General features: G+C 48.4%; 9 protein-coding genes and 2 long non-coding RNA genes across 22 annotated transcripts in view; 4 read left to right on the forward strand and 7 right to left on the reverse strand.

The window, feature by feature from the left end:
• Positions 1 to 1,496: 1,496 nt before the first annotated feature.
• On the reverse strand, positions 1,497 to 46,325 carry LDLRAP1 (low density lipoprotein receptor adaptor protein 1). Of its 3 annotated transcripts, XM_026098218.2 has the most exons (17): positions 46,179 to 46,325; positions 44,165 to 44,286; positions 41,035 to 41,202; positions 39,743 to 39,939; positions 36,658 to 36,780; positions 36,474 to 36,551; positions 34,777 to 34,964; positions 34,238 to 34,390; positions 29,454 to 29,644; positions 18,334 to 18,476; positions 16,788 to 16,900; positions 13,673 to 13,787; positions 10,411 to 10,483; positions 9,627 to 9,710; positions 7,470 to 7,600; positions 5,194 to 5,228; positions 1,497 to 3,596 (listed from the first exon to the last, which is right to left on the reverse strand). In XM_026098218.2, the coding sequence occupies exons 10-17, from the start codon at positions 18,427 to 18,429 to the stop codon at positions 3,452 to 3,454; spliced, it is 792 nt and encodes a 263-aa protein (XP_025954003.2). In that variant the 5' UTR covers positions 18,430 to 18,476; positions 29,454 to 29,644; positions 34,238 to 34,390; positions 34,777 to 34,964; positions 36,474 to 36,551; positions 36,658 to 36,780; positions 39,743 to 39,939; positions 41,035 to 41,202; positions 44,165 to 44,286; positions 46,179 to 46,325; the 3' UTR covers positions 1,497 to 3,451. The 3 variants fall into 3 exon arrangements, with proteins under 3 accessions (XP_025954003.2, XP_064381143.1, XP_064381144.1); XM_064525073.1 differs by lacking the exons at positions 29,454 to 29,644; positions 34,238 to 34,390; positions 34,777 to 34,964; ... (4 more) ...; positions 44,165 to 44,286; positions 46,179 to 46,325 and adding an exon at positions 25,165 to 25,409; XM_064525074.1 differs by lacking the exons at positions 29,454 to 29,644; positions 34,238 to 34,390; positions 34,777 to 34,964; ... (4 more) ...; positions 44,165 to 44,286; positions 46,179 to 46,325 and adding an exon at positions 25,165 to 25,408 and having other exon boundaries at positions 7,470 to 7,597.
• Positions 46,326 to 60,892: 14,567 nt separating this feature from the next.
• Positions 60,893 to 91,852, reverse strand: MACO1 (macoilin 1). The gene is made up of 11 exons (XM_064525075.1): positions 91,530 to 91,852; positions 81,771 to 81,912; positions 80,931 to 81,057; positions 78,827 to 78,950; positions 76,368 to 76,546; positions 75,394 to 75,892; positions 66,248 to 66,406; positions 65,848 to 66,027; positions 64,920 to 65,040; positions 63,245 to 63,419; positions 60,893 to 62,088 (listed from the first exon to the last, which is right to left on the reverse strand). The coding sequence occupies exons 1-11, from the start codon at positions 91,607 to 91,609 to the stop codon at positions 61,886 to 61,888; spliced, it is 1,989 nt and encodes a 662-aa protein (XP_064381145.1). The 5' UTR covers positions 91,610 to 91,852; the 3' UTR covers positions 60,893 to 61,885.
• Positions 91,853 to 92,182: 330 nt separating this feature from the next.
• LOC112982059 (RH-like protein) lies at positions 92,183 to 107,802 on the forward strand. 3 transcript variants are annotated; one of them, XM_026098153.2, is made up of 10 exons: positions 92,183 to 92,318; positions 97,540 to 97,726; positions 97,970 to 98,120; positions 98,784 to 98,925; positions 102,749 to 102,912; positions 103,231 to 103,368; positions 103,606 to 103,736; positions 104,568 to 104,647; positions 105,807 to 105,880; positions 106,360 to 107,802. In XM_026098153.2, exons 2-10 carry the CDS (start codon positions 97,560 to 97,562, stop codon positions 106,384 to 106,386), a joined length of 1,074 nt encoding a protein of 357 aa, XP_025953938.2. In that variant the 5' UTR covers positions 92,183 to 92,318; positions 97,540 to 97,559; the 3' UTR covers positions 106,387 to 107,802. The 3 variants fall into 3 exon arrangements, with proteins under 3 accessions (XP_025953938.2, XP_064381146.1, XP_025953937.2); XM_064525076.1 differs by lacking the exon at positions 92,183 to 92,318 and adding an exon at positions 95,168 to 95,417 and having other exon boundaries at positions 102,749 to 102,849; XM_026098152.2 differs by lacking the exon at positions 92,183 to 92,318 and adding an exon at positions 95,171 to 95,417.
• Positions 107,794 to 112,903, reverse strand: TMEM50A (transmembrane protein 50A). The gene is made up of 7 exons (XM_026098154.2): positions 112,704 to 112,903; positions 112,237 to 112,348; positions 111,638 to 111,750; positions 111,163 to 111,230; positions 110,944 to 111,036; positions 109,453 to 109,513; positions 107,794 to 109,175 (listed from the first exon to the last, which is right to left on the reverse strand). Exons 2-7 carry the CDS (start codon positions 112,327 to 112,329, stop codon positions 109,130 to 109,132), a joined length of 474 nt encoding a protein of 157 aa, XP_025953939.1. The 5' UTR covers positions 112,330 to 112,348; positions 112,704 to 112,903; the 3' UTR covers positions 107,794 to 109,129.
• A 140-nt stretch (positions 112,904 to 113,043) lies between these two features.
• Positions 113,044 to 118,321, forward strand: RSRP1 (arginine and serine rich protein 1). The gene is made up of 6 exons (XM_026098155.2): positions 113,044 to 113,305; positions 113,568 to 113,623; positions 114,877 to 115,506; positions 115,864 to 116,018; positions 117,204 to 117,287; positions 117,798 to 118,321. Exons 1-6 carry the CDS (start codon positions 113,217 to 113,219, stop codon positions 117,978 to 117,980), a joined length of 1,197 nt encoding a protein of 398 aa, XP_025953940.2. The 5' UTR covers positions 113,044 to 113,216; the 3' UTR covers positions 117,981 to 118,321.
• A 1,041-nt stretch (positions 118,322 to 119,362) lies between these two features.
• SYF2 (SYF2 pre-mRNA splicing factor) lies at positions 119,363 to 122,621 on the reverse strand. Of its 2 annotated transcripts, XM_026098156.2 has the most exons (7): positions 122,540 to 122,621; positions 122,329 to 122,439; positions 121,703 to 121,828; positions 121,360 to 121,477; positions 121,171 to 121,261; positions 120,442 to 120,540; positions 119,363 to 119,776 (listed from the first exon to the last, which is right to left on the reverse strand). In XM_026098156.2, exons 1-7 carry the CDS (start codon positions 122,576 to 122,578, stop codon positions 119,611 to 119,613), a joined length of 750 nt encoding a protein of 249 aa, XP_025953941.1. In that variant the 5' UTR covers positions 122,579 to 122,621; the 3' UTR covers positions 119,363 to 119,610. The 2 variants fall into 2 exon arrangements, with proteins under 2 accessions (XP_025953941.1, XP_064381147.1); XM_064525077.1 differs by lacking the exon at positions 122,329 to 122,439.
• Positions 122,564 to 123,692, forward strand: LOC135330685 (uncharacterized). The gene is made up of 2 exons (XR_010392680.1): positions 122,564 to 123,173; positions 123,295 to 123,692. It is a non-coding gene; the product is annotated as an uncharacterized LOC135330685 (long non-coding RNA).
• A 30,788-nt stretch (positions 123,693 to 154,480) lies between these two features.
• On the forward strand, positions 154,481 to 185,774 carry RUNX3 (RUNX family transcription factor 3). Its single transcript, XM_064525078.1, has 5 exons — positions 154,481 to 154,789; positions 155,800 to 155,956; positions 159,217 to 159,321; positions 170,170 to 170,334; positions 182,339 to 185,774. The coding sequence occupies exons 1-5, from the start codon at positions 154,529 to 154,531 to the stop codon at positions 182,860 to 182,862; spliced, it is 1,212 nt and encodes a 403-aa protein (XP_064381148.1). The 5' UTR covers positions 154,481 to 154,528; the 3' UTR covers positions 182,863 to 185,774.
• Positions 185,775 to 189,587: 3,813 nt separating this feature from the next.
• Positions 189,588 to 191,270, reverse strand: LOC135330686 (uncharacterized). Its single transcript, XR_010392681.1, has 2 exons — positions 189,984 to 191,270; positions 189,588 to 189,844 (listed from the first exon to the last, which is right to left on the reverse strand). It is a non-coding gene; the product is annotated as an uncharacterized LOC135330686 (long non-coding RNA).
• A 14,579-nt stretch (positions 191,271 to 205,849) lies between these two features.
• CLIC4 (chloride intracellular channel 4) lies at positions 205,850 to 240,155 on the reverse strand. The gene is made up of 6 exons (XM_064525110.1): positions 239,965 to 240,155; positions 221,619 to 221,728; positions 215,778 to 215,903; positions 214,262 to 214,368; positions 210,869 to 211,050; positions 205,850 to 210,090 (listed from the first exon to the last, which is right to left on the reverse strand). The coding sequence occupies exons 1-6, from the start codon at positions 240,034 to 240,036 to the stop codon at positions 209,926 to 209,928; spliced, it is 762 nt and encodes a 253-aa protein (XP_064381180.1). The 5' UTR covers positions 240,037 to 240,155; the 3' UTR covers positions 205,850 to 209,925.
• A 13,885-nt stretch (positions 240,156 to 254,040) lies between these two features.
• The window catches only part of SRRM1 (serine and arginine repetitive matrix 1), a 19,285-nt gene continuing 8,310 nt past the window's right edge, over positions 254,041 to 265,015 (reverse strand). For 2 of the 7 annotated variants that reach the window (XM_026098141.2, XM_064525081.1), the window contains 12 exons: positions 264,565 to 264,768; positions 263,929 to 264,048; positions 262,146 to 262,417; positions 261,904 to 261,984; positions 261,451 to 261,537; positions 260,598 to 260,742; positions 259,901 to 259,942; positions 257,812 to 257,916; positions 257,013 to 257,474; positions 256,178 to 256,364; positions 255,229 to 255,423; positions 254,041 to 255,022 (listed from right to left, as the gene is read on the reverse strand). In XM_026098141.2, the coding sequence (XP_025953926.2) occupies positions 254,918 to 255,022; positions 255,229 to 255,423; positions 256,178 to 256,364; positions 257,013 to 257,474; positions 257,812 to 257,916; positions 259,901 to 259,942; positions 260,598 to 260,742; positions 261,451 to 261,537; positions 261,904 to 261,984; positions 262,146 to 262,417; positions 263,929 to 264,048; positions 264,565 to 264,768 (2,005 nt within the window). In that variant the 3' untranslated portion in view covers positions 254,041 to 254,917. The remainder of the gene's footprint in view (positions 255,023 to 255,228; positions 255,424 to 256,177; positions 256,365 to 257,012; positions 257,475 to 257,811; positions 257,917 to 259,900; positions 259,943 to 260,597; positions 260,743 to 261,450; positions 261,538 to 261,903; positions 261,985 to 262,145; positions 262,418 to 263,928; positions 264,049 to 264,564; positions 264,769 to 265,015) is intronic. The other 5 variants (XM_064525079.1, XM_064525080.1, XM_026098143.2 and 2 more) reach the window with 5 other exon arrangements.

A 265,015-nucleotide genomic window follows, 5' to 3' on the forward strand; every position in this document is an offset into this window, starting at 1 on the left:
ACTGCTCCGAGGTCGCTGTGCCCGGCTGGAAGACAGCAGGGAGCAGGAAGCCGAGCAGAGAATATCATAAAGGTTATCAACCTTTTAACTGCTACCGTCTTCTAAGAAACAGAAGCGTTTAGATGTTCAAATGCTTCTTAACGTTCAGAGCCAGAAGCTGAGCCCCAGCAATGAATCCTCTGGCCCCAGTTAAAGGCGGAGTTCAGCCTGTGTTACACAGCTCAAGGAGGGAGCGTGAAAGCTGTTTGGTCCCCGCGGCCAGCCCGTCTAGCAGGGACCTGCTTTTTCATGGCACAGCTGGGTATCAATCTATGGAACAAGGCAGCAGTGCAAAAATATCCCTGCAAGTATCCCCTCCAAGCCAGCTCCCACCACAATAAGCCCCTTCCTTAAGCCCTTTCCTTCCCTAGAACCACACTGGGATCAGAAACAGATGCCGAAAGTTTCTAAACTGGCACTTAAAGAAAGGTCGTGTCAATACCGAGAGATCAATTTGTTCCTCGGCACCTCCATCAGTTATGCATGAAAGCACAGCCTGTCGGTACTCAGTACTCGTAATCTGAGACATCACCGTAGACAGGAAAAGGCAATTTAAACAGAAAAATGAACTTTTATGGAATTTTTTTTGTTAGTGTGACACTGCTGAAGGAGAGGCATCTCTGCAAAGTCCCATTGCTCTGCCGGCAGCCCAGCTCCGATACGCGCAGAGGGAGCACGGCAGCACTCACAGGTTAAATCTGTTTGTCAGCATCCCCAAATGAATTTCTACCTTTGCTTCCAGAGAAGCGTTAGCAGCACGATTTGACAGTCGCTGCAGGAGCCCAATCTCCAAAGCTTGCGGTGAGCAAAGACAGGAATTGGAGGGGGAGGCAGAACACGCAGAGAGGTGCAAGGTTCTCCGCGCTGCTTTTATTTAAAAAGCAACTGTACAAATTAAATTCCCCCCAAGGGAGAAGTACTTTGCACAGTGACTCAGAAACTCTATCAATTAAGAGATTTTGTTTTTTCATGTTACCAGCTCCACGTTTACCTGCAGATGAGACCTAACCACCGACTTCCCCTTTTCGTCTTTTGTCAGCATCCCTACCTGAAGTCTGATTCAGCTAAGCACGGGCTCAAGCGGGGACAGATTTACTGGAAGAGGCTGCAGACCGTCACTCCTGACCCCATTAGCACTGCCCCCCATGCAGCTCACGTGAGAAGGCAGCTGCTGCACATCCCTCCGCTACATCCCGCGTGGCTACATCTGGCCCTGCTAAGTGCTTACTGCAGGCAGCACCACTGAGCGTTGTCTAATTCCAGCCATCATTTTTCCACATGGATAGCCCTGGAAACAGGCTTCCGACAGACACTTACCTCCCCCTCTCCGGTTGTTGTTTCCAGTCGCTTACTGGCTACACATCAAGGGAGACAGAGAACACCAGTTAGAAACACAGTGGAAAGGCTTCTACATATTAAAACCACCATGGTAAAAATAAAGTCCCCCAACAAAGATGTTCCAAAAATGGTAGAACTTTTATTTTCCTCAATACAGATATTCTTTACAGCATAAGGTTTTCTTAAAAAAAAACTATGTACATACATATATAGCATTGTGCATTTCAGTATATATTCCTAGCTTCTCTAGAAAAGAAGATCAATGTACAGAGAAATCCTCACAGTCCATTCCTGCAGCACAAGTTCTTTCTTAGAAAGATCACCGCTCCCCAAGGAGCCAGAACAAGGTGCTTATTACAACCACTTCTACGTCATTTAGGCGTTCTTTATGCAATAGGTTCACGTCTCTGGTGTGTGCCTAAGTAGCATGGACAAACTTTGAGTAATTCCTTCAATTGCAAGAGACTGATGCTGCACATGAGATCAAATAAGTCGTGGGCCCAGTAGTTTAGAGATGTAAAATTGCTTTAAACACAATTTTGCAGGATAAACGGCGCACACATTTTATTAGGAGACATGATGAGTCAGCTTCACAAGTCCTCAATACCTTACCACAATAACACTTAGAAAAAAAAAATCAAATCTAAGTTAGAGCCACTCAGCTGTTTCCTAATAAATTCTTACAGCTGACAAAGAGGTTTCTTTTTTTTTTTTATTTTTGCACACAGTTTTAAAAGAGTTATAAAGAGCTATCTGGGGAATGAATTAGTGTTTCAAAACCAAGTTACAAATCTATAAAACAGATTAGTATACTTCACATAAGGCCACAAGCACTGCAAACTGTCAGTGCGACTATTTAGGATCATTAAACTTAATCTTTTAATTAGCATAAGCTTTATACCTCCATTACTTATTTTCAGTTCCAGGAGTATAGGAAGAGAGCTTTCTACGCCTCACAGGAGATGGGGCTATCGGGAAGAAGAGTACCAGACCACCACCGAACAGGGGACGTTTTGCTAATTGAACATACAGGTATTGGTCTTGCCTAATCTGATTCCGTTTGAGTCTATTGAGTGGGCAACCACCAAATGGTTTTGAGACAGTAAAAAGGCATGCACAGCCAAATCCACTTAGCAGAGCTAAGAACACAGATCTATTGTGCTAGGGGATTCGCCCAACCTGCAACTTTCAACATGCTTTAGGAAATCAAATTGTTACTCCCTGGTGCTTTTGCTACTAAAGCCGGCAATGCAACCGAGCCTTAGTATTTTGAGTCGTAGCACAAACAGTGCACGCGAGTAGTCAGTTTTGAAACAGACCTGCAGCATTGCCGTTTTTTTTGGGTAAATAGCTTCTGAAGAGAAGTTACAGACACTGCTTACCTTGACATTTCAGACCATTGCTTTCAGTTCAAGTTTTAAAGTGCAAAACTTCATAGAGTCTTTGGGTAAAAAATGTCAGTTGCCATATGAAGCTGGCAAAGAAAAGGCCAGAACACATATGGATGACTGACAACTGTGAGAGTATCACAGACATTCACAACAAAAGCAAGATCTCTGCTGCCGCTTTCATTTTAACACTGTTAGCAGCGGCTGCAAATCTCCTCCTCTCAGCCTAGGCAGGTGATGTGTTGTTCAAGAAACAGTGAATTAGTAACAGTTGTGCTTGCAATCGCAATTGCATCTGCAGACCTTTGTCTAGAAATATATATACACAGAGACTTTGGTGTTGCATAGTCTTTTTCAGAGAGAAACAGGCACTGCTGAAGGTTCTTCCACTGGTATATTGCCATCTAATACTGTAGATGCTCTACACACCTTCCAATAATATATGTAAACTGTAATGGCTACGAATAAATATGTTTGAGAGCATCTCATAGTTTAGATAAGAGCAAGGTAAAAAAAAATCTGCATTAGATTTCTAAAGCTTTGGTCTAAACTGTGCTGTAATATCATCTGACTTGGTGAAGACCCCCCTCAGAAGAGTTCCTTGTGTACAGCACCCAGAACAGCATTAATTCAGTCCATAAACTTTTAGTGGTTATTCTATGGTGAACTGTTAGATGCATCTGACCTCAAAACATGAACAGATCATCTTTCTCGCCTGTATTTGAATCTATTTTGTTCCAGTCTACAGGTGAGAGCATTTCTGCACTCTGGATGTCTTGAGCCGTCAGTCCTGTGTCAAGAACATGAGGGTTTGTCCTCGACTGAGCAAGTCTAAGAGAGGAGAAAAAAGATAAAGTAAGAATAGGTCCATGCAGTTATAGCCTGGATGCTCGATGCATCGGCAACACAGAATCCTAGCTGCAGTTCCCCACTCCAAAGTCCTCCGCTGGAAAGAAGTAATTCAATAAGCGGAGGGGCTGCAACATAGCATTTGCAGCTCTTGAGTTTGTAGCAGCTTTTCTGCTAATATATCATAACATTTCCCCTACAGACATCCAGGGAATTTGCAGCCTGGACATCCTGTACATTACCGGTGCCTTTTTCCTCCGCCAAACTGTTGTTGATGGGAGCATCAGGAGCTGGGATGTTACCTCAGGGTAAGGCTCCGCTGACCAAAGGAGCAGCCTCACTGAAATGACTCAGTTTTCACTGTGTTGTTTCTGAAGACTGAGTGAGGGCAGAAATGCAGTGCCCACTGCAGCCACCTTGGCAGCTCTCAGCAGCACTCCTGCCTTCTGGGACCCCAGCCTAAACATTTAACTCTTTGGATTAAATCGCCTGTGTTAAGGCGCCTGAGGCAGGACTCAGATGATGTTTAAATAGTCCCTAGGATCAGCTTTAAAGGGTCTTCATCTTGGGACATTCTAGACGTTTCACAAGCCCCAATTTTTTGTTGTATTATTAAATACCTCTGTGAAAATTCAACATTGCCACATCAATTCTCCCAGGCCCAAAGGTTAACACAAGTATTTGGTGCTTCATACAATGGAGGCATGATGTAGAATGAGCCTCAGATTAAACTAGCTGCACATATACTTTTTAATAAAAAAGAAAAATGACCAGCAATGATTCTATCAGGAACACTTCTAAAAGCATCCTTCTTGGCGGATGTGCAGTCCAAATACTGAGTCACCAAAAGGCTAAGGGTGAACCAACAGTTCAGCATCCAGCAATGCAAAACAAAAGACCACAACCAACAATATCTGCGTAATTAAGTAGGACAAGGAAGAGAGGTGAGGAAAATAGATGACATTAAGACATAAATTCAAGCAGTCCCTTTATCAAACGTGACTTGAGACAGGGCTACCATGGAAGTGGAAGCTGTAAATCATTCTCAAGACACAAACAAGACATGAGGGTTCATTTCCTTAGGGCTGAGCATGCAGTTTTTCGTTCTGCTTTAAACTCAGACTAAGGTCAGCTGTCCACACTGAAGTGACGGTGCTGGGTTAAGCCCTTGCTACCTCCCCAGCTCAGTTAGTCCAAACCTCAGGGAGGAGCGAGGAAGGGTAAAGTCCCCAGTGCAGCAAGCTGGGCCCAGCGTCCCTGCTGCTAGCACGGGGGCTGGAAACAGGCAGCCTCAAACCGTCCATTCAAGCAGGAGCAGACACGCAGGCTGCTTGGGGAATTAAATTCCCTATCACATACAACCTCTCTCTATCCTTAAAAGGTTGTCAAAATATTTGACTTATCAGCCAGCCTCAAAGCCTATCTTTCAATTAGCAGCTGAGGCACCGATGGGGCAGCTGCCTAGGTCAGATCACAGTGGCTGATTAGATTAGAAGCATTATTAAAAACCAGTCACTAGTCAAGTTTCCTGGGCTGGTCCCCATTGGCATGAACTTGTAAAGAGAGTTATTAGAATTACCTTGAAAATGCTTCGTCGAGACCATCATCCATTTCCTTTGTTAAAGAGATAAAAAGAGAGAGAGGTAGTTGCTAAGCGAATGCACAAAAGTGTATTTAGAGATCTGGCTCCGCACTTGAGCACGACAGACAAAAAATATATATATTGACTTCCAAGTGCCCAAAGCAACACTCGTATCAGCAATCTGCCTCCTTAGGCAGGTTTTATCTCACTCTCTACACAAGCTACAGGATAAGAGATGTCCGGGTGGCTCCAAGCCTCCTCCGAGCAGAACCAGAGCTCAGGTCGGGGGATGCCACGCTCACCTCGCAGGCCAGGAGAGGCGGCAGCAGTGGGGCACGGGCTTGGCCCCTTCCCACAGCCTCCAAACGAGGTTAGTGCTGCCCCACCACCTGCATGGGCTGGATCCGGCCCATCAGCCGCGCTGACCCCGGGTCTCTTTGCACCACGGGCAGGGCTGAGCCCCATAGCACAGCCGCTGTGGGAACTTACTCCTTACTACCCACCTTCCTGAGAGGGGAAAGCTCTTCTCCCACTCATCAGCGTTAATGTGGCATGCCAGGAAGGCGGGAAACACCAGGCAACACTGCAGCCTGGCACCCCCAGCCTGTTTTTACAGGGAGCTCTTGCCACATCCTGTGCCTTTACACCTGTAAGGACGGTTGCTGGCAAAGAAGATTTAACCTCGGGGCTTGGAAACAACACAAGGACAAAGACCCACTGGAGACCTCAGAAAAGCTCTGTGTTTTGCCTAGTCCCTCTGAAGGAGCCAATGCCCCAGCTTGAAAATTGCCACCTTGTTCCAAGTTCACACAGAGCTTGCTCCAAAACATTCACACGCCGAGCTCCCTGACAGCCCCAAACTGCTCTTTGCTCGATGCAAAACAGAAGATGTAGCTCTGACTGAAAGCATCTGGTCGCTCTTTATGCAGAGACACATTTTGGGCAGAGCTGAAAGCGAGCAGCAGACAGCTACCTAGGGCTGAGCAAGGCAAGCCACTGCCCTTGGCTTTTCAAGCATCCACCACACGACTGGTGCACACCACAGGTTTTCTAAGATGAGGGACCTGAATACAGCTCAGCAAGATGCTCTGGGCATCCCCTGGGGGCCTTCTGGGATCAGGAACCTGGAAGGCAATACTCGGAGCAGCACCAGGAAAGGATGGACCTAGGCTGCTTGAAAGTAACTCCTGGATCCTTTCTCTCTGATTTGTTCTGTGAAATTTTCCCTTGGAAAGCATCTGAGTTACTAGGGAGAAAGGCTTTCCATACAGGAAAATGGGCTTTCAGAGGGCTTTGCTATGGACACTTCAGCAGGGCTCCTGAAATCTTGTGATGCATTTAAAGACTTGGTTTAATATGTAAAATATGAAAACTCTGCAAGAGGGGAGCTACCAGAGATTGTTGATAAGCCTTCAGGATTTGATATGACATACAGTTGATTTTCAGGTTTAACCCAAAAAGCCTCAGGCTCAGACCTGGCAGACTCAAGAAACAGGATCCAGGCAAAGGCCTTTATCATTCAGTTCTCCAAAATTTAGCAGACAGCTTGTTTCCAGAGAGGGAATGTGGCAGGGACAGTGCTCCAGGTCAGGTGGGGTTCAAAGATCAGCCCTGGTCCTGTTGGTGATGGGAGTGCTTTTATATACAGCAGGCTTTGGTATGGATGCACACCCAGACACATGATCTGGGTCATTATTTTTCTATTAGTGGTCCATGAAACAATTAAGTGAGATGACTCGGGACATTCTGGAGAAGCCATCCATGCTCACACAAGCAAGACACAGCCACAAACAAGAACAAGGGAAAATAAGAGTAATAATGAACATAAATTTAACCTGGTTTTAGTGAACAGTAAACAAAAGCCATCAACATAATGAATTTTTCCCCTGAATAGAGCAGTTAGGTGGTCTCTCAATTAAGTGACAAACCACTGAGAAATGATGTTTGAGAATAAGTAATATTCAATTATCTGACAGCAGCATTTCTCAGACTGGCTTGCAGTCTCTTTCATTTATTTACAGAGCCTAAAAAGGGCACTAGGAACTCAAACACTAATCAATCATTTCTAGTAGGACACCGAAACCCAGCTTGCTCAGGCATCCCTGAAACCCTCCACGAACAGCTCGGCAGCCCGAGAGCTCCCAGAGGGTTTTGTCCAAGGGAAAAGCCCAGAGAGGAGACTGGTGCACACAGGGAAAGGAAGCAGCAGCGCCGGCCGGAGAGCGTCGCTCCCCGCTGCTCGGCAGGCGCCGCGGTGCCCAGGGCACACTTACCCACACTACGTTGTTATTTACAGAGGAGCTGGGCCCAAACATGCTGTTATCTAAATGCGTGGAGTTTGCACTGACGGTCGGGGGCAATTTGGCATGATCTTCTAAATCCAGCAAGTTTCCTGTGGCCACTGCTGTGAACAGAGCAGAGAGAGAATTAGGCAGGGGAGGGGAAAAACAGAGCCAACACAGAAACAATCTTTTTGGCAGCAACTGCTTCCCCTCGAGGGGGAAGCCAGGAGTAGCACCAAATTCTTTCAGCACAGCCCCAAATCTCAGCGTGAAGGAGGCACATTCATCCCAGCTGGGGCTGTGGTTTCAGCCCAAATAATTCAAGATGCTCTAGTTAGGCACCCAAGACCCCCTTGACAGGTATGAAGGGGAGGATGAGCCAGTTTGTGCCTTCATCAGCCATAGAGGGAGGCTCCTGGCTGCCTGCTGATGTTCAGGATGAGTCAGGATCACCCTGGACAAACAGAGACAAAGCATCCCCAGGTGCTTTATGGCCCAGGACTGGGAGGAAAACAGTAACCACAGGGTGGGAAGAGACCCAGGGCCAATATCCTGAACTCAGCCCTGGTCTCCTCACTACCACGTCTCAAGCTCTTCATGCAGCATGTGCAGAGCTGTCACAGGAGTCGCTATCCCAGCACGAAAATCAAGGCCTAACCCAGAGAGCTGGGATCTGTGGAGAGACCCCACGGCTTTGCACAAGCATCTGCTGTTTTAAACGGAGAGTTTGGGCTATATTTAAAAAGCAGGATGAGCACAGCCAGCGCTTTACTTTCCACAATATTCACTATTCAGTATTGTTGTAGCAAGTAGTTGTTGTTCAGTGCAGCATCTTATGAAGGTGCATCGTTATTTTATAGGAACAAGGGGAAGTCCTGCCTTGGGTGAAGAGCAGGTTGTAGCTTGGCGGTTGTCGGTAATGTTACTTGGATGGCTCTGCTATGACTAAAGCCGTTTGCTCTCGAGCCCAGCAGCCTCGACAGGGTGTCAGCCCTCTACTACACTACCAGCACTTTGCCCGGAGAGACCAGGACGCCTCAGGGGACATCTTAGTCACAACGGGACCACAGGCTGTCCTGTTTCAGAGATGCCTTAAATCACACCCACCATCCTGTATCAAGAGCAGGTGCAGAAATGCCCCGACTGTGAAGCATCGGTCTGGGGCCAGGCAGACGCTAGAGCACATTTCCTGCCTCTGTGGCAGCCCTGGGACTCAGCAGGGCATTTATCCCAATCTGCCACCACTTGCAACAGATTCCTTCAGTCCTGGGCCTTCAGGTGAAGAAATGAGACATGCCAGCCTGGAAGGAAGCCCAGTTTAATGCTCTTTTCCTCAGTGCCAAATCCTCTTATCTCTGTGGCCAGCATGGAAGAGAGATTAGCCTTTTGTCTCACTTCTCCCTGGCTATGCATCTTGCATTTCAGAGGCAGCAGAGGACCCATGGCCACGCACTGAATTATGAGGGTTTTCACCATTTAATTGTTTTGTTTTCACATGCCTCTCCTTTCTTAGAGGAGCCATAGGCAGAGCGGCACCTGGATGTCTTCTCTTTCAAACAACAGGGCAGAAGGTCTTTCGGGTTCAACACCAACCCAAAATCAAGCTTGGGATGTGAGGGTCTGGGGGTCCATACTAAGCTCATAAGGACATTATGGCCAATTTGCCTCAGGCAGAAGCAAACAGATTGGAGGCAGAAGGCAGCTGTGGGCGAGGGGGTGTGTGTCTCTCCATCAGACAGATTAAAAACAGCAAATACTGACAGGACTGAAGTTCATGGTGCAGCTCTCATCACATAATCACTGCTGGCTGCTCCTGACGCAAACACGTGCTGAGCAGGCACCAGGCAGACCCGCGGGGCTCTGAGAGGCACTTTCCTACCCAAACTTTCCTTCTTGATGAAGCTAAAGAGATATTTAAGGGCTTGGCTGTGGCGAGGCAGAAGAACCTGGCAGGCAGCCACCCTGTCCCAGGAGGTCTGCGTACAGCAGACATCTCTGCTATTACAAAACTGTTTGTTCTTCACTGATCTTCAGAGCCCTCCCAGGACACTCTCCAATTCAGGGAAAAACCGTGCAGGCATCAGGCTGTTCCTCATCAACTCAGACTCCCCCAGAGCCAAAAGCAAAGCTCTCCCATCAGCGACTCACGTGCTTCGGGGCAGGCAGGAGCTTTAGAGTTTGGGCCACTCGCACCTTCTCCTTCCAAGATGGACCTTTCCCGCTTCTCTTTCTCTGCAGAAGAAGGAAATCCCATCACTGCCTGCCGAGCACTTCCCTCCAAGCCTTTTGCTCATGAAAGCATGAGACACAGCCCTGCTGCAACATGTTCCATCCTCTGGCCATTCCTCCCCCATCTGCAGAAGGAATGAACCTGGCACGGCCAATTTGCAGCTCCAGACCGCAGGGACCTCCCTGGTTTCATGCAAGGACCTTTGGAAGGTGCCTTAGTTTATATCTGGACCTAAAGTAGCCTGGAATCAAAATGGCACCAAGCCTCCTTCTCTCAACCCTTTATGGTTAGGGTGAGTCCCCCAAGGGGCAGGGATGCGGCAAGGACGGCTAGGACAGGCCATCGGGTCTGTCCTGCCCAAATGCACCCAAAGCTCTGCATGCGTATTATCATCTTGTGGATGATGAAAGCAAAAATACAGACACTGGCAGAGGTCTGAAACATCACAGATCAGCACTAGGTCCTCCAAACCCCACTTGTGAGAAAACAGTACAGCCAAAATCCAGCTGGATTTATGAGGATGTCTAGAGAAATTTGGAAGATGCCTTAAATTATGCCAGAGGTCGGACCAGCCTTAACAGCAGCCTGGAAATTTGAAGGGTGACGCAGTGCAGAGGGAGGAAAAAAAGACACTTGAAAGCTGGATAAAGCCCAAATCATCCCTTCAACCTCCATGTGAAGAGCAGAAAGAAGAAAACTCACCTTCCTTGGACGCTTGCCAGAACTCAAATGCTATTTTGAACGCCTGAGCTACCGTTAGGGTGACTGCTTGGGCCTGGAAAGACAGTAGTTAGGCAGCACATTAATAGACAGGTCCTCGTGTAGATTTAAATCATTTGGAGGTTTTGCTTTGCTGATACATGTTAAGCTGCATCCAACTAGTCCTCTGCTCTGCGCGTTCCCCCACCGCTCGGCTGGAAAAGTGTAATCAGATATTGATGGAAGCAGGGACCTGCTGCTCCATGTCGGACACGCAGCCCGGAGCAGACACGTCTCGGAGGTGCAACGGGAAGGTGCAGGAGGCAGGGAAGCAGCGGTCACAGGCGTCCCACTGACACCCGGGCAAACAAGGGCCCCTTCTCATCCCCGTGCCCACGCAGCTCTACGCACGGGCCACACGGGCCTAATTCGAGCAAGCGCCAGCACTGCACAACCCAGCACCTGAACCTGCCAACCTGTCCTTGTGACTCCACACGGCTTGTGGCTCACCAGCCGCAGGACCAGCCCGAGCAGCACCCGCAGCGGCATGCGCCTGACGCAGAGCACCGCGAGCTCCTGCCTGGGCTTTCCCTTGCCCCCCCCAGGAACGAGGGGCAACATCTCAAAGTGAATCAGCATCTCTGCAAGCCCTAACGCCCCTCGCCAACCTGCGAGGACCGTGCATGCATGCGCGTCACCATGGCCAGGGACACCTCTGAGAGCAGGACAGAGACCTTTCGGTCAGGGCTTCAAGCCCTGGCTGGCCGGCAGCGCGTCACGCCAGAGCCCAGGGTGTGGGGAATGCCCCAGAGCAGGGACAAGCCCCTGGGGTCTCCCTCTGATGCCCCTGAGCTAAGCTGGGACCGTGCTGGCTTAGACCAGCATCTTGGTTTTACTTTGCAACAGCCTTGAGCGAGGAGCACGTGCCATCAGGGCCACGGCTCAGGAGCAGGGACGCTTCCGCCCTCGGTCCCTCCATTTCTTCCCAAGCCAAGAGCTTGAGTAGCATTAAAAAAAAACCTTAAATAGCCAGAGTTGCTCAAGATGTATAAATAGTGATATAAATGCCAGATTCATTAGAAGGAGGCCAAGCTTACTAGCGGTTTGAAGTGCAAGGAGATAAAAAGCAATGCTTTGCAAGGCTGATGCGCTGTAGAAGCCTTGAGGCTTCAGTTTGTTTTACAAAGTTGCAAGCCAAACAAACCCAGATCCCAGCGCCTGCAAACCCCCCCCCCATCCCCATATATTTCAGAGGATGGGGGTATAAGGCGGAAGCACTAACGGAGAATATTCTCCTCCTAAGAGCCGACACTCTTACGTGGGAGGGGGAGAGGAGACACAGCAAACCTATCTGCGCCAATTAAGCCTCACAAAGTAGGAGAGCTCATTTGAATGTCGGAGCTATTTACATCTTTGATGGAAGTGCAAATGCTTTATGGCAAAAACTTAAATATGGTAATTAAGTATGAAACTCCTCACAGCTGTTTACAATTTAAGCTGTCACATCTGAATCAAGTTTAATAGACCCAGCTACCGTTGAGAATTACCCATGAACTAAAAATATGGACTAATTATATGCCAGTGACTGGTAGCTATACATACATGCAGGGACCCTGCCCACGGAAGGGACAGTCCGTGGTCTGGAAGCAGGGCATCGCTTTACCTTTTATCAGCATGACATTCATGCATTTTATAGACAGACAAAGAAAAAAATTCTAGTTTTTGCCACAAAAGGCCTTGGAGAACTTTATTTGGAGGGAGACGTACTGAGCTGATGTACCACTGAGATAATTCTTTTAGCGCCGGAGAGATTTAAATTTTAATTTGCAGAGTGAGGCTTATCTTCACAGCGCAAGGATGGGAGCGTGCGCTGCAAAAAGGAGAGACAACTTGTAGCTTCCATTATTCTCTCCCCACAAAAAATAAGAGCCGGGAGAAGGACAGAATATTAACAGAGCTGCAGTCGCCCTGCTCTGGGCACGAACAGCAGCGCTGGCCGGCCCGACCGGGGGCAGCTCAGAGGGAGGCAGGAGTCACCACGCGGGGCTGGACCGAAGCCACCGGCTTGGGAACGGCTCTTGTAGCCTCTCGGGTGGTCGATTATCCACTTAGGAAGGAAGAAAACAGATCCTGGAGATCCCGTTCTTCATCTAGGCCACCCAACAGGCAACGCGGGTCCCTCCAGGGGAAGGATTTCTGGGGTGGGAGGGGTCTGACCTGTCCTTCCCCTCCCCTAAATCCCTTCTTCCAACTTGTTCTTACGGGGAGGGACCTCAGCGCCAGCCCCAGCGCTCTGCTCCGCTCAGGCGAGAGACCCAAGGGCTCTCCTGGCAGCTGATGCCCAGTGACCCACTTCTCTCCTGTGCCAGCTCTGAAATGCTGGGCGTCTGCCCATCCCGACCAGCGCGGAGCGTTCCCTCCGCGAGATGCACTGCGTCAGCATGAAAAAACCCACCAGTGGGTTCGAAGCAAGAGCCAGAGATTATTTTACGTACACACATCTCTGCTCCGCGCCCTGATCCTCGGCGCACAGCGAGGCCCTGCGCCTGTGCTGCGCGTCGCACGGCGCACCGTTGCTTGCAGAGGACGCTGCCACTTCTGCAAAGATGCAGTTAAAAATTGCAACAGAGAAAAATGGAGCAAAGCCAGTGTGAGAAGGGAGGTAAGCCCAGAATCGCAGACTAAACGCCTCCCATCAGCAAGGCAGTCCCAGGGCACCTCAGCACCGGCCTCGCTGGAGACCCCCTCGCCTGCCGGAGCCTCTCCACGCGCCGGGTTCGGACCGCGTCGCAGACAGTGCAGCCGGGCTCCGGTAGCCTCTGGAAGTGGCCACCACGCAACGAAAGAGTCCCAGCTCCCGGGATTTCAGCAAGGCGGGAGGATTTCAGGTGCAGGTGAAGGGACATGTGCTCTCACCACCGACCCAGGCCTCGGGGACAGAAAGGCTTTTACCTGTCACTGAGAGATGACTCCAGCCCAGACTTACACCCGCTCTCTGTGCCTGGTCCATGGCAGTGCTGGATCTCTCTGGAGAGCGATCGCCAGCCACTGGACAGCATTACGCACAATTAACCTGCAGGCAGGTCGTTAAGCTACGCCGGCACGCAGCAGCACCCCTGGGGGTGCTCTCCAGCGGCCGTTAGCTGGGGCAGGACCCCCATCACCGTAAGTACAGGCAAAGCTCTTATTTCATCGCAGCTCTGGCCCAGCCCCTGTCTGCCTCCTCCTCCTAAAGCTGCATCCCAACCTCTTCCTCTGGACTGACCATTTTCCGTTTGGTACAGAGGAAGGCATGGCACTCCAGGTTCTCATTGAGCTGGTTCTGGGCAATGTAGGCAAACACTTTATCGTGGATCTTGTCTGCCGTGCAGTAGGATATCCTGAAAGACAGAACGAAACGTCTTGTCCGGGGCACTGCACACAAGGGACATCAACCAACCCCTCAGATCTACTAGCAAACTCCTACATCAAGGCTTCGAGCACCACGGCCAAGCAGGGAAGACAGAGGAGCACAAGAGCATCACCAAGCTTTGACACAACTCCTTCCTAAAGCCAAGAGCGGAGGAGTCAGTGCCGCTGGCGTGAGCATAAGAGAGGCCCAGAGCACGTTCTGGCCGGACGACTGGCCTGGCCTTAGCAAGCCTCGGTGCTGCCACCGAGCAGCCAGCCGCAGCACAAGGCCATGGTGTGAATGATGTGTATCATGCACAGAGGCAAGACAGAAGAGAAAATCTTCTGTCTTGTGGGAAAGGGACAGGTTAGAGAAGGTGAGTAAAGACTCTGCAACATGCCAGGCTGGGACTACGTCTAAAAGATGCTCTGCCTTCAGAAGAGAGACTCCGGAAGATTATCCTTGGAGGAATAGCTTGCAATGAGAGAGAAGGACTTGTTCTGAGACTACAAATTAATCTTGAAGCTCCCTTGTGCTTTCTCAAACCAGGGAAGGAAATTGATGTAGGAGTGCCCAAGAAGAGCTGTCAAAAAGGCTGAAATTCAGGCTCCAAGATCCGCAGTAGCAGATGCAGCATCCCTGACTGCGCAGGACGCAGGGGAGCTCAGCCTCCCTCGGAGGAGCAGCCCCTGCGAGGGCTCCCATCCTCCAGCTGCTGGGCAGGCAGGGCTTACTTCGAAATGCTACACAAGGCTTTGGAAAAGCAACAGGCCAACCTGTCTGGAGACCACCAGGCTGTGGATGAATGCTCAGCTCCCTCCTGCGGGGTGGCGGGTCCCTCAGCATTGGCCGTTGCCGCCTGCCCTCTCCCCGGAGTCCGTCGCGCCGGAGCCGCGAGACGGAGTGCTCTCGTCTGAAGCCGGCGAGCAGCCCAGCCGGGAGCAGCCCCGGAGGTTTAGCGCAACACGGCAGACACTAGCAGCAAGCTAAGCCTCTTCTCCGGGAACGCGACAGAGCAAAGAGGTGTTAAGGAGAGAGAAGGCTGGAGGAAAAAGTGGGACACTTTGGTGAAAGTTTTCCCATTGCCCCCCATTGCCCATTCAGCTCATGCTTTCGCTACCCAGGAGACCTCCCAGCGAGGGGAGAGGAACGTCCCAGTTCCCAGCAGATGTTAGGACTTAAAAAGCCACATTCAAAATTTATTTACACTGCATTAGTTTCTTCTTGTGTGTGAGGACGCCTCTGCTCAGTGGCCTATATTTTGTCTTACAGAGCTGTGCCGTGCTCTGGATTAAAGCAGCACTTAAAAGTTTACTCCTTTCTCCCATTTGTTCTCAAAGTAGCAAGGCTAGTCTTTTAATAATTGTGACAAAGCTGCAAAAGGTCATCTGCACAGACGCATGGCAGGCTTCCAGCCACCCCCAGTGCTCAGCTCAATATACGATGGCCATTAATTTTCAGGGAAAGTATAATTCACACCCGCCTCTGAAGTGAACCAGTTTTAGAACCAAGCGGCCTCTGCACACGCAGAGACAGTGAGCAACATGTCCAGTGATGGAGGCTGCATTTTAAACACAGCCACCCCGTCCTGCCGCCCGCCCGAGCACCTGATTCGGGACTGATTATCCAGTGATTAAAAAAGCCAAACAAAAGACGTTGGAGGTTTCAGGGTAAATCTCCCAAAACACCACTTGTGAAGCATGTTCACGGAGCAGGGTAAGGACCGACGCGCGGGGAGAGGAGCCCCTCCACACGCACGACCCCAGCTCTCACTAAAAGCATCTGCATTTCCAGAGAGCTGCATCAGTCCCTGTGTTAACAGCCTGTTTAAGATGTACTGACTCCAGTCACCTGAATCGAGGGGATGCTTGTGTACGAGCATTGACTGGGAGGGACAGCTTTACAGCCTACAATTAAAACGTCCAGGCAGAATTTAAGGCAGCATCTAAACACCTGGAGCCCAAGGCTCTGCTTGCACCAGGCTTTCCACAAGCACAGCAGGAGCGATTTCACCATGATCACGCCCACGTTCCCAGCTTCTGCACCAAGGTCTGCACTGTAACAGCAGTTTTATCTCCTAGGGAGGGTGGGAACCTCAGCTCTGGTGGCTTTAAGTATCTGCTTAAGCAATTTAAACTGGAAGAAAGTGAGTAGGTTAGTAGTCCTGTTAGAGAGAGAGCGCCCCGAACCCAGAGCTCCCCATCTTGTGTTTAGTGAAGGCAGATGGTGCGGCAGGGTAAGGACAGAAAGCAAAGCATGTTCAAGGTAAGGGGAGAAGGGATGTAGAACATGGCAACGCCAGATCTGAGCTTAGCTCTGCTCCTCCAGGCCTGTATCTGCCTCCAACGGGATATTTTTTGAAAGACATACTTGCAAAAGCTACAGTAGCGGACATGGGATAAACCATCCCTGCCTTCCCCTCCCCACACTAGTGTGAGGTCTCAGCAGGGTCTAAGCCCTGCTCTTTGTTAGAGCTGCTTAAACACATCAGAGGTGAAGAGCACAGCATGGAGCAGCTGGCTAGGGGAGGGCAGCCCGGCCTCCAGCACTCACATCCTCACCGCTTCGGAGGTACCCTTTCTCTTGCCTTTTTCCTGTTTTTTTAGCAGTTCTATTGCCATGAATACACGTCATGGTAAGGCCAGTGCGTGGCCGCAGAGCCTTTGAGGATCAGCAGTCTGCACACACAACACATCTGGACTCATCGTGTCTTTCCTTTTCCTCCCACACACTTACTGTACCAGACACACATTTTCCTTTGGCTGGTCATGGCATTTAGCAACCACCCTCCTTCCCTCATCTTTGCTCTACTTTAAGACATGATAGCCAAAAAGCTGTCGGCTCAAGCCTGAGTAAAGATCAGAGATGGCCACACAGCCTGCCCAGGCGAAGGGCTCTGAACCCAGTCGAAATCGGCCCATCACCTTGAACAGAAGCAGATGAGGAAGGTGCAGGGTACGTACACACTGCAGCGCATCCCATAACATACCTGTATATGGAGATGTTTTCTATCAGTTCGTTGGTTCCACTATCATTTAACACGATCCCCCTGGGAGAGACTTTCAGAGTAACTTTCTGCAACTTCTTTCCACTTGCTTTAGCCTTTGGAAGGAAAAGAGGGAGGAGGAAAATTAAAGGCTTTTAACACTGTTACATCCAAAGCAGCAGAGCAGATCAGTTACTCTAGATATATGCTACCTAATAGACATATTAATAGCGCTCATTAGTACCAGACTGAATTTACTACCAGGTGTGATAAGGCACTTGTTAAAACTTTACCTTCCCCGAAGCAGTGATTTATGCTGGCATTAGCAAGATAAGGACGTGCAACACGTAGGTAATTCACGTCTAGCACCTCCACCAAGAGGATGTCGCCGTGGCAATCAGCCCAAGGAAGAGGCTGGTCTGGCCAGGCTGTGCACGGCCCTCGGTGCTTGGTGAAACACTGCCGAGTTTTGTCTTTAGGACCGGAGGGAATTCACCCAGCAAAAGAGGCAGCAGTTCTGCAGCAGACAGTCCCCGACAGCAGACAGTTCTGCAGAATCCCCCCTCTCTAGTTTTTCAGCCTCTGGCACAAGTCCATTAAAAGCTGGAACAGCTACTTGAAGACTGTAGATCTGGATCCTCAGTCCTCCTCTCCCGGACCTCACTTGAACAGCGTCCAGCTCGGCCGACGGTCAGTCCTGCCCCTCCGAGGCTGGCATCTATTTCAAGGCTCCGCTCTCGGTCGTTCAGAGCGGACGTGAAGGGCTCTGCCAGCGGCTCCTGCTTCGTGCAAGCCGCTCCCCTCCCCACAACCCAGCACGTGCCAGGAAAGGTTCCTCTATTACCCAGTGCAGTTCGCCACCCCATTGAGTTTTATGACGGTTAACTGTACAATTGGGTCTCTGCCTCATTCAGTTTTATAAGGGCTTAAAGAAGCATTAATTTTACTTGCAGAGCCCGGCGAACAAGGGCTCCTCCTCCACTGTGTCGGAGGACGGCTGCCCATCGGTCCCTCTTGCACCAGAGGTTACGGCCGGGCTGGTGTCTATATTGGCTGGGAACTGAACTGTCCTAATCACTTCTCCTCTTAACCCTCCAAATACTAGGCAGAAAAAAGCCCGAAACACATGCCAGGGCACAAGCCCAGGGCTCGGCCATGTGCTGGCAGCACTCAAAACGCTGCCACTGTCCTGCAAGTGGAGAGGCGGCCAAGGGGGAGGCTGATTTCACCGGGTCAGATGCTGCTTCCAGGGTCACACCGTTTTATCAAGTGGAGCCAGAGCTCAGACGTGCAGTATCAGCTTTCTGCAGCCTGACCCGTCGGATGGGCTAGGGCCAGACGCTGCGGCGGGGCCCTGCTCACCTCTGAAAGGGCCAGAGCTGCACTCCTCGTGCCCTTGCCCTCGGACTGCAGACAGAGCATTTCCTCCAGACCCACAGCTTTAAAAATCGTCACTGCCAACAGACTTGTTTGAACAGGACAAGGCACGCTCTACTCTGCGAGGTGCCCCTGGATGCTCCGGGACAAGCAGCCCAGCACGGATACTCACCGTGGCCACGATCCTTTTGACAGCAGCGGCAGAGAGCTCTTCTCCCTTGGGCTGCTCCACCAGCGTCATGCCCATGTACTTGAGCCTGAAGAGCATCCCCTCCAGCAGCGTCTCGCGGGTATCGGTCCAGTTCTCCGGGAGCTCTAAAGAGGCAATGAAGAGACTCTTGGATTCTCAAACGCACAAGGATTTCCCCTTCAAGCCCCCAGAAAGCGTCTCCACACACAGTTTGAGTAATGCTCCATCACAGAGCCACATGTTCACTGGCAGGGAGATCCAGAGGCCACAGTGTCAAGGGAGGGTTTAGAGCATGACCAGGGAGCTACTTTAGCTGCCTCCTGCTCCACCAGCTGCCAGGACCAGGATTTGGCAGGGGAGAGATGCAGGACACGCTAAGGTACCGGCTCGCAGCGCAGCAGCCACGCCAGGCTACCAGCCCACGTGCGGGTTCGTGGGTACCAGGAAGGCACCACAGCCTCCGCCGAGCCCGGCTCCGATGTGCCGCGGGCCCTTCCTCTACGGGAGCCAACGCATTTCAAGCTCCCTCCCACACTGGCCTGTCACCGCCACGTCTAAGAAAAGCCTTCAGAGGAGTCTGCGAGGGAGGGGAGGACCTGTCCTTCGGGCCCAAGACCCGATGCCCGTCTTCACCCTCCTGTTGTGCAGGGGGGCTAGAGCATCCCAACCCGCAGCCCTCCCGCAACGCTGTGGCATCCGCTTGCTTTGACCGTCCCTTCTCTCTCCGCCCCACCAAGCCCACGCTCCCAGGCAGGATGCTCCTGTCCCGGGAGCTTCTACCACCTCCGAGTGATCTGGGCCGGCAGGCACCAAGCTGCAGGCTCCAAAGCCGAGCATCTTCCTGCAAAACCACAGCCGCTCTCGGAGAGCAGCATCCCAGGAGGGACAGGGCTCGGGGACGCTGGCAGAGCGCGACTGCAGCCCATGGGGCTCAGCGCAGGGAGAAGAGCCTGTCGGCAAGCCCCAGTGACTGTCTTGTGGCAACGGTGAGGAGACGTAAGCCATAAACTTCAGCACCGCTGCCCGCGCTGGGCGTGGGTGCTGGGAGGCAAACGGCGAAGGCAAACACGGCGCCGGCTAAAGTCTAAGCGATGGAAACCAGGTGGGAGCGGTCTGTCCTGCGAGACAAGTGTTTACACGAGGGCCGGGGTAGCCAGGGCCGCGTATCAGGGAATGCCTCTGGGAAAGAGCTTTGGAGATAACGTGCTGCAAACGGAGCTGTGCGGTCTCCCGGGGGAAGAGCTGTCCGGCTGCAGCAGGGGAGGCAGCAAGGCTGTGCGGAAAACTGGTTACAGCAGCGATGCCGACCCGGGAGACCCCCTCATCCACGTCGCCCTCTGCCCGGTCCGTGTCGGAGGAACAAGCTACAGACCTCAGAGACGCGCTGGCAGGAAGCAACGTGGTGGAAGGTCCCTGTTCACCAAAGCTGTCATGAATTCCTCGGGGAGCCGGATTTGGGAGCGTGCTGGATGCTAGACAGTGTCAGCAGATAAGGCAGTGAACTTCACACAGTTCACAGGGTAGAGCCACGTGGCTGCGGGATTCAGAGGGGAAACAGCAGCTCCTTGCACCATCCCACACAGCCAAAACAAGCTGGGTGGCAAGCGATGAAGGAAGCCAAAAGCACCGCTATTTTATAGTGCCAGGATCTACGCTCGCATCCCACGGAGATGAGCAGCAAAGGGCAGAAACAAACCCTCCCAAGAGAGGCAGGCAGAAACGAGCCCCACGTGTGCAGAGCCAGATCAGACCCTCCTGGAGCACCTTCACCGCCACGAGCTCAGGTCCTCTCCCCCCGCATTACGGGTCTCTGCAAACAGCTGAGGTTTCACCCAAATCTGCCCGCTCGCTCGCTTTGGGCTTTGCATCCAACACCCCAGCAGGCCACAACAGGCTGCCTGGAGAGAGGGAAACCACCCGGCAGGTCCCCCCGGGTGCGAGGAGACCTCACTTTGGGAAGGGGAGCTTGGCGAGGGAAGGGAGCGATGCCACCAGCGCAGCCGCAGCAGATCCTTCCAGGAGCAGCAGGGCCTCCCCTAACTCCTGCTCAGCCCGCGAACGCCGCAGCCTGGCCCAGACCCCGTGGAGCCCGGCGAGCCGCAGACCTGACCTCCGGAAGCGCTTTGCCAAGCGGCACGCCGGCTCCGCCGCTCTGCCCATCTGCTCCGGTCTCGGGGAGAGCGGCCCCGGGGCTGCCGCAGGCGTCGCTGGGCCCAGCAGCCCCGGGGGGGCCGTGAGCCGATCCGCAAACCCAGCAGGGCACGCGGAAAGGAGCGTGAGCGGAGCCGCTCCGCTCGCGGAGGACAGCTTGCAGCGCGGCGGGAGCGCGGAGGCGCGAGTGCACTCGCAGGCCCTGCTCTGCCTCGCGAAACCCAGCGGCAATGCCATATGGCTCCGGCGGCCCGGATGCCGCGGAGACACGCCGGAGCAGCCCCAGGGCGCCGGGAGCACAGGGACCAGCGCTTGGCATCCGGCTCCTCGCCTCGTCCGTCTACCAGACTGCGCAGGGCTGCTGCGGTCAGGCGCTCCCCGGGAGCACTCCGCTTACTGGAGCGGCACCTGGGACTGCGTGGGAAACTGGGTTTGCAGTTACCAGCGGGACTCGCAGCCGTCGGCCAGTCCGGTTGCTTCACGGGGCCTTTGGGGTGCTGGCACTTCAGCTCGGCACGGACCCACCGCTGCGGGAAGCTCCCCCGGCCGACACGACGGGAGGAAAAGAGCTTCGTGCTTGGCCAGCCCGAGCATTGAGAGCAGCCGGCGCTGCCGCAAGGTGCAAATACGCAGAAAAAGGCTGCGCGGACGACTCGTTCCCACAGCTCAGCAGCCGACCAAGGGCACACAAGATGCTTCACTTAACTTGCACTCTGCCTGGAAACAAATAGTGCCAACCAGACCTCGGTTTTCTCAAAAGTCAAGGGCGCCGTTGATGTCCTCCCACCCCTTCGCAGCCTGAGCCAGGCGAGTGGGCCGGGGTGGAGGGACGGGCACACGCTACGGCCGGGCGATTCCTGCTGTGGCAGCCCGGCACGGCGCTCCCCGTGCTCCCGCAGCGCTTCCTGCCCTCGAAACCTCCTCCACACATTCGAGGCAGCGCAGATAAGAGAAGCGAGCACCAGCACCCCTCTCACCGCCACCCACTTCCCCCTCTGCGGCTTTGCAGAGCGACTCCAGCTCACGCCCTGCGCGGAGACGGCGGCGAGTCGGGCGCCATTGGGGCAGCGCGCGGCCCCGGGACGGGGGGACGCACCCCTGGCCGACGCTCCGCTCCCTCTGCTCCTCGCCAAGCACAGCCCCGCTGCACTGAGGATTTTGGCCAGCCCCTGCCGACGGCATGTTTTTCTCTCGGGCGGCCTCCGTGCTTGGGCTGCCGACCACACCACCGGCGAGCTAAAGGCAAAACCTCCCTCCACATCCTCCAGCTGCCGCCTTTACACCAAGGCGAGGATGCTCGCTCGGCACAACCGACAGCTCGACGGCTCCTTATCTTCGGACGCAACATGTGCACCGTCCCCAGGAGATTCAGGACGATTCCCCAGGCTTGCAGAGACAGGCCGGACCTCGCTGCGCCGCACCGGCCAGCTGGGAACCGCTCGCGGGACTCTGCCCGCACACGGCGCTGCACCACGCAGTCCCGCAGCGGCGGCCGGAGGGAGCAGGGCAGCCCCAAAGCAGCCCCCCAAAGCGGGAGCGGGCGTCCACACACGTGCCCAGGGCCGAGAGGAGGTGGGGAGCCTTGCTGGGGAGAGGGAGCCTTTGGGCGCGCGGTGCTCAGCACCAGCACAACGTCCGGGTGCTGGCGGCTCCGGTCGGCGGCTCGGCCCAGGCACAGGCAGCTCATGCTGGGCTGGGGCGGAAACACGGGCGGTTTCAGTTCAGCCACTGAAGTGCTTTCAGAAAGGAAGAAGCATTGGAGGCCACGAAGAGGCAAGTGCCAGGGCTCCCCAAGCTGCACGTGAGCAAGCCCAGCAGCCGGCAGCACCCTGGGGTGCCGAGTGCCCAGGACGCCTTCCTTGCACTCGCGCCTCAGGGCCGGCTCAGGCTTTGCCACAGCCCCGCCACCGAAGCTCAGCGCCTGGGCCGAGGACCCTGAGCACCCCGGGGCTGAGCAGCGTCTCTGCTCGCGGCACCCCAGCTCAGCCGGGGCAGGGCGAGGATGACAGCTTGCCACCGAAGGTGAGGGGCAGGAAACCGCAGGTCTGTTCGGCGCGGAGCCTTCGGGCTCGAAACGCGTAAACAGGGGCAGGGAGCTGAGCACCGACACTCCTCCACACATCCTGTTCTGCGCGGTTTATCTCCACCTTATCCACCTGCAGTTAAGGTACGCACCCGCGCTCCGGCTTCGCCTCGGCTCAGCGCGCTTAGGCGGCTTAGGCACCGCGGCTGCAAGGCCAGCAGGTCGATCCTGGGCAGAGTGGTCACACGCGGCCTTTCGCAAGGCAGGTGCTGTCCCGGCGGACAGGCCGGCTCCGCGCCCAGACCCGCCGGCGGCAGCGACGCTCCCGCGCCTTGGCAGCCTGCTCGCGATGCTGAGCGGCGGCGGGCTCACGAGGGTTTCCAGCCCAAAATCAGGAGCGGCTTTGCTTTCTCGTTACCAAGCGGCACGTGTCCCACATGGCCACTTTCTGAAGGCGCTTCGCCAAGTCCCAGCCCGGCACCAGCATCCGTGGTGATGCAGCCCCAGCGCTGCCCTCCAGCGCTCCGGGATTTCAGAGCCCGCCGCTACTGCCCTCCTAATCCTTACAAAAAGGCACAAAGATCCGGGGTAAATCTCATCAGGAGATTAGTAAAATCAAGAAGTTTGATCCTGCCTCTGGGCAGTGAGGTCTCCGGCATGGGCGCTTTCTACAGCAGCTGCCACCCGGTACCTACCCTTGTGCGAGCTGCCAGCGCCCGCGGAGCCGTCACATCCCCTGAGCAACCCCGCGGCTCTTGGAGCACCCCAACGCCTGCACCGGCCCCCACCCTGTCCGCAACGGGCAGCTCGCGCCAACGGCACCGTTTTGGGCCTCCGTTTCCCCGCTGCCCTTCAAGTCTCAGGGCAAAGCCGCGCGGGGAGGACAGCACGAGCCGGGGATGGGAGCAGAGCGCCGCGCTGCCGCTCGCCAGCCCCGCGGGAAGCGGCAGCTCTCCGGGAACGCCGAGGCCGGACCCTGCTTCCCGCAGGCAGGGCCAAGTGCAGGCGAGGGAGACGACAGAGCAGCACCGAGGCGTGGGTCCGTCCCGGGGAGCCAGAACCAGCCCAGAGACACAGAGCAGAGCCGGGGGCACTGGGGACAGAGGGGAGGGACGAGGCGAGAGCTACTGGGGGTGAAATCACGTTTCTCCCACCTCTCACAAGCGACGGGGTGGAAGGTACCAGGGAACCGTTTCCACTGCAAATTACAGTAATTTTCCAAAGCCCCTAAGGAATGTAATAACAGGTTTGACAGGAGCACCCGATTTAGATGCAAACCCTCTCAGGCATGGAAAGAATTGCACCGTACCCTGCGCACGGCGCTGAGAAAGTTGCGTGCGTCTGGGCCAACTAATAAGAGGAAAATCGCAGACAACCGCGGATGGGACTGTCTGGACACAGCGTGGACACAGGGCGGGGAAGCAGGCTGCAATTCTGCACCCAGACACGACCTCTCCTGCGAGTCCCGTGTCCTTGGTGATGCGGAGCAAAAGCCAGCGCAGGCTCTCGCTCCCCTGCAGCCGGGCTTCTCCCGGACCACGGCAAGAAAACGCTTGGCGAGAGCCGAGCGCGGAGCGGCTCGTCACCCCGGCGGGCGCACACGCGCCGTCACGTGCTAGAGCAAGCAGTGGAAGGAGGCCAGAAAACGCCTGCCAGGCGGTCTGCACTCCATCCCGCTCGCAGTACCTGGCTCCCGTGGATTCTCCCTGCTGCCCGAGAGGCCAGAAAGAAAGGGAAAGCGGAGACCGGGGCAGGAACGCGCCTCGGGCCGGCAAAGCGGGGAGAAAGAGCCGGGCGGCTGCAGAGGGGCTGCTTTGAGGATGGAGATGGAGGGCGTCCAGCAAGCCCCGATCCCCTCTCCCCGCCGCGGGGGGCTTTCCAAAGCGCCCCAGCCCCACGGCAGCGCTTTGCCCCGCAGCATCAGCCGGCGGCACCTCGGCGGGTGAATGGAGGCGGTTTGGCTCCTGCAGCCGCAGCGACCCTGGGGGACCCCCATCTCCCCACGCTGACACCTGCCCCTTCCCGGGGGGCAAACCCACATTGCGGGGGGCGCAGCACGAGCGGCCCCCCCAGGCCCGGCGGGGCAGGAGCCTCCTCCACCCTGCGGCCACGGTGCAGGGGGGAAAGGGGGACCGGGGGGGGAAGGAATAGGGGGTGCAACGGGGGGGAACATGGGGTAAAGCAGGGGAGAGGGGGCTGCAGAAAGAGGGAAAAAGGCATAAAGTAGGGAACGACATGGGGGTGCAAGGGGGGTAAAGCAAAAAGAGGGTGCAAGGGGGGTAAAGCAAAAAAGAGGGTGCGAGGGGGGAGAAAAAGAGGTGCAAGGGGGGAAGTAGATGGAGTAAAGCAGGGAACAAAAAGTGGCTGCAAGAAGGATATTTCAGAGGTGCGAGGGGGGGACTAGGTGGAGTAAAGCAGGGGGCAAAAAGTGGCTGAAAGAGGAAGAAAATGTAATCGGAAGAGGGGACTGAAAAGGGGGGTAAAGCCGTGGAGAAAAACGGGGTGCGGGGGGGGGGGCAAAAGGAGGAGGCAAGAGGGAGGAAAGAGGGGTTAAAGCCGGGAAAAAAGGGTCTGAAGCGGGGGGGGGGAGGGGGCTGAGGCCGAGGCCAAGGGGGGAACAAGGGGCGGCGGAGCCTCACTCTTGTGGCGGCCGCCGGCCCAGGACGGCTTGGCGACGCTGGGGCTCCGCAGCAGGGCGCGGCCCGCCGACTTCAGCGCGTCCATCCCGCCGCCGCCGCCGCCGCCGCTCCGGGCCCGGCGCGGCCCCCCCAACTCCGCAAACTTTCCTGCCGGCGCTGCGCCGCCCTCGGCGAGGGATGATCGCGTGTGGGAAGGGGGAGGCGATAGCTATGTAAATCCCGCCGCTCAGGGCCGTGACGTCCCGCCGCCGCCGCCGCCCTGCACGCTCCCGGCCCGGGACTCGAACCCGCGGCGCTCCGGGCGGCCCGGCCCGGCGCCCCCCCTGCGCGGGGCTCGAACCCGGGTCCCCAAGGCCGGGCGCCCCCCCCCTGCGCGGGGCTCGAACCCGGGTCCCCCCGGCCGGGCGCCTCCTTGCGCGGGGCTCGAACCCGGGTCCCCCGGCCCCAGCGGGGAGGCAGAGGCCGGGGCTGGCCGGCCCTGGGGGCCGCACTCCTGCCCCGGGGGGGGAGTGTGGGTCACCTGGGGAACCCCGGGGAGCTGCAGGTCCCCCCAGAGATGCAGGGACCCCCAGTCACCCCAGAGAGCCATCAGAGATCGAGGGACCGCGGGTCGCCCTGGAGGTCCACCAGAGACCTGGGGATCCTTGGAGAGCTGCAGGTCTCCTTAGGGATCCCCTGGAGATCCAGGGATCCCCTGGAGATCCCCCCGGCAAACGCCGGCAGCAGGAGCGCCAGGGTGAGCTCGCCAAGGGCCGGGCTGCAGCCCCCCTCCCGGCGCGGGGGCTCCCACCTCTCCGACCAAGGACCCGCGACTCCCTACGAATTTCCAGCAGAAAACCCTTCCCGCGGCTCCACCACGACAACCTGAAAGATTCACGCAAGTAGCCTCAAAAGCACTTCGGCATACTCAGACATGGGAAGCTGCATTTTTCCCTTAGAAGTGTTTCGTTATGGCCTCCAAGCTGGGACGAGAAAAATGTTATATGATATTTTAATAGGGCATTTAATAACGGGACGTACACCCATTAGTCCAAGCATGTGCTGTCCCTTCGTGTCACCCTAGCTGCCAGCAAGCTTTTAATTCAGCTGGAACATAATTGTGTGAAAGATTAAGGCCTCAAAGCCTTTTTGAAATTAAAGGGATAATAACGAGGAGGTTAAACCCCATATTCAGGATTTGTAGAATAATGCCTTAGAAAGCCTATTATTCACAGAAACATTTTTGTGTAATTGAAAATTCCTTTTTAGTTAAATTTTAACATTCCTCTCATGTTTGTAAGTTGGAGCACTGAGCTAACGTGCAAGAGTCAACAAGCCGAACTGCCAAGCAGCCAGAGCGACGGCAGCTATTCCCCCTCCGCAGAACGAGCACAACGCAAGAAGTGAGCAGGCAGCACAGATGGCGGAAAGGCTAGAGAGAACCTCTCCCTTTCAAATGCCCAGCGTAAAATAGGAAGGCACCGAGGATACACGTCCCTCCGTTTACTGCTGGGTTTTAATCTGAGCTTGCACCTGTAAAACCGAAGCCCATGACCCGAACTTGAAACAAGAAACTTCCCCCGACTGCTAACCAGACTGGCGCAGCTCTCGAAGGAAGCGGGTAAACAACAGCCTGCAGATACCGAAAAGCTTGAAAACTCCTTGTGTCAGGAACAAATTTTAAGCATATGCATAGATCCATCTCTGCACAGCAACTCACTTAAGCATCTGTGCTTATTTTTAAGCATATGCTTACACCTAATTGAAGTCCAGGGTTTTAAGCACACGCTTAAATGTTTCACTAAATCATCGATGAAGCTCAGCTCCCCCCCAACAGCCTGCATTTCACTGGAGGGCTTCCTGCTTGCCAACATCTGATGAGCTAAGGCAGACACCTTTGCAATTAATTCATTGATAAAATAGCCTGCGAAAGCTGCACAGCAGCTATTTGATGCGCCAGTGATTTATTTTCCTATTTCTGTGTTTTGCACCAGCATTGACTAAATATATCGCCATGCTTGGGTTAGCTGGGGCAGCAGTTGCTGCACTTGCACGCTGCTTCCTTCCCATCGCCTCCTCGGTAGCGATTTCACAAGCTGGTTCCTGGTCATTATCCCACCAGGGCAGGCTCCGGCTCGCACGTGCTGCCTTATCGCTGCGATCCTCCCCTGCTAGGGCGGCTCCTGCGTGTCACTGACCTTCCCAGCTCCTTCCCAGGTGCGCGTCCCTGGGCGCAGCGGGTTTGGCGGTTCGGCCGCACAGGCCTCTTTCTCTGGCTGCTGCTGCAAAGAGCACAAGCGCCAGCTGCGGCATCTTCCCCTGCTGATTTTTCCCCAATGAACTCCCAACATCAGTGTCGCTTTTCCCCTCACTTTGCTGACTGCGCCGTCTCGGGCGTGTGCGTCTGCGTGGGAGTAGCCGAACGTGTTTCTTAAGTGCCACAGCAGTTGGAGAGCAAAAGACCGTGACAGCATGACAGCAGCCTGAGACAGAGTAGTAATCAAATCAAGGTCTCTAGCGTGGCTGTGCCATCCAAGCCAGCCTCCCTGAAAGTCATAATTTGGGTTTAAAATATCCCTGTAATGGTGAGAAATTACTAGTGTCATCTCCCCCCAGAAAGGCAGAGCCTCCGGCATCTGAAGATTGCAGCCCCATGCTGATCTACCTGCTAAGGCGCTGAGCAGCCCAGGCAAGGGGAGCTGCAGGCAGACGGGTCCCGCAGGCCAGGGAAGCGAAGTCAAACCTATTTATTTATGTCTGAGTGCCGAGGATATCGCAGCAGTGTTTTTTGGAAGACTTCCTGCTTTCTCGCTAGCTGCAAGCGCGGTGTGGCTGACCTCCCCAACCCCTGCCGTGCTCTGCTGATCACCACCCATCCATCTCCTCATTAATTGTCTTCACTCCTGACGAGCCACTAGCTCTTTCTGCCTGTACTTTTTCAAGGTTATTTTCAGCTCTGCAGAGTCACCAAAATACACAAGTTTGTGCCTACGGTATTGCAGCAATGGGGCTGTTCTTCTCCGACATTCCTAATACCGTCTCTTCCGTCCAGAAAATACACAGGAATTGTGGCCAGTGCCACCTCTCCGAGGCTCCATTATTCTTGCCCACCATGGTGTTTGCATCCATGAATTGCAGGGAAACAAATGCAGCTTTTCACCAGTGAAACAATTGCATTGTCTTGTAGTGATGATGCATTTTCCAGGCTGGAGGGGCCAGGGTTGAGTGAGCCATCCCAAATTTCTTTGGAACAGTCTTTGAGACGCACACACACAGCCCCAGACATAAGTTCATTGACAGTAATTGAACATCTAACCTTGCGGTAAAGTGTATTTGCTCCCTACCCTTATTAATCAAGTCAGCAAACCCATTCCTTTTTCACCACAGCCAGGGACAGCGCATGCTCCCGAGGTTTTATCCATTCCTTCTATTGTCTTAATACTTATAGCAAAGTGCATTTACAGAAGTTAGCATATCCGAGGCTGGTTAAAAGGTGATCACTAATGGAAATCTGAGCTCCTTCCACCCTCTCAAATCCTTCTGAGGTTTGCCTCGTAATAAATTGGCGCATTTGCTGAGAAGGCCTGCATCTAACAGTCTATGTGATAAAAGACCAGTTGCTGACATTTGCTACTGTTTTCACTTCCTTTGACATTTCATTAAGGAGCAAATAACACCGGCAACTACAAATTTGCTCTCATTGACGTTTGTTGGCCATAATGTTGCGGGCTACCCTGATTAAGTGAGTAGCTAGCAAGGGAGATGTGTCCCATTTCCAGGATGACAAAGCCGGTGCTAGTCCTCCTCCAGCCTTGCGGAAAAGCCTGAGCCGCTCACCTCTCCACCTCCACCGTTCAGAAAAAACAGCCTGGCCAGAAAGTCTCCCCGCTGCTGCGTGCGGAGAGCCAGCAAGGCAGGTTAGTGCCATGGCAGGTCTGCGTTCAGTTTACATCACCCTGCTCCCTCGGGTTTCACAGATTACAGTCCTGCCAGAAGGATTACACCCAACGATACTGACCCTTAAATAGCACTTTTCATGCGATGATCTTAAGTGCTTTACTAGGGTAGAAAAACTTGGCCTCATTGTACCCTGCTGCTGTGGGGCTGAGCTGTAACTAACCCAGACCTCGGGGTGACATTTTATTCTATCAGTAACATTTCTAATTTATAGGAGTGCTTAAGATTTAAATTAATCCAATCATTACCACTTTGTTAATGAGTCAATTAACATGCTTTGAGATCTGTGGAGAAAGGGCATTATAAAAATACACAGTATAAATATTACAAAGCCAAACAATATCTGACTGTACCAGCATCCAGTCTGGAGCAACTGTTGATTGCAGCGATTGTATTTGCCCCGTTTGGTCACTATGTGACCAGTCACTTCCTTCAGCTGCAGCAGTTGTGCTTCCACCGAGGACCATCTCAAGCATCACCGTGCACCTCTTTGACTGCAAGGCACCGAGGATCCGCCCTGGTCACTCCAGAAAGCGGCGTCAGGCTGAAGATTTAAAACAAAAGCTGACATGAAAAACACTCATTTTGGTAACAGCTGAATTGAGAGCTGCAGCACTGGACAGATGGGCTGGAGGACGGCACACACAGCCCAGCTTGGGGGCAGAGCCCATCTCAGGACGCGGGACCTGGAGAGCTGGTCACATCCCTGCCCACAGCTGGGTCTTGCCTGCCTGGGGCCATGTGTCTATTTGGATATTTTGCCAGCTCTCAGTAAGGTTTTTAAGCGCACCTGAGAAGCTGTTCCTAGCCTGCAGCCACATCCCAGCCAGAAACAACAGCCCCCTCTCCCTGAGTGAGAGATATCTGATCTCCCCCGCCGGGACCCCGGCCGGCTGTGCTGCTCCTCGCCCCAAAACAGCACCCGCAAGCACAGCGGGAGCAAAGCCACAGCCAGCTTCACCTTCCCGCACGGATCCTGCGGCATGGAGGGGAGCAGCCCCCACAACAGCAACTTAACACACCAACTACCATCCCCAGCACTAGCAAGGTCCTCACATGCTTTCCCCAAACATTATGACCGGGATATTCTTTTTTTTGCTGCCTCTTTAGTATCATGTTTCCAAGCTATTCTCACATCTCTGTAGCCTGGTTGCTTTTGCCTGGATCACAGATAAAACAAGGCAGACAGCTGATCACACTCAGCTGCCAGTGCTGATGGAAAGAAGGCCCAGGGCAATACCTAGCAGCAACTTAATTGCAATCAAGGCCTGTCAGCCTCGTCAACATGCCTGATCAGCTGCAGCTGATGGGCCAGGGCCCAAACGCAGTGCATGTGCAGCAGGGGAGCTGAAGCGGTTTCTGAGAAGGCTGCAAAGAGATGGGGACTGTCAGTGCTGTCAAGGCACACAGACCATCTGCACGCATCCTGCTTCCAGCGGTGCTCGCTGCCGGCCGCTACGGAGGACAGCTCAGGAAATCTCCTAATCCCTAGTAATTAGAGGCTGGCTTAAACCTTGAAGCATAAGACTGAATGTCTCTTCCCAAAATTGCATATATTAATTAGCCCAGTTCTGTACACTCTCGGGCACCAAGAAGTAGAGCTCACTCCTTTTTGGAGTCACTTTTTAGAGTTTTTTGAGCCACTCTCTGTGGCTGGTGCTGGCATGTGTACACAATTCTCCTAAAATCTGAGACTGTCGGAGCTCTCGTGCCTTGCCCTGGCAGCAAATTAACCTGTAAACAAGGCAGGAGCTCATTAGGAGAGCAACCTCCCTCCCTGTTGTGCTCGTGGTGGAGGCAGCAGCAGATGCCTTGTACGCTCTGCTACTGAAACACGTTCCCCTTCTTGCGAGGGGAAAAATAGGCTCCCCAATCAAGGAGGAAGTTGAGCTGGGGAATTGAGAAATTCCTGAGCTCAGCAGGAAGGGTGATGGATGGAAAATCCACATCAGTGCTGCTGTTGTCCAGGGAAATTGTTCTATTGCTTGTTCTAAGTGTGTATTTGTTTGTGGTTTGTTTCCCTGCAGACTCGCTTTTCTTCCCAGAACCGCAGCAGAGCGAAATGCCTGTTTGCATACCCAATGCACCCTCTCCTCCTTCCTTCAGGTGGCACGATACTGCTGTGGCTTTTGGCCCGTACTACAGAAAACAAGTTTGCCATCGGACACTGGGAAGCAATCCGAGCCCTGGTGGGCAGCGGCCTGGGGAGCAGATATTTTGGGGCCCTTTTGAGCTACGTCTAGTGGATGGCCGGGAGCAGCCTCAGGAGAGGCGCAGGTGGCCCTTTCCCATCCCAGGTTGCTGCATCTGCAGGGTCACATCTGCTCCTGTGCTCTGCAGCCCCCCGGGCAGTTTCCCACTTGAGCTCCCTGTTTCCCGGCCCACGAGCCAGGGAGCAGACGCGGCAGCTGAAGCGTCATGGGATGGAGCAGCATCGCTGTAACTCTTCCTCCATGTGCGCAGAGCATCAGCGCGGCGGACGCAAGGGGCCGCCGGCTCCCAGTGCCCCTGCAGCCCATCTGACTGCTGCAGATGTTGACATCTGCTGCAAAAATCTTAGCTGGCATGAAGTGGTCAGAGATTTTGGCTCAAAAACCTGCAGAGCGGCAGCAGCACCCGTAGCAACCGCAGCAGGATTTGGCTCACTCCTGCTGTCTGGAAGCCGGGTGTCTAGCCTGAGCTAATTATCCAGTCTCCCTGTGTAGCTAAGGGAGAGAGTGCCGTCTCCAGAGGCTGGACCAGCTCCCAGGGGAGATGAACGGTCCTCTGGAGGGGCCCAATCTTTTCCCGTGGACCACGGACCGAGGCTGGGCCCTGAGCTCAAATGAGATCTCGCTTGCAGAGGGCCGAAGCAACAAGGCGCACGCCAGCTCTGCCTGTAAGTCCTGCACGAAACTGGGGAGCCAGCTCCGAATGTTTTCTATTTTCCGTGGGTTGCTTGACCAAAGTGATTTGCCAAATGCAAATCTAATTCATGAATAGTTTAGTTCCCGGGGATATGTCTTATTTCATGGTGAATTTATTATTCACTGAAGATTGCTCTGCTTTAATGCAGGCAGAGAGGAAAAGTTATCCCTTGTACTACTTCTCCAGTGGCTTCACTGGGTTCAAAGCTTTTAGCAGGATAAAACCACTGGGTACAAATTCTCCTGGCATATGCTGAGGACACAGCTGAGAGAGAAAGTTAGCTGATATTGATTTTAATTAAAGTTTCCCAGTGTAAAGACAGTGGGACCAGGCCCTCTTTGAGGAATTTAGTCACTTATTTATGTTAATTATATTTTACGTCACAAAACAATACAGTCCTGGTCTTAGGCTTGTGTTAGACTGGATTAGTTTTAGTGACAGTGCAAGAGCTCTCGGATTGACACTGGTATGACTTAGTTATATAATATATCAAAGATAAAAATACATCAGGCATAAAATATCAACTGTTAGAGGAAATAACCCGAGCGCCCACACATTTAATGCCTTCCGAAGAACTGGGGAGAGAAATCGCATTACTGTAATGCACAGAGTTCTGGGGCATCTTTTATCAGAGGATATCAAAGCACTTTACAAATCATTACTTATTTAAGCCTTGTCGCATGCTGGTCACAAAAGAGGACAATGTTGGAAGCAGGGCATGAACCCAGGAGGCATCAACAGAGACAACGAAATATTTAAACTAAAGAGTTTTCTAGCAGGAAATGCTGTTTCACCAGAATTGAAACATCTTGCAGGAGCACGTTGATTTCAATAAAGTTTCTGATAGAACAATTTCAAAGCAATTCCACATCAAAATGGGATCTTGTGCAGGGAATATTTGGGAGAGGTGCTGGCATTTTTATTCCAATACTAGCTTTACTGTGTCATGTGCATATTCCATTTAATAGTTGTGGCTGACCTTAGCTAAATGTTTCTTTTCAGTCTGCATGTTTCTGAACCTGATCATTCGGAGGATTTAATTCTGTGACTGGGGGGAGGGTGCTGTGAATTTTCAACCTGATGTGAGAAAATAGATGTATTTTGCAATATCAGAATGCATCGCCTGTTTTAGTAGATGCTCTTTCCTAAAACCGCCTCAAAGACTCCTGATTAACCCTCTCTGAGTCTCCGTATCCAGAGTGCGAAAGGTTAGTTGCTCAAATGAAGACTCCAGAGTCTAATTCAAACAGTAAAAACTGATCTTCTGTTTCCAGTATCCAGCATCTTAAACTGCTGTTTTGGAGGGCCTTAACCAATATTCAGACTTGTTCAAAGATAAGTGGATCAGGCACTTCACAGAGGAAGAGGGGAGAAGGGATGGTACACAAAATGCAGTGGGGTTTTCCCAGAAATCAGGCCCCATCCGTCAAGATTAGTTTGTGCCCACTGTCAAATCTAAACCATGCCGCATGCTTCTCATCCTGGGAGTGCTTCTACTTCTCCTTCCCCGATGTATTTGTGGCTCCTATTTGCAGGGAATGTGGTTTGATTCTCTCTTCCTCTGCCAAACAAAAAGCACAGCGCTCCCATCAGCCCTGCCTGAGCTGGGAACAGGGCTGCGGGGGGGTTTCTAAGCATCAGGTGATTTGTATTCAGTCCATGAGAGTTTTGCTAGATTAAAGACTGCAGAACGTGACTCAGGCTCTCACAGGCATGTGGCAGTGGATTAAAATTGGGTGGTTGGAGCTGCCACCGCACCCAGCCATCTGCCCTGTCCCTCTGATGGGGACTGCTGCTGCCACCGAGACTGTCTGAACCCCTCGTGCAAAAGCTCCTGGACTGCCATAAATGAGGTGTCCCTGCCTCCGGGTGGCAATGCCCATTTGCAGGACGGGGCGGCAGGCCAGTGGCACCTCACAGCCCTTCGTTCGTCTGATTTTAATCCACCGCCGCACATCTGTCAGGGACCTCAATAAATCAGCAGCATAAATAATCAGCGTGGTCCGCTGGAAGGGAAAGCGATGCTGTGCTGATTTACAGCAGCTGGAAGTGTCTCTGTTCTGCGAGCCTTGGTGCTATCAGGTGATGAAAACTCACTGCAATCAGCAGTGAAGCTGATTATCACCTTGCCAGGGAAACAGCCTTTGTAATTGCTTAATTAGAGTCGAAAATGGTCAGGTGGAGACACGGGATGGGAGACACAGGATCTATTTCTGTCTCTGTCCCTTACCTGCAAGGTGATCTTGCTCAAGTCACTTGAACTGTTTGTTTTGCTGCTGCTTGTTGAGCCTGCAAATACGAACATGCTGATAACAGTTCAGGCTGAGCCGAAACATCAATCCTTTTCCCAAATTCAGTTCAGGTTCACACAGGTTTTCAGTAACTTTTGAGAGGAGAAAAGAAAAAAAGAGACAACAGTCATTTCAGAATGTTTTTTTCCTTAAGGCTATTTAAGCTTTTTAACCTTTTAAAATTATTCACCAGTATCAAAGCAAAAAACTTTTTGAGACAACTCTTTGAACTGCCCTGCTTCAATAAAACATCAAAATGAACCATCCTAGCATTAAAATCCCCCCCACTCTTTCCAGCTGAAACTTTCCCCCCAGTTTGACCCCAGCACTGAGGTATGGTGACAGGTAGATTGTGGGTTGCTGAGATTTTGGGCTGCCCCTGCTCTAACCCCGCGAAGCTGCGTGACGCTGTTCGGGTCACGCCTCCTGGGACTGACTAATCGTGAGGGTTTGGCACCCTGATAACGCGGCCACGTACCTCGGGGCGGTGAATACACCCTGCAACGCACCGTGTTGATACAGTATTAGAAACTCGGGGCAGGACCCAGGGTTCAAAGCACGCTCCGTGCCCGCCAGAGTGGAATTGCAGGCCTGGCAGAGTACGAGGGATGTCACAATATTACTAGTCATTTCCTCCCGTGTTTAGAAAGAGTTGAATATAATGAGCTGAAAAGTAGTGACGAAGTTGTGTCTCAGTAATGGTTTATATACATGCCCACGCACATGTACCACCCATATATACAACACTGCATCCAGCGCCCTTCCCTTTCAGAAGCAGATCTTCCTCTTGCTCAGAAGAGGATTTCTTAGGAAAGAGCTGGTGAAATACATTCCTTGATTTTTACATATTTACTTTTAAAAGGATTTCACCCTCCCCCCCGTTTCTCAGAGCACATTCCTGGAAGAGTTTCCATTCCCCTCGTCTCACATCTTTGCTGGTGTGGCAGCCCTGAGCAACGTTTCACTGCCAGGTTATAGCCGACCCGGATAAGGGGTTTATAATGCAAATGCCAAAGGAGTTAATTGGAACTGTGTAGAAAGCCATGACTGCCTGGTGCAATATTAGCGCCCAGCTCAACTCAGTGTGTTCTCAATTATAACCATTTTTAAGCTTTTCCTTAAGAAAAGTCTGCATTGCCTTTTGTTTCTGCCCAGCGATACTGTCTCTGTCCTCTGGCCGGTTATGTTACTGCATTTAAGACGCTGTTTCCCTCTCTCCGAGGTTTTGCAGGGCCTTTCTTCCCCAGCTGCTTCCCCTGACAGCCGCTTCAATACCATCAGCACTCCACCGTCAGACTTTGCTATTGATGGTGTTGCTTTCAGTTCGGGTTGTACCAGAACATCAAATTTAATGTGCAGTGAGGAACAAAATCATCGAGGCAGTGTGGACATAAAACAACAGATGGGCAGTGCCTCGCTGCTCTGGCTGTGAAGATTTTGAAGCTAATAATAATTGTAAACATCTCTTTTCATCTTGTTTAATCCTTATAATCTCCTTACTCTCCAGTCCAGATTGTTGTTTTCCTGTGTGCTGAGATCGTTCCCTGCAGCCAGGACGTCTCTGTCGGACCTGTACGCACCGCACACTGCTTTTGGTGAGGTGTTCCCAACCACCCAGGCGTAGGCTTCCTTAGGAATTACTACCCTAACAAAATGTCCTCCATCCTTCCCAGGAAGAAAGGACAGGCAGGGTTGCAACAGTTTGAAAGATGCCGACAAGTTAAAAATAAAAAAAGAAACGAGCACTTCATGATGAGTACATCAGAAAAACAGAGCGCAGGGGTCACATTTTATTCCCGGTTTGGCGCTGGATGTGCCTGGTAACTTTTGGAGTGACCGGTTCTTATGAGCCTTGGTGTTTTACACGTGGCCCCTAGGGTTATGTTATCAAATTACAAGTCTTCATCTACATTAAAGAATGAGATTTCTAGATTTTTGTGGTTGAAAATATGCTGAATAGAAGTTAAAAAATCCAGAAAGCAAGGACAGAAACCTGACTTTTTCTTTTTCTTTTTTTTTTTTTTTTAATCTTTAGACTCAGGGGAGGAGCTGACTCTGGGTTTTTGAGCTTTTAATAGTAATACTGGAATCTGATCACGTGGGTGGTGAGCTTGGCCCTCCAAAGGCTGAGTGCTCGGGTCTCATCTGACCGCAAAGGGAACAGCAGGCACTAACCGTTCAGAGAAGTCAGGTCCTCTGTGAATCCTCTTCTGGAAAATAGCCTTGGCCTTTGCTGGCTTCTCATTTTTTTCACTGTTGCAAAACAAAATCATTTTCTGATTTTAAAATGCTTTGAGATGCCTGTGTTAGATGTGCAGACCTCAGCAGTGATAATGAGACAAATTCTCCCTTTTCTCACCCTGAAGCGGACTTGGCAATTGAATGAAGTGCCACAGACCCAGCCGGCAGCAAATTTAACCATTCTGCATCGGGAGTGCAGCATTAAGGGGACCAGGAGCTTGATCAAAAGATGCTCTTCAACCTAGGAGACAAAGGGATCATATCAAGTGACTGGAAGACGAAGCCAAACAAATTTGACTCAGGATAAGTTGTTATTTTCTTGTTTTTTTTCCTAAGAATTAATCTAATTGGCCACTGGAACAATTTACATTGGATCCTCTATCAGTAGAAAAAAAATAAGCTAAGCCTGCATGTCTGCTGAAAGGGGGAATTAATCCAGACAAGTCCTGTGGCTTGTACTACTCAGGAATTCAGTCTGACCATCCCAACCCTCCCTTCTGACCTTTTGTTTGCTAAACTGGCTGCACACTGGGTTTCAGATTATTTCATGCCAGGTGCATCTGATAAACCAGTTTGTTCCGAGTCCAACTTCCTTCTCCTGCGGCCGCCGGTCTCCCGGCCATATGGCAGAGCTACACATCCACCCTTGCCCCTGAATCACTCCTCCAAAGGCTGCTGCTGTCTGCGTTGCCTTTACATCCCATGCCTTGGTCAGCGTTGATCCATATTCCAGCCAGACGCTGAACGTCATTCTGCTCTTGTTTATATTGGATCAGTTATATTTCTGTGAAAACCTATTTACTTTGAACCCTGCTAAAAGGTATGAGGAACCAGAATACGGGTATTGATAATTTCATGTTAACAACTTAAAAGAAGAAAGATAATTGTCTCTGAGCAAAGACAGAAGATGTTAGAATAATGATCTCCCCAGGGCAGGGATTATCATGTTTTTCAGGAGCATCTTTGGCACAAGGGAGGGGTCCCAGTTCTGGCTGGCCTGATAAAAGCTGCTCCACTGTAAATGATAAAGCCAGACTCTGGGCCTTCCTCTCCAGCTCAACAGGCATTTTACTGACCCCAAAGGAAGCTGGACTGGGCTCTCGGAGGAACAAGTCCCAGCTGCTGCTTTTAGCTCTACCACGGCACTAAAGACAGCACTATCCTGAGCACACCTGCAGAGTCCCATCCCGGGGCAGGCCCCAGCTCCCTGCGGACCTGGCGGATCCGTCACCCCGGATGGGGCCTGGAGACCTCGGCCCCGACACCCCCTCGGGCCCTGCCTCTCCCCAGGAGGGGCCTTCCCGGGCTCTCCCGCAGGGAAGGGAGGATCTGTCACACTCTAAGCTGTTTGGGGCAGCGAATGCATGCGTTAAGCCCTGCTGCTATTTATGGTGCTGTCTCTAGGACAGATAATAATAACATCATCTGACAAGTGTGTGACCACCCCAACAGCAAATGTGGGTTTTGATTTGCAGCTTTAATTTGAGGCTGGCTGGTTCCAAATGCTGGCTCTTTGCATTATGGTATGCTAAGGCTGCCTGACTCAGTTCGGGGATGCAGCAAGGCATGTGAGAGCGGAGATGGACGAACGTGCGCTCTAGGGCCCTCCCCAGCCCTGCTCCCCATCTCCCGGCACACCAGGTCCCTTCTGCTGCCTTTCTTCCAGGAACTCCCCACTGCAACCTCTGTCCCACTGCGTGGGCTGCACAGCTCCTGAGCCACCAAAAGCAGATTATTTCTGCTGTACCATACACAAAAGCTAGCTGTATATTTATAAAACTTCATTACTGTTGCTACAAGCACTGGATTCCCCTTTCCACCCCTCCCATTCCCCCCAGTCCCAGTTTTTCCACCACATCTGAGCAGAAAAATAAGAGAACAAAGGAAGGTTACCTGGAAAAAAAAAAAAAAGGCAAGAGCCAAGGTGAGGCAGGAAGATGGCAGTCCCATAGCAACAAGAGGTTTTAATTATTCAGATGTAAATTGAGATGCAGTGTAAAAGTAAGAACTATATTCAGCAGGGTGCTAGGAGAGGTGCGCAGCTAGGATTCAGCTAGCAGAGGTGCACAGCTCTTCAGCAGCGTGTCTGGCTAAGAGGGCCCCAGTCAGAGAGGAGAGAAGAAGGGATGCAGGAGCTGAGCCCTGGTTCTCTTCTCTCTGTCCATCAGCCTTAGGTTGCAGGGGTGCATGGGTCATCGGCCACTCTCCAGCCCAGAAGATGTGTGACTACATAAGGTGTTTTGTTTTTTTTTTTAATTAGAGAGCAGAACTGAATGGTTGGGCTGTCCCTGCAGAAGAAGAGACAACATGTCACCTAGCTCAGGAACACACAAAATACCTGCACATCAGGTCCTCAGAGATCAAAAGATTGCTCTGAGGAAAGAAGTGTGTAGTCCTATCTGTACCTGGATGTCCCCACCAGTAACTTCTGAATCCACCAGCCAGCTTCACCCTTACTTGGCAGAGGCAGAGAGGTCCCAGAGATATTCCGTTCCCACAATTTTCATGCATCTCATTAGTATCCCCCACTGAATGGGGGTGAATTCACACTGCAATCATGTGAATTCACCTCTTCTTAGACACTAGAGAGTCATCAAGGCACAGGTCTGTAGGGAACCAGTCCTTGCATCTGTAGAACGACCTGGTGCCTTCAATGACACATTCGCTGTTCTATTTATTACCTCTGTGTCATCAAGCTTCTGCCCACAGTGCATTTTCAGGACCTTTTTCCCTATGACATGGCTGCTTTGTCTTGTAAGGAATGTTCAGACTCTCATCTCAGGATGAACTTAAACAGAGAGCAGAGAAAGGTGTGCATTGAACAGACTGACTGCACAGGGGCAGGTTAGGGAGTGCTCAATAACCCTGGTGACAACGGAGGGAGAGAGGCAGCTGGAGGAGGAACCATCATCAGCAGTGCGGCTGGAGCAGGAGGAGGACATGGACATCTGCCCGCAGTGACAGTGGCAAAAGTGCCAGGCCTGAGCCATACCAAAGTGTTCCCAAGCAGTGGGTAACCCCCAAAGCAGCGCAGCCATGCTGGGAGATTTCCCAGCTGATCCTGGGGAAGAGGTACAGGGGCCTGCTGGCAGGTACCCTGCAGGCTTTAGCAGGCTTTACCCAGACCGAGAGAGCTCCTTTCTCCAAGTCTATCACTCAGGTACCTTTTGCTGGTGTTGCATAAAAATCAAAGCAAGGCTCACCATCTCCGGGAGAAATGTCCTCAGTGTTCCCAGAGGAACCCGGTGTTCTGCAGCGGGTGACAAGAGTGCTTGAACTCCCTCTCTCTGAAGGCCTGCGTCGTTTTATTGTTTCTGAATGTGGCACTTCCATTTGTCGGGAGCTGCAAGTTAGGCAGTGCGGCTCCCTCCAGGCTGTCAAAACCCCCCGACCTGCCTGCCTGTTTGGGAAGATATCATAAAATATTGATTATTCTCAGCACACTTCTGTCCTCCAGACATTTAGCAGCTCGCTTCCCACAGCCAACAGCAAAACAACAGCAAAGCAAAAACCTCTGCTCCTGAGCAAATCCTTGCTGGGTGAATGGAAGTGCAGAGACAGGTAGCTCGATGAATGCAAGAACAGGAAGGCCTTTGAAACACACAGGTCCAGGTGTTTTAATTTTAATGAGGAAAGAAATACAGCAACTGAGAAGCTTGCATAGGCACTGGGCAGCTGATGAGGGGAGGATGCAGTATTCGCAGAGCAGCAAAATACCTCATCAGTTTGAAAACAGGACCAGATAAAGTGCTGCTAACCCGGTGCATTAACCCCTGTCTACACATTCTTTGCAGTAATACTGCTTGCATCAATTCTCTAATTGCTGGTTTGTGTGTACAGCAAGGGACGCACAGAGCTGGGCCATGTGTGCTGCAGGCTCTGACAGCTCAGCATTAGCTCCAGCTGCAAGAGGCCTTTTCTCTTTAAGCAGTCTGCATCCAACAGTAAGAGAAAGAATCTGTAAAGCCCTTTTCCTGCCAGAGCCAGCCCAAAATGAAAGCATTGGAGCTGGCTTTAATGGGTTTATCCAGCCGCTGATAGCCAGCATAAGGGCAGTTTCTTGGAGAGGTGCCTCTCCAGCCTTTTTTGCCACATCAAGAGTGACCGTGTTCCTGTCTGGCTCCTTTCCTCACAGGTTCCCCGGAGTATCTGACAACCACTCATGTAGACAGTAAAACTGAAGTGACTTGTCCTGGCCTGCCAGCCACTGGCTGAGAAAGTGTCTCTTGAATTGCATATCCTGCTCTAACCCTTGGGCATTTTTACCTTCCCAGCTGCTTTTCATAGATTTGCCCTCAGTTACATGTAAATCGGCCAGGAAGTCAGTCTAAACCTTTCAGAGAAGCCGAGCTTTTCTGAAAAAGGAGCTGGCTGAACGGTATCATGGCTGGCATGAGCCATGGCACTGCAGATGAAGGGGATCCTTTTGCCTAGCCAGCCCTCACCCTTGCCTGAGCCGTCTCTGCAGCCGGGTGTGTGGCACTCCCTGACTCACCGGTCCTGATGCAGGCTCTCCTCTTCCACACCCAGCCGTTGCGTTACTGGTGAACAGCTATGGCCAAGCAATTTGTATTCCCCAGGAAATTCCAGCGCATCCCAATGAAGGTAGAGGAGAAAGTAAGTATCACTGCAAAACAGTCTCAGGAAAAAGAGCTCAAAGCACCTGCAAACAAGACAACAACACATTGCTGTTTCCTTTCTCAGCTCCGCAAACTGCTATGTAAGAAGTGCCTTCTTTATTTGGAAATGCTACTATAAAATGGGTCCCAAAGGTGTTTTGAAAGCTTGTGGCTTGGCTACAAGCAGAAGCATCAACAGAAGTCGCTGGGAATCCCAGACAGATAGAAAACGTGTTTATTTCTGCAGTTTTTTACGTGCTCTCTGCGTTAATCTTGTAAGAAGTGGCAGTGAGACAAGAGGAGAGCACGTTCAGTGGGGGCTGGGTAAATCCACAGTGTGGTGTTTCTTCCTGCTCCAGTCCCATTTCTCTGCTGTGCAGCTTTTCATCTGTAGATTATCTGCTGCTGCTGCCAAAAGGGAAACCCAAAATTCATGGCCAAGAGGACAAGTGGCAGCAGCAGAGAACTTGTTTCGCATCTGACTCTGGGAAGCAGCTGTGCCAGGCTCTGGGCTTATCTCCCTGTTGCTTTGGAGACTCACACTCCTGTGCTGCGTGGAGGAGTCAGGAGAGCCATCCCGGCAGAGGTGTACGAGGTGCTTAGAGCCTAGCCATCTTCCAGAGTGTGCTGACGGTCAGTGCTAAAAGCAGGACCAGGGCATGAACCAGAAGCACAGTCCAGGGTGAGCAGGAATGGGAGAGGAAAATGGGGGCAGCTCCTGAAAGGGGCACTGGCAGGGAGAAGGGCTTGTTCAGGCCATTTTTAACAGCCAGTTCAGGAATCAGCTGTGGTTTTAGCAGCTGGTTCTACCTAACTGGACAGAACCACCCCCTGCACATCTCCTCCCACTTTGAAAAGTCCTTTAAGCTCCTCTGGAAACATCCCTCTCAGTCACTTTGGAGATTTAGCATGCAACCTTCAGGAAAGAGGGACTGCAAGCCAGCAAAGAGATAGAGACCAAACTGTAGCCCTTAATACCATCACAGGTTTCTATCCATCTGCAGTGCTACGGGTATCCTGCAGAAGGTGTTTGGAGACACAGCATCTGCTCCAAAAGGCTCCCAAGCTAATCCTTAGGTGTGATCATGACTAATAAATGATAAAGTGATGAAGAGAAGATGGTAGAAAGATGACGAAAGACCAAAGGAGACAGCAGTAACCCTGCTGTGTTGCTCAGCTCTGATGTAAGCTCATTTTGACAATTCAATTATAATGTGATGCTAATTACTGAGTTGATGGTATTGAGCATCAAGGCAGAAGGGCACTACAGGAAAGGGATATTGATAGAGGAGGGTGGCAGCAATAGCACTTCTCGTCCAGAGAGATGCCAAACTGCATCAAGGGAACGCTGAAAAGGAGGCAGCTCAGAGGTGGAGTGCAGCGGGGAACGGTAACATTAGATGACAGCTCAAAGGGAATGATAATGAATGTGATAGTCATTTGAAACAGAGGCTGATCTTGTACAGGCAAAATGCAATTAGCCAGGAGAGTATTTCAGATCTGGGCTTGGCATGGATGTCTTTCCACTATCAGATCTTTAAAAGCCTGCAGCTGGTCATTTGCTCTTCTCCTCCCCAGTCTGGTTCCATCCAACTCCTGAATGAACACAGTCACCACACAAAGGTCAGGAACCAAACCTGGTCTCTGATGAGCTAAAAAAGAACCAATAGACTTGTCCCTAATCAGGTGAAAGCCACTGAAGGGTTAAAGTCACTCTGCTGTGTATCAAGTCCCATTGCTTCCTACAATACCCAGAACGGTGCCTTCCCTGAAAACAGGGTCACCAACACACTCAATTTGTCTAATTCCATACTTAAGAGATGGCTTCTGAATCAAAGATGTCCTATTACGCACAAAGCAGCTTAAATTGTCCCTTAGATTTAAATACAGCCTGTTGCATAAAACATCTTTTTATCAATTTCACTTAGGGCTGACAAGCGCTCCCCCATGCACATCCTTTTAATAACGTCAGTGCGTTTCACAGAGCCCTTAAGTGCATTCCTTTGGGAAGCAAATACCCTTAAGGGCAGCTTTTGTCATTGTTCGTTTTCTCCAGTTGCTGAAGAGGGATTGCGCAGAGAAGTGCTCAGGCGCTTATTGCATCATGTCTCATTTCTGGAACACCACTCCGAGTTCAGTTTCCAGGAAGTGGGAGGAGGGTGCCAGTCGAGAAGAAACATCCTTAGCTACTGTGTAGGGCATAAGAAGGCATATACATCTCTTCTACTCCAGCCCACTGTCAGCCCAGTATGAAATTCATGTCTGGTCAGTGTCTGATATTAGCAAGCAGAATTTAGAGTATTGCCATGGTGAATAAAAACACGCAGAAAGCAGTGTGATTGGTGATGCCCCCAGCCCCTGAGAAAGCATGGAGAAGCAGGAAGGATTGATCTGTCAGTGCAAAAACAAAGGGGAAGTGCAGAAAACCAAGGAACTCAGGTGGCCTGGATCTATCACACATGGATTACCTGATATCTAATAGCACAACTGTTTTACTTGCAGCCTTTTCCCTCCCTGGGAGCATGGATTATGATCCCTCCTACTCAGCTGCGGACCTTTGCTAAGCTCATGGGACTCAAACACTTCTGAGATCTCTGTACGTTTGACAAATCTGCTTGTCAGCAGGTTCGGAAGTTAGGTGGTCATTGTAAAAATATGATCACCTTAGCCTTGTGTCCTTAGGAAATGAGGATAAAACTCTCGGGACCAGTGAGCCTGCCTAACTAGTTGTTACAGTTGCCCATCCTTGGCAGAAGGATACCAAATTCCCATACCCTGCACTGCAGCTGCTTTGGCTCTGCTAATGCTGTGTTACTTATAAGACATCAAGTGATGTGCATTTTCCCAGAGCTAGAGGAGAGAACTGCACAGAGTTCTGAGGTAGGTTGAGGAATCATTTGAGAATCAGTTGATTGTAGCACTTTAGCTCTTCAAGAGAAATCAAAGGGAGGAATAATACTGATTTTATCAAGTCCTATAGGGAAAACTAGATGGAAGGAGTGTTACCTCACAGTTAGAGTGCTGGTCTGGGATTCAGGAAACTTTGGTTATATTTTGGCCTCTGCAGACTGGCTCGATGGATGGATAAGGGGTCAAAATGTCAGTCCTTCTCATTTTAGCTTCTGCATCTGCCAAATGGAGAGAACAAGACAAATGAACTAATGAAGAATGCTGCATAGGAGAGAGGTTATGTGGTTAATTAATAATGGGAAGAGTTTAAGGTACAGATTTTCATGACATTTTCTCTCAAGCCATAGCACTCTCCTCACTGCATACTCGGATGCTGGGTCAGAAGCACACCCAAAATCTCACACTGCCAGCAGCTCAGCGTCAGAGCCGGTTTCCTATGCAGATCTTCCTTCCTTGCACCAAACCCAGCCTGGCTTTGTGAGCAGACTTGATCACAGCATTACAGGCACTGATAGCAACTGAGGACCAGACAGAAGAGGCATCGCCCACTCAGGCTATTAAAAACTACTTGCTGCTGGCACGGCAAACTTGTATGGCATCTGGACATTGAGTTGGACTTACTTCTCAGCAGCTGCTGTATGTTAAGGTTGGAGACAGAAGTGATAGGAAATACAGGAACTTTTTTTAAACTCAAATGAATGGAGGCACTTTTTTTAACCGATTATTTTTAAAAAACTATCAAAAATGTACCAGAAAATCTGTATTGCCTGCTGTTCAGTTAAATGGCTCCAGTCTTGTCATTAGCTGCTAAAACTTGGTTTATTAAAAAAAAAATGTGCATCTGTAGAACAATTGCTTTCATATTAACGCCTGCAGGCTCCCTTGCCAGGGAGCTGTGTGCTCCATCAATTTTTGACCATCTGTGCCCCCTTTGATGCTTTGTTTTTTTTTCCTCTCCCTTTCCTGAGCTTCAGCAAGCCTGACATTTGCTCTTTAGGATTAGGAGGTTGCTGTCTCCATCACCCTGGGAGAAGGGTCTTCACTCCAGAGCCTCCAAGCCCAACTGCCAGAACTACCTTGGCATTAAAACTGCTTGTGAAGAGATGCTGGGAGCTTTTGAGTCTCACTGCAGTCAATGGGACGTAAGGATGCTTTACACCTCTGTTGGATGAGGTTGTATGTAACCATAGCTGCCTTCCTCCTTCTTTGTTCCTGGTGAGGAGCCCTGGGAAAAGCAAAGAGTGAGGCATCTCCCACCTTGGGAACAGGACTAGCACTAACCTGGTTATCAGATTTGGAGGAGAAGCAGATATAGAGTGTGAAGAGATTCTGGGGATGAAAGTGGAGTGGGAGGAGGAGGAGGAAGTTTTGGGGTCTGAGAGAAGGTGAAAAGGAGGATGATCAAGGGCCAGTCTGTGGAGCTGGTGCCAAGCCAGGTTTCAGATAACTCTCTCCAGAGGCCCATAGCCATTTTAGGTATCAGACATCTGTCTATTCCCTTTAGAAGCAGATTCATATGATCACTGTTCCATGAATATCCCCTCCCTCACGTACAGTCTGGTGTGATCTTGCTGTCTCATCACGGTGTATTTGCCAGGTAGAGCTCAGACAAACTAAGAACACTGCTAGACTCAGTCAGTGAAGCCCACTTACAAAGTCCTCCGGCCAAAGACTCCATGAAACTATCCTGTTCACCTGCCAGTCACAAAATACATTCACAGCCAAAGTCCAGCGAGCAGTGTCCCAGCTCTCTTCTGGATAGGGACTGGGGCTCGGCAGGGGAGTCAGGCCAGCTTTGAGAAATCAATTTTTCATTCTCTTTTCCTTTATGAACAGAATTTCAAAGTCTCTGTCAGTCTTTCTCTGTTTTCTGCCACAGCCAGTGCTGCCTGCCTTTCTCCTCCTTAAATCAGCACCCCTGTTGATCACTCCAGAGGTGCGGAGTCAACACAGCAGGAGCATAAGACAGATTGGGGTTAGCACCAGCTATAGTGGCTAAGTGGACTGACGGATGCTTTTAATAACTGTGAATGCTATTCTTAGTGCTGATAATTTAGCAGTTATCATAAGATACAGAGGGAATTAAAATGAACCCAAGGAGAGTACTTACTTTTCATCTATGCCTGCCTGCTGCCCGCTGGCTTGGCTCTGGCTCACACGATTACTGCAGAGAGATATCACTGCCGTTCAGTGGAAGAATCAAAATCCACAATTGCTTGATTTAACAGGTGGAATATTGCAATCTTCCTTCTGCAATGGTCATCAAAGGTCACTGAAAAACATTGCAAGATGTTGTATTTGATTTACATTTTGGCCTAGAATAAAACCTCCTCATCTCAGAAGCAAATGACACAAAACTTGTGCTGAGCTACATTATGCCATTAGTGGTTAAAATGCATTTTTGAGTAACTTAATTTGAAAATGAATTATTTTTTTCAAACAAATTTTCTGCTGTGGGTTGCAGTGCTCCTTTTTATTTCAAGAGAGATTTTAAAGCTTATCATGAACAGTGGAGCAACCACCAGGTCTGGGTGAAAAACACAGGAACACATTTCCCTTCATGCAAGCGTGAACTGCCTGAGAGCCATTGCCCACCTCCCAGACCATGACTGTAAGTCAACCTAGAGAAACTTGCTGTGTTCAGTGCCAGCAATTGGGGGTCTCCATGGAAATCCAGTAAGTCAGCAGAAATCCTCACACTGAAAAGTTTCAGTGAGTGGAGAAACTGGGTCTTAGGAATCTATGAAATTTTAACCTTTTTCCACACGTTTTGAACAGCACAGATCCAGTAAATTATTTCTACTCGTCTCCTGAACATTGCAGAAATATCCATAAAGCCCTTGTCTTGTCTAGGTGGCTAGCAGTGTCGGTTTTTAAGCATGCATGGAACTATAGCAAAGATAACCCAAAAAGTGAGGGCCACAAAAATCAAGAAATTAAGCAACTGCAAGAGAACAAATATGAAGTGAGAGACTAATTGCAGGATCAAAACAGAGGAAATGCAACTCTGAAGGCAGAAAGAGTTTGCTTACAGGACAAGTGCAGCCAGAATAGGAGAAACTGTCTGTCTGCTATTAACCCCTGTAAGAGCGCAGGACACTTGCTTGTAGATTATCACATTTCAGTGCTTCAGTAAATCCATCAGCTGATGCCCATCAACGGTGCCACAGTAAGTGCCTGAGTTCACACAGACCCATTTGCAAGATAACAGGACACAGATTGCAGTGAAAGAGGATCAAGCTATCACTCAGGAGGTGCAGAACCCATCTGCAGCCGGTTAAGGTGGCTCGGCTGACAGATGGTACCACACAACCAGTGAAATGCAATTGCCTTCAAGTATGTGCTTGTAGTCTGCAGATGTGACTATCTGAGGGCAGGCAAGCCAAGACTTAGCTACACTAGATTATTCTTTTAGATTTACCTGTGCTAGCTAACATGCAGTAAAACTACAAGTTCCTAGGGCAAATCAGGCAACAAAAGGTTTATTAAAATGAGGTGGGTTAAAAGGTCACCTCTTTTCTTCATGGAAATAACTGAAAGGGGCAGGGAGGAACCAGCTTCCAGGCATTTACTATTGTATTTTTCACTGCTCTACAATCATTTGAATTTTTGCATTCATTAAATCAGCATTGTTAATTCTTAAGATTACTGCTTGCCTCATTTCCTCTCTCATGCAAGATCCCAATTTATTCCGTTCAAATCCTCGGAGATGCCTTCCTGTGTCCCTGTTCTAACCCCTTTTAATGTTTAACTCTTCTCCCGATACACCTCAAACCTCCCAAGAAGCAGGGGTCACAAGACTTGCCTCCCACCCTATAAATCGCCAGCCCTTATATCTCTGGATGGGGAAGGAACAACCAATTGCCTCAGTCTCCAGCCTGCTCTTTCCTTGGCCTCCTGGGTTAGCTTCACCACCTGCAGTCCCCTGGTGCTCTGCTTAAGCACGAGGCTGATCTCTCAGCTGTGGTAAGAGAGAGTCAAGTTTTGCACAGACTCTGAAATGCAGCCCCGTTTCCCATCCACCGGGGTATCTTGCCATTGTTTATTCTAAAGAGAAGGGAAATTGCATTTGGAGCATTGAAAGCATCTTAAAAACGAGGTGACATTGTCACTGCCGGTGCTTCCATGGCAACCTGCGTTTGTTTCTCAGAGCTGTTTCATAATAATTAATACACCACTTTCATTCACGCGGCCTATGTTCAGAGCGCAGGGAACAGCCCCCACTGGGATTTTCCTGGGTCACATGAAATATTTACACCAAAGAATCAGAAAAACTAACTTTGCTGGTCTGTTCTAGCCACTGGGACAAAGCAGTGACACAGCAGACATCAGACCACCCCTCTGCTAGCCCAGCTAGCAAGGCACATTTGCCAACAGCAACTGGGCAGAGCTTGTAATGACATCCCTCCCACGCAACAACAGGGCAGCCGGGGAAGCCACAGTCCCGTTGATCACACCACGATGGAACAAGGCAGGGCTCGTTACGTGGTCACAGCAACAAACCCCTGGAGTCCAAGACTTGTACAGGGCACCGGCAAACGCGAGCTGCCCTACCTTGCCGTGCTGTGCTGGACAAGCATGCCACACACAGCCAGCAGACAGGTGGTTTGGGGAAGCACAGCAGCAAAATCCTTATGCACAGAGTAACTTGCATATCTTGCATGCTTTCCCTTCCTCCCTGCTGCAGGCCCTGGGGGAACGCTCAGTTTATCGTGGGAGGGTGCAGAGGAGAAGCAGATCAAAGATGCGATTGCCTATCGCAGCAACAATAAAGACAAAGCTGTGAGCAGAGCCTGCAGCTGTACTGCCTCTGGGCTACGGTCCTGCCAGGTCTCGCATGCTAGGAAGCAGAGTCTCAGCCTGCAGGACTTGGATAGGGATTACCAAGGATAACTCAGGTGCTGCAAGCTGTGGCTAGAAAAGATTGGATACGTACCGCTTCATAGTCTTAGCCCCAGCACAAAGCCAAGGGGGCAATCTGCTCCAGAAGCTTCAACCTTTCAGGGGAGACATAAAACCAGATGGTTGGACCCAATATAGCTATCAAATATCTAATGGCACTTTTCACAAGGGGAGGAGGGTGAGCCTCAGGGTCCTGGCTGAATTCCAGGTTAGATAATTGCATTCTGCCAACCTTCATTCTCTCTGCAGCTTCAATTGGATACAGGATTTGGAGGCTTTTCTCCGCCAAGATGTTTTTCTGGCCTTTTTTCCTGCTAACTAGACTCTTACAAAAATAAAAACAGCACCACCCCCTCTCCCCATACCCTGCCCTGAAGCCTGGCCTGCACCCCACCATCATCAGCCTAGGAAGAAAAATCTTCTCCAAAAGCTCAGAAATGCACTTCACATGGGAAGTCGCTCACATCTGAAGGCTGGGTCCTGCTGCGGCACTTGTCCACATCCTTCCATAAACAAGAGGCTCTGCTCTAGACAGCTTACAAATGCTGACCTATTTCACAGCTAAAATATTGAGCCCCTTCACCAGGCACTGTAAAGATCCACAAGTGATCCACAAATGACAGACACTTCCCAAAGAGCCCAGCATTACAGATGGGCAAGTCAAGAAGTCTGCTCTCCCTTGTTGACCTTTCTTCTGCTGAGCGAAATGTTCAAAGAGGGGACATTAAGTGATCAACAACTAGTGTAAATTAAGGTAGTGAGAGGGAGAGAAAGACAACCTCCTGGAGCTGTGCCTTGGAATTATTTAAACAGGCTTGAGAGGCTTGATTGCAGGAGTAACTGAATAGGCACAGATATAGGCTGCTTCGCCCTGAGCTTGCTGTAGTCACAGCTATGAGGAAGAACTAGAGTCTACTGTCTACTGTTACAGCTACTAGAGTCAAACTGTTATTCACTGATAATGCTGTTGTAACTGAAACATTCCCACGTCCCTATGAATTATAGCAAAAAGAAGGTTGATAAATCTCAATTAGCTGAATATACAAGACCCCCTGAAGTCCCAGACAGTCTCTGCTTGTTTTCTAGCTGCTGTGGCTCCTTGTTTTCTAGTTGCTGTGACTCCTGTTGTCAGAATCTGTTGAGAAATTTCTGGCTATATTTAACTATGATGGGAGCACGTGCAGCTTAGATTCTGCTCAATTCGCTTTCATTGGCTACTTCGAAGCTGCAAAGCAAGTGGCCAGAATCCCAAGGGAGTTGTTCCTTTGAGCCTGCCTACGAATATCAAAGAGGTTAAATGAAGACATCCCAAAAATCTGCAACAAATTGCACAGATAGTCTATTAAGTGCAAGATCCTTCCTAGCCCAAAAAGTTAATTTTTTTTTCCCATTCTCCCCTGACTAAAGATCTCTCCCAATCCTTTATCAGATTGATATGCCCTCTTCTAGTGTCACAAGTCAAGAGAAATATCTCAGAAATCCTCATCCCCTTCCTCCTGGGGAACAGTGTTTTCATGACAAGCACTTCCAAGGCCTTTGTCAGTTCTGAATGGTAAGGTAACGTCTTTTACTTCTTCATGTCAGCAACTGCCCTTTCCGAGTCCGGTTTTACACACCGTCTGTCTTGTTTAGTATAGAGAAGGTTCATATGTCGTGTCCCTTATTCACTTGAGTTGTAGCCACACCAAAAAAGCATTTGGCTTCTTCCATTTTTTTTTCTTTTTTTGTCTGGTCACCTCTGGCAGACATTCATATCTTCATGTTTCCTCTCTTCCTTTTGCAAAACCTACTAGTTTCATCCCTCTGATGAAGCAATGAATGAGGAAGTGTCTACAGGGACTTGCAACATTATTAATGCCTAAAACCCAGTAGCTAAATGCAATGCTTTACTCAAAGAGGATTTTGTTTTGTTTTAAATTGTAAAGTTAAACATCCGTTCTCCTAACAACTACAGAACTTGGCAGCACTGTAGCAATGCCCCTCCTACGAGGCTTTCAAGGGTTTTTCCCTCAAGGTTGCACATTATCATCCTCATCTTAAATAGGAAAAAGTTCAAAGCACAGACAGGTTAAGTGATTTGCCTGAAACCACAAAGGAAGCGAGTGCTAGGGTCAGGAAAAACTGAGGTCTATTCCCACCCTTAGCACTATCAATCACCATTTCAGGAAAATCAAAACGTTAAGCCAGGTTCTTGATGTCCTTTCCAATTAACTTTCAGTAGAGGAAAACAGTCAAAGCACAGGACTGAGAATTGAAACATCATCACAGACTTTGACTACCCTGCGGTTAACTTGCCCATACTGGATCAGATCAGAAAGGCTCAACAGCATGCCCTAGACCCCAAATAAACAGAGAAGCTAGTTCTTCAGCTGAAGTAATGGATGCCCATCCTTTTCAGGAAAGACTCCTGCTGGTGCCCTATAATTCAATTACACTTGAATACCCTATATGGGCAACTGCACACACAGCTTTTGAGATGTCACTCGCCACCCCAGTAGCACAGCAGGCTTAGCATCTGTACACGGATTACTGCAAGGTGCTTCTGACTGCAAGTCATTTCAGCACAAATCATGGGTTTAAAAACACAGCACCCACTCATTTCCTTCCCAGGTCTGCAGTGCGTTAGATCGAGGCCTCAGGAAGCTGTGTGCGTTGTAGCCCCTCAGGGACACTACTACAAAACACCCTCAGTGCTGACATTCACTTTCAGGTAGGAATATACAGTAAGGCTGCCCACGCCTCATCCTAAGAAGCACAGTAACAGATGTATCGCTCCCACCTAATTAAAAAGGGTGACCTTTTGGGTAGCAGCTGTCCTGAGGCAAAACAGCTCTTCCTCCAGGCTCATTGTTCAGGATGGTCAGGTGGAGCGTGGTAGAGAGCGCCAGTGCATATCATGAAGAGAAGGTAATTGTGCTTTCACCTGCTATTAGAGACACAGGTTTTCTACTCAGGCTTGCAGATGACCTTCTCCAATCAAACATTAACTTTGCAGCAAACAATCATTAGGGAGCATTTGCAGGCTTTAATAATTAATGCTTTTATTAATCCACTGACTCCACTTCAAGCAACAGGTCTCTCCAAAATTAATTCTGTTGCCATTTAGAGGAGAAAGAAATGAATGCCATTTCAAGGCAGAGAAGGAAGGAGGGATTTAGATCCCACTGCTCTTTCTAAAGGTACTGGATCTGCTCCTAGAACTGTAATTAGGTAACTTATTAACAGAACTGCCAAACATAGGGCTAAGCAATTTTTAAAGCCTGGGTTTTGAGAAATAGAATTACTAGCAGCCATACAATCCAAAATCCAATCAAGAAAAATCACAAACTTTCAGTGGGCTGAAACTCCGTCAGCTATTTATTAGCTGCAAAAAGCAAGGGAGACAAAAAGGTCCACCTACATAAACTAACTCCTTTAGAATGATCTGTTTCTTTAGAGAGAGGAACGATGAGCATATTGAAATGTGCATCTTCAGTGCTGTACTGCATAGAAAGCCCAGCTAGGAAGGAGTATCTTCAACCTGTCAAGCATGATATCTCAGCTCAGTGATTGCCTTGGCTTGTGGGACTTTGAAGCAGTGTTGTGAGCCCCAGGAATTTTCAAGCTCAAAACCAAGAGCAACAGGGACCCCAAAGCATGACATTGCCCAGTTGGCAGCATTGATTTTTAATCCCTGCCCAACAGCAGTTTTAAGTGCTATCAGAACAAATAGTTGCTGTTTCACAAGCTCACCAGAGAGTCAATCAACAGCAGAAGACGACTGCTTTAACTCTCCCTTCTGGGAGTTAGGGAAGGGCAATAAGTTTTTAGCAGCCTCTGATCACCAGCATCATGTGTGATTCCCTCTTCCTCTCCCAGAGGATGCCTATGAGCAGACCCTGATCTCCCAGTAAGAGCTGGTTCAGAATCAGGTCAGTCAAGGCCCTTAGCAGCATCTCCTAGACCACAGGGCTAGAGTATAGCAGCATTTCCTGGGAAATGGCTAATCAAAGTTTCACTCCTTTGCTCTTTAGGGAGGTGGCTGACTTAGCAAGCAACAGCTCACACCGAGACCTGCGTTTCCTGATACCTAGTCGTCTTTCAAAGGGCTTGGGAGCCCACAGAAGAAGCAGCTGCTAACTTACCTCCTGCGTCCTCACCTCTGCCCATTTCTAATTGTTGGCCCTGCCTGTCATCATGTAGACCGCCCTGTTACTCCAATTAATATGATTTTCAAGTCACTTGTTTCTCCCACAAGTCTTTTAACTCTTCCCTACACTTCTCCTACCTGTAGAATGTCCTCCATGAGTCTGCAGGTCTCTCAGCATTTAAATCCCTGGCACATTTCTTCCATGAGGCCTGAAGGAAACCCTCCAGTGAAAAGGAGGCTGAAGGATCCTCTTATCAGAAATGGAATCAATGGATTACTTCTAAAGCCTGAAATAGCAGCCTAATAATTTCTGGATGTTGTTGGATAGTGCTGAAGTGTGTTAAAGAATGCAGATTAATAAAATTTCCATCAGATATACAAGCTGGAAGAACTCAACAGTATTTCTTACCTTTATTTTTCTTGTGTCCTTGGTTTACCAGCTATTAAAGAACAGGACAGACACACTATAGGAACAACTGGAATACAAAAACAATTGCAAAGCAAACTGTTAGCTATGGGGAGAAGGGAGTCAATAGAGCTGCTTAATGCAAGTTAAACTACTATTAAATATGCCAAACTGAAAAAATAAACAAGTGATGAGAAGTCTCCTGTTTAATCCTTCACCCTCCTGTATCTTCCCATTATCTCTTCAGATTAATTTCTGTGGGGCAAGAAGCTGCCTTATTATTTCTTTGTAAGAAAAACTTTGTGCATCAAGTCACAGTGACAGGGCTAGGAGCAGAACATAGTCTCGCTCAGGGCTTTGCAAAGCTCTGCTTGAACCACTGGATAATGCTTCCTCTTGAGTGGTTTAGAGCATGTGGGATAATTGAACAGACTCCCTCTGCAGTGACTAACTGTTGCCTTTGTGTTTGAATACTTGAAGAGCATTTTGACTTTCTAAGTATTGCTGCCATTTAGAAACACAGCATGAGAATCAGACGGTTAATGTATTACTTCATGACATAAAATGTAGTAAAACTCATGGTTTCAATTCCTCCAGCTTCTCCCCTATCAATACCTAAGTGGGGATCCTGCTGTTTCTCCATTGCGTTACTACATTTCCTTCCTTTTTTCTTTTGCTATGGTAAATCAGAAACAAATTAAAAAAAAAAGAGGGACCAGAAGGCATCAGATTCTTTTGTTAATAATATGCATATATTTAAGTTTTTCTTCTATTGCTACTAAAATTTTGTGGCTGTGGGCAAGACAAGACAAAGGAGGAAGCCAAGTATTTTCTATCTCACAGAGAAATTCCTACCTATAAACTATTGAATACACCTCTGTATCACTGTATGTTGGAATCCAGTGAAGTCCCCCTCAGTAACATTGAGCATTTTAATAATGCTTTAAACATTTGAAGTAAAAACAAATATGGAGTGATCTTTAAAATATTTCCCTGAGTAGCCAAAAAACAAAAACAGAATCTGCATTCCTGTGGATATGGGTCTCTTGATTAGCTTTAAAGTCTTAAGAAGATGTGACCTCTACAAAGAATTCTTCCTACAGCGTCTAATGGTCTTCCCCTCCTCTACTGAACTGCCTATTTTCACAATGCTTGTAGGAACTTCTGTATCTTTAGTAATACTGATTATCTGCCAAATTTAATTGAAACTGGCCAATTGTTTGAAAAATTAAGATGATGCACACAGACAGATGCATAGCAATTTACTGATATTTCCATATGAAGCCCAGGTAAAAGAGAATAGGAAACAAACTTTCAAATTTCTGTGTTAGATATGCAAAATAAAGCCAGATCCCTCTACTGAATCTCCATATTTCTAGAGCATATATAAGGCACCATTGCTGGCACCCCAAAAAAACAAGTTAAAAAGAGTATAATATATATAATTTTTTAAATGTAATGGCAAAACATAGGTGAACAATGCTCAACTGAATTCAGCAAATTCAAAAATTTGTTAAAAGGTGTCCTTGCTAAATATTAAAGGGACCATTTACACCTGGTAAGACAGCTATCCACTGATGGAACACGTCTGAAGGTCTCACTTTGCTGCAAGTGGCTTTGGAAAACTGCTAATGATATGTAAAGATATCATTGTGAATGGGCAGGTCCCTTTTTATACTCACACTGATATACTGACTTCTTGGAGCTGAAGACAGGAGTCTTTAGAACTAACAGCAGTTTAAGCCTGAATCTCTAGATCTTATTCAAATTCCCAGCTCTGCCAAGGACCTGTTGTGTGAATTTCAGCAAGTTAAAGATCTTTTCCAAAGAGCTCAGTGCTTATTTTAGTGCCCAGATGGAAGCTAAGATCCTCTGCAAATCCTGCCACAGCAGAGTGGTCTTCGAGGTGGTGGAGGAGGGGGGAAGAAAACCCAGCATATCTGCAACTTGTTACCCAAGCTGTAAAATGGGAGTGCTACTGTCTGTCTTGTTTGATTGCTTTCTCCCTCTTTTACCAAGGCCACTCAGCCTCTGCGTACACTTTGGGGCAAACAGGCCTCCTCATTCCATGTGTACATACTACTCTTAGCAGAAAAGCTCTGATTGTGGCCCAGAATTGTAAATACTGCTTATAGATTACTAATGCAAATAATAAAAGGGAAGTTTAAAAATAATTTCTAGTAGAAATAGACAGTGTCTGTCTGACACTGTAGGTCTATGTTGTGGAAAGTTTCCTGTATTTACATCAAAATTCAACCAAGGATTTATATTGCTTCAGTTTCTGCAGCAGAAAAGCAGAAAACATGGAGAAAAAAGGAAAACAAATTCTTTTTTTCTGATTGTTTGAATCTTGAAGTCTTGTAGGGAGGGAATGCTTATGCATTAATTATACTTCTGTTATCACAGAAATCAACGCATTTCTCAGCTGCCTGGGCTTCCCATGATGAATTTCATATTCTTTCACATAACGGAGACTGAGAAATAACATTCAGATGCCTGTTGAAAAAAAAAATCTTCCCCCCCCCCGTATTTTAGTCACTGAGTAATGTTCATGATTTGCTCTTTAATCAGGGCCTGGCCTACTTCAGGTATTCTGGGCCCTCTTGTGGTTATTTTAGAGAGGGAACAAGGTACATTTCCTTTCAGCAAGTTTCATTTTTAGAAAACTCACAAGACATTGTTCTATCAAATCTTGAGCAAATATTTTCATAATCATTGAAAACTACTATGAACCACAACATTTAGTTTCAGATCCAGATGTACTTGGGATTATTCAGGGTATCCGGATTTTTTAGTTTAAGCTACACTCCAGTTAAAGCCTTACTCCACTTAGTTTTTTTTTTTTTAATTCTCATCAGAACAGTTCAGTATCTTACAGGATGGCATATAATTAGGTTTCTTTGCAGATGAGGAAACTGAAAGAGAGTTTAAAACACCTGGCTGGAGAAACTACTCAAAGCCAGAAATAAAGTCTCCACCACCCTGATTACCAACAACCCTGTGTTAGCATTTCCGATCACCTGTTTGCCTTCTTTTTAAAAAACAGATTAAACTGTCTAGTTTTAAATGGCTATTTCCTCCTTACAATATATAACATGCATAGATTTAACAGTATCAAAAAATTTAGAAACAGAATTAACAATATCCTTTCTTCTCTGTTTAGATTAGAGATCAAAGCAGATGATGCCAAGCAATATATTGTTGTCAGAGAACATCTTTCTTTCTCCGGGATGCAGAGGAATAGCATTTAAGGTCTAAGAACTACCCACAGTCACTGCATGTTCAATGCATGTATCAGCACTTCCTACAGACAAAAAAGGTGGTAGAAATGTATTCCCGTGAGTAATGAATGCATCCTACACAGTCATTCTGGTTTGCTTTTTGATATATGTGATTAAAGGCGGACTTCAAGCACAGATCTTCTCAAGATAAAAATTACTTACAATTATTCTATATAGCATTTAATTCTTATGGAGAAAACTTAAGAAAAAAGAACCAAAAGCCATTTAAAAAAAGGACATTACAGATAAGCAGATGTTTTGTAAATGACAGTGTACCTGAAGAGGTTACAAAAAGTAGAAAGACTGACTAAAAAGATAATTGGGAGACCAAATTGTTAAGTCAAGGTTAATGAAAGTTAGGATATAGTAGTAAATGTGTCAGGAAACAGACCTGATTAAGTGAGAAATTACAAAGATTGTAAAATGCTAGTTATTTCAGTTTTCTAACAATCCTTTGGTTTTAGTGGAGTCTTAACTTGTCTTTAAACTGCTTGTTATGCATTTTCTGTCAGAATAAGACTTTGTCTCCAAAATGAAATGGCATGAAAGCAAAGGATAAGAAAATTCACCTGAAGCTGATGCTTTCTATATGATCAGGGTACTGCATTATGACCATATTTGTTAGATAAAGGAAACTGTTAAGCTAATGCTTTGGGGTAGAGCAAGAAAACCTGCATTCCGCAGAAAAACTTCAGTATTCCTGGAGCACTTCCAAAAACATAAAGAGAGCAGAATACACTTTTGCTAACTGCAGCTATTATTTTATTATAATTGAACCATTATTGTTCATACTAGCTAAATTTTGATGGGAAATAATTTCGTGTTAACTATGTAAGACATACAGTTTAAAGATTTTCATTGTAAGCAATAAAAAGGAGTATTTTCTGAACCTGACAACATGCTCTGAAACAGCATAATTACCACTCATAGGGATTATAGGTAAATGAGCCACTTACACTTGAACTTGATTGAAATTGATTCTCTCTCTGCCTATTCCCCATCATTAGAAATTATTTACTTGAATGCTTGTGTAGTATTATTTTAGCGCATCATATAAGCTGATTCAGTTAAGATACTGAGGCATCTCAGGCTTCATTTTTGCAGTCTATTACATATTAACTTGCTGAAGGTCTACTTCTGACCTTGCCTCCAGAATTTGTAATACAAATAAAGGAGGTGTCTAGTATTAAGGTAGATACATCCCCACAATATACTAAATCCTGTGCGACAAACTGAAACTTCTGTAAATTAAGCTTATGATTACAACTAGTAAGTTTAAAAACAAAACAAAAAACCCCAACAACTTACTGCTGCAGATGATCAAGTTGCTGCGCTATAGTGGTGCTCAGGGCTGGCAGTACACAAACCTGCTGGCATGAGGTCAAATGCAGACTGGTTACTTTTGATAATGATCTCTTTCCACTCTCAGATGCTAATCGTGGAAACAGTCTTATTCTCAATAGCAGACACTATGGGTAAAGGAATCCAGGGTTAAACTTGTTTTACAGTGTTTTCTACCAAATGTTATTGGGATGAGTCTGATTTTTATTTTGAAGTGCAAAAATTTCTTGTGCTGCATGCAAACGCCACCAGTAACAGCAGATTCAGAGTAGCTAGCTCCTAGGCACAAACATGGCAGGACGAGGAAATGCTGAAAAGCACATATCTTTTGGCCTAAGAGTAACTTTGGCTAGTAACTCTGGTGTGCGATTCCAACGCACTTAACTCAGAGCTAGGGTAAGCAAGCAAATTCCAAGACTGCTTTAGCAATTAGGGGAAAAAAAGGGGGGAGGGAGGGAATCCTCCAAAAGAGCCAAAAGTTTGTTCTTCTCATTAAATACTTTGGAGGAAATAGCTACTTTAAGGTAGATGGAAGTTCACCTGCTTTCCTATAGTGAAGTTTTGCATCTCCAGCTTCATTTCCAGCTGGCTGTAGAGGACATTTCAGTCAAAACAGCAATTTTTACCTTCTATAAATTTTTTGACGAAGCAAGATTGAATTCAATATATGCAATTAAGCCTTCCTTTCCCTCACCATGAAATACATTGGGGGGGGGGGGGGTCTTCGAAAAGCTAGTTCACCTTAGCCCAGTTACAGAATGGAATTTATGAACAAAAGAGCATTTCTCTAAATATTAAAAGTAAAATTACATACTGCTATCTGCTCTATTGAAAATTTTAATGAGGATAAATCCTGAGGTGCTCAAAAACATTACATATAAGTCTTGTCTTCTCATTACCTGTTTTTCCTAGACTTATGTTGGCTGGAGAAAGTTTTGGATACTTCGGTTTTTCTTTAGCAGGTCTCTCCACAGTACTTATTCATCACGTGACATTTCTGAATTGACTACAGAAAAATCAAAATACTCTACGTAAACCATCTGCGGTCTTGTGTTTTAAGTTCCTCCTATATTAAGCTTGCAAATACAATTTACAATGAGTCAATATTTCCCATTTCATACATTTAGATATTTTAAGATCAAATAGTTGGCTGGCATAAGTTATGAATGCTTAAGTTATCTCATTCCACTTGCATCACTTATCCTGCATAGTGGACTGGTGCCTGCAAACAGTTTCACCTTTTCTAAACAAACATTTCAGCTAAGGGGGGGGGGTAACTAGAGAACACAACTGCTGCTGTGCTGCAATGTGTGATTTGTTAAAATTGCAAACTTATCCATGCTATATTTTCAAACTTTCCTTTTGTTATAGAGCAATTGAGGCTGGAATTTCTTGGCACTGAAACATTTTACCTGGAGGCCTAACTGCTGAGGGTCCAAGTAGAAGTAGGAGTAGAAGTAGGCAGAGAAGAACGTCCAGGTTAGGACCAGCTATGGCAGTAGCCAAAGCCAGATGCACAAGACAGCTCACTTATCCTGAAGACGACAAATACAGGTGCAGAATTGACAACAAAAATATTTTACAGAAGCAGCTGGAGGGGCTAGGAGAACTAAGCAGACGTGTTGAAAACTAGGGACAAGTAGTTCTTTCCTTTTGTCTAGGCAAAGATAATGCTAAAATCCCCACACTGTCCATCTTGGCTTTACCTCTGCAGTAAGGAGAAGGGCTGGAAAGGAACAAAGGAGCAGAGGCCAAACTTAAAGATGTACTGTTGCGATTCTCAAGAAATTATACTTTTCTTTTCTTTTTTTTTTTTTTTTTTTAAGCCCACAGATGGGGTAACTTGCTAAGTTTGTACACTGAATAGGAGAAGCATCTGTTCTTCCTTCTGTTTCACAAAAGTGAAGCTCTGCTGCAAAAGGGAAGACTTACCTGGAATAACAGAGAGAATACATGCACAAAGATAACAAGTTTTTTAAGATGCTCTTTAAACAAAATGTATTCCTTATACCAGGCTAAATCAGGTCAGTTAAAAAGGCAATTTTTTTTTTAATCTGCAAGAAAATGTTTATTCTTTGTAAACCCCACAGAAAAAAGAATGCAGCCAAGACCAAGTATTTAACGAAAATGGTGCCAAAGTAGGCAGCAAAATGGGGGAACCTCAACACAAAAAGTCAGTGACAATATTTCATGTTTTGCACAAAGATGAAAAACCTATGACATTTCTGAATAACACTTTTATGGTGACAGTTACACAAGATGATTCAAAAATGCAAATGACAGCAACATGCACACCTGGCTAAAGCTAGAAGTTTTATCCCAAAAGAATGTCTGTGATTAAAATGATGAATCTTTAATACTTCTATTTTACTGATTTGCGTGTCCTACTTCATTTTTTTCAAATGAGGCATACATGCCAATTAACATGAAACTTAATTTTTTTTTCTTTTAAGAACCTTGTCTTTTCAGAGTCCACTGCATGTTTGCAAAATCATGTTGGGTTTTAATTTTGCTAGTTTTCAATACAATTTTGCATCCCACCCCTTCAATCCCCACCCCCCCCCCAAAAAAATCTTAAACACTTCAGAAGTTGCCAGTGCAAACACTTTCTATCAATGTATAATATACATTTTAACTTAAACCTTTGTGCAATTTGAGTTTCTTTTAAAAACTCTTTAAAAACTCCTTGGCACGACAGCTGAAAAATATTCAGCTCCATTTAAATTGTCAAACACAAGGTGATATAAAGTGTAATCACAGTTGAATAAAATAAAAAACCCAGAACTGCAGCTTTTATTAGCCAGCTTTACAGTCTCTTGTATACAGTACATTGCACAGTTCCGCCTTCACAATAACGCTTCCTGTATTAATATTGTGCCTTCCACGATGCAGTATAATCAAGGCAAGTTACAGAACACTGCTGAGTTTATATCAAAATAAACATAAGATGTAACCTTGGTTTATAATGAACATCCAAATTACCATGTACAATTTGCAGTAGACTCTGTAATGAGCTTGATATATAAGCTAGATGACAGTGAAGGGGGAAAAATAGTTTAAACTATCAAGTTTCCTCTTGAAATGTCTTTTCCCAAGGCACTGTGAACAAGACTGTTAGCAATTCTCAATGACTAAAAACACCAATGGGAATATAAATATTTCACACAACAACCACCGTCACATCATCATCTATTCTCTTACTTATTCTTTCCCTTAAACAATGCCCCTGAAATTTGTTTGGTCCTTTGAGGGGTAACCAAATTATCTTCTGCAACATCACATATTTGTATTTAATACATCTATAAATCAAAGCTTTGTTAGATTATTTAACCCTTTCATTCTAAAAACTAAAAGTTTTTCCTCACTATTTCTTAACAACTCAGATTTGCAAATTCAATTCGATTAAAAAAAACAAAAAAAAAAAAAAAAAAAGAAAGGGTTCAAAATCAATCAAAGCCCTGTATTTTTCAAGAGGAAACCATGCAAGAGTACATAAAAAGGCAAAATTGGCTACTTGAAAACCAAGAATTGTTTTTAATGCATTGGCCAAGGAAAATAAATTGCAAAGTTCTGTGAGGTTTTCTAAAAATTTACAAGAAAAACTGATGGGAAGTTCTAGTCAATCCAGATGCTCTTTTTTCCTGTTTTAAATGACAACGAATACAGTCTCACACAATACAATTTCATCTTGACTGTAAGAGACACTCCTGTGTGATGCCTTCAGCATGACAAAATTACTGGGCAAAAAAAATTGGCATTCATTTCTTCAAGGGCTGATAAACAGAGGCATTGGGATCAAGTCCAGAAGGGCTGGTCTCCACAAATTTGGAAGAGTAATGTGGGGAAACAGGACTCAGAGTGCTGGTGGCTGCAGTGTATGTTATGCTGGGCATTACTGCCATAACTTCTGCTATCTTCTGTTTTAGGTCCTTGATTTCCTGATCTTTTTGAATGATTTGCCCTGAAACAGCAAATAGCATCACTTAAAACCAGTGGCATGTTTTCACCCTCCACCAATTGCCCAGCGATAAGAACTGTTGAAGTGAAACACCCAGAAGAGTTTCAGCTTTCTAAGATACCAGTAACAGCGCAATCCACACAACTTCCCATTTATGTTGATGAACTGTGTTTAATTACCTCTAGTTACCAACTAAACATATCATTTCTATTAGATTTTGCACTGTTTGAATTCACAGCTGCACTGTACCAAAAGATTATTTTTACAGCTCAATTTTTTTCTGCACTTTTCAGTTCGTATTTTACAGGCACCTTGCAGGAGCACAAGTGTTTGCTTATTAAATGTGTTACTTATTTTTAAAGCTGTCCTACACTCTTTGGTTTTCTAAATCCCCTTTGTGCACACTTACAAAATCATTATAATAATCTATGAAACTAAGCAAAGAGAAACCCCAATAAAATCACAAAAAAATAAGAATTCTCTCTCTAATCAAAGCTTCCTACAAACATCCACAAGGAAGTTAAATAGATACTAAGTCAAAAAGTTAATTTTGCTTCATGGTTTGCACAGCTGAACAAAGAACAGTCTGGGCATGATTTTATCCTGGCTTAATGCTCCCTCTGGTGGCTGCAACAGCAGCTCGACAGGGACAGCAGCATCAGCTCCTCACTTCACCAATGTGAGGTTTAAAACAAGGTTTTTTTGAGGGGGAGGGTGTTTGTTTTTTGGGTTTTTTTTTTTTTAAACATTTTTAATTACTTCAGGGGTATCACAATGCTATTACGATTAAGACTCAAGGACAGGGACTTTAAATATGGCAACCGTTATTATATACTCTCTTTCTTTTAAAAAAGCTCTCCAGCTTTAGGGTAACGGCTTGTAAAAATGCAGATCATCATCATGAATTCGGTTAAATATCAAGACGTGGGTATACTGTCTTCAGATGAATAGCTTGGGGAAATCAGGCTGATCTGCTGAAGTGTTTAGACTCACATTCACAAAGGCATAAAGGACAAAAAATCCCACTGAAACCTGAGATGCTTTGGTGAGTTGAGGCTGTAACCCACTGCCAAGTATGTTAAAAGGCAGGGTATTCTTTATGTCATATTTCCACCGTTTCAGTCAGTACTACCAGTTGAATTAAACTATCACACGTTACCTTGGGCAATCTCAAGCTGCCGTTTTGCATCTCCTAATGCAGAGAACAGATCCAGCTTGATTCTTGTCTCTGCACTCAGGCTATTCTCTAAGTGCTGTGTTTTATCTTGCATGGCTGAAAGTGCTGACATTAACACCTCCGTATCCTTCTCATTTTCCTTGTACTTCCGCAGCTCCTGTAGGAATAATTAGGACAAATGTTATTCACATAGACTTTACACATGAGATACACTGAGAAGTCTTTCCCTTTCCCCACAGCACGCCACTGGGCCTGGTATTAATGCTGTAAAATTAAAATGATGGTTAATTAAGGACACTGTAATATTACCGCCAGTAATTATACATGACCATCATACAAGTGATTAAAGCCATATTGTACAAAGTATAATTACAGTGCAGTGAGCAAATATATTTGCTCTGCTTCTCAGCTATCACTGGTATCACTGGAGACCCTCCTTCTAGAGATCTTCCTCATCACTTCCAAGTGCCACCTAAGAAGCTGTACAGTGCTCATTTGGAAGCATAGAGGACCCAGCTCTGGAACACCAAAACACTTCCCACAAGCAAAATGGCTATAGTGGGGACTAAACCGTCCAGTGAAAGATGAAAGTGATACAATATAAACACTGCATTTTAAGCTATTACGATTGTTTGATGAGAGAGATTTCTTTGTCCCTGAATACTTCCCACACTGAATCTGATTGTGCTGCAAATCTAGAAACGTAAAACAGAAAAGGAGGGGGTGAATATTTTGTACACAGAAGACACAGTCACATTGTGGTTGGGATGTATGCATTATCATTTCAGCTGACTAAGAAAAGGAGAAATACTATAACAAAATAGTTCTATAGTTTTAAATCAAGAAACAATATAATTGTGGGGGGAAATACTTACACCTATTACAAAAATAGCTTCGCTAACAGTTTAAAGATTATAATAAAAAAAGCTTGATTATGGATGACTGTAGTTATATTGAAAGGTACACATTCTCAGTGGATAAACTGAACTAGGTTTTCATGGATTTGGTAAACGCAGGAATGGTAAGGTTGCATATGTTATTTGAAAACAAGTTCACAGTAACAAAACGTAAGACTTGAGAAATATATGTATTCTCAAAGTTAAGGAACTAACATGCAAACTCTCAGTTGACAGTCTGAGTACATCTTTAGGAATAGACACTTCAAAGGAATGAAGTCAACTTTAACTCACACATTTACGCTTTTAAGGTTAAACACACCAGACAGTGCGCCTATGACAAATCTACCACACTGTACTTTCAATATTCAAGCACTTTCACCAAAAAAATACATCTGGCCAGTGAGTAAAACATTGAGAAAGCAATCTGAGTTCTTAGCTGTGAAATTTATAAGGATGCAGACTGGTGACAAGCTCCTTACATAAGGAAAAAAGGTAATTGAGGGGATTATGTTCTCCTCAGTTTATCCAGACCATTATTTTAGAAAAAAAATCAGTAATCATTAAATAATTAAGTGGTGGGGAGCTGAAACTATTAACCTCTCTCATACCCACATTCTTACAAAGCCTGATGTAAGACAAACATCTGAACAGCCCAATTCTTGAAGGCGTTGATTGCCTCTTATGTAGATCCACCAATTTCAGAGGGTTGAAAGCACTCATTGTGATGCCAATCCAAGCCCTTGGTGCTTTTTCATTACCTGCACTTTCATTTCTAGTTCTCGCATCTGATCTTCTTTCAGCTTTATGTCAATTGTTAGCTTCTTGCACTCTGTCTCCAGCTCTCGGATGCGATTCCGTAAAGTTTCAGTACATTCTCCTCTGCAAAAGAGATATTAAAAGAAAAGGTGATTTAAGAATGAGGCTGTCAATCCTGAACTGTTTATATCATGAAAATTAATATAAATATTGAAGGATAAAGGAGGAAGCTAACTTTGCTCTTTTCAGCAAAAGAACTTACCTTGTGGCAACAATACCAAAAGCTGCAAAAAGTTACCCAATACAATGCCTCAGTATTAGGAAATTTGGAATATTTATGAAATACGGAGAACAGAAAAGCAGAAATAATTATCTTTAGACATTTGAAGCACTGCAGATTAAAGCCATCTACATTCATGCTGTGCTTTCATCTTGAAAGGCTTTCCAACTATACACCTACAGTACTGCTGAAACACTACTGTGCTGAGCACTGGTAGTTGGTGGTTAGAGCAGAATACTTTTGAGATGTGAGGTAAAGACAGTATTTTGGCCAAGGTCACTGTACAAAACCTTGATTCAGAGCTCCCCTGAAAGGGGACATGCCTCTCTAACGGAAGTACCCATGCATGGTACAGCATCTCTGTGCTCGTACAATCAATAAACAGCTGATAACATAGAACACAGTCATCTCCCTGTAAGCTTAATGTATACGAGCACTGAGACTCCACTTCATGGAAAGATATCTCCCATTGCTCAGACACAAATATACCTGCATAAACTAAGGTTCCATACTGCAACACATATCATATACAGACTACTCCTTTATTCAGAGAAAGGAGAAAAAAGAAAAAAAAAAAAAAACAGAATGAGTCTTAGTGGCAACAGCTACATTTCAGGAGTGGAGCTTGTTTTTGGAGTAGAATCAAGTACCTTGTAGCAGCAAATGCAACAGCACGTGCAGCAGTTGCTTCTTCCAATTTCTTTCTTTTCTTTTCTTCCATTAATTGTTTTTCTACGAAGGCTCGTGCTTCTTGCTCCGCCTTTAGTTTCTTCTCCAACTGGCTGATCATTTGTTTGTCTTTTTGTTTCATTTGTACAGCATTGTGCAATCTGGAAAGTAACAGGTACGGGTTTTAACAGAGGACTTAACCATTTAAAAAAATAAAACAAAACAAATTAAATAGACTGCTGTCACTGTACTGGCCCCAAACGGGTCTGGCTGGATCTGCAGGCACATGCCTCAAACTTTGTAGAGTCTTGACACAGTATTTCCCTTTACCAAACTACAGTTGTTACTAACCGATTTACACAGTTTTGTAGAAATACATACTTGTTCTGAAGCAGTTCATTTTCTTGCCGGAGCTGTCCTATTTCAGACCGAATTCCCCGTTCTGTGTTAGTCAGAGAACTGATCTGACTACGTAGCTCCTGTTCGATCTGCCTGCTTGCTTGCAGGTCAGCCTTTAACTTTTTAATATCTTGTTCCAATCTAAGAAAGAAGAAGCATTTTAAAAGACAATTTCAACTATATTTCCCAATTATCCAAAGGTTCAACATTTTTCTATAAAAATAAGTACAGAATAAACATCATACCATCTGCTCTTTTAATATTTATAATCTCTGTCTAGCCTTGCCCTCTTTCACATACCACACTGGCACTCCCTATTTTATGTGATTTAACTTTTCGGCAAGGATCTGCTATTCTATTCTTCTATAAACCATTGGCGCCATAGGTGTGCCATGAATGACAGTAAGTGTCTGCTTTAACGATGTTCCGCACAGCCCACTGTCAAGACACAAGTCATAGGCTGTCAGGCATAGAGTATTATTCTGATGTTTATTTTGAAGGAAAGCAAACACAAACTATAAATATATAGCTATATATGTATAGCTATACAATGCTCTACACTCTCCCACGGGCATTTTGTTTTCCTCTAAGAACTGCAGAGTTGTAACACAAATCCTATGGCATTATATTTTTCCCTCTTCAAGCAGAAATGAAACAGGTAAGCCGGAGAAGTTGCAAACACTGACAGATGCACATATGAACCAATTTTACCTTTCCCAACAAATTCAGAGTTTAATTTGTTAGTAATAGGTAAGCTATGGTGCACACTGCTGCATTCTCACCTAAATTTTTTTTTTCTTGACGTATATGATCTGCATGTGGAATGAACAGTGCCCGTTAAGTCATTCACAGTTGATGAGTCAGGAAATTTAGCTTTAATCTCTCCTAAACAGAGACCATCTGCTATCCACTTAATTATAGCCTTAAAAAGTTCTTGAAGACTCAGGCAAGCTTATTAATTAAAACATTTTCAAACAAAATTGATCAAGTAAAACACAAGTTTCTAAAGAGAGACATGCAGCTCATCTTCATTTTTCCCCATATTTTCAAAATAAGATTAACGGTTCTTAGAATAAAAAAACATCATAGGTGAATAAGTCAATCGCCTTTTATAAGCATTGTGTTATATACTCATTTATATGAAAGCAAATATGACTCTCAGTTATTCACAAGCAATTCTCGTTTGCTCAATCAGTTATTGATTTACCAGTTCTGAAGTGCTCAAAAAGTAGTTAAAGATGTTTCTTTATTTCCTAAAAGTCCATATAAAATTAACAAAAGCTGAACATCAAGATTTGGGGGAAAATAGTCACAAAAGCCAAAAAGAAAACCAAAACTTATTGATAATTACTACTGCAGATTAAAGAAAATAGTTATTCGTCCTCATAATGAGGCACTTAACTCTTCTGGACTTAAGTGCAGGAAAGCCTCAACCTAAAACGCTAGTATGAAATGTAGTGACACAAAGCATGAGAACATTGAGTGAATGAATGAATCAAGAGGTTAAATGTGGAATCATGAAACACAGTCATGTATGGATTCATGTATGTTCTACTGTATTTCATAAAAGCACGTCCACAACAGAAGCTGGAACTGAGCCAAAGGGGTCTACTGGGTAAATTCACAGCGAGGACCAGCCCACAGGGAGTGTGGTCTACCACATACTCGTACTAGTGCAATTCGAATGCTCAGACCCCACTTTCTACAGCTGTATGAAACTGTCTTCCTAGTTATATTTGAACTGCTCTATTGGTAAGATGCATTCATTTTAATATAGTACAAAGTGTGGCCAAATGTATATATAAAAGTGCCATTTAATTCTTGTACCTAGCAGACAAATAACAGTACTAAGCAAATACACATTTCATATTGAGGACTGCAAGTCATTTCGACACCTTGTACGCTTTCTGAGGAAGAGAAGAATTTGCAAACCTAACCAAAGGTCATCCAACCATGTAACTGTTGCATTCGAACCAGAAACGGAAAAGACACCAGCAGGCATTACTAGGTACGTTCTTCTCACCGTGCTCAGTGACAGAGCTGAACAGCGGCTAGGTGACGATATAACAGTTCAATTTCATTTTCCAGTAAACAGTAACCAAATATTTTGGAAAAAGCAAACTTATTAATCAAAGAATGAAAGATGCTTAGTAAGCATTAGCAGACGACTGTATGCTAAAAGTTGACTGGTCTCAATGTCATTTTTCATAAATCTTAAGAATGGCTGGTGGGATAATGTAAAGAAAGAGACTGTACACCTAATAAGTGACATACACTTTACATTGACAAGTATACATAAATAATTTCAATATACCTCTCCACAATGAAGTGATAACTGTGAAAATAAGACAGCTTTAAGCAGCAGAACAGTCTTCTCTCTATAACTGAGACTATGCCAAGCTTGTTCCAGTAAGAGATACCATGCTTTATTTGGGGTATTTATTAATTCAAAAAAAGAGAAGCTCTGATCAGGTAAAGCCCAAACAAATCAGAGGTGCTGGCACAAGACAAGGTGAATTAGCATTTTTGGCAACGGAGCATTGACATTAGTTCCAGCTTCTTAACCCATCTGGTTCGTGGCATTCCTGCTGCTTTCAACGAAAGCTCTGTACCAGCAGTGCTCACGGGACTGGTTCAGACGGCGCTGGGAGAAAGCTGAAGCCCGTGTGATCCACAGAGTGTACATGAATGTGAGCAGAAGGAGGGAATAAGCCACAACAAAGAAAGGATGCTTACTTTCCCAACCAGGAGGAAATATTTGAGGCTGTGAGCTGCAACCTTCCTTTATACTTGACAGAGGTAAAAGTGTCCAACCAGGGCTGTGCACATGAAGTTTGTGAGAAGCAGAGGTATTACAAACTTATGACACACAACTCAAACAGATCCTGCCTGAACACAGAGCCAAAGCCTCAGGGAGGTCCTCACCACGGCTCGGTGTTTCAGGAGGCTGTCCTTTTCAGCACTTTTTTTCTTTAATAGCTACAGATTTAAGGATCCTAACTTTTAAAGCATGCTCCAAGCCTAAAATATTCTTCCTTTTACTCTGAAGGGCCACAGGGGATCTGGAGTAATACCTGCAGGAAAACGAGAGCTATTTGCCAAAATCAAAGTCAAGATTAAACTTTAAAAAATTGATCAAACTCTGGGTGCTTCAGCTGTCCATGAAAGATCAGTAAGCCTTCCTACCCACACTGCCAAAGCACATCCAAGCAGACTATGTACCAACAGAATATACCTGTTCAAGCAGATGATGCTGTTAGCCTGCAGCCCCTTAAAGTTACCACACACTGCAGTGAGGAGCTCCCTGTTCTTAGAAACTGCTTCTCTGCAAGTGCAAACAAACCCAGCAAAGACACAAACATGACTACTGACCCTCCAATAAGTCTAAAGAACCTAACAAATGTTCAGTCGTGCCAGTCCCAAAACCTTCCTATATAAATATGCAAGTAGCAAAGGTCCAATGGACAATGCAAAAATCTTGCACCAGCAGCGTGATTTAGAATTAGATTAGATTACAAACTCCAATCCTTACCCAGGACATGAAGTGTTCTGTATGTCATATTCACTTATTTAAGGCTAGAATCTTAGTGATGGACACTAAGTCACATTAAAAATAGCGTGTGTGAAGTGGTAACCACACACCCTTTGTAACCATTATGTAAAGTGGAACTAGATACCCTTTGTATCCATTAAAGCAAAGACTCCAGTTTACCAGCCACCACAGCCGAGCTCATGGTAGGTTCAGGTAGTGACGACCCAACGTGTTCCATGTGCAATCTTTTGATTAGAGCAATACTTCTGCATACGAAAACCTTACACACATGTGAATTGTTCAGATCACCATGTAGTTAAGAGTTTTGTAATGAAAGTTAGGAACTTGAAAAAGCTGTGGAGAATATTCTTTTATGAAACAAATCACTCCCGTCAGTACCGATGATCTAACCTAAAGATAAACAGTCCAAAGATACAGTTACATATTTGAAACGTGATCAAACTACATACGGTGCACGGTCAGCTACTGTAGTGCAACTCCAAAAGGGCCAGAACAGAATTAATACAGAGAAAAAATAATCTCTTTCAAGTCAGCAGCAGACAAAACCATAGGAAGTTTATCTATTGATAAATTGATGAGCTTGTTCAGAAATTATTTTTAAAGTAACATTTTACCACATTTCAATTACTCCTTTTCATTATGCTGTAGTCTCTGCTACAGCTTTAAATACCACAGCAGAAGTTTTCTGCAAATAAATACTCCTTACTACCTAAAATAAGTTGGGAAGCTAGCAATCTGAAGGAGAAATGTTCACTCTTAGTACATTAATGGTACCGCAGAAGATAGAAATAATTAGTGTCAGATGGGCAGGAGTTTACATTAAAATCTTGCAATCTCTCTGCAGGTAACATCAAGTTTTAGGAAAGCAAAAGTAAGATGTGGTAGGCTATCCCTTGTTCCACAGATATTTTCCTTATTCCAATCGCCGGAAGAAATCAAAGCTATCTGTGAGAATAATTAGTACATAAGACAGCTTGTTTCAACACCTCATGTGCCAAAAGGCAAGATTTCTGTGGATACAAATAGTGTTGCCAAGCTGCACTGCCAGCTTTTTTTTTTTTTTTCTGAAAGGGTACAAATAGCTAGAAGAAGGACATGATTATTACTAGATAATACATAATACAAAAAAGACAAATTCTGCTGTGATTACAGCTTGGGCTTGTTTTATACAACAGGTCCCTAAAACATGAACAAAACCTGCTGCATTTCAGAACTGACAGTGAAACAATAACAAGGAGTCAGCTTGCTCTGGTAGCTATCGGTAAGCGATATTAAAACATACCAAATTTATGACTCCAGTGGCCCAATTATGTAATGTTGGGAAATCAGCAGTTCGTACAACAGCTGAGATGCAATGATTAAGTGCTTGACAAACAGAGCCGAATTCGCATCCATCCGACGTAGCTACTAGCTCCACTTGTAGGAACAAACTAACCAAAAACCCAAGGCAAACAGATTACTTTCAAGGCTGATCAGCAGGGACAGGGCCTCTTGCATCCCCTCTCCTCTAGCTATCAAGATGGCAGAAACATAACATTGACTGAAATACCTAGAAATGGGGATCAGTAACTTCCTCTCCAGAAAACTAAACACACAAGGATAGTTTAAAACAGTAAAGACTGTCAAAATGTGTTTCACAGGCAGTGTTTTCCTTTCATCTCAGAAAAGCTAAATATTTAAAGATGCGTCTGAAATACTACCTAAACACACATGCACTAACCATTTACCAGGCAGAACAAGAAGAAGAAAAAAATCCTTGCTTCAATTAAGTTTATATTTTGTTTATAAAACATTACTCTTAAATTACATAGCAGTACCCTTTTAGGCATAATGTGTTACATCAACTATTTAAGCAAAAAAGTTAACAAGCACATAAGACTGCCCTGTTCTCAAAAAAAACTCAACCTTTATTGTCTCAAATAACCACTGTTAATCCTTAGTCCCTAGCAGTCATAAGGCATACTTTACATTTAATACTGGTTAGTCAGCTCAGGGAAATCATTTGTGAACACAAAAGGAAAGCAGCTTGGCTTTGACATCCTACAGTGAATCTGCTGGACAAGAAGTTATAAAAAGCATCTTTATTTGGAAGCTGAGCAGATCAGATCTGGAAGAGACACGCGTATGCAGGACTTCACACTGCCCTTTTCAGAGCGCGGCCTCAACGCAGACTAGAAGTTTAATAATGGGGATGAGTAATGCCACTGGAAGTAGAGAAGACAATGAGCAAATGTTTTGCAACCCAGGGACAGCATAAATGACAAGTGAAAAAAAGTAAATATGAAGTTTAAATGCATTCCATCCCATGCAGTTTGTCAGATAAGTTTATGCTTTCCAAAACAGCTGTTTTGGTGTGCATATTTAGAAACATATCTATTGGTGTAGGAGTAATGTATTCAGTCAGAACAGAAGCAAGATTTCGGGAATGATTTCACTTATCTACATTTATAAGAAACGGTGTGAGCACCAACACACGGGAAGTTAGTGTTTTAAGTGCCCATGGCCTGCCTGCGCGGGCAAATCAGTGCACAATAAGCAGCTACAGGGATTTTACAGCACAAGAGCCACATCACACCCACACACCACATAGAAACTCGCAACAAACGAGAGTGAGGTGGCTTAATTCACTTTCAGAGCAGAGTAAGGCTATGTTGCATAAAGGCACTCTTGGAGTACATTAGCCATCTATCCAGAGAATTAGAGTAGCCAGAAATCTGTAAGGGCACATCCTAGTTTACTGTATGTTCATCTCTGTATTAGAAACTTCCCAACTGTGCAATTACAGTGACCACCTGATCCAAGCTCTGAGGAACAGGGCTTCCTACATCCGAGGAAGAGCAGATGGAAATCTCAGTGTATAGATTAAAACCTAAAACCCACAAGGTTTAAATCCGATTGCCTATTGTAGCTATGTGGAACAAAATTCTTGGTCTGGCAGGTCATCCTATGAAGTGCTTCCCTCCTCTTTTCTGAGGACTTACGAACAACCCAATGTTCAACTGCAGAACTGCAACAACAGCAAACTGATCCGTTCTCTTCTTCAGCAAGCAAATAAGCCATCCAAACAGAACAGAGATGCCCACCTGAAACTAGTAACATACAAATAAAGCAGTCCTGTATGAGATTATTCAGATGCAGCTTTGCTGAAGACAGGGACATCTGCACTCTATTAATCTAGACTGAATGTGGTTCACAGATTAGATTAACTAGCTGGTCCTTATTTGCTTCATGGAAGTCTTCTACAAACATTAGGTATCAATTAGCCTGGATATTTAATTGCCAGAGGCATGTCAGAGGAGAAAATAATGTTTTTATTGAAGTAATTGTACTCACACAGCACAAATCCTCAGAGACAGACCAGATTCAAAAGTCCAATTATCAAAAGGTACAGCAAGGAAAGTGAGCCTGATCTGCCAATTAAGTTAGCCAACAAGGATTTGCTGAAACATGATAACAAGCATTCGGTACATGAGAAAAACGGAGACAGATGCCAGGAGTGGTAAGAAAGCGCTTAATTGTGCAACAGCTCTGTTCTAGACATATCTCTATCCCCATTTTGAACAGTTACACACTATTTTCTTACAAGTACTTGTTTTGGTAACAAATGACAACAATGTATGTCTCAGGACTCATGTTTAGGATACAAAGTGTTTGCAGCAGGTGCTGTCCTTAAAAGACTAAAAACTGCCATAAAGACATTCTTAAAAAGGAGAAAGCTATAAAGTTAGTATGTGGTGGGATAAGGTATCCCTTTATACAGGCTGAATTCTAACCCTGGCCTATTTTTGCCTTTTTTTTGGGGGGGTGGGGGGAAATTTGTTGCGATGAACTGAACCCCAGATGTCCCTGCAAACTGATGTTCCTGCACATGCAGTAAAAGCATGTTTCTTTGACTCATCTGTATCAATTTCAAAACAGAGTTTGCTACACTTGAAACAACTGTAACTGTGGTCATCTAACCCCCCCCCTTTTTTTCTCCAAAACATTTTTTTTCTCAGTATATTTCAATTTCAAAACTGCAGACCCCCAGTCACTATTAGTTTGCAGAGAACTTCCTGCTCAGTATTAATAATTTGGAAGTAAGAGTCAGTATTAGATAAGTAAGGTATTTTTATCCTTATGATAGTAACTCCCTTAGGACTGTTATCTGACTAAAAAAATAAGGTAAAACGTGAATGACAGGAAAACACCTGCAATGATTACTCTATTCTGATGAGCCTCATGCTCTGAAACAATTTTACCTAATTACCCAAGAACTATGATGGGAAAAGCAATCCCCTGGAATGACATTGGAATGGGTAACTATATGTATTAAAAAAACACAACCACAAACAAAAAACAAACAAGCAAACAAATCGCCATCACTACCCCAAAAATTTCAGTTTTGCTGTTAGCTGGTATGATAGTGTAGAAAACAGAATTTTCAGAGATGATAGCGTTCCATTTCCCACGCACACCTCCAGCAATGTCCTGAAGTACTCTTCAGAAAATGCTATTGTCATACTACACCGGGGATACAATTGCTATCTATAAATAGACATCAGAAGATGGGGCAAAGACGTCAGAGAGGAAAGATATTTAAGTCTCCGTTGAGCCAAAAAGAAATGAGCAAGTACTTGCGAATAAAAGTCAAAAATTAAAACCTGTTAAAACCATCTGAATGGCAGGGCCAAGAAGCTAGCTGATTTTAACTAGAGCTTGAAAAACCAATAAAGATTATGCAAGACTGTGCCTAGAATAGCAGGAGACCTGGCACGGCGACTATGAACAACTCCTCTCATGCTAGATTCTCCTGAAGAATGATTTCATCCTTTGGGCACCTACAGGAAACACTCCAGTCCATTTGCTACAAGTTTGCAGTGTCCATCCTGTATCTATTGCGAGAGTGCTGTAAGTACTTAGCTGCTTTTCATAAATACATCTGTATTTAACGTTCAGATAAGCACATGTAAAGATGTGACCTTTCTAATCTTGATAGTTCACAAGGCAGCTAAATTAAATCCCTATGACCTGTACTTAAACTAACAAGACAGCAGGTGTGCAGGCAGGAGTCTGAACTTATCCTTCTGATTAAGGAGTTACGTAGCAGCTGATACCTTGCATCCATTTTTGTAAAGTGAGGATTAAAATAAAAAACAAACATTTCAGAGACATGAAAATAAACAAACAAAACCCATCAAGCTCTACTGAATTCCATGGAGTTGTAAAGGCCACCCAAACGAACAGCTTGTCAAGAACACATTCACTGAGCTCAGCAGCAATAGCGCTCAATACTTTTCTCACGTCTTCTATCAAATAGTCGTCAAAGTTATTTATTATGCCTCACAACACCCCTGTGAGGTAGGTAAGTATTGTACTCTGAGGTAGAAAGTAAGCAACTTGCTCAAGGTTGCATAGCAAACCAGAGGCAAAAAAAATCAGGAATAGAACCCGAAAGACCCAGCTGCTAGTTATCTTATCCCACCACTAGACCATTCTGTTTTCTTCATGGGATCACAAGCTACATTTTTCTAAGAAAAAAACTGATGTAACGAAATCAAGAGAGGCAGTCACACAATGCTCATATCACACTTACCTTACCAGTGCATCTGGTTTGCTTAGCTGGTTATTAGGAATACAATTTTCCATTAAGTCCTTATGTGTGCTTGGGCTCTTGCTAGCGCATTTCTGTTTTTTCTCATTTTTAGTAGATGAGGAAGGGATGCTCCCGTTAGTTGCACTGTGACTGCGAGGCGAGGAGTTCACAACTCCACTGACATTTTTGTAATTTTTGGATGAGGCAGTGCATGAGTCCTCTTTTAAGAGGTTTTCTGTACTTCCTACAAGATCATTATTTAATCTTTTACTATTGATATGGTTTTCCATGTATTCAATTTCTTGTATTTTAGAGTCTACAGGTTGCAAAATATTGTTATTTATTCCAAGGTTGTGTTTCTTCGCATCCTTGTCCTTTTCTTTCCCTTTTTCTCTATATTCTAGCTCCGGCAATGTTGCAGATAATTTTTTATTGGCTGGAATGCCTCCATTGTGCTGCAAAAGTATTGAGGAATCCATATCAGATAATCCTTTGGCTGCTGCAATACCAAAAATAGAAAATACTTAGTTTATTAAAATTAATTAATACTGTGACATACAAAGAAGAATCACTAAGTATGCATTGATCATTTCTGCAGAAAACAATAATTATTAGAGTCTATCTTAATGTAGGAAAAAAAAAATCAGAAGTCACATGGTATTTTAAGATCAGTTTTCTCATTACAGGCAGGACACAGTAACCAAGGGATTTAGTAATAAATATGTCTTTACAGAGCACTAACTGACTAGATTAATGCAGTTGCTAATGAGAAGACTAAACAGAAAAGGCAATTCATTTCTACTGTCATATTAACCATGGCCAAAATAAAATTATTTTCAGCTCCTCTGTCCCTGAGCTCACAATACTTTAGCCAAAACAGCACTGACTAGTAAAGCTCTTCCTTAGCAGGCTTTTTTTTTTTTTTTTTTAATTGCAGATGACTGCGAACACATTAAGTAATAAGGAAAACTTGCCTTCCTCTGCTTCCCTCTCTTGTCTTTGTAGCATCTGCTGTTCTGGGGGCAGAGCTTGCTGGAGAAGCTGCATGTAGAATTCATTCTCTTTCTGCACTTCTTTTTGTTTTCTTAAACGCATTTTGTAGCTGACGTAACTTTTAAAGCCAAAGCCCAAAGTCACAACAGGGTAACCAATACTAGAAAAACAGAACAAAAAGAACATTATTAACCAAAGTGTAACTACATTATAAGACTAATAAAATATATAACTGTAAATACATCTGGCTTGCAAGTTTTCGTAAAAAGTGATATATAAAATGTTTTTTGCTGCATTACAATAATTCTACAGTTCTAAAATGTAGGGTTTTCTCTATCATGATAAAATTACATCTACAATTTATTACAGACAGCAATTAACTGTATCATAAATTAAAGGATTATGACAATGCAACTGCACTAAGCATAGCAAAGGCAGCTTTTAGACAAGCACCAGACTAGGAATTATGCATCTTTTAAAAGAGATAACAGCTAACTACAACAGAGGTTCTCCAAGCTTTGTTCCTAGAGGGCCATGTAATATTTGTGACATTAAGCTGGGAGATGAGTAACAAATTCCATCTGGAACTGTGAAAAGAGAAACAGATCCTTAGTCCCCTCTCTTCATACTCCTCAGAACTTACGAGCATCTCTCTTTTTTACCACTCTTTAAAGCAGAGAAAAAACAATGGTTCTGCAAAATACTGCCTCTGCAACAGGCCCTGCAACATCTTCTGCCTGCAGCACAGACTAAAAAACAAGAGTTGGAGAAGCAGCGGAAACATACAGCTTCGGGGCTGCTGCATTTCTGGTGGGGACCAAAGCTGTCGGCCAGAGCGCTGCCCTCGCCCAGGCCTCGCACAGCTGGAAGGGACCCCGGAGTTCCAGCCTCGATAACCAGCTGCCTCTGTTGAGGGTGGCCGCAATTAAGACGTCTTTTGTGGGTGACAAACGGCCTTTGGAAACTCCTGGTTTAGAAGATTGACCTCGAAGCTGCAAATGAACAACTTCTAGACTTAGTGCTCCCACTTATCTTTCTGACAAATACGATATGCAGAATTTTGCTTCCAACCAGACTCAGCTGGTCCATTTGGTGACAGGGATGACAGAAGCATAACAGAAATTTTGAATCAGCTTTTTCATAAAGCAACTTCATCGTGCAGAGTTTAAGTATTCTTATTAACTTGTGACAACTGCAGCAATACAGAATGCTAGTAAATCACGCTAGTATATTTATTAACAAGGATACTCAATCAACGGGCAAATGTCCCTGTATAAAAATAAATACACCTTTGGCAAACATGTTAACAAAGCACAGTGAAGTTACATTTTAAACCCTAAACGTGCCTAGATCGGGGAAAACTCAGATGCAAACTGTATTAACTATTAAAGTCTTCTCATTCTTTGCTTAGTAATAGCACTGCGCAAACTGGGGTTCTAAATATGCTGCCAGAATGCAAGAATCATTTGCATACGCATCTGACATTATCTCTGCCAATGCTTCTTTTGTCGTACTGAGCAAAGCCAGCTGTAGTTACAATTCTAAAACTCTGATGACAAGCTGAAATGTTTGCATCCAATTCAGGAGCAGAAAGACCTTTCTTCACAGCTCCTAAAGTGCTTTTGTAATCTATTATAGAATTTAATTAGTGTTTAAGGGACTTATTGCACAATGTAGACACTATAAATTAAAGTGACAGATGTCTAATTTATTCAAGACTGTATCACAGGGAACTGGACCAAATGACTCCATGAAAAGCAGGATCCATTTTAAACCTACCCTGATCAATGCACACTATACTAAAAGCTTGCTGAATAAAACTGTATTTCTTCCAGATACAGATATTTTGTAGTTATGTCTTTTGCCTGAAGTCACTCCTATTACTTCCAAAGAAGTAGTGTTACAACGTCTTTTATTTTCTATCATGGTTTTCAACCTGAAGCTTTTTTGCATCCTGTAATGAATTATGAAGTCAGACAGTCATGAGAACCCTTCTTTTTTTGGAGGGGAAGGAGAGGAGTCCTTTGTTACAAAAAAGAAAATCTTTTTTTCCCCTCAAAAGAGAAAAGGAAAGGAATTTCGTCCATTTACATCTTAACAGAACACACACGTTATTAGTGAAAATATTTTTTTGCTACTTTTACCATCCAGTCATTATGTAAATACAGAATTTATAAATGGATGAAAAGAACTTTCCAGAAATGCTATGAATATCCATGCTCCAAAAACTTCAGTTCCCTACAGCTCACAAGCACTCTATCTCCAGAAAGGTTGCACCTGGTTAATGTTTAGCATATAATTTGCATGGAATATTTAATGTCAGTTAGGGACAGGGTCGGGGGGGACCAACTAGCCAAACCTTCAACCAAAATAAGAAGCCCTAAACATTTATTTATCTGGTGATATAAATGATAATAAGAAAGAGGGGAAATCCACTTACCAGTGTGCTGCAAAAGGACGACAAAGGTCTACATGGAAGTTTTTTAAGTCTTTAAATCTAATCGCTGCTTCAATATAAACAAAAAGTATCCACAGTGATACTGTTGGTAAACACACACCTCTCTCTATTGAAAGAAGGAGAGAGAAAGAAAAAAAAAGAGAGAAGCTTGAGTAATACATTTATATATAACAAGAAGCAGATACTTTTAAGTTATTTTTAAGAGATTCCAAATGTCAAAGGAAATTCAGGCAGACATGTAGGAATTGTAAGAGTTTTTGCAGAATAAAGTATCTAGGATGTCTTATTTAAAAACAGCTCTAAACTTTTCTCTCATTATCTTGCTTTATTACTTTTGCAAGGCACCAATGAAAAATAACAGATGCACAGCTAACGAAATAACTTGGCACAAAACCCTAGACAGAGAAGGAACACAAATGGAAGAGACTGCAGAGGATGAGGTAATGTTAGAGCTTGTGATCTTTGAATCAGAGCAGTGGTAAGCTTGGACTACTTTTTCTCTCCAAGTTAGGTATATATCAGTGCCAGATGTGAGCAAATCAGCTGAGAAAACATAAATGAGTAAGCACAGAGCTAGTTACTCCATATACAGTAATGCAGACAACAGTCTCTGACTCAAACTCCACAGTAGGGAGGCATTCAGGACGCTGTACTGACTTCTCTACCACTACTGGTGAGAATGTAAAATAGTAGCCACGCAAAAGCAAGGTGTTAATCCTCTCGGCCAATGGAAAACTGATGTTATACTGTGGTCTTTTGAATAGTTTCCCTGTGCATAAGTGAGAAACTTATTACAGGAACACTCAGCTTACAGGAACTGGGAAGGAAGGGAAGAAAAATCATAAACTGCAAAGTTGTAGCCAGACGTCAATTAGACAGACATACCACCTAAAAAGGACATAACTTCCTCAAGAAAAAGTGTCGAGCAAGTTCCCATCAACTTAGACAAGCATTTAAAAAGATGAATTCCCAAGGTTGTAGTGAATTAAAATATAAGAGCTCACTAGCTAAAGTTAAAACTGTCCCATCAGGTTTTTGCTTTGGGTTTTTAAACATTAACTCTGAGAGGAACAACTTCAGACAATACTTTAACATCTTAATAGAGTCATAAAAATAGCTCCAGATTTTTTACATATTTTAAATTGAGCAGCAACTGATTCACAGTTTCTCCCATTAGCTCCCACATTGTCATTATTATAAATGATTAATTTGTCAGAAAGATGACTGCTTTTACCAATAAGCTGAGAAATGATCCGTGCTGTCTTGCAAATTCTTATGAGCTGATTGCAAGTCTAACACAAAATATTACAAAAGCCCAGGATCCCAAGGACTTGGGTAGGGAAAAACACCCTTAAAAAAGTTCAAATTTTATTGCTAAAATTTTTGAGCAAGGAAAGACAAATGCATAACCCATGTCAAGTTTTAAAGCTGACGCAAACTAAAAAAATCAAAAAACCCCAAACCCCAGCCAAAAACTCCCAAACCACATGATTTATTTAAAAAAAATAAGAATTCTAAGCATATAAAAAAAAGATTTTTCCGCACATGCCTCAAACTGTTGAGGCAGCCGTTACTGCATCCGCAGCAAGTTAGTAATAAACAATTGATATTATCAGCCTTTGTGCTCAGAAATGGAATCAACTGGCATGCAGATTTTACTAATAAACATTTAAACTACAAATATGATAATAGTATTTTGCTTTTTCAATAATAAACCAATTTTAACAAGTTAGTCAAGTAGAAGGAATAGCGTAATACTGCTTCACAAAACTTTTTGTATGTACTCAGTGTTTATTGAATGGTTGCAGAGTATTTTGAGGTCAGACAGATATTCTTCAGTATCCTGGAATTCCTTTTATACACTTTCAGTTCCATTAGTTAACCTTCTATGACTACAAGATTCACCCAGAGATGTATCAAGTGCAAATCAGCATACTAAGGATAGCATAAGAACGTTTTACTTAACCTGTAGCAAAGTACCTTAAAACATACACAGCAACAGACAGAAGAGGGTTTCTGCATATTACTAAAAATTGTAAGATATATATTCAAATCAGCAAGTTGTAATTAAGGAAAAGTTACCTACCTGTGTGCCAGACATACTGTACCCATACATACGTGCTGGCAGCAAAAAACAGCCATTGTATTGGTATGAAGAGCAGACATATTATATTTGACGTGAATGCTACACAAACAAAAAATACTGAAAAGGCCTAAAAGAAGGGGGGGGGGGGGAAGAGAGAGAAGAAGAGGGTTTCAGTTTATTCCAGCAAATATTACCACTTTATTTATTAATGGTGACACTACAGTGATTTCAACATAGAAAGGCTAAGTGTTAGTTATTATCAGGACAAAGAAATGGATCAGTCTAACCAACGAAAGTACAGACATATCCAATTAAGGGAGAAAGTGTGCAACTCAGGAATATTTGGTCCTGCCCACTCTTCCAGTGAGTCTCAAAACAGCTGCATTTATCCCTTATTATTTTGAAGACGTTCATTTACACTATTGATGTAGTATTATCATAACTATATTATTCCTTCTGACAAAAAGAAAAAAGCACAGCACTGTCATTTACTTTCAAAAAGAGTAGTAAATATTTAAACAGGCAAGCATATCCATATTACAGTCTTATAACTCTCTTACTTAGGATTCCAAACCAATTCACTAGTCATAGAAATTCAAAAGTTACTTGCCTGTGGTGAAAAACTTGATAGCTATATAGTTCATCATTTCCATTTGCCAAAGATTAAATAGGCAGTCTAACTTAAGCCAAGATCCCATATTAGACACCTAGTCACTTGAAAATTCCTCTTCTTGAGAAAACAATCAGCAGAACTACTAAGTTAGCTGTAGAAGATGCTATATGCCATAAAACATTGCAGGATTTTCCTACAAAGGAATGGTGATTTTAGGTTATACATACCAAACCCTGGTATCTGAAGGAATCATAAACACTCCTGATGAAGAGCCAGAATGGCCACAGATATTCAAATCTGAACTCCAGGACAAAGTCTGCCAACAGTACTAGTGCCCACACTACTAGGAACTTCAGATACAGAAATGTACTGTAAAGAAAAAAAAAAAAGATAGCATTAGGGCTGTATTTCTGATAAAGAGACATGGAAACCATATGAACTTTTTTTTTTAATGCAGGAATAAAAGTACTGAAAACTAATGTAGGTAAGAAAGTTTCATGCAAAATGATTTTACAAAGTAGAGAGTTTTATTATTAAAAGCAGGACTAGTCTAGTGGAGTTAACTATATTCAATTTTTTTTTTTAGTGGCAAAGAAATGGAAAGCTTTCTGCTCTTACAAGATATTCAGTGACAATCTCTGCTTAGCTCTTCACCGTATTTTTATGAGTGAAGTTTTGCAAACAGGTATGTTGTCACAGCTGAAATGCTTCTCTTCTGGTTTACATTCTCATATTTGGAGCTCAGAAATTTCTACATTCCCCTGACAAACAGGCTGCAGACATTCAGTCATGTTCCACATTTATTTAAATACAGACAAACTGCAACACCAATAAAACCAAACATATTTTAAGCCTACAACTACAGCAATAAGGAAGAGTGCTTTGATACAGAGATGTGAAGGAGTTGTTTTTGAAGATATTCATTTTAAAATATATACATCTATTTTAAATAATAAGAAAACAGAGGCAAATGGTATTTGAGCCAGACAGTCTAACTTCTTTTTCTGATTATTTCAAAGCCACAGTCCCTTATTCCTAGCGCTGCATTTTGAACCACTGACAATCCTTCTCCACTACAGAGCTCAAAATATTTTGAGATAATCACTGATTAATACAGTAGCACTTAAGAGAATAGATCAATCTGTTCTGTTGCAGAGGAGGAAGCAAAAACCTTCCTGCCCCAAAACCCAGCACCTGGAGATCTAGTATGTTACTCTAATTCCCCCAGATGCAACCACCTTGTTGCACTGTATTGGCTTATATAACAAGGGTATTTGGTCTGGTTTTGTTTTTTTACATTAAGGGCAGGTTTTTTCCTATTAGTAACTTCTTTTTCCTCTTGTATCATACCGTCAGCATCACCAGTGGAACCTTGCCCTGGGATGTTTACTGATAAGTTGCCAAGAATTAGTGTGTACAAAGCTAGGCAGAGCTGACTCAAATTTCTGCACTGTTCATAGACATGTGGCTTATTGGCAAAGTTGTTCAGAGCTTCAAAAAAAGACACAAAATAAAAAATTTGTATGAAGAGTTTTACATACAAGCAAAGGCTTATAAGCAACCGAACTACAACTCATCAAATTTAGTAAGTGTCAAAGGTAGGTAGTAAGCCTTCTGCTTCCCATCAGATAGGACACTGCTCCATTTAATTAAGATGCCATAAGGTACCTATCTCAAGGTGAAGCAGCAAACTATCACAGAAAGAGAAATCATTATTACTATTTTTTAAAAGTTTATTTTTATTGGTTTTACTACTAAACAATGACACATTTTTTGCTCTGTGCATAATGTAAAGCTATTCTAAGCATCTCCTATTAGGAAACTCTTAAATTATTAAGTCTAGTCTTCTCTATGTCCAAAACCTCGCCAACCTGCAAGTATTTCAGTTATCCCTCAAGTGACAGTGCTTACGTTTCAAACCTTAGGCAGTCATACAACAAATCACAGTGCACAGACACAGTAGCAATTTATTTTTCATCTGTGCCTAACACAAGAAAATGCTTGCAAACTGTTAAACAATAATGATTTGTATGTTTGTACCTGTGAGGTTCTTATTTCATATATGGTATTATGAAAAAACATAAAACTCCCTATCCACTAAGGAAATTTTAAAAATACTCGCTACACCACTGGTTGGAGATGCATGTAATACGGCTGAGTAGGCATGCAACTGTAAATTGCTTCAAGCCCCAGAGCCATCACTTCATAACCCTGGGGATCAATATAAAAAGTGCCAGAGAGATACACATCCACAACTGGATTTTTGTGAAGTATCACTCAAATTACTTGCTACATTAGGTCAGCTTCCAAACCACAGGACTGGGAAAACACCAGCCCTCCGCTTTGCTTTCTTGTCAAGGGTGGGCTCTCACCGTTTATCAGATGTGCTGTGACAGTTGCACATATGGACTTTCATGACCCTACATTTTCACTCAAAGGAGTTTTTGCTTAGCTATTCTGACTTGCAGCATGTTATCAGCCCTTCCCCTAAAAGCCCAGTTCTGCAAAGGTACTCGCTGTGACTAATGCTCACTAACATACTGGCATGAGTACATGCTTTAAATCACCATGAACTAAAGAAAGACTTTACTAAAAATACATTCTGTGGTCTAAGAAACAAGTAAGCAAATATTCCTACAGTTAACCCACCTCTGCATTCCCACCCCCCCATACACTTTTTGATTGAAAGCATTTTCTACATTCATAGTAGAGCCTGAAAAACACTATTCTGCATCTGGAGTTTAACATAATAGGATTGAAAAAAATATTCAAATAAACTTAAGAACCTCCTGCAGTATCTTTAATGGAAACAAAATTAATGATCCATCCACCTTGAAAAGTTAAGGCAGAACTGTCCCCAGCCATGTAGTCAAAAACTACTCCTGGGAAACAATGAACTACAGAATAAGCATTAAAAAAAAAAAAGAAAATCTAAATGGCAACATTTGTCCTAGCGGTTATGCTCATATATGCTGTTATACTCTTTATTTGAGGCTCTAAATCCTTAACAAAAATCTGTAAGGAGCAGCTGCATTTAACAGTACCTCTGAGAGCACCTAGGCACAAACAGCAACAGACCCTGGGTCCTGTAGCCACAACTACAGAGCATTTCATTCTGACGATGCTGCTGAATTGTACATGTGCGGCTCTAACAGTTGAGAAAAAACACATAAAGGTATCACATCGAGGCAATCATTATTTTGCCTATTTAGCTGGAAAAGCAGTTTTGTTGTGTGGGCACTTTTCCCTGGGTTAGTTATGGCTATCGTGTACTTTTCTGCTACTAAAATACATAAAGAGAATACATTTTTCCTAACAAATTAGACTTGTCAGAACTAATGTTTTTCAATTGTAAAATGCTACTCTAAATTAAAGCATTTGCTGAATAAGAGTTTTGCAATACAGACATTAAGGTAATTTCTAATACTAAATTCATATAAAATCTGAATGCCATGCTGACTTTCCTTACCTTTTAAAGTGGAATTGTAACAATTCAAAATATGTAATAAGGTTTTCACAATAACATTAAAGAGCCTACTTCTCAATCATCTGAACAACTCAAAAGCAATTAAGAGTGTCATGAACACAAGACTAAGACACAAGAAAGTTATTTCCTTTTACAAAGGACTTCATCTACTTACGCTGGCCTCTCAGTAGCTTACCATTGTGTAACTTATTCTACATATGCGTTCAACTGCACGAGACCACACTTATACCCACACACTTAAATAAAACATTTTAGAAGATCCTCAGACTACGATCAATCAGTTGGTTTTGGACACCAGCACTCCCCTGCTCAACATTAGGGCCTGTATACAGAGGACTGCATCGATGTCAGAGATGGCAGCCTAGGCACAGCTAAACACTCACCCCTAGCTTTAAAACTGATACTGGTAGCAACCTACTGACAGCAGCTCCCCGCTCAGAACGGACAGGTTTCACCAACTGCGCCGAGCTTCCACACCACTACGGTTACACAGCGAGTTTAAAACTAGCTCGGCTGTCTTTGCAGCACACTGCAGTCTGCGGATGGCAGGAGGAAGGAGGGAATGCAGACCTTCATTTCCCTTACGCCACACAGGTATGCCGCACACCGCAATTCACCATTCCTGAAAAGTACTACCGTCTAATGCACAGTTTATAAATTAATTCACAAATGCTTAGCAAACACACATCTCTTCAGGGAATGCTTAAATTAGCTATACCTGCAAGAGGTCCAGCCAGAATTAAACCCAAAAGAAAAACAGGCTAATAGACCTCTTGTTTTGACAGGCTAATCGCTATTCTGTTATCTTGCTTTGTACAACAGACTGTTCAAATAATATTTTATGAATGAAGTTACTAATAAAATTTAGCAGCAGCCCTCCTCCCTTTCTCTGCTTTGTACTAGTCACTTTTACTCCATCTTCACTCTTCAAGCTCTTGATTCCTTCTAGACGCTATTCTTCTCCTCAGTGCTCTCCTATTGTTATCGAGCCGCCATCCCCACTGCACCGCCCTCCAGTACGCTCATCCCACAAGTCAGACAGCCGACTCTCCTGGAATCCGGCACCAGCCATTAGTCGTCTGCGAACCTCTGAAATTCATTGATCTTTCTAGGCACATCCACACATTTCTCCAATTTGGATAGCTGCTGTGTCAGTATCCTCACTTAGAGATAATATTCACTAGACAGAAGGGCTTTCTAACCTGAGTAGCCCTTATATTAGAAAGGCTCAAATACATTCCGCAGCACACATTTTAATTCCGAGTTTGTTCTCAATACAGGAGGAAAAAGATCGTACGCCTAAATTGGTTGCAGATAGATAACCTAAATTTTAGGCATTTAATTTTCTGGTCTGATACACATCAAAAAAAGCTGACTTCAGTGATCTGCCCAAGGTTTAAGGGCAGGGCTTTCCCTATAAAACTGGCATATGGTATCTAATCTTGTAGGGTAATGCAGGATGGGGGGAGGAAGGAAAATAAAAAAAATACACACATTCATGAAAGAAGTAGGGTACAGAACTGGAAGGACTAGTGATTAGATTATAGCACTGCAAGCTCTGTGAAACATCAGTTGACTGCTAATATATACTGAACTTCAAGATTTATTCATAACTCCACAGTGACTGTGCTCCTCCTTTGAATTTTCAAACAATTAATTTTCCTCCTTAATTTTCCCCACCCTGCCCCTCCTCCCCAAGTACCAGATGCCATTTCCTTTTTTTCTTTTTTTCTTTCTTTTTTTTTTGGTTTGTTCTTTGTTCTCTTTTTACTGCCCTGTACAATCAGATATTGTGCTTGCTGGAAGGTAAAGCATTCAAAAATATCACTGGAAAAAACAATCATGTACCCAAAATCCAAACCGGTAGCAAATTAAGCCTCTATTCTATCGCTTTGGTACCAGCAAGTTCCCCGGGCTGCAAAGCGAATCTTCGCAGAACTGAGGGTACGTTTCATTTTGCAGTAGGACTCACACAATACAGCGGAGGGGAAGGCATCGTGAGGCTGGCAGGGTGCCAAATGCAGAGGTAGGCTTTAGAAAGGTGAAGTTTAGCACACACGTGAAATCACTGGAGAGTCAACAAGCAAAATCTCAGCATTATCCAACCAATGCCAAACAGAAAACTTGGGATGCTTAGAGAGCATCAGTAGAGATCTTCAAATGAAAAAGCATTATAAATACACAGATTTGCGTGCATTTATTTGTATGCATTTGCATACACATAAGAGTATTATTAGCAGATATAAAAGTAGTACAGAAGGAGGACAGCAAGTGTGCAAGAGTGAGAACATGACTGCTGGGATGTGGTATGCATCCTGGAAACTATTATGTGAAATACTTGTCAAGTGCATTTTCAAAAAGGAAGAGAAATTTAAAGAATCCCAGGAAACCTCCCTGACTACTTATTCAGAAGGGAAGACAAAACAGAAAAGCTATACATCTCTTACAGCGATTCTGGAAGCAAGTGTAATAGATTAGCTGAACCAGAGGCACATAATCAGCAATCAGTATTGTAGTACTGAAACAAGAGAAAACGTTAGACCATGGTGGTAACTCAGCTGAAAATACCAGAGTCCAGAACACATAAAATAAAGCAAGGGGAACTGCAGTGTGCAGGGGAATGAAAGCCACTGGCAGAGAGGAGCAATATTACATGTACCATTGGGGGTGACATAGTAGAACATATTTGAATTTAAGCTAAATTAGATTTGAGACCTGAATTTAACTTAAGGTCATAAAAGGTAGTACTGTTGGTTTGTTATAGACCCCCAGGGCAGTTCAAGAAAAAAGTGTTTTTCCCAGTATCAGAAGCTATAAAGAAAGCACCAGAATAAATCAGTAGGAAGAATTATCATGGATTAAAAAAAAAGGTCTAAAAAGAAGCCACATTCCTGGAGTTAGCATGGATTGTTTTTTCCTTACTCTTTATTCAGCTGTCAGCAGAGTGAGAAGCACGGTCCTTGGAAATAAGCCATATCAGAATTTAGGTGGCACACAGAATCAAGTGAGCATCTTCGCAAAGGGATCATGATACCAAGAAAAGCTGCCCAGTGTGTTAGATGCCCAGGGCCACAGCCTGCCTCTATTCCATGAGGGGGGATCTCAGTAACCACTTGGAGATTACAGACACATGCACATCCTCCTAGGTATTTATTTGGCTGCAATCCCAGGTAATGCCTGTGATGAACAGAAATATATAGGGCTAAAAAAATCCTAATACTAAAGGAACACAAAGTGTTTTAAGTACTACTGTCAGGAAATCTATGATATATAGCAAAAGTCAGCTGACATGGAAATTAAGCCAATTGCAATGATTGCATGGGGAATTCATCTCAAAACTTAATCAGCTGCAAAACGGGTATCAAGTGCCAATGTGATTGAGCAGAGCCAAAACAAGCAGCATCAGCAATAAAACTGATGATTTTAAATACATCAGTGAAGACTACTATGAACAAGCAGCAGCAAGTAAACTTTAATTGCCTAAGTTTAACAGAGGCAATGAATACTTCAGTTAACAATTAAGGTTTTAATACATGCACAACGTCAAAGGTATAAGTTGTTAATCATTCAAGTGTAAAATAATGGCAAACATATCTTAAAAAGTATAAAGGCAAAGTTTTAAACATACACTATGGGAATAACAGATCTTGTGACTCCTTCCATCAGTTTGTTGTTTTTAGAGATAGCATACACAGGTATGCTTTAATTATAATAATGTTCTTTCCAAAGGTACCGTAAGTACTTCTAAATAGTAAGAGTCTCTATCATGTTTGCCCAAAATATTAGATTCATCAAGTTTTCACAGTACTTTAACAGCCAGGTAGCAATAATCATTTTAAGCTGTGATACTGCACCACTGGCATCCAAGGCTTCACTTGCAGTACACAAGAGCAAAGCTCTAATGGCAGTGCTGGCATGCCACATTATGCAGCACTTAAATACAGCCTGGAGTGGCTTAAAACTGTAGATGGGGAGCAAGACTAAATTGAAAGGAAAAAGGGCAAAAAGCAGATAGAAGGAAAGACAGCAGGAGGAAAAAAAACAGTATAAGGAGGAGCAGGGAAGGCAGCTGTTGAGAATTTCATGGGGGAGGAACAGGGGCAGAAGATTGGTCAGGAATAACTTTGAAATTTTTTGAAAGGCTGAAGCCAGTCTGTTTAATTTAGGGAATGAATACTGGAGAAAGTACTGTAAGCAGTATAACTGCACAATTTCAGATTAGAAAGTCCATTAGCCTTTAGAGGAACTTGTTAAAAAGGATGCTGCAGAAGTTGGTAAAAGCAGCAATACTCAGGGAGACAGCATACTCACATTTTTCAGTGCAACCCAAGATTTTACATTTCTAACAATCCGTTCTGTGATTATAAGCCATTTTTCTGTCATTTATCATAAGCTGTTTCAGATGTACACATGTAGTGAATCCCCACCCTCAGAGTCTTGCTCCAGGACAATTCTTTCATTCCTCCAAATGTTCCAAAACACTTCAGCTTTGCAAATCTCAACTATGCTCACATGCAGTTATTTCTGACAGCTGTGACTAGCTCTGCATTGAGAGATTGGAGAGGGAATGAGCATGGGAAGATTGGTCCTAGTTAAAAAAGCAGACAAAAATCCTAGAAGAGTTAAGTATATCGATCATGCTATTTGTTCAGCTTAGCTGCTTTGTTTATAACGCTATGATATTACCTACTAACAACTGCATTTGCTGGGTTTGTGTAAGCTGATGGTCACAATTAAGATGAGTAAATAATGATAGTAATTACAAGAATTTAGAAATCTATAGTTACATGAGAAGTTACCTGTGTACAATAATAACCTACCAAATTATGCAGGGGTAGAAAAAAGGAGAAGGACAGCAAAAGAAACAAGAGAAGAGACCACAACCCATATAAAAGTTATTCTATCTCTGATTAGATTTACAAAGAGGCAAACCTTCCTGCTAGTTTCTCTTTTCTTGCTGTGGGACAGTACTCTGAAATTGCTGACTACTCCTGCTCATCAGGATGCTACAGGGAAACAAAGGCTAAAAACCCCATTTCTGAAATACAGCATTCTGTGAGAAATTACTACAAGAAGCCTCGTGTCTCTATTAGTCGTACATACAGCTACAACAGCTGTACATACAACTTTGAACATATTCATCTGATGTTCTTCTCATCTTTTACTCTTTTCCCTGCCTTCTCTCACTACCTCTCCAGGCAGTCAGCTCAAAGATAATGCTATTTTAAATGTCTTTTGAAAAGCAAGCAGTCATATAAGGAATTGCTTACATTTAAATTATTTTCAGGAAGCTAGTCACCTCAAATATTAACCTCTAAGCAACATACGGCGTTGCTTTACCATTCCAAACACCCTTTTCTCAAAAACTGGGACTCTAAAGCAACAAGATACTCTCTATTCCCAAGCAGAGTTTCATTGTAACTAGGATAAGCTGTGCTTTGTTACAATTTTGCTATAATCAAAGCTCACTATTAACTGGTTTCCTCAAGTAAAGCTAACATCTGCATTATATATATTTCCTCAAGTCTTTAGTCACTGCATACACAAGCCTCAATTGAAACTATAGACAGAAAGGGAACATTATCCTTACTATAACTTTCAAAAGTCAGTTTTATAGCCTCTCCCACAATGAGCTCCTCTTTAACCAGAGATACAGGATTATTGTATTTGGTATCACATTTGGCATACTTACATACTCGAGGAATGGAAAGCTCTAAAATACTCTTTACAATGTTTGAAATATGCCCACATGAAACAAATGTTTAGGCATCTATTTGTATTTTGGTGTCTCCTGCATGTAAAAAACTGGAAACCACGCTTGTATTTTAAGGTACAGCTACACCTTGTGCCTAAGAGCATGGATATCATTTCCACTACGATTTTCTTTACAAAGTGAATTATTTTAAGCTGGTATCACTTAATAATCACGTCAAAACGTGGGCAATTACATGGAATACAGTTCTCTCTCAGGAAAAGTTACCTACTTTTATGGATTTCAGGAGCCCGTCCTGCTTCACGGGCCGGAGGCCAGCCCGGGCCCCGCCAGGCGTTACTCACGCGAGCTCGTCCCCGCGCCCATCGCTGCCCGCGCTGCGGGAGCCACGGAACAGGGCAGCGGCCACGTGAAAACGGCCCAGCAGCCCGCGCACCCCGCAGGGCTCCACCGCCTCCGGTAACGCTCTAGAGCCCGGCCGGCGGCGGGGAGGCTCCCGGCGGCTCCTGGCCCGCTCCCTCCGGGCGGCGCCGGCAGCACCTTGGCCAGCAGCTGCCCCCGGGGGGCGGCGGGGCCCGGTGCGGCCTAACGGCGGCGCCGAGGGGCGCCGGGGCGCCATGTCGCGCCTGTGCGAGCGCTGACAGGAGGGGGGGGGGGCGGGGCGCGCTGACAGGCCGCTGAGGGGATGCGGCGGCGGGAAGGCACCGGGGGGGGGGGGAGGGGAGCGAGGCGCGGGTCCCCCCTCCCGGCCCCGCCTCGCCCCGCGCCGCGGCGGCCGGTCGGTACCTGCCGTAGATGCCCTCGGTGATGCGGTTCCGCTTGAGCGGCCGCCGCAGCTTGCTGCAGTCTGCGCTCCGCCGCTTCATCCTCCCGGCCGCCTCCGGCCCGGCCCGGCCCGGCCGCGCGCCCCGGCCCCGCCGCGCTGCCCGGCCCCGGGTCACGGCAGCACCATCCGCCCCCGCGGTTTTTTTTTTTTCCCCTCTCCCCTCTCTCGCTGTTTTTTTTTTCCTCGGGAAACAAAGAAATAAAAATAATTCCTGGTCCGTCCCTCCCCGCCGCGTCCCCCCGCGCAGCCTCCGCGCAGCGCCCCGCCTCCCCCGGCGCTGCCCAATCCGACGGCTGGCCGAGTGAGAATGACGGTGCCCTCGACCAATCGGCAGCAGGGAAATGTAGACAGACGGCCGAAGAGGCCCATCGCGACATCAAGAAGTTGGTCCCGCCCCACGCTACCGGTTGACGGCCCGCGCGTTTGATTGACGGGGGCGCGAACCCGTCACGGAGGAGTCTTAGTGAATTGACGGCTGAATGGCCAATCACTGAAGAGATTTTGTTCTTCTCCCGCCCACTGTCGTCTTCGTCAGGTTTCCGCCCCGTATTGTGATTGACAGCAAGACTACCCAATGGAAAAGAAGAATAAAAATAAAAGGACAGCTCAGCTATCCATTCGGAAGCGGAAGAAGGAGGGCTTAATTTCGTCTGTCACCGTAGCGCTGAAGTACTGCCCCTGCGCTTGATTGACAGCCCCGCTGGCAAATCGGCTGCTAGGGAAGGAAAGCGACGTCTCAGGGTGCAAAGGTAAGAGGAGACAGCTGGTCGCACCCTGTCCTTCCCCCGTCACGCAGCCCTGTCCAGACGGCCCACAGGAAAAAAAAAAAACACCCTTTCCATGACTGAGGGGCGTCTCCCACCAATAAGGGAAGAACACAGGAGAGTGACAACTACCCAAGCCCAATCCTGGAGCAGGAAACAGAAGGGGCGGGGCGAATGTGCTCCTCTTTCCCCGATCGGCCCAAAGACGGATGATGGCTGGAGATGGGCCAATCAGAGGCTACGGGGGAAAGGTGTCTCTGCCAATGGGAGGCTAGTCCCTAAGGGAGGCTCGTTGGAAGGGGGCGGGTGCTCAACCAATGGACAGCGGGCGGGGCGGGGCGGGGCGGGGCGGCCACCACCGCCCGGGGCTGCCTAGTCACGGCCGCCTCCCTCCCCCGCCCACCGGCCGCCGCCTCAGGGAGCCGCTCCGGGGCCTCCCCGGGCCGGTCTCACACACACACGCGCAGGAACAGCGGGCCGGCTGCCGCAAGGCCTGCGGCCCCCTCCGGTGGGTGGGGAAGCCGTGAGGACCCGTGGCGGCCGCGGAGCTGAGGGGAGCGGCCGTTGGGGGCTGACAGGAGGGCGGCGGTGACCCGCCCTCTCCCTTTGGGCGTTAGGCTGACAAGGGGCTTGGTAACAATTGTCAAAAGCACTAATTGTGTCCATCTGATCAGGGCAAAGTGGTGGAAGGAGTTCTGGGTCCTTCTGCGCCTGGATAGGGTTTGTCTTGCAGGAAACATGAGGGCTGATTAGATAAACTGCGCTCCTAAACCACGCAGGCACAGCACATCGGTTGGCTAAATTGATTTCTGAATTGCAGTTTCAGCTATTACCTTTTTCTTGTATAGAGAAAGTCCACCTGACATTTTGGCTCTGTTCAGATTCCCTGCGTGACCGCAGAATTCCAGTGAAAAGAAGCTCAATGGGGGTCTTTCTGCACGGGGCTTTTTCTAGAATTAGGGCAGTGCTCTGTATATTCAGGAAAGTCCCTTAAATGTTTTGCAGTTTCTGAAAGAGGGGTATGGATTTTTTTTCCATAGGGTGCGTTTTATTAGGCATAATTAAAAGTTGGTAAAGTAATTTGATATGGGATGTGAGGGAAGTGCAAAGTATCACCATAAATATAAACCTTGCAGAGATGACATTGTGCCATGTAGCCTGGGTTTACAGGAGGCAGGTCACTTCTTCCACTTATGAGCTGGGAGAAGTTTCAGGAAACTGTCAGTTTAAATAATACCTTCAGGTGGTTATTTACTGCAAATTGTCAGTACTATACAACAAATTCCACATTTCTTTTTTTTTTTTCTCCTGTGCTTCAGTTTTGCTTGTAGACATGTTCTTCTCTCTTGAATTAGCCCTTTCTGTGTTTTTATACTTGGAGGAGTTTCTTTCCTTTCTCTCTTCTCCATTTCCAGTTGCAAATTCTTTACCCTTTCTCTCACCCCTTCATGCTCCCACGTTGCTTTGATGGGGCTTCAGTATATCTGGATTTTCCTAACACTGTAAATGTGGTTATCTGGAGTCCTTTGCAGAATGAGTTGCAGTGTGAGTTTTTCGGGACTATATGTGGATTAGTTACCAAATAAGAGTGAAATGGATTTTTTACGCGTATGTGTTTGTCTGATACACATTTCTTTCACCAGTAGGTGGCTTTCTGACCATTTGTTTGCGTTGTCACTGTCTCAGACCCCAGCGTGCAGGCACTCAAATGGAGATGGCCTCAAAGTAGAAAGACTGAGGCATGCTTATAGCCTTTTGTTCTCAAACTATCTGAACAGAGAAAGATTCAGTTTAGTAAAAGTACAATGGATACTAAGATTGTAATGTTCACATGATGGTCTCATTAATTGTCCAGCCTCAATAGCGAAATAATCTTATCTAACAAATTACAGTGCCTGTGTCTAGAGAGACACTGCACATGATTAGCTTCCACCACACTGCCCTCCTCATATGACTCTTCTTTTTCCAAAAAAAAATGGTAAAAGCAATCCATAGTGTGTTAGCTATGTGCCTACCGAAAGGCTCAGAGACCATAAGGCAATAAGTACCTTGTAGCCACAGCTTGGTAGTAGAGGTCAATGAATTTCTGGATGCAGGTTAGGTCTGACTTAAAGAAAGAATCAAGAATATGTGGATCTGTGGTTTGGTTCTCAGTTAAAAGCCTGCAGCTTGGCGGCACCAAAGGCCTCCAGGCCACAGCTGTAGGAGGAGGATGTAAAACAATCCATTTACTCTCTTGATTTGGGGGTTCGCAGCTCTACTCTAAATGGTGCTATTTGCTACTGCCAGGCCTGGGGATTGCCAGCGTCTTCCAGAGTGTTCACAGTAGCTGTTTCCATGGACATACGATTGAGCAACAGACCTACCTTTCAAGTAGTAAGGGGATGTTGCTTTACCTCTACATGCCCATAGCTTCTCTGGCATTGTTTGGCTCCGTCATGTTTGAGCAGCTTTGTACAGGGAGACAGGTGAGCAGCTGGCCTAACCAGCCCAAAAAATGTGTTGAGAATCTCGAGTGGACCTTCCTTGACCTTTGTGGGAAGGGATTCACATCGAGGATGAATACCAGTAATGTCGATCAGTAATGATTTTCCGTGGAGTTCATCATCCAGCTGTTACAAGTTCACGTTCTTCATGCAATTGAGCTGATCTGTAAGGCTTGCCAGCAGCTTGTGTACTGTATGGATAGTGTCCTGGAGCGTTAAAGCACTGACATTTCGATATGTCTGTGTTCGTGAGTACTTTTGACTTCAGTCCATGTCAGTTGGGCTAAGCCCGAGCTCCTGACCTGCCACAGATAAGGAGCTATTCCTTGCTGACGCCTTTGGGGCTTTTTATCTCTCTGAGTTTTTATTCCCCTTACCCCACTTGCATTGGTTTGAGGTTACTGGAACGTTCTTATAGAAGAAAAATATTCATACACTTGTGCTTAATGTACTGTCTGGTGCACGATGCCTTCTAAATACCTCAATTTCCGAAACAGTGTGCCTTGGCTAATCTTTTTTTTGGAAGCTGTTTTTATCATCGTCTTTTACTTTTTGTCTTCAGGTGATGGTATATCCAGATCAAACATCTCCTACTCAGGTACGATTGCTAGCCTCACTGTGAAAGGAAGGGCTTAGCGTGTGTTCCTATTTTGCAGTGCAATAGAGATGTGATTCGTCTTGTGTATTTGTTACTATCTTTTGAGTACCCTACCTTGCCGTGTATTGTGTGTAGTTATTAACATCAAGGCAAGCATAGTGAACATGGATATGTGTGATATTAAGTCACACTGCTGATCTATTTTCTCTTGCCTTTGACTCGTATGAACATTGTAAACTTTGGAGCGCAGGCACTATCTCTGTTAAGTGCCTAACCCTGTGAGGTCCTGGCATGTAAAGGCGCTGCTGTGCTACAAAATAAGAATTCAGGACAGCAGTATTTTCCATTTGGATCCGTAATATAAATAAATGAAGTTAATGCATTGGAATTAAGGGCTTAAATATAGTCAGGAAATGTATTTTATGTATTGATCAAGGAACATATTTGCAGATTATGCTACAGCCACAGTATGTAGCATATTTACAGTGCTGTGAAAATATGAGCTGATTAACCCTCATGACATCCTTGTGTTACCCTTTACATTTTATAGCTGGGGAAAATGAGATCTATTTTAATATTTTGCTGCATGTAGAGGCCTGCACAACTATGTGAGAATATAACTCTTAGAGTGTACCAAGGGGCATTTCCAGGCCTACGGATCCAAGAGCTTATATCTTGGACAACCTCTTCCTTTTATGCAGCTGGTTTCCCTATTGAGCTCCTCATGCTGGTATCTCTGCCCTTTTTCTCCTACCCCAATGAGGACATCATACAAGTGTCTCCTTGTAACTCATTTCTTCCCTAATGCCTACAAGGAATGAATCAGCAGTAACTCACAATAACTATTTTTGAAAAGTCCAGCTTAAGCTCTTTAAATTCATTTCTCAGGAGAGAAATGTCCTAATGTGTCATATGTCCTAATTTCATTGCTATAACCTCATTCTTCATTTCTCTCCTTCTGCTGTTTGACTCCTTAACTCCCCCTCTGCCTCCCCACCCGCCACCCCTGTGGCATCCCTTCTGAAGTAGGTTTGTAAAATTAAATTCAGGACAAGGGTATTGTCGTTCTGATTACTTATGGATCAGAAAGAAAGCTTTGGGATGCTTTAAACATACTAAACAATAATGACACAAGAAGAGCTATTTATGACCCTGATCGGGCAATCATCTACATGTACTAGAGCTGGGAATAATCCTCAAGGGGATGACAGAGAGAGAGAGGTTTTCAAGAGTCTTCAGATGTTTTTGCCAAGATCTTTCACTGGTATATTACAGACTGTAAAACCCAACGTGTACTTCGCTTTTAGCAATAACTTTTGTGTATCACATAAACCAGACTGCTTCTAGCTAGACATGCTCTGAGTGGGTCTGTGTGTGTGTTAGAGAGAGAGAGATGGGGTTCAGAATCGAAGTGAAGCATGGGCATTGTCTCTGTTTTGGTATGGAGCCTTGAATGATGTCCAAGGAAATGTTTCTTAGCAGAAAGAGTTGCAGCTGGAAGTGGTTCTGCATTATGGAATATTACCTTTCATACTGCTCATCCTGTCTTGGTGGATTTCACTGAGAAGAAAGGTGCCAGGGCTTTTAAAAGGGAGGAGGACAAAAAGCTGATATTGTTGGCCCCAGACTTTTTTCCAGTTGCCCTAGTTTAAATCCACAGTCATTGAAATGGCTTTGATTTTGGTGCAGAATTAGATTCTTTGTTTTTTTCAAACTGACCACAGGAGATTGAAAGCATTACCAGTCCCCTCACATGCTTGTTATTATCTTCGCTGTGCTTTTAACAGCTTCGTATCTTTCTAATATATATCTGTTATCTACTGTTTTACATATGTTAACCTGTTCGTCCTTCCAGTGCCTTATAGGAATATAAATCTTATCATTTTTCTATTATGGATAGGAAAATTTGAGACATGATGAGGTCAGTTGCCCAAGGCCACATGGTGAAACTGAGCAGAGAACAGATTTGGGAACTCTTGGGATTCAAACTCTGACCTTAAGCCTGTGAGGGCACCCAAAATTTTATCTAAAGGCTTCTTAGTTAATTGTGGTTGTTTTTTTTACCAGAAATTCAATCTGCTTTGATAACTTCACTGCTCTCCTGTTCTTCTCTTCCATACAGCCTTTCAAGATGTCAGCCACATGGTGATTTTTGGACTTGGCTTTTTCCTGGCATTCCAGAAAAGATACGGATTTAGCAGCACTGGATTCAATCTCCTGATCGTTGTACTTGGTGTCCAATGGTCTGTGCTGTTGGAAGGTTTATTAGTTTTCTTGTTTCAAAGAGCCAAGGAAGACGATCTGAAAAGGTAAATAGTAAAAGGTAAATAGTCCATTTAGAAATAGGAATAATCCAGAGCTGCTGGCTGTTTTTTGTCAAGGATAATGCCTTCTGATATTGATCTATTTACAAATTAGTACAGTCGTTTTGGCAGACTGTGTGGAGGGCTTTGGAGTTTTAAGTACATTTTGCTGTCTGTCATTCTCATGATCATTCTCATGATGCAGACCTGCTCTGGAATAATTTTTTTTTCTTCTTTCTTTTATTACAGCATAACAAAAGCTGTTGTGAGTATGACTGCTGTGGTCATCTCCTCTGCAGCTGTTCTCGGGAAGGCTAATCCTATCCAATTGATTGTGATGACAATTGTGGAGATAGCGGCTTTCCATTTGAGCAGATGGACCAACGAGAGGTACCTGGAGGTACAGTACTATCATTTCCAGGCATGTGGGGAAAGGTTTCACTGGGACTTTGCAAATGCTGCCTTTCGATAGCCTGATGTTGATGCTGTACTGACAGGAACACACCTGTGTATTTATGTGATGCAAGTTAGACTGTGGCTATGTTTTCAATGGGAGACGAAATCTGACTTTGGGAGCACACTTAAGCACTGGAAACTCTGATTCCTGCAAACTTTACATCTACATAATTGACTGTTTCTTGGGCTTCAAGGATGAGCTGATGGATTGGGTTGTAGTGCATATGGCCTTCCTCATGCCTTGACTGTCCTCAACACAAGAGAAAGTCTTGACCTATGCTAACGTACTAACTGACTTTAAACTTTATCCTTCCCTGTTAGTTCAGTCTGGAAGATTTCCAGTGCGAATGGTATATGAGCCCAGACTGGACAGCAGGGTCAGACCTGCATTTAACTTGCAATGTAGACATACCCCAAACCCTTTGGACATGAATTGTGTTTTTATGAGCTGCATTGAGCCTAGATAAATGAGTGTTGTCTTAATGACTCATGCTTAAACTAAGTGACTGCAAAAACAAATAGAGAGGTTACAGCTATGCCAGGACTTGCATCAAAGAGTTCCTGTGGCATGAAATTAGCCACAAATTTGATTATTTTATTGATACAGGTTGAAGACAGCATCAGCATGATGCATGTTTACCTGTTCGGAGCCTACTTTGGTCTGGCAGTCTCCTTCTCCTTCTCTGAGCCTTCACCAAACCTTGAGAAGAATGCGAGTACCCCAAAGTCGGATTTATTGTCAATGTTGGGTAAGGCATTCACTTTAACATCTCAGTTGGAAGGAGAGATTGCAATGAGAGCATGAGGAATGTTTTTGGGGGTTAACCACAGTACACTGAAACTTTTACATCTGAAGTGCAGGTCTCAATACAGCGAAGCATAGAAAAACTGCTGCTGTTGGTGTGGTTGGTGGTTTCTGACAATGAGTCTGTGAGTCTCAGCACATTTCCTGTCAGGCACAAATACCTCTTCCTTCTGCAATGGCCATCTCTTGGTTTCCTTTTGTCAGTCTCAGCAGACAAGCTATGGCAGGTTTATTGTTCCTGCTCCCAGGTAAGTTGTACGCTTCGGGCTTGTATAGCCATATTGGTAGGGGACCTATGTGCTGAAGTTGATGTCATTAGTTGTATTTCAGTAGTGCATAGACTTTCCAGCTCGGCCCAAGACTCAGCTTTGCAAGGTGGTGTACAGAGATATAAAAAGATGGTCCCTGCCTAAGTAATGTAAATAGAAAGATAAAAGCCCAGTGACAGGAGGGAATACGATACAGACAGGCACACAAATGGATCTGAGTGATGATAGGCTGAATGCATAAGAGTTCAATTTTTTTCTTAAAGAAGCAATTTGTTTTCCTTTTTATTATGACTTCTGTTACAAAACTGCCACCAGTTGAACTAAAACTGCCACGAGCTGGACTACGAACTTTCTGCGAAGGCCTATATAATGTAATTCCCAGTCAGTCTTCACCCAGTTGAAGAAAAGAGATGTAAATACTGCTCATTTGAGTCCCCAGAGTTCTTGATCTGCTGGGGAATTCCAGGAGATCAGTATTTTAATCTAACTCATCAGGGCACTGTTAAGCCTTCATTATAATTTTAGTGAGCTTGCTATATCCAAGTGCTTGCTATCCAAAGTAATTATATTGCTATGTCATGAATAATTCCTGAGGTAACACAGGCAGAAAGGAATGACTGAGCAGGCAAATTCACGATAGTTGCTTTTCTACATCCTGCCTCTGAGGGCTGAGTGAAGAATGCTGAGTTCTTCACCCTGAATATCTGGACCCATAATGTGAATCTTTAATTTCCATAACTGAGCAGTTATTCATAAGAATGTTTCAATGAGATGAGTGGACACTTTTTGTGACTAATTACCTAGTCAATGGCAATAGAAGAGTCTTAGTGTAGATCATTCTGCTAGCCATCACTACTACTATAGGTTTTGAATCACCAATATGGCAATTTAGTCCTGTATTTTGGTTGTGACAGACCCATCTCAAGCACACGTAAGACATTCCATTTGGTGGTGTTAGACTGTGATGGCAAGGTTGTTTCTCTGGAGCATCTGGGGGCTGTAGCCCCCAAACTGGTATACCTGACAAGCTTTGTCTGAGACAGATGCAGATATAGTGCTTATTCACAGACAGACAGAATTCAGCCCTGAACAAACCCACTGCACCAACTGCATGCTCAAACCCAGTGGACCATGTGGACAGAAACATGGGTAAGGGGGAGAGTGCGAATGGGAGGAGAGAGGATGGGTAAAGAGCCAAAGGATCAGTGATTCAAAGATGGGAATATGGGTATTTTTAGAATCTAGAAAGTCTAAAAGCAACAGGGAGCAAGACACTTGTGTTTTCCTCTTACTGATGGATATGAAGACAGGGATGTTAACTTCTCTTTAATTTTAACTTTTCTATTTCTATGCATGTAAATCTGCAGTAAATTCTAAGAGCACCTTAACACCATTGACTCTCTGAGAATATTGCATTTGAGCTTCAGATAAAATTACAGATGCTTTTTATTTAGCATGTTAGTTGCTCTAGTGAATAGGCTGTAGTGAGCCTCCCAAATGTCTTTTAAGGATGAATCCAAAACACTGACTGTAAACAGCCTACATCCACCATCTGTTTTCTTGCTTGCAGTAGGGAAGTTTGTAGGGCCAAGATTAAGGGTATAGAATTACCTACAAATTGAGGTTACTGCTAAAGAAAACAGAAGAAACATGTCCAGACTGTAGGGACAGACTACAAGCCATGGACTTGTGAAGAAGCCAGTTTCTCAAGGGATATCCTTCATAGAAATAGCACTATACTTGCAGGAAAATAGCAGCTAGGAACATGATCTGGCTAGATAAGATCACTTTGCTGGGAGTCCTGTCAGTTTTTCAGATCAAATCAAGGTTAGTGGCCCAAAAATGTTGTCTGAGAGGCATGGTTGTCACCCCCTTGCTACACTGAAGGAGTTGAAGGTAGCAATAGAAACGTTTTGGGAATTCAAGGAGACAAGATAAGTTTGTGCAAAAGCAGTAGATGCCAGGCTTGGTAGAAGCTAGATTTAACCATTGTGCTTTATAGTGACTTTACCTGTCGTTTCTTAATTGACTTGAACAAGAACATTTAGTATTTTACTGTAAGATGAAATGCACAAGGGACTACTACTTCTATGGCATGGAAAATAGAACATTAGCTATGGAAGTTGCCTAAAACCCCTTTGCAGTAATGACTGGACAAAGGAAAATAAACTGTGGCTTATCTGCGCTGTTATCTATGCACTTAGGACTACACGGAACTCAAAGTCCATAGCCTCTGGGAGCAGAGGCGTAGACTGAAATGTTTTGTCCAACTCTGACTTAGTGCAAGGACACCTACCTCCCTCTGCTGGTTGGAATTTGATCTGCACACGTGTGTGCATATGCACATGCGAGAGTGTACACTGTCAAGCAGTTAACTTGTCTGAGACTCCTAAATGCTGATAATAAGGGCCCAGCTCATAGAAGCAGAAGAACCTGGTTTCATTCCTACTGATAGTGAAGCCGGTGTGGCTAATGGAAGTGTGACAGTGTCCATTGTTTTTACAGGACGAAAGTGAATTGCTCTTTTGGACCCTTATACTGGGGACTAGCTATTCAGGAGATGATAATTCTCTTACAGATAGCAAGACGTATAAGCTGTGTACAGCTGAGCTGACGAAGCACAATCCCCTTAGCTCATGCTGTGTTGTCACTGGGCTTTAACCCTTCTCTGGAGGAAACCTAGCAGAGATGGAGGGGAGTTCTGTTCTCTTGATCCAGTTCATCCTCCATCTGTCTTCAGAACTTGCCAGGAGGCAAGACAATCAGTGCCAGTTGTACTAGTAGCCAAAGAAGAAGACATTCTAAAGAGCACCAAGTTTCTTGATTGTGGTTGGTACCCCATGACCTGTCTTTTCTTCCTCCCTGCCTTTCTTTTATTCTCTTTTGCAGCTGGTTTTGAAGAGTTATGCCACAGTTCCATGAAAAGCAGCAGAAATTTTGGCCAAGGACATTGGAGCAAACCCCTGGTGCTTCAAAAGGATGCTTCTGTCCAGCAGTGTTGAATATTCCTGACTCTCATTGGTTTCATTCCAGTTGTAGACATTCAGTGCTATTGAAAACTTGTTTCAAAATGCCTGTACAGAACAGGCAGGATGTTGCCTGGTAGGAATTGAACAGTGAAATTGTTCCCAGCTATGTTTAAGGGGAACATAGATATAACAAAGCTGGTGTTAAAGATGTTCTTGAAAAGCATTAAGCACATCCTGCCTTGAAAGCCTTCAGTTCTTGTAAGCTCTCAACTCTGAAGGACCAGCTAGATCCCAATGCAGCTGTGCTTTGGCTATGTGTGTGACATTGCACGATACCAAATTTCTGTGAAGGTTTCAGTATAGCAGTCAGCTATCAGGGCTGTCTGCACTGTGAAGTATTGTCTGTTGTTCACAATGTGGGTGTTACAGTGGATGGAAAATGTGAGCTGGAGCCTTCCAGAGACAGCCTGTGATGGACTCACTATGTTTGAGTGTATGTAAATAATGCTTGCTTGTCTTTTTCTCCAAGGCACTCTCTTTTTATGGGTGTTCTGGCCAAGCTTCAATTCTGTACTAGCTGTGAAGAAGGACAAGAATACTATAATCTACAACACCTACTTTGCACTTGCTGTAAGTGCTGTAACTGCCTTTGCATTGTCTGTTATGACCACGAAGGATGGAAAACTCAGGATGGTAAGATGTGAGAGAAAATCATTGTAGGGAGAAACTATGTTTTTCTATTACTCTCATAATACACTGAAATTGTGATAGCTATGAAATAAAAATAAAGCCAAATCTTTGGCCTGACAGCAATCATAAGTCTCCCAAGCAGAAGACTGAAGATGTAACTTAGAAATTACGTACTCAAAGATTGTAATTCACAGGGTGCAGAGGCCCAAATTCACACTAAGAAGATCCCACTTGCATGGGAATAGCAGTCTGTGATGCTGGGCTGTGATAAGACAAGCAATGACTGACTTCTCACTCCATGTTTTTATTGTTATTTTACAGACACATATCCACAGTGCAACACTAGCTGGTGGGGTTACTATTGGCTATGCAGCACACAGTATTCAGCATCCCTGGATTGCAATGATTTTGGGTCTGCTTGCCGGTGTGATCACCATATTAGGATCTCACTGTTTACAGGTAATGTTCAAAACTTGAAGTTCATTTTTGTGTAAGATATATAAGCTTCTTTTCCAATGTAGGATGCCTCAGGGGAAACCTTTCTTTTGAAGATTAGACCTGGGAAACCTGAAGTCTTTTGACTGGAGTGTGGGATTGCAAGTTGGGAGGCCAGAGTTCTTTTTCTGAGATTGACAATGTGCTAGCATCAGTAAAATTGTGTTTCTGTGTATTAATTGAACTTTTTCCTCTTCCCAGAGATGTTCGAATCCTGTTCTCAGGATTCATGATGCCTCTGGAGTTCATTTCACTTTTGGCTTGCCTGGTGTGCTTGGAGCTCTTGCCCATGTCATTCTCTTTATAATAAGAAACTGGACTGATTTACCAAGGTACATTGCTTCTTGCTGTTAAGTAATAAACTTAGCTAATCATGAAAGCAGTGTGCCCTGAGAAGAGTTCTCATATATACAGAAAGTCCTGCCTACATAAAGAAAGCCTGAAAGTTATCATAGATCAATCCTTTTATACCAGATAACTAAGATCATCTCTGAAGTCCAAAAAGTCAGTAAAAACACTTTCAGAGTTGATCGGACTTTGAATCAAACTTCTAATATTAGTTTTTGGTGCTGTTTTCTCTCTCCCTTTTTGTTTGATATTAAATACAGCAGACATAGGACACAAAGGTTGGGGGTGTGCATCCTTTCAAAGAGTCATTTTGGCTTTTGTGACGTGTAGGGGGCTTGTATATTAATACAGCAGGGGCAAGGGGAAATATAGAGACAAAATTTTTAATTTCTGAACAGTGTATCTGACAAATGCTTCCTCCTCACTGAAAGCCAAAGCTGAAAAGGGCTGAGGCTCTGCTGAACTTCAGAGAGAGTTTTGTGCATTCAGCATCTCTCTCCAGATGAGGCTTTATAAGTCGGGGCAAGCATGCCAATCTGGGCATTACACTTCAGGTCATATTCTTATTGAAATGCACAAACTTAATGAAGTTTTGGTACCACAATGATGGTTTCTAAGGGAAAAATTTATCCTTTGAAGTCTGTATTAGACTTCCAGTGAGATCCCTTAAAATTTCTAAATGCAGCTGTATAGAGATTCAAGAATAATGGAATTTTGATGTGAGATTTTGATGTACAAACGCTCTATAGATGTGCCACTCGAGGCAGACTCAGTCACAGTCTTAATGCTAAATTCAGCAACTGTCTCCTTTTCAGCCTGGGATATCCAATAATGATTAACGTTGGTACCTTCTGCCTGACCATCAGTGTGGCCTTGATCTCAGGTTTTATTACAGGTCAGTATGGAAAAACATGTTTCAGTAGTATTGTCTTCATTTTTTCAGGGGCAGGGTATACCATCCTATTTACTTCACCTGCTAGCATGCACCCTTCGCAAAAAGAGACCAGTGTAATTAGGGCACTAAAGTTGTTCACCTTTGATGAACTTGTTCATCTAAGAGAAACTGGGAAACATGAATGCCAATGCCAGGCATTTGAAGAAGAGATGTATTCAACATAAGCAAACTAATAGCACCATTCTTTCATTTGTGAAGATTATTTTTAACTGTAGCTTAACAGCAGCTTTCAGATTTCAGACAGGAGACGTGGGAGGATGAAAATGTTTTTATATTTGGGTATTGTCTTAATGACAGAAAAAAGCTATCTAGAGTGTTTTCCACTTTTTAGGCCAGTTGGTATAAATCTGGAACGTTCAACCAGCATCAGTAGCTCACTTACATCAGTCAGGCACTAGGCTTTTTGTTGCTACTTGTTGGGGATCATCAAGACTCATGTGTCCTTCATGTGACATTTTGTCTGTGTTAAGGCAGCTACAGTTTTTATGTAGCTGTTAATTCTAGCTTGAATAAAGGAGAAATGGCAGACAAAAATTGTTGTGAAATGTACTCTTAAATGAATTGTCATGCTTTATTTGAGCGGCAACCTTTGCACTAGCTCAAATATAATTAAGAGGTTGAGCTAGTCAAGCAGGCTTTTAAGGTATCTACCTCAGTGGCCTGAAAGAAAAAAAAAAAAACAACTCAGCTAAAATAAGAAAATATTCAGGGTTGAGCTAGTTGTTTAATAAGCTAGATATTTCCATCTGAAATCCCAAGTTAACAATACACATAAGCCAGTTTTCTTTGAATACACAGGCATTTTTCGTGCAAGAAGTTAATCATTTTTGGTGTATATTCAGAATGTGCCAGGCCGTTTAATGGGATTTTACCTAGAGGAATTGATTTTTAAGAACCCAGGCCTTGATCCTGGCAAGTTTCTCTGTATTTGAAGTCAGCTTGAGTCAATGGGTTATGCTGAAGCATTTAGTTCTCCGTTTGTATTTTGATCTCTGTTATATTTGGATGTGTGATGCTAAGAAACCTTCAGTTACATAGTCTTCCCCTTCCCCTGATCCGTATCAGTATTTATGTTGGATATATGTATTTTTACAAATAGGTCTCATTTTAAATTTCAAATTGTTGAAGACCACCCCTGTATCAAAGTACTGTGAAGACCAGTTTTACTGGAAGGTAAGTTTCAATGTAAAATTAACTATGTAGGAGTATAAATAGCACCAAGCAAGAAGTGCTGACTGAATGTGATGAACTCTAGGTATCTGGGGGGGGAAAAAAAAGGATAGTTTAATTTCACAGTAGGTTTTGAATGTCCTGGTTGAAATGGATCAGCTGTTCAGAACTTGCATATCATAAGTGTGTGTAGGCTTCAGCTAGAATTGTCAGAGCTGTTCTTGGGCACAGGGCTAAATCTCAAATGGTCTTCTTTGTTGTAACACTGAATTGTAGGTACTCTGACGTCCTCTGGGGTTGACAGTTTTGGTCTCCATGCCCCACGTGCAATCCCTGAGGAGACTTGAGTATCTAAAGCAGGGATTTTTAGAAGCTAGCAAATGAAATAGAAGGTGCTAAAGTTCTCCATTGCCTGTCTCTTTCATAAGATGGATTTGATGCATAAAATGTTCTGACACAAAAACTGTTTTTTGTCTTCACAGTTCCCCCATTTGGCTGTTGGATTTTGAACGGAGGAACTCAAATTACAGATTTGACTAAGATAAGATTTTCCTATTTGTCACTATAGAAAATTAGTAACTATGATGGGGTGAAAAAGCACTTACGTATCAGTTCTCAGGTTCAAAAAAGACATCCCAATGCACACACAAAAAAGTAATCAATCAACTGTTTTAGTCACTATTAAAAGACACTGAGTGTAAATTTCCAGATTCAAACTTGTAATGCATTCCACTTTTCTGCTTCAATGGTCTAGCCCTGAATATTTTCTTATGTAGGAGGTGTACAAGAAAGTTGGCTGCATTCACTTCTGTAATGGCTTAGCAATCAAAATGCTTGTGAACTTTAAAGAAGAAAACTATGTTTAGCTCCCAAGTTTAAAAGCCAAAATACGTATTTTAAAGTACAGTTCTCCAGGGCGTACATACTGGTTCTGATCTAGCTAAGCATTAAACTACTTGGTTTTAAGCTAAATTAATTCCACTGAAGGCCATGTTAAGTATGGACTTGACAAGTGAGCTGGATCAGGGCCAGAGCCCTGCACCTTGCCTTACCGAACTCTTGAGTTTTCTAACTTGTTGAAGAAAATCTGTAAGTGCTTGGCTAAGGCTAGCTGTTTGAAAGTTCAAATGGCGAGAAGTTACAGCGTTCTGCTTGTGGGTGGTGCCCCCGAAATCAGTGGCATTACTGCTGTGTGAGATTCGGTAGCAAACGTAAGAACAGTCTCTTAGTGAGCAGTGGCAGACTGCACCGCCACACGATCAGCTTTCCGAAAGGCTCTGGCCTGCTGTCGGTGTACGGATGACGGTCATCTCTCCAGACTGCAAAGGCCGAGGGAACAGTCCTTTCTCAAGTATTCCTATCGACTTGAATGGAGCTAGTTATGTGATGACAGATTTAACTGGATTGGGACTAATTTTGTGTAACAGACTACTTGGAAACAGTGTTATGACCCAATTTTAGAAGTGTGTTGTGCTGTATTGTTTTGAAAATTTTTAGTATTTTGATGAAGTGCTTTGCTTTTTAAACATTTTAAGGAACAGTATATAGTTTCTACACCATAGATAAAATAAATTTCATAATAGAACATAGGCTTCTTTTTTTGGTACTAGGAAAATGGTCAACTTGAAAAAAAAATTATCTGAAAAAGCATCTATTTAACACTGCCAGTTAGATGGCATTAAAGGTCTTGCCTTTGATTTAAATGAAAGAGCAGATATCTGCTTCTACAGAACTCAGACTGGGAGAAGCACGGGTCTTTGGTGCATTAGTTAAGGCCTGTTCTTGCAGTGGATTCTGTGCAACTGAACCCTTGTTTTTAAATGAAACTCCCTGGAGGATTGTGGTTCTCAGTGTTTCTTCTTTTCAAAATAGTTGACACAGAAAAATGTTGTCAAAGTGCTTACATAATAAAAAAGTCAAGATTTGATTGTTTTTATTTATTCAGCACATTTGTTTAAAAATGAAGTTACAAGAAACATGTAATATTGAAGATAAAGGATAAATACTTTGATGCTTACTACAGTAATGCACGATGACCTCGATTCATTCATTAGGGATTAAAAGTAGATCACTGCTTGCAACCCTTCTCACACTTCCATTAACTGTAATGAAAAGTTTCCTGCAGAGGAGATGCCATAGTTCCAGGTCACAAAACAGCGAGTGATCTGCAATTTTGTCAACAGCTGATACCGTGACGTTCACTCTGTATACACATTTATATGTTTGCACTATCTCACAGTTAACACGCTACTTTGTAATATTCTAATCTGGGTTCAACTTGTGTGCTTCAATTTCTTGCTTTCCAGTAACCAAATGAACACAACTTCTGTAACACAAATTGCTTCTGATGGTTACTATTCCCTAAAGCACTACTGCTACAATTTTATTCCCTCTCTTTCCTCCACTCTGTCACATCTCTTTCATCAGCACTTCCTTGAGCAATTAGCCCAAATGTATGTGTAGGAAGAGGTAGACAGCATATTCACTACAACCATGGGATACAAGAAGAGCTACAGAATCAAAATTCTCCCTGATAGTGACTGTCCCTGCTCTAACTATCATCTGAAGAGTACTATTCCCTTATTTTACAGTGGTTAAATTAGAGTTTACAACACAACAAATGTTGTGAAGCGGCTACTTAAATCTAGAGCAGGTACATAGTTCATGTCTGTGCCTCCACGCTGTCATCCACAGCAATAGAAAGTTGTTACTTTCCTGAGGCTTCTGCAATATCACCATAGGCCAAAGAAATTATTTTTGGGGAAAAAAGCCAAAAGCAGCATAATTTTATGTTATGCAAGAAAAGCCACACACAAGTAAATTTTGAAATTGAAGAAATGCTTAGTGTCCAGATATAGGAAATATTTAATAAATACATGTTTAAAAAGTTGTTTTAAAGCATTTAGTAACAGTTTTGGATTGTAAATAACATCATAGAAATAGTTGGTTAAGTACATCCTTTCTCCACTATACTATTTACTTGTAGGAAACTTCATTATCATAAAAGTGACTTCCATTGTTACTTGTATCAATTTTACATTCGTCAAAAACATTACAACATTTAAATCAAGATACAAGAGTAAAAAAAGTATTTTAAACAGAATAGAACCAGAATTTTTAGTGCTGTGATTTAAATTTTCCTTTTTTATCTTTAGACACAATTGAAGGTTACTGTTTACAAAATGGTTTTACAAAATTTTGGGAGTGTGCAGTTAAAAAAATGACATGGCCAATGCACTTCCATAGGTGTGTTCATTGCCACAAATCTTCCGTGCGACCAAATTTGAAGACCAGTCCTCTGTTTAAAACAGAACAAAGAGACATAAGTACATAAAGGAGGAGATTAAATGCCTAATATTTTAAACACATGATCTCAGGGAGTAAACTGCAATATTTGTAAATCTACATCCTGGTCCTGCGACCTAGGCAGACCAATCCCAGAGCACGACCGACTTTACCAGTAGTCTGTCCACACACACCTAGTTACAAAATACAGTTATCAATTATAGCAAGTTTCAATTTTAATCGTTAAAAATAAACTTACATAAGAAATGAAGAAGGAAAAATAGGCTTACCCAAAAAAGATGAATGCATTCTGGAAAAACACAGCTATTCCTGGGTATACTACTGCTTTTTCTAACAAAACAAAACAAAGATCTCCATCAATTTTTCAGAAGTCCTTTTTCTCCTCAAGACTGTCCTGTCTCTGACATTTCAGAAACACTGAATTGCATTATGTTAGCAAAGATACGAGTTTCACTTAAAAAGAATGCTTGGAAAGAATTTATGTGTTGTTAAGCAGTTGTGCAGAAATGAGTTTGATAGGAAATCATACATTGATCCCTCTAATAGATACAGGGGTGAAGTGACAATTACAAAATGTTGCAAACTAAAAATAACTGAAAGCTATAATAGGGGAAAATAAAAACTATAAAACTGTAATGTTTCAGGTAATTGTGTAGATGCTGGGAAAATACATTTGAAAAAATGGTAAAGAAATATCTTAAAATCCAGTATTTGTTAAAGGAGCAAGGTTCCACACCTAAGCCAACAAACTTTTAGTATTGTTGCTGCTACATAACAAATCTGCCTAACCTGGATTGTTCTCTCTTCCTAACATTATGTGTCTGGTATATCGCTTTCATTCTCTAACCACATCACCCCCTCTGATCTCCGTTGGTCCATGGTCCCAACTGGTCCCCCCCAAGACTAAGCATAAGCCTTACTCCCACTGGAAGGTTAATTCAATGCCTTTTGCATCCCTCCCCTGCCAAGTAGTTAGCCTTCCTCTAAACTCTAAAATGGATTTCACAAGTGGAAGCCTTTCTTGCTCTCTAACCTAAAATGTACATTTCAAATGCAGTGATCACAGAGAGTGGAATTTTCATGAGAGACTGCACATCCTGTATGGGGCGCACACGTGTGTGTGTGTGTGTGTGTGTGTGTGTATTTATATATAATGACAACATAAAAAATGGCAGTGCATTTTAGTGGCACAACTATGCCAGTAATGCACCTAGATTTCCTTGAAAATCTCCTGTGAACTGAGTAATGCCGAAGCTGAAAAGAATGAATATATATTCATTCAAATCAATTCCAGAATAAAAATGGCTAAGTATTTACCCAGGGAATTATTCCCATATAACTTCAGCAGTTTAAGTATATCAGTACAGTTTTCCCCTTAATGAGGCTGATTAAAAGCCTTTTGCCATAGAAAATAGACTAACAATAACCTTCTCAAGGAGTAGAAATGGTCTCTTAAAAAATTCTCCAGATACTACCATTAAAAAAAAAAAAAAGGAATAACTGAAAAGTGAAGAGACAAAATGCAATGCATACTGACAAATGAAAAGGACATTAACAGTAAAAGCAAAAAATAAAGTTATTTAAGAAAATCTCGCTAATAGTACATGGTATGAAATAGGGGCACTCAGGGAACCAAAATATTAAAAACAGACCTTCCCAGAAACAATCTAAAAACAAGTTCTACAGTTCAATGGACCTTTAAAATAATTCAAAGTGAATTATCAGAAATGTGTAAGGTCACATTCCATATTGCATCTTACCTTTGACAACATAGCCTCCAAAAAGGATCCACATGGAAGCAATCAGAGATCCAAAAGCCATCATAAAACCAATGAACAGCCAAATCCGAGCACCTTAAAAAAGGCATTTTGTGTATGAATGTTTTGTGCCTGTGTCTGAGTACACATACTTGTAACTTCCAACATGCTTTCGTTTCAGAGGCTTTAAGATTTACATTAAAAAAAAAAAAAAAAATTTACCTGTTTGTCCTAGACAGCCTTCACTGTAACTGTCACCCCGAACTTGTCCATTAGACACTGCATTGATCCTGCATGAACAAAACAGGATGAAACTAGGTAACACAGGTGAAGCAAGATGTAAATGTTTATAAGCAATAGGAGAAACTTCTCAGAAACCCATATAAAATGGGTGATGCTTTATTTCTTACAAGGTTTTTCTGCAGTTTTTTAAAAAGGGGGACAAGACTAAAACTTGAAAAAGGCATTTCTCCAAATACAAACTAATAAAACTTGGATCTGTACAACACACCCTTAACATTTTTAAACAGTTCCTTGCTATAAATATAAACAAATATGACAAATATTAGAGATGCTTAGATACTAACTGGATTTTCAATTCTTAATTAGCTCTCAATTTAAAGTCTCTATGTTCTTTTATTAATTGTACAAATTAAGTTCTAGGAGTGAGTAGTTCTGATCAAGAATTCACACTTACATTAGGAATGCAATAGTGGCTATAACCCCACAAGCATGGTACGAATGGTTGAATTCTTCTGCTTCAGGGTATTTTACAGCTGCATCTATGATTATCCACCAACCTGTAAAAAACTATTTAAAAAGAACACAAGAGCTTAAAATACAGACATAACCCTTTTTAACAGTATAGGAGAACCCTGCCAAAAATAACATTGATATATAAAACCAGTGTTACAGTCCAGTCCAGATTCAACTAAGGCACAGCCAGTTTTGCTATCAGCTTAATTAGGAACAACGCTAAACGCAAAGCCAGCGAGTTACCTCCTGAGAGTTATTAAACAGGTAAAAGCCGAGAACGCTGCTAGTGTGTCTTTAAAATGTCTGTAAAGAAAACATTATAGGATAGCTTTCTAAGATTGCTCTTTTGAAGAGCTAGCCTCGTTCAGAAAAGCATTCTTTGGATGCAAACACATCCATCTAGGCTCTAACTCTGCTGCTACGTACACTGACAACATACGCCCCTTCTTCCTTTTGCTTCCAAACGCCTGGTTTTCCGTTCGTGGGCAGTTAATGCCACGCCAGAAAGCCCCGATATGATATGAAAGCGCCTGTACGCACTAGCACTCCTGCAGCAATAGAAGCGATCGTGTTCCGTTTTTCTCCCCAGTCAACACACTCCGAGCATCTCAAGCTCTCGAGAAAGCCAGACATCGTTCAGGTCTCCGAAGAACTAGAAAAGAAAAAAAGGAGCTTTTATTCCAAAGGGGAACTTCATCACACACCAACGGCTGGCGCTGAGCCTCCGCCGTACCGTAACGCGCTGCTTGAACGTCTGGGCGCTACCGGAAAATCCGGCGTCCAGGGGCCCCTCAAGCGCGCTAAGCACGGCGGAGCACAGCGCCTGGCCGCCCGCGCCCCCCGGGAGCCCCCCGGGGAGGCCGGGAGGGTCAGCGCGCCGGGGCGGCCCCGGGAGCTGCTCTCGCCCCTGAGGCCGGCGACACGCGGCGATGCTGCGGGCAGCGCGCGAGGGGCAGAAGGCACCGGACGAGCGGCCTGTCCCGCCCGGGGGGCGCGTCGCCGCTTACCTCAGCGCGGGGAAACGACCGTTGCCGGCGGCGCGCGCCGGAGCCCAACCGCCGCCAGTGAACGGCCCACACCGCGCAGCACCCCGGCCGCCAGCGCGCGCACTGCGCAGGCGCGGCCCTCAGCTGACGCGCACCGGGAGAGTCATGAGACCGGGCGGCTGCGCGCATGCCCACTAGGGCCAGGCGGGGCAGCAGACACGTCCTTCTGCGCGCGCGCCAGGAGAAGGGGGCGGGGCGACGGCGGCCAGTGCGCACGCGCGTCAAGCTCGAGCTGCGCAGGCGCAGTGGGAGGGTGGTCACGTTCGGCGCGTGCGCTTTGGGTTCCGCGTTATGTAAGCGGGGAGCGGGGCGGGAGGAGGGGCGTTCTGGAAGGTTCTCGGCCGTTCTCAGTCGCTGCCGGGAGGCGGGAGCGGTCGGCGGCTGTGCTGGGCGCTGTGAGGGCTCTGTTGTCAGCGAGCTCTGTGGGGTCGTGTCGCTGCTTGCTTCCTGGGAGGAGCAGCCTGCCTCGCCGCTATGGGGGTGACTCACGAAGCGGGGCTGTCCCCTCAGGCGTCGCCGCAGGAGCAGGATCCCTGCCGGGGCGGCCCGGCCGCCTGGAGCCGGTGAGTCAGCGGGGTCTGGGCTTTGAGCGATGGTGTCGGGCGCCCCTTCGGAGCCGGAGTCGGCTGGGGCAGCTGGGGGGTGCCGGGGCATCTGTAGGAGCGGCGGTTTGGCTGGGGGGGGGCGGCAGCGGCCGTTGCTCGCCCGTCCCTAACGCGCGCTGCGGGGAGGGTGGGGGATGTGGGCTGGCTGCAGGAGGGGACAGCGGGTGCGGGCTGGCCTCGGGGTGGGCGAGCAGATCCCTCACGTTTCCGACTCTTGCAGGAACGCCCGGGTTCCCCAGGGGAACCAGCACCTGGGATGTCCGGCGGCCCCCAGCGGTAAGTGCCAGAGGGAAGTACAGTCCCCTTGAATTCACTCACTAGCGCTTATGCAGAGAGGTGTGCAGAGGGCAGCGCTTATGCAAGTTGGCAGGTGAAGAACGGTTGCATGAGATACCTGTGATGTGCTCCAGTGTTGTCTGATAGCTGGGTTATGTTAGGGGGAGTTAGCTCAGAGTTAATACCTATTTTGTTGACTGTGTTCTGTACAAGGGTTGTAAGCTCGGCATGGGTTCAGAGGTGAGGTAGTGAAACTTGCCTCTAGTCATAGCGATGAGAATGCTTCTTGTGGAAGAGTACAGAGCTGTTTGGTGCTCTTGATAAGAAGGCTTTAAGGCTTGGATAACTCCTGTTTACAGTGAGCACCGAATACAAATTTTATTGTAAAGTGGGCTTTCTTGAACTGTAGAACGGTGGCATAACTTGGAACTTGAGCAACTGAGATAGGATAGTTACTACATCATAGGGTGTAATCTTTGTATATATAAAATGGCTGCCACTAAAGGGGGAGGGAGCCATTTGATTTATTAATATATCACCTTAAGTACTGTTTCATTCTTAATAAATAATATCCAATAAGTCATTAGCTTTATCTCTCACAAGCTGTGTAGAGTAGGTTTTATAACAGTGGCTTGCTACACATACTGTACAGAATGTGTTTTCACATTCTGTACTGTTCAGAGGTAACTTGTAATGTGATAATCAGGCTCTTGAAGTGGCAGTTTTGTAACTTGGATATATATTTTCCTATTTGAGGTAACTACTTAATCTCTAGAGAATTTTGGAAGCAAGCTATTGAATTTATACTGACCTTGAAAGCATGTGACTTTTGCACCTGCAGACACTTCCGTAGTAAACTATATTTAGAATAGTCTGGCCCAGCCTTGAGCATTCTGTTGAGAAAACATGAATTCATACCCTTTTTGTAAAAGTATGCTTATACTGAATGAAGGATGTTAAACTAAAAACTCTCACAAACCTCTTCTGAGAATACTGCAGAGAATTACTTATGGTTTAAACTGAAGCTTTTTTTCTTTCATATTGAAGACTCTTGGCTGTAGGAGAGGAAATGATGAAATCTAAAATTGTCATAGGTAAAACATGCTGATAAACTGGGTGAGGATTGTCATTCTGTTTAATTACTCTTAAACTGTTTGCCTGTGGTTGTCATAATGTTTGCCTGTGGCTGCTGTATAAGTGACCTGGCTGCTTCATTTCTGTTCCTCATCTCCCCCCCCCCCCTTTCTGAACAGGAACAGAAACAGAAACTGGCTTTTGTAGAATACCAGTAAAAACAGAGCCAACTTTCAGTACTTGCATGGAGAAAATGAAGGTTAGAAAGACTGATGACATGACAAACTTCCTGGATGATCTAACCCTCAGGTCTCCTAAGAAGAGAGATTCTTGTGTGAGAACCAAAAGAAGCTGTGATAGGTCATCAACAAGGTCATCTAGCAGATCCTCTTGCAGGTCACAGTCCAGTTCAAGTAGTTCCTCTTCAGCTTCCTCAAGGAGCTGGAGCCGGTCTAGATCCAGATCACGATCATGGGCTAGAAGTGGTTCCCAAAGGTACAGAAGATATTCTCGATCGTATTCCAGAAGCCGGTCGCGATCACGCGGCTACGTGAGGTACCGAGGCAGGTACCGTGCCAGACGCTACAGGAGGTACTACCGTTCTCCTCCACGGTATAGATCACGCAGCAGGTCATGGTCTCGTGGAAGATGTTATTACAGAAGGTCCTATTCAAGAAGCAGATCATGTTCAAGAGGCCGAAGATACTATGGATTTGGGCGAACTATATATCCTGAGGCTTACAGGAACTGGAGAAGCAGATCACGAACAAGATCTCGTAGTAGATCACCTCTACACTTGAGTGAAAAAGGTACTTATTTTTTAATGAGAGTTTCATTGTATGCGAGGAAATTTAACAATATACTATTTATGCTAACTGGTCAAATTCTAACCTATAAACTTGCTTTATAGAACATAACTGATAATGGCAATGTGGAAGAAATTTCCACATGGTTATAAAAATATATAAAAAGCTATATAAAAATAAGTAACTTGGAGTATGTTCTTAGCCCTTAAACTGAAGCTAAACTTCCCAAGTTTTGATCCAAATTGTTCAGAGTTGATGCTTCGAAAAGTGCCGTGTTAGTATACCTGCAGTTCCTAGGCTAATAAGAGTAGGTACGTACTGATTTAAACACAAGAAAATGACACTTTCTTTCTCTTGTAGAGAAGAGGGAACTCCTGGAAATTGCAAAAGCTAATGCTGCAAAAGCCCTGGGGACAGATAACGTAGTCTTGCCAGCAAGCTTGAAGGTCATTAGTCCCTCCAAAGAGACAAATGATGAAAAGCTAAAGCATGAAAATCTTGGGGAGTCAGCTGAGGTAAGCATGAACTGGAGTATTCCCAATGAAAAGGTAAACACTTAAAATAACTTGTGGTCTGCATGAGGAGGCAATAATTCTAGCTGTGGAGTTTGTGATTGAGGGTTCAAACTCTTGAATGAAAACTTCGGGTTTACCAGAATGCCAAAACCCATTGTAGACTCGCTTAGGCTGGAAGAGTACCTTGGAAGCTTAGAAGTGGTTGACCTCTTGAATACGTGCAGCCTTTGGTAATGACAAGTTAGGAAAGAGAGATGAATGTAGTTTATTCTTTGCAGTTATTCTTCTAATAGGATAGTACAGATTACTTTCTTAGACTAGTCTATATGTTTCTGACTTAAAACAGAGGATCTGCTTTCCAAACCCACTGAATAGGTTTTTGTAAAGGTTAATCTTTAACTGTTCAAAGCTTTTCATATGCAACCAACTGTTCCCAGAAGTTACATACCCAAGCACACAATGCATTTTACATACTTTATTTCTGTCTTATAGAAATCATGAATATGGTTCCAGACATTGATGAAGAAAATCTGTTGGTAATTAAGGGACTTGTGGGCTATAGTTGCTGTGAACTTAAGGGAGGGGAAAAAGTCAAGTAGTTTAAACTGAACGTTAGTTTCACTCTGTTATAATGGTGTGTTAATCTGATTCCTGCTGAATACAAAATTGCAGTAACTTGCATCTATCAGATGCTGCTATTTCAAGTTGAAGTAAATGTACTGAGGGTTTCTTGGACAGAGAAATGGTACAGGCATCCCTTTCATAATATATGCAATATATTCCAGATGTTGAGAGAGTACAGAAGAAGAGGCCTGCATCACTTGCAGATAAGTTTATTGTCATTATCCAAAGCTCTGCAGGACTGATGTGCAGAACTTAATGCAACTTGCTTTAACATTACATTTCATGGTACTGCAGTCCATGCTTAAGTAATTTGGATCCTCTTTAAAACTGTCACTGGGGCATGGATATCAGGTCACATGTGAATGGACACAATGACATTTGAAACACTTAGTATTCTATTAATTGAGCTCAGTGCTGATCTGTTTACATGTTTGGTAGCTCACAGCTACTTTTGATGTAAATACCTGGAACAGCCTTACTGGAAAGTTGATACTCTCTGACTGCCTTAACTTGCACAGAGTAATGTATCCTTCTGCTTAAGCTGTATATGCTCTTCTCTAGCAACTGGGAAGACTGACAGAAGATGTAGCCAAAAGTGGAATGGAGAGAGCTACCACACAGAGAAGCATTTCTTTCAGCCCTAATGTAAGTGTGCCTTCCTCAGATGAGTCTGGTATTCCCTCTCTCCTGTATTAGGCTTTCTGCAGCATTGGATGTCAACTTAAGGATCTTAATCATGGTAACAAATTGGATTTAATAGCTTGATAATTACTTTCCTGGAAGAGCTGGAACAGTACTTTAGCAGTAGCATACTGTACCGCAGCCATGTGTTAAAATGCTTGTGATTTAAAATAAGCATTGAAAGGTAAACGAAGTTGGAAGTCTGTACTGTAGACTGCAGAGTATTTGCCAGAACTGGTCAAGCCCAGAATTTAAAGTTATGTGTCTGGATATAATTCAGTGATACAGAACAGGGGGAGGGGCAGCTTTTCTGAATCCTGTGTCAATTAAGTGTAAATAGTTGATACTTAGTAGTTTTAAGGTCTCCTGTAAGCTGGAAAGAAAGCATTCATCTTGTCAATATAAAACAGTTGATAGATCTTAGTAGTACGTTCATTCTCTTTCTAGCATTTTTAAAGGTAATTTCTTTTCCAGAATACAATGGCAAAACCAGTACTACAGAAGCCAGCAAGTCATGCTGTTAAAGAGATGGCGATCTCTCCAGGAAGAGAAGATGACAAAAAGGGAAGTCCCTATGGGCAATGGGTTCCTATCAAGAAGGAGGAGAACAAGTTTTTAAACTTCTCGCCAAAAAGTGCACCGTTCCGGGCACGCTAGCGTATTTTACTTGCTTTCTCTCAAACTGCAGATTATATATGCTTCAGTAGTGAGGTCTGAAGTTTTCTGATCAGGTTGAAGACTTGTTAATACTGAGTATTTATTTTCAGATGTTTAATTTCATAATCTTAGGTTTGTCTTTCAGATATAGAGCACAGTGACCCAGAAGCCACAGATGGGAATCTTGTGTAAATTTGTAAATATTTTTGTATTGATTTAATGGACTAGAACTTTCAGGTGGGTAATTTTTCTAAACAGTAGTTTAGTAACTTATCTCAAACACTTGAATTATATTGTTTAACTGTTTCTTTCAAGTAAATAAACTTTAGTTTTGCACTGGCTCCTCAGTGTGTCAAGTATATTAGTATTGGGGAGTAAGCAGTTAAACTGGACTTTGCGGGGGGAACTGGTACAATAAGCTTGACTATTCCCATGTGAAAGCTTCTTTTAAGAAATGTTATTTAAATAGCTGTGGTAGGCATGAGGTAGTCAACGGACACTAATTTCTGTGGGAAGTAAAGAGAAGTGTGTAAACGGAGGGGATGGTAGCTGCCCCTGTATTCTAGGGAAGGAGGGGGCTCTGTCCAGAAAAATGAATAATGCCTTCTTAGGAGGATGTATCTGGTCACCTCTTTCCTGCTGTGTGTTACAACTTGACAGTCTGCTGACTTTGTCTTGATTGGATGAGCTTGTTGCTTGTGTGCAAGAGTGTGTCTGGGTGTGAACTTGGTGTGAAGTAGAAGAGTTACAGGTCTTACAGTAAAAGCAGGCTTACAGTTGTATTTATTTAAACATGTGCTGTTTTAGATCTAGGCCTTGAACTTCTATTTTGTAGACAGTTGAAAACTAGTTCTCCTCCTGTAAGGAAAAGTCTCTTTTTTGCCTGAAAAGGAATAGAAATTTCCCTACTTTCATTCAAGCAAAATCAATGAAGGACTGTTAGTCATTTAGAGGCTTTATTTTTCATGAAGTGTGAGTGCAGAGAAGTTAGTGTTTGTGTGCAGAGTGGGAATTGTTGCAGCTACCTCAAGAATTCAGTGTCTTCTACAGAATTGCTAAGATGATACTGCCAAACCTAATCAAAGGTTACATATTTTGCAGCAATTTGAATTCTTAAGAATTGTCCATACTCCTTCTCCTTTCTGAGGTGGGGAAAGGCATTTTTGTTGCCCCAGTAGTAGGGCCATCTGCACTGTACAGGTTCTGCTGATGGAAGAACTGCAAGCTCTAGCACATCACAAAGAACTTTGTGCAACTTCCCCTTCACAAAAAGGTAACAGGCATTCCTAGGAAGCACTCTCTTGCCCTGTTGTTAAACAGGTGTTTTCAGAGCCTTCACTGCTCTTCAGATACTGAAAAGTAGAGACATGTTTTACTCTAAATTGAGTGGTAATAGTTTATTTTTTTGTCTTTAAAGCATGACAGTGGAAGAGCTGGCCATTCTGCAATTAAAAGCTATATACAGCTGAAGTTGTTACTATTGAAGCATTTATACAATGTTATACTACAGTAGATTTTATGTTGCTTAATATGAGGAAGTCTACAAAGTTTCTGATGCAACTTAATATCTTCATACCAAACTTTTCTAACAAAAAAGGGCTGCAGCATACACTTCACTGGAGGTGGCAGTTCAGACTGCTGTTCCTCTCTCCAAGTTCTGCTTAATCTCTGCTGTGTACTTCCCATAGAATCTCTCTGCCTTCTTATTGAACTTGGCATTTCTCTCGTTAATGTAGTCGATATCTGCATCATCGTTGTAAGGACGTCTTCGACTGTATCTTTCACGTTTTTCAATTCTGTAAGACAAATATTAGTGTTTGAGGACCTGTGGATGAATCCTGCAGACTTAGTAGAACTGGTTACCACTAGCCTTTTCAACTTAGGCAATTCTTTTTCTATAGGTGGAATAACAGCAGAAGTTGCCATGTTTAAGTGATAGATACTAGAATGCTTGGGTTTTAGCTTGCCTGAGAATTGGTAAGAAAAACTGAAAGGAAATGATAATCACTACTTATTCTATAATAGCTATATTCTTAGTTCCACAAAATGTACTTAAAAGTACTGGAATATTATAGTATTATTCCTAATTTCCTTTAGCCATACTGATTCTATGATGCTGAGTAAAATTATAAAAGCATATTCACTGTTCTAAAATACTGTGGCAATGAAGACAAGTCAGTCCAGCTTTTTAGGTCAGGTCTTTTCCATCTCTTTTGTTTGGCAACTACCACTTTACTTGTACTGAAAATCAACCAAAAAAACCCCAAGGAGGATGGCTGTTTTTCAGCAGCATCTTTCTAAAGAAAATCCCTTGTCTATCAAACTGGGTGGAGGGGTTTATACACTGTCAAATGTACCCTTGAAAAACTAGGGGAAGGTCAAGAAGTTAGCCCTGCTTTGAGAAGGTGGTGACCTCCAAAGGTTCCTTTCCGTAAATCTTAGGATTTACTTATTTACTTACTGTTTTTCAAGATCTGCAACCATTCGATCAATCCCTTCTTTAGCTGGCACATGACTTCCATGAAGAAGACTGTCTGATGTTGGGTAAAGTGCCTCCCCACTGGACAAGGAGAATAAAGTAGCAGCAGTTTTCAATAGTTGCATTGAACTGTTTAAGACTTTGCTGATATTGTTTGATCTCTTATTTAAGACTTCAAGGCATTAACTCATTTGTGCAACTATAGGAGTCTAAGATGCAGGGGAGATTTTGATGTTAAAAATAAACCCTCTGCTAATTACTTTGAGACAGTAGCCCCCTTTCCTCTCTTCCCCCTCCCCCCCCCAAAAAATTTTTTTTTTTGTTTGGAAAATCCTAATGCATTGGTCAATCTGTTTTAAACAACTACAGACTGTTGAAAAACTTCTTTAAGCAACTCGGATGTAATCTACTTACATATTTAAATATAGTCTAATTGACAAAATAGCTTCAAACTCAATAATACTGGTTTTTGAAGAAATAAATACATTGGCATCAGTTCAACAATACCAGCTTTTTACCTAATGAAACAAGGACTGTACAAAATAGATTGTCAGGTAGACTGCATTTTAAGATCACGTTAAAAGGCTAATTATAATGCAGTGCATTTGAGAATACACATTGAATTATCTGCTGACAGGAGCTAGTTTTAAGCATTTGGAATCCTGAATTCTCCAGTTTAGGTATTATCAAGATGACTGAAATCAGACTTACTACTGCTCTTTCAGCTTCTCATATTGCTCCAAGTCAGGTTTGATCTGCCTGGTTAACCTCTGGTACTGGCGCAACTGAGCAGCTGCGTAATCTTCAGAAGAAAGAGTTACCATTAAGGAATGCTTTTATTTCATGACTCAGTTGTAGGTGAAATACTAGTAAGAGTTACTCATTAAGAACACTCATTACCTGAAAATCCTAGATCTGGATTTTTCCTCTTCTTCTTCCTCTCCCATCTTTCTGCATCCTCAGCGCTGATCTCTAGCAGTTTAACTCTCTCATAATCTTCTCCTCTTGCAGCACATTCCTAATGCAGCACAAGTAATATTTAACAAGAGGACGGTGTCCGAGGACCAAACCTCTACTGCAGGACACGTCTGTACATATGTAACGTGCCTGATACAGATTCTTTGCTGTAACTATGTACAAGCTCTCAAGAAATCTGTGGCCACGATGAAGACAGATTCAGCTTCACAAGTAGTTGTACTGAGGCTTAACAAGGTTACAGAAAAATGTCGTTGTTCTTGCTTACCTTCTTCTTCTCCTGCACCTTCAGCTCCCACTCCAGGCGAGCTTTTTTTGCTTCCCAGTTGGCTGGTAACTTCAGTCTTTTATCTTCTTCCACCACTTCTTGGTGATTCAGCTTGCGAGCCTCATTCTAGGAACACAATGGTTTGTTTCTAAAGTCTAGAGACATGTTCTAATACTGAACCACAGAAATCATCAAAGAGTCTGTACCCTGTGCATGTGCCGGACAGGACAAAAATCAAACCGAGGGCAAAGAGAAACGTCTGGATGAGATGTTGGGGACACGGGGGAGCAGGGAACTGCAGAGGTGCTGCAGTTGGGGGTGCGAACTAGATACCCCCCCTCCTTTCCGCTGTTTGCTTGTGCGTCCCCCCAGGGGCTTAGCAGGGAAGAAGCGATTTCTTGTATTCTGGGGGAATTTCCCGAGTTTCAGCTTGTGCCGCTTGTCCCCTCGCCACCCCCCCCCCCCCACTGGACACCTGTACCCGCCGGTAACGGCCCCCAGCGCCGCCTCTCCCCCGGGTGAGCAGTGCCCGTTCTCGGCCCCTCCCGGCCACCGCGGGGGGGGAATGCGCCTGGCGGGGAACGCCCGTGCGAGCGGCGCGGCCCGGCCCGGCCGCCGCGGCCTACCCGCTTCATGTGGAGCTCGCGGAACTTGCGCAGCCGCTCCTCCCGCTTCTGCGCCGCCGCCGCTGCCGCCGCCGCGCAGGGCCCCGCCTCCTCCTCCGAGTCCGACGAGCCCTGAAACAGCCCGCACTCAGCTACCGGCACCGCGGCGGGGATGGGGGAGCCCCGTTCCGTCCCCTCCCGTTCCCCCTCCCCGCCGCCGCCGCCGCCTCACCCCGCCGTCGGGAACCCCCAGCTCGCCGAGCGCCGCCATCTCGCACGCCCAGCGCTTCCGCTTCCGCCGCCGTCTCTGCGCACTTCCGGCCGAGGCGGAGCGGCAACGGGGGCGCTCCCTGGCGGGCGGGCGGGATGGCGGCGCCGGCGGCTGCAGCGGCCGCCCGGGCCCGGCTTTACCGTGAACGGGCCCGGGGGGGCCGGAGCCGGCAGTGGTCAGGGCGAGGGGGGCCCGGCTGCAGGCCCCAACCGGGCCCGGGGCCAAACCAGGCCGGGGGCGAAGACGAGGCCTGCGCCCCACCGCCGAGGCCTCCCCCGCCATTAACCCCCCCAATTAACCTCCGCCATTAACCCCCCCCGTTAACCCCCTCAATTAAATTAACCCCCTCCCTGACGCCGCCGGCTGGAGCCAAGCAGGGTTTCGGGGCCTGTTCCCACGGCCCCCCGTCGTCCCCCCGGTTTGGAGCCGTGGGGTTTGGGGTGAGGCGGCCTTGTGCGTGTGCGGTTCGGGCTTTAGGGGCCTCGTTTTGCCGTGCCGAGGAGAAGCGGGTGAAAAGCAGCGACTGCCCGTTTTATGTGCGGAGACAGATTTAAAGCCTCGGCGCTGCATCCTGGAGCCGGCTGGGAAGCCAGCAGTATGTTTCTCTTGTCTTCCAGGCATCAATGTCTGTGTGGGCAACCGGCTGTGGCCTTGAAATTACTCTATGGTTTAATAAACACTTTTAATCAACCTTTTTTTTTTCTTTTTTCTCCAAGGAATCAAGTGGATGATGCAAACTTTCTATTCCAAACAGGGAAGCAGCACAGGAGCCAGATAAACTCCGCCATGCGTCACTTTACCTGGAAGCACTGGCCAGAGATCCTTGGCAGAGGGTCAAGTGGGATAAGAAACCAAAAAGTTGCGTGTGCTTCTGTCTGTGCCAGTCGTCCCCTTCGGACCCCCCGGAAATCAGGTTACCCACGACAGGTTTTCTTCAGAGAGAAAGTTGCAGCTCTCACAAAAAAGGAACCAAAGTGATAAAACTTTTGCTTCCAGTTCAGAGCAAAGAAAGTAAAAATTTCCATAACATTGTTGGAATTGCCAGGACCTTCTAGCAAAATCAAATGTAGATGTATTGTAAGGGTTTATCAATAATATTTACATGCTCACGCAATTTACAGACATCTGTGTGTATGTAAAAGGTAAATGCACGTATACCATCTTTACACTTACCTGTACACTAAAGGTAAAAGGGTTCAGGAATGTCATTTTTCTTTGAAGAGACGATCTGAACCCCGTAAAGTTAAGAACTGCTGGCAACTGCTATTTTTCTAAATTGACCTTGTCGGCTTCAGCCTGTGACTTTCCAGCAGAGGGAAACGCAGCACAAGCGATGAGGGCTCGCGGAACCGGCAGCAGCCCTGGCAAACACAAGCTGTCTCTGTTCTCTTTTAACCTCACTTTCTTCCGCTGCCAAGCCCTGATGCATGCTGAGTGATTAAAAATATCAAATTGCCCTCAAGTTTCAGTGTCAGCCAGCAAGGAGTCCAGTCGGGGAAAAAAACCCCAAACCTAGTGATGCCAGCACTGTAAAGAGAGCAGGCTGGAGCAAAGGATGGAGACGGGAGGGTTTTATATAGTTGTTGACAGCATCTTAAGGAAAAGGAGAGGGTTGTCCCGCCGTGGTTTGGTTCGGGGGGTGTCCCTTGTCACCTGCCTTGTCCCTAGCCTCGCGCTTGGTGTCTGGGGAGAGCTGCAAGTGCAGTGGAGCGAGGGGGGTGTTTTTGCCTCTCTCTCACGCACCCCAGGACGGCGCTCGGCTTTGGCACCTGTGTCTCACTCCCCCACTTACGGGAAGTGTGTTTGGGATCAGGGAGGGGTTTTGGAGAGCAGGGAAGGATGCCGGCCCGGCTCTCGGGGTGCGAAAGGCTGCAGCGGCTGTGGGAAATGGCCTACGTCTCCCCAAAACGTGCGTTAGGAGCCAGCGGCAGGGCTGGCGGTGGAGGTGCTCAGCAGGGCTGCCCGACACTCGCGCTGCTCCGCAGCGTTGGGGTGGCCGCGGCTCAGCGGCCCCCCCGCACAGCGGGGACGTCAAGCCTTCGCTGGCTGCCTGCGCTTTTATTTAATCACGGGAAGCTGGATGGGTTTTATGGGTTTGTGCAGTGCCGTGGCCCAGCCAAGTCTGGAGCTCGGTGGAGCCTCGTTTCCCTCCTCGCTGCCGTAATGCAGTTATAAAATAAACCCAAGAGGTTTCCCTGGCTTCTGTGGATTTGCTCCTGGGTCCGATGCCAGCGCAGCGAGCCCGGCTCCTGGTACAGGTGCTGCGCGCCTGCCCCGCGCTGTGCTGCTATTGCAAATCGCAGCCTGGCCAGAAAGCGGGGAATTCACCCAAAGCCCCTCGCGCCAAGGAGCGGGGCCGGTCCTGTGCGGGCTGGCAGTGCATGCAGAGCTGCTCTTGCTGTCACTTACAGTAAATTTATTTTTAGATTAAAAAATGTTTTTATTTCTCATGTGCACAGAATTGGCACGGCTTTTTTGGGTCAGAGCTGACTCCATTGTCTTCTCCAGCTCTGCCTCCCCTGCAGTGCCGAAATGAAAAATTCCCGTTACATGTTGTGCAGGGGCTGGGAGCTCGGAGGAACTGACTCATCTCGGTTATATTTGTCCTTTTCGAAGGGGAAGATGCTGGTCGAGGGGCGGCGGGGGAGCAGCCCCGCTTATCTCACATCCACCGCGGCAGCGGCGACGTGGGACTCGGGGGGGCCGAGGGCAAGCGGCCGAGCAGCGGAGGAAACCCATCGCTTCGTCCCCAGCGCTCGCCACCCTCCCGCCGTCCCCAGCCGTCCCTGTCCTCGCGTGCCGGCGCGGTGCGGCGCGTGCCGGGCTCCCCCGCCGCCGCCGGAGCCGCTTCCCCTTCCTGCGCGGCCGGCCGTGCTGCCCGGCCCCGTGCTGCGCCGCAGCTGCCGCCCGCCATCCGGTTTCGTGCCGAAAGGCGCTTGAGGAGCGGAAGAGCGCCGGTGCCGCGAGCATCCAGAGCGACGAGGCGCGGGCAGGCCGGGGCCGAGGCCAGCTGCGCTCTGCCGGGTGCCGGGGCCGCGCTCCCACCGCGTTTCCCCTTCCCGCACCCGGAGCAGCCCCCGCCGCCGTCCCGCTCCCCAAAATCCCGGGCGTGGGCCAAATTCCCCTTTTCCCCTCTGCGAAAGCCGGGGACGGAAAATGAGGCCACGACCGGGGGGCTGGACCGGCGGAGGGAGCCCGGAGCAGCCCCCGGGCCCGGGACGGTGCCGGCGGGTGTCACTGCCCCGTCGCCCTGGGGATCCCGCTGCAAACAGCGGGGCTGCCCCGGGGCGAGGGTTTCCCAACAAAACCTGAGATTTTGGTGTATAAAACCAGGCCTAAAGCTCGCACAGGACCGAGTCGAACTTGCGCTGCAGGCATTCACTGCGGCGAGATGCAGCTGGAAGACAGGACTCACCAGAGCCCGTTTATTGGGACAGACCTAAAAAGCCGCTTTATCACTCGCTGCCATCCGTCACGGAGAAACTCGGCGCAGGGAGAAGTGGAGGCGGTTTGGTTTTTAGGTGGAGGAGAAGGCGCTTTTCTTTCAGCGCTGCTCCTTTCAATCACAGGCTGCTGCTCGTGTCCTGTCGGGTTGCAATTACAATCTTTCAGATCAGACACATAATCATTGGGCTGGAGAGCAAGAAGTACCCGGGTAATGCGCTTAACAGAAAGTAACCCGGTTACCGTCTCACTCTATTGAAAATGAGAAAGTGCTGATGGTCAAAATCAATTCCTCCCCAGCCAAATTACTGCAGGGCTGGCTTAGAGTTTCAGCTAAATGGTCGCCCCTCCAGCCGCGATGCTAATTGCATCGAGCCGGGCTCCCGCCCGGGGAGCTCCAGCAGCAACCGGGCTTCACGCTCAACGTGAACGCCTGGGCAAAGCGGGGAATTTGGGGAGCTGCTGCCGCTGCCGAGCTCGGCGGGATCCCTCGCCGTTCGGTGCCCCCACAGGGTCCCCGGCCGCATCCCGGGAAAACCCGCGGCTGCGGAGCGATAACGCGCCGGGGCAGGGAGGAATGAGGATGAGGATGGCGGCAGGCACCTGGGGCCGCGGCGGCTACGGCCCCGTGTCGGCCCTGCAAGCGTTAAGTGAGTGCTAAGCCCCCAAAATCACCCTTGCAGCTACTATTTCTGCGCGCAAGGCTTTCGGCGATGAGATATGCCAAAGCATCTGATGAAGTAATACGTCTATTCTCATTTGTGACATTTATTATTAACAGGGAGAAGCAGAAAAAAAAAAAAACCCAGCCAGAAAGAATGCTTAATTGAAGGACCGTTGTGCCGCGGTAACTGCTGTTAAATTAATCCGCTGCGTTCCTTTCCACCCACACGCTTTAAAGCTTCCTGGTTATAATTAGAACCATTTAAAGCCCGTTTGACACTCGGAGGACGAGGCGGCTGCGCTGCTCGCCGTGGTGAAGCCTCGCCGGCGGGGCGCGGGGGCCGCGGGCTGCACCAGCCTTCTCGCCTTTGACTTTCTTCCCTCCTTCTGCTCTCTCCCCTCTTCCTCTCTGGAGCACTGTCAAGCCCCCAGAAATGGAGTTTATTTATGTATCTGCCGAATTGGATTTTTTTCTTTTCCCCTCCCTCTTTCTTGCTACTTTGTAATTTTTTCCCAATTTTGGAAGCGCGGCTGAGCCGCCGAGAGGGGAAGAAAGAGAAACCCCCCCCAGCGCCCGCGGGCCTCGCGTTCCCCGGCAGCGCGGCCGGAGCCTCTCCCTTTGCTCTATCGATTGGGATTTTAAGCAGCGGGAGGGCGATGATGTTTTTCTTATCGTGCTGCAACCGGTTTTACGGTGCTGCGCCGGGGAGCCGAGGGGGCACGAGCACCGCAGCAAGGGGCTCGTGTCGTGCCATGGCTCCAGCTGCCCTTTTAATCCTTTTTTAGGGGTGGTGATGGTATATATTAAATCTCAGCTGCTCACTCGTCGCCGCGGTCCCCGGGGAGCCGCCGCTCGCCCCATCCCGGGAGCGAATCTCCTCTGCGTCCGGAGGATGCCGGGACGCAGCCCTGGACCGGGCCGGGCGGCGACGGCGACGCTTTGCAGGACGGCGGCTGATTTTTTCTAGTTTTTTATTCTTTTTCCCCCATAGATCATTCCCATCGCGCGTGAGGACAATGGGACCAAAACCAAAGCACCTCAGGCCGCTTCGCCATTAAATATATATACGGGGAGAAAACGAGCGCTAATCAAGTCGAAAGAGAATTGATTAATATTTTAGTAAAAACACCAAACTGGAGTTTAACAGACTGGTTAAATCTCAGCTGGAAAAACCACTGTGGTTCTCCGCTGTCCTTTTATTTATTTATTTCCCCCCCCCCCCCGAAACCCAGGCTGGTTTCCATCGCCCGTCTCTGCCCCGGGGGCCGCAGCCTGCCTCCCTGTTTGCCCTTTAGCTGAGCAAATAATTAGCAGCGGTTTGAAAAAGGCCCCTTCTTCCCCTTCCCTGCTCCCTTTTATAGGTACAATAATCAGATAAAATATTTCTGGAAGACTATTTACAAACTTCCCCCTGCCCATCAATCTCGCCGTGGAGCGGGAGCGGAGGAAGATATCTAACCTCAAGAAGCTGCTAATGCAACCGAGCTATTTAATGGCGGGGCGGATTTCTCTTTTTTTTCCCTGCTGCCATTACTATAGAATACATAATAACATCAATAATTAAATATAAATTGGATTTAATATTTTATGCTGGCGACATGTAATTTACACTCTACCCGAGAAATCAAAAGGTCACGTCTGAAGCGAGGGCGGCAGCCGGGGGAGGTGGGCTGCTCCGCGGGCTGTGCCGCCGGACGGGGCCGGGCACGGCGATGGCTCCGGTGCCGGTGCCGGTGCCGGTGCAGCGGGTTCGGGCCCCGCCGGCGAAGCGGCCGAGGCCGGAGCATCCCCGGGGCGCCCCGGTCCCGCGGTGCCGGGCCGATGCTGGAGCGGGCGGGAGGGAGCTGGGGGTTATCGGCGCCGCTTCTGCTTTCGGGGAGGTTGTGCAACGCGTCGGGCGGGCGACTCTTCGCTTTTTGTCTTCTTCTTCTTCTGCCGCGCGGGGCAGACGGGGAAGTCGGGGGGGGGGCGGCGGGGGGGCGGCTCTGCTGGCGTCTCACCTGCCGGCTCGGCACCGCGAGGGGCTTCGGGGCCTCGGAAAGATGCCGGGGGGAAACGGCGGGAGCGCGGAGCAGCCGGCCGGGAGCCAGCGCCCGGCACCGAGGGAGCGTTTCGGCAACGCTTCCCGCAGCTCCTCCCGTCCCAGCAGCACGAACAGGTCAATGCACGAATAAATGCAACGCCGGGAGGGAGGTCGCCGTGCTGCAGCTCCGGGGGCTGCGATCGTTGTGGCCCGCAAACCGCGGGGCCGAGACTTGCACGGTCCTTTCGCTTTTGGTACCTCTTTCAGGAGGCTTCGGGGTCCGCTTGGAAGCGGAGCTGCCTGGTTCTGTAGAAGCTAAACGGTTTTGGTCAAAGCTGCAGCGTTTTTAGGCCCCTTCTCCGTGCGTAACCCATGCGTCAGACGACCACCTGCCTCCTCGGGGAGGAGGGATCAAATGCATCGCCCAGGGATGGGACTCGGGACTCTACCCGTTTCCTCGGGGTTGCGGTTTAGGGGCCTCATGCTTCTTTTTTTCCTTTTTTTCCCCAAATCAGCTGCAGAAAACCCATATAAACGCCCCGATCTGGCAGCCTAGGGTGCCCCTCCAAGTGACACCACCTGCTTTCAAAGGGCAACTTTGCCTCCTCGTTGCTCCTAACAGCATCGTTTGGTTTTACGGACAGGATAACGCAGCTGGGGGGTTTGCTCGGGCGACGAAACACTGGTCTTTCCTGACGCTCCGCGGTTTGCTTAAGTGCAGCGAGGTCTTGGCGTTTGCTTTTTCCCCTCCCCGCTGGTTTTTGGGCTGATTGCACTGGTGTTGCGGTGGCAGGTCCCCTCGAGCCTGGATCTTGGCCCGAAGGCAGCGAGGACACCGTCCCCGCGTGTCCTCCTACCCTTTTGGGACAGCGGCACCCCGACGAACTGGGTGAGGCTGGGCCAGAAGAAATCTCAGATTTTCCATAAATTTTTCAGCTTTTAACACCTCACGATCCAGAGGTATCTTGTGCCCTTCCTGTTTCGAAGGGAGGAACAACCTGAATTCTTCCCAGATTAATACAGCGAAGTTGCACCACCGTCGATACACTATTATTTTCCATCTTGATTCATCCCCAGATGCAGCGAGAAACGACTCCCTTCAGGCCACTCAGCTCTGCAAAAGGCTTTTAAGACCTTTAACGGGCGCGCGCTCCATTTTGTGAGGTGCCTGGTTTATCGTCTGCGCGAGTCGCTCCGATAAATGCCTTCGCTGATGTTTTGCAAGGGACCGCGCTGAGTGATGGATGGCCGGGATTTGGGTTGCTGATGGCCGGTCACTTAATCTGCAATCAGGACTGTCCGGATCAATTTGAGGGGCAGCGGAGAGGGCTCAGGGCCGGCGGGACGCGGAGATCTGCCCCGGCCGGGCACCGAGGGGACGCGGGGAGGCGAATCCCGGCGGAGGGAATGGGTTTGGCTCTGTCCCGAGCGTGAAGGATGCGGGCGCGGGATGCTCTGCCGCATCTCCACCCTCGCCCGGGGACTCGCTCCGCGACGCCTGCGCCCGTTGGCCTCCGCTTTGCAGCGCGTCTTTGCTTCCCGGCGACGGTATCTGCGCTTTGACGTTGTCGCGTCTCCCAGGGCCCCTCCGGGCCGGTTTCGGGGAGCTCCCGGCTCGGCCGGCCGGAGCGCGCCTGGCGACGGGAAGCCATCGGAGCCGGCGGCTCCCGGTTTTACCTGCCCGACCTGGTTTGCCTTGTCACGTCCCATTAACTTCTAATTCAGCACTAATCCCTGCCCTGAAATATATAATGAAAGACATTCAGAGTATATCAAGATGGCAGCGGTATTGATTTATTAATGCGCGGGAATGCTGCCCTAATTGAATCGAGATCCAGGAAGCCAGTTAATGCGGCTGACAGCGATACAGGAACCAGCTCCTGCCCCGCCGACTTATTACGGCTCTTTTTTTCCCCTCTCTTTGTTGTCAGTTGGATAAATAACAAATCAATTTACATTTCAACGAGGTCGCTAAAAACAAGCCGGCACCTGCCCGGGGCCGAGTGCCTGGGGCTGGGGTGCCCAGGGGAGTGTGGCGGCAGTGGCCCCGGGCTCGCGGGGGGGTTTCTGCCCCAAACGGGGTGTTATCGGGCTCCGGCCGGGTGGGCACGTGCCGTCGCCTCGGCGGGATGCTCCGGGGGCCCTTTGCCCCTCTTCGCCCCCGGGGTTGTGCCTGGAGGCCACGGTCCAGTTCCCCCCCGCCACGTCCCAGGGCAGCTCCGGAGCGGAGGGGAGAAAAGAAAACGGGGCGTTTTGCATTTCGGAGATTTGCCCTGACCTGTCGTTTCCCCAGAGCGTCCTAGAGGCGGTAACGGATGCGTCCCCGCGGGCGCTGAGCGCGGGGGAACGGGCCGAGAGCCGGAGGCGGCTTCTTCTGCCGCCGCTTCTCGCGCTCTGCGGGACCGGCCCCGCGGAGGCCGCTGCGCCCGGGCTCGTCCGTTTTTCGGTGCATTTGCCCGGAGGAGAAGGTGGCCCTTCGCCCCCCCCCGCCTCCTCCCTCGCGGAGAGGAGAAGCCTCGGCGCTGGCGCTGGGAGCCCGGCGCTGCTGGAGCTGCTCTGGTCAAGGAGGCAGAGGAGCCGGAGCTAATTAAATCAACAGCTAACGGTGGAGGTTACCCACAAAAGTGAACCCTGGTGCCCCTAAAACCACTGACCAGAGAATGGCTGGAAAAAACCAAAACCACAGTTGGAGTGAAATGGAAAAAGAAATCTGCAGCTCTATATCACTTCAGCTAGCCACAGGTATCAGCATATTAATTGCTCTTTGACTTGATTTTGTTGTGGGATTAAGGGCACGCTGTGGCTTGCGAGGATATTCTAGGAGCCACAAGGATGGATGCAAAATCCCTCCGCGCAGCGCGGCCTGGCCGCCGCCGTGCCGCAGACTCGGGACGCGGCTCGCTCGGTGCCGCCGGCCGGGTCTGGGCGGGGGGGCAGCTCCCGGCGTCCCTCACCGTCCCGCCGGGCCGGGGAGCGGCTCTGCTTTCGGGGCGGGCGCTGCTGCAGCTGGGCGCCGGGAAGGGGCTATTCGGGTCCTGCCTCCCCTCCCGCGGCCCAAACGCGCGCGGCGCCGGCCGAGCGGGTACCCGGGTGTCTCGGGATGAACCCGGGAGACGTAGCTCGAAACCCGGGTCTGGCCCAGCCTGGGCTCCCCGTGTCGCCCGTGCCCAAAAAGCCCTCGCGGCACCGGCTCAGGCGTCCTGAGCATCCCGGGAGCCCGGAGACCCGCTGGGAGCGGGGGGTCAGGATCCGGCCGCCGAGTCTCCGAGGGGCCGACCGGCACCAGAAGTCGCCCGGTGCGTTTTTTCGACCTCATAAATACATAAGATCAGAGCCGGGCTGGGGGATCCAGTGCAGCCTGTAAGTCACGGGACGTCGGATGCAACCGCAGACGTCCACACTGCGCTGCGGTGAGGAGTTTAATTTCCGGGGCAGAGCAGCTGCTTTGACACTAATGGCAGATGAAAGCGGAGGTTTGCCGGTCAGTCTAACCCCAGCCTGGGCACGATGAAGGCAGCAGCGGCGGCTGCTAACAATGAGCCGCTTTATCCCCTGCAGCTCGGAGCCATTAACCCCAGGGATGTTAATTATAACCGAAATTACCTGGGAAGGACCTTGCTCGGAGCCTGAACGTGCGCGGCCAGCAATAACCTCCCTTGATTCTTCCCCATGGTGCTGGTGCCATTGGTTTTGTTGGGTTTTGGGTTGGTTTTGGGGTGGTTTTTTATTATTGATGTGCTAATGCAATAAGGAGCAGCTCGGGCTGCCGAAACGCCCGGCGATGGGCCGCCGGCGAGCCCCGGATCGCCCTCGCTGCCCCGTGGGAACGGCCGCGCCGGGGAAGCCGCCGCTCGTGGAAGTGGGAGAGAGGAGCGGGGCCGCCGAAGCAGAAGTGCTCCGCGGCGCTGGCGGGGCGTCTGCCCCCGCGGGAACGGGGCCGCGGGGCCGAGGGAGAAGTGGGAACGGCCGCTGCCGGGGCCGACCGCCGCTGGAAACACCCACGCCGGCGCGGGGAGGGAAAACAGAAGTGCCGGGGCCGCCGGGGAGCGGCATCGCGGCGAGGCGTCGCGTCGGGATGCTCAGGGCTGGTCTCCATCGCCCAGGAGCCCGAAACCCGCCGCCCCTCTCCTACGAGCGCATTAACAAGCGGCCCCGTTTATTTATACCAGTTTGAAACTCTCCGAAGACGCTCCTATATATAAGCGCCGCAGCGGATCCCGGCCCCGTAATGGGTCATTAATGCGTTTTGAGCACGAGAGCCGCTTCGCTGGCAGGGAGCAGGATCAAAAATGCTTTTATAGCCGGACGACCCGGAGTGCCTCTGCGATTGCCTCCAAATTCCCAGTGAATAAATGAATAATAGAGAAATAGATGAATAATAGATATATCGGGGGCTTGGACGTGGCGAGGCGGCGGTGACAAGCCACCCCGTTGGTTTAGCGGAGCGAGGGGGGGGACGGCGGCGCGGAGGGCGCGCGGGGACGCGGCGAAGCCCCCGGGGACGCGGCACAGCGGGTCCCCGGCCGGCGTCCGGCCTCGTCGCGTCCGTGCGGAGCCGGACGCCGCTGCGGAGCGACGTGCGCTAGAGGGAGACAAAGCCCCGCGCGGCGGCGATGGGGGCGCGGGGGGGCCCGGCAGGACGCGGCCCCCGGGGGACACCAGCTCCTGAACAAACCGAATGAACTAATTAGGAATAAAGCCCTGTGAGACGGGCGGCCTTGGGAGACCGGGCGCGGCACGGATGGAAGCGCATCCTTCGCCCCGGATTCCCGCGCTGCTGCAGCCCGCGGGGTCCACGCGGGACGGGCTGGGGACGGTGCCGGGGGCCGGGCCGTGATCCCGCTCTGCCCGGCTGCCTTCGCCCCCCGCGCCCCCCCGGCAGCGATGCAAACGAGCTCTCGCTTCGGTTTATTTGCTTATCGCCGCGGCCGGTCGTCGCCGCCTGCTAATTTGGACGCGGCCGGGCGGCCTCATTTGCGTAGGGGGCCCATCTGCGCCAGGGCTGGTGAAAAAAAAAAGAAAAAAGCATAAAAAAGCCATTTTTCTGGTGCGTTTTGGGGCGCTCGGCCGGAGCGGGCTGCGCGGGGCAGCGGGGGCCGGGGGGGTCGCGGCGGCGGCCCATGGACTGGGGGGCAATAGGATTTTTTGCACGAGCTCGCGCGAGAGGCGGGCGCCTCCTCTCCTGGGGAGCAATTTGGGGCGAATCGCTGCACTTTAGGGCAAAGTTTCCAAACCTGGCGCTTTTTGGGCCGGCGCTGCCGGGGGGCACCGGCCCGGGAGGAGGAGGAGGAGGAGGAGGACCGGGGGAGGAAGCAGCTCCGCGTTACACCAGCAAACACAAGGCCACCGCTTGCACCTGCCCCGTCCCCGGCGCAGGGCAGGAACGTGCCGTTATGTGATCACAGTTCGCTGCAGTGAATTATTTAGTCAATCCGTCCCGGAGCATGTTGTTGAGGCTAATGTTGCTTGTACTAATGTAGGAAATCATTAAAGATCAATAAAGAAATCATTAGCAGTGTGACGCCCTTACCGAACCGCCTGAGCTACAGATATACCACTTAATCCGGCCATAAAAACGGCACCATGAGCTCATTTTAATGGGTGTCAGCAAGATGGATTGGCCGGGGGCAGAGGTTATAACAGCAATTTGGGAGCCGGCCCGCTAATGCACTTGTAACTCCTTGGAACACTTTAATGCAAGTTAAACAGAAAATGCCCTGGAAACCGCACAGAGTCCTTCTGTGCAGACAGTTTAAAAGACTTTCAATGCAATGCAAGATTTAGGAATCGAAACGGCACGATAGAGCGGATGGATTTTACTTGGTTAAAGCAAAACAAGCTGCAATGCTGCGCGTTGGCTCGCAGGGACGGCGAGTGCCCTGCGTCTCTGCGCCGCCAAAATCTTTGCGTCTTTGCGGATAGGCGCTGGCGTGCGCGGTGACCTTGGGGACAGGGGCCTGCCCGGCCGGGGCCTCAGTTTCCCTGTCTGTGAAACGGGTTCAGTGCCGCCTTCGCAACGCGTCGGGATGCTGAGCGGCGGCACCGGCGGTCGCTTCGGGGGGGTCGCCGGACCCGGCTTCCCGGCCGGGAGACGCTTTCTCCCACGAGCTAAATCCTCAGCTACTCTACAAAACTCAGCTGAACACTCGGTAAAACCAGTATTTGCATAACAAGGCCACGTTCTCCGCCGCTCCCCGCGCAGGGCATTGGATGAGCAGACGCATCCCAGCCCCGGGGAGGGAAATTGTGGCGGCACCGAGGCCCCTTGAGCAATTAGCGGGCGGCGCTGCCGGGCGCCGCTGCTCGCTCCTGCGGTCCGGCGCATCCAGCGAAACCCCATCCCGGCGAGGAGCCGCCGCGGCGACCTGCCCGTCCGTCCCGGCGGCCGCAGACGCGCCGCAGCGGCACCGGGGACGATCGCTCGCGGCCGGCGAGCGGGCGATGCAAAAGCCCCGAAAGGAAAACCCCGAGCGGCTGCGAAATTCTTGCAGGCGGCGAGAAATCCCTGCGAAACGCGGCCGCCGGCTTGGGATGTGTTTTGTCGGGCGACGCATCCCGCTCCGGCCGAGCCCCCGGTGCTGAGCGGCGGCGGCTCCTTATTCCCTGCATCCAGCGGTGGGGAAGGCCGCGGGTTCGAGTCCCACCATCGCCACCCGGCCGCGGGGATTTCGGGGCCCTTCTCGTCGGCGAGGGGGGGTCACGCGAGGCCGGTGCCCCCGGCTGCCGCAGACGCCGGGAAACCGCGCCGAGGGCCATCGGCGGCCGCCGGCTTCCCCGGCCGGCGCAGACTTCCTCCCCGGCGGTTCCCGTGCCCCGACGGCCGCGGGGGGGACGTGTCGCCTTCCCCCCCCCCCCCCCCGTTGGGCTCCGCACGGCGCCGGGGGCCGCTGGGCCGTGTCGCTGCCTCGCCGCAGGGTTCCTGCGAAGTGCAAAAGCGGCTGCGGGCGACGCAGGGCCCCCGGTTCCCGCGGCCCCGCCGGACTGCCGGGACCCAGCCCCCCCCCTACAGCCAAGGCCCCTTCTGATATTCCTTTTTTTTCCCTCTTTTTTAATTTGGAGGGACGTTTTGGGGCGAAGCAGATTAAAAGAATCGAAAGGCGCGGGATTAGACAAGATGAGCACAGGAGCGTGCTTCGCTTCTCAGATTAAAACCTGGGCAGCGTGGGATGAAGCAGTGCTTGCCCCCCCGCTTTCGGATCCGTTTTGGCCCTGCACGTTCCCAAAATTGCTAGTGAATCAGGAAAAACGGCTCTTCCCGGAGATGCCCGGTGGTGGCCAGCCCTGTGCCCCATCCCCAGCCGGAGAGGCCTCGGAGCCATCCGGGAATTTTCCATCCCTCGTTTGCAGGAACGCGGAGCCGGAGCCGCTCCGGGATGCTGCCGGTGCCGGGAGCCGGGGGGGCCCCGCTGCCGCCCCACGAGCCCAGCCGCCGCGCGGTTTCCCGCCGCTGCCGGGCCCTTTCCCAAAATGATTCAGCCAAAAAACAGATTACAAGAACTCAAAACTCAAATCTCGGGGCGGTTTCGTTTCGCGAGGAGACCTGGCGATGCCTGCGAAGGAAAAGAAAGAAAGTAAGAAAGAAAGAAAGAAAGAAAACACCCCCGCGAGTGCCCGACCCCCCCCCCGTCCCGGTGCTCGCCAGCCCCCCCGGCCCCCGCCGAGCCGGTTCGGGGCGCTGATCCGGCGCCGGGGGCTGCAGGCGGGGGCCCTGCCTCCGTTTCCCTCCTCGCGGAGGAAGTCTCAGCCCACGAAATAATCCTGAAATGAGAAACCAGAGGGCTTTCTGCTCGCCGGGGGCGACCCGGGGTCCCGCCGGCAGGGCCTCTCCCACCCTCCCCTCGACCCGCTTCGGACCAGGGCCTGGGGGGGGGGGGGTTGGTTTTTCGAGACGGGGGACAGTTTTCTTGTTTGCTGAGAAAACAAAACAAACCAAAAAACCCCTCTCCGGAGCTTCCTCCTCTGCAGAGATCTGACCTTGATCTGCCGCGCGGGAGACGGCCGCGCCGCCGCCGGGGCCCAGCGCTCGCTGCCATCGCCGGGGGGATTTTTTTTTCTTTTTTAATTTCTTTTTTTTTTTTAATTTTTTTTCTTTCCCCTCTCCCTCTTGCTCTGACTCACCCGGCGGCAGCGGAGACACGAGTCCCTCAGTTGAGAGAAACCGCACGTCTGCAGCAGTTTCCCACGGTCTGCGCTTTAAATAGCCGCCCGCAGCCGGCGATGGTCCGCGCCGGCGGCTTCGCCCCCCGGCTCCTTCCTCCCCGCGCCTTCCTCTTCCTCGCCGTCGCCCCCAGCGCGCTCGCGGGCCGCTTTCCCGGCACGGCCCCGTGCCCCACGAGCCGGGGGTCCCCGGCTCTGCCCCCCCCTCCCCGGCGCCTCGCGTGACAAGCGCCCCGGGGCACCGCTTCCGCCGCAGGGACCCGGCTCCCTCGTGATGCACCGGGGCTGGTGCGGGAGAAAGGGGAAAAGAAAAGAAAAGTGAGAAAAAAAAGCAAAAAAAAGCAAAAAAAGCAAAAAAAAGCAAAAAAGCAAAAAAAGCAAAAAAAGCAAAAAAAAAGCAAAAAAGCAAAAAAGCAAAAAAGCAAAAAAGCAAAAAAGCAAAAAAGCAAAAAAAGCAAAAAAGTAAAAAAGCAAAAAAGAAAAAAGAAAAAACAAAAAAACAAAAAAGCAAAAAAAAGCAAAAAAGCAAAAAAACCAAAAAAACAAAAAAAAGCAAAAAAAGCAAAAAAAAAAGCAGAAAAGCCAAAAAAAAAGAAAAAGCCAAGCGGGGTGTGAGAAAGGAAGGAGCGCGCCGGGGGCCCACGCCACTTTCCAGTAAGCGCCCGCGTTTCTGCGAAGCCTCCGGCCACGGAGGGATCCGCCGGGCCGATTCTCGGCTCTCGCCGGGGCCGAGGGCGACGCTGTTGGTGAGAAACCGCCGGGCCGGATTTTTAATTTTCGTGGTTTTGCCCGTGCAGCGATGGGCAGAGAAACGCCCACGCCCGGCCACGCTCCCCGTCCCGCCGGCTCCTGCTTTTTCCCGCTCCTAAAAGGAGCAAAGCAATTTTTAAGCATAAGCTAAACCATGGAGGAGTCTCTTTGCCCAAATCTTTGCAAAAATAGAGTGAAGGAAGGAGAAGAAAAAGCAGCAATGAGTAAAAACCGAGGAATTGCCAGCGCCGTCCATGCCTTTTCCATGCACGATGCTAAATTCACCCCAATTTGGGGTGAAAAAGTTAAATTTCCAGGGTGAAAGCCGGCACCTTTGGCTGCTCGTTGCTCCCAGGCTTCGGGAGCGCCCGGAGCCGCGCGGGGCCGTCGGGCCGTGCACGACGCCCTGCAGCACCCCGAGCTTGCCCGCGCCGCGTCGCACCGCCGGCCGAGCCAGCAGTCTGTTCCCAATAACCACGGACCATAACGAAGTGATTTTCCCGGGACATCAAGAAGAAGCGGAGTTGGAAAGCAGATGACAGCCCCGGCTTCCCGGTTGGCTCGGCAGAGCGGGAGACCTCGCAGCGCCGCAGCCTCGTTTCACCTTTCGAAAGGGAAAAACCAAAAATGCTCGAGCTGAATCCTGTTTGCAAGCAAATTCTTCAGGGGATGGAGGGGGTTTGAGGCCGGCTGGGTTGGGTGGCGTGCAAACAGAGGAAGGGCTTTGGAGGTCTCCTTTGGGGTCCGGGTTGTCTCCTGTGGGTGCACAGGGCCCATCCCCAGGACCAGGACTAGGACCAGGACTAGGACCAGGACTAGGACCGGCCCGTTGCGGGCTGCCAAGCCGGCGCGCTGCCCGGCCGCAGCCTGCTTCGTCACGGCCACGTTGTAAGAGCCCAGTCCAGCAAAAGGCACCGGCCAAGGCTTGAAGTCAAACACGTGCTTAAACCCAGCTGAAAGCCATTAGCATCTGCCCTGCACTTAAGCAGCAGCACTTGGGTGGTGGAGGAGGGTCCTGGGGCTGCAGGAGGTTGGGGGGAGGGAGAGGCTGCTCTGGGAGCTGCAGGGGCTGGTTGGTTTGTGGGGTTTTGGCAGGCAGCTCTGCTGGGCTGCGGGCGGCACATCTGGCTGCGGGTGGCACATCTGGCTGCGGGATGCCGTGGGGGTACGGGGTCCAAGCTGGCTGCGTCCCCTGTTTCCACCTTTCTGTTCTGAGTTGGGATGCGCCTTTCCCCACGTGGTGAGGGATTGTGGAGGCATGATGACCCAGGACATCACAGCTGCTTCTGGCTTGCGGTAGAAGGAAAAATCTCATCACGGCATTTGTGAAACTTCCTGGGCACGTGAGGGAAGGGGTTGGGTTGCTGTGCACGGGGGGCAGCTCTTGCGGAGCATCAGCCCTGCCTCGCGCTGGGGATGCCTCGGGGATGCTCTGCTGGCGAGGGAGAAACCTGCCCAGGGTGGAGGAAGCAGAAAGGGACAGTTCTTTTTTTCTGTTAACTACTGTGTGGTTTGGGGAGAGAAATTACAGGGTGAGGTTCCTCACAAGCAGCAAATAGCCATTTTGCAGCAGTGCAATTGCTCTTTTTGCAAAAATTGTGTAAATGGGCTGCTTTGGTTTTCTGCCTGGCGAGCACCGGAGGCCGGTGCGGCCCCGCATGGAGAGCATCCCTCCGGCTGCCGACGGGATGGTCTGGAAGCGTCAGCTGCTGTTATAGGAGACTTTATTCCTTTTAAATGACTCGAGCCATAGTTAATTTGCTTCTCTTCTAAACAGCAATAAAAATAACTTCAGCTTTCAGTTTAAAAGGAGGAGAAAAAAAAAAGGTGAAACTTGCTACTTAGAAGTGAAAGAAATGGGTGGGGGGGGGGGGGGAGAGAAGGAAGTTTTGTAAAAACAAACATCTTGACCAAGCTGCAACCTGCGTGTTGTTTCTTTAAAGGACCCACTTTTCTATGAAAAGCCTTTAATGAAAAAGATTTGCCTCTTGCTTGCGGGGACAGACTGATGGTGAAATGTGCTATAAACGCCGGATGCCAGGTTGCGATTCCAGCGGGATCGTCTGCTGAGTGGATGCAGGTAAACATCAGATTCTGTAGGAAATGAGGGAAAATACATATATATATATATATATATATATGTATATATATATATATATAGACATATGTGCGTGTATGCATGTATATGTGCCCCCCATGAGAAGGGGCTGGGTGATTTCTCAAGGCCTGTTCTCTCCCATTACTCCACGACTATATCTTCATGGCACATTTACCTTCTGCTCTTTCTTCCACTTTTTATCTTTTCAAAGTGGAAAATGTCCCTGAATCCCCCCTGCCGCAGGCCGGGGGATAACGCTCAGTTTTTGCACCACGCCGAAAGCTGCGGCTGCCCCCGTCCTCGCTGGCAGCAGCCTCTTCCCGCGGCCGCCCCGGCCCGGCGCCCTCCCCGGCATCCCAGCGGCAGGGCCGGCTGCTGGCTCGGTCCTATCAAATTTGTATTTTGCTTAAAAACAGCTGCTTGCCAAAAAGATGCTGCCGCTGGATCGAAGTGGCTCTGTCGAGGGAGGAGGCAGCAGGGATGCTCTGGGTTCCTGGGATGCTCTGAGTTCCCGGGATGCTCCGGAAACCTCTTTTTTGGGTAGCGCATGCCTGGAGACCGCAGACCTGACACGCGTTCCTGCTGCTGCCGAAAACCGTTGGGTTTTTTTGCATTGTGAGAGCTGCAGCTAAACCCGCCGGGCAGGTAGTGTCCGTCCCCCTGGGTGTTTCGGGAGAGGCCGATTCCTGAAAACCGGAGGGGGCTGCAGCTGGGGGTGTCTCTAGGCTCGGCCCCCCGGCAGAAGGATGCTCCCACGGGCGCAGCAGCTCCTCTCGCACACCCCGAGCAGCGGCACCCCCGTTTCGCTCTGCCCGCTCGGTGCAAACGGGCCCCTCGCCGGCTCGCGGGGCGGCGGGGGGGTTTCTCCAGCAGCGCTGCGCCGGCCGGCTGCAGGCACGTTGGTCCGGGGGCCGTGTGATGAGCGCGGGCGTCCTCGGACGGCGCCGCGCCGGGCTGCAGCTCGCCTCCGGGTTCTCGCGGCCGCGGTCACATGCCGCTTTTCCCAGGGCTCCGGCCGGGCGCGGAGGGGAGGCTGCCGCGGGCGGCTGTGGTTTGCAGGGCTGTGCCGGGGGGAAGGCGTCCCGGCTGCGGAGCTGCACGCGCGGAGCTGCAGGCATCTGCTCCCACCCCTCCGCGGCCGCGCAGGTAACGCCGTCCTCGGCCGCAGCTCGGCAGGGCTTTGCAGCAGGGTCGTTTCACCGTGGCTTGCAGGGTGCTAGATTGTCTTACAGGACCAAGCGCTTTCTGCTTAAAATGCTGTAAACCAGGCAGCATTTACCCAGTCTACCCCGGGCAGCGGCCGCTCGTGTGCGCCGGCTCGCTGCAGCCTTTCCTCCTCGAAGCCGCCTTGCCCGGCACGTGCCGCGATGTGCCCGTGGGATGCAGCGTGCCCGAGTGCAGCACCGCGCTCCCCGCTGCGGCAGGGCCCTTCGCCGGGGAGGGGAAACCGGGCCGCAGGAGAGGGAAGGATTCGCCCAAATCCGAAGCGGGGAAGAGCTCCGGCTTCCCAGTCCCCTCCTTCCCCTGCCCAGCCTCTCCCGGGCTCTGGGCAGCTCCGAGGGTGGGAGTGAGATGCGCTGATTTAGCAGCGGTGCGACCGCCCCGCCGGGGCTCCGGGCAGTGTTTTCCCTGCGCCGCGCTGCCCCGGGGCCGTGGGCTGGGAATCCGGAGCCGAGGGCGAAGCTCCGGCTCTGGAGCTCGAGGGACGCCGACCCCCTCCCTGCCCTGCGCCGGGATCGGCTCTCCCTGCCGCCGCCTCCCATCCGCCTCCAAGGAGGGAAACTCCCGGGGGCTCCGGCGGCTTTCCCGATTTAACCAAAAAAAAGAAAAAATAGCCATTTCTCCCTCTCTAACGGAGGATGCTCTAAAAGCTCTGTCTCTGACCAGCCCTGGCCTTCCCTCGCCTTTTTTCTATTACTACTGTTACTCTCAGGAAATACTTGCGCTCTGCAACACGCCTTTGCCTCCGGCCAGCGCCGAGATCCTCCTGAACGCGCAGGAGCGAACGCGTCCGTGCGGCGATGCCGCGCTGCGGCTGCCCGGCAGAGCCGTGCGCGGGGCTCTGCGCACAAGGTATCTATCCCAAATGTTACTTGCTTGATAACTTGCAGTGATTTTCAGGCTGTGCCCATTCCCAAAGCGTGGTTTGCATGTGCAAATAGAACCTGAAATACGTCTTTAGACCAAGAAGGCAGATTAAAAGCAAAGGCTCCCTCGATGGTTTTCTGTCCTTTCTGTGCTGGCCACGCGGCAGGCATTCAGCCTAACTCTGGCTCCCTTTCACAGCTCCTGCGGTAACACGGCTAACAAAAAAAGAACCGTTTCGATAAATGGATGTAACAGAGCAAGAACGGGATGGGGGTTGGTCCTAAGGCTGCGCTGGAGCCTCGCGGGGCTTCGGGGAGGAACCTGGGATTTCCACAAGCGCTGGGAAACTGGCAGAGTAAATCCTTTGGCGTCTCCGTTACCGTCACCCAGGTGCGGTGAAGAAGTGTGCACGGTGATGTGCAGCACCCGGGTGAGTTGCTAGCCTCCTCGACGGGCGCTGCGAGCCCCGGGTAGGTGCAGCAGATGGATGCGATACCCAGCGATTCCTCGACCATGTAATAAACCCTTGCGTTTGGCTGCGGGAGCAATTTGGGGCCGTTGGCTCTTCTGAAAGCCCCATCTGCAGAAACAATGCGGGGAGCTGGAGGGCAGGGAGGAGAAATCCTACAATAAAGGGTGATTTGGGGGATAACGCGCCGGCGGTGGCTGCACCGGGGACGGGGAGGGCATCCCGGGCCGGGGTGTCCCGTCGGCAGCATCCTGCTGCTCCCGCCCCGGCTGGAGCTGCTCCAGGGGCTGTTTTGGGAGAAGGGCGGCAGGAGGGGACCGAGGAGGGAGGGCACAGCCAGAGCATCCCCCGTTAGCGCTGCTGGGGGATGTTTGAGTGATAAATCAGTGCAGCTGAATCACAGACCCCCGGGGTGGGGGGAAGGTACCTGAAAGGCCCCCTCCCTTGGGCTGCATGGCCAGCAGCTTCGAGCCTCCTCTTCCTCCTCCTCTGAGCTTTTCTCCCCCCTCTCCAGCGGGACCCACGTCTGTGGGATGCTTTATGGGCTGGGCTGCTTTCCCCCTTTCCCTTTGCGCTGTGCTGTTCACGCAGCGTCCGCCCCCTCCACCAGCCTGTTTCTCTCTGAAACATAACTTTCATCCTCGGGGGCTCCTGCCAGTCCTGTCGCACGTGCTTTGCACGTTTGCTTAATGCTAATTCACGTCAAGTCCCTGTGAAGAAGAACCACCCATCGGCACCCACGGAGACGGTCCCCACGTGCGGCACCGATAACCGGGAGCCGTGCGGCTGCGTCACCGTGCAGGTGAGCAGCCGGCGGCCGGGAAAAGGCAGCTAAAAGCAGAAAACCACCATATGTAAATGGGATGTTACTTCCACCACCCAGGTGAAGACCCGTGGTCGCTCTTCTCCAGTTCTTCTGGGCCACAGTCTAGCTAAAGAGAAGCGTCCCGGCGTGCCGAAGCTCTGCCTCCGCTCGCCAGCGAGCCGAGCGGCCGGGCAGGACCCCGAGACCCGACAAATACCAACTGCAAAATTATTGAAATAGAGGAAGAAGAAAAAAAAAAAGCCGCCGCAGCGATGTTGACGCCACGGATCAGCTGACGCCGCTCTCCCAGTCGGCGGTGGGCGGCCGGCGGCGGTGCCGTGCCGGGGCTTCCCCCTTCCTCCGGCACAGCCCAGCCTCGCGCTGCCCGCGGGAAGCTCGTGGCGGAGGTTTCCCACGACGCCGGCGCCCCGCTCCCCTCCGCCGCCCCATCTCTCTCCTTTTTCCTCTTTTCCCCTCTTTTCGCCCCGTTTGCAGCTCGATGCAGCCGGGGAGCTCTGCCGGCACGAGGGCCATGGCCTCCAACGGCGTGTTCGGCTCCTTCGCCCCCTTCTCGACGGCCTTTCTGCGGGGTGAGTACGGTGCCGGTGCCTGGCAGCGCAGGGTGCCCGCTCCCCCCCGCGCTCGCCGCCCGGTCTCCATCGCTTTCGGCTGGAAGCGCCTTCCCCCCGCCGGGATCGATGCGCAGCCGCCTCCGATGCCTTTTCCTCGCCGCGCGCTTGAGTTGCCGGCCTCGGCTCGGGAAGGGGCGGCGCGGAGGCAGGTCGGTGCCGAGCATCGCCTGGGTTTATCCTGCATCCGCGCCTTTGCCGCGGTCCGGGTCTGCGGGGCCGGCGGGGGAGCAGGGGAGGTGCAGGGCTTGCGAAAACCCCCAGCAACGCGAGTTTGCTGCTTCCGAAGAGCCAAGGGGCGGGAGAGCGGGCGGTGGAGGAGGCTAGAGCTGAGCCTAAGCCTAGACGGATGCATTAGCTTTTGTGCGAGGCTCTGAACACACAAACAGGCAGCGACCGCGTCGCGGGGCTCTGCTCGATGCAATCCCCTCGGACCATCGACGTGCTCGAGCTGCTCTTCCTGTCGCAGCCTCCCACAAAGCCGCAGGCGAGGCTGGCGCCCGCCTTCCTGCTCGACCGCGGCCTCCGCTGCCGCACGCCACGCTCGAACGCCAAAATCCCCCGCCCCACGGAGCCGGAGCCCGTCCTGCTCCCGCGCTGCCGCTCGCCGCTGCCGTTTCCCGGGAGCGGAGCCGCCCGGGGCTGCGACGGCCGGGTCCCCCCTCGTGCGGAAACGCAGCCGCTCCGCGAGGAGCCGGCTCCAAGGTTTTGGCTCCAGCGGGTTTATTTTTGGGACCGTGCAAGGTTGCATGCCGTTTTGCAAAGGATCGACGGTGTTGGAAAGGGGGCAGGAAAAGGGGGGATGACCGCCGGTGCCCTCCGCGCCCCCTTTTATTAAAGGGGGGCGATTAAATGATTACACTGAGGATGGAAAACGGCCAAATGGTGCAACATTTGTTTAGCGTCAGGACGAGGAGCCGTGTTTGCTTTCGGGAGCTCTGCGTCGTCCCTGCGCTCGGGAAGGGCGTTTCGGCTCCACGTGGCTTTTTTGATTCAACCACAGTCGTATTTTTTGCTTGCTTTTTCGGGCGCATCCCTGAGAATGGATGTTTGTTTGCACAAATATTTAAGGAACGGAAGGAAAAATCCCAAAGGTGAAGCTGGAAATGCTTTTTTCTTTTTTCTTTTTTTAATATAAAATTGGTTTGCAGCTCACCAAGGCAGCGGCCGAAGCGGGGCCGGGGGATGAGCCGGACCCATCGCCAGCCCGGCGGCACCCAGGGACTCCGCGGCCGCTGCCAAGGGAAGCACCTGGCAGGGGCTCACACAGGTTTCCCCCAAGCGAGTGCTTTTTTGGCTATAAAATCCACCTTTGCAGGGAGGGCAGCCCGGGAGGAGCAGCTCCGCGGGGCAAAGAAATGACGGTGATAAATAATTCAGCCGCCTCTTTGGGCGCAGGCGGTCGGAGACGCGGAGCTGGGGTTTCCTCCGAGGAGGCGGCGGAGGAGCAGCCCGGGGCGGCAGCCGGGTGCCAACGCGCCTGGTCGCCGTCTGCAAACTAGGAGCGAGTTTGGCTCTTGAAAACCTGCCAGAAGCTGCGATGCTGCATTACTGCTAGACAAGCGGGGTGCAATTTCTGCTCGTTTTCTTTTGCAAGCTGGATGCTCCTTATAAAACACCCCGCTCACCTCGGCGGTGTCCCCGGCTCCCCCCAGGCCGCCGCTGCTTTTTTTAACCTTCCCGTAACTGGCCGCCGCGGGATTCCCGCTCGGCAAACTTCCTTTTAATGGATTTCTGTGTTTCTTCCTAACCACAGAGACCCGGGAGCCTGGCGGCAGCGCGAGCTCCCCTCCGCTGCGGCGCCCGCTGGGCCGGGCCGTGCCGGCCGCCTCGCCGAGCACCCGCTCCTCGGCTTTTCTTCTACGTCCGTGCAGCCGCGGCCGGCTCCCACCGTCTTCCCGCGGTACCGGATGCAATCGCCTGTTGCATCCGATGCTGTTGTGTCGCAGCCTGTTGCATCCGATGCTGTTGTGTCACAGCCTGTTGCATCCGATGCTGTGGACCTGTAGCAATCTGGCCCCGGGCTCGTAGGGGCCGCGTGAGCGCGCGGATGGGCTGAGCACCGTCCAGCCGCTGGATATCATGTGTTTGCAGAGGGGAGAAGGCAGGTCCGGGGCCTTAGTATTCTGGTGTCAAGCTGAATTATAATGGGCTAAATCACGGCAAACCAGTGGCCGAATCAGCTTCTTTGGCCCCAAATGCTGGCCCAGGACGGGGCGGGTTTGTCCCCCTCCCTGCGAGCTCTCCGCACCGTGAACGCGTGGGGCCGGGGCGTTCAGCGAGGCCGCCGCTGATGCGGGCTAGGGAGAGCTGCGGGATCCAGGGCACGTGGCGACGATGCTGGTGGCGGTTTCCTGGCGCTGCCTCCCGCGGTGCTCCCAGCCGCACGGCAGCGGGTCCTCGGTGATGCAGGCGAGCCGGCGGGGATGTCCGGCTGCGACGGGAGCGGGGCGAGGGGACCGTGCGGGCAGCTCGGGCTGCAGAGCAAACCGTAAAGAAGGATTGCAATGACGGAGCAGAGTCCGGCATGGGGGGGGGGGGCATCCTGCCGGGGGGCTGAGCCGGCGCGGTGGGTGCTGGTACTGCAGAGCCCGCGAGCATTGCACAGCCGTGAGCGTTCACATGCAGGAGCGTTGCACAGCCGTGAGCATTCACATGCAGGAGCGTTGCACACCCGTGAGCATTGCACAGCCGTGAGCATTCACATGCAGGAGCGTTGCACACCCATGAGCATTGCACAGCCGTGAGCATTCACATGCAGGAGCGTTGCACAGCCGCGAGCATTGCACAGCTGTGAGCATTCACATGCAGGAGCGTTGCACACCCGCGAGCGTTGCACAGCCGTGAGCATTCACATGCAGGAGCGTTGCACACCCGCGAGCGTTGCACAGCCATGAGCATTCACATGCAGGAGCGTTGCACAGCCGCGGGGAAAATCTGCTTTCCCTCCGTTCGCCGGCGCTTCCTCGGCCCGGCCTGTGCGCTCGGAGCTCGCTGCCTCTTCCCAGGGCGCCCTGCTGCCGGGGGCATGCCGACTGGTTTTTTCTTTCTTTTAAACATATTTGCGCATGTGGGAGCGAGTATAAATCCCTCGCCTCTCATCACCTCGTTACGATCTGACGGGGGCAGAGAGCCGGGGCCTCCCCCTTTGCTGAGCCCTCTAACCCGCGATGATTTCCGAGGCTCGAGCTCCTCCGCTGCGTCGTCAGGGCTCGCGGTCCCCGTCTTGGCCGCGTACGGCTGGGGAGCAAAGCCGGGGCTGAGCGCTCGCCGGCGCGGAGCCGCACGTGGTCGGCGTTAGGAGCAGGAATGCGGCTTCCCGCCCCGAGGAAGGAGCCCGGCCGTGCTGCCAACGCGCCCCAGCGAGGCGCGAGGCGGAGGGAGGACGCTGACGGGCGCCGGGTCTCCCTCCCGCTGCACCGTGCAAGGCGGCAGGTTTGCGCCGATCTTCCCCACGGACGTGTCCGGGCTGCGGAGGATGCAAACGCGTCACCGCGCCCCAACGCTTTGCATTTTGCAGTTGCATTTTGCAGCAGCTCGCTCCCGGCGAGCGGGTCCCGCACTGAGCACCGGTGCGGCGTTGGAGGAGAGCGCGTGTCCCGGGCTGCATTCGGTAGCAAAGAAGCCAAGTGCGCTTTGAGTCGGCTGAGATGTATTTATTTATTTATTTTTAATTTTTTGCAACGTGCCCTGGTTTGATGCGTTCCCTATATCCCATGCTTGCGCTTGGGTGGCAGCTGGGACGTGCAAAGCCATGGAAAAATGCATTATTGGGGCCACGATGCGCCCAGACGCCCTGGGAGCGTGGAGGAGCGAGCGCCAGCCTCTCTCCTCCCGGCTAACGAGGCGCTTCGTTAAGCTCCCGGGGCGCCCGGCTGCCTGCAAAGCCCTGGAGCTGCTGGGCCGAATCCCTGTGGACCTGGCGGGACGCAAGCTGGGAAGCTCGCAGCTTCCGACCGCAGCGATTCACCGGGCGCAGCGCCTGGCCCGGCCTCTGTCTCGCCTTTCTAAAAATGATGCAATTTTTATTCTTTTTTCTTTTTCTTTTTTTTTTTCTTTTTTTTGCAAGAAAGTGGGGCAGGCAGCGCGTCTGCAATCTGGGGGTATTTTCCATAATATAAACACATTTAAAAGAAAAGGGAAAATAAAAAGCAACGACGATTTTCCATTCGCGCTGGGAGCCACCAGCGCCTCGGGAACATGAGGAATGTATTACTCAAGCTATTGTAAAATAAAATATAAAACAACCAAAATAGGAGGAGAAGGGAGAGGTGGGTTTTTTTTAAAAAAAGGCCTTAGTTTGGAAGGGAGATGGTGAAAAAGGCATTTGGGGGGTTTTTTTGTGATGGCCTCTGTGGTGCAGGAGGGTCCCACGGGGCGGCCAACCTTGGCCGTGGAGGTGGCTGGATTTGGGATGCGCGGGATGGAAAAGGCTGGTGAAGGTCTGTCCGGCGGGATGAAGCCTCGCGGCTGCGGCGGGCGCAGAGGGGTCCGGCGCCGGGTGGGAGCCGGCACCTTTGCAGGGTCTTTTGCCCAGAGAACCGAGGGATTTTGGGGCTCCGGCGCCGCTTTTCCCAGGGCACCATTTCCCTGGGCTCTGGCGGGATGCCCAAATACCCCGACCCCTGCAATTAAACACCCTCTTTTATCAGGCCAGGGCCGCTTTGGAAAAGCTCTCGCCGAGGGCGTTGGTAGTATTGTACTTGGTGTTTCCGCTCCTTCCCGCTTGCTTTCCCGGTTCTCCCCGCGGGAGCCGAGCGCTGGCAGCTGCCGACGGCTTCGGCCGGCTCGAATTGCTCTCTGCGAAACCGTGGGCTCAGGGGAAGGGATTTGGGAAGGGTAAGAGGTGCACATTAAACAGTTCCCGGGTCGGCGGCCGATCGGGGGCTCTTTCGAGGCCTCCAGGGGCTGGCCGGGGCCCCCCGGGATTCCCTCCTTCCAGCTTCCTTTGGAGGGGAGCGGGATTTTATGGGATGACCGCGAACTTCTCCCCCGGCTCGTCCTGCAGCGGGCAGGAGCCGCCTGGAAAAAGCACAAGCGGCTTTTGCGAGCGGCGCCGGGCTTTCGGCAATGTCCCCGGTCGCACCGGCTCCTTTACGGGGTGGAAAACGCGAAAACAGAGCGTTTGCGCCGGAAAAAATAACCCGGCGAAGGAGCAGAAGCGTCGCTGCCGGGGCCGGAGCGAGTCAGGCCGGCGGTGTTCATAGAAGTGAAACCGGTGAATAATTGCGGGGAGCGAAGCAGGGAAACCCTGCGAGGGGCGGGAAGTGCCCTGCGGCGGGGCGCGGAGCCGGCTTTGTCGGAATAACGGATCCGTGGGTCGCTCGTGGGATGCGCCGCGGCTCGCGGCTGCGCTGCGTCACCGGGGAAGGCGCTTCGCTGCCGCGAAGTCGGGGGGATTTGGCGGAAATCAAGGATTTGGGGAAGGTGTGGGAGTTACGAACGCCAAGTGCAGGAGCAGCCGCTCCCGGCCCGGGACCTGTTTTTTTTTGGTGGCACCTTTGCAGGAGGCCTCGCTCCGGCCCCTGGTGCATCTCCGTGAGCTTGGACGCGGGCCTGGAGGTGTGGATTCATTGCACGGGGGGAAAATCCTCCTTTCCGTAGGGTTTTCGCCCCGCTGGCGATGCAGGGAGGATGCTCCGCGACGGCCAGCCAGGGCCAGACCCGACCTCTGCCGCCAAATCCCGCTTCGGGGGCTTTTCCAAACTTCCCACCGAAACCCCTCTGCCGGAGAGCAAACACCATCCGCGCTGCGCGGTGCCGCCCTGCTTTCCAGGACCCGCTTTCTCCCGCTCCCCGCTCGACTTCCCCAGCGCAGCGCTCGCGTGCAGCCCGGCCTCCCCCCGGCCACGTCCCCATGCGGCATGGGGACGACGGGGACCGGCCACCCCGCACCGGGGACGGCAGCTCCCGGGCGCGGCCGGCACGTGCGGCAGGGCTTCGCGCCCCGGCTGCGCGGGAGCTGCCGGCGGCTCCGCTCGGCTCGCGGCCCCGGAGCCCTTTCCGTGACGGGGACTCCTCCGCGCGCCTGTCCTCGAAATAAAACGCCCTGCCGTGCCTGGCGCGAGCCCGGCGTACTTTTCGCGTCGGCATGTGACTTTCGCTTCCCCTTTCTACCATCCAGACGTTTCCCCTTTTTCTTTCCTTTGGAATTTTTTTTATTTCTCCCCCCGGCGTGGTTTGCGTTTGGGAGGGCTCAGCAGCTCCCGGGCCCCGGCTCGCGCCCCCGGGGTCCCGCTCGGCCCGGACGCGAGGGACCCGCCGCCGAGCGTCCTTGGGTGCAGGAATAGCACCTCTCCTCCGCACAGGCACGTGCTTAAAGCGCCGTCGGGGGTCCGGTCTTCCCTCCCTTCGACGGTCCTACTTCTCCGTTCACTTGTTTAAATCGAGCATAAAGCTCAAACTGTTCTTTGAATATTTATGACTAGTTTTTATCTCATGCCATGCATACAAAACATACTTGATTTCTTTCCTAAAAGTTTTTTCAAGTGCAAAGTTTTAAAAACATGTGGCTTTTATTGCAGGCAGGAATGAATAACAGCATTCCTGCAGGAACCACATTAAATGGAACAGTAATATTCATATGCGTAAGGGCAAAAGCTGTCTTGTTTCCTATTTGCAGTTGAACTCTGAAATTAATTAAGGACTAAAAGGATCTGACAGTCATTAGGATCCTCTAGAAAGGAGTGGAAGTGGCAGATGGGACCCACGCTCCGAGCTCGGCCGCGCTCTCGATAGCGCGGCGGATGTGCGCCCCGAGCGCGCTCGCTCGCGGCCCCGGCAGCAGAGAACGGCGCTTTCGTGACTCCCGACCGCGGGGTTCACGGCAGCAGCCCTCGTGCTCCCGAGTCCCTTCGCTGCTGCTGAAAATCCCGGCCGAGCTGCTCCGCCGGCCAGGCCCTTTCCCGTCCTCCGGATGATGGGGAGCAAAACCTGGCCCGGGGCAGCTGGGTGGGAATTTCATGCTGATTTTTCCCGGGGGGCAGCGTTTCATGCCGGGATCCCAAACTCCGGCTCATCTTCCTCCTCCTCCTGCCCCAAAAAGGCGGGTGCGAGGTGCCGGGGCTGCCGGTGCCGCAGGCGGGGTGGACGCGGGCCGCGACGGCTCCCCAGGGGTTAATGGACGACCCGGCTCCGGCTGCGGCAGCTCCGGCCCCGGAGCAGGTGCCGAGAAGGTGCTGCCCGGCCCTGCATCTCGCCCGACCCCGCGGCAGCCGCTCCGCTCGGCGCCGTCCCGGTGCTGCAGTCGTCAGCCGGACAGTTTCCAAGCTGGTCTCTCGCCCGTCGGTTTAGATTTGGGGCAGAAACTGCTTTTTTCCCCCTCATGAGCCCCGTAGCTCCCTTCTCCCGGGAAGAGCCACGCGGAAGCCCGTTACGGCGGTGACACGCAGGGGTTAAAAGCTGCCACCCGCTCGGCCCCAGCATCTGCCGGGTGATTGATGAACGGATCGCACGCTCCTCGCTGCGCTGCGCCCCGGCCCGGGCTGCGGAGCGGATCCAGGCGCCCGGCCGGCCCCTCGCAGCGCTCTGCTCTGCTCCGGGGTCGCAGCCGGAGCTCGTGATGAATTTTTAATAGAAAGCTTCCTATAAGGCTCTGCATGTGCTTCCTCGCCGTGGAAGCGAGTGGCTCGGCTGCTGCGCAGCAGCTCAAATGAATTGAAAACTACAGAGGAGACGGTACGGAAAGCAATCCCAGCGAGCAATGATTGAAGGAGCCGCTGACCTCCCTGAAACGGGAACAGTAGTTTTTAAGTATTTGAAGAGAGGCCCGTGCAAATCCTGCGTCTCACAGTCCATGAACCGCTTCTGGAGCACGGGGAGGGCAGGGAGGGATGTTCCCCATGTGCTGACGGTTCCTGGGCTGCTCCTGAGCCGCAGCGACGTGGGCGAGCCGCCCCACGCGTGCATGAAGCTTCCCGAGAGGCGAGGGCTTTCCAAGGACGCCCCTCGCGGGGGCCAGCCTTCGCCCGCACCGGGGACGTGCAAACCCGGCCGAGAGACGGCCCCGGCCCGGGGAGCTGCACCACCCCAGCTGGGCACGGCCTCCGGCGCGGCCGGGGGGTGCTGGCCTCCCTGGCGGGCACCCAAAACCCAGCGGAGGGTTTTGACGTGAGCTGCGGCAGGTGCTGCGCTCAGGGCCCCCCCGGCTGCCTGTAACTGGATCATCTTCTCGCTTTGTGGCTTCTATAAACAGGAAGAGAGAAGTGGCCACCTCTGCCGTGTGTCACGGCGGCGGCGGCCGGCGGGGAGGAAGGGCTGAGCGACGCGGGTCGCTGGCTGGGCCCGGCGGCGATGGCGTGCTTTAGGAATAGCCGCTTTAAAAGGCAGGTTCCCAGCAGGGTTTAAAAAAAAAAAAAGGCAGGGAATTTAAAGCAAGTGAATGTGGGAATAAGGATGGGGAGTATGGAGCAGAGAGGCGGCTCCGTCCTGCCCGGGACCCCGCGACCTGTCCGGCCTGTGGTCCCCGGCACCGGCCCCCTTTGCCCCCGGTGACCCAAAGGCAGCGGGATCGGGGCTTTCGCAACCAAACCGCCCTCGGTAAAATCCCCCGGCGGCTGCAGCTCCGTCCCGGCTCCCCGCCCGCGCCTCCCCCCCCGGGCGGAGCCGGCGGAGGGCGAGAGGGAGCCGCTCCCCGCCGTGCGCCGGGACCCGCCGAGGGGGGACTGGGGAGATGGGGGGGGTCCGGGCCGCCCCGTCGCGCCCGCCCCGTCGCAGCGGCCGCAGCGGGACGGAACCGCGGCGCCAACTAGCGGCCGCGCTGCGGCGCCGCTGCCGGTGCGCACTGCGCAGGCGCGCTGCCCCCCCCCGCTTCCCCCCCCGCCCAGTCCGTCCCGGGAGCCCCGGGGGCCCCGTCGGAGCCCGGCTCCGGGGGGGGGGGCAGAGCGGGCCGGGCCTCCCCCCGGCAGCTCCGGCCCGCCGCGGTGCGAGGAGCCCGGGCCCGGGGAGGCGCCTCGCGCGCACCCCCGCTCCTAAGAGGGGGGCAAACATTAAAAATAACCCGCGCCGCCGCGGTGCCGGCGCGTTTTCCCCTAAAAAGGGCAGGAGCAAGCGCGGCGGGGGGCAGCCCGACGTGCGGGGGCCGCCGACGGCCCGGCCCCGGCTGCGCCGTCCTTGGCGGGGCCCCGCAGCGGGGGAACCCGCTGCTCCTCCGACCCTGCTTCCTATTTCGTTTAATCCTTTTTTTTTCGGACGAACGCGGTTCTTTTCGTTTCCTCCCCCCGGAGCGGCCGCTGCGGCCGGGGGGACGCGGGAGCGGTGCGGCTTGGCCAGGAAAATCTGTCCTGAGCCTGCGGGGAGGCTTCGGGGCCAGGAGAGATTTTTTCCTTTAATTGTAAAGAAAGATTTGTTTCACATCCCCCAGCACACAGCCCGACGCGGGCGGTGAGGTTTCGGGTCCGGCGACCTCCCCGCCGCCCGCTCCGGTGCCGCCAGCGCCCGGTGCCGTCCCGGGAGGGAGTTTGTACCGTTCAGTGCGACGGCGCGACCCGGCTAAACCGCTCGGCCCCGACCGCGGAGCGGGGGACTCATCCCCTCCGCGAAGGCAGCCGGCAGCGAGCGCGCTGAGCACCAGCGCTCTCATTGCGGCTGCGTCCGTACTGTCGGGGCTGCAGCGAGGGGGGATAAATGTCGCCTCAAGCAGCGCCCGCTCGTCCCGCTGCCGCCTGCCCCGCGGCGCCTTTCGTTGCGGCGGGACGACGGCGCGGCGGCCCCGCGCACATCGCTGCGGCCGAGCGGCTTCGTCCTGCGCCGGCGGAACCGGCCGCTGCTGCGCGGCTCTGCGCGCTGCCCGCTCCCCGCGGACGCTGCGGCCGGTTCCGCTTTTTTTTCGGGGGGGGGGGCGCAAAGCGGGGGGCGGCTGCTGAGCACCATTCGCCGGGGCAGCGCGCAGCAGCCCCCGCTGCGGACGCGGCTCCGCCGCCGGCTCTCCCGCCCCGTCGGCACCGGCGCCGGCACCGGGAGCGCTTTGCCGGGGGGCGGCGGGGGGGGGGCACTGCCTTATTCCCCCGCCGCTTCGCGCTGCGGCAGCTCCGGCCCCCAAACGGCCCCATCGCGCCCCAAAACCACCCGGCGACTGCGGCCGCCGCTGGCCCCGCGGCCCTAATAAGGAACCGGGCCCCGACGTGCGCCCGCCCCTCCGGTCCCAGCCCAGCGGGGGCGGGGCTGCCGCGCGGCCACGCCCCCTTTCCGCTAGGACCCCGCCCCCTTCGCCCCGAGGCCCAGCCCCTTCTGCCGGCAGGAGCGGGGTCGTGGGCGGGGCCAAGGGCCCACCCGGCCTCGCCATTGGCGCGGGGGCCCGTCAGTCAGGGCGCGGCCCGCCCCCCCGGGGCCGGCAGTAAATACGGTACCGAGCGGCGCAGCTGACACTTGGGAGCTGGTTTCGGGGCCGCCCGGCGCGGGGGACCCGGCTGCAGCCGAGGGCGCCGGGCGCGACGTGGCTCTGCCGGGGCTCGGCGCCGCCGTTCCCGGCGCTCGGCGGACGGGGCCGCAGCGAGGCCGCCGCAGGGAGCCGCCGCCCGCGGCCGCGTCCCGAAGAGCCGGGCGCCACCGGCCCCGCCGAGCCCGCCCGGCCGCTCCCTGCTCGCCGCCTCCCCGCGGCGCCGGCGGAGGACGGAAATCTGCCGGGACGGAGCGAGGCAGCGCGGGGCCCCGCTGCCGCCGCCGCCGCCGGCCGCCCAGCCGCCGCCCCCGTGGGGACCGGCGGGCCCCGCCGCGGCGCCCCGCCGCCGCCCCCGCTGCGGCAGCCCCGCCGCCGGCGCGCGGGGGGCCCCGGGCGCCTCCTCGTCCCCCCCGGCCGCGGCGGCTCCCCGACGCCCGCTGTTGTGATGCGTATTCCCGTAGACCCGAGCACCAGCAGGCGCTTCACACCCCCCTCCACGGCCTTCCCCTGCGGTAAGATGGGCGAGAACAGCGGGGCGCTGGGGGCCCCCGCGCCGGGCGCCCGGGCGCGGCCCGAGGTCCGCTCCGTCGTGGATGTGCTGGCCGACCACGCCGGCGAGCTGGTGCGCACCGACAGCCCCAACTTCTTGTGCTCGGTGCTGCCTTCGCACTGGAGGTGCAACAAGACGCTGCCCGTGGCCTTCAAGGTAAGGCGGGGGCTCCGCGGAGGGCCGCGGCTCTGCCGCGCCTCGGGCCCGGGGGGGCGGCGGTGCCCCCTGCCCGCTCCCCGCCCTCGGCACCGGCCCCCTCGCCCCTTCCCCTCCGCCCCTTTTCGTCTCCGGTCGCCCCTGACCGCCCCGTCCAGCGAGGCTTCTTTCGTGATTTTTAGTGAAGCCCCCGCGTTGCCCCGCGGTCACGGCAGCTCGGATGTTCCGCGCAGTTAGCAGCTCCCGGGCAGCTTTGAAGTTTAATGAGAGCGGCGGTTAATTACCTCCCCGGGAGGGAGCGCGCGGGGCGGGAGCGGCAGATCTGATCTGCGGGAAGCCAGCGGCGAGCTGCGGCGGCGGCTCCGGGCTGCGCGGCCCCCGCGGCTGCGGCTCCGCGGCGTCGGGGCGGCCCGGCGGGGCCCCGCGGCCGGCACCGGAGCGGCCCCGGCAGCGGGAGGCGAGGCGGGGGCAGCCCGCAGCCGTCGGGGGGCGGCTGGGCAGAGCGGGGCGGCCGGGCCCGGCGCCGGGGCCGTTGCGGCGCTGCTCCCCGGGCCGGGCCGGGCCGGGCCGGGCCGGGGGGGTCCCGCCGGCTCCCCGCAAGCTCCGCTCCGCGGCCGCGCAGCGCCGCCGGGTCCCCTCCAGCCCCGCGGTTCCCCTCGGCGGGTCGGGCCCGGCTCCGGGCGCGTCGCGGCCGCACCGCGCTCCGCAGCGCTTTTTCCGCCCGTTAAACAAAATAAAAGCGAAAGCCGCCCCCCATCTCCGCGGCCGTCCCTCGCCCCCCCCGGGAAGGGCCCTCGCGCCTTTTAACCCCCCTTTTTTTAAGCTCGGTCCCTCTCTCCCTCCTCCCCGGTTTGCAGGGTGACCCAGCTTCCTCGGGGGCTCGGATTGGTTTTGGTTTGGTTTTGTCTTTGGGGGTTTTTTGGTGTGCTTGTGTGTGTGTGGGGAATCGCAGGGTAGGTTAGCCCAGGCCGCAATTAATTTTAGCCTAAAATCCTCTCGCCCTGCCCTAGGTCGTAGCCCTCGGAGACGTTCCCGATGGGACGGTGGTGACGGTGATGGCCGGGAACGACGAAAACTACTCCGCCGAGCTCCGCAACGCCTCCGCCGTGATGAAAAACCAAGTGGCGAGGTTTAACGACCTCCGGTTTGTTGGGAGAAGCGGCAGGGGTAGGTACCGGCCGGGAAATGGTTGGATTTTTTAATTGGCGTTTTTTCGCTTTTTTTTTAAGCTTAGTTTTTATTTTATTTTAACGGTATCTTCTGCGCCAGCCGCCGGAGGTGGTTTCGCTGCTGCGGGCTGCGCCGCCGGGGCAGGGAGGAAACCCCCGGGGGCGGCGCGCCCATCCCCGGGGCGCCCGGGCGGCAGTGCGGGGCCGCGGCGGCGGCTCCCCGGCGGGGCTTCCCTCCCCCGGGACACCGGGACGCAGGCGGCGGGAGAGGAGGAGGAGGAGGAGGAGGAGGAGGAGAGGCAGGACACCGCGGGCTGGATGCGGCCGGGGGCTGGATGCGGCCGCACCGGGCCGCGGATCAGCGTTATCCCGCGGCAGATGCGGGTGCTGGAAGGGAAGGACAGTCCCCGGGGCGAGGGGGCTGCGGGACGCCGGCTCCCCCCGTCCAGCCTTAACCTGACCGCGCCGCCGCCCTGGGCTCCCTCCCTCCTGCCCCATCCCCTACAGCCCTGTTTTACCCGAATTTCAAATTCTATTTACACGATTTCAGCACCAAAACACACTGCGGATTGAGGCACTTAATTGTTCCTTTTTTTAAAAAAGGGAATACTATATTTTAACGGTCATACGGCAGCATTTTCTCAAAGCCTTCCAATGTGTATATACACCGTGTCGGATATATTTTTGACTTCTCCGCATTAATTAGAAGCAGCGATGTTACGAATTATTTGCATGTAATAACTGTTTACTTGTTCCTCTTTATGAAACTTGAATAGTTTACATTCTTTCATACATTTCCTTTTTCCTGTTGGCTCCTTCTCCAAGTTTCAGTTTCTTTAAAACTCTCCACTTAACTGGTTGCAGGTTGATGGATGGAAAATGTTTTTTCTTTTATGAATTAAGCTTTCATTTCTGTAATCAATTATTCTCTTAGGCTCTTTTCTTTTTTTATTTTTTTCCCCCTTCATTCTCCTTACACAAATTTCCAAACTGAGCGCAACCCAATCTCGGCTTGACTCTTGAATTCATTATTAATGTTCCTCCTCCGCGGCCCCGCGCCCGAGCTCTGAAATAACAGTAGTTTTCGGGCTCCCGAAAGCAGCGGGGTGGAGGGGCGGCTGCCCCAGCAGAGCCCTGGCCAGGGCTCGTTACACGGGTGGGCGCAGCTCCGGGGAGGGGAAGGGGAGCTCGCAGCCCCGCTGCATTAGCGATATAACCAAAATGCAATTTTTTTTACGCGCTCCCCTTTGCTTTGAAAAGCGGCACCGAAATAACGCGCGGCTCCGTGCGGCCGCCTCGGCCCCGCTGCGCGGGCGCGGAGCTGCTGCCGGGGGGGGGTGGGGGGGGCCGCAACGCGGCCCAGGAGCTCTGCGGCGAGTTTGGTGCTAAAAATCGTTTCTGTAGAATTTTTTTTAGCCCGGGTGTCACACTTGCTGTTTCGTGTTTGTCGTCTCAATCCCTGGCAGCTCGGTGCTGCCTCAGTCTGTTCCGGCAGAAATGCGGATTTGCTTCGAAGCGCTTTGCCGGAGCAGAGCCGTGTGCGGGTGTAAATGGTGGTGTAAATCCTGTGCGTGGACGTGGGCATTTGCAGACACACGCACACGCCGCCCCGCACCCCAGCACGGGAGCGCCCGGGCAGAGCGAGCTGCGAGCGCTCTGCAAAGTCGGAACCAAATCTAGGCTCGCTTGGGCGAAAATCAGCTGCAACGGGGCGGAACGGGGCGCTTTTTTTTTTTTTTTTAATTTTATTTTAGGTGTGTAGCGGCCGGGGCCGGGGCTGCTGGGTGCTCCTCAGCTGCCCCTCTCCCCGCAAACTCCCTCCTCCGTGCGCGAGGGGAAGGGAGAAGCCCGAGCTCCCCCGTTTCGCACAGCAGCAAAGAGGGTTTTTTTCTCTTCGTTTTCGCTCTTTTTTCCCCCCTTTGCTCAAACCCCGCCGCTCGCGTTGCGCCGGGTAAACCGAAAGCGCGGCGGCCGCGTCCCGCCCCGGCCGGGAGCCGCCGCACCAGCCCCGCGGCCGCTTCCCGCGAGGGCGAGAAACGAGGGGCTTTTCTTAAAATAAAAGAATAAAAAAGCCAAGAGGGGGCTGAGTAATAGCTGCCCTTTTCAATTCACGGGAGAGGATTTGTGAGAGGCGGCTCCGGCGCGGGGGGGACGGCGTCCAAACGAACGGGCCCCCCCGTTGCCTCCCCCCCCCCCGGGTTTCTCCCCACCTAGTTCCCCCCGCGCCCGGGCGCTGCGTCCCCCCGCGTTTTGCTCGCTCGTCGCCGCGGCGGTTTCCGCCCGGCAGCCTCGGCACTGCGGGCTGCAGCAGCGCGGCTCTGAAAGCCGCGTTGTCGGTGCAGATGTTTCGCTTCAGATTTTAAATTTTATTTGGAAAGATTTTTTTTAAAAAAAGTCCTTTTTGTGCAGAGAATCGGCTAAAGGCTTGGGCGTGTTTTGGTGCTATTCTGAAAGCCGAAGTGGGGCATGGATCGGGCTGGTTTCCATGCCTGCTGCTCCGTCTCCTCTAAAGCCGGTGTTTCCCCCCCCCCCCCCCAGCACTCCAGGAAAGAAATTTCCCCACCTAGGATAATTGCAGCATGTTTTCAGAAAGAAATACTTAAGATTTATTTTTTCTGTTGGCTCTAGCAGTGTAAATGCCGGCGGCTTGTGCCCTGGGGGCTCCCCGGGCTGCCCTGGCGGGGGGCGGCCGGGCTGCCGCGAGGCCGGTGCCGGGCAGAGGCAGCGGACGCGGTTCCCTGCCGCTCAGCGCAACGTGCAGCAAGAGCTGGAAAAGCCAAGGGGGCTGGATGGGGGCTTCCAGGAGGATCGGGAGGAATAATTCCTGGTGGCTTTTAATGGGGTTTGTGCTCTTGAAGCACCTGATGCCTTTGCAAGCCCGGGCGCGGGGCAGCCGGTGCAAGCGGGGGAAAAGGGGGAGCATTGGAGCACCAGGGCCCAGGAGGAGGCTGTGGGCGGAGGGGGCGACTCGGGGGCAGGACAAGGGACGAGAGGGGCAATCCATGATTCCTGTATCCAGGAAGGTCCCAGCTCCGGCTCCAAAGCGGCTCCAAGCCTCCGTCTGCCGGAGGCAGCTGGAGCCCCGGGGCGGCCGGCCGAGCCCTGCGCCTCGGCAGTAGCGGCTCATAAAATTAAACGATGTGCGCGGAGCAGTCCCCAAACGGGGACGTGTGTCCGGCTCGACTGCGGAGATCCACTCACGTGAAAATCCTCTCTTCTCTCCTTTTTCCCCTCTACCCCTTTCCCAACCTCCCTTAGGAAAAAGCTTCACCCTGACCATCACGGTGTTCACGAACCCCACGCAAGTCGCTACCTACCACCGAGCCATCAAAGTGACCGTGGACGGGCCGCGGGAGCCGCGCAGTAAGTGCCGCGGGCGGGCGGGCGAGCGGCTCCGGGGCTTTGGGACGGAGGGGATCTGGGGGTCCACCACGACTCGGGGAGCGCCGGAAAACCCCGCGGCATCGCCAGCTGGAAGCTCCCACCCGGCACGGAGCCGCCTTCGCGCCCGGCCCGGGGCTCCCGCGCTGCCGCCCCGGCACAGACAAAGCCCGGCTTGTTCCCGTCGCCTGTGGAGCTGCCGGTGCCCGCGCGGAGGGGAAGCGGTTTGGTCCCGCTAAATGCGCTCCAGAAAACGCGTTCTGCTGATGCTGTCGGCGGGCCGTCGGCGCCCCTTGATGCCGGGCCAGGCCGCGGGGCTGCACGGGGCTCGCGGCACGAGGCTTCGGTTTGGGCTGGGTTTTGTCGGAGTTTTTTCTCCTCCCTCTGTGATTTTTGTTTCGGGCTGCAGCGCTTGTTTGCAGAGCTCATTTGCACCGGCGACGGCGCTGGGTTTTGTTTGTTTTTGTTTAGCGCGAAGCAGGAGCAGCGTCGGGGCGGCGGGAGAGCGGAGCCGGGAGGGGGGAAGCCGGCAGGATTTTGTGGCCGGGAATTTTGCAATGGTGCAAGGTCGGGAATAGAAAGCAGGCTCCAATCTGCCGCATCAGGTGGCTTTTCTGATGATAGCCGTCATCGGCATCGCGAGGAATACGTAAACAGTAATCCAGGGCGGGAGAGCCGCCGCGCCTGGCGCTTGGTTTGCTCCGGCGTTGGGCGCTCGCCGGCCCCGGCTGACTCACCGCCGCCCCTCCCGGGTTTCACCCCGCTGCCGGGCTCGAGCGCGGGCTGCGTGATGCGGAGGCCGAAGGCTCCTTAGCCTGGCGGGGGCTCGGCTTGCTGAGACGCCGGTGCAGAGCCACCGGCCCTGGGTGCTCCTGCGGCACCGTGGCTGCTCCTCCTCCTCTTCCTCCTCGGAGGCCTCCAGGGCCTCGGCCCGGTGTTTCCCCTCGTCTTGCGCGGGCTGTGAAGGCAGATCCCTTCTCCATCCCTCCATCCCTCCATCCCTCCATCCCTCCATCCCTCCATCCCTCCATCCCTCCATCCCTCCATCCCTCCATCCCTCCATCCCTCCATCCCTCCATCCCCTGGACCTGAGCCGCTGAGACCCGAGCCGTGCGCTCTCCCCGCTGATCGGGTGGCCGTGGGGGCCGTGGGGGCCGTGCTCGGCTGCCCGGTGAGACCTCGAGGCTTAGGCTCGTGTTTGGTGATAATCTGCTCTTCCTCTGGGGAAATGCTGCTCTCCCGACCCCTTTATAATGCGCTTTATAACGAGCCTGGAATGAAGGAGAAAAGAGGGAAAGGGAAAAAAAAACCCCGGCCGACGGGCCCGCGGTGCCTCGTCCCCTCCCTCCCCGCAGAAAGCCGCCGCGGGGACACTCGCAGCCGCCCCTCGCTGCGCCCCGGCCCTTGAGCGGGGCTTTTAACTAAGCCGGGCCCAAAAAAGGCCTGAGCGGAGGCTGAAATCTGGCGGGCGAAGCATCCGGCAGCACCGCGAGGCCGGAGCGCCGCGGCGAGCAGCCCCGCGCCAAAGTCCCCGCTCGCTCCCGCCAGGTTTTATTATTTTATTTTATTTTGCTATTATTGCGTTCGGGTCCTTTGCGGGTCACATCTGGGGGGGAAAGGGCATTTTTTCAAGTTGACACCTTGCCGCTAAACAAGCGGCGCGCCGGGCGCCAAGTGTTGACACACTCTGTACAAACAGGAAGTAATAAAATACTTGAACTTCCTGGGGAATTTCCTCCTTTTTTTTTCTCTCTTTTTTTTTTTCCTCTCCTCCAGAGCGAGAGCCCGGCTCGGGCGCGCTGCACTTCTTCATCAACCCTTTTCACCCTCCTCCCAGCCTCCCCGGGCAGCGGTACCCCCTTCCCATCCCATCCCCTCGGAATTCATCTGCACAGCCCTTCTCCCCTTTTCCCTTTAATCTCTTTTCTCTTTTTTTTTCTCCTTTTTCTCCCCGTTCTTTGCTCTTAACCTCTCTCCTCTCCCCAATATCTCCCCTTTGCCCTCGCCCGCTTGTTTCCAACGCGTCGGCAGGGAAGCTGAGACCGAGCAAACTCGTTTCGTGCTCCCGGTCGTGCACAGCCCCCGGGGGCCGCGCGCTGCGGGTTTGGGGCGGTTTGGCCTCTTTTCTCCGGTTCCTCCGGCGGCGGGGAGGGGAACGGCTCCTCTGGGCGCTGCCTGGGCGGACGCCCGCCTCGCTCGCGGCTTCGTTATCCATCTCGGAGCCGCGGTGCCTCCCTGGCGCCTCGCCCCCGGCGCGGCTCCAACCCCCCCGGCAAAGGGCAGCGGCGGTTTCCTCCTTCCCCCCCCACCTTCTTTCGAGGTGCATCGGACTCGTCTCCTCCCGAGCTCTGGGCTCCCCGCGGACGGGACGGGACGGGACGCCTTGGCCTCCGTGGCCGCGCAAGTCAGGGTGGCCGCAGCGCGGTGACTCGCGGCGGGGGCTTCCCGGGGCCGAGCCCGGCCCGCAGCCCCGCGGGGCTTTTCGCCGGCAGCCCCGGCTCGTGCAAAAGCGGTTCCTTCCCCGGTGTCGCATTTTCATGCCTTGACAGCCGAAATGCCGTAAAAGTACGAAATGACGTGTTTGATATATCACGGAGCAGGTCATTTCCTTGCTGACTTTTGCGTTTATAATGTCTTTTTTTTTAAAAAAAAAAAGCATTGCGGGCTGCCGGCTGGGTTTCTGGCTCACTGGCAGGTAGCCACGACGGGCGGCATCTCTCCCGGGTGCTTCCAGCGCCGCGAATCCCTGACCCGGGAATCAAATCCGTCCCTTGGTCCTGCCCAGGATGCAGGGGGATGCAGGGCGCCCTGGGTGCCAGTTACCTATTTTACAACCTAAAATAGCGGCGCTGCCGCGGTGCCCTGGGTCCCTCCGAGCATCGCTAAGTCGTCGGAGGGTCTCGCTGTCCCGGAGAGCCGGGATGCGGAGCCGGAGCCGGGGCCGGGCCGGCGTTGCGCGACCGCCGATCTTATCTCGGCCGGGCAGGTTGCTGGTGGGGACGGGCGAGACTCGACCGGGAGACGTTTCGGTAATTAGAAGCAGGCTGGTTGCTTAAGTGTTCCTGCGGGGCGATGGGCTGGGTGTTATCTGGGTCTTTTTTTTCCCTCTGCTTGGCCTAAGCTGGATATAAATACTCAAATGTTTCCCAGTTTGTCCGGGAATAGTAAAAAAAGGGAAATGGCACAAAAAAAAGGGCAAAAGATAGATAAATAATCCAACGAGATCATTTAAATGAATGAATGACCTCATCCCTTCCTGGACGGTTATTTGTAGGTGTAAAATTGCTATAATTTGTTCTAATTTAAAATGCGGTACTTAAAAATATGCCGATTTCCCACTTCTCGAGAGCTGTTGCCTTCCCTGGGGAGGAAGAGGAGGAAACGGCGAGCGACAGACTTTCGCTTCCTTGCGCGCTGCTCGCTCCGGGCGCTCGCCGTGCTTTTCCCGGCCGGAGCAGCCCGGCGATCCCGCTGCACCGCTGCCGAAAGCCGGATGCTCGGGGGAGTCCGTGGCGCGGGGCGATGCCCACGCCGGCCGCGCGGGAGGGTTTCCCCATCCGTATCGCCCTGGCTGATGCGTTCTGATCCCGGCGGGGGATCCGAGCCCCGGGGAGGCCGTGCAGCACCGCGTTCGCCTGCGGAGGCAGTTGGGCCGCTGTCGCTCCGTGCATCCGCAGCAATTACCTTAAACTGCCTTCTCTTGCTTCTTAGAGGCTCTGCTCTGGGTTTAACCCCCCCGGGCCCGGTGCAGCGAGGGGAGTCGGGGCTCGGCGCCGGGGGGAGATCCCGCAGGGAGAGGCGCCCGGGTTTCCGCGGGCTGCGGTGCCGGCACGGGTGCGGAGGCTGCGCTCGGCGCGCCGGGATCGCGTCGCACCAGGCCTCGGTGCTACGGCTCGAGGCTGCAACCCTGGCCTGAAAAGCAGTATTAACAGACCAACCGGGCTCCAGTAAATTCACTCCTCTAATTATTTTATTTGCTGCATATAGTAAATTCCACCTCTCCTTTTATAATCGCCCAGTGCGTAGTAACTTCAAAATCATTTCACTTAAAAATGGCCAATATTCTCCAAGCAAAGCTGCGCAGGGGAGTCAGACCGGGGAAAGGATTTTTTGCTCGCATTGTACAAAGCAACCTTTGTTGAAATTGGTTTTGCAACACCTCCTGCTTCTGAAAGCTTTGGAAAACCCCAGGGCACGATTCTCAGCTGGGGTAAAATCGGCGTACTCGCTCTCGCTCTGGCTTCGGGGAAAAAAATTGCAGTCGGAGAAGTAAGTGGGCCGTGAGAGCGAGCGTGTCTGCGAGGGACCCAGCTGAAGCAAGAGGATGATCTAGCGGATGGGGCTCTTTGGAGAGCTAAGCCTCTCCTTGGAGGCTCTGCGGCACCGCGAGGATGCCCTTGAGCTTTGCTCCTCCTCGAAGGCGCAGGATTTGAAAGCTCGGGCGCACAGCGCACGGGGTTGCGTATTTAGAAGAAAAAAAAAGAAAAAAAGTCAATGCTAAAAGGAAAGTTTCATTTCAGGGAAGACAACAGCTAAGGGACCAGAACTATCAAACAAAACCGCAAGATCGCATCAGATGTCAGGGCAGGACACGTCGCGTTTCTCCCTCCCGAAAGGGCTTATCAGCACCACCAATCGCTTTAATGATGTGGCGGAGGGAGGAAGACGATTTGACTCAGAGCAAGACGAAATTGAGTTCCTAAGACCCTGCTCTTCTGCTGCCGGCGACCAGTCACCTGCTCTGAAATCCGCCAGAGATCAATCATATCCTGCAGCGGAAGGTGCTTAGACATGATTTTGCGTTATTTTATCTTACTCTTTTCAGTGAATCTGTACGTCGTAGTAGGAGAGCGGGGAGGAAGGACGGGTAAACGGGCAGGAGGAGAGGAGCCCGAGCGCCGTCTCGGTCCCCGGATGGTCGCGCCGAGGGCTCAGGCTCCTGGCGTCGGGGATGTTCACAGTCGAATGTCAGGGCTCAGCTCCGGCCGCGTCCCGGGGCAAAGCGGAAACCCAAGGCTCGGCATCCTCAAACCTGGGGGAAGTCTGGCTCCGACCTGCGTCGTGAGCACAGTCCCGGCCGGCACAGCGTTACTGCAGCCGCTTGGCCACCGAGACCCTCTGCAGCCTCGGCCGCGTTAGCTGTAACGTGGCGCGTTCCTCGCGTGGGTCCGGACCCAGCCGATGGTCCTGCAAGTCCTGGGTAGAGTCGCCTTAACCAGAGTCACCCAAAGGAATCTGATGCATTTGCCCTACTGGAACAGGTTCCCGCAGCTGGGAAAAACCAGCCGTACTGGTACCGCGCGGGTCCCACTGCAAGTTGTTAGACAGCAGGCAGTAACTCCCCGCCTGCCGCGACCCGGCACCTCCAATGCAGGCGTCTGAAGATGTGACCTCAGACGGGACTGAGGCAGCACCAGCTGGAGGTACTCGAGATCCCGCTGCTTCCTCCCGAGCACCCAGCTTTGAAATCTTTGAATCGGGGCTTTTGCCTAATTCCAGGAGAACTGGATCGCAGCCCAAAACTGAATTTTGCCTTCCTGGAAAGGGGAGCAACTGCAGAGAAGTCAGCGAGGCTAGTGGTTTTTACACCGGTTGCAAAAGCGGCTGTATTTCCCACGGATGTACGCTGAGCTGCTGGTTTACAACACTTGGGTGAAATTTCCACATCTTCAATCAAAACTTTAAAAAAACCTCCTAATTCATCCTGCAACCTCCAAGTTGGATTTTCAAAGGTTTTTAAGCATTAGAAGGTGCAGGAAAGCACTCGTGGGAATTCTCAGCAGTGCCTCAGCAGGCTAAATGCTTAAATCTGAAGAACTTTGCCCAGTTTATTGCTGAGGATCCCACGAGGAGCTCTGAAGTGCTTAAATATCTTTGCAAATCCAGGAAGACTCAGTTTCCCTGCTGAAACCCTGGGAATGAGGAGCCCGTGTCCTTCAGGGACCGGCACCTAAGCTGCACCGAAAGATGAGATTGATGTCCCTCTCGATGCGAACGTGGGCCACGGCTCTTGCATCTCAGGAGCTTTGGAGAAGCAGCCCTCAATTTCTGTTTGAACATCTGCATTAATGACTGGCTTTGGTTTCCCTCCAGAAAGACAAGCTGTTGGGGACGCCGGTATGATAAAAGGCCACGAGTGCAGCCGGGTCCGTCAGACGGTGCCCCGTGTGCAGCCCTCGGGCGCAGGGTGGGCAGGCAGAGGCAAAGCCAAGGGACTAACCCGCAAGCGAGAGGAGATTAGGGGCTCGCGAGCCCAGCTAATCAATACCAGGCTGCGTATAACGAGCACCTCTCCCACTGCTGTAGCTTCAGACAGTAAAAACCTACTGTAAATGCAACATATCTCCGTGCTTCCTGCCAGCTGGCAGCGAGCCAGCACATTTCCTTCAAAAAGAGGGATATTTATTTTCATCCTTTCAGAGGCAGCCAATTCATCTCAGACCACCACCAGCTAAAAAAGCTTTATAAATTAGCAACCTCTTTTTTAATTCACTTCCCCCCCCCGCCCGCCCCAGTCAAATATTATTTTCCTTTCGTTGTTCGAGTCGGTGTAAACCCTGTGCCAGGACACGCGAGCCGAGGCGCATTGCGACACACTCCCCTTTCTCTCAAAGCCGGGGAAAGACAGTAGCGGTAGTGTCTCACGAAAGCCAGAGGAAACCAAAGCAAAGGCTCGCCGTGACTGATTCCCCTTCCAAATGGCGTAAGCAGGCCAACTTCAAACGTGTGAATAATGAGTTATCTGTGCTCGACTTTGTTCGGCAGCAGCAGAGATGGTTCCCCCTAACATTTTCCTCCTTTCCTTTTGCTCCCTCCTGTGAACTTCTGGGCTTGACTTTCAGAAGCTGGTTGAAGCAGCGCTGGCACTCGCCGGTCGCTGTTGCTCCGCGGAGGAGCTCGGTGGAGATCTCCATCTTCCTCTGTGCAGACGTCAGGTTTGAGTCGCTTCCAGCCGCTGACGCTGCCCGGTTCCCGCTCCCGTGCCGCCCTTCCCTCCCCTCTCTCGGTGGTCACGGGGCTCTCCACCAAGTTCCTCTTGGCTGCAAGTTTCCCTGTGCTGAGTCTTGAGCCAGAGGTGGGTTTCCGAGGGAAATCTGAGGGATGTTCAGCCGCGTTTTGTGTTACAGGTGTGCCCAGATAAAAAACGCCCGAGCGTCTGCTCGAAGTGACAGGCCCGATGGTCCCACAACACGAGCGCTTCCCATGTGGCTCCGTTCTGGAGCGCGTGCTGGACGCGATAGCCTAGCCGAGGCTCAGGCCGGGAACGGACTGGTGTCTCTCTCTGAAGCACCTATTTTGAGGACTACAAGAAGGATTTGAAAGGCGTTTTGTGCATTGGGCCGAAGTTTTATCCGCTGCCGGTTGCTTTCCTGTGGCCCGTCCTCGTGGACACGTATAGACGGAGCCATCGGGTTGTGCGCAGCATGGACGCACGAATTGCTCCTGGTTAGCTGCTTCCTCCGCGAGTGCCGGGGGGGGTTTGCTGTTAATATTTGAGCAGTGCCTTGGGGGAGACAGGGGAGAAGCTCGGCGCCGGAGCCGTGCTGCAAAGGGGGACGCGTGAGATGCTGAGCAGCAGCCGGTGGCTGGGCGCGAGCTGCTGCCGCAGCACGTTAGGGCAGAGGCGCTTTGCCCCAGACCGTGCTACCGTCTCCTCCTCAGCGGAGCGAAGGAAATGATCTGCAAATGTGCGTGTTAATGAACGTCCCCCCCGAGCCGCGCTGCTCCGCGTTTCCTTTGCTCCAGCTTGCCGCCAGCACCTCGCAGCAAGACGCCCGGGGAGGGCCAAGCCACTTCCCACCATCTGCTCTCCCTTCCTTTGGTAGCACGGGGCTGCAGGAGGGGGACGGGGCGGACGCGATGCCCCAGTCCGACCTCGCTGAGGGAGGAGGATGGGATGCGCGGCTCTGGCAGTAACTCCATCTGCAGCTCACCCTAGCTAAGCTGGGGGACCAGGACCCCGCGTTCCTGCAGGCGCCGGGGTCTTGCAGATGGCCCCAGTCTCTGTATCGGGCTGCATGAAATCTGCTAACTCTGTGCTTCTGGCATCATTCAAGCCATGACGTTCCTGGAGGTCCTTTCCTCATCAAACTTGCGTTCTGCATCTCGGTAATTTAGGGAAATAAGCAGCTTTTGCTGAATGCCGTGAACCCCCCCCCCCCCCCCCCCCGCTGCCTGAAAACCCCTTCCAGGTTCCCATTTTGGAGGCTGTGTCAGGTTGTGCAGTGCTCTGAGGAAGAGCAGGGTCTACTCGGCCTTTGAAATGTTTTAATGCAGAAAGCATGTCTTTAAATCGGGGCTTTGAGGGCCTGAGCTCCCTTGCCGCATACACTGTTTCGCTGTCTGCCTTCCAAGGAAACACCCAAAACTGCCAGTATGCTTCTTATTACTGGCCTAAAGCGTCAAATTCACATGGCTTCTTCCAGCTGGGAAATGTTCAATGGGCTCGTTTGTTTGATATGCTGATACAGATCTTGTTGCTACATCGGGATCTAAGGTGATCTGTCAATGTTTACATCATGTCATATTGAATATCATTTAGCTGATTCAGAAACTCGATCCGTCTCTAAAACCCCTTCTCTGTTGACAAGAAGTGCCTAGGGCCAGTAGCTGCCATCACTTTAGAGCAGTAAAGGCTGTCGTTTCCATAAATATTGAGCTGCAAGCGAATGCTAGCACAGTCGAAAATGCAGCCGTGCTGACGAAGGGGGAGGAGGGCTGAGCGCAGAGTGAAACGCGGGCGAAAACCCAGCGGAAAGTCTCCAGCGCGGCTGCAGGTTGCACACCCAAAGGTCGCCCGCCGGGGCGATTAAGGCTTCTCTGACCGATTTCTTGGGACAAGATCTGGAGCTGCTCGAGCTCGACTGAAAATCCGCCCACCGACCTTGGTAGGCTTTGAGTCAGTCCTTGGTTTAAGCTAGAAACCACCTTCCTTCTCTCTGCTGCTGCTCATCTGACAGTGTTGGTTTCCTCTGCGTGACAGCTGTGGGTAGACGAGGAAGGGCTCGTAATGAAGCGAGCCGCTGTAGAAATTCAAGAGCTCAGGTCGTTCTGATGAAAGAAACCCATTAATAGCGATTCTCTCTTGCGTGACAAGTCTGACGTCCTTGCCGTAAGCAGCGGCGGGCAGGAAGCCCTGGTGAGACGGTGTGTGCCGGCAGCCTTGGGAGCCCGCCGAGGTGGCGGGTTTTAGCGCCTTCGCTTAGCGCTGCTCGGTGCCGCCCGTACGGATGAGGCCGCGGCACTGCGGGTGTCCGTCGGAGAGGGTCTGGGGAGAGCAGGGAAAGGTGCTTATCGCACCACGGCTCTGCTCTGGGCTTTCCCTCCCGGGTGAGCCCGGGTTTGCCTTCACTTATATTTGTGTCTGTTTTTCTACTTTCTTTCTATCGGGCTCAGAGCCCCGGGGCCGAGCCTGCGCCCAGCGAGCGCGGTGACCCAGCCGCCCCGGACAGCCCCACGCGGCCCTCCGCGGAGCTGCACGGTTGAATAATCTTTGAAAATATTATCAGCACAGAGATCACTTGATTTATTTTTCAGGATTTTCTCTGTCACATGCCAGCTCCTGCTGCAGGATGGGGTTTCAGCTGAGCTAAGGGCGGATAAATTAATTTCTATTACGTTTCTGCGGGACTTGGTCTTTGAAGTCCTTTTGGCTTCTTTGCTAACCCCGGCCTGAGAAACTGAAAAACGTAAGCTATTTTTCACTTTGCACGTTAAAATGTGCATTAAAATAATAAAATGTGGGCCAAAACAAGACACCTCGCTGCACACGCTCTGCCCCTTGGGGAAAGAGCACGTATCGTGTGACAGACGCTGCTGGCGTCTCTGAAGGCCCTCAGATAGCACAGAGATGCCTGAGGTCTAGGGACACGCAGAGACTAGACGAGATCTTTTATGGTGTCGATTTGAGGTTTCCTTGGTTTGCTTCACACAGGAGGGAAGATACTTTTTCAGAATACCGCCAGGCCTTGCTTTCTGCTGCGAATCCTTTCTGTCCGAGTCTTGCTCTCTGGTGTCGGCCCGTTTTAGCTCCGTTGGGGGTTTCACCCAGGCGGGTCTTATCCAGGGGGAGATGGTGCAGCTCACCTGGACGTGGAGCTCAGCGGGAAGCGCCGACGTCCCCCCAAGCCTGCGACCGGGCTCGCTTTGCTGCTGGGACCCGTGCCGAGCCGTGCCGAGCTGAGCGACTGCAAGATTGCAAGACAGCAGGCACCAGATTTAAGGAGGGGGAAGTCGGGGGACTTTCTGCGCCTTCGCTATAAATCGACGCCAAGCCCACGCTAGCGATGCAGGGGACGGGAAGGAGGGCGCACGCAGGAGGCGGCTCTGCTCCGCGCCTGCCGGGTTTCACGGCATCCCCTTTGGAAAGCCACTGGAGCCGGCTCCGGGGCGGCACGGGAGGGCCGGGCAGAGCACAGCCCAGCTGCATGAGGGCTCCCGGCCAGCTCTGCTCCTCCGTTGTGCCGGCCTCCGAGGAGCAGAGCGGCAGGGCCGAGGCGCTGCTCCCGGCACTCCTGCTCTGCCGTTCTGCAGCTCCCCGGGCTCCGGCCCTGCTGCGGGGCTCGACGTGGGGGGAAGCAATGGCTTTGCCTTCCCCGTGCTGAGCCAACGCCGCAGAAAAGAGTCTGAATTCAACATTTCCTTGCTCATTCCCCGGTCACCGAATCACTGTCTGGGGTGATGGGGTTTTTCCCGGCTTGCCTGCCTTTCCCTTTCTCCGGCGGTGCAATCTCCAGCGCCGGCGGTCCCCGATGTGCCGCTCGCGGGGTGGCCGTGGGCCCCGGCGCGGGTCAGGCTGATCCGATATCAGACTCTCTCCTCGTGTTGCAGGGCACAGGCAGAAGCTGGAGGACCAAGCCAAGCCCTTCGCCGACCGCTACGGGGAGCTGGAACGCCTGCGGCAGTCCATGAGGGTCACCCCGACGGCCGCCACCCCCCGCGGGCCCCTCGGCACCCCCAGCCACTTCGGCTCCCAGGCACAAACTCCAATACAAGGTAACTGGCCGCACCGGCCCGGCAGCAACCTCCACGGCCGCGCGCCGCCGGCTCGGGTGAAGAGCCTTGAGGACGGGCCGGGAGCGATTCGGTTGGGTTTCGTGTCCCTCGAAGCCTTTCGGCTCCCGTTGAACAAACAGATGCCAGAACTTGGCGGCTGGATCGTAACCGCGGGCGATTTTGCTCCGCGCAGCGTCTGATGTGGGGTCGCGGGAGAAACCGAGCAGCCGTTTCTGTAGGAATGCGAGGGAGATCTAAGCAAGGTTTCTGAATCCAGTAGCTATTTCGACATGAACGTGCCCATGTAGACGGTTAAGCATCGACCAGAAAGGGTGTATTGCACTTTACATGCTAATCCGGATGGTTTCTTATCTCGTTGCATCGTGCTTATGTCAAGTCTGGTGATCCACCACCTAACTGCAGCAGAGTAACTCCCCGAGAGTTTGCACACCTGCATGCACACACACACACACACACGCGCACACACACACACACACACTGCATGGGCTTTGCTATTCCCATATTTGCAGTCAGCATAGCTGAGCCCTCAGGCGTTCCCCGGGAAGCTGCATCGTAGCTTGTTGCCAGGAAAGATGTAGGAATTGCCGCTGGTCCTCGAGGTATTTACCCGAGAGAGGTTGGTCTGCTCGTTCCCATGCCTCTGAATTTCCTCCCCAAACTGGGCACTGCACTGGAAACTATCCAGGTGCTTGGCAGTCCTGGTTTCCTGGACTTCCCAGCACATCCAAACACCACCACGATGTATTAAGAAAGCCTTTTCTCCTGTCTGTATGTCACATGTGCTCCTTTTCCCTGCAATTTTAGTCCTGTTGCTGTTTGCCTTTGAAAATCAGCAGAGATACTAACAGGGATTTAAGGGATGTAAATTCAGCTGGCTGCACTTTGAGTTTTGGTGAAAAAGTGGCCCTATCAGAAGGTTTCGGGCCTAAAATTTTCAAAAGCCTTTATGTTGCAATTTCAAAAGTGATGCAGATGTGTGAAAACCTCGGTGTCGTTGGCAAAGAGGGTGTCTCTGGTGCAAAAACATGTTTGAAAATGTTACCCGAACTGTAGAAGCTGCCCTGCTCCTCCCAACCCAAAATTACAGCGAAAGTTTAATTTATTTCTCCTTGAAATGCAAATGTTTCTGCTTGGAATTTTCACTGATATTGGCGCAGTTAATGAAAAGAACCCAAGCAGTTTGTGCAGGATTAGCGTGAGGTTTTATTGAGAGAGAGAAAGAGTTTCATAAGCGCATCTAATTGGCTCTATAATAAAGAGATTCTTGGAAAGAAAGAAAAAAAGTCGTATATTTTAAATTAGCACGGTCCCCTGTTGCGCCAGAAACTCAAACGGTGCCGTTTGGAGCAAGTGCAAAGGATCAGGTGATGACACAGATTCAAACAGAAAAATGAAGCTGGCCCCAGTTGCTCTCTGTGCCAAATTCCAAAATGTCAAGCGACAGCAGGAGAGGAGACACACAAAATTAGTCATCTAAAACTGTTCCTGCAGGGTAGATCCGATGTACCGGGAACGCTGCAAAACATAGTTCGTGCACCCTCCGCTCGTGGCTACGTTGTTTTCAGCTTGGAGGAGCTGCCTTAAAATTATAGTTACTGTGGATTCATACTGGCCTAACTGGGAGCAGAATCGGTTTAGCAATTTTAATCTCAGCTGTGTCCTTTTGACACAGCACTAGCTATAACCAATAATAATAATAAAAACCCACCCTTCTCGCACACACACAGCTTATTCACAAAGATCATAATTTTTACCCGAGCAAGTGGAGCCTGGCCTCTGCCAAGAACAACACAGGAGTTAACAGGCCTGTAATTCTCGCGACTTGGCACGTTCTTAGGTAACGCACATGAGAAGCCGATTAGCAAAAGCATAACGAGATATAGGTTAGGAGGGACAAACAGGGCAGCCTGCAGTTCCTCCGGCCCCAACTACCATTTACTCCAGCGCTTCCCAAGCCTGAGCCGTATTTAGGTTTCCCTCGGCGCGGCGAGGCGGCCGGTGAGCGGGGTGTCCCTTAGCGAGCCCCCGCGGCCCCGTCCCCGTGGTCCTGCGGGATCAGAGCGGCCGGAGGCTGAGCTCCTGCCCGGATGCTCAGGACCCCAGCAGGGAGCTGAGCCCGCTCCTCTCCTCGCAGCGTACCTGCTTGCAGCCCCATCAAATGACGCCCTGCCCGACCCGCGACCCCCCCACGGGCGTCCCGGGCAGCCCCCAGCCTTGCCTGCCCTGGGAGGGAGGCCACGTGGCTCCGGGGGAGATCACAGCAAGGGCGCGGGTGTAAATGGGAGGCGGATCTGGCCCTCAGCCGTTTCCCGAAGACTTTCAGTAAAGCAGCCCCTGGAGGTTATAAATAGCCCCTGCGTAAAATGATCATCCTGAGGTTAAATGGTCTCAAACCAAAAACCTCCCGGTAAGAGAAAACCAATCGCTTCTGAAGGGCATGCCAGGAAACATGGGAGGAGAGGGTGCCCAGCACTGTGGCCACACGGGTCAGATCCTGCGCTTGCACTGGTTTCACACTGCTGAGCGTCAGTTTATTTTGGTGGCTTTGCTTTTACTTTACACCTTGCGGAGAAGAGAATCAATCCCTTTGCATGCCTGCGTGCAAATTAATTTACTCCTCCAACTAGTCCTCCACAGAGCAGATTTCATGCTCATTTCCACTGCTTTTTGGGGAAAAAAAGAGTTATTCTGTGTTCCCAGAGCGTAGCCATGATGAGAACCTGGCCTGGACAGGTGGGACAGGCACGGCCCTCACGTAGGATAAGCCCACGCTGCTCCCCTGGCTGCAGCAGAGCAGAGCCATTTGCCTCCACTGAGGATTTGGCCCAATACTTCTGCAGCGAGGTCTGGAAAATCTGAGGTTTTGAAATCCCGGCTCTCCCGTCGCCACAGCGAGACACCACGCTGTCATTAGGATGGCTTGAAATGGTTGCTTATTATGGGGCACGCCAAGCCAGAGCCTTGCGTGCTTGCTTCATTTCAAGTTTTGTCTTTTAACTTAAAAAAAAAATCAAGGAGCTCTCAAAAGTGAAGCAAGATGTTAAAGGAACTTGCTTGTGCCTGCCTTCAGCTGCTTCTCGAAGCCCCAGCGACTGGGGAAGTGGGATGGTGACACACATCCTCCTGGGGAGACCTGAGATGGTCCTGGCAGCCCCCTCCTCTGCGCGCGACACTTTGCCCTGGCCCCTGCTTTCAGTCGCGGTTCATGCTGAACCATTTTATTCGCATTGCAACAGAGCGGGACCGCCCACGCAGCCGGCTCCTGCGTTCTAGCTTTGCGGTGGAAACATCTTCAACCACTCAAAAGCAATTGTGTGCACTGTCCAGCAACATGTAGGGGCCTTGTGTACATGAGCACAATTGCAAAGTGATTTTAAATTTGATCTACTTAGTAGCAGAGCGAGTTGGCTTGATTAATGCACTTAACATCTCTTTACACGCCTCTTTATATTGCTCTGGCGAAATCAAATTCCCTTGACTTCACAAGGAGAACAGTAAATGCTGGATCCTTTTGCAAACTCCATCCTGCCTCTCCCAGCCTCAGTGTCTGCTAAACGGTTTTGGAAATGTTGTCCTTGCTGGTGAAGAGCTTTCAGATTGCCTGATCTGGAAACTGCACAGTTTTAACCAGCCTGATTTCCAATCCATTACTGAAAGCCAGTGCAACATTTTTAATGTAGGCCAGGCATCAGCAGAATGCTTCACCATATGCATTTAAAGTAAAATCTCTCTCTCTTTTTCTTTTTAAATATACATTTTTAAAGTATTATATTACTTTTAAGAAGCCTCTTGGCATAGGCAGCAAATGCCCTATTGTTTCCGAAATGCAACGTGGCTGCTCTGAGGTTAAGTTCTGAATTATGGGCCCAGCAAATACACTGAATTGCTGCTTCCTAATCCCTGTCTAGATCGACTTATGGTTTCTTTAAAATATCCGTTTCTTAATGGATAAAAACATTCTACCATGGGCAGAGACTAAATTGTTTCCAAAGGAAGCTAGGCAAGCATTAGTGGGAAGAAAACATATTGTGGGATTCAGCTTCAGCCTCAAAGGAAGGAACACGCTTAAGATGGGTTTCCTGCCTCCTTTCAGGCTCTGAATGCTCTGTGCCTATCTTTAAACTACTTTTCTGCTCCTCTCAATTACATTTGCCCACTGGACGATGGATGTCCCTTAAATTAATTTGCCGTATAATGGTCAAAGATGAAACATGAGCCAGCGCTGTACTGGAGCATCCCTGGAGAACGAGTCCAAGCACCAGGGACCGCTGCATTTGCCACCGATGTGCAGCCACCTCCGTTTCCCCGCCACAGCGCAGGTGCTGCTGTCGTGCAAAACAGCAAACAGCACGCAGCGAGCCTGCCTCAACCTCCTGAACACGCTGTGGGCTCGTCGCTGTCCCGGCATCGCGAGCGCTGTGCAGGGCCCCTTGGCAGCGGGACGCTGCTGCGAGTTGCAGCCCCCGGCCGGGCTGCTGGGCTGCGGCGCAGGGCAGGAGCCGGGTCTCGTACCATCCCCTCCCGATCGGCGTGGCATGCTGCGCCGGGTTTCCCATGGCCTGGTCCAAACCTGCTCGGCAGGCAAGGTGGTCTAGCTGCAGGCTGGGTTGTAAATTCAGCTACTTCCTTTTATGTAGTCAGGGCTTGTTAATTTTTTTAATACCCTTTGAATACAGGTAAAGAGCAAAGCGCAGGCAGGCCAGAGGGAGTGCCTGCAATCAAAGTACTGCTGCAGCTCCTCTTCCCGCTCAGCCCACCCACCCGCTCCACTTAGCACCGTTAGCTTCTTCATTAGCTTTGCGGGACAGAGCTGGCGGGGGGGGCACCTGACGCACCGCGTGGCAGGCCGGGCCGGGCCGGGGGGACGTGGGGCAAGAAAGGGCGGTGGGATGGCGAGGGAAAGAGAGAGTCTGTCGCAGGAGAGGAAGCTGGAGCAGCGTGGCTTGTTTAGTCTAGCAAAAGGCAGGCTGGGAGCGAAGCTGCTTGCTCTGTATAAATACATCCAGGGGGTAAACATCGGGGAGGGAGAAGAGCTAATGTAAGCTTTGAAGGACAGCGTTGGCACAAGAGATGGGTCTGAGCTGGCCCTGAATAAATGCAGAGCGGCTGTTAGAAGCGAGGTCCTGCCCAGAAGGTCGGGACAGAGGGACAAGCCTCCAGATGGCCCTTGAGGAGTTTGCAGAGGAGGCTGTGATGTGGCGCATGATTCACCAAGCCGGGAATAGACGGGAATGTCCCTGGTTCACTCGCTTGCCCTCTACAGCGCGGGGTCTGTTGCCCAGTGTGTTTGGGATCTGATTGAAAGTGCTGGGAAAGGACCAGGAGGGTGATGTTCAGTTCATGGTGCTCATCTGCGGGTAGGTTTGGGGGCTGAGAGTGTCTGCACAGAAGCATACGCTATTTCAAGAGATTTAGACAACTGAGTAGCAAATGTGCTCGGCAGTGTCGAGGTGGTGCCTTGCAGTGCTGCGAAAAGCTACGTGTGTGTTGTTGTGTTTTGGTTTGGGGTTTTTTTTCTTCAGACTCTGCAGAGGAAGTACTTGCACCCGGTTCGTGAGCTACTTATATCAGATATAGAACAATTGCTCCATGGGCGTGTAACAACGGATGCTGTTCACACCCTCATTTTTTTCAACACCTCCCCCCCCCAAAAAAAAAAATAATTTTTGCTCTATTTTTCACAGGGTGGGAGGAAGGGGCCGTTTTCTTTTTTAGTTGGCTCTGACTTGGAAACGAATGAACTTGTTCACATATGTGACAGAGGCGTGAGAGCGTGCCTGCATGCGTGGGCGGGGAGGAGAGCAGCACCTTCTCTAGAGATGAGCTGTGTCTTCAGGGACTGCATCTCCTGCACCTTCCCTTACTGAGCACATTTGCTACGTCTTTGGCCACCTGCCTCTTCTTGCTCCCCAGTGGAGCCATTATGATAACGGGAAGGAAGCAGAGAGGAAGAGAGGTCAGAAAAATGTTGAAAGACAGCTTAGAGGTCCAAGCATCACAGAAACTAGAAGAGAAAAATAGTTGGCTGTATATATAAAGAGAGAATTTCTGTCCCTCGCTCCATCTCGCACATGCGTGAGTATTATACACATAAGCATAAAGTATCGTTAGTGTTTACGTTGTCATCAGTCATCACAGCACAGGGCAGGAAGGGAGATTCCCCCTCGCCCCGGGCAAGATTTTTCATGACAATTTTGCAAGGCATGCATATGCATATAAATAAAACAGTGATATATGCTCAAGATATTTATATACTAGATATACTTGGAGAGGTCCACACTACCAAGTTCCCTTTAAATTTCCTTTATGCTGTCTGTGTACCACTCGCTGCATGCATTTGTTTGTGTTGTATAATGCGCACACAGGCTCAGGTTGGTTGCTGTCGACCTGAAGAAGCCCCTGCACGTTCCCCACATCTCCAGCTCCGAAAGGGGGATCACAGTGGTATTTTGGGTGATGTGGAACTGCTCAGATTCCCTATGTGGCTGCATGTCCCCAGATAATCCTCTGCTCCTGCTGCACCCAGGCAGATCCCTAGCGCTGTGCTCTGAGCACGTGCCCTGAGTTAGTCTGTTGTTTTGTTGTCCCTCAGCGTTCCTCAAAAGCTGCAGCACTGATGAGATGCTGACCTAGTTTTTGCTCTGTTCCACTATCCAGACAGAACAGACTTTTTCCGGGGTTTGAAGGCATGGTAAGCCCCAACTGCTCTGCTGAGCTGGAAGTACTAAAGTGCTGTTCATCTTTAAAACCTTTCGTGGGGCTATCAGAAGGGCAGACAAGTTCTTGGACAGGTAGCCAGTGTCCACGGCATCCCAGCACAAGGACTCCTGGGACAGGCCCTCCAAGCAGAAACGGGCAAGTGGAGAAGCAGCAGGGCTAGCTAATCTGGCAGAGACTTTGCCCCAGGCACCCTCGTGGGGTGCTCACCTTAAGGAAGGGCGCAGACTCTCACCTAAGGCAGGTATGCACCCAGAAGCGGAGCGCTGTGGGACCAGCCCCAGCTGCAGCGGGAGGTGGCACTGGCCTTGCTCCAGAAGGGCTTCCAGCAGAGCCACCAGCGCTGATGCTGGGAAGGCTCTGGGGACCCGTTCCGGCTGCCCCAGGGAGCTCCTAGACCAGGCATGGTCCTCAGGGAGGACGCTGATCACCCCCAGACAACTCTCTGCGGTTTGCTGCCCACGAACCAGCCTCCCTACCTTCGCGCTTGCAACCGACCCCCTCCTTCCCTGCCCGGCTCTCACCACAGACCTGCTACAGTCTCGCTGCTATCACTGTGCAGGCGTTCAAATACGGCCCTTTTCATTTATCTTCCTGCCATCGAGCCGAGAAAAGGCTTATATTGTCTCTGCGGCTGGTGCAAAAATAAAGCTGCTGTCACTCGAGCTCAGTTGTTTTATCTGGAAGAGGGCTACGTGGCTTTGAAAGCCCGTTCCTCGGAGGCTCGGCAAGCGGGTGTGCAGGGGGACTCGAGGGTCCTCAAGAAGTGCAAATTGCAGCTGCACAATTAAATAATCGGGTGTGTCCTGGCCTACATGGTCCCCTGGGCAGCCCAGGCCTAACGAGGAGACAGTGGCATTACTAATCAGGGCTTTGACCTTTACATGGCTTTTATTTAATACACATTCCACACTTCCCCAAACTCCCATCCAAAACATTGACATTTCCGCTGATAGATTGGGTCAGATTTTGGAGTGGTTGGGGGACTCAATTCACTCTTACAATGGTTAAATTCTTACAGCTAAATGGGCTTATTCAGTTAGTGCAGCAGCTGGTGTGATTTCGAGAAGAAAATAAACATTTCCTTCAAATATTTTGATTGGCAACTGGACAACTGAAATACTCAAGCTCAGATTGCCAGGGTCCAAAAAAGCAAATGGGGGTTGGACAGCTAGTAAGCAAGGCAAACTGTAGTAAATTCTCGGAGGCAATGCTACCACACAGATGTGTGTTTTAGAGGCGCTGGGCTCTGTGTGTGTTTGGGAAGGAGACAATGAGATGTGAGTTTAAAACACATTGTCAGCTGTGATGGCACAGGCAGCGCCGGCCCAAGGGCACGGCTTCACCCGCTCCTATTTTCCCGGCCTTTGCTTCGCGTGCTGTTTGCTCCGGATTGCTGCTCGATAGCCGGCTGAACGTGGCAGAGGGTTTCTTTGCTGTGGAATTAGGTGGTTATGGCGCGCGTCAGTACAGATGTTTAGCTTGGAAGCGCTGGGGCCGTTTTGGAGCCCAGGGGGGTCTCTGCCCGGCAGGGAAGCCTGCGCCGGCCCGGGACGCCGGGCAGCAAGGCCGATGCCGGAGGGCAGGGTGGCAAGGTGGGGGGACGGCGTGGCTCCGACCTGCCTGGGGGCTGAGGGTGTTTGGTTTGCCTCGGAGCAGCCCGCCAGCGCAGCGGTGTTATGGAGACGTCTGAAAGGCCCCGTACGCTCGCTGTGAGGGCGTGGATGCTGCCATGGATGGAGGAGGGCAGTCCTGTGTGAGGGTGCCGAGATGGAGGAGGGCAGCCCCATGGTGAGGGGGCTGAGATGTTGAGGAGGGCAGCCCCATGGTGAGGGCGTCGAGATGGAGGAGGGCAGCCCGGTGTGAGGGTGCTGAGATGGAGGAGGGCAGCCCCATGGTGAGGGAATTGAGATGGAGGAGGGCAGCCCGGTGTGAGGGTGCTGAGATGGAGGAGGGCAGCTCCGTGTGAGGGAATTGAGATGGAGGAGGACAGCCCCGCGTGAGGGCGCCGAGATGGAGGAGAGCAGCCTACTGCGAGGCCCCGGCAGCCACGGCTGGAGCCGGGCAGCCCCTCCGCGCTGGTGGCCGGGCCGCGGTGGCAGCCCCGCCGCTGCCGTTGCCGCTGGCGCTGCCGGTGGCGCTGCCGGGCGCGGCGGCTTCCCGCGGGCGCGGCTCCCTCTAGCGGCCGTTGCGCGCGCGCGGCGACCGTTGGCCTCGCGGTGCCGGGCCCTGAGGGGAGGCCGCGGCGGCCGCCGGGAGCCCCGGGGCGGCTCTGGGGGCCAGCGAAAAACGAGGGCTGCCATTAAACAGTGAGGCAGCCTGATGCCTGCTACCGGCGCCTGAAACCCCTAGACAGCAGGGAGACAAAATATACAACTATTCCCTTGGGTTTTTATTGTCTTGGGCTTTTTTTTTTGCTTTAAACCAGCCTCAGACCGGTGTGTGGAAGCTGGGCGACTCCCTAAGCCGAAGGCCCAGCGGAGAGACCGCGAGTCGGTGGCAGCGCTGGCGCCCGGTGCTGCTCACCTGCATTTTGTGTGCGAGGGCCGGGCTGTCCGCAGAGCCGCCCGTATGGCTGCGCTTAGCTCCCGCACGTGCAGCCTGTAATTAATACCCTGGCACGCCCGCCGCTGAATTAGCAGTGACTACTGATTGCCAAACGTTGCGAGTTCAGGCCAATAAAACTTAGCTTTTTTAAAAAAAAAAAACCCTTTGAGAGTGTTATAGAGGAAAAGGGAAATGTGCCGTGAGCACTTGCCTTTTATTTCAATTTGCATTTTATGGAATATTATTTATGGGCATATGAAACCTAATGAAGGAGAGCAGTCTGCTCATTGGAGATCACGGTCCGTTGCTGGGAAAGGCAGCGACCAGCAGTGCGGGCGTACTGGGGGGCTGCGGGGGGATTTAGGGACCGCTTTGTCCAAAAGCGTGGCAAAACAGCCCGGCTGCTTGGCCTGCAGGGATGTGTGCGTGTGAGAAGGCGGTATGCCGAAGATAGCGCTCTTCCTCCACACCAAGTCCAGCCAGGACTTTCGTCCAGCAGTCCTACCTTATCCTGCAATGTTGATGGATTGCTAAAGCTAAGTGGCACCGGTCAAATTGGTCGTTGGAGAAAGGACCTCCAAGCCTCACCTAACAGCTCCCAACAGCAGTGGTGGGGGGGTGTTCACAGTATCGTGGCTTGATACAGGCCATAGCGTCCTGCTGGTAGGCTGAGATGGAAAAACAAGTTTTATTTGGTCAGTCGTAAGCCTTCGTTGCAGGGTAGTGCTTTTCCAGCCAGCCTAAGCGCGCTCCCCATTAACAGCGTCTGCTGTAGCACGCAATGGGGACAGCCGTCATCGGTGTGGTTCGTGACAGCTTTGAGCTGCTCCTCTCTTATCTCACACCAAAGCCACAGCCACGTTCACCGACCGGGTGCTCGCCGCCTTTCTCCTCGGTGGAGGCGGCGTGGGGAGGCAGCGTCTCAACATTGCCAGCAACGGGGCTGCAGGGCAGGGAAGAACCCGTTGCCCCTGCTCGTCCCAGGCGCCTGGTGGTTAAGGAACTCACTTGGGGTGAGAGGAGGGTTCAAACACCCCCTCCTGATCTGCTCCTCCAGAGCAGGCCCTTGCCATCAGCCAGAAGGGATTTGCTCGGGTATGTTTTCCAGCAGGGCCTGGAGCACCGTCCCGGGGTAGCTGCTCAGATCCAGGCTACCGGCTCCAGGGCAGAAGGGAGGAGAGGGCGGTGTCGGGGGCATACCCCAGCCTCCTGCCAGCTTTCGGTGGTAGTGAGCGACCTGACTGCAACTTCCGAGCAGGAATGAGAACGTTTTTCCATTTAAGTTCTTCAGACGTGTTCGGGAGGGGAATAAAAGCTGTTGGTCACTCTGAGAAGCTAATATGGCTTCATGCTAGCATATATATATATATATTACATTTATCAGTATACATATACAAATATACAATCATATAAATGTGTGTGTATATATATATGTATACACATACATATCTAAAAATAACAAGTGAGTTTATCTTATTCATCACACATTTTCTCACTGTGAGTTGATTGATAATCCAGCTGATGTGACAGACAGCGATAGCTAATAGTCTTTCTGGCTAGATTTGCTCTTGAGGGATAAACAAGCTTTTATGTGTTAGCTCTCAGCATCATAAATATCCTAAATGTGCTGGAGACCCTGGCACAGCACAATTTCATGCTCTTTCTCCCTGCCTTTGAAGGAGCATGTCTCCTCCCTCAGAGCATGGACTGGGGCAGGAGGTGGACCTCCATGGCACCGGTCTCAGGACAGCTGGGACAGCCCCCAGAAAGCCTTGAGGTCCTCTGAGGAGCTTCGAGCATGGATTTTCTAGTCTGGGCTCCCCACAGGAGGACAGGACCCAACAGCACCCAGCAGACATCCCTGTCCAGTCACGTTAACAAGCTGCCTGGGACCCCCTTTGAGTTTATAAGCCCTGAAGAAAAGTCCTGGGGGCCCCAGCAGCTGGGGGGGGCTGGGCATCATCACACCAGCCTGACCCAAACCTCCCTTCCCCCAGCAGAAGAGAGCCTGAATTTCTCACTCTCTTTATCCTCTTGGAAGGAGAAAAATACACAGCGAAAAGCAAGCAGAGGGGTATTGTGGCTCCTAGCTTGGGAGTTTTCAGCTGTGTGTTTATCAGCTCCATCCCCTGATGGTATCAGCACGAACAGGCCACCCACAAGAAGGCTTAGCAGGCTGGTCTGGACTCCAGCTTTTCCTCTCTGTCTCTGTGTGTGCATGTATATACACCACCGACTGTCTCAGGGACCAGCCGTCTGGGGCCTGCATCCATTTATTTACTACACAGCATGTAAAGGCTAAACATTTTTTTTCTGTGTTTATGGGGATTTTTTTTTTTAATCTGCCAGAGATGAATAGACCCCTAGAGAAGTCAGCTTAGTCGTGTCCCTTCTTGGATAGGAAACAACAAATTTTAGGACAGGAAATGGGACCAACTTAAACAAATGGTTTCAGGATTTTGTATTTAAGTTCCCCAGCTCTCTTCCCTGGCAGATCTGAGAGGTGCTTTTCCCTGGGGCTTTAATTCCTCGGGCAGGCGATGCCCAGGCTGCAGGACCTGCACCGTTTTGCCTCTCTCCACGTAGGGATGGATGTAGCAATGTTCAGGCAGGCCTTTGCCGGGGAAGCGACCGGTGATGCTCACGCTGGCCTGCCTTTTGCACGGGAATACGCACGGATAGCGCTCTAACTGCCCGCTTTCTCCTTCCACCCGCACAGGCACATCAGACCTGAGCCCCTTCTCTGATCCCCGGCAGTTCGATCGCTCCTTCCCGACGCTGCCAGCTCTCACCGAGACCCGCTTCTCCGACCCGCGGATGCATTACCCCGGCGCCATGTCCGCGGCCTTCCCGTACACCGCGACGCCCTCCGCCACGGGCATCGGCGGCATCAGCATGACCAGCATGCCCACCACGACCCGCTTCCACCACACCTACCTGCCGCCCCCCTACCCCGGCTCCACGCAGAACCAAAGCGGACCCTTCCAGGCCAACCCCTCTCCCTACCACTTGTACTACGGCACCTCGTCGGGCTCCTACCAGTTCTCCATGGTGGCGGGTGGGGAGCGCTCGCCCACCCGGATGCTCTCTTCTTGTACGAGCGCCTCGGCAGGGAACAACTTAATGAATCCCAACCTGGGCAATCAGAACGACGGGGTGGACGCGGATGGGAGCCACAGTAACTCTCCAACGACCATGACGACTACTGGGAGGATGGATGAGTCAGTCTGGAGACCTTACTAGGAGGAACTCAACCAGGCCCCGATAGCTTTAACTTAATCAAAGAGCCACCATTACGTTACTCCTTTTGGTAGTGAATAGAGCAAAACGATGCCTAGGGAACAGATAAACCAAAGTCCCCCAAACCAAAAGCCAACCAGGATCCTTTGCATGCAAGCGTCAAGCAAAGATGGACCAGGACCTGCGTTACATTTCAAGATGAACGTCTGCGAGGCTTGAATTTGTCGCTTGATATGGTTCCTCCCATGTGTTTTAAAAATGCGAATTGTACATAGGAAACAAACAAACAAAAAAGCTGTGTGGAATCAGATATTTGTTTATTACAGAATACTTCTCAGTCATCTCACTCTTCCCCTCATCCCCACACAAAACATTCAAAATATTAAAAAAGATCGCCCTTCTGCACAATCCAAGGTGTTTCAGAGAGGAGAAAAGACCAGGAATCAGCCAAGCCATCTGCCTGCCAATGCAGGAAGACTGAACTGAAAAAAAAAAAAAAGAAAAAAAACAAAGAAAAACAATACCCTTTGTCTCTTCTCCCTCCCTCCTCACCAGTTTAGGGCCTCTGACCATCAAAGAGCTCCAGGATGGCAGCAGAGCCACACGAGAGTCTGGTTTACAGCACGCCTGCGAGGCCCAGGCACGCGCTGGGGCCGGGGGGGCTCTGCCACGCGTTCCTCGCGGGTCGGCCGGCATCAGCCACGTGCACAAGAGCTGTGATAGGATTATTATTATTTGTGGTTGATGCCAGTTGTATTGTTCATTTTTGTCGTTATTTTTAAAACAGTAACGTGGTTGATCCCGTGCCTGACAGACCCCCCCCCCCCATGTTTACATACGAGATGTACTTTTTACGAGATGTGGTTTGTTTTGTTTTGTTTGCTCTTTTGTCCTGACCTCACCGTTCAGTTCTTTGCTCCTCTTAGCGAATCTCAGCGATGGTGTCTGAAGCGACGGCGGCGTTCGGGACAACCCGAGGCGTGGGAGATGCACTTCCAAACGCGCTAGCTGCAAAGGGGCCGGGAGCCCCTGGCGCCACCGGGCTCTGGGTTTCCTTTCATCCTCTCTGAGTGGCTACAGATGCAGCTTGTGGCAAAGCATCATATTTCTGTTATGATTCTTTCCCGGGTTTTCGCCCAGAGTGGCTCAACACATGATGCATTTTTTTATTAAGAAAGGACTTAACAGTTGTCAGTTCATACTGAAAGCTCTAGCTGAGATTTGGGGAAAGGAGCAGTCTTTAATCAGACCCCGTGGTGGTGGGCGTACAGTGAAGCAGTGTTACCTGGCGGTCTCCATCCCCTCATCCTCTTCTCCTTTTCCCCCAAAGTGAACTAGAGCACTGGTATCTCTTTGCTGTAGATGAATAAACTGAGGAAGGGCCACTAAAAGTGCTGCTAGCCCGTCGTTAACTGCTTGCATGAAGCAGCGTCCGGAGGCGCCGGGCCTTGGGGCATCCCACAGCCATCCTCACACGTGGCACCAAAGGGTTTGCGACCGAACAGGACTGCGACGGAGGTCGTAGGCAGCTGGACACCAGGAAGGGCTGCCCCAAGGCCAGGTTAGTGGCCTCACACGGCAGCTTACCTCGCCTAAGGATGCGTGTGTGTACACACACACACACACACACACACACACACACACACACACACACACACACACACACACCCCTGCTGCCCCGTCCCCTTCTGCCTCAGCACGTCGTGCCGTGACGCCCATCACCAAACACCAAATCTCAAATCTCAGTCGGTAGCTTTCTGGCAGGCGGTTGCGGTACAGAGCGTCGCGATTGCACTACCATGTACGCGAAGACTGGAGCAAGCCCTCCTGGCGCAGCCGGGAAGCTGCGATGACCACTCGTGGGTTAAACCAGCACCACAAGAACAACGGCAAGAAAAAAAAGAAAAAGGAAAAAAAAAAGCCCTACCCCAGCAAACTGCAACCCACGCTGGCCTCAGCCGCAGCAAGCCCGTCACCGGCACTCGCCAGCCGCAGAAACCGGACCGCAGCAGCCTGTGTTTCAATGCATTTACGTTTCTCCTACCATCGCGCCACTGATCGAAAGCACAAAGAAAACAAGGCATTCATAGGACTAGGTTAATTTAAGACTGTTCATAGTGAATTAAAAAAGAAAAAAAGCAATGGCAACAATGTTGTTTTTATGACATATTGTCATGTGAAGGTGTGAATGTACACACCTCTATTGTATGCAACTGGTCATGAGACAGGCCAACGTTTTTTGCTTTGCACTATAATTTGCTTTTTTTAAAAAAAAGAATGCACAATCGCTTGTACAGTAAAACCCCTTTGTCTGGCTCACAGAATATTTAACTATAAAATCTAATTTTTGGTCTTATTTGTTATAATAATATAATTCTTAAATGTGTTGAAGGATCCGATTCTTAATAATGCTTCTAATACTTGTATGTGCAGGGTAAAAACAACACCAAACAACTAAGGAGATGAGAACAGAGATCTTTGTAGATAAAGAAGGCGAAAGTTGTTGGTTTTTTTTTTTTTTTTAATGGAGTCTTACGATGGACATTAAAAAAAATGCTAGTAATACCAAATAATGTGGTTATTTGTGTAATAGACCAGCCCTACTTGAAGGTAACGCCCTGTATTTAATATGTAGCCCATCTTTTTAACCTGTAGCACTTGGCACTGGGGAGGGGGGCGGTGGGGGGCAGGAGGGGACGGGGCTGCTCCTGGCGAAGTCATGGGAAGAAGGTCTTGGTGGAGACGGCTCCGGCGCGCCAGCCTCGGCTGCTCGTCGGCAAAGAGGCGCAGCCGGGTCTGCTTTTCTCTTATCGGTGTCGATGTTCTTATCCGATGCACGTGATTATAGTGTCAGGCCTCCGTGTAATCATTTTAATGACTTTCCATGTGGAATAATAAACGTACAGTTGCAAGTCTCCTGCGTGCCGCCGTCTGCTCGCTTTCTCCCGCAGCGCCGGCGCCCGCCGCGGCTCAGCTCCGGCTCCGGGGCCTCGGTCCGGCACCTCTCCGAGCACCCTGGGGACGGGGACGGGGTGCCTGGGCTCCCCCGCCGTGACGCGGGGAGGTGGCGGGATCGGGAAGCCCCTTTAAACCCCCTTCTTTGCAAACGCCTACGCACACGTAGCCCATAGCCGCATTGACGGAGAGAAAGAAAGAAAAAAAAAGCAAAAGGAAAAGCCCAAACCAAACCGCGGGGGCTGCTGCCGCGGGTGGGAACGCAGCTCTGCAGCCCTGGCCAACAGAAACGTGTTTCGAGGCGAACCCCGGCCGTACCCGCCTCTCCTTCGCAGCCGCTGCGAGAGGAAACACCCCGAGGTGCAGCTGTTATTTGTAGGAACTTTCCATCCCAAATTGATCTGCTCGTTATTCCCGGCCTCATTTAAAACCATAATGAAAAGCGAGGAGGGAAATAAAACGAAGGACGTGTAGCCAGCCCTTTGCTGTGAAGCGCCGGTACGGGCCCGCCACCGCCACGTGCCCACCAGCACCACCAGCACCACCAGCACCAGCACCAGCACCACCACCACCACCAGCACCACCAGCACCAGCACCAGCACCACCACCAGCACCACCAGCACCAGCACCACCACCACCACCAGCACCACCAGCACCACCAGCACCAGCACCAGCACCACCAGCACCACCAGCACCACCAGCATCTCCACCACCACCAGCACCAGCACCACCAGCATCTCCACCACCACCAGCACCACCAGCACCAGCAGCTCCGTGGGGCCACCAGCACCAAACAGCCTCTGCGGAGCCGGGGTGAAAACACCTCCCCGCAGCCCACGCAGCTCAGCAAGCGGCTGATGCTAAACTTCTCCAACACCTGAAGGCCAGATGGGTGCTATTTTTATCTGGGCCACCTACCAAGCCCAGGACCCCAGGACACATGATCGGGTCTGGCTTAGGCGCAGGTTTTGCACTGATTTAAGGAAGTGAGCGGGGGGCTGCGGGGCTCAGCCTGCCCCAAAGCCCGTCGTCCTCCGGCCGCTCAAGGGGCACCCCGAAAAAACAGGGGTGAACACAATACTGTGGGGCAGGCTGAGCACAGGCATTCAAAATGAAAATTGAAAGGAAAACTTTCACTTGAGGCACTTGAATTAATTTTTTTTAAGCATTCGGATATTAAATTGAGCTTAGTTTCGGCTAAAACAAAAAGATCTCCCAGGGAAAATGAAAATTGCTTCCTTCAAGAGCAGAGCTGAGAAAAGGCTCAGCTGCACCAAAGCCTTATTAGATTCATTTTCCAGCCCAAAATCTCAGCCCCACGCTCCAGTTTAATGACCGCCTGGTCTCCGCACTGCCCTTTTTGGCAAAGACGCTTTTCGTTTGCAGCAAGTTCCTGGGCCAGACAGAGCCGGAGGCAGGTGCCGGCGCGGGGCAGCTGCCTTGTCCGGCTGCTCGCGTGGCTGGCGGCTGGTTTTGGGGCCGGACGCAGGGTTTTGGGGCCAGGACGTGAGGTTTTGGGGCCAGGACGTGAGGTTTTGGGGCCGGGCAGCAGTGTGTGGGCAGCGTGGTCCCCCTTGGGGAAGGAAGCGCTGCCAGGGCCGGCCTGCCGCGGGGATGCCCTGCTGTGGAAGATGGGGGAGTTGTCCCTTTTTTTTTGAATACTGCCTATTTAGAAGCTAAACGGTGGCAAACACGGAAAATTCATTAGGGCAAGTGCTAGGTTACACGTCATTCGCATCTACTTACTCAGCGGGACCTCACGCCTCGGGGAGATGTATGTGTGTGTATATATATATATGTGTGTGTGTGTATGTGTGTGTATATATATATATATATATATATATATATGTTGGGGGAGCAGTTTCAGATCTTTTTCCCCTCTCGCTCTGATTCACCAATGGTGGTGAAAAAAAGCCTTTTTGGCTCTCAGGGGCTCTTTACACCCAGGCACTGCCAGTGCCTGGCCTGGGGGGGGCTGCGGCTGGGGGAACAGCAGAGCGGGGGGGGGCGGGTTTTGGGTTGCTGCCCAAACCACGAAATCGAGGAGGGAAAAAAAAAAAAAAAAATCCTGCATTCCCGATGGCTCAGATTTTCTCAAGTTTGGTAAAACACACAAACAACCCAATAAAAGCATCCTGCCGGGGTGCGGGAGCGGGGACCGGGATGGCTCGTCCGCTGGTGCAGCTCGGTCCGGCAGCTCGGGGGGGTTTTTTGAGCAGGTCTCGAGCCGGGGTCCGGCTTTGCTGCGCGACGGCCGTGGCCGACGTCGGACTCGGCCCTCCGCAGCTCCGGCCCCGCTGCAGCCCCCGTCCCGCTGCTGGCTCGGCTCCAGGATGAATATTTTACGCCGGTGCTACTAGGCAGGGTATTTCCTTTCCCTCGCAGCGAGCTGCGAAGCCCCCTGGGGCCCTGAAAACATATATATTTAATTCTTTAAGAGTGGAAAAAAATTAGGGGAAAAGGGGGAAAAAAAAAAAGGAAAGGCTGGGCTTGGCCACAGGGCCCCAGCATCCCCCCACCCCCCCCAGCAGCACCGGGTGACGGGGGGGACACCCAGGCCTGCGTCCGCCTGCCGCGAAGCCGATGCCGCCGTCGCATGGCCCGGTCGTAAACGAAACGAGCTGTAAAGCGACGGTGGGTGTTTGGAGGCCGCAGCGAAAGAATGGCTCGTTGTGAGGGGGCTGTTAACGAGGGGATTAGCGGGGCCCCCGCGCCCGGCGCTGGGTGGTCCGGCGGGCCCAGGCGCCGCGGGAAGCTTCTCCCGGCAGAGGAGGACCAGGGATGCGGGATGCTGCCGTTCCTCCCTGGTGACCTCGGCTTCGAAGCTCGGCCAAAAGCGACCAGGGAAAAGCAGAAGCAAGCTGTTGCAGCACAAGGGCGACGAAGCCTTTTGGCCGACCCAAAGCAACCGCTTTTCTGCCCAGAATATTTAGGGGAGGAGGCATAAAAACACTTTCCAAGAGCTGCTGCGCAAAGACGCCCTCCCCTTGCCCAGGTCCTCCTGGAGTCCTCCTCGTCCAGCCAACCCCCCCGAGATACCTCCTCCCTCCCTCCATCATTCCTTTTCCAGTGAAAAATAGCCCTGCGCTGAGCCAGGCCGGGCAAGAGAGAACTTGGACAAGTACAAAAATCCGCGGAGGGCCATATTATCTTTAAACCATTAAAAAAAAAAAAAAAAAAAAAAGCAGAGGCAGTAAAAGCCCTACTGGGCAATGCGGCGCGCCGGCCAAGTTCCCCGCGCCAGTTGTATTCCCCTGGAAATCCTCGCAAAGAAAAACACAGGCAACGAGAAATTTGGTTTTCATTAAAGCCTCCAATGTGAGGGGTTCTGTAGTTTTCAATGGGGCTTTGATTCCTATAGATGAGGGAATGTTTTCAGAACATTTAAAAAATGTTCTCCACCTTTCTATCTTATATCGGCAGAAAACGGCAGTGGCGGGGCTTCCCCCCCCCCCGGCCGCGCAGGAAGGGCAGCAGAAGCGGCGTGTGTTCGACGCACACGCAACCCATCGCCTCTATTTACCTTGAGGTTTGCTTTAAAAACACGATGCTGTTTTCTTGCGGCTTTGGAAGCGGAGCAGATAGCCCAAAAGCAGGGTGGAAAACGCCGTAGGAATTTCCTTAAAAGAGGATTTTTTTCTTTTCTTTTCTCATTGCAACAGACCAGGCTGGGGCAGCACTGCCAGGTGCCTGCGTCCGGGGGGAAAGCGGTGCTCCCAGCTCCCACACGTTACCCAGCGCTACCTACCACGAGAAATAAAAACACGGTTAAATTTTTTATATGTATAATGAATTTTAATGATTTCACCCTCGTGCTAGGAGCCCAGCCACCGGCCTCGGCGGCGGCCGCCCCGACGCAGCGCCCAGCGAGGCAGGAGACCCCCAGACCCCGCGGAGGCGGCCGATGCCACCGGGCTCTTCCGCCACATCCTTTGCTCCGCTCCGAACAAACCGAAATTATCCAGGGAAAACGTCAAAGGCTCTTCTATACGCGGTGTCGATCCGTGCCTCGATGAGCTACAGCACTTGCCTACGGGGGAAAATCGCTTATTAGATTAAAAACAAGCCCCTCGTCACGAATCCTTTCCCTCTTCCCGAGCCCAACCATTCTAAAAGGTGAAGGTTAGGAAAAAAAAAGGGAGAAAAAGGTATCTTTAGGAAAGACTTACCCTTTAGCAGGCGACACTTCGGCCTGCTGCAACTTTACAAATAAACTCTGCTTTTGAAGTCTGACTCGTGGCACGGTTTCGGCAAATTCAGACCCCTTAAACACACAGTTCCCGGCGTTCTCGATCGCTATCTGCAGCCTTGGGAAAATATACAGGTGGCTTGAACAAACTTTAACCGTTTAGTCCCCAATGTCACCCCGCGCGTTGGAAAGGCCCGAGGCGGTCTGCAAGGAGCGACTTCTCCTCCTCCTCCCCGGCCACCGACGCGGCCCCGGCAGGAACCGGGCTCGAAAATCAGTGGAAAACCCCGGGACGAGGGTGACGGGCTGGCCAAGGGCTTCCCGCTGGATCTGCCTTTCCGTGAAATGGCCCCTCTCCCCTCCCAGCAGCCGCAGGCGCTTTGCAGAGCGTTTGCAGCAGCCCGGCGAGACTCTCGCTTCACAATTGCAAAGGAATTTTTATTCTTGGATTAAGAAAAAGAAAAAAAAGGCAAGCGCAATAATGGTAATTTATGGGTTGCTCGAGCCTCTCCCAAGCGCAGGCCTGGGGGCACCGGCGGCGGATGCTCCCGGCGCTGCCCCGGCCCCGCGGGAACGGGACGGGAGCGGAGCTCGGTGCTGGGAAGCGGCCGGGACGCGGGCAGCGGCTGGGGCCCGCGAGGGCTTTCGGCGGGGGGCAGAGAGGCGGGAGCATCCCACCCCCGGGCGCCCCGGCGAGGAGCCCGCGCGACCGGCTCGGCGGGGCGCGAGAAAAGCCGAGGCGCGGTTTTGCCCTGGCACCGTTCCCCAGCACCGTCTCGCTTCTAAAGAAAACAAAACGCTGCAAATAAAGCGAGCGCTGAGATTTCAATCATTAAAAAAAATAATAATAAAAGAAGAAGGAGAAGCGAAGGCAGCCTCCCCCCGCCCGCGCCCGGACCAGCGGCGTCGCTCAGCCCACATGCAGTAACTAATTTCTTTCTGCCACATCAAGATCCTACGGATCTGAATCAGCTGTTTTTGCAGGAGAGGATTAATTTTTTTTTCCTTTTTTCTTTTTTTTTTTTCTCGGCGTTTGCCAACAAAAGTATTAATAGGTTCAGCTCGAGAGATGAAAAATGAGAGGCTGGGAGGAAACTCAGCCCAAAGCCCCAGGTGAGGGGCTGCGGGGAGGCCGCGGGGCCCCGAGCCGGTGCTCGAGTCCGGCCTCTGCTCCCCGGCGCGGGGTGCGAACGCGGCCTTGCTGCCGGCCCCGCGGGCAGAGGACCCCCCCCCTTCAGCGCCCGAAGCTGCTCGGGAAAGTCAAATAAACCAGGGCGCAAGGAAAAATTTAAAAAAAAGTGGTTTTTCTTTCTTTTTTTTTTTTTTTTTTTTTTGATTAATCGTGCCAGCCAGGCGTTTTGCCTCAAGGGGCTGCAGGCGGGGGGGGGGGGGAGGTCCGAAGCGGCCCCCGCTGCCGCCGGAGGGGCACGAGGCACCGCCGTGGGCACCGGCGTCGGGGGCCGCCGCGCTCCTGGGAGCTGGGGACAATAACGCGCGGGCTGCCAAAACCACAGGGGAAACAAGCAGCTGCTGAAAAAAAGCAAAGCGAAGAAAAGAAAAAACGCGGCTGAGCGGCTCCTCGGGGCGGGGGCTGGCGGGGGGGGCCGGGCGCGAGGCCGCAGCATCCTCCGGGGGCGGCACCGACCCCTCGAAGCGCTCGTGAAATCACCCATTTCACAGCTCTGGAGGCTCCCTGGACACCTCGCTCCCCCCCCCGAAGGCAGCAGAAATCCAGCGGGGATTTTGCAGTCGGATTGCCGGGATGGGGCGAGCGGTGGCCCAGCCAGCCGCAGCCGGGGGGGGGCGGGGGGGGTGAGGCAAACGCGGTGGATGACACAAACCAGCTGCAGGTGCTAATCGGCATCTTGCATGTAAATCGCCCTCACCGCTAATTAAACGCGCAAAGAAGGTTTTTCCAGGCGGTCGAGGTTGCTGCCGCAGTCGCGACACCCCCGCGCACACCCAGCGCCTCTGCGGAAGGACGACGGTCCCGCGCACGCAGCACTTCGCTTCCCTGCGCGTGGATGGGGCAAGCGCTGCCCCGACGCCGGCCCCGTCTGCCCTCCCGGCGCACCGCCGCCGCGGGGTGCTCGCCCCGCCGTCAGCCCCTGTCCAAGCCCAGTGGAGATGGGAGACGGCTTGGAGATGGCTTGGAGATGGCTTGGAGATGGCTTGGAGATGGCTTGGAGACACCAAGCTCCTGCAGGTCTTGTGGAATCGGGGCTGGTTGGAGCGGAATGACCCAAAATGTCCCAAATCCTGGAGGGACCGTTGATGCCCAGGACCAGCCACGTGCCCCTGGACCTGCCGGCCGGGTGACCACGTGCCACCAAGCCCTGGGGCCACCAGGACCCACAGGAGGAAACCACGGGGCCCCGTGAGGACGGGGCACCACCGATGCCCCACACCACGTACGGACGAGCCTCCCGGGCAACGGGAGGGAGGATGGGGGCTCATGGGGACGCTGGGGTCAGCGGGAGCCACCGACCGCGCGAGGGCAGAGCGAGCCGGACCCCGAACCAGCTGCTCCGGCCGCTCTCCGCCGCGGAGGTGACGGGACAGCTACGGCGAGACCCCAGCACCTGCAAACCAGCCCCGCGCCCATCACCGTCACCTCCCGCCTGCCCGAACTCCCCGCCGCGGCGCTGAGCAGCCGGGGCGAGACCCCCCCCGGGGCAGGGTGCCGGGGCCGGGCAGGCTGCGGGCACCGGCGCGGAGCCACGTTTCGCAAGCGCGCGGCTCGGCCCCCGCCACCGCCGCCCACGGCCGGGGCGTGTTTGCAGCCGGGACGCCGGCCTCTATCTGCTGCTCATCTCGGGCTGAGACATTCCTGCCTGTTTACTGGGAGCCCGGCCGAGCGCCCGAGCCGGCGCTTCCCGGGACAGCTTGCTTTCATTAGCACGCGCCGTCACCGGCTCCCAAGGCTGCTCATTCCCAAGGTCCAATTTAGCCCCCGACACCGCGACCGTGTGCGCCGGGGAGCTGCCGCGGTGCCTGGCAAGCGATGCCAGGCGTGGAGGAAACCCCAGCTTCAAACCTCCTCCTCCTCCGAAGCCCACCCGTGCCTTGGGCGGCCGTAGCACCACCGGGGCTGGCTGGAAACACGGCCAACGCTCGCCCGCTTCAATGGCGGGGGGGGAAAGTCAGCAAATTGCAGCCGCATTGCTGGTTCCTAAGTTGCCCCCCCGGCCCCGCTGCCTCTATACAGCCATCCCGAGCCCTCTCGGCTGTACGGGTGGTGTCCGCAGCCCGGGGATTGCTTTTCCCCCCGGGTGATGGGCAGAAGGCAGCGTGCGCTAGGTGACCCAGCTTGAGCAGCGGGTCGGACTCGGTGATCTCCCGAGGTCCCTCCCACCCTCAGCCCTGCTGTCGTTCTGTGAAGGAAGCTCAAATCCTGGACAAAATCAAACAAAAAAGCCGGAAGACTAAACCTCCGGTCCATCAGCGAGCTGGTACAACCAGGCCTGCGCCCACCACCTTCGCTTGCTGCCCCAGCGGTCGCGGGGTTGGGTGGTGCCACAGGGCAGGACCCCCGTGCGGGTGTCCGTAGCCTGGCGCGGGACCAGGAGCCGGGGTCTCCCGGCTTGGGGTGACGTGGGTGCTCCCGCCGGCCGAAAGCCCCTCAGGGCACCAAGGAGCTGCTCGAGGCACTGAAGCGCAGAGATAACGGCGCAGAGAGCCCAGCCCAGGGGCCAAATGGCCACCTTAGCGGGAAGGTTCACGGGCGTCTGCATCGCGAGGTCGGGACGCGACGTGAGCCAACGCTCCGGCCGAGACCCTCGGGACTCGGAGCCTCCTCACATACTTTCGGAAGGGCCGAGCACCCCCTTGCAAAGGGCAGCCCCGAGCAAGGACCAAACACAGCCTTGGGCAGCCCTGAGAAGTTGGTTCTTGGTCATGCTCAAGAGGGACTTGAGTTCGTTACCATATACTTAAGGAAGGCAGCAGAGCCTGGGCAGAAGAGATGCAGGGCAGCTACGGGCAGCTCTTCGTCAGCCTCTAATGAGAAGTTGAGATCATCCATCCCGGGTTCAGGCCATCACATAACTGCCTGCAGGAGCATTTCATCCGTGGAAGAAGCTGGCCCCAGCCTCCGTTGGCGAAGGGCTGTTGGACACACGGGTGCCGGGAGAGGAGCCCAGCGGCCCCACGGCTGCTGAAGGCCAGATTCAGCTCGGGCAGAGGTCGGGCAGGTTGGATGACCAAAAAGGTCTCCTTGGGCACCAAAATCGTCCCCCCTACCACCACACAAGGCGAACGAGGTGCAGCCTGAAACAGCAGCCGCAAAATCCAAGGGGGTCGTTTCCTCCTGGACATATTTGGGACCATATTTATTTTATATCTTGTGAAGAAATTCCAGGATGTAAGTGAGAAGCCAAGAAAGGAGGAAGAAAGGGGAAAGAAAAGAAAAAAAAAGTGGGAGGTGGGGGAAAAGAAAGAAAACAAATGTGAGCGGGGAATGTTTTACGCGCAGTATTAAATCTCCAGCACACAATGAATCATGCAGCTCCCGGTCTAACAAGGAGGACTCCAGAAAGTCTGTAGGATGGAGGAGTCACTGGAGACCCTAAGAAATATGACAAGCTCGGTCCAAAATGCACAAAAGGAGGGATTTTTTTTTTTAATAAAGGGAAAAGGAAAGGAGGAAAAAAGTAATGGTAAGAAAAACGCTCCGAATTCACGGGGTGCAGGGAGGCTGCGCCGGCGACGGTACGTGCCACCGAGCCGGTTCCCCGGGCCGGGGCGCGCGGGCTGGCATTGCAACACGTCCCGGGGCCCGGCCTCCGCCTCGCTGCCGGGAGGTTTTCCTCGCCCGGCCTCGTCCCTGCGAGGAGGAAGAGGAGGGAAGGTGCTGCCGGCGCGGAGCGGCGAGGGCTCGACCCGTCAGCTCGGCCCCGCCGTCCCCTGCCCCTTCCCGAGCGGCGAAGCGCTCTGTGGTTTCGCCCCATCGCCGGGGAGCTCGCCCGCTCCGCCAAGCCGCTTTGATGCAGGAGGGATGCAATAAAACCGGGGGGAAGGGCGGAAAACTTACCCCATGGGCATGCTCGAGCACAGCACTCGCTCCTCGGCCTTTCATCTGCGTTACTAACGCACCTTCTGCGGCATCTGCAGAAACGCGGCAGGAGCAGAGAACAGGAGCTCGTCCGAAACGCGCGGCCAACCTCGGCGCGTTAACGGCTGCGACGGCGCCCGGGGAGCGCGGAGCGAGGACGGTTACCCAGCCCGGGAGCAGCACTGGGGCTTGGGGCAGCCGCGGAGCTTTAAGCATCTTGCAGAGCTGCTGCGGTCACCAGCAGTATCTGTGTCCTTCGGGCTGTCCCTGCTTGGTTGGGTGGGAGACGGGCAGCAGGTACCGCTCTGGTCACAGCCAAGGTGCCCGGCTCCAGGGAAACTCGGGAGGGGAACTGGGTTCACATCCCAAAACCCAGCTCCAAGGGAGTGTCATCTAAGGGCTGGCGGATGCTCCCAGGTCTGAGCAGCTCCCCGAGGCTCCAGCACCGCAACCAGAGGGCTTTGCGGGAGATCCTTGAGGGAGCAGCACCCAGGGCTGTGCAAGCCTCTTCGGCCAGACCTTCACCGCGGGGATTTGCTGTGCACCTGAGCGAGGATCCCAGCGTCCCAAGGCATCACCGGGGCCGGAGCGAAGGACATCAGCACCCACCGCGCAGGGAGGACCTGCCCCGTGACCCTGGAGCGAGCTCTTCTCTCCCCCGTGTCACACTAGAGGGCAGCAGCAATGTTCATCCTTGAACAGCTCAAACAAGGCCTGACAAACCTGCGGCAGGTTTAGCTAAAACTGTCCCCACATCCTTGGTTTTCCAAACTTGCCAAGAGCTTGTGCTGTGGCACGAGCTGAAGAGCTGGGTTTGGCTTCTGGCTCTGCCACCCAGCATCGTCCAGCAGACGCGGTCCAGCCGTTGCCAGCAAAACGGCTTCATGAGCCCCTTCGCTCACAAAGCGCCTCCTGATCTCGCTCTTAAGGCCTTGCTACGAGGGGCTGGAAAACCCCTCTCTGCAGGAGAAACCACGAAGCGAGAGGTGCTTTTCTCCTCCATCAGCTCTCTGCTGACCCTGAAGGCACGCTGCAAACCTTCAACGGGGACTTCCCTGCTTCAGCAGAGCTCCAGGAGCCCAGTTTCCCATAAGAACTGTAATCATCATTACATGTCATTAAAGTGACCTGAAGCCACATCCCGTGGCCGGAGCAGGAGCCCAGCATGGGCCGTTTACTCAGCTCTGCTAATTAGCGCTGGGTGCTGCACAAACAGCACACGGCAAGTGGAGCCACTCCGGTATCCGGCCTTGCGTGGGGATGCCTTAGGGACGGGCCACGGAAATGCCTTGTGGGAAACCCCACCGTGGTCATCTCTGACCTGCAAGTCAGGCACGTTAAACCGGGGGTGGGAACAGAGGCTGCGGCTACTTCCCAGCCAAGGTGCCCGGCTCCAGGGAAACTCAGGAGGGGAACTGGGTTCACATCCCAAAACCCAGCTCCAAGGGAGCATCGCCGGGGGGCTGGCGGATGCTCCCAGGTCTGAGCAGCTCCCCGAGGCTCCAGCACCGCAACCAGAGGGCTTTGCAGGAGATCCTTGAGGGAGCAGCACCCAGGGCTGTGCAAGCCTCTTCGGACAGACCTTCACCACGGGGATTTGCTGTGCACCTGAGCGAGGGTCCCAGCGTCCCAAGGCATCACCGGGGCCGGAGCGAAGGACATCAGCGGCGACCGCAGCTGGGCCCAGCGGCTGGGCTTGCCTGAGCCAAGGCTGCCCTCCGCCGGCCGGCCGGCTCCTGGCAGCCCCCCGGCTCCTGGCAGCCCCCCGGGCTCGGGGGCTCGTGTTCAACTGCGGTTAAGCCAAGCCCCATCCCTCGCGAGCCGGCTGGGCAGGACAGCTGGTCCGGGACAGCTGGAGCGGCAGCGGATGGTGTCAAGGACCACGCAACCCCGGCCTTGAAACGGCACCATTTCAGGCTACGACACTTTGGGTTAACACAAAGAAAAAGCCCATCTGCCCCCGGCGCTTTCTTCCAGACCCGAAGCAGTCGCTCAGCACACGCTCACCTCCGCCGCGTGCTGCCTGGCGGCTGTGCTCCCAGCAGCAGCCAAGCGTTTTTCCCGTGTTTCCCAGTTTTCCCAGCATTTTCAAGGAGAGGGAGTCTGTGCAGCATCGCCCGCAGCAGCCGATGCAGAGCGTCTGCTGAGCAGCAGAGAGGCCAGATGCCTGTGCGCTGCATTTCCCCGCTGCAGAAACACCACCGAGATCTTGCTCCAAAGCACAAAGAGCTTCTGACCGCTCCGAGAGCTTTTCACAGGTCACCTGCCATCGTGTCCCCCAGATCCTCCCACCCCAGAGCACTTGGCAGAGCAGCCGCCCCCAGGGACCCTCTCCCACCTCCCAAAGAGAAGCAGCTCCTGCTTTCAGCACTGTAGGGAAGAAAAGGCCCCAAGAAAACAAGCTTTCAGGAAGGCTCCTGACAGCCAATGTGAAGCACCAACCTGCTGTCCAGGGCCCTGAGGCCTCTTCTGCACACAGGGGACAAAGCGGCACTGCCATCAGGGCCAGGAGCAGCCCCCGGAGCCCTGATTCCCCGAGATCCCTGCCGCGGCCATATGGCCTGCCCAGGAGCGGCAGCGAGAGGCCAGGACCACTTGCACCTTTGCACTGACGCAGTGCCCGGAAGGGCTCGTGGTGTCTCTGGGTGCACAGCAAGCCCTGGGAACTTGGCCCGCAGCTCAAGAAAAAAGGAAACCCCATCTGCGTGGCTGATCCTGGGAGAAGGTCTGAGCAGCAACACAGATGCCCCGGCAAAGAGCAAAGTCCTCCCTGGAGGGCAGCGAGTTCAGGAGCCTCTCGCCTGCCCGAGGCTCTCACCAGCAGCTGCTGCTCTGAATCCCTCGACTCAGCGTTCGTCTCCTCAAAGCCCTGGTTTCATCCGCACGTTAGTGCTGAGCACAAGAGCTCCCTGGGTCTGAGCAGGGCCGCTCTCCCCTCCGCACGCTCCGGCTCTGCCGGCCTCGCCACGGCAAAGCACGGCCCCGAGGAGCAGCGGGCGATTGCTCCCTGGAAGGGCAGGTTTCGTTGGCGATGCTGGGCAGACATCAGAAAAAGAAAAAGGAGAACTATTTGAGGAGGAGAAGGAGCAGAGCAGAGCCACGGCAGCTGGCAGGACAGCGCGAGCGGTTTGCAGGCTGGGCCCTTCACAGCGGGGCTCTGCCTTTGGCCAGGCATGACGGGAGCTGCTCCCCATCCCTCCACCCCACCGGGGGAAACGGCAACGCCGACGGGAAAGCGTCCGCCACGGAGAGGCCAACGACGCTCCGAGCGCTCTGCCACGCTGCCACCAGCTCTCTCACGTGGGTGGCTGGACTCTAGTTTTCCCCAGGACCCATCACTCCTTCCTGGTCTGCTGCTCAGCTGGAAGGAGACTTGCTAGACTGGTGCTACGGAGAAGATGAGAAAAAAAGGCTCCCATGAAGAGAAGCATTCAGGAGGCGCCTGGCAGACAATCTGATGTACCGATGCACGCGGCAGAGCCAAGTCTTTATACTGACGTGAACTCTGTACAGATATGCACTCCAGGCTGGGCAGAGATCAGGATCACAGCAAGCGTGTAAATAAGATTGAGCTTAACACTGATTCCAGTTTGCCCACTAACAATATTCCCATTCATTTAAGGAAACATTCCCAGGAATCACTCCTACTTGCTGTCCTGATAAAGCAGAGCACCTTCCAGCCACCATCTCAGCACAAAGACGCAGAGATCTCTCCTCCTATTGCCCGCTCCGAGCAGCCGGTGCAGCCGGAGAGCGGCTCTGGGGGCATCGGGACTCCTGGGGTCCTTCCTGACCCCCCTGTTAACCCGGGGAGCACTTGCAGGCTCAGCTCCCTGTGGGTGTGATAAGATCAATCCTCGGAAGCGTCGTAACCGCAGCAGGACAGCACGGCAGCGGGGTTGTTTAGCCTGTACACAGCACCCACTGACACAGCTTCAGCCCTTTGGGTCAGGTCACAGCTGGAGCTCTCTGCTCCCGGCTGCACCGCACGCTGCAGACAGGCACCGAGTGACTCACACAAGGGCACCCAGCGCGTCGGTGGCAGAGCCAACTGCAGCGCCCGAAAGCGAGTAACCCGGGGGGACCCCCAACGAAGCTGTGAAGCTCAGCTATTCCCGGGAACCAGTCACGACTTGCCTCGGTTTCAAGGCCTCCTCTTATCTTGTGCAGCAACTTGGGCTCGTTGTGAAATCTCACCACTGGAGATGTTAACAGCCAGGATTTATGGCTTCTGTAGTTTCCCTTTAATAGCTTCAGCTGGGGAAGCGCTGGCGAAGGATGAAAGATGCTGGTACGGGATGGATGTCGGGAGAAGACTTCAAAGACTTCCAATACGTGGAGTCGCGTTATGATACTCAGGATCCTTCTCTTACAACCATCCAACACTTTCGGGAGCCCCTCCCTCCTTAAGCACAGGCTTAACCATTTGGACCTGCAGTCAAGCACCTGCGACTCAGCTCTAAAGGCGCACAGGCAGGATCCTGCCCTAAGGAACCCCGTTTAGCGGCTCCCAATTAGCTTCTCAGCACCGCCAGTACATTGCGCAGTGGTACCCTTCTTACTCCAGACTTCCCAAAATCCTTCACGCTCCCAATGAAATGCCGACTGGCTCAGAACAACGCAATACTCCTGCAAAACCCAGTCTGCAGCTGGAAGTTTCATGGGAAAGCAGAGCAAATTCTGCAGAAACCAGTTAAGGAGCAACTACCCATAGGGAAAGTCTCACGTGGAGGGAAAGCACACAGGGAGACCAAGAAGAGACTGGTCACACTAGTATCTATGAATTGCGTTGCCCTGCGGGCTAGTCACACCGTGAGAAAGTTCGCTCATGTGCATCTTTCACTGCCACTGGTAGGGAAGGATTTTAGACCAACTGCACTGGTCTGTCACACACTGTTCCTGGAGGGCAGGTAGCCTGGGACCCAGGGACAATCTCCACCCCGCCAGTTGCCTGCACGTCTGCATCCTGCCTGCATCCTGCCTGTCTCCCCAGCAAATCCAGCACAGAAAAATACACCCAACGGTCAGAGCAGCATTATTTCCCATTCCTTCCTGTGGCAAGTTTTACTGCATGGTTGTTTCTGGTTCAAAGCCCAGAAAACACACTGAAAATAGTTAGACCCCCTTGAAGAAAGCTCATGCTGAACAGCTCGAACCCACCAACCTCTTGCACGATGCCTGCAGTAAATGCGCGTGTGCTGTTGCATATCTTGATTCCTAGGCAAGTGGGTGCAGCGAGACAAAGAGCCAACCACTGCCTTAATAAAAACACAAACTACAGGAACTCCCAGTCCCTATAAGAAATATTGCCTGTGGCAATTAAAACTAAGAAGTAGCTGAAGCAGCATATGCCTGCCTACACCTTAAACCCACGTATACAAGCAGAATTTGTAATAACTCTCAGCATTTTCCTACCCTACGTCCCTGTGACCTTGAATGGTGTGTCCTGGCCTCACGAGCCCATTTGTCGCAGGCAACGCCACAGCGCACGCAGACAGCGGTTTATGTTGTCCCATTCAGTGCCCTGAATGATGAGAAGAAAAGCCCAAGCTTCACTGTTTGGTCTGCTTCCAACACACCGAAGTAGGAGCTCATGGGTACGGATGGACCCATCCAGATCAAATGAAAAAATTCAGCTGTGAGCCACAGAATCGGCATGAATGCTACGACAGCCTTGTTACCTCTCAGGGAGCCAGCAAAGCACATAAACGCAAGTCACTGAGGCCAGCAGAGCTAATAAAGGGCCAACTTCCCTGGGGCACGTGTCCTTCTCCTCAAGCACCCTTGCCCACTGCAGCAACCTCAGCTCCCCTCTCCAGCCCACGAGCCTCCTGACACAAGCAAGGTGCAGCAGTGCCGTGACTTGTCTGGAGCTACGCACGCGCTTGGGCCGGCTCTGCCGACAGAGCACAAGTACATCAGTTCTGCCCTTCAAAGGGTCTTCACGTGGGTTTCTTCAGGGTGGGATTGGCCCTGATACTCTCTTCTAGTTCAAGTTTTCCTCTCTGGTAGCTAGAGATGGAAAGCACTACTGAAATCTTTTAAGGAATCTTTTAAAGAGGATTATTGCCCTTTTAGGACAGTGACTGTAACACCGCAAAGAGGAACGGCTTGCCCAGCAGAGACAAGAAATGAACTCACAGTCCCTTGAGTCAAGTCTAGGGAACTTTTGGCAAGGCCGCCCCTCTTCCCCATTAGACTCTGCCCAGCGAGGACTTCGCGACAGCAGCAACCTCCAAAGTTTGTGCAGCTGCATAGAACAGCTGTAGCTGTCAGCTGTTCGGAGAGCCCAGCTCTAATGCTTCGTGTTTAAACACAGTAAGACTCTAAGGAGACTCAAACTTGAGACAGTACATTGTTCAGGGAGGAGGGAGGGCTCCTCATCTTCGCCTGGCATCCCACAGCAGCTGCAGGAATATCCTTCTGGGGTTTCATTCTCCCCGAAAGCTGCGCGCACAGAGCACGACATGCAAAGGGCAGCTGGGCCTCTGCGAGAGGGCTGTATCGCGAGGATCTCCGCTACTGCGCGCTAAGCTGACTGCAGCTGGCTGCCCTCGCCGGGGGACCGGAGCAGGCTGCTCTGTATTAAAAACAGGAGCCAGCTCCAGCTGCACATACAAATTAAAGCATTGCACAGCACAGGCTGCAGCAGGCAGGAGAGGTATTGAACCGAAGGAGATACAGAAGCAGAAGCTGTCGAAGATGGAAGATATCTACTGCTTAGGACAGGAGGGGGAAGTCAAGACTGTTAGGTCTATATGCTGGGCAAAAGATGGATCAACAAGCTTCCCATTTCCAGTTCATGTCACTTTTCAAATTTGCTAGGAGAAGGGAAAAAGAAGGGCTACCAGCCACTGGGGTCTGCTCTCACCCCAACCACCAGCTTCTTACAGGATACTGAGCAGATCCATTTCTGCGACACACAGACCCATCTCACGAACGGGCAAGTTCGGAAGTGACGACTGGAACAGGAGGATTAAAAGGCACCTCAGAACAGAGAACCCCCTCGACGGCCAAACGCTGCTTCGCAGGCACTTCTGGGACAGCTGGCTAAGCTCCTTCTGCACAGCTCCAGCACCAACGCTGCTGCCTTTGAGTGTTTTACTATCAACAGCAGCTTCCCACGATCAGCTTTTTAATTACACACCATTTAAAATTTTGCCATGTTCTACATTTAGGGCTCAAGCACTGTAAATGATTTCTCTTCTACCCTACACACACTACCAATATATGGACAGAACAGGCCATTTTAACCAGCACAACCTTCAAACTCATTAAGAGCAGTATCACTTTAATCAGACTCTTTAAAACAAGAATTCTATGTGCAAACTGACAAAGTCATTCTCCTAGGTCCTGCCAAGCCCTTTGCCTTAGGCAAAGGAGTTGAGACGTCCCTTAGCATCAGTTTTGTTTGTTTATTTATAAAGTTCACGTTTGATCTTTGTTTAGCAACTGTTTTCATCTCTCTGTCCAGTGGTAAGAACACAGCAGTTCTTCTCTTGAGTCAAAGAATCATGAGTTCTCTTTTTCCGGCTCTGGAAACCATCCAGCATCAGCTTTTGAGAGCTCCTAAGTTTAGCAAGACCAAGTGCAGTAGGATCTGCAGAGAGAAAGCTGCTTACCTCCCTCCAAACTTCTCATCTTCTCACACACAGCTAAAAGAGAGACAGCTCTTTAAGTCATGTAAAGTTTCAGAAGTTATCTCACAGCACTTCACCACCATTTACCTCTCCCAATTTCTGGTTACTTTTGAGCACTGTGATCACAACCCCAAGTTGCCCAGCCACCACACACTTTTGGCAGTCCCAGCTTACTGCCTTGGAAAAATACTAACCTAGGCTAAAGACCTTTGTTATTGCCTGTGCTGCTGCATTTTCTTCTTCTTTCTTTTTTTTTTTTTTTGGACATACTAAACCGCTCTAAGTCTCACCACTATACCTATCGAGTACAGGAGATCACCCAAAACCATGAACTTGGGTGTGGACTATTCACCAGTTCAAGAAGAATCTTCCTTTTCCAATATGAATTCAGTGAAGAAAGTAAAGCCCTAGAGCAGCAGTTCCCAAATTTCTGTGATGAAAAGGTCAGTCAGCTTCTCAGAGACCATTCATCCTTTGTCTGTTAACACTATCCGCTGCTTCCTACCAGCCCATAAAAGCTCTCCCTGGTCTCCTGGACCACCTGTGATCCACAGACAGAAGTTTGGGAACCACTGTAGTAAAGCATATTCTTAATTCATGAGTCACTACATCCACCCTTTCTCCTGGAGACTTTCAGAGACAGCAAAAACGTTTAGACATTCAGCTCATACTTAGCTTTCGTTATAATGAGTGTCCAAAAGCCCTCAGGCAACCACGTCAAATGAGTTCCTTTTCTATCTTGCTGCATACAAAGGTTTGCCCAGTTTTCTTTTTCCTTCCATAAAAATCTTGACTACCCTCTGACAAACTGGTTTATTCCTACACCAGAGAGTAGTCAGAGATGTTAGTAGGGTCTCCTCAGCCTTCTAGCTGCTGCTTTTTACTGCTAAGAAAACTGAGTTGAGGAAGTAATTAGAAAATTGTTTTTGGAGTTTCCACAGCACAATTAATATTATTGCAGCTTTTGGCAACTAGTATATTTTAGCCTCTTTACAATAAAAAACCTGGAACCCTAGTAAAGTGTACTAATTGCTAAAGAAATGAACCAAGACAAATCAGATCAATCTTCTGAAACGTATGTGATAGCCCTAGGTAAAAATGGAACTATGCTAACAAAATCCTGGTTTATTTCTAGGAAATACTCAGTGAAATGTCACAAAAATAAGTTGATTAGTATCTAAAACAGTATTTCCAGACCAGAGATGCCAAGTTAGTACCATTAAAAACACAGCTATTATTAGACACCTGAAAGTGAATCAGTAGTCAAGAGCACCAGATCTTCCCCTGGCTTGGTACCAAAGACTAACACAATCTCCAGTACATCATTAGACTCAGTTAGAATAGGCCAGAGTAGAAATAGAAAGAAAATGATCACTTAAATTTAACTGGGGTCTGGCCTAAAACCTGTTGACAATGTTTGGGGTAGAGGGAAGAGAAAAGAGTGACACAGTATTCTGCAGTAGTCTTTGTAATTCTCAGACTGCATCACTCTCAGTCCTCGTGACCGATGCAAGCGGACATTGGCTGCTTTCACAGTTACTACATATCACAATTTAGGTGGTCCAGATCCTAAACCATTAGAGTTTGTTACAAACCTCCAAATCAGTTTTCCTTATGGAACATGGTAACATTTTTGAAGAGAGAGAAGCCAGAGCTATGAAACCTGGATTCAAGTTTCAAGTTCAAGATTATTTGGATCAGTGCTGTCCCTGAGAAGAAGGAGAACACAGTGGTCAAAAACAGATACGAAACATTCAGCCTCACCCAGCTCCCCTCAAGCTCTTAAATTCTTTACATTGCTCACAGTCAGCAGCTACTCAGCTGTTTGGGAGTAGGCTCCATAGCTTTCACTGAATCCAAAATCCAGCTGTTTCTTTCTAGGACATCCAGAAGGAACCTTCCACATCAGACTGTGCTGTCACTTGAAGTGTCTTAAAACAAAATTTAGCAAAAGCAGGTTTATTAGCTGGTCAAAAGCAGCTCTTGCAGAAAATCATGGTCATAAAAAATAATTATCATGAGATAAACACCCAATACCTGAGACTACTGCCTTTGCCATGCAGGAGGAGCATCTTCATAGCTCAACACTGCTCCCTTTCAGCCTGCTCTTCACATTAACAGGGTGTTACTTCATGGTCCACAGTGCTGCATTTCAGGGAAGTATGTGACCAAACTCAAACAAGGTGACTGCAGATCTTATTGCAAAACCCCACTCTGATCACAAACATCATGGTCAGGAAAATTGCATAGTGATACAGATACATATGCCTACCATGTGTTTAATTGTTGGGTTTACTCCTACTTCAAGCGTGTCTGTTGCTTTGCTGCATATGCTCAGATGTAGATGATGGTATCCCAGATTACAGGCTCCAAGAATGTCTTCTGGATTCCACAAATTTCCTTTCGAAAACAAAAATCAGACCCCAGATGCACCTCAAACACTCACAAAACAGACAAGAGATTGACGTGATAATGCTCAGGAAGTTTTGAAGAAAACTCCAACTAGTGTCTGGTGGTCTTTGCTCTGAAGACCTAGTACCTAGTTAACACACTCAAATTAAAAGCAGGGATGTATGGGGTTTACCATGGCTGGTTAAGACATACATGCAAGCAAAAGACAGTAAAGGAACTCGGAACAAGAGCACTGAAGTCTGACATCCACAGTCGCTTTAGAGACATCAGTTCAATCTCAGCTCTTGAAGTGGCTATTTTTAATTGGACTATTTGGGTATAAACAAGTTTCTCCAATCAAACATAAGAATTTTTCTTGACATATTTTTAATCAGTTCTCCAATAGCAGAACTTAACCCAGTTTAACTTTGAAAATCTAGTATTCCAGAGAAAAGCAAGCCACCAAAATTTAAGTTCCTAAGAGTTTGCACTCAAAATCTGAAAAAAATTGAGTTTCCGTAGGAGAATCCAGTATTTCCCAATTCATTCTGTTCCTTTCTGTTGAGAAGCATTATAGCCCATTATAACGTAAGAAATGGCACACATTCTGCCTTAAGTCATAACGGCACTGGTAAACAGAGAAGGCCAAGAATTTAAAATAAAATTACTAGAAAGTGTCATTCTATAGCTTAGCGCACTATATGCTAGTCATTGCTTACACATACACAAACTGTAGCCTTCAGAAATAACAGAAAGATCTGCTTGGTAGTGAAAATATAATTTTATTTTTAACAATAGCTGCCAGCAGTATACTGGTATATCTGTAAAAGATGTTCCAGAGAGTGAAAGACATAAGCAAACTACAATAAGTTGCATCAACTCTTCAAGTATTTCTGTATACAATGCTCCAATTCTAGATGTCCTGTCTTGAGAGTCTCTATACGCTTTTCTGTTCCACTGTTCTCCCATCCTCCCCCTACACCCTCCAGAAACAAAATGTAATAGTTGGTGGCACAGGTTCTGAAGCAGATGAAATATTTTTCACTTGGGATAAAGCTTTCTTCTGAAAATATTAATTGGATGTGTTCAGATAGTACTCTGAGTAGCAAAGAGTAAAAAAAAAAAAAAAAAAAAAGTTGACTGAACTTAGCCACTTTTTGTTCTGCATTGAGATAGGCATCAGTGGGTTTGGCTCAAGCATCTTCAATTTATTCATGTCTGTGCTCCTTTGATATGAAATGCTAATTTGCTACTTTAGCATAAAAACTTGATTATATCTCCCTTCTTATCATGGAATTGCACGCAACTCTCACTCAATCAGTTTAGACATGCCCATTGCGGGAAAAACACCAATTTTATGGGAAAATACAAACGTACAAGCTACACGGCTGCAACTGTCCGTATGGGACATTTATACAGACCAGCAGTGAGCAGTAGATGCACAGGAAAGTTGTGGAGTGCATGAAATTGTTTCAGAAGTTCACATGCCTCTTGTTCAACAGGCAGCTCTGTACACATAAGGAGTCTCTTCAAGAAGGAAAGCTTTGTTAAGAAAAAATCATGCATATACTATAATCTGCTCCCACACAAAACCAGGGTGAGGATGATGGATTCTCTCTTTGTGTTCAGGAAACACACGAGTCACCTGTTTTAATGGGAATTGAAGAATATTTCAGCTTGAGAATAAAGTAAGTTATTCGGCATGCTAATACATGCACCCAACTTGCAAACTGGAATGCCTACTTGAAAGGATAACTGCTGTTTTTAAATCGTAGAAGGGGCTAGAAGCATCATTTTAAATTTAAACAGGGGGTAGATTAATTGCTGTTTGATGAAATTAAAAATGCATTTAAAGATCAGATTGTAAACAAGTTGACAGAACTCAACAATTTACATACTTATGAAAGGGTTTTTTAATTAATGTAGTGCTGGTGATTGGGGCCAGATGAAAGTGCTCTACCCACACCAGACGCTAAGCCTTTTACACACCACCCTAGCTGTTCTGATCTGAAGGGATCACCTACAGAGGTGAAAGCTATTCACTCTCCATTAGATTCCTGGCTCTGCTGAAGCCAGCAAGAGGCTGGCCAGCTTCTGTTACAACACAGCTAAGCTGTGCAATAGGAAGCCAGAAAGATACCAAATTCTTTCACATAGGACAGTTAACAGTTATCATATGGTAACCGCCTTATAATTTACTAACCTGGTCCTCATTTGAATTACACCTATAAGGGAAAGGCTCTGACACTCAATACTTCACTGTATTGAGATAAGAAATACATTAGCTACAGCAAGAGCTTCAACTTTGTTTACAAGCTTTCAGACACAATCATTAAAATACTTAATGCTGAGTATAACATATTACAACTGTTTGAAGATTGCCGAAGAAGTAGAGAGAATATATTATCTATAAAAGAGAACAAGCCTGGCATTTTACAAGTTAAGCATTTGTGTGCATTGATATGTAGGCAGTGCACACTAGAAAACTGCATGAAAGCGTTTTCATGACCATATGCACATAGTTGCCTGGTGTACTGAAACGTGCGTAAACAATGGTTAATTTGTTTTTAAAAAGAGTAAGGCCTGATTACTACAACCTCAAACAACTTCCAAGAGCCATCCTGATCTAGGTTTCAATGTAGAGTTAAAAAAAATCAACAAAACTATGCCCACAGTTACATTGCTTCCTATTTTCTGTTTTTAAAGGTTAACTATACAATGGCAAAGAGCACCAGACCAATGAGGTTTTTTCTTTACCCTATGGTTCATTAAAAATGCTTTTATCCAACAAGAGAGGAAATCATTCCTCTTTCTAGATGTCACGTTATAGCAAAGACTGAACCCCTGCAGAGGATTATTACTGCTGAGAAACTTTATTCAGGATGAGAACGTGACATTAGAATACAGGAATTATAAAAGGGCTACAATTAAGTTCCTCCTAAACAGGCTGCTCTGCAGAATTTTCTTTTTCCTGTGCCTATATACCTCTGTAATAAATCATAATAGGGTCTAAATGTATCTATGGTTGTCCTCGAAAGCCACGTAACAGGATTGCTAATTGCCTTTATATTGGAATTCTAGTTCTAGGAAGACAAGACAAGGCACCACAAGCCATGTATACAAATATGGATCTTTTACTCTACCTCGTATATGTCAAGCTAACCTCATGGGTATATAAAGTAGCAAAAGCAGGATGCTTAGAAAAGTCAGGCTGTTTTTCATAAAGCCAGTGCTTACCAAAAAAATTAGTGTATAAAAGTGTTTACGTGAGCATTTTCATGTTATTGCAGGATGTTAAATATTCCAAGAACAACCTACAAGGAATAGCACTTTCCAGCTTCTAAAATCAGTTAAATATAAAAGTATCTTTACAAAAAAATAGGCATATAAGTCTAGCATTCTTTGGAGTTGCTTATGATGGTCTTCTAAAAATAACCTAGTAGTTTATTTCATGCATCAAAATCATTAATTTTAAACAAGAAAACTATTCCCTGGTTCAGAAATATTTGAAAATTGCTTTTAAAAAAATTGTAGTGCTATTCCTCAGTGTTGCTGTAAAAAGATTATGTATAGTAGTGCAATGATTATTATAATGCAAAATTGCAGTCCAGGTACACAGACAAGCAATTAAGATAAACCCAATGTAAAGGACTAGGTTCTCATGCACCGTTGCTTTACAAGAGTAACTAAAAGAGTTTCCTTTCAGGAAAATTGTATAATATAATTTAAGGCAAATGCTATCTTTAAAGGTCACTTTAGCTTTCTTCAGGAAAAAAATAGCTTAAAAAAGTTCCCAGAAAGATTCCACCTTTAACTGCAATAAGTGTTTGGTCTTGCATCACTAATCATTGCACTACTATTCACCATATACAGTAGCTATCTGTCAACTAGAACACTAATGTTTACATGTACTTTGTTTATGACAGTACAGGTTTTCTAAGTAAATATTGCCAGAAAGACCTACACAAAATAAAGGTTCTTAACTACCAAAAAGAAAGCCACTTGTAATTTTTAAGGTGAACAGATGGCAAGCATCCGGTTCTTTTGGTTTCATGATGTAAAAGGGCATCCTGATAATTATTCATCTGCGCAACTCAGAATTCAGGACAAATGTAGGTTGTTGATTTTTTTTTTTGAGCTCATCAAGCTCTTGAAGACACACAGCTAAATACTAACTCTGAACTGCAAGCTTCCCACTATAGCATTCAGGCCTAGATTCAAACTTCCCTGATGTTTGAGGTCGTTCAAATCCAAGTTTCACATTTGTGTCCATTCTCAATCATCCCTGTAATTTCAAATCCAAGAAAAAAAACTTTTTAAAAACTGTTGCCAAATATTCTACAAATGGCTCTTTTGGACAATAAGCTCCCTTCTACATGTAAATGGCATAGACGAGCAGGTACAGTTCAATGTGTCACATATGACAGTTGTGTGTAAGTCATCTGGAAAAGCAATAAATTCCAAAATACATAAATATTCCTTGTACCATATAGAAAGAGAGTATCCTAGACCAATTCGTAGACAGGGACCAAATGTTTGCAAAGAAAAGTAGCGGGGGCAAGATAACCCTTCATACTGAAGAATCTAGAGTTACCCCAGTGCAATATTAACATAACTGCATTAATGATATTCAGACTTGCTATGAAAGGAGGTAAGGAAAAACAAGCCTATAATTAAAATCTGCAAACTTTAGGTAATTACTGTACCTGGTCTATCCACCATAACTTTGAATAACTGCAAGTTCATGCAAAAAAAATTGCTATCTTATATGAAAAGAGCAGTCTGTTAGAAGCATTGTTACGGAATATGCAAGAAGTCATCTCTTTTGCAAGTGCTGTTTACTTAGTGAGTCTCTTGGCTACATCACTGTAAGCTATTTCAATTTCCTTGTCTCCAGGACAGGTATTGGTGAATTCATCCCTGCTATAAGCATTCGTCAGGTATCTCCAAATCCCTATCATACTCTTGGGAATCTCAAAGTTGCGGTATTTTTTGGCCACCACCTAGAACGAAAGAATTAAATTATGAATATATATCCTTCAACTTAAACCAGTTTTCCATTCCATGTCTCTCTCTTCTTATACTATCCTTGCAACATGTAAGCTCAGAGTCGCTTCTAAATTCAGTAGAACCTGCCCCTCTGGGATGTGCCCAGACCTGGCAGCATACTGCCTCGCTTAGCTTGTATTACTGCCCTCACACGAGGTAAATACCTCTGCACGCAGGCATAAACTTAATCTGTAGCTCCATCTGCAGTACAAAACTGACAAAGGTCATGCAAGACAATGAAAAGAAATCAAGCCGTTGTTACATAGGCAAATCTTCACTCCCGTAGTTATCCTGTACTACCTCTTTCTTTATAGACTTCTAGTTTTTGGGTTTTTTACAGCCCTTGTATTTTGCATTGTGCTATTTACTTTGTTACTAATAGAGCAGTCTTCTCTCCAGATGTGAGAAGACATCTGCTCAACATCCACATGACATTCACTTTCCTTCAACTACCTCATTCTTTTAAGTGTTGCAACTTATTCCACACGAGCACTTTGCCAGTGCAGTAAAAGGGGATTTGGCTTACATCATCTGCTACCCTGCTTGTCCGCTGGTTCTCACCTTCACTGAATTCAGCTCTCACCTAACTTGATGTACTGTTAATACTATAGTTACATTTATCTGGGAACTTGCATATAGTTGAAATGAGATGGACACCCAAACGTCATCAACCATAAGCATCTTTCACTTCATTGTCATGTTACAACACAAAACACGTCACAAGTCATTTACCTTGACAATATGTAGTTTTGGTAGCAGGTTGCAGTCTGCTAATGTCATCTCATTGCCATCCAAAAACTTGCGGGTGGAAACTGCAATATCCTCCATGCTATTTTCATCTATCTCATCAGGAAGAGGAGAGTTCAGATACTCATCCAGTTTCTGGAGGGTTTTCAAGAGGCTGCGTTCTAAGGCTACAAAGGATGGAACAGTTTTAAAAACAAGAGAGAAAGCCAAACCACAGCACACACATTTCAAAGCAAGTTACTATTTAGAATACTGATACTGGTACCAGACCTGAAATAAGGTGTCAGAGAACTGAAACAAAGTGAAATAGAAACATTTATAAAGCTAAATCAAACAAAATTTCATGATACTCCATTCTGAGAGGAGTTAAAACCAGAATTGTATTTTCAAAGTAAAAATGCAGCTACCCAGAACTCCGGGGAGAATAATCGTTTCCCTTACCACAGGGCTGCTACTAAGGCTGCCTGAAATAATTCACATCACTGTGCTCACCAGAACAAAGCACATACTGAAGGATTTCCAAGCCCAGTACAATTTGTGGCAATGCCACTGCCGGAGCTGCCTTTGCGGTCACTAGTAGCATTAAAACTGAACCGAAATCTTTGCTCCCAAAAACCAAGCAAACTTTAAAGCCCTTTAAATATCACACAGATGCAGGTTATCTAAAAGCTGGTTTATACATGAGCTTGCACTAGTTTAAAATAAGCAAAGACTGTCCACAGTGTTTATTTTTGGTTTAAAAGTGGCTTATGTCAGTTTCTAAAGACTCTTCCTAACTGGCTTAAACTAATTGGAATTAAGCTATCCTAGGGTTTCCATTCACTTAAACTTAATCTGTTTAATGTCACATGTTCGGCTAAACTGGCGCAGCTAAACATGCAGACTGCACCGGAGGAGGTTAACCGAAGACAGCAGAGGGCAGCATATGCCACAGAACTGAAAAGTGTGCTTGGTAAGCCTGAACATTTACGAGTATTTTGCCTCCTTCCATTTGAAACGCTGCAGAAAGGCATTCTGATTCCATGACTTAAGTTCTCCCTCCAAGCACGGAGGATAAAAGATTTGTACTAAATGATTTAAAAGCCGAATTCTGCATTCTTTATCTCTTATTGATCTCAAGATTTTGAATCACAGAAGCAGGCGTTCTCACCTTCCAGCTACTACTTTCTCTCTCCATAGAAAGGCCTTAATCCTTTAAAAAAAGCAAGATAAACTAGGCTTCTCTCAGAAGTCTGAACGGGAGCAGTTAATCCAACAAAGGTCAAATATCAAGTGTGCAATAAGGCCTTCCACCACATGGAAGGAAACTCGGCCACTGGGGCACAAGACAAACTCTGCACGGAATACAACACTGGCCCTCAAAGTCCTCACTGTTCAGTTCAGGAGCTGTGACCGGCTGTTGTGTTGGGAAGTTTCCACGCCAGGGAAATTTACAGTGTGTGCACACCCCACTGAAATACCCTACTGCAAGAAAGTAAGTGGAAAGAATTGCTCTGCTTAAAATACAAGCTTAAAGAGACTTAGAAGGGTACAAGCAGGGGACTAGATTCTTGATCCATTACTGTCTTTCAGTTTGTCTGACATCTGCTCAGTACTGCAGTTTCATATAGCTCATTAAATAATAGCCAAGCAGATAACTGAATTCGCTACTCCTTTGGAACTGGCAAGCAAAATTCACAGATTTGCAAGCATTCTTTATGGTTCAGCGAAGCATCTGTAACCTTCACCTAAATACACAGCATGCAGACTTTGCTACAGCTTCACAGTTTGCAAGTTAAATCTCCAAACCTCCCCTTGGAAGGGGTTACAGAACAGTTTAAAGGGTGTTAACAAGAAATCAACAGAAACAGACCAAAGAAAAACAAAGCAGAACACTGATTAGGACAACAGTCACCTCCACCTGCCCCAGGAGGGATTTAGATTAGAGACCTCCCATAATGACACCAAGATAGAGAACAGAAGGAAAGCACATTTCCAGGTTTAGCTTTGAATTGCACCCCACTGCCACCACTGAGAATTAAAAGCATCATTAATGACCTGTATCAATGACCTTTTTAAACTATAAAGTGTTGTGCATTTCCAGAAGTACAATACTCTGACTGAAAGCTTATAACAGCAGCAAGGAAGATGGGGAAATAAAAAAAAAAAAAGGTGGGAAAAGTCAGCAGTCAAGCACTGGAGAAAGTCACTGTACTGCATATTTGTAGAACTAGTTTGACTACAAAGAGAAGTCTTGTCAAATAAAAGTAAATTGGAACTTTCTTACACAACTTACTGGTAACATTTTGGAGCAATGCCTCTACACTTTCCCTTAAGAAATCACTAAGACTCTACATGTGTCTCTTTCTCAAGAAATGCACCTACTATAATACACTTATTAAGGCCAAGGCAATGGACTGAAAACTTCTGTCAACAGGAAGAGATATGAATATTTCAGCTGTCTGATGGCAGAGAAACCTGAAGTAGCTCTCCACAGCTAACAGATTTAAGCACAAGTATTTCAACATGTGAGACTAAGAACTTGAAGAGGAAGGTGACCAACTCGCAGAGAAAACCCCCTAAGTCTTACTCTGCATCTCTCCCAAGGCAACCTCTCAAAATGCACTGCCATTCTTGGGCTAGTTTACAGGACATCGCCAGAAGCCATCTGTCCCTCCCTCCCTGCTCAGATGAAGCCATCATGGCATGCGGCATCCAGTAACAGATGAGCATTTGCAGCATGTCGCTGGAATCTCATGACTGCTGTGTCAAGGCATACTAATAATTCTTGCATCATATTATTGCTCCAAAGGATTAAAACCTACATGTTCCCATAAAGGAAGACTTTGATGTAGGCAACATAAGACCCAAGATCTGCTATTACAAATGTGTTTGCTTTTTTGAAGCTTACAACTCTCAAGTGCTCCAGTAATGAGCGGGTCAGAGCCGATCATCACATGAGCAGTAACAGCATTTATAGCATAGCGAATCTTCATGTTGCAGAATTGTATCAAACTGGTCAGAAGCAGTTATCACCACTAGCTGGTCCCATAACAGAAGAGGAACACAGGCTAAATAGTGCACTTTTATACTGTATATGTGATCCTCAGGAGTTCTTCAGAATATCTGCCCATGACATTAAGACTGCAAGACGAGACTGCTTAACGTATTGCAAAAGTGATCTGAAGATTTTTTTCTTAACGGAACAGCTTCTTGAGGACTTTCCCTTGAAGTTACTTTACATAACAACAATATTGTCTAAACAGACTATCATATTCTGCCCTAACCTTGAAAGGGCAAACAAGAGGAATAGAAAAAATGCAAGAACCAGCTCTAAAAACAGCACACAAGACTGCTATTGACCACACAAGACAATGAAACAGGCCCCAAGTAACCTACCTTCATTAGCCTCTGGTCTAGAATTTTTGATAAATGCAGAAAATTTGGCAAATATATCCATTCCAGCAGTGTTAGATTCTGGATGCTTTGGTGAAAGCTTTAGGTACCTAAAAAGTAGAAAGGATTAGATCTATAGCACATTCAGCAGAACGATGATCATCACATTCAGTGGCATGAAACACCTCAAAAAAAAAGTTCATTTACGAATTTACTCATTTTCAGATTACTTTGGAAGATTTACTGCTCACATGTAGTATCGCACACTCTCACTAAGTGAAAGATTTTTCAACCCAACACTTTCAAAAACATTTTTCAGGGAAATAACAAAGCACATTTCTTCTTTCCAAATCAGGCATATATTCCAAGCAGTCTTTGAAACAGTCCATGGCTAGAGCAGCAAGCTCCCTCGCTGTAGCAGAGGGCTGCCAAAGGGCAGGACACAGTCCTACATACAAGAATACAGTTAGGGATCAAAGAGATAGCTGTCTAATACCCCTGTCCATTTACTTCTCTGTTCACCAGATTTTTTTTTTTGTTTAAATTAAAATCAGCTGCCCTAGAAGATCATGGACCCCAAATCCTGTAAGGAAAAAGCAAAGTCTTACCACACTAAAAAGACAAAACCAGTTCAGTCTGCTAGAGGCAGTGCCTGAATTTTGCCATTGCCTGCCAGTTGAGGGAGAAGGAAGCCAAGAGTTCAGAGAGCACTTGAACGCATCCCACACTTGCACTGTGTGGTCTAATTATATCAAACGCTGTTCAGGATTTCCCATCATAATTTCCAAACACTAAAGACTCAATCTCCAGGGCACATCATTATGCCTCGTATGAAAGAGCTGTATTTTTAAAAGATTACTTCTAATTTGCATTTAGTAATCACCAGTTTTGTACAATTAGCAGCTGTCCATCTACTTATAGAAAGCTACACAAGGAATACTGGGAAAAAATTTAACATGAAACATGAAGTTCAGTAATATTTCTGGTGAGAACAAGAAAATGACCAGTTTTTGAACACTGAAATACCACCTTACTTCTAAAAGCATGGCTACCAATAAAGCTCTCATAAAGGACACGGCAAATCTCCTTAAAATAGATTTCCACAGTGGTTTATGACTGAGTCAGGACTAAGTTTTGCACAGCAGACATCTTCAGCTACATTATTTGGACACACCATCTAAGGCAGCCTGCCTCAGTTATCGAAAGTGAATGTACTTTAGTCTGAAAAACGCAGGTATAGGAAGGGTGACAGGGTAACAGGAGTCTAGGAAGGACAATTTTTAAAATAATCTTTAAAAGAAAATATTTTTTTAAATATACAAATAGGGGAGCTGGAGGAACGAAAGGAATGACAAACCAGAGTTCCAAGCTATTACCAAAGTCCAATCTTCAGCTTATTAACCCTAAAGAACTTACTAATTAACGCAGGAAACCTCTCTCAGAGCACACCCTCTAATCTAAGGTAAGACGATCAAATGAAACTGTTAACAAATAACCAAATTATCATCTTAACACTTACTTGGGAGGACACAAAACTTCTTCCAGGAACTCTTCAATCTTATTCACATCTGTTTTCACTTCACCATTGTAAGTTATAAAGGGTGGATGAGTGCCTGGAGCCAAATTTTGAAGGTCTGCTGGTTTTCTACAGTGAAATACAAACCAGTACACAAAGGTAAGCTAAGACATCCATGACCCTGCCTGAGGTCTGTCTCTTTATGGTGTTTCAAATAAACAGAAATTCAAAACTTCACAGTTTTAAAAAGATATCACCAGTCTTCTGAAAAAGAGTTTAAGATTTGATTAGCATTTTTAATATTTCCTCGATAACAGTTAAAGTGTTTAAAAAATACTGCTTCCTCCTTCCTTTTTGGTTGCATCTCAGGTTAATGATTCAGTGCTGAAGAGTGCAGTTGGAGGGAATATATATACCACCCTCCTTTAGGCATACAGTCTCTCCCCCAAGGCCTACAGTACAGAGTTTAAAAATAGCATAATCTGAGATCAATGATAATCCTAACCCCTCGCACAGAGTTTCTCTTGAAATAAGCAAGTGAGAGAGTACAATGTATAAACCATCTATTATGTGCACATAGGCTCTAGTTCCAGGCAAGGTGACAGATGCTTAAAAACCACATTTAAAAATCAAGATCAAAACTTCCTCCAGTGAAAAATTTACCTAAAAGCTGCATACTTGGGCAAGGGGAGGAGAATTTTTGACATTAGCATGACTAGACAAGAGAAACACAGAATCAAGCTTAAAGTACTCAAACATTTCTAAATCATAAGCCAGTTTTGGTGATACCTCTCGCTTTTGCAAAATTCACTCCAGCTCCTTTTATACTAATCCTTATCAACCTAAGCCAGTGTATTTTTCCCTCCAGCTGGGCCCTGATGCTATAGCGACAAGGAATGACACTGCAGACATTTGCCTAAAGCCTTGCACTTCAGCTGCACACATACACCGACCCAGTCATTCACCCCAGATGCATAATTTACTCCCCTCAGCATAAAGCTCTGATATCTGTTTCATCAGTAGGACCAGATAAAAAGTTGAAGTTAATCCAATAACGGGAAGTGGATTTACTGCAAGCTATAAAATCCTAAGCATCACCTAAAAAGCTGTGGCCAATTTTTCCCTGCTAAACCATCACAATACTAGTTACCCCCATGCTAGTACAACTGTCTCAACTCGAGTAGAAGTAAAATTTCAGTACTACTTGGCACTTCTTCAGGAGCAGCACTTAAAATTTCCCTTTGACAAAGCTACTGACGGCAGCCCAGAACGACTGCTCCAAAGTATGAACGTTGATTTTTCTAAGACCTTTTCCGCATTCTAGAGAACAGCGATTGCTCATGCCGCAGACAATCTCGCAGCGTACCAGCATCTGGCAGTACACGCGAATCCAGATTAGGCGCAAGCATACAATTACATTTCTATCAAGTTAACCAGAACATACATTACAGGGTGAAAACCACCTTCTGCTGGTGCTGTGCTGAATGAGGAGCAGCAGATGCTATCTGATCTAGTAGGAAGTCTGCCAAGATAAAGTTGCCCCTTTGTTACTGTTTGAACAAATCCAAACGGGGGAGTAACCCTTGAACTGGTTCTGGGCTTTGCCCCACGCAGCCACATTTCTAAGCCAGCACCAGGCATCCTACAACTGGACTAACTTTATAATGAAATTACAGTCCAAGAAACCTCCCTAGCCAAACTGGACAGGGAAACCGGCTAGCCGTATGGTCCTCCAGGCCAGCATGAGGAAGCAGTGTTTTTAGGGAAAGCACTCAAACTCTGTTAAGCAAGCAAGTTTGGCCTGTGAAGACGTAGGCTTTCATGTTCTTACAGAATTAGGAACCCCGTTAGAGTTTCACCGCCTGCTCACAGCTGAACCCTTTCAGCTGGGGGCAGGGGAGACAGCAGCAGCAGAGCAGCACAGACTTCCAAAGAGCACCTGGGACATAAAAACTTGGATGAGTATGTAAAACTAATTATTAACTTATTTTTGCACTCAGGAACATTAAACACACTACTTTTAGACATGTGACAGAAGGTAGATATTATTTTTTTTAATAAATGTAATAATTTTCAATAAATTTTTAAGCTTCCCAAAAGTCATTTCTCACTAAATTGCCATCACTCTCTTACTTTCAGGATTTAAAGTCTGTAATCAGTTAATGCTTTAAGTAGCTTAACACTTCATTTAAATACAGCTTTGTAACCCACAACAATTACAGGAAGTCATTGTGGCTCTCTTCCAGTTCTGCATGTTGGATAGATAAAATTCCTCAAAAGGAATGTTATTTTAAAAACAAACACAGGCAAGACCACCGGATTTGCAGTAACGCAGTCAAAGGGAAGGCTTGACTTCAGAAACAGACAAGTTTAACGAACTATCCAAAAAGAGTTTCCCAAAGAATCGGAGCTCTTTTATTAACCCCTCTGGTCACTCCAGTCAGGTCACCTGTATCTTTCAGAAAAAAGAAAAAAGTAGAGATTTACATCCCACAGCCAAAGCCCAGACATAACACAGGGGTCTGACTTCCAGTTTGCCTCTCGTGCCAGTAGATCATAAACAAACCCGGGCTTACCACATACAAGCCACAGTCTTTAGAGCACCAGGAGTGCACTGGAATATCCTTAAAAGGCTAACAGCATCACTTCCCTTAAAGTCCAAACAAGAAGGCAATAAAAAAAAAAAAAAAAAAAAAAAAAAAAAAAGAAAGAAACCCTATAGTGAAGTTTACTTCAGGGACAAAACTGGGCAGTAAAAAAGAAAAAAAAAGACATTCAAAACAAAACACCCCTTCTACAGCCACTCAAAACAATTCCATGAGTTAGTCATGTTTGTATCAAACCTGTCCCTATATTTACTCTAGTGTTTGGTGGCAGGACCACATACTTAAGTAGCTGGCTATCACTAGTTAATTAAATGGACAAACTGCTCAACATCAGAGTTAAGCCATAAACATATCATGGCTCTGCCACAAACCAGAAGAGCAATTAGTGTTCAGATAATTTCTTGAAGATCAGACAAAAGCCAGCTGCCAGCTGCAATGTGCTCTACAATGATACATAAATTACATGAATACTGCAATGAGTGTCTGGAGAATAATGTGCAGAAAAAATGCCAGCAGGAAAAAACACCCCATCTCTAGTCCCTAAGCTGAAGTTACATTCACCTCTGGGCAGTCTTTAATATTTACTAATCCCTTTATTCAATCTTTGTCTTTCAACATAATTGTAAAACCACACAATCAAGACGTTTAAAATTGGATTTCAAAACTTAGCTGAATGCAAGCTGGCCCTGAATGTTGTTACAAGCCTAACAAATGGTTTATGCACTGCAACCCTGCTCTAGTCACCAGAACAAGCCAAAGCTCTGCACGCTGAAACGCTGCTTCTGAGAAGGGAAAGAATAAAGCCTCTGTCTGACTACACAGCAGCAAGAAAGGCATGATTTCTTTGAAAGGGCGGTATGTCCCACTTAGTTTTCCTATGTGCACATTTTTGTCTCCAAAGTTATTAAGAGTAGAATTGAGAACTGCTAAATGTTCTTTTGTTAGCACAGTACTATGTTTAATGCAATTATGGAAGGGAAAAACATGTCATAGAAAGTCAGTCAAATCAGATTCATTTTTTCCTATGTGTCCCAAGTTACTTACTTGTGAACTTTTGTACCCAACCACGACCTTTAAGTCTCAAAAACAGCCAGAATTTGCCTTACTGTTGTATAGAAGTTACACTGTCTACGAGGCAGAAACATGCTTTGCAAGTAAACCCACAGTTTTTTGGCTAGCAAAATAAATTCAGATGCATAAAAACACTAGAACCCAGCTTTTCGACATATCTGTGTCTTTGCTATAACAGGAACAAGAAAAGAGTAATCGGCTTGAATAATGTACTTGTAAAAGTTTCTTGTGACGATCTTAGAAGTATTAAGGCAACTTCCAGTACTTATCATCAGCCTGATAATGCTCATGGAAAATGGAAGTGTTTTATACAAGATTTTTTTGAACAGTTAGCCAATTTTGACATCCCACAAGTTACATTACACCACAGCCAAGTCTTAGATAACCCAGAATGTAGAATTTGCATTTCTGAAGCTTTAAATAAAGTCTAAGAGGAATTAGGTTTTTATCAACATCTATTCAAATCTGAAGTGACTTTAGTAGCTGTTCTTTTCCTTTACCAGAGGATTCATTCAGTGTAGCAAAACGGAGTTTATTTGATCTTTTCCCATGCAGTTTTTGAATTTTGCACCTATTTTGTATTCTCCCATCCCCAAGCTAAAAAAGCAGAGAAAAAGCTTTCCCTTCTGGTAAGAAAGGACAGTTTTAAACATCCGCAACCAACTTATATGCTAAAAAGTTAATTTTTACATCCCCCAGCCAATTAATTCAAAGTTGTCAAAGGAACACAAATAGGGCCAATTCAACAAGAATCTTTGGCATTTTGATGGCATTTCTTAGACTGGTTCACCAGTACTAACACTTCGAAATATAAAATGGTTCCTTCAACTCTCTTCTCATTTTTTTCCTCAGAGAGAACTGCAATAGGTTAAGTATGCCATCATTAGAAATAAAAAGTCCACAACTACAAACACTACTTAAGCACAAGCTCCAAACCATAGCTGGTGCTAAATGGAAGATGTATTTGGTTTGTATATGTTGACAGCAACAATTATATTTGCAGTAAGAGGCCAGAGAAAATCCTTAAGCTGCTACAAATACACGCACACTTCACAAAGGCTGCTTTCTTCCCTCTGCTTTCGAGTGGTCTGCCTCAGCCATATTATACATGTAAATATATACACTAGTTGCCAGCATTGAAGCAACCAGCACAGAATTAGGTAGCATCTGTCAATTGGAAAACTGTATTGTCAGAGTCAAAAGGGCTGGGAAGCAGGATTATTTCTTAGAGAAAAAAAAATGAAAAACAACATACAAGTCCTCTTCAAAAAAAGTTACAAAAGGAGGTTAAGTCTAGCAGAGTAATTTCTTTCTTACACATTTTCCTAGCTTCATTCTCTGAAGAACACTGTATATTTCTATTGGCTTTATTTCTGAAAATAAGGTTTGGAAGCACTAGCAGTCTCCCCTCTCTCCAGAGAGTTAAGTGACTAACACTACACCAGTGTTGTGAAAACATTACTTCACACTGAAAACAAATACAAGGGCTCTGCTGAATTTAACATTTCCACTTCTAATAGAGTACACCCAGACTTAGGAAACTGAGATTCCCGAGTTCATGTTTGGCCCTTCTTACCCTCTGTGGTATTCATTTCATAGATGCAGAAGTTACAATTCAGGTGACTTTTAGCATGATGACATATTTAACAAGTGCTATACAAAGGCAGAATATTTTACCTTGTACTTCTATCCACTTCACTCAAATTTACCTCAAGGACAGATATTTTCATATTGGTTTTACTCTTCTTGCAAAGTAGTATTATCTTAAAATCTTTAAGAGTAGGCTATATATGATTTGGGACAGTTATCCAATATTCATTGGAGGTTTGTTCAAAGATTGGTTGATCCAATAAACTCACCCAGCAGTCTTCACTTGTAGGGTCTCAAGTTAATAAGACTCAATATTCAGATATAAGAGACTACATGTCAGTTATTAGGTATACAGGAGAAGAGCATCATTTCACAAAGTCAAGAGAAACTTTCAAAGTCTCTTCAATTACAGATGTTTACAAATAGCCATCAATGAATGCAGCATTTAGGTAAAGGCTGCCTCCTAGCATTCTGAAATTTCATAAAATAAGCCATGCAAGATCTGGAAACCCCGGAGAAACATTTGTTACACCAAACATTGTACTTTTGCTTCTCAGAAAACCCAAGTATTCCTTACCTCTTCAGGTCAACTGTTGTGACACTAAATACCACGCCCTTCAGCCAAAGAATCATGAACAGCCTCTGAGAAAAAGGACAGTTTCCTATGCTTTCGCCATCACTACCAGCCTGCAAAAGAGAACAGATCATTACTATTAGGAGGTAACGGTGTGCCATCCATGCATGCTCACAATTGCTGAAAGATCTGTATTTAAAAAGCAGATAGAGTAACAAATCACAAATTTTATCGTATTCTCTTCTCTCTCCTGTATTCTCTTCACATCATAAACTCTTCCAAAGACCTAACGAGCCCACCGTCAAGCCTTGGTATCATCTCGCAGCAGCACTCCTTTACTGCCAAAGTCCCCCTGAAGCACCTGCGGTGGGTATCCTGAGGAACTCTCCGTGCAATGCGCAAACACAAGCATCCTCGGACCTTTTCAGTACTTTTCATATGCTGCGAAGGTATGCTTGGACTGCACCCCTTTAATTTGTTTCCATCCTTTTGGTTTACTTGGACCATCCAACAACATTTTTTTATAGCAGATATAACCAGGCTTTTATTACAGTGAAATTCACACATTTATGAAGGCGACTAACCTATTTGCTTCTGATTTCCTCTAGCAGCTGTTTACAAAATGTATCAAAACCAGACTTCAGATGACAAAATAACTCATCTTTCACACTTAAGATGATCCAACTGCTTTTAGAAGTCAGGAAAGGAGAGGTAATAAAATTTGTCTGAACAGCCACACTCTTAACAGCAGTTTTCCAATGCCATTAGAATTATTTGCTTTATTCCTTCTTCTACAAAGCACAGTCAATTAACTGCAGTCATCTTCCAGTTTATTGCTTATATCTCTCACTGTGTAGTTCCGCAATGAGTCAACTGCAACCAGCAACTATAAATCTTTATCATATCGCAGGTGTTGCCAGGAAGGACTTAACTGACAATACAGTAATATTCCACAGCCACTTTTTAAGGCAATTTATCAATAAGTGTCTTTGTCCTATCGCAACAAAGGTCCATTGCATAACAGCAGTCAGGCACTCCAGGGCACCCAGTGGTATCACACATCCCATGATTGCTCTTGGACAATGAGGTATGCATTGCCGAGCTGGAAAACTTTAGTTTTTAGTGGACAAGTTTTACACACTCATAAAACCTTGAGCCTTGTAAAACGCCAACTTTTGAATAGAAAACTGATTCAGTAGTTAAAAGACAATCGTAAAACTGTCTAGACATACTTTGTTTCACAAGTTTCAATATACTTTGCTTACTACAGTACTTCCAAGAATAATCTTAATTAATTAGTAAGATTCTCAAAACCAGGCTAATTCCTTCATCATTACTACATCTCGTTCCCTAGGCCATTCTAATTGATATCATAGGGTATGCTTGCTGTACTCCTTGGAGAAAGGACACAACACACACTCATTTAAAGAGACCTACTCTAAAAGGCTATTTAGAAGCAGAGCTTGGAAGGGTTAAGCATAAGGCATGGGTGGTGACTGGGGGAGATCCATTTAAAAAAAAAAAAAAAAAAAGGGAAAAAGGGTGGGAAATAGGAAAGAAAAGAAAAGCCTGCAAAAAGTGTTATCACAAGAAAACTAGGCTTTAGGATCAGTACCAGCTGGAGAGAGGCTTAGGCACTTGAGCTAAGGAACTGCTTTTTTGATTCTCTGCTAGTTCCCAGTCCTGCGCTTGTGGGGCAAGGAAGAAGCTTGCTTTATTTTCTAAATCCGTAAAACTAAGAAATCTCTAACAGCTTATTTTTCAGAAGTCTGTAAATTAAAAAGACTGAAAGTTTTTCAGTGAAGCTGTGACCTTAAATTCAAAAAGCTGTTTTACTTTAAAAAACAGTCACAATGTATTTGCAGATAAGGCTGAGACTCCTTCACTAGTTGTCTACAAATACCAGGACATAAGGACTCAAACTGACTTATCTTGTCTAAGGCTTCTTCTCATCTCATTTCCACAAGTACCTGTCCACCAACAGAGAAGACTATCCTTCCAAATTCTTTGATGCACGGCATATGTAGTTATTTTTCTTCAACCCTTCACCAGTTTCATTAATGAAGATTTGAAAGAAGAAAAGAAATTGTCTTTTTGTTCAAGTTAAAAATTGCCTTCTTTATGTCGGGAAAGTTACGTAAAACTTTTCAGCAGATTAACAATGCTCGATTGTCTCAGAAGCTGGCACGTGACTTTCCAGTGTCTGGAAGAAATGACATGCACATGGAATCATCACCGCTGAGCTGCTTCTCGGGGAACACACTGCAAAACACAGCCCGAGCTTCTCACCAGCACCTTAGTGAAACACATTGCAAAGGCACCTACCAAACGCAGAAATCTGGCTCAAAGTTTGGTTACGCAGGGCATTCTGGTTTACACTAGCTAAAGCCAGTTTTCTATTGTGCATATAACAGTTTTAAGAATTCTGGCAACTATACGGATGAATGTGTTCCTACCTTGTAGCACACTAACATTAAGAAAGACTGCTCACTCTGCAGTCTATTTCCAACATCTGAATGCCTTTACAGATGTTAATATTTAACCACATTGTCATCCCTCTAGATTGCACCGTATACTTCTGAGTTTTCCAGTAATGTAGTTACATTACTGTGTTTACACTGGAGCAGACACTTCCTGCAGATAAATTACACCAAGGTAGATTTATACTTGTCTACCTTTTTTTTTCCTGCAAGATCTCATCTTCCTTTGAAAAACAATATTGAAAACTACAAAACTTCAGCCCATTTAAATAAAATATTTTTGTACTGGCCAAGCTGATTCACACTTTGAAGCAGAAATGATTACTTCAGAATTGACCTCAGGCTAGGATTTATGGTAACTTCAGCAATGCTATTTAAACCAAAGCACACGAGTTACGCTGTAGCAACAGCACAAGCGGGCATGTCTTTGTCCAATAGCGTCAATTAAGTTTTATCTCACTTACTCGGATGGAAAAGTTATCACCTTTACTTTAAGGTAAAAGTGGGAATGTAGGCATTTGCCAAAGCACAACACCCTAAGGGCATAAAGCTGTACTTTAAGTCACCTCACAGTAACTGTTCACATTGCTATTGTCAAAGGAACTGTCTGGATCTGACATCTGTGGCCACACTTGGCATGTCTTCAGCCTGTTCTACTTGCACTAGCCCCACTCAAAGGAGCTAGCACATGACTTGGTCAAGATTAGCTTTCCTCACTCATCTTTTATTCAGCACTTCTGACCTGAAAACCAGAGAGCAGAGCTGGTTCAATATGACATACGCTGCCAGAAACCTCATTTTACATGGACTGAGGAAACCTTTAAATAGAAAGAACAAAGCCACGTAACCGAGAAAAGAATCACTGGATGCAGCTGCTCGTCATCAATGTACAGACACGAAGTCCAGAGGCTCAGCTTCAGTGCCGCAACATCAACAAATTTAATTGATGTATTTCCAGAGGAGAATATTGTTAAATAAGTGCTAGTCAATTCCCATCATTTCAAACCAATGTTCGAAAATGCATGAATACTATTCTAACGGACAATGGGCAAGCATGGAAGACAACTTGCTTTTACAAGTCACTTTGCTGATTTGTGGGCTGCAAAACATGACTTTAAGCAAAGTACTGCAGAGGGCTCATTAAGAACTTTTAAGGTTTATGATCTGTCAAGTGAAGAGTCACTAAGTGATCTCATTTCACTTATGCCCCAGATATGGAAAGTAAAAAGTTACCAAACACTTGGAGAAGTTGACAACTAAAATACTTTTGGTGAAAGCATCAGATGAAAAAGCAAAATGGTTCTTCCATGCACTAAGTGGAATGACACTTTTTGGAAAGCGGAATATTTTGAAACTGCAACTGAAATAAACCAATCTCAAATTCAGGAAGCAATTCTGCTTAACTATATTACAAATGAAATCTTAGTCTGTTTGGAATCCAAAGCAGAGCTGCCCGTAAGTCATAGAATTGAAGAAGAAATAGCTTAAATTTTAAGGCACAGCACATGACAGTTGCTTTCATGAAGGTCAACTTTCCTAAGCCAAAGCCAATACTAAACCCAAAGTGATTTCAATGAGAGCCAAAAAGGTCATTAATTAAAATACATTTATGCATTAATACCAACTTCTACAGTAACTTTTCTTCTCTCCCCAGGCAAGCACAACACTCAAAATGAACAAGCAACTTAATGAAGAGCATTTGCTTTTATTTAAGCAAGACAAGCTTTGGGGATAATTTGAATCAGAAAAAAAGAAAAAAGAATTACAGCCCACTAACATACAGTAATTTGAACAAAACCTAACACATTTCCACAGCTGCAGTTGAATACCTAAGCTAAGCACAGATTTTTATGTCTACATTCAAAGGTTTGTCCCATTTATGCTCCAAAAAGTCCCAAGTTATTCTGAGCACATACTGAAAAAGGAATGTAGTTAGAATGCCAAGAAACTTTTGGCTTCAGCGCTCTTGCGCTGAGGAATTCTGCTATGTAACTGTTCGCCTGAGAGGTCCGTTTAGTATCTTCTTCTAGTTGATGTGCTGAGAGCTACAGCACAGATCTGTTACGACCAGTCATTAAGAGAAACACCATACCGGAGATGCAACACATTCTTCTTCAATCACAAAAGTGTTTTTTTTCAAAGAGAGATGAATTCGGTGGATATTTCAGAGAGCTGATTTCCTCCATCGGAATAGAGCTGTACTGCCACTGAACTGTAAGCCTTTAAATATTGTAACAATATTCTGAAATTCTACGCGACTAGTCACACAAGCGATTAATCAAACAATAATTGTTTCTTAAACCCACTGTTAGAAGCCAGAAATTTAGCATCACCTGAGCTTTGAACTCAGGCCACAGCATTCAAGGATATCTTCAGTGTTTAACTCCCACCACCACCAATGTCATTCCACAGGAGTAGAGCAAATATGAAATGTTGACTTCTCTACACTAATTCAGTCTAGGTTATTTGTTAACTCATTTGTTAATTATTCTTATGATATAGAGAGAAGCTTTGAGCTTTTATTCAAATTCATTTCCAAAAACCATAGAGATCTTTAGTACTGAATGATGAGAACCTTCCTACATTTAAGACTATTTTCAGTTATCATCAAACCAAGCTGCTATCATCCATTGAAGGACTTGAACATAAAAGTAGGGTGAAGTTCTTCTCAACTACAACTGAATACCAGGTATTTCACTTCCATGGTTTAAGACCAGACAGAAAAAAAGCGCAACACTGCACACAGCAAGGCAACATATTTTTCACTAGTAAGTGAATATTTTGCTTAAAGATTAAACAGAGCATTAGCCCTGAAAAGCCTAACTTCAATTTACCAGAAGGGAAAGTACAGTGCCAAGCATAGTGTTTAACTTCACCCAAGACCCATGACCAAGTCATGCTATGCTAGAGACACCATCCAGCAGCCTGAAAGGCTAACATCTGCTGTAGAGAATTTGTCACAGGGAGAAAAGGTTAAAGTTGTTCACTTGCCTTGAACAAAATTGTGTTACCCTCCGAGTTGACTACATTAAAAAAAAAAGGGGGGGCTGAAAAGGTGACAAAATGTACCTTAGATTAACTGTCAGATGTGACATCAAGAGAAAGATCTGGGCATTCAGACACTGCAGCGCAGACTCTACAGTATAACATGAAAAACAAGCAGGGCTGCTTTTTAAAGAAACCTAAATAAGAAAGTAAGTTGAAATAGGAATAAAAGAACTATAAAACACTAAAACAAATAATCAGTATGCTCACTGAGAAGACAACCAGGTTTACCATAGCCCACAGACTTAAACTACTGGCAACTCCCAATGCCAAGTAGCTCAGCCCGTGCAAGAGTGCCAGCTACTTGGGGGGGGGAAGATCTGCTTCTCCCACTGTCTGGGAGGTTGAGTTCAGCTGATCCAGCCAGTGTGGCAGCCACGTCCTCCCCTTCTCTTCCCCCTAAACAGTTATTTCATTCAAATGAGATTATTCACACACACACACACACACACACACACACAAAAGAGGGTATCAAGTAATTGTATTTCTTTAACTGCTAAACAAGCTAAGGGATGAAAAAATAAGTTTTCAGTGTGAAGTGTTCCTCATTACAGCAACAAAAATTACCTTGACTCTCATACAAAAACCTGCACAGATTACCACCACCAAGGTAGTGCTGAAATTTACTGAAAGACTAGTCAATAAAGAAACAAAAGGATCCCAAAGCCCTTAGTATATAGTATAGGCCTGAAAGACTTGAGAGTAAAACAAGAGTTCTAGAAATCTTTGGTCCTGAATGACTGTAAAAATGTTTCAAACAGCAATTAGTTAACAGGAGCACACCATGAGCTTCCCAAACTGGATCGAGTGACTGCAAAAATAATAGTAAAGTCAAAGTGCCTCCAATGAGAAGTGTGACACAGTTCACTCACCATGCACGCCAATAAAACTGAAGAGAAGGGCAGAACACTGGGAGACCTTCCTCAGCACCATTTCCTAATTTATCCAAAACTATTAAGGGAAACTTACCCCAATTTGACATACTGGGAGACAGACAACATTTGACTGGAGAGAGAAAAATCCATTTTAGAGAAGCATGTCACAAAATACCTTTTTGCCAAGGATAACTAATGGAGCTATTTAATTATACCACCAAGAAAGTACCCACTCCCCTGAATAAGTCTGGAATCCACAGAGTCCGGAAAATTAAAGTGCGAGCAAGTAAACAGATTAGGAAAAACCAAAGAGTATTTTAAAGCCTTGAATTCAGCAATCCTGAAACGTATGGTAGTTCTCACTAGAAAAAAAAACCTACTGGGAAAAATACATGAGAAAAGCAGCATGATGCAAGCTTATTACCTCAGAACAGCCAGTAACAATCTTGCATGTTTCATCAACAGCAATCCCACTCAAAAACTGAGTAAACTAACAATAATCCTGTATGGATTCATATTTTAAGAGGAAATTGTTTAAGGTAAACTAATGAAGTGATTCAAGGGAAAAGCATGCAGCAATTGAAAACCCCAGAGATGAAAGGATACAGGAAGGAGTGGTTCAATGTTCCACACACGACTAGTGAAAACAGTCTGGTAGTATCAGCCTAAATCCTTGCAGCGTCAACTCAGACCTTTATCTTGCCAAGCTGGATAAACAGAATTCCATGCTGTTTACTGGGCAGGGTTTTCAGATAAGATGTAAAACACTATGTCCATGCAAAGACTATAAGAATATTTGATATAACACCAAACAAATGCTTTCTCTGTATGTTGCCTTATACCAACTGTTTTCTGCTTCTGTTCAGCCAATGGATGGATAAGCTTCAGGGATTTTTATATCTAAGCATTTGTTTTGCAAGCCAAAATATGTGTTAAAGAGTCTCAAATACTGAAGAAGCATCATTAAAAAATAAAAATAAAAAATAAAAAAAGTGAAGGTAGTAAGTTGAAGAGGTCTGGACTAAAAAATGTGATTTGTATGTAATAAGCAATGTTATTCTCACACTTTCATATTTGTTAATTTGATAGGGTTTTTGTTTTGTTTTATAGGAGGAACAGGTCAGGGAGAAAGCTAGAGTCAAACCCAGATCTTTGATGCTGATTAAATCTGGTTCAACCAGATTTAATCTGAGATATGACAAGACAGAAAGGACATTTCTGCTTACCAGTTCATCTTCCACCTTGCCTCTCCAGAACAGCAGACAGCTAGTGTCCCAGTTTAAATATGACGGCTTTTACTTCCGTGTCCTCATACCACTGGGCAGACAAACTTAACAGGACACTTAAAAGGGCAAGAGTAGCACCTTAGGATAAATGAGGTTGATATTGTCGATAGCGTAGAAAAATTCCCTTCCACAATATGCAAAACAGACACTGAATCTCAGAATGAGAAAAAAGAAAACAAACAGCATAACACAAAAATCTCAGAGTTTTGGTATAGATTGAATATATTCAATCTATATAATCAAGATATTGTATAAATTTTATTAGAGTTACTGGAAACATACAATTAGTGGCAGCAGCAGGCACTGACTGTAACATACAAAGAACTCAAAGCAATGAATATCATCTTAGCTACATTGAAAGTGAGCAGCTAAATTTTACTCTAATCTTAATATTGAAAGATTATCTCCAGATACTTGACACATGTCACTGTGGGACACCTTTATTCCAGATTCAGCTGTTCTGGTAAGAAGTATAAAACAAGGAGCTATGAAAAAAAAAAAAGATATTAAGAGAAAGTTTAACACCAGTACCACCAAAATAGGCAAACTAATGGAAGTGAACAAAGTCTCAGACCCTTCGTTATCAAAACGCATTAAAACCAGCACACCTGCTATGCCAGCAAAAACCAAATGGCAACTTTAGCAATTCCTTCCAGCACCTTTGTCGCCTTCTCCCACCAGACAAACTAATGGGTGTTCAAGCAAGGAATGCTTCACAGTTGAAAACATCCTCTTGCTTTAAGGATTAGGCAGCAGGAGCTGCTATCACCACATCCGGGTGAAAGGAGAAAGGGAAAGACCTGGAAACCACTTTCTGCACATACTTTGCCTAATGGGATGTTACTGCCCTACAGGCAGAGGTGTCCAAAGACTGTGATGCGGATCCCAGCTGAAGAGCCTGGATCTCCTCATAACAAAACCGAAAAGGACAGAAGAGCGACCATGTGAAATATTTGCCCAAGACAGCACTGCTAGCCTCACAAAGATGGTGTTTGTCTTTACTTCCCCTTTACATTAGAATTCACAACTGGCAAAGATGCCACATACCTAGCATGCTATTTAAGTTCCTTTGTCTCATTTCTGAGTGCTTATTACAGCTGACATTTGTCATGTTCGTGAACCAACTCTTTCCTTTAAAAACCTTTGTTAACAGAAAAGAAACTGTTGCACGTTTAAAGATCCATGTTGGCCTCTTAAGAGAGGCAGGAGCAAAGGCAAATCTCAAACAACTGAGGGCTGCTGCATATCAAAGTTTCAAGGTGCAGGTCCCACCTATCCCAGCTGATACCACAGCACAGCTTGTTAGCAGAGCCACTGCACTTTCTGTAACACAAAGCAGCCTCTAATGTATTTTGAGACCTATCCTGCTCATTTACTGCTAATGTAAGTTAAAAAGTCACTGAAGATTCGGTCAAAGCACAAAATAAGCATGCAGCATCCATTAAAAAGTTATCCACACTATTAAATATCTCTGACAAGTAAGTAACTCCTACACCTCTTTTATAATGTTACGATTCCAAATAAAACATCCAACATCTTTCTCATAACTTCAAAGGTCAGGAGTTTGACAGTTTAAATAGCTTTTTCTTCATCATTTGCTGCATTGTGGGCAGATGAGCCTACAGCATCACAGACAGTGCACCACATCATGCCTTTTCCTATAGAATCCTGTTCTCTAATTGCATTATTAACCTCCACCCTAAGTTTCCCCACTGCCTATCAAGTGCTTTAAAAATAGTTGCCTTCTGTGTTTAAAAGGATGCGGCAAGATAAGCATATGCCTCGTTACCATCTACAAATAAGAAAATATCTTGCAGGAAAAGAAGGTACATTAGTTTCCAAGTTGAAGATACCTGATCTCAGAAACCATTAAATGAAGCTTACAGCAGCTGTATCATAGCCTTATCCTTATAGGAATGATATTGATTAGCGTAGCCCCTTTATTTGATCTTTATAAGGGAATTTAAGAAAAGTTTGGTAATTTGATACCAATTAGACTTAAACTTTCAGACAAACAAAAAATAATTTTAGATCTATAAAGCAATTTAGGTAATCACTGCTATTTTACATAACTAGAGTCCTTTAAGAAAGGGGGGAAAAAAACAAATAAAAGAGGCAAAATGCTCATACCTGGAATTCACTGCAAATACAAAAAAGCCTAAGGAAAAAAAATGAACTTAGCTTCCTGCATGTTCTCGGGATTTGACTATTAAATCAGGGAAAGGAATGCTTATCTTCTCATTCAAATTGCCTCTTAAAGTCATTACTTTTTAGATAAGCCACCACTGTGTTAGACATTTGACTGTGGCAGCAGCTGACCATCTTAGGATGATGCTATTTTTAGTGCCTTCGGATGTTGCTCCTAACAAAAAAAAAATAGACTTTTCTTGTACAGTTTCATGCACCTCTTGTTTATTGCCATCCCATTATCAGTGTAACACTCTTGGGGAAAAAAAAGCTTTGGGATTTTCATGATATATTAAAGTAACTTCATAATTCAGCAGAAATTAATTAAGCATTTTCAGTTCTTTAGAGAAAAGAAATTATCCCATGTTTGTCCTTCGGGAGAATCAGATAAAGAGCCAGATCAAAACCTGTATTAGATACTAACCGCCAGTTTTCTTCAGTGAGGAAATTAACTTAATGCTATGAATACAAAAACTTGGGATTACTGTGGATAATCACAAACATGATTTTTTTTCTAGATTAACATAGGAAAAATAGAGTAATTCAGTTATTAAATAACCATAGAAACTGGCATCTCATCTCTATCCCTCTTACTTACAACGCCTTTAACAAAGTGATTCAGTTGTAACAAACCTAGATGAGATAAATATAGCCCAACTGACTAAAATTTGGTATGTAACAGCTTGACACATTCTTACCATACTCTAGGGCAAATCTAGAGGTAGGCAGTTAACTACACAGTAACGAGTTTGTTCAGGTAGTGCTTGAAACTTTGGGTACCCGGCATTTGAACCTGGAACAGTCACTGTAAATGACTGTGTCCCCTCTCCACCCCTCAAATTTGCTAACAAAGTACAGCATGTGCTTTGGCTACAGTCCAAGGGACCTATTTCCAAACCTCTCCACAAATGAAGCACCTCTAACATTTACAGGAAAGACAGGCAAACTTTGTCGCTGGGACTGAGAAGCCCAAGTAAAATTTCTGTCTTTGGCATTTAAGTATTCTTCAGACAACCTTGTGAGCACGCCTCACTTCTGCAAGACAGAAAACAAAGATCCCTGTTGATAGTATACTATAACCTAATCTACAGAGCTAGGACAACCAATGAGCCGGACAGGTTAGCAATGAAGAGCTGCTCAAGCTTCATCCCATGCGCTGTTCCATCACCACCAGCAGTCAAGTCATTCAAGTTGCCAGGCTGACTTAGATTTAACCTAGAAGCAGAAGAGCCAATGCCAAGTGCCCAAATGAGTTTCATGTCAAAATGCTTGCCCAAAGCAATGAACTGAGGGGTTCAAAATTCTGATAAAATAAGGAATACAGCTAAATATACAACTGCTTCCAAATCAGAAAGTAAATGGCAATATCCACAGAAGAATGTGCCTGTGAGAAAAAAATAGCTCAAATTCTCAAAACTCACTGAAACAGAGGCGTAGTTTTGAACCTGTGCACCTTGATCACAGCATACTCAGAAGTTCTAGCTAGGAAAAATGTTATCTTAGACTGCGATGGTGTTGGAAATTTTTATTTTAGAGTAGATGCAATAGCAGGGTTTTGGTGGAGGCTTGCTTCCTTTTTTAATTTGCTCTTTATTGCTTCTGGTTCCAGTGCAAGTATTGTGCAATTTATTTATTAAAAGGCACCTCTATGAACATATTCCACATCCCTTGGGATACAGTATCCAAATTTTTCATTCGCAGAGTAGAACTTCCTCCTTCAGGACATTTTGCCTCATCTCATTAAGCTACAGTACAGCATGTCTCACTAGAGTGAGTAATACAAGCTTTGAAAGACTAGAGAAATACATTTATGCTTACTTTAATTTTATTTTTAGACAAAACCATGTTAAAAAAAAAACAAACTATTTCCTTTATTTAAAAAAAGCAGCTCAAAGTACAGACTATCAAACTCTAGCCAAACTAGTAATGCTTTAAGAGAGCCAGAAAAGTCTGAAGCTGATCCAGTAGCACTGACTGATCTCATTAGCTCTTCTCATGAAAATATACAGATATGACTTCACTCCTGGATTACACTCCTATATTTAGTTTATACCTAATATGGATATTTAGTGTACAGAACTAAGCCATTTCCTTTCCTCGTGTACAGTTCCTTGCCCTTTGTCTAACCAACAATACAAGGAATAAGTTTGAACTCTTAGAGAACTCACACACAAAGACATCTGTAATTAATAGCAGTTTAGCTTATGTTTTTAACTTCAGCATAAATAAACACAGCATCTAAGCTATGAAACCAGATTGTGCCACAACTGCACGTTTAACCTGTTGGAAAAAAAATATACTCAAAACAAATCTAAAAGATTTAGCTATTATCCTTCACAGGAAAAAATATTCTAAATAAAGGATTTAAAACTCCTGAAATCAAAACCCTATTTGAATTCATATCAAGGAAAACAGTCTTCATACTTCCAAACGCTTCTACAGTGGCAGACAAAAACACCTTACTTTCTCCTACGCTGCCTAGTTAAGGTCTTGTAGAATTGCACTGCTCATCTGGATACTACAGGCTTATCAGCTGCAGGGCCTAATCAGCAACAGACCACCTCATAAAAAAAAAAAAAAAAAGACAAAAAATTAAATTACTGGCAAGTATAGATATTGAATCTCAAAAATAGTTTTGGTGGATTTCTAAGTGCTACATCTGGCCCAAACAGAATTTGGAATTGATGCAGGCACCATTATAGAAGTGTGTAGGCCTTGTGTTAGCCGCATCAGAGCAAAGAATAACTGTCTCATTCAAAAGTGAATCTGAATATGGTCTCACTGGTGAGAAAATAACAAGAGCTCAGAGTTCTTTCTGTCCCTTTTGACTAATGTAAACTTTTAAAATCAAACTTGAACCCTCAAAGTACAAAAGTCACTTTCCAAAGTACATAAATTACTATTTAGCTAAAAGTTCAATTAATTCCCTGGTTAGACTCTCCCAAACATAGGTTTTATAAAGAACAACCCAACCTTCAAAAATCCACAAGTTCAATAACAAGAGCCAGCTACAGAACAAGCTACTTCTCTGTTCACCCCATTCACATGAAAAGAAAGACGGCAATACTTTTTGAATAATACAAGGAAAACTCTTCCCTTACTGTTCCTTCCAGACGATTAGGTCAGGATGGCCGGTGGAAGACTGGACAGTGATATAGAGTCACTTCAGGCTGTGAGAGTAATGATCACTAACGTCTTAGGATGCTAATACTGTCACAGTGCTGCCCACTGAAAAACCATCAGACCCTCCCACTCGCTTCCCAACAGTGAAACAGTGAGTTTGTATGAAAATTCCTCACCCGCATGGTACTTCTCAACAGTCAATTATCTCTATAGTCCATTATCTCTACCTACAGGGGAGATATCTCTTTTAAGAGGCTTCTCATTCTTTCCAAATATATTTATACTATCTTTGACATTGCATTAAGTATACTCTTCTCTGCTTCTGCGAATTCCTTAATACACAGAGACAGTTACAAGCTGACATACAAAAACATCAAGCCTAAGACTCAGACTGCTTAGGTCCTCGATGTGCATTTTTTCCCTGACTTTTGATAGTTCCAGAGCTTAAAGTTTGTCCCACAGTATGTGTTCGGATACACAGACGATTGCTTCTCTCACGCCTCCAAGCCTTCTAGTGCATAGCCTCAGACGTTTCCCATCTGCGAAAACTGGGAACAGTTTCTTTTACAGCAGTCTCTATGTTCAAGGAATGCATCTGGGGTTTACAGCATTTGTAGCAAATGACTCAGAAGTACCACCTCAGATGACCATACAATCCTAACCGTCAGATTATCAGACTGTGAAGGGCAATGAGTTGAAATCCAGGAACTCGGCCAGTTCTCATACTACTTTGTGAGGAAAGGAGGAAAAGTGCACAAGTGTCAGACATCTTTCAACTGCAAAGTAAAACAGAAGGCCTCTTGACAACCCAACTGAACTGTCTAGATGTTCATCATTGGAAAGTGGAGGATATATGCCAATGAATAAAACCACTGCCACTGAAGTTTATTCAGAAGCAATTTCTGACTCAAGAAAAGCTAACTCATCTGTGTAAACCCTCTGGAAATGACTGTTAGTTTTTTACTTTTCAGTATTTTAGAAAAAAAAGTAAAGTTTAAACTTGAAACCATCTCAATATTTGTAAAGTGAATATTGTACCACATGCACCACCTTTTATACAAGAAATTAGACCCAAATCAAAAAGACAAGGAGGTTTCTGGCTATGAGAACTCTCCCAAGCGGAATTTTAAGGAGTATAGTTTGCTGGCCAAGAAGGGGAAAAAATGATTTATTACAATTAAGCACAGGATATACCAAGACATTTATGCCTCAGCTTAAAGAGGGATCCCTTGTGATACTCCTGTATTTGCTCAAAAGCAATAACCTGCACATGAAGTTTTGTTATCTATACCAAATGCATATCAAAGGCAGGCTGAGAAAATTCTCAGGTGCTGAGGTTATTACATCGTTACCTCCAAAGGATAATCTTGTATGCAAGGAAGAGACTTATCTAAGCAGATTATCAAGTGGCAAGCCTGTCCCGACAAGATCATATCTGAGAAGCAACACTGCATGTCTCTAGTCATGTTATTTCCTAATGTAGATTATCTTTTTAATTTTATGGCTATACTGCAGTTGATAAAAGAAATAAAAAAAAAAATGGTGACAAACAAGTTCATGGGATGGTTTGTTATAAATCAATATACAGCAGCTATACTACTCCAGAGTAACACAAGAGAGCTTAAGCAAGGATACTCACAGGCAATGAGCAACCAGAAGACAAAGCCAAACCTGAATGTTAGCAACTCAGGTCAAATATATTTTCTCTCACCCAGCACTGAACTAGTATCATTGCTGTCCACTGCTACAGATGTACATATGCATAAATCCCTTTCCTGCCATGGGCTCTAACATTTCATTGAACAAAGGACCACAAAATGGATCCAGATCTTAGAAGGCAAACAGCTCACTTGCCAATTCTGTTTAATTCGGATATACAAAGTGTAGACAGGCTTCTGTTTACAATCATGGGGAGTGCTTTACAGTTGGGTATCTCACTAAGTGTGAATTCACAGCATTTTTCTATGGGCAGTACAATTCACAGGCCAACTGTGCTTTAGATAGAGATGCTATCTGATTTTCAAAACAGGTGCCCAATTTCACAATGACATCTTATCTGAAAGATGCCAGATATCCAAGATCTAATTAATTTGCAAGTATACGCACGTTACGCAGTTTAAGAAGAGAGCATCTTCCTTCATGATTACCCATGTTACCATAACCCAACGCCTCAATGCCAACAGATAGACGACTAAGAATTACTTGTTTGTTGAGGTTTTCTTCTTAAACACTGAACTTGTTGATCAGCTGTGTCCTCACCTTGCTATTACAAAATAAGGATGCATTGCTGACTGCCCTCTGGAACACTATGGGCTGAGCTTTGGGCATCTTCCACCCACATCTCTTCTGTACACAGTCTTAAACAAACTGTACGATTGCATAAGCTGTATTCTGTGGTTTCACAGATGATTGGTTCTATTTGGCCAAATCAGTCTGCCACACTTTTTATTTACAATAAAAATCCAGACAAGATCAACTAAACTGCAGTTATTATAAGTGGCCTATAAGAGCTGTATCCAAATCACAATGCTCCAGTTTCTCCGTGCATGTTCATTACAATGCAGTCTTCACTACTCTAAAATGCCACAAGGGCATATAAAATATTCTTATTAGACAATGGAAGCAGGCCTCCCTTATTAATAAAACATGGGAACATAGTAGGAAACTAAATGAAATCAGATACATCACTAGTTTCTCCTAATCAGCTCTCAGAGGAAAGACTTGACAAATACTTACACTAAGTTAAAGGAGGCTGCAGACAGCCCACCAGCACTCGAATGAGAAAACTGCTGCAGTTACTCATTACATGAGATCAAGACAAACCTCGTTCACCTCAGTTCCACCACCGTACTACAAACATTTTCTTAGCTAAATATCCTAACTCTGCACACGCTTTATCACAGAATATGAAAATACAAGTTATAACAGACTGATACACTGTCTTCTTCAATAAATCAAAGCAATCTATGGGTGTCTAACAGCTATTTGTATCTGAGAGCTAACCATGTGTGCACGCCTCGCCATGCTGTGCCACCCCTCCTTCACCGATTCTGTTACTGATCACAATTTAATAAGATGCAAACCCTACATTTCGGGCACAAAGCCAAACAGTTTCTCCTGCTGCTTCACAAATGTGTTTCTCAGGCTTTAATCCATACCTTTGTTTCATCTTAGTCTGGCTGCTACAATCCTTTGTACGCAGGTCATACGGTTACCGCCCTTCAGCCGCAGGCATTTGGCATAGGTTTCTTTTTTGGTCCAGAAGTCTTTCCATTACCTCTACACCAAGAGCTTCACTGGCTGACAGCACGCAGGTTGAACCGAGACCCCATATACTGTTCTAGAAGTGATTATCTGTGTTGTGAAGTCTTGTTCTAATGCTCAGTAACTGCATCATTTTTCTAGATTGTACTAGATTCAGGTGGAAAACATGGAATAGATGAAAGCAGACAACCTGTGCTTCCCACTGACAGAACACAAATGACTAAATCAAAATCTAGCACTCTTCTAGACAGACACTATTAGCTTTATTGACTAAGCATAAATATTTTGCTTGCATTTATATGAAGTGACCATCTTAGAAGGCTAGATGGGTAGAAAACAAGACCTGTTTACCCGAGGACCACGAAGACAGACAAGAATAACTTCTTTTTTAACTTTAACTAAAGGCAGACAGTATACAGCTTGCAGCAATCATTCATAACACTGGAAAAAGGCTTCCTTGACGGAGACAGTACTCACTGATAATCCTGAAAATAGCCTTCTTAAATCCATGCCAATAAAGGCATTTCAACTGAGAATGACAGAAAATTTTCCTTTCCCTTTTTTTTTTTTTAAAAAAAAACCTTTCACATATTCTAACATCTTTATTGGTCCAATACTGATTTAATCAGAATCAATATATCTTTCACACAAGTAATACTACACCTTCTTCCATGCTCCTCCTCATGCATGAAATATCCTCTTTAAACAGAGCCACAAAGCTTACACTTCCCCCCAAATCTTTTAGCCATCAATCACTGTCCTGACTTCTGCTTAAAAAGAAAAAAAAAAAGCCTACTGGCTTTAAGACAGATGAAGATAAGTTGGCATGTTATACACATTATAATAAAGAACTACTGCTATAAGTTATAGATTACTCTGAATTATTTAACTGCTATATTTGTAAACCCTAACCTCTACCTGGAAACCTAAATATTTTGACTAAAACCAGGTGTGCAATCCTCCACTGCAATGTTTTCCCTAGGTCCTGTTACTGCATCTTAAAACTACTAGCAAGCCTGAAAAGGATTAATTCAACTTTTTTAGAGTGACGTTTAATAAATAAATAAAAATTTGTATTTAATGACTTATTTGCAAAGCTGTATCTAGCCTAGTAGAGCTTTTCACGTCTGTCACCATGGCTTTTATAATAAGCAATTTCCAAGAACTTAGATGAAGGCGTTCCAGTATTTTCTGACTGCAACAGAAAGAAACTTCACCAGAGGAATTAAGTTTGAAGAAAGCCTCTTTGGAAAAAAAGTGCATGTAAACAGGAAAAAAACAACACAAAAAGAAGGCGAGTGCTGTTTACTCCCTATCTTTTTGATACGAAGCACAAAAAGGAAGGTGCTGCACCCCCGGAGCCCCAGAAGATGCAAAATATTGCATCATGCCGCCACACAGGAATGCGAAACGTGCGGGGACGGTCCCATATGGCATCCTCGGCAGACAGGGGCGGCACCACACGTGCTCTATTCTTCCAGCTCGGGAGAAAAACCGGCGACGCGTTTGAACGCCGGGTCTCGGCCACAGCGGTTAAGGCTGCGGGCAGCGGACTCCGAGAAAAGCAACTAGTGTTTTTACCCCCCACGCGGGGCGGAAAGGGCGCGAGCGCTGTGGGGAGCCAGCCCTCCCCGCCGCCGCCGCCCCCAGCCCCGCTGCAGCCTCCGCTCCCCTCGCCTCGGCCCTCGGGAAAGAAGTTTCCAGCACAGGCGCACACGGGCACTTTCCCGACGTGAGTCCCGGCGGCTCGCGCGGCCCCTCGGCGCCAGGGGCCCCGCCGGGAGCCGCCCCGAGGAGGGGGGTAGAGGGGTGGGGGGTGGGGGACCCCGGCCGCGCCGCCTCCCCCCCGGCCGCGGCGGGCAGAGAGCGGCTCCCCCCGCCCGGCAGCGCGGAGGGGCGGCGGCAACAATAGGCGCGGAGCGGCGAGCGGGCGGGCGGGCGGGAGGCGGCCGCGCCCCGAGCGAGTTGCTGAGGGGAACTCGGAGCCCCCGGGCCGGGCTGAGGGGGGGGGGGGGGGGCGGCAGCCGTTTAACGGACGAGGTTGGGGGGGGGGGCGCCCAACGGCCGGGACCCCCCGCGCGCGCCTCACCTTGACGAAGAGCTCGATGACGGGCTCCTTGTCGCCCTCCTTGAGGCCGTTGACGGGCACGGACAGCGCCATGCTGCAGCCTCCGCCTGCCTCTCGCCTCGCCCGGTGCTGCCGAGCCGGGACGGCGACGCGCCGCCGCTCGCCTTCCCCCGCCCTGCGCGCGACTGCGGGCGGCCCCGCCCGCCGCGGCCCAGGAGCCCGGGCGGAGGGGCGGGGCTTGCGCTGGGTGGGCGGGGCCAGCGCCGAGGTGGGCGGGGCCGAGACGGGGCAACGGTTTCTCTGACGGGGCGGAGGGCGCGGCGCGAGCCGGCCCGGGGGGAGGGGAACCCTAACGGCTGCGACCGGGCCTGGCCCCGGCCCTGCCGGCAAGGGGGGACCCCCCCCCGCCGCCCCCAGACCGGGAGAACCCCCTCGCCACCGGGATCCCTCCCGCTGCGGCCCTCAGCAGCGCAGCCCCCGCGCCAGGGCCTCCGAAACAGCCTCTTTCCTGGCTGGGAGGGGAAAAAAAAACCAGAAAAATCTATTTAGAGAGGTTTCCAGCCTAGTTTCTCCCTCGCTATTAAGGTCAGGGACTGGGGAGCCAGACAGAAAAAAAGAAACGCGCAGGAGATTTGGGCGAAGCGACGGAACGAAATTAAACCGCTCGCCTTTTTCCAGCCTTTGCACCAAAATAGCAGCGCGGCCCGCGCTCGCGTTTCCCCCCGCCGCCGAGGCCGGCTCGAACAGAGCCGCCTTTATGCCCCAGCAGCACCCGCCCTCCCTCGCAGCCCTTCCGTTTGCGGGAGCTCAGGCTCTATTTTTAATAGTCTGAGCTCAACCTGCACGTCTGGTTCCCAGGGTGGGATGCGCCGGGGCTGCGGGGCGGCACCGGGGGCCTGGCAGGCCCAGCTCTGTGCCCGGCGGCTGGGCCCAGCCTCCCTGTAATTTGTACCCAAATGTTTCCAGAAATGGATGGGGACCGTGCGGTTGCAAATAGACTGCTTGCTGGTAATAATAAAACCCTCCTTTCTCTCTCTCTCCAGGCGCTTTACTGGCCGCCGTTCAGCGTAACCGGATGTCTTCAAGCGAATTTTGTCTCAGAGCACCCTTGAAACGTGCGTCTGGAGCAGGAAGGATGGCCGCCAGCCCCTCTCCCCGTGCGGACGGGGCCGGTGTGACATTTTGGTCATGCTCCTGCAGCTGCGGCGCGGCCCTCCTCGCCGGCGCGAGTCTCGCCTCTCGTCGTGTTACGGACGCTCCGAGGAATCTCTCTGATTCATGGGGTGGGACGGGCGAAATTAGAAATCCGTGTGTCATTGCAACCACACCAGCAGTCAGGCAGGACCACACAGTCTAGCCCCATCCAGGAACCTCAGTGAATAACCGCCTCTAAATTAATTGCAGCTTATCCCACAAAGGACATGGTAGTCAGAACAGGGGTGGGAGGGAATGACATTTCCTCTAAAGGAGACCGTCTCAGAAACGTCAGCTCTTTGGGGCTTCACCTCCACTTTTGCCAGACAGCAGAGTTGCACCAGTAGATGCAAATGTTACCGGTAGATTAAGGACCTGATAATGAGGGGTTTTATTACAAGGCCGTTGCATCACGCTGTCAGGGGAAAGTTGTTACCCTTTGCTGCGTTTTTGCTATCTCCTGTGAATGAAATCGGTCATTCAGCTCCTTTCCTGATAAATTTCCTCGTGTCCCAGAACTGCCACCGTGCTGGTTTGCTTCGGCTCGGAGGCCACGAGCGGAGTCCTTGCAATTGGGACTGAGCAGCACCGGGATAAGAAACCCAGTGTCGCGTCTCCCCCTTAGCTAGGGACTAGGCCTTACTGCCGTACCTCCCCATCCCCTTCTGCCAAAAGGGTCAAAATCGCAGGATTTTGTAAAAGCTAACTATTGTTAAAGCCTGAGCTCCCCAAAGCAAGGACTCACCTACTTTGGAAAAGGCAAAGTTTTTAATACAAAGAAATAGCTCTCCCGCAGAGCCACTTAGGGCAGGTGTATAGCAGCAAATTTGAGGTCTGCAAGGCACTTGCTGCTTTCTTACATTTTACCAGCAGTACAAACGAGCTGCCAGGGCCATTTCTACTCACTACCACTGAATTTGGTCTCTAATAAAAGACTTCACACAGTGTTATCTTGCCAAGCAGTTAACAGCTAGTTTATTTCGTTTATACACAGCTGCACCAGCCTTGTCTGTTTCTTAATATCTTTTAAGTTATTTTACTTTCAGATAGCACTTTCCTGGTTTCCAGCTGGCTCCTGCTGAACCCCTTATCCACCACATTCAAATGAAACCTCTTTCCCTAATGATGTTCAGTACAGTTTTGAAAGTTGAAAGCTCTCGGTTGTTCCCTAGTTCTGTAATTGATGGTTGTGTTATTCTGCAAGATTTTTGCAACAATACTTAGATTTAATTTGCCCAAGCTTTACAAAATAAATAACCAGTCCTTGTAGTAATGTATAAGGAAGTATTATCCACCTTTTACAGCTGTGAGAAATGAGTCAGAAAAGTTAAGTCATTTATTCAAAGCTAAATTTGCACTGAGTCAAGGAGTAAGAAGAAAGCAGTTCTGGCCCCCCACCTATGCTTAGATCAGTAGGTCGCTCCCTCTGTATTATCTTAGGTTGTATTGAAAAGCTTGTTTCCATTTGGCACAACAGCAATACAGCATATTATTGTTTCACTTCTCTAGTGCTTTTGGCCTTTATGCAGCAATTTTCCATCTCGAGCTTTCCAAGTGCTTTTGAAATTGAAGGCATCAGATGTTAAACATATCAAAGCGAACGCTGTCCTGCCCCAGCCCTTGCTGTGCACATTTAGCCAGAGGAATTTGCTGCCACATTGACCCCAGGGTTCAAAAATGGCTCTTTCTTTCCGAGGGGAATTTTGCAGGCGCTGGAGCAGCTCAGCACACAGGTCATGTTGCAGCTCAGCAGGGCTGCGTGCCTTATGAACATCCCAGATTTTAAGCATAATGAAAATGCTTAGAGAAAAGAGGTTGTTTATAGAAGTTTGGAAGGCAGAACTCATCACAGCAGCATCCGGGACCATCGAGTAGCAGCTGCAGCTGGAAGCGAGGTTCTGGCCCAACGGCAGGGTCAGTTAGAGCGGTTTACAGCAACGGTGGACGAAGCCCAGAGAAGAACCTGCTCACAGACACCTATTAAAAGAAAGGCAGGAACAACACTCCCTGGTTCAAAAGTACCAGCGTGCTCATCCCGGTGCTAATTCAGGTTCTTGGGCTCGTCTCCAGGCAGGGATGCTGCAGAAGTCCTTCCCTGGAGACTTGTTGAAGCAGAAGAAAAACAACCGCAGGCCAAGAAATCACATGTCCCGGCTGCTCTGCTGTGTTTGTCCCCTCTTCGGAGAGAAACCCCCCAAGCTCCAGTTTCCCCAGCCTCCCCTCCAGGCACAAAGCGCAATTTCTGCCTCTATCCATCATCTGCTGCCTGGGTTTGGAATATTTAGTTTTGCTGCTCTTGCTCATTTTACTACCCCTGTTTGTTTATGGAGCTCGTACGAGGGTGTTAGCCCGCCAGATTTCCAGGGAGTGTGGGGGAAATCAAACTTCTGCTCGTGTCAGATTGTTTGCAGTTCGCCGTAGCGCACAACCAGCTGTCCCTAGATAGCTCATTTTCATCCCGGGGCGAATGCCAAATTTTAGCATTAACTGCCGGCTCCCGGAGCGGGTCCCACCAGGCACCAAAGCGAACAGCTGAGGCCCGGCAGCGGGGTGCGGAACGGGATCCAGAGGTAATATCTGCCGCTGGTGGAAATACGGTGGGAACCGGCTCTCTGCTGCGGGGAGGCAGGCTGCGGCGCCGAGGCCGCATCCCGCATCTTTATGTGGGAAGCTGACTGCATCCCACAATTTCTGGGTCCCAACTTAACACCGCTGCGAGCACAGAGGTTACAGAACTACACGTTTCTAGGAAATTTGAATCGAGACCTTTTAGGGGCAGTCACTGCAGTTTAGAGTCATTTGTGTTTTCCACGCAATAGCGGGCTTGTTTCTGGTTACCGGCATATGGTCCTTACCCCGGGGAGCTGGACGGTAATTAATGCGTTTTGTGGTTAAACGTTGGAGTCGGCAGCTCGCGGCGCCCGAGGAGGGCGGCGGCAGACAAAGCCCGCTTTGTCCGCAGGTTTCCCCGCGCCGCGGCGGGTCCCCTGAATCAAGGCGCGGTGGGGGCAGGTTCGCAGGAAAGCCGACACAGGCCGAGTTTTCACCTCGCTCCCTTCAGCGCGGCTGAAGCACTGAGAAAGTCAACCCCTTTGGCATCTCCGCTCGTTTGGAGGTGATATGCAAGGAGGGGAAGAGGAAAATTGGCTCGAAGGCCCGTACAGAGCGGGTAATTGAATGCCTGCGTCTCCGCTTTCAGCGGGAGGCTGTTGCCATGGCCCTCGCCGCGTGTTTCTTACTGCCCTATTTGTAAAATCCAGATATCGGCCCATGCTGACAAGTCCGGGCCTTTGCTGTAGCCTTAGCATCCCCCGGCGGGAAACAGTCAAAGATTTCAACGTCAGCCCTTGTAGAAAGGGAGCCGTAAGGGACCGCGAGCGGGAGATCCACCCTGCCCTAAGCGGGAAGCCGAGGCCTCTGGCTGGGATCGCCTGCTGGGACACGTCCCTTCAGTTGTTCTAGTTTTAGAAGTTATTTGGAAAAAAAGACACTGTTTCTACTGCATGTCTAAAGAAAACCCGTCTTTCCCCACCCGTTCTCGCACGTACGGGATGCCTGAAAGGAAACAGGTTAAGGTCGTCGGCTGTTTCCTTGTAAACTGAGTCTCTGGGTGATCCGGAGAGCTGCAAAGATAAAGAAGTGATTTGGTTAAAAACACTGAACCAACGGCTTTTTCCAAGGTAAGGGAAAATATCGAGTTTGCCTGGCTTTGGTTGATCCAGGGGTTAAATCAGGCAGGCTACACTGGAGCACGGCAATGAGATGCTCCCTATGATTCCTCCCGGTTTTCCCTCTTACGCAGTGCAGAAGCCCCGGAGCCGCCGGCGGGTTGGGGACGCCCCTAATGAACTCTTTACATAATATCCGCGCAGCTCCCAGCTGGGTTCCAACACCACGGACCGCTTTTTGTCCAAAAGCTTAAATAGGAGAGCTAGCGTTTGATGTGCCTTTCTAATGCTCCGCCGGAGCCCCCGGGGCAGCTCCCGCGCAGCGAACGCGGGCGCCCGCCGCTCGTTCGGGGCCACTTGCCGTCATGCGGGACCGGCGGGGGGGGGGGGGGGTGGAACGACACGGCGGCCCCCTCCTGGCTTTCGGCTGATGGCAGCCGCGGAGGAGCGGTGCAATTAAAGTCGCGACACCGAGTCGCTGTGTTTTCTCTCCAGGATGCAAGCTGGCATTGGAGCCAGAAAAAACAAAAAAGCAAACAAAACCGTGAAACCCGCTGCCAAGTCATCTTCACCCCCCTGCTTGCTTGGTACAAAACCATGCAATTATTGCAGGCAGTGGATAATCTATCCCGATTTACTGCAAGATTGTCACCTTTAAAAATACAAACTGCTCCATGTGTTTTTCCTCAGAAAACGTACCACCGACGTCCTTTGCTCCACAGCAAAGCTTCAAAAGCAGGAGAAAGCCCTAATGGAGAGAAGGGGCCGCTTTCTCCTCGTGCCTCCAAGCCTGGTGAACCCCAATAAACGTGCAAATGTGTAAACTCGTCAGCATCTCGCTTTTCAAACGCGTCCTAGCTCCCGGGGCCGCCCACCTCTGCCCGTCGCAGCAGGCACCGTCCCTCCGGCCTCGCCCTCTCTGTCCTTGCAGGGGACCAACGTCCATCCTGGTCTTGCTCCACCTCAACGCGAGCCCAAACGCCCTCGCAGCTCTGCCGGCCTCGGCCGCGGATTCGCCCGCCCCGAGTTTGAGATGGGCCAAAGGGACCGGCCCGGCGGGCTCGGTGCTGGGCGGCAGCAGCCGGGCGGTGGGGCGACGGCCGGGGCAATAGGGTCTGTCCCAGATCCTCGTGCCCGAGGGAGGATTTTAGGATTTTCCACTGCCCCTCACAGCCCCGAACGTTTACCCGTTCCCAGTTGTCATTTTTAATGGTCTTTTTATTGCATGAGGAGCACGGGGCTCCCGGAGCCCGGCGAAGGGCTGCAAATCACCGCGAAAGCAGGGCACCCACATTGCATCAGCACCGGCAGCTCCAAAAGTCCCAATTTCTGCCGGGCAGGGTGGAACAGAGCCAAAAAACGTGCCCTGCGAAGCAGCACGCTGCCCGGCACCAGCTCCGCGAGGCATTCAGGACCTCGCTGTTCCCCGCCGCTCACGGCTCGCAGGGGCGAAGCTTGTCGCTGCGGTGGAGGTATCCGCGTTCCTCCGAGCGGTTCGTTGGGCAAAGTCCACATCTGCTGTTAATTACGTTTAGCAGAAGGCACAGAGCAAACACCCACCGGAAAGCCGACCTGCTCCGGACTCGCGGCCCGGCTGACTCAAGCGGCAACATGACAAATGTGCGTTTTATTTCCTCCCCTCTGAGTCACGGTGGCAGGAGCCAGGTTGCTTTGCAAAGGCCTCGAGAAAGAGAAGAAGAAACGTGGTCAGAACGAGAAGCCAAGAGCTCCCGGTTCTGCTCGGACTTGGAAATAATCTTTGCGATAACATTATTTGCATTGCAGCAGCACCTGCAACTCAATAAACACGCCGGCAGAAACTCCTCCACCTTCTCCAAACCTTGCGGGCGCAGCAGGGCCAAGGCGTGACGTGCCCGAAGCCCCGACGCGCCGCAGCAGCACGAGGGGCTGCACTCGAGCCTCCCCAGTCCCCGCTTAAAAGCTCCCGAAAGAGCCGGTGCTCGTCGCCGAGGAGCCGCGTCGGCCCCGCGACGGAGACACCGACGATCCCGCAGGCAGAACCGGCACGAGCCTTTCCCAAACCCTCCTCCCCGAGCGCCCGTGGTTTGCAGCACGCGCTCTACCTGCTCGGGCTGAAATTCTGGTGTTTCCGAACACCACGTATTCGCTTTTGCGATTTTAATGATCGCCTCTTCGGCCCAGGGGCTTTGCTGCGTGCCCATCACCGCCGGGCGCTCTTCAGGCCCCTGTTGAACCGTGATAAAGCCAAAAGCCGGGGCACAAAACGGGGCAGGCGGGTGAGGGTGCCCGCGAGCGCTCGTGCGCGGTTACAACGCGGAGCGCTTCTCCAACCCGTGCGTAATTAGATGCACAAGAGGGTTTTTCTGATGCAGTTTTCTCTTAATCGTTTAGCGCTTATTCGGCGCATGCAAATGAGCAATTAGCAGGGCAGCATCTGGGACATCGCTTACATTCAGGCGACGCACCGGCTGCTCGTTAATCCCGGAGCCGTGCGTTTCCAGACGACAAGCCCGGGAAGAGGAGTCGGAGCGGCAAGCGGAGGCCGCGTCCTTCAGGGGCCGCGAGAGCAGCTCCCGTCGTCCTCTGGAATAAATAATAGAAGGCTTCGTTCACATACTTGCCATAAATTAAAGATAAATAAATAAATACCGGCTCAGTTCTGTTTTGCCAATTGTGCACTTAATGTAATTCTCCTTCCCGGTCCCCCTGCGTCGATGCACGCGGCCTCGCAGGTTTTAACCGCCTGCAGAGGAGCCAAACCGTTTCTGTCTCATTAAAAAAACATCCTCGTGGTGACAAAGGTAATTTTGTTCGCACCAGTGGTCAAATCCACTCACCGAGCTGACACCCGGCTGCTGGGGAGGCCATGGGTTTTCCTCGGGAGATGAACCCCCTTCTGCAGAGGGGGAGCACGGGGGGATCGTCCATCAAAAAGCTCTAAATTTTTCACGGCAGCTCCGCTAACTCGTCACCCATCACCTTCCGAAGCAGAAAACCAGTTATTTTTAAAACCGGAATGAGGAATTACGAGCAGCCGTTGCCCCCAGCCAAGTGCCCTTCCCCAAGCTTCCCGAGTGCAGCCGCACGCCCGGAGAAGGACACGCATCGGCGCGGGAGCCAGCCCGGAGGAGGACCTGCCCCGGCCGGCGAGTGTCCGTGTGCCCGGCGGCACGAGCTCGAGCACCTTCCCATTCCCACGCTGGCACCGGCAACCCAAACTCCATCGATTCCAGCACGGCTACGGCAATTTGCACACGCCAAGGAGCTACCGACCAAATGCAAAGGTTTTGCAGAGCGATTGAGCGATCCACAACACATCCCGGGGACCTGGACAGCCCAGGAAGAGCAACACGGGAGGTGGGAGCATCTGCTGGAGGTTGCCCTCCGGCTCCCTGCAAGCACCTCCTCGACGCCCTGCTTTTACCACCTTCATGCAACAGCCGGGTCCGTCCCCAAGCCGGATCACGGCGCCCGCCGTATCCCCGGGGAATCGCGGCCGCGCGGCCCTGGCTCCTGCCGAGACGCTGCTCCGCTCTGCGCGACGCCCAGCTGGGCCGAGCTGCCCGGCCCCGGCGCCCCGCACAAAGGAGCCATTGACCGCACGGGCGTCGGGTGCCTGGGGCGGCCGCGTCCTGCCTCTGCGGCGGAGCGAGGACTCGGCCGGCCCCGGCACCCCGCTGCTGCTGGAGGCGTTACAGCGGGCGCCCCGGGCCGAGGGATGGACGTGGGGATTAAAAATGATGCAGGCCTGGCCAAGAGGCCGGTTCCCACATGGGAGCCCCGAAGGATGGATCCTGGCTGGGAAGCACAAGTCTGGAGGAGTACGATGATTATCTTGCGATTAAAACACCGTGTGCTAACAGCTCCTCCTCCTCCTCCCCTCCGCACCGGGTGCCCCTCAGCCGGGCGCCGGGCCTGGATCCCGAACACGGTGCCGGCAGCCTGCTCCCTGCAGCACCGCTTTCGGGATCATCCTAAACAATCTCAGCAGAAAACAAAAACAAGACGTTGCATGTGGCACCGGGCTGCTGCTGCCCTGAGTCACCGTGTCCTCTAATCCCAGCTTCACCAACCAAATTAGGAAGTCAAACGCCCGACTCACCTGCCCCAGGACTCACTCACGTCCCATCCTAAAATACGGCACTCCCAGCCGAGGAAGCCTTTCCAGCGCGTTTCCCCTCCTCGGCACGTTCCGGCTGCCTCTCCGCAACATCCATCTGCTACTCGAGCAGCCGCCTCGGAGCCACGCGAGGCACCAGCAAACCTTGCAGGGAGACTGTCACAGCTCATGTTTTTATATAAAAGAATGGGGGGAAAAAAGCTCCTCTCCAAGAGCACCGTTAGCTCTGTGCCAAGCTGGTGGTGGTATTTCACCCCTAAACAAGTTTTCAGCTCATCCCCAGACTGGTGAAATACTAGAAACCCCACTGGCAGATGAGAAGGGAAGATACCAAATGTAATTAACTGGCCCACTGGACCCCATGCCAGCGTTGGCATCGCGACTCCAAATGTAGAAGTCACCCTCGTGGATTAGACCGTCTCCATCTAATCTTCTGTCTCGTCTCCAGCGGCAGCCAGCCCCGGGGGCCTCCGGGAAAGGTGCAGGAAGCTCCCCAGAGCAGAAGTCCCGTGGTTTGGGCTCCGGCAGGAGGACGAGCGCTCCTGGTTTTATCCTGCTCGAGAAAGGATGGGTGGAACCAAACTTCAACATTTCTTATTAGCATGCCTGAATTAATTTCAATCCCTAACTTTAATCATGGTTTAACTTAGCAGACAGGAAGTATCTTTTTAAATAAATCAATTTTATCCTGTTTTGCATGTGTAGTTTCATTTTTTGCACGGAAGATAATTGGCATAAGGAAAATGAGAGCTGCAGAGAAGGCACACAGCCAGCCCAGAGCTGGACTGCAAATCTGGACTCCAGGCGACCATGTGCTAGAGGTACCAAAGAAAAAGGGGGAGCTAAGTTCCCCTCTTCAAAGTTGGAATGATGTTCCAACTAAAACAGAATAATACACTTCCAGGCTGGCCTACTAATTAGAAGAGAGAAACCCACTTTCCACTTTTTCGGAGAGGGTCAGGACTGCTACTCACAGGTGGCCAAATGAGAAAGCCTCAAGCAGCAGGTAACACTCTCCGTTAAAGATAAAGGCTGATGGATTCCCCAGACTGAATCCCTTCTTCTCCTGGGCACCCTCAGCTGCTAAATCCATCCAGCACATACACAAGGGTCTGAATTACATACAGAACGCTCTGCTTCCATTAGCTTCCTTCACCAACCCTGCGATAGGGCCCCAGCTTGTTCATGATAAATCTACAGTGAATAGATCAAGGAGCATCTCTCTGAACTAAACCAGATCATCTCCAGCTGCATATTGGCTGTCCTTCCATCTTAAGGTCAACAAAAACCATCACCCCACCAGTCCATCTTTCCAAGCTTTAATCCATGCACAGAATTCAGCAAATAAAGGACTTGCCCATACATTTGCATGCCGATTGCCTCCAAGCAACCAAGCAAGCAAAGATGAGTCATCAGAAGTGGACCATGAGTCAGCAGGAGTGGACCATGAGTTTTTCTAAATATGATCAACATAGCTCAGCTTCACTCTTACTAGAGGGGAATACTATTGAGCTGAGTCAGAACAAAACCTGAATCAGAAGTCAAACTTGGTTATTTAAACCAGAAATTGAAATAAAGTCGGTGTTACCTGTTAAAACAGTTTATGCATTATGTATTCAAAAGAATGTAATACAGGAGGAAAGAGAGGCAATGTTCCTGCTGTACTTTAAACAGCTGACAGCATGATTTCTGATACACAGAGTTCAGAAAAGAGCTGCTGTTATGGGACTTCATCTAACCTCCGCCCACTGCAGTAGGGAACAGCCCAATTCTTCTTGCTTCATGCTGTAGCAGAACGGAAACGAGCAGTCATAGCCTCTTCAAACTCATCCCAGAAAAGCTGCAGCAAGAACTCCAAAAGTCAAACAGTTGATTAAAGTCTGGAAATACACAACTACCTACACCACTGTCGTCAAATCTGAGCATATTTTTTTAAATACATACTTTCACTGTGGTTTATTACAATGACTGAGACCTGACCAAGAGGAGAAATTAAAACAACTCCATCAGAAAGTTCTGTAAATATGACAGGTTAAAAAAATGAATGTGTTAAAGAGGGAAACCAAAGTGCTATTCAGCAATGTGAAGAAAGGTGAAAAGGCACCTGGGAAGACAACACTAAGGAGTGGCAGTTCTCCCTTGCCTGCCCCAAAATCTCTACTACCATTTCAGACTCAGGGTTCACAAACAACATCAAGTATTATTGTCCATACTGTTAGTCCTTGCCGGATGCTTAACTGAAACTAAACAGTGGAAGATGTTTAAACACAATCCGACGTTTCATGAGGGCATGATCCTGTGCTGAAAGTGGTCACACGTGACAGCTGAACTGAAGAAGCCCAACTGAAATACAGTTCAGCCTTGCTGAACACTGTCCTTTCAATAGCACTTTTTACAACAAAACATGCATAAAAGCAGGTGTGATGTTTGAGGAATGAAGAATCAGAGTGCAAAGGCACACGATGTTTAAGCTGCTGCTCCAACTCAATGTCCCTTCCATCACAGCCTGTGCTAGCCTACTCCTCCAGGTCTGGGCCTCGGCTTGGAAGATTAATTAGTGTTGGACAACGTGGAGCTGAATAAGTATGAGCTTTAATGTGCAGAACTGTGCAGTTATGGCTCTGTGCACAGAACTCTGCCTTGGTGCAGTTATAGATCATTCAGATTACATCACCTTTCAGAGTAGACATTTTCCAAACCAATAATAGAACAGTCCTTGTCCTGAACATTAAGGCAATTAATTAGCTTCAGGCTATAAAACTGCAGTGGTGAAGCTCAGGAAGCTCGTCTGTACAAAATTCACTAGGCAAATTTCCAAAAAAAAAAAAAAAAAAAAAATCATACAAGTGGAAAAATTTAATGGTCCAACAGTGAGTTACTATAAACTTCAAACTATTGCGCACACACCTGCTATTGTCACAGCTGTTGACGTAACAAATACATCTTTCTTTACTACAAACTACTGATACTAAACTCCCAGTGACTCACTTCATCCTTACATTCACTCCTCCTGTGGACTCGTTTTCATCTTAATTACACAGTTCAATTCAACTTGATTCTTTTTGTGTGCAGTTAGATACAGTTGTTCCAGTAAGTCAACTATACAAACCCATTTATCTGTCATTTCAGGAAGGCAGCCTTGGTTAACAAGCAAACACACAGCACTAGCAGATTCGGAACAAACAGAACAAGCGAGATTCATGCACCATAGCTTCTGCCACGTTGTACAAGGCATTCTATGCGGTTACTTTCTGAGCTAGAGCCACATAACTGCAAATAAAAGGGTTGAGGAACAGAGATAAAAGGTTAACCAAGACGACTGAGCGGTGAACTGATCAGACATGTTTGGCTTTGGATGATCCGATCTCAGAATTAGGCGATCAAGAGAGGAATTCAATGATGTAAGTCAACAGTTCACCAGGACAAAATTCCACAGCGCAGACATGGACACTAAAGGCTATCATCCAAGCTGAGTGATTGTGTACTGAAAACCTATACAATCATATTCAAAGCAGAAAGAAATAGTGTAACAACTCAAGAGAAAGAGAGGAAAAGTACAAAAGGCAGAATTCAATGAATAACTGCTTGCTGCTATCCCTTGACTGCTATTTGGATGCAGTGTGAGATATAAGTAGGAAGATATTAAAATATTAAACTAAACCAGATATGGTGGAGGAATTCTTCTTGAAGAGCCTATTTAATTTTTCTTTTCAAACCTAAACATTTCTTTATTGATAGAAGCTACAAAAAGAAAAAAGAAAAAAGGTTGAGAGGTAGGACCCCAAACAATAGAAGCTCCAAAGAAAAAAGAAGTGTGGGGGGGCACCTAACAAAGTTTTGTGAAGTTCTGGCCTTCATAACCTGTCCAAAATCAACAGTAAAGTCCTTTTTCGAAATGCAGTGACAGATGTAGGAGATGAAAAATAGAAACAAGTAGAGATAAGCGGTCAGTGACTCCGGACTGAAAATGCTTAAAGCACTTCTACTACTCCAAAGATCAAGAGACACAGAGGTCACAAAAAAACAGATGAAAATAAGACTGAGACTGTAAAGGGCAAAGCATTAACTCCTTGTGCAGACTGCACGTGTATAGCCTTTTAAGACTGAGTTTCACAGACAATCATGTGCGGTGGCAAGGGACATCACAGGGAAAAAAAAAAATGAACAAGGCACTGAGATTAGCATAACATTTTGGTTAGGTTCTCCAGTTTCATAAGCACCAAATTCACTCAGATGTACTTTTAAAAATGTGTTTGTCCAGAAAGTTCTTGGAGTTTATTATACACATTTAATCACAGGTGATACTCAACATTTAAGTGTTGGTGAACTAAGATTACAAGCACTTTAGCATACAATGTATACTTAGGCTAAAAAACCAAAAGATTCAGCATAAAAGGAAGTGCAGAAGAAAGCAACTTTATAGATATCCCTTCCATCAAGTATCTACATAACACCTGTTTTATATTAAAACCCTACACGATGTCAAGTAAAAGGACTAATCAAATATCTACACTTAATTCTGAACATCACATCTACTTCAGATGCAGGACAAAAATTTTCAGAAGCACATTCCATTCTTCCTTCCTGAGGAGTCTTAGACTCTTCAGAAGTGACTTGATTTCAGAACCAGAACTTGAATTTTTGGAAAATTTGACAGCAACAATCCAGAAAGTTTCAAATATGACTGAAAAAGGCAGCGTGCCAACAGGATTCCTTAGGTGGGCGTTTAAACCAGTGTTCACATGAGCAAAGCTAGCTAAGTTGATGCAAACTTCCCATTTAATAGACATTTTAGCAGGACCTTGAAGCATTCTACTTGCTATGGCAAGCAATTTTAACAGGCAGTTTATTTTTATTTCTTTATTTAACTTCTCCATCCTAACAGCGTGCTGGCCAGGTAGATTGTTTTACTCTTGCTTTGCAAGAGCACCAATCCAGACAAAACAGGAACATCACTGAATTAACAAAGGGCTATTTCCGCTACCACTAGGACAGCTAAAAACAAAAGCCCCACTTTTTGAAAAGCCAGCATATTGGATCAAACAATTTTTCATGTCTGTGTATTTGATAACCCTGTACAAAAGAAAGCTGATTAGCAAATGTAAATGTTCATATAAAAATAGCCAACATCTCTTTAAATTTAGAAATTTATTTTGTTTAATCCACAAGCTTTATATAGCTTTAGTTAAAAAAACAAAAACAAAAAACAGTGAAAACATGACAATATCCAAAGTTCAGGTTCCTCAAACTTTCAAAGACCACATCTCTGAAAGTTGCTTATACCATTCAGAAGAACCGCAACGAGACAAGATTTATGAATGGGGCAACGACATCTCACAAACAAAATTTATGTAACTGAAGGAATTTTTCTGGGACTGCTGATCATGGAAACTGCCCTTTAAAAAAAGAACATAAAAATACAAATGAAATTCCAGTGTTCCAAATCAACATGTTACATCAATATAAACCCACAGTGTCCTGGTAAACAACATGCTTTCATTTATGTACCATTCTAAATTGCTATTCTTGATTCACTTTAATGGAGACTATGCAGGCAACAGTAGAAAGCATTAAAATATATGTACTTCCTTGGTAACTCTGCAGTGGTTTTACTCCTGGGCAAGCTTACAAACCACAAAGGTTAGTAGCATAATGTAAGTGGGTACAAAAGAAGTCAAATGAGACCCTGACAAATTATTCTAAAGGTTTTGGTGAATTTCAAAGAAACTAGGGAATTGATGGCCATGTTTAAAACCTTCAAAAGAATTTCCTACTGCTTCTAAAAAGTCTCACTCTAAATGAAATTATGTTGACTGTCAATGAAAGAATGTCACTAGTACACTGTGGACACCTTTTGTAATGTAAATCCATGCCCTTTGTACATGGTGAACCTCAACCTAGCAATTATTACAACAAATGTTATATTCTAAAGCTCAAACACATTTAGCAATTTGAAATTGAATTCTGAGTACAAACCAAATAAAATGTACATTATATCAAAGGTTTCAGCCTAAGATGGTGGTGACACTTGCGCCTTCCTCATTGACCTCAGTGCCTTCTCTCGCAGGTGTTTTTCTAGATCATCCAGGTTGTCTTCTGGTTCACTTTCTGTCTCCTTAAAACAAAGAGAAAGCAATTCTTCAAACACTGAAAGATAGGCCAGGCTGTAGCCCTCCAGTAAAATCACAGGACACTAAGCTACATTTCTGAGGTAAGACTTATTTAGAACATAAAGAGCACACACTGTGAACATTAACCTCCATCTATATTTTTATGCACTCTAAAGTAAGATGTAGGAAAAAACATACACCAAACCCCTACCTTTTTGGGTTCTGTCTCTGCTTCCTGGTCTTCCTGTGCTGAGGTGGTATCTGCTGCAGCTACAGCAGCAGCTGCTGCAGCCGCTGCAGCCTTCTCCTTCTTATGTTTTTTGTGTTTCTTGTGCTTCTTATCCTTTTTATGCTTCTTATCCTTCTTTTTCTTCTTCTTCTTCCCACCACCTTCTTGATCTGAATTCTGTAATGGAAGCAATTCAATAGATATTACACCTCATTCCTGAGACCGTAAGATTTTGTTAAAATAAGCTTGCAACCAAACTGGGGAATTTGGACTGACTGAGCAACATGAAAAGCTCAGTAAACTCAAGACAGTTTTCAGAATGGGCGAAAGTCACGTTCCCAATCAACTGGCAAAAGCAATCCTAGAAGAGGGATATTCTAATGCATCGCAGTGCAGCATCTCAGAACATAATACCATGCAAACCCGATATGCTGGTCACAGCAATGAAACACAAGCCTTTTCCTAGAAATGAACACTGCAGGTGGAGCTTAACTCCCCAGAACACTCCTCTGGTAAAGAATAGAAGTGCCCTTAGTCAACACATGCAAAGCATGGAAAAAGACACCAGATAATCTCTTCTTTTCCTATTAGGAATATCCTGATTTTAAAACCTTCTCACTTTGTAGACCATGGAACTCATTTTAAGTGAAGCACACTTGTTAAGTAATCCCAGAAACTTCATGAAATGGGAGAGTCTCTTCTCCCACAAGTTAGAATGTTTATATTATAGCACTTTTTCAGACTTGTAAATATTAAATTTGAAACATCCATATTGCAAAGTTTTAAAGATTTTTTTTAAAACTAAAAAACATCACTCCAAGAATTTTTGGGGGGCATGTGAATAAGCCTAGAGCTGTTCAGCAAACAAGTCTTGATAAAGTAACTTGCCATATAACCCGAAACAGCACTACTATTATTAGCAAACAAATACCCTTGCAGGTGATGGGCTCTGAGTTGGACTTTTAGCCTTTTTTGCAGGTGACCAGTTTGCAGAAGGTGAACGAGACCGAGTAGGAGATGGAGGTCCTTGATGTTTTTTGGGTGCTGGCTCAGGGGATCCTGAGGCAGATCTTGAAGACGACACCCGTCTCGCAGATCGTGGACTTGGCGTGGAAGCCCTTAAAAACAGAAAAGCCACGCTTAGATACTAGTGCTAGAGATTTAAGAGACAAAACAAGAAGTTAAAGAGTGACAAAAACCAAATATGCTTCTTTATAACTTGGCTAAGCTGCCACTTAACATGATTAGTTATTGTGTTGGTATGTTACAAAAGGCAACAGTGGATCAGTAATGCAAAAGGATATCGCAACTTGATAGCTTGTAAAAGGATAATACTATTGCTGTTCAGGAATGACTGCTTCCTCTCATCAGATGTGACTAATTTATAAGCACATTAAAACTGAGAGAATAGCACTGCTTTATCATCCAATGAAGAGAGTGTGCAAGACATTCAGCTACATTTGCTATTGTTTTCACCTGCCCGGTCCCAGTGCTTTTCTTAAAAGACCCCTTACTATATATAGCCTCTCTAAAGCTTCTCCCCAGGTTGCACTTTGTAAGACTGGAAGCACCTGCTTTGAAAAGCTTCAGAAAATGCATGTTAGAAGTTGGCTGTATGAAAGTGGGAGCTGAACAGAGCCACCAGTACTTAAGCAACATTGAGATATACAAGCACCACTTTCATTTGATCCCCTAACTATTCCACCTGTTACACCAAAAAACAAAACAAACAAGAAAACAAAAGAAACAAGATAGAGTTTTTTTACTTTGTCTTCTTAGGTTCTGGTGTCCTTGACACCCTCCTGATGGGTCTAGTGCTTGGAGATGGAGACTGTCTTCTCTGAGGTGAAGCTGAAGCTCCTCTTCGCAGCGGTGGTGGGCTTGCAGAGGTATGAGAAGGTCTAGGCCGAGGTGAAGGTGAATGCCTTTTGTTTTGTGGTGGTGAACGTGTTTCCCGATTAGACCTACTGGGAGGAGACCCCTTCCTGTGCTTGGAAGATACTGAAGGCGAACGCCTCTTAGCAGCTGGCGAGCTCCTCTGTTTTGACGGAGGTGAATGGGAGACTCTGCGTTTTGACTGTGGAGAAGGTGATGCCCTTCGTTTAGGTGGGGGAGGAGGAGAAGCCGTTCTTCTCTTAGGAGGTGGAGAAGGAGAATATCGTCTCTGTATCGGTGGAGAATATCTTCTTGGAGAGGGTGAGCGTCTGCGTGGGGGTGGTGATGGAGACCTAGAAAAGTAACAAAAGTTCAGATGTCGCAGACGTGAACTGCTTGCAAGTGCCTTGCAATTTGGCCAGAGAGGAAAAGAATTACAAGAGCGTTTCCCTAGAAATTCTTTAAAACCTTATCTGGTAGCAAACTTTTTGGAAAATAAGCTTATTGGGTGTACTATTTCGAGGCCACACACCTGCCACAGAAAATACAGAGGTCTCAATACCAAAACTACACTCCCCTCAAGTCGCAAATCAAGGAACAGGTCTCCTAAATTACAGCATTTATTTTTGAATGTAATGGAAGTCGACCAAACCAGAAGCAACTATTTTATGGCAAAATGCAATACAGCACCTTCGACGAGGTAATGAAGGTGACCGCCGCCGCCTTGGAGGAGGGGCAGGTGAAGGAGAGCGTCGTCGTCTGGCTGGTGGGGGCGATGGACTTCTCCTCCGCCTACTAAAGAGACATAGGAATCACTCAGTAAAGTTGTAATTGAGTCATGAAGGGTTTTTTTGGTTGTATTTTTTTCTCTTAATTCTTCTGTTTTCTCTATGCCAATTATTCTTGTTCATGCACTTCAAAATGAAATTCTATTAAAACTACTACTGGAAAAATTACATCCAAGTCTATCTCTAAAAAGCATGAGACAATTTTCAGAGCCCACTACACCAGAGTCGGAGACAATTTCTCAGTCTGCTTAACCTGATGGATTTGCAACCTGTAGACAAAGAGGAAGCCCCATTCTCTCCCCTACTTTTCTCACTGCTGCCACCTCCCTTGCACTGAATCCAGTGATCACCTACCGAGTCAGATGTGTTCACTGATCCAAAAGAAGACTAATCAAAAAAAAAAAAGTTGTCATCATGCAATAACATGACTGCTAGATCCAACGTAAGGGAGGGACTGGGAATGCCCAGCTGTGTCAGGGAGAGAAGTACTTTCAGCATCAGCCTCAAGTGGAATCAGATTAAGCATAGTGTGAAACTGTACCCTTGGAAACAGCTTTAGCTACAGATCTGAAATCTAAGATGACTTACCATTTCCTGAAATGCTGAGAAAAATCAGAGCTGATGCTAACTGCTGCTATTTGGATTCAAGTTATTCACAAAATGAGCGATTCTGCTCTCAGATAGGTTTACGGACTTCTGGGAGGGGAAGCTTTGATCAAACACGCTTTCATGGAGTTAGGGAGAGAGGGAAATAAGTACTTTGTAAAGAAAAACACCTTTTTAAGCAATTCAAATAATGATGTGGAAAAAGGACAAAATGAGAGTAATGAAAGAGTCAAAGTCAAGGCAGCACAGCTTGGTGGGAGGGGAAGCAGGCAACTCATCTAAATAACAAACTACCTAAGATTTAATTCCAAATACCCTGGCTGCTGTTTTCCAAGGCAGGGAGTTGCACTTCCCATAGGTAAGAGTTTACCCCAAAAGACAACATTCGTATACGATCTGAAAAAATACCAGACTTCAAATGTCGTGGTTGCCCTAATTAAACACTTCACAATAATGTTAAACATTTAGACAAGGATGAAGCGTTTAAGGCTTTATGCAGAAGGCAATAGGTGAATTTATTATTTTGTAAACAGCTCAAAGTATCTCCACATTCTAGTCTGCTTTGTAAGCAACTGCTTGGCAAGCAGCAAGATCCAGAATGATAATGGTCTACATTTTAAGATGCAGTCGCACTTCACATGAATCAGATTATGTATGCTGCAACGATATTCTATTCTAGCCAGGCCTCAATTACAGATTACTCACACAGGACATAACATCAGATTAATAAATTCATCATACACCCAGCTTCTTGCACTTTCCTATATCCTGGGCTCAGTACAGAGCACACAATGTCCCAAATAAGTGTTACAAATACTGCCTACATAACTAAGGGAAAAAAAAGTTTTTATTCAGTGCCCATGTCTGCTACTACTTCCAAACACCTAAAGGATGGAGGAACAAGACTTCCTGAAATTCCAATTATCTGTGTCAGAGTATCAAGATCTTCATCAACGGTTGCAGGTCTAGGGAAGGGTTTTAAGTCAGAACATCAAGGGCAACAAGAACAGAGTGGTGCTCACCTGTCTTTCAAATCTGTGTACATGGAATAAGAAAAACCCTGGAAGAATACAAATGCATTGTTGTTTTAAGGCAACAACAGGCAGCATGTTACTGGCCATTAAACACTTGAAGTAGAGATTAACAAGGGACATAGTGCAGGTGCTTCTGTTGTTGCTGGGTTGGTTTTTTTTGGGGGGTCAGTGAAGTGGCCCAAATCCAAGGCATTAAGAGAACAGTCTGAATTTCCCTCATCTTACTACTTTGAGTGTGCAAGTCCAAAGCAGAAAAGATAGCAAATACTTATCCACGACAAAAGAAACGAGAGCCTTTCTAAATGGTCTTCTACATACACATCCTAGTTAACATATTAATTTCTAACCAACCTTTTCATCACTGGTGATTGCCACCTCTTTTCCATCTGCATCCTGATAGCAGTGGAGGAAAAAACAAAATGTAAAAAAAATCCTATTTGCCGTATATTTGAGGCAAAAATGAACATGCTCAAATAAAGTTCAAAGTAATTCTCAACAAATGAGCATAACAATAATACAATATTGAAACAGACAAAAGGTCCATCTAGCCCAGCATCCCATTTATGGCAGCCAGTGCTTCGGAAAGAGTGTAAGAGGCAGAGCTGGTACAAAAAAAAACCCCTCTCAACAACAACAACAAAAAAACAAAGCCCCAAATCCCCGATTTATCCTAGCGGCTTCCAGAGGCCTACAATTTAAAGAGGATCATATGAACTTTCACACAAGTTTATTAGGAGTCTCTACTACGAACTAAGCATTACAGTCCGGAACACATGGAAATCCATGGCTTCACCAGAACTTGAAGGAAATCCTACCATGTCATTAAAGGGGAATGTTGCTATAACCAGCATCAAGATCCTCATTTTCATTTTTAAGACAAAGTTTGGACAAAAAGGATTATCTTTTTTGTTTGTGTAGTTCTGGGCTAACTGGACCAAACTTATTCTGTTGGGGATCTGCTGACAGTTGCACAGCACAAAAACAACATTAACTAAATTCAATTGTATAAAAAAATGCACCAGTTATGCACAGCTTAAGAAGAAATTACCGAGGGGAAGATTCCTTCTGTCGTTTTCGTGGAGAAGGTGATGGACTACGTGAATGCGAATGGCGTCGGCGCCTACCAACTTCCCCATTCTTCACATTGGATCTTTTAGGTCGTTCCTCTTCAGATGAAGATGATGAGCCAGAATCTATGTACAGAAGAATTAATCCCTGAAAAATTATTCTCATGGCACTGTTATGCAGTTACTGATACAGTTATACTGCTGTTCAAACTACTAACCTCCCCCGGTCCCACAAAAGAAAAAGCCTCTATTTAAAAGTAGTTCAAGCAATGTAAACATAACTAAAAATGTTTGTAGAAGTGAAGTGATAAGTAAATATTTACCTCCTAACTTCATCCACTAGAACTGGGCAGCAACTTAACTGTCCACATAAAATTTGACTAGACAAGGAATTTAAAAGGTAAACTGCAGTCACATACAGAAATGTTAAGTGGACAACAACTCAGGCCAAACCCAGATAAATTTACCGAGCTCAACCATACAAGAGTCCAAAATATGAGGAAATAACCTATGGCAACAGCAGATTAAGTACACCCCAGTACATAATTTTTTTACACGATGGTAAGGGTTTAAAAGTGCAACTTTTAAAGATGAAAGCCCATTAACAAAGACTTACTATAGCCTTTAAAAATTCTGCTTTCTCCCTCATCAAAGCAGTGTGAGCAATAATTAAGAATGACTTCTTCACGTAAGAGTGGTAAATCTGTAATTAATTTTACAATAGTGCTGTAGACTACACCAAAAATAATTTTAATCAAAACTTGAACTCCATCAGTGCAAGAAGTATCAAATGTTAAATACAATCCAGTTTTAGGAAATGTATGTTATCCATACCAGATGAAGACTGCTGATTTTGCCTTCTGTACTGACGCCTCTGTTGCACAGAGTCTGCTGCAGCCATTTTACCTCCTTTATCTTCTTCTGAAAAAGTACACGCACACAGAGTACTTAAAACTAAGGATACAAATTTACTTTATTCAGGCAGAAGTGAAGCAATATTTCAGTGGATCAAGCATACTTTCTTACATCTTAAGTTAACACTCAATTCAGATGATGTACTTTGGCTAAGTTTTTTTTCAAGAAAGCTTAAATGGAAACATTTGAGGCAATGTGAACAATTCTACTTCTAAAAATTCTTGCTTTCAATACCAGTTTGAAAATGGGGTTCATGAAGTATTTTACCACCTTTTATTGTCATGCATCTTTGATCAAACCCCCCCCCCCCCAAACACACAAAAAACCCAAAAACCACACACCCCAAAACCTGTGTTGAAAACAGAGCTGTACCTGATTCAGACAGTTCAGCTTTCCTTGGTTTTGGTGCTGGCGAAGGAGATTCTCTTTTTTCAGTACTCTTATGTTTGGTTGCTAAAAAAAAAGTCAAATCAGCTTTTTTGCAACTTAGCAGCAATTTCTTACATTCTTGCATGATTTTCTGCACATACAAACTGTAGAGACTATCTTTGAGGGGTAAAAAAAGATAGCACAAAATGATAAAGCTGCTGAAAGACAAATTTGTATTTGATTACCTGATGCTCTGCCAGGAGAAACAGAGCCACGACTTTTTCTCGCACGATTTGACTGCTGGGGTGTTGGAGACCTACGTGGTTTTGGAGGTGGACTTGCTGGTGGGGATGGTCTGTGCCTTCGCCTAGGAGGGCTTGCAGAAGGAGACAGTCTACGTGTTTTACGAGGAGGACTGGACACAGTTCTTTTAGGTGGTTTCTTTGGTGGTGATCGGGAACGTGAGGAGGAGGAGGAAGAGCTGCTGCCAGATAAAGATGCTGATGACCGTCTCCTCCTGCAAATCAAATAAAACATTAGATTCTGACTAGCCAGTTTAGGAAATGTTTGAGCATGAACACCAAGAACTGCACTCATTTGCAAGCACATCTATAGGGCCACATACAAGAGCACTTCCAAAACATGGTGGACAGCCTTCAACACTTGTTTTGTAGAAGAGGAGATTAACAATCTTTCACAGTTATTTTTTAGACAGTGAGCAACAAATTGTTAGTGTTACCTTTGCTTGCTTTCTGTCAATCTACAGACTATGACTAAGCTTTTTACCTGGCAGCAATTAGTTTTCTTTTGGCTCTAGCTTTTGGGTGGTTAAGAGAATTCTCCATTGTTAGCGCATGTGATTTTTAATGACCTCCAAAGAGGTCATTTAAGAGTTTAGTGTGCAAGAACACTAAAAAAAGTTTTTATGCCAGGAGGTAAAAAAAAAAAAAAAAAAAAGAAAAAAAAAGAAAAAAAAAGAAAAAAGAAAAAAATCAGACAACTTAACAACTCTGAATGAATCTATCCATTTTTATATGTTTTCGTTTTAGATTTTCATTTTTACTTCATAATTTTTAAAAGGTAGGGCCTCTAGAATTCTGCGGCAAAATTTGTGGCAAGTTCTGTTGCAATTGTGTACCTGCAGAATCCACCTTTGGCTGCAGAATTCCTGAGAACCTGGAAAAAAGAAACCCTACCTTGAGTGAGATAAACATTTGCTGAAAGGGAGTTCTTGTACATCTTGCAACATACATGTTTGATACTTTTTTTCACAGTTTTCCCAATAACTGTGTTAAATGAACATCTTTATAAACTCAAAAAATAGTCATCTTGCTATAAAAAAAAGCTTCAACAAAGGAAGCACCACTTTATTCTCTTCCTATTACAACTAATGTCCATTTTGACATTGCCGTCAGTATATAATTTGCTATTCAATGCAATAACTCAGAGCTTTGCTACTAGAACAACTGCTTAAGCCAGCAAAAGTGTAACCTCAACACCAGACAGCAGACTTGACAACAGTTTAAACAATTATCTTTTATTAAAAGATCATAAGAAATAAATTTTAAGTCAAAATGATAATCTCCTTTAACTATACATGATGGAACACTAAGTCTTAACTTAAAATTCCCAACAAGTAAAATCCAGAGTAATTTACACTCATTTTTTCCTCTGCATGGAACAAAACAACGCTGAAAACTTAAGCAAAAAACAGCATGTCAATCTATGCTGGGAGCTATCCAGGGGCATTTGAGTTACAGCTCTGAAACTGCCACTTTTCAAAAAGGAAGATCAAATTCTCATGACTATTTCAATTCAAAAGACTGTTTCACAGCTACTAGAATGGTTCCCCCTATACTCTTTTGAAATATGATATTGCAATTTTACACCACTCAACTCATACATAACTGATGGTATTGAGACTAAGATGAACAAGGTAATTTTCGTGACATTCATTCCTCACAACTACTGTTCTCTTCAATTTTCAAATTTTAAGTTTTCCAAATGTATAAAAAAAAGGAGTCTTACCGCCTCACAGGGGATCTGCTTCTTCTGTGTCTGGGCGGAGGAGGCATTCGCCTCGGAGGACTCCTCCTCCTCGGAGATGGTCGTCGTCTTGGGCTTGGTCGCCTTCTAGGGGAGTAAGACCTGTCACAATCAGAAATTCAAATGAAAAGCAACTATCTAATTTTCCACAGATTTGAGGTAATTTATCCTCAGGGAATTGAGTTTAAAGTTGCTTTGCTCCAAGTGCATTGCCTTAAAGTAGCATTCAGATTGCAGTGCAATGTGCTATGTTTAGCCACAATCAAGAGGGTTTAAGTCTACCAAACTAAAACCTTTCTACTAGGTAGTAAAATATTAAACAAACAAAAAACCTTACAGCATCCAGCATCTTCAGCATCAAATCTATCACCTAAAGGAAACTATGTAATTCCCACTATCTAATAACTTCCCCAGCCAGTGTTAGTCACAGTGAGCATTTTCTCATGAATAGGAAGAAAACATGCTTATTCATTGAATGTCCCCTTCTCATTTGACCTACAACATCCACAATCATCTAAAAATTTCACTAACTTAACTGAAAACATTACATTAAATGGCTACTTCAAAAGAAAACATTCAGGTCTCAATCTTCACGATCAGGAAAAACTAAAATCCCACCTTGACCGTGATCTATGACGCCTTCTTGGTCTAGAATGAGATGGGGAACGTGACCGAGATCTTGACCTTGATTTGGACCGAGTTGGGGATCTTTGACGGGTCTTCTCTTTCTCCTTCTCTCTCTCCTTTTTTGAATTACGTTCCGGTGAAGTTTCCTTAGTCTCTGGTACAGGAGGTTCAGGTTTGGGAACTTTGGGGATATCACTGTTAAAAATAAAAACTTATAAGCACATACAAACTGCAGCTATCGGAGTAACATTTTAGAAGTTGACAAGGTATTTTCAACAGTGAACGTTCTCTTGCCCATCCTCTGACAAGATCTTAGGCATTCCAAGTTCCAAAACTATGAAAACAATTGGAACATGATACAATGATTCAAAGAAAAGGAAAAGAGTAATTTTCAGGTTACGTGTTAGCTTACAAGGAAACAAACTGACATTGTCAGAAGCAG

This window comes from Dromaius novaehollandiae, chromosome 23 (genome assembly GCF_036370855.1).
Source record: "Dromaius novaehollandiae isolate bDroNov1 chromosome 23, bDroNov1.hap1, whole genome shotgun sequence".
In the NCBI taxonomy this organism is placed as follows: Eukaryota; Metazoa; Chordata; class Aves; order Casuariiformes; family Dromaiidae; genus Dromaius; species Dromaius novaehollandiae.

Coding starts and splice junctions, on each gene's coding strand:
- LOC112982059 (XM_026098152.2), top strand. CDS start 95,285: ATGCCTTCTAAATACCTCAATTTCCGAAACAGTGTGCCTTGGCTAATC. Junction 95,418..97,539: donor ATCAAACATCTCCTACTCAG/GTACGATTGCTA, acceptor TCTTCCATACAG/CCTTTCAAGATGTCAGCCAC. Junction 102,913..103,230: donor AGGATGGAAAACTCAGGATG/GTAAGATGTGAG, acceptor GTTATTTTACAG/ACACATATCCACAGTGCAAC.
- MACO1 (XM_064525075.1), bottom strand. CDS start 91,609: ATGAAGCGGCGGAGCGCAGACTGCAGCAAGCTGCGGCGGCCGCTCAAG. Junction 76,547..78,826: donor CGTCCTTTTGCAGCACACTG/GTAAGTGGATTT, acceptor CTGTTTTTCTAG/TATTGGTTACCCTGTTGTGA. Junction 66,028..66,247: donor AATGAACTGCTTCAGAACAA/GTATGTATTTCT, acceptor GTTACTTTCCAG/ATTGCACAATGCTGTACAAA.
- LDLRAP1 (XM_064525073.1), bottom strand. CDS start 25,249: ATGGACGCGCTGAAGTCGGCGGGCCGCGCCCTGCTGCGGAGCCCCAGC. Junction 16,901..18,333: donor TCAAAAGGATCGTGGCCACG/GTGAGTATCCGT, acceptor TTCCTTCCAAAG/GCTAAAGCAAGTGGAAAGAA. Junction 7,601..9,626: donor TCCTGCCTGCCCCGAAGCAC/GTGAGTCGCTGA, acceptor CTCTGTTCACAG/CAGTGGCCACAGGAAACTTG.
- TMEM50A (XM_026098154.2), bottom strand. CDS start 112,329: ATGTCTGGCTTTCTCGAGAGCTTGAGATGCTCGGAGTGTGTTGACTGG. Junction 111,231..111,637: donor GCCACTATTGCATTCCTAAT/GTAAGTGTGAAT, acceptor TTGTTCATGCAG/GATCAATGCAGTGTCTAATG. Junction 109,514..110,943: donor TGGAGGCTATGTTGTCAAAG/GTAAGATGCAAT, acceptor TTGTTTTGTTAG/AAAAAGCAGTAGTATACCCA.
- CLIC4 (XM_064525110.1), bottom strand. CDS start 240,036: ATGGCGCTGTCCGTGCCCGTCAACGGCCTCAAGGAGGGCGACAAGGAG. Junction 214,369..215,777: donor GAAGTTTTGTGTCCTCCCAA/GTAAGTGTTAAG, acceptor TCTACTTTTTAG/GTACCTAAAGCTTTCACCAA. Junction 210,091..210,868: donor CAAAACTACATATTGTCAAG/GTAAATGACTTG, acceptor CTTTCGTTCTAG/GTGGTGGCCAAAAAATACCG.
- SYF2 (XM_026098156.2), bottom strand. CDS start 122,578: ATGGCGGCGCTCGGCGAGCTGGGGGTTCCCGACGGCGGG. Junction 121,829..122,328: donor GCGAGCTCCACATGAAGCGG/GTAGGCCGCGGC, acceptor TTGTGTTCCTAG/AATGAGGCTCGCAAGCTGAA. Junction 119,777..120,441: donor GTTGCAGATCTTGAAAAACA/GTAAGTAAATAA, acceptor TTTGTCTTACAG/AATTGAAAAACGTGAAAGAT.
- RUNX3 (XM_064525078.1), top strand. CDS start 154,529: ATGCGTATTCCCGTAGACCCGAGCACCAGCAGGCGCTTCACACCCCCC. Junction 154,790..155,799: donor CGCTGCCCGTGGCCTTCAAG/GTAAGGCGGGGG, acceptor GCCCTGCCCTAG/GTCGTAGCCCTCGGAGACGT. Junction 170,335..182,338: donor GGCACAAACTCCAATACAAG/GTAACTGGCCGC, acceptor CCACCCGCACAG/GCACATCAGACCTGAGCCCC.
- RSRP1 (XM_026098155.2), top strand. CDS start 113,217: ATGGGGGTGACTCACGAAGCGGGGCTGTCCCCTCAGGCGTCGCCGCAG. Junction 113,624..114,876: donor ATGTCCGGCGGCCCCCAGCG/GTAAGTGCCAGA, acceptor CTTTCTGAACAG/GAACAGAAACAGAAACTGGC. Junction 117,288..117,797: donor GCATTTCTTTCAGCCCTAAT/GTAAGTGTGCCT, acceptor TTTCTTTTCCAG/AATACAATGGCAAAACCAGT.